Source organism: Triturus cristatus, chromosome 2_1, assembly GCF_964204655.1.
Source record: "Triturus cristatus chromosome 2_1, aTriCri1.1, whole genome shotgun sequence".
Classification (NCBI taxonomy): domain Eukaryota; kingdom Metazoa; phylum Chordata; class Amphibia; order Caudata; family Salamandridae; genus Triturus; species Triturus cristatus.
In genome coordinates this window covers 829,104,882-829,393,239 of record NC_140581.1, presented here as the reverse complement: position 1 = coordinate 829,393,239, position 288,358 = coordinate 829,104,882, and positions in this window count along the sequence as shown.

Here is a 288,358-nt window from a genome sequence, read left to right as displayed (position 1 = left end):
AGAGTAAAGAAGGGAGGGACCGACTTCTAACTGATATCCGAGCAGTGCTGCAGAACTACGGGCCATGTTGGGATTAGCAGGTCACCCTTAGTGCCGTGCACCTAAAACAATATGTGAATCCATGATGGACGTTCCATAGACTGACCTTTTTTTGTTTTGGAATGAAGCTGGTCTCTGGAGCACCTTAAAGGAGCCTTACACTGTTGGATTATATTTATTACATGTTGCTTAACTATCATCCAAGACATTTGAATTATGGAGAAATCCTTATCAAGGGCTTAGAAGTGATAAGCAAACTAGATGAACATTCAGATTAATGGCATTCTATTGGGTGGTGGGGGTCTTGCTTTTCTGCAAGTACAGCAATGTGTTTATATTGGAAGAGTATTTACCATACATGTGCTACTGTGTTTTAAGTCATCAAATGAAGCATGGTAATTTGACTAAAGCCCACATTCCTTTAAAACAGGGAGCAAGTAATTAGCCAAGAGAAGTGATGATTCAAACTTAGAATATGATTTGAAATGCTAGATTGGGAAAGGACATTGAACACCTAGTGATTTAGGATCTTTTGCAAATTGAGCCAGAAACTGACTACTACACAGAAGATTACTCAACTCCGTACATACTTTTCAAATACACGAGTTATACAGTTGATGGAGCGGGTAGTACAAAATGTTGTATACCCCCCTATTCTGCATGCATGAACTAATTAAATAATCTATAAATTGTAGTATTATTAAATGAGTTTGCATGTTATTAATCAATATTACTAATATATGAAATACACGTGGGATTTGCAATTTGCATGGCTAATTAATGTTATAACTAAAATCTGTACGCATTCTAACCGTAGCATATGTATTGAGTAGAATATTGCATGATATATGTGGCTTTTGTGATGTTTTCGTAATTTGCCCCAGATGACATCAAATGGGTGAATATGAACGCTTTAAATGTTGCTATATGCTAGATAATTACAAGCACATAGAGGGGTTAGTAAGGGGTTAAGATTTTAGTCATTTTTCTATGTATTAATTACTTCTTTGTGTTTGTTTCGCTTAAGTTGTCCTTTGAGCCTAAAAACAAGATGGCCGCCAACGTAACACGACGTGATGGCCACCATTCCACGAGGTTTCGGGCGAAGTACAACTGCGCCATAGTTTGTTCCTGTGGCCTCGTCATGACCCTTGTCACACTGTGCCTGAACAAGGCCACGGTGGGAAGCCAGCCAAGCACCAAACAAAGGACAGTTACAAGAAACCGGAAAGGTCTAAAACCGATGTCATAACCTCTTGAACTGTGTGAAATCTCACCAGACGATCTCTACAACCAATCAGGAGAGCCCAAAACGTGAAAATGTTACATCTTGACTTTATTTTTATTATAAAAATGAGGATAGAATAGAGAGGCTTGCTACTTTTTTTTCCCTTTTCCTTTTGCTGACGAAGACGACGGTGACGCTACATGACGAATGATTGCTGCATTCCTGAATCTTTGATAATCTGAATGCTGCCCACTTTTCGATGAACTGCAAACTTTATAACATTTATGGCCACTGATAGATGCTTGCACGTCTCTGATCCTTGCCCCATCTTTGGGACTGTAGCGTGCTGCATGAAGAACTTTTGATTTCTGATCTACTATTGACGACTATTTGATGACTTAGAGCAGGGGTACTCGTAGTACGGCCCGCGGGCCGCCAGCGGCCCGGCAAGCCTTCCTTGGCGGCCCGCGGACCTTGCCGGCATCATATGCCTTTGTGTTTTTAATATCGCCGGCGCCGGTTGCGAGCTATGGGGGCCGGGCGATTCTTTTAAATAACATTCACTTGTTAATGAGGCTTTGTTGTACTTCACCTCTTCTTAGCGCCCCTGCATCTCCACTCTGATTGAGTGGAGATGCAGGGGCACTAAGAAGAGGTGAAATACAACAAAGCCTCATTACCAAGTGAATGGTCTTTAAAAGACCCGTGAAGTACTTGGGTGCGGCGGCTGTGTGCGCTCTGTCCACTCTGTGCCCCGCCCCGCCTCCCCTCTCATCGTGTGCAGTTCAGGAGAGAAATTGTTTGTAGAGAGGCAGATGTAAGGGAATATCACAAGGACGCCTTTTAGGACTGAATCGAGGTACGTGGTCAAAAGAACGGGAACAGTGTGCCTTTGTGCTCTGAAAAGGCCATAACCCTGATACCATGTGTCAGAAACTTAAGAGGAGCAGCCGTGCAATGAGACACAGAAGACTAGAGAAAACAGGGGAAGACGTGGTAAAACTGGGGAAGAAAGAAAAAATAGGAGAAAGGGAGAGAGAACAAAAGCACAGGTACAGGACTAAAAGGAGAAGAGAGAAAGGACACAGGAGAGGGCAAAGGAGTAGTAGAGCGTGAAAACAAGAACTAAAGTGAGACAAAAACTAGAAGAATGACAATGAATGAAAGAGAAATAAGACTGACATGGTGAAAAGAAAATAAGTCAGAAAAAGAAAACACTGATAAAATGACCCAGAGATAAAAAAGAGAGAGAAGACAACTTAACAAAGAAGAGACAACAGGGCAACCAGCAGGACATTTGGAGGAAGGCCAAACCATACCTGAGAAATTTAGAGAATAGGTGCTACCATGTTTCTTATTATTGTGTTTTTCGGAGGAGACAGAGAGAAAGGGAGACAAACAGTGATTGAGAGAGAGATAGAGAGAGGGAGATGGAGAGAGAGGAAGGGAGAGAGAGAGAGGGAGGGAGGGAGGGGGAGAGAGAGAGGGAGACAGAGGGAGGGAGACAGACAGAGGGAGGGAGACAGACAGAGGGAGGGAGACAGACAGAGGGAGGGAGACGGAGTGAGAGGGAGGGAGACGGAGTGAGAGGGAGACAGAGAGGGAGAGGGAGGTAGGGAGACAGAGAGAGAGGGAGACACAGAGTGAGTGAGACAGAGTGAGTGAGACAGAGAGGGAGGGAGACAGAGAGAAAGGGAGACAAACAGAGTGATGGAGACAGAGGGAGAGAGAGAGAGAGATAGAGAGGGAGGGAGACGGAGAGAGAGGGAGAGTGATAGAGAGAAGGAGAGAGAGAGAGAGGGAGGGAGACAGAGGGAGGGAGGGAGACAGAGAGAGGGAGGGAGACAGAGCGATAGATAGATAGATAGATAGATAGATAGATAGATAGATAGATAGATAGATAGATAGATAGATAGATAGATATGCGTGAATGCCTGGTCTGGTGGCTCAGTGGACGAAGGCGTCCGCTGCAGGGGCCTGTGTTCAACCTCATGGTCATAGTTTTTTTTTTGGTCTAGCCCCGCCCCGCCCCCACCGGTGCGGCCCTCAGCCAGAAACCACACTGTAAATTTGGCCCCCAAGAAAAAGTTTGTGAGTACCCCTGACTTAGAGGATGACCGATAGCCAGATTAGGTAAATATGGTGTTCTGTGATTTACATAAAATTTGATATAAACTTTCTAAATGTCAGTCTAATATTCTGCGATGAATAGATAAACAAATATTGATTAACTAGAAAGTACGTCTGTCATTTATTTAGGGAGGAAAGATCTAATCTTAAATGTGTTTTAGCTGGCTCTAAATCACCATTAACTGATCCAACTAAATGATCCATCGATCACATGGGAAGAGTAGCTTAATGATTAGGATTGAGATCTGTAGGTGCCAGAAAATGAATGTATAAATATGTAATATAACTTTTCTCTTAGGTTAAAGGGTATTCCTTTCATGTCAGCGCTTGAACCGCTTAACTCTCCTGTAAGTGCAGGTCAGTGTGAAACGATGTGTGAATGTTGGTGTTATGGGCCCCACCAATGACTGTATGTGTGAAAGTGTTAAGGTGATGTTTGGTCTGTAAGTAAGGGAGGATATTTGGTACGGGTCGCGTCCTTTTCCCCGTTACCCAGGTTTTTGCGCTGCAACAGTTTTTTTGGTAGCAGAGTTATGGTTTTTATTGTTTTGGTTTGGTGATTATTGCTTGTAAATTGCTTATTGAATATTGATTGGTATTGATTTATGTATTAACATTCCATGTTGAGTCACGTCGAGTTCTATGTTGTTTGCACGGCTTCTAGGATGTAGGAAGTCAGAAGTTTGTAATGGTTCCGTAGTAGAGCAGAGGTAAGCGCTGCTACCGGGAAAGACGGAATTGTTGTTGCCCTGTAGGTACACGGGGAAAACGTGTGACAATTGGAGTTGCACGACGCATTGTCTGGGTTCGATTTGGTAGCATCGTCGTGTGTTGCCATTAGAGAACATTTTCTGTATGAGAGAAGTGTATGGTAGCGAAGGTCACCTGTGAAAGTTTGGTCTTAGGTACCAGGAGTCCAGAAGGTACTCTGATTACACTTATCACTGGAAAGGTAATAGGTGTTCCCTAAGCTTGTTAGAAGGATAAAGTAGAGGGAAGTGTTACTTTGTTAACGAGTGTTATAATTCTGTAGTAGGGCAGACTGTTCGCTGCTCTCGGGAAAGACAGAATTCTGTGTGAATGAACTACATTTTCCGTGTAAAAGTGCGTGAATGAAAAGGCATTCGGGTTAATTGCGAAACTCTGGTTTTATTTCTCAGGAGCATTGGGTCTCCAACCAAGTATCTTAATTCTGGAGAAACAATTGGCTAATGCTTGCTAGAAGGGTAAGTAGGATGTGCTACTTTATCAACGGAAGTAACGATTCCGTAGTAGGGCAGAGGTAAGCGCTGCTCTCGGGAAACACGGAATTCTTGTGAAAAAGGTCATTAACTGTTCTCTGGTTAGCGAAGCGGACAGTGGTAGCGTTTTTATGTCGTTACTAACAGATGTGTACGTAGAAAGAACGTAAGCAAAGTTACCGATAACATTTTGTAAAGAAGGGGTCAGCAGAAGCAGGAGCTGCAACAGCGAGTAAGGCTGACGTCAGAAAAGCCGCACTGGGATTGGCAAGCAGTACAAGAATTTAGACATTCCTGGTTGGTGCGTTAGTGTACGCCGCGCTAGGATTTCCGAATTACAGGGTGACGTCAACGCTCTGGATTGGTGCGTTAGTGTGAGTCGCGCTGGGATTGGAGAATTACAGAAGGGACATAGACGCTCCGGATTGGTGCGTTAGTGTGAGTCATGCTACGATTGGATAAAACCACAGAATAGTCGTAGGAGAAAACAAGCGATACACAGAATAGACAAAATGATGTATTACGATCCACCTGAGAAGGAAAAGAAGTCCTGGTTTGGGACAATCAAGAAATTGTTTAAAAAGGATAAACCGATTGTGACTAGGGAAGGACAGTTGCTTCCCCCACCGAAAACTCCCGCATCCTTTATGGTTGCGAAATACGGATATCATACTTGTATTTGGTTAGACAATTGGGTAAAATACACGAAGAATGATGGAGTTTTGGCATTTCCAGAGCACAGTTCGTTTAATTTAGCGGTTTTGAGAAATTTGAGAGAGAAAATGATGAATCTAGAACCAAGACCTAGACCAACACAGTTTGAAGCACTGACAGAATGGGAAGATGAGATGCATGACAGAGAGAGACAGAGGAGTGGCGGAAGATATAGATACATGTTTGGTAGATATGGTCATGAAAATCATGATGACAGAATGAGAAGGTGGCGGAATGCAAGCATGACTGAAGGTTTGTTTCCTGTAAGAAATACTGAAGAAGTTAGAGGTAGAAAATGTACGGAAAAAAGACATAATATAGAATCAGGAGGGTATGGAGTGCATGAATCGGAGGATGATGTTCTTGATTACATGTTTTATAAAAATCTGCCACGTATCAACCAGAATCTGAAATGTTAACACCAAGTGCCCCAATGAGAGAAACTTTACGAATTATTAAGACTGAACCAGTACCCCAAGAATTAGGGAAAAATAATTTCTTCAGAGAGATAGAGAGAAAAACAGATGATAAAGTGAGTGGTGAAAATTCAGCAGAATTAGCAAAAGCAACTTTAGAGTTAACTGAAAAGATAAGAGAATTGACTAAAAATTTAGAAGCTGTAACTGTTCTAGTGACCATAGGCCCTGTGATGCCTAGTTTTGATAAACAGAAAGATAGTGAACATTGTTTAACGGTTCCTTATAACAGTAATAAACAGACTGAGAGGTCAAAGAAAAGTGTAGATGAAAATCCATGGAGACAAACAATGAGTACGATCGAGCCAAATGTTTCTAAAAACCTTATATTAAGTCCAAATATAGCAGAAAGACATACAATGACAATGGAATCAGTATTAGAGACTCAAAAAGACCTAGAACGAAGTAATGTAGAGAAACCAGTAGGTCCTACTTCAGAAGAATTGAGCGAATGGTTGAGAAGCTTGCAGAGAAAAGACAAAGAATCTCAATCAATAGATGTGGCCAAGCTACGAATGGTTCTGGAAAAATTAATAGTAGGAATCATCCCCACAGAAAAGTTAAAAACTTATCAGGACGAAGAGTTACTATTCTTGTGCAAAAGTATAACTTGGAGAGCAAAAAATCTGCATGAAAGATTAGAAGAAATTGCAAATGAAATCGGTATAGATATTGAAAAGGTAAAAGCTCTACAAAAACCATATCGAATAGATTTTACTGAAAAAGATATTGAAAATTTTAATACCACAGGACAAATAAGTCAGATTAAGGAAATAATTATCTTGTTGAGAAAATGGGGAGATGTGGATAAATGGAGAAGCAGGTGGTACCGAAAACGAGATGATGCCTCAGATAAAACTTTTGCAGCTTTCCCTGTAAGAGAAAAGGAAAAAGCAGTAACAGAATGCCCCATGAGAGAAATTCCAGGAGGAGGATATGTACATGTTCCATGGACTAGGCAAGATATTTTGTCATTTACCAATGATTTCCCTCGATTGCGCGAAAAGCCTGTTGAGTGGTATAGGCAAGTGGACAGATTTGTGAAACTATCTAAAGTATTATGGATTGATCTAAATAGTCTATTTGACATAATAGTACAAGTAGACTTATGGACAGAGTGCAAGATTATGATTAATTGGCCTACACAAGAATACCCTAGGGATCGAAAGACAGGAGCCCCTGACCCAGAAGTGATGAAGAAATATGAACAGGTTATTGCCTTTTTGAAAAATAAAGTACCTCCCAAGGACACTGATTGGGTACAAATTGACAGAACTCATCAGGAAAGTAAAGAGTCTGTACACGCATATTACGAGAGATTGATCCTGGCCTTTAAACAGTTCAGTGGTGATGAAAATTTGAGTGAAAAAGATTTGATTCATTTTGTATACAGATTTGTATATGGTCTACATTCAGAGATTAGTGAAATGATCAAACAACATACTGTAGATTGGCAAAGCAAGAAAATAGATGAAGTATTGAGGCATGCTAAATATTTTAGTGATGAGATTGAAGCTAAACAGCGTAAATTAAAAGAGAAAGCTATGCGGGCACAAGTAAAGGTGGCAGAAAAACAGGAAGCTCAGTTAATGGAACAAGCAAATAATACAGGATCCAGACCAAAGTTCACACCTGGGAAAGTTAAGGGAAATTTTAATATAGAAAAAGCTAAAAAGAAATTTCCATTTCATAATTGCGGAAAAATAGGGCATTGGAAATCCGAGTGTAAATTTCCCCAAAATACTAATAATGAAATTTCTTCATTGAATCCACAGGTGCAGAATGAGGTGAGTGGGCAACCGCAGCGACAGCAGCAGGTTGTTACCCAACAGAATCAGGTGCCAAAATCGTCTTTTTCACAAAGCAAAAATTCACAGAAATACAGTAATGAGACAGGATTCTACAACAAAGAACAGGCAACTAAGCTGCCGCGCGCTAGCGCTGTTTCGCAGTATTGGCTACAACACGATGAGAGCGAGTCAGAAGAAGGTTATTGATGGTGCCGAGGGGAGGAAGAAGAGTGCGTACTTGGCGCAACTCTAGAAGTAGACCAGACAGGCCCATTTGTGGACGGAATAATAAATAATGAAAATATTACTTTCCTAGTCGATACTGGTGCTACTTGATCAACTGTTAGATCAGCTGATGTTAAGAATCTTCCTCTCTCGGATGAAACAATCCAATTAGTTGGTGTATCCAACAGACAGATTAAAACCTATCTTACAGAACCAGTGAAAGTTAGCATAGGGAAATTCTCTGAAATGCGCCGCTTTGTTGTGTGCGATACAAGTCCTGTGAATTTGTTAGGTAGGGATTTGCTGTGCAAAATGAATTGCACCATTTTCTATACCCCTGATGGTATAGCATTTGAGACCCCTGATGAAGATGTGCTGTATAAAATGACTATGGCAAACAGGGAAACTGAGGTTACTGAAACCTAGGCTGTATTTAACCCTGATGAATTACCTAAGGAACTGAAACAGACTGTAAAAGCCTGTCTGGGATTTCACTGGAGAAGATGTGGGACTAATGAGAAATGTGGACCCAGTAAAAATATCAGTGAAGGAAGAAATAAGCTATCCAAATGTCCCTCAATATAAATTGACACCTGAGATAATTGAAGGAGTTACTTCTATAATTGAGAAAATTATAAAACAAGGCATTTTGAGAGAAATAATGAGTAGTCCATGTAATTCCCCAATTATGGGACTGAAAAAGCCTCATGGGCAGTTCAGGATAGTGCAAGATTTGAGAAAGATAAACAAAATGTTGTGTCATGTTGTCCCATTGTACCAAATCCATCTGTGATTTTATATCAGATTCCCCATGATGCAGAATGGTATACAGTAATTGACTTATGCCATGCTTTCTTTTCCATTCCATTGCACCATGACAGCCAGCAAATATTTGCATTTTGTTTTGGCGAGCGTATTTTGGCTTGGTGCCGAATCCCACAAGGGTATACAGAGAGCCCCTCAATATTTAATCAGATATTTAAAAAGTCTTTAGAAAGCCTAGAGATGCCTTGAAAACTCAGTATTAGTTCAATATATCGACGACTTGCTTTTGGCGTCGAAAACCCGTGAAACCTGTGTAATGGACACCATAGCATTGCTGAATCACTTGGCAGATGGAGGACCTAAAGTGTCACCATCGAAGTTGCAATTCTGTCAAAAAGAAGTACATTATTTAGGCCATAAGATTGAAAAAGGACTAAGAAAGATAACGATAGACAGAATCTGGATCATAAAAGGAATGAGAGCTCCAATGACGCAAAGAGAGGTGAGAATGTTTCCTGGAATGGTTGGGTATTGTCGTCAGTGGATAAGCAACTTCTCCCTGATTGCAAAGCCTTTGGTGCGCTTGACGAAAAGTGATGTGAGAGATCCCATTGAATTGAATAAAGAAGAATTGGCAGCCTTTAAGCGCCTGTGTGAAGCGCCAGCATTAGGAATGCCTGACTATGAGAAGGAGTTTGAGTTGTACTGCAGTGAGAGAAATGGATGTGCACTCTCTGTATTAACCCCTTCGATGCTGCGCAGATTCCGCCGCTGTGCTGACGGAATCTTGCGCGGGTGTGGTCATGACGGAATGGTTCCGTCATGAGCACAGCTCAACCGTGGGTCATGACGGAACCATTCCGTCATGAGCACCGAAGGGGTTAATACAGAAACATGGAAAATTGAGAAGACCAATTGCATACTTTTCGTCCATGCTAGACCTAGTAGCTGTAGCTCTACCTGAGTGCTTGAAAGCAGTGGCTGCTACTTGTAGGAGTTTGGAACAGAGTGAGGGAATTGTGATGGGATATCCTGTGAAAGTGTTTGTACCCCATGATGTGGCAATCCTTTTAACAAGGAGTCGCACTCAGTTTATGACACATAGTCGGCTGACTAAATATGAGAAAGTCATAGTAGGTGCAACAAATGTAAGTCTTGTGAGATGCCTGAATGTGAATCCTTCAACGTTGTTGCCTGATGCTGAGAATGTTGAAGTCAGAGATGAAGCGGATCATGATTGTTTGGATGTACTGGAGTTTTGTACCAAACCACGACCGGATATAAAAGATGTGCCTTTGCCAGACAGTGACTTTGTGATGTTTGTAGATGGGTCATGGTCTGAGAACAGATGATGGAATGCTGAGTGCAGCATATGCAGTATGTACCGTTGCAGCAGTAATGGAAGCGTCCTACCTGAAAGGAGTATAATCAGCCCAAGTAGCTGAACTTGTTGCTTTGACTAGGGCATGCAAGATTGGAAAGAATGTGGGAGCGACTGTGCTGACTGATAGCCAGTATGGTTTTGGTGTGGTGCATGATTTTGGCCAAATATGGCTACAGAGAGGATTTATGACTTTGAGTGGAACCCCCATAAAGAATGCTGAAGTGGTTGGGAAATTGCTTGAGGCGATACAGCTGCCTAAACAATTGGCCGTCGTGAAGTGTGATGCTCTTTCAAAAACTGGAGATTATACCGCAATTGGCAATCAGTATGCCAATGATGTGGCTCAAAATTGTGCACGTAATCAGAATTCCATTAATCGGGCGAAGGAGAAGGAAGTGAATTCTTACACCTTAATGTTTACTAACATTGTGTGTACCTGGGCGGAAGTGAGGCAATTGCCGGAAGAAGCAGGAGATGAGGAAATGAAGCGGTGGGTAAAAGCAGGATGTGCACCAAGGGAAAAGGATCATGTGTGGATCTATCGGGATGGAAGACCAGTTATGCCTGCTAGCATGGTGTCTGCCATGGCACGGATGTATCATGGACAGGGACATGTAGGGAGAGATGCCATGATTAGGGCCTTCAAGCAGACCTGGTACAATGCAAAGTTTAGACTTCTAGCAGAAAGTCTTTGTCAAGGATGCCTTATATGTCAGCATTACAATCCTGGAAGAAAAACAGTGGTGAGTCTAGGAACAATAGGTCGAGAAGGAGGGCCTTTCACCAGAATGCAAGTAGATTTCATTGAGATGCCTCCCTACAACAGGTTGAGGTATGTTCTAGTCATGGTCTGTTTGTTTTCTAGATGGGTAGAAGCATACCCAACAAGAAGAAGTGATGGAATCACAGTGGCAAAATTGCTTTTGAGGGAATTTACTCCTAGATTCGGGTTCCCAGTAAAAATTGAGTCAGACAGAGGAAGACATTTCCATAATGAGATCGTAAAATTGATTAGTGAAGCATTGAATGTACGGCAAAAACTACATTGTGCCTATCGCCCAGAGGCTTCTGGTGTAGTGGAACAAATGAATGGTACTATCACAAACAGAATAGGGAAAATGTGTTTAGCCACGGGTTTGAAATGGCCTGATGTCTTGCCTTTAGTACTCATGACTATAAGATCAATTCCAGACAGAACTACAGGGTTGAGCCCCCATGAAATTATCATGGGCCGAGCAATGCGTCATGTGTTCATACCAGTCAACTAGCTGTTGCCTATAACTGATGACATGGTGTTGGATTACTGTAAGGGCCTGGCTGACGCAGTTCATTCTGTGTTTCATCAGGTTGGAGCGGATGCCACCACCCTTCAAAAGAAGCAAGCTCATGATCTGAGCCCAGGGGACTGTGTGAGAATCAAAGTACACAGAAGGAGGAACTGTTTGGTCCCAGGGTGGGGAAAACCCCGACAGGTGATTTTAACCACAACAACAGCTGTGAAGTGTGCTGGAATTAAGAACTGGATCTATGCAAGTCACACATTGGGAATTCCAAATCCAGTAGATGGCAAAGAAAGAGAATATTACGATGAATCAGAATCAAGTACTGAATCGGATAAGGAAGAGACAAGAATAAGAGAAAGCCCTGAAAGGGGGGAATCAGAATCAGATCTAACTGCTGTCCCAAGAAATATTTCCTTGAAGATTACACATTTCTGACACCAGCTCAGATTCAGAGACTGAACAAGTAACTCTACGATTGAGAAAAGAAAAAGACAATGAAAAGACAATTAAAGAAATTGTTGATAAAGAGGATCCAGACGAAAATTTGAGAGAAATTCCACCTGAAATAACAAAAATAGATGGATAGGTGTCAGATACAGAGAGAGAGGGAAAGATTCTTGCGGAAGACCCCCGAGGAGGTGTAGGGAATCCCGACATCCAGTTAGAGGAAGGGACAAGTAGTGAGCAGGCGCATGAAACTCGAGGAGGGACAGAAGTAGGGAAAACAAAAGAAGTGGTGGAAAGAAAAGCTGTTGAAAGTAAAAAACAAGTTGAAACAGAGTTGGAGGAAAGCGAAGATGAAGTACCAGAAGGTCGGGTCTTAAGGAAGAGAGCATGGAGAACTGAAAAGAATGATAAAGGAAGTAGACTAAAAAGATCAGCAAGAGATGAAATTTGGCCAAACAAGATAAAGAGACTGAGATATCAACTGACACGAGTAAATTCACCAAGAGCTGAACAGGTGAATGAAGTATCTAGTCAAGAAAAATCAAAAGATGAAGAAGTGATTGTTATAGAGGAAAGCTAAAGAACAAGAAAACCTAACCAGAAGTATAAGTTGCCGGAATGGACATATGTGGCCCTGCCTGAAATAAAAGAAGAGGCAGCTAGCCGAGAAAAACCAGAGGTGACTGTACCAGAAGTGGTTGAGGAAGACGAAGAATCGGAAATCCTGAGAGTTATCTTGTCCGACATTAGAAAAGAAACGGATGTTCAGGAAATCCTATATTCAGATCACGAAGGAAAGGTGAAGGACGATGAGATGCCAAACTGAATAAGACAAGAATGCTGCTAATGGAAAGACAATAAAATAAAGGAAAAGACAAAACTGGTAGAACCAAGTAGGTGCTTAGAGCCTTGGGTTAGACAAACTAGTTGTGAAGTAGAAGAGGCTAAGTCAAAAGACACTGATCATTTTACAAAATGGCAAACACATAGTAGAAAAGCTAGATGTATATTCTTGAAGCGATGGTGTAAGATGTGTTGTTGTTGTACAGGATTACTAATGCTTCTGTGGAGTGTACTAGCCCTTATGATCTCATTTAAGGTTACCATAGACACAATAGAAGGACATAGTGAAAACCAAACTAATAAAGAAAAGGTTCAAAAGGTAATTCCGACTAAAATAGATAGAAATTATTTGCATAAAGACAGGTCTATAACTGATTTTTCGAACAACATGTTTTCGAAATTACTGTATGAATATGTAAAGAAAATGGACGTAAGGGACTGCTACGTTTGTATGCAGTTACCTGCATCTGTATCGGAGGGAGTGACTTATCACCACCTTCCAGTAACATATGGAATAACATGTAGTGTAATAGCTAGTTTATTTTACCAAACAGGGAAGTTAGAATATTATTTCTCAGATGTAGATAATATATTTTCACAAGTACCATCAATTAACAAGCTAAATAAGGTAAAACCTGCAAAGGTATTAGGTGAATTTTTCTGGTTGACTAAAGAATTAACCTTAGAGTATATTTTTTTTAAATAATTTGACTTGCAGTTTAAAGAAAGAAGAAAAGACATTTGTGGATATGGTTGAAGAAAGGAGATTGAAAATGCAAAGGAAAGCATCTAAGGGAAAAATGGAAAATACAGTTTGGGATGTTGAAATGGAAAAACACCTGAAGGGAGAAGCTAGTCGAACTATGGCTTTAGATTGGCCTCAGAAAGGTAAATTGTGTATTAGAAAGAATCAAACTGCATATGATAATTACTTTGTAGGTAATAGTGAGTGCCATGATACATACCAAATCATGGGTGGATGGGGATTTAAAGGAGGAAATGATCCCGTTTTTCCTGGGTTATATTTTATCTGTGGGAGCAAGGCATATTATCGTTTGCCAGACCATTGGTATGGCACATGTTATGTAGGTCTGGTTTTCCCAAAGATTTTTCACATGGGAAGAGGAGAAGATGGTGTACATAGGTTAGGTAGTTATTTAGCACGTAGAAGAAGAGAATCTTGGTCAGAAATTGTAGGTGACATCTTTGGAGCATTGATACCAGCAGTGGGAATATCTCTGAATGCAAACAAAATTAGAAGACTGTCAACAGTAGTGGATCGCTTGTCAACAAGCACCGCTGGAGGATTTTCATTGGTAAATACTGAGATGGTTGCCATGCGTGCCATGGTAATGCAAAATCGACTTGCCCTTGATATATTATTAGCAAAAGAGGGTGGAGTCTGTGGAATGCTGAAAGTTCAACATTGTTGTACTTACATTCCAGATGAGAGTAAAGATTTGAAAATTTATATTAAAAATATAACTGATCTGCATGAGGAAATTGCACCACTGGAGGTTGAAAGTGTGTGGGAGAAAATTGGAAAGAAAATATATTCTATTAAAGATTTCTTAGTACACTTAGGTAGTACCTTTCTAGGAAAAATCTTATTTCCATTAACATGTGTAATTTTTGTAGTATTAATATTAAGATTAGGATGTCTATGTAGCAGGAGAAAGAAAATCCAGCAAAAGTTAAAAAGAGAAAATTGAAGAAGGAAAGATAAGAAACAAGAGAGGGAATTTGAGGAAGTAGAATTAGAGGAAATTAAAGATAACATGTATAAAACAGCCAGAAGAGAAGAAATTGGGGCAACAGAGATGTAAATTAAAAGCAAGAACTCATTTCAACTCCATGAAAAGTGATACAAAATTTTGATGGTTTGGTGATAAAATCACCAAAGGGGGGATTGATGGAGCGGGTAGTACAACATTTTGTATACCCCCCCTATTCTGCATGCATAAACTAATTAAAAATTCTATTAATTGTAATATTATTAAATGAGTTTGCATGTTATTAATCAATATGACTAACATATGAAATACGCGTGGGATTTGCAATTTGCATGGCTAATTAATGTTATAACTAAAATCTGTACGCATACTAACCGTAGCATATGTATTGAGTAGAATATTGCATGATATATGTGGCTTTTGTGATGTTTTCGTCATTTGCCCCAGATTACATCAAATGGGTGATTATGAACGCTTTAAATGTTGCTATATGCTAGATAATTACAAACACATAGAGGGGTTAGTAAGGGGTTAACATTTTAGTCATTAGTTCTATGTATTAATTACTTCTTTGTGTTTGTTTCGCTTAAGTTGTCCTTTGGGCCTAAAAACAAGATGGCCGCCAACGTAACACGACGTGATGGCCACCATTCCACGAGGTTTCGAGCGTAGTACGACTGCGCCATAGTTTGTTCCTGTGGCCTCGTCATGACCCTTGTCACACTGTGCTTGAACAAGGCCACGGTGGTAAGCCAGCCAAGCACCAAAGGACAGTTACAAGAAACCGGAAAGGTCTAAAACCGATGACATAACCTCTTGAACTGTGTGAAACCTCACCGGACGATCTCTACCGACCAATCAGGAGAGCCCAAAACGTGAAAATGTTACATCTTGACTTTATTTTTATTATAAAAATGAGGATAGAATAGAGAGGCTTGCTACTTCTTTTTCCCGTTTCCTTTTGCTGACGAAGACGACGGTGACGCTACATGACGAATGATTGCTGCGTTCCTGGATCTTTGACAATCTGAATGCTGCCCACTTTTCGATGAACTGCGAACTTTATAAAATTTATGGGCACTGATAGATGCTTGCATGTCTCTGGTCCTTGCCCCATCTTTGGGACTGTAGCGTGCTGCATGAAGAACTTTTGATTTCTGATCTATTGACTGATTGACGACTATTTGATGACTTAGAGGACGACCGATAGCCAGATTAGGTAAATCTGGTGTTCTGTTATTTACATAAAATGTGATATAAACTTTCTAAATGTTAGTCTAATATTCTGCGATGAATAGATAAACAAATATTGATTAACAAGAACGTGCGTCTGTCATTTATTTAGGGAGGAAAGATCTAATCTTAAATGTGTTTTAGCTGGCTCTAAATCACCATTAACTGATCCAACTAAATGATCCATCGATCACGTGGGAGGAGTACCTTAATGATTAGGATTGAGATCTGTAGGTGCCAGAAAATGAATGTATAAATATGTAATATAACTTTTCTCTTAGGTTAAAGGATATTCCTTTCATGTCAGCGCTTGAACCGCTTATCTCTCCTGTAAGTGCAGGTCAGTGTGAAATGATGTGTGAATGTTGGTGTTATGGGCCCCACCAATGACTGTATGTGTGAAAGTGTTAAGGTGATGTTTGGTCTGTAAGTAAGGGAGGATATTTGGTACGGGTTGCGTCCTTTTCCCCGTTACCCAGGTTTTTGTGCTGCAACACAGCTAATAGGTATATCTTATGCCCTGATAAGCAAAAGGAGTGGCCTGAGAGGGTATCACGAGAAAACTATAAAGTTTTGAGAACTGTATGAAGGCATCCTGATTGGTTGTATAGATGCTGTAGGTGGAAATAAGAAACATATTAATGAAAAGTGGCTAGATGATAAGAAAAACATCATACCGTCATTCAAAATTACTGGAAAAACATTGTGAAAGTAATAAATACAGAAGTTAATGTTACTTTGTGGAAAGAAGATTGTTAATGTAGAGTAAATGGTGGTTGAATTTGCAAGAATAACTGAAAAGAAATGTCTATGATATATGATATATCAAATCCTCTTACAGAAAGTGAAGAGTTGGATGTGTTATTCTGATCTAATCTATGAGATCTTAAAGTGATTAGACCTATGAGATGGTGGTTGATTTTATTAAGCAGATGAACCCATTTAAACCATCTGGCCCTGCTGGGTTATTTAATAAGCCCTACAAAGTGCCAATTGAAGCTGGTTGGTGACTTTTGTTGCCCCTATTACAACGGTGACAATGATTCATAAATTGCCGAAGAGGATCAGCCTTATGGAGTGGGATATCCACCAGAACGGACTTGGTTGTCTGTCAAAGCGTTGTGATATACATGGACATCATTTAGGCATCACTAGAGTTAGCAGTTGCACCTTCGGCTTGTCACTTGTGACCCCTGGGACTGTTCTTGTGATCCCTGGCCCTGCTCTTGTGATCCCTGGCTGTTGAGGTCGCAGAAGCAGTGCTAAGAATATGGTCCTCATTACCATTTTTTGCACTCCAAGCTTGGAAATGAGACTATGGGCTTTCAGTTTTGTGAAATCATAGTCTACAAATAAATTAAAAAAAATGTAGCTCACCTGCAACCAACAGTGATTTATACACGTCGCCCTATTGGTTATCAGCAGAAAGGTTGTACTTTAATTCATCAAAATGCATGCCATAAAGCAATTGTTTTCAGGTTGTCTTAGCAAGCTACTGCAATATTGAAGAGTCACATACGAGCTTTATTCATATACTATAAGCATTCATCTTTTTCTATGTGTTCCTCAATGTTATTTTTCAGTGCGAAAAACATACACATTTTAAAAAAACTTGATGTTTCATTATTGTGAATAGTATAAAATGATGTGTTTGAACAAAGTCTTGTCTGTGCCTCACTCAGGTGATTGTGCCCCATAAGTCACCTAAATTACAATATATTAATAATAATTGAAGTTTTTGTAATTCAACGACCTAGTTCAAGCCAGTAGTTGTGATCCATATACTGCAGTCATTTTCTTTTTCTTAAAACATATTTTATTATTTTTTGGCTTTTCTCAACATACAGATATACAGTTATCACATTCTTATGAAAACAGAACAACGTGAGTCCAATACACTTTATGTCCTGTCGTAGTCAAAATGGCTTAATCAGTACTATCCTTTAATAAACATTCACAACCTAACTCCCCCCTCCCCTTTACTGCAGGTCCAACATTGTTATCTTCATTTTTGTATACATTTTAGCTTGTATCAGAGTCATCCCTGACCCCCTCAGGTTTAGACCCATCTTCTGGCATTCTATACCCCATAACAGAGCTGGCTCCTACTTAAGATGAGATGCGCCCTTGGACCCTCTCCAAGTTCTCCCCTTGGTCATGGCTGGGCGGAGTCCCCTGCTGAGGGTGTGTTGAGGGTGAGGATCGGCCCAATTTTGATTCTGGGTTTCTCATTCCCTCTACCAATACCTCCCACGCTCGAGCCCGTTCTATTGTTCCTATTCCTCTGCGTGCATGTCTGAGCAGCACCCTGCTCTCACATCCCGCCCATGCCTCCAAATCCCACCCCCACCCAGCCAGGTGGGGTCCTATTGGCGCCTTCCAGTGTTTTGTGTTTCTCGTTTGGCCAATATAAGAGCAAGGTCCAGAAAGTGGAACCTATCTGTGACCCTAGTTTTAGCTGTGTGGGGAAATTATCTAAGAAGGCATTGCGCTGGTCCACCAGACACTATTCGCTCTATTATTACAGCTACTGTAGTTGTGACCTCTTGCCAGAATCTGTGCACTACTGGGCAATTCTAGAACATACGCATCATATCTGCCCCATTTTCTCCACACCTAGATCAACACGCATCCTCTCTGTGGGAATATCAATTTATGCACTCCGGGGTAAGGTAGGCCCTATGAAGTATATAGAAGTTAATTAATTTAAATCGGGCATTCCTCAAGACTTTATAAGTTCTCCCTAAAATGTTGATCCAGTCAGCGTCCTCCATCGGAGTGCCCAGGTCCGTCTCCCACTTGATTCTTACTGCCGTCAGGTGTTGTATAGAATCTTATCCAATCACTCCATACAGGCATGTGACCGCTTTTATCTTACCCCCTGCTTTTCCTATATATCCACTTGTGGCATGACTTTTGCGTTCTACCGTACCCATTCCCGAGTGCCTCCTAATCACTGTTGTAACTGCTCCATGTAACAAGAAGTGTCCCTGAGGGATATCCCAGCTTGTTCTAATGTCCTCAAATGTCCTGAGCTCTCCTTCCCCATAGAGATCATCCATATACTGCAGTCATACCCACTATTGATTTTTAGTTTTTTCTTTGTGTTTCCCAGTGGTTTATCAAAATATTTTCTCTGTGAGATGTATATTAGTGCAAAGATTGAGTCATGACCATTTGTGGTATGAATATTTTTGGTTCCTGGTGTCCTGTGTTTTCTTAACAGTACATCCTCCTCTTTAAAGAAACTCATAATTTGTATGCAAGAAAAATAAATAAGTAAAGATCTTGTGGCATACTGTGGCAGGCGCAGCACACCAGTTAAATTTCAGGTGTCATCTAAAATAGACATTTTTCTGTCATTTATCATTGAACTAATTGTAACTTAGGATGGGGTTCATGGCTTCAGTGATGTCAATTAATTTGATGTTATCGGGTCAAGGTTCATGTGGCAATTTCTTTTTAAACATTTTATTTTATTAAACATATGCTCAGCTGCACAAAAACAGTCATGCATGGGAAATGATTGACAATGAGTACAGGAAATCCGAATTTGACACATTCACCCAATACGTTATGTGTGGATGTAAAAGCAATATCATCTTCTACAGCGTAGATAACTTCAACTAGTGATAGTAAATCCCACAGTTTTCCTACAACCCACCCACACAATCCCACACGAAGAGGAATCATCAGTAGCCCCTATACCCCACCCACTGGCCCTAGACTCTTTCCCATTTCCATGGGCAACTTCGACTCTGGAATAGCACCTTTTCGGCTGCACAGCACCAACCAAGATCAGTTTTCGAATTCTCTAACCGCAAGGGTTGATGTGTTCCCCAGGCCCTGGTTATATTTCTCTTCGCCACTATGGCAGCAACCATCAGCCATATTTTGAGATACTTAAGCCATACTTCTTCCCCCTTCACACACAGTATATGCCACCCAGCTTCCACTGGAATAGTCTGGCCTGCTACCCCACTCATAACCTGTTTTATCTCTCGCCAGAATTGCTGGATTTTTGGACAGGCCCATAACATGTGGTAGAAGGAGCCCACTTCCTAACCACCCCTAGCACATTGGTCTGTGTTGCAGCTTCCTAGCCAATGCATGAGTGTTCTGGAGGAATAGGATCCAAAGCTGTATAAGGCAGAAGTGTGCCATTATAGCAACCTCTCTGGGACTCTGAATCACCTCCACCCAATCATCATCTTCCAACATTCTCATATCTGCTTCCAATGCCTTCCGCAAGGCCAGCCGTGTGGTTCCTACTAATCCATAGGATTTGCACGTTTGTTGGACAACATAAACTTTGGGCCAGGTGCCTAGACTGATTTCGGGCACCCCCGCAGGATATGTTGGCCCAGAAACCAGCTATCTCACAGTGCCACCATAAATCCCCCTAACCCAACCAGCGAGTGAATGGTTTCTGACAACCACTGAACATGACAACCCTGACCCCTCAGGGAACGTGGCAACAGATCTAGAACCTTTTCGCTCAGTCATTCGTGCACTCTTGTTTTCAGAGAAATAGAAAGAGACTACACAATGGGGCATTTTCAATATACTTATTGAACCAACGTTATTTTAGTATAAAATACATGTGCTGTGATAATCAGTAGACAGATGAAAGTGATTACAAGCATCAAAAGAGTAAATAGCAGATACAGCTCCACCATGGTGTTAAGACATGTATATATGCAGGCATATAGTACAAGGTAGTAATCAGACGTACTCCGACTATGCAATCCTTATGCTGTGTTTGTCTAGAGTGTGTGTAGGTGTAGAGCCTAGAACCCCCCCATGGGATAATTCAACCCTATTACCTGGCGGGAGAGAATGTAGGAACCCGTCCTCGTCACGAATTGGACACCCCTCAAGGAGATGTCAGGTAGGCTTATTATTTATAATAAAAAGCATCCTTGCAATGTACATATAGGTTAGCAATGTTATAGATATGTAGATAGCCTCGTTCCATTGATGAAGATATAGCAACATTTATACTTAGAGCATAATGGCATTGTACTCTGTGTTCGAGGCATTGTGATAATGTGCTAAGCCAGATGTGTAAACAGAAGTAGTTTCAGAGAAACAAATCTAACTTTGTCACACACACGAATATGTGCGAAGGTCACAGCAATAATGTTATTGTGCAGACAAGAGGACAATGTACGAAAATGTGCAGCTTTGTTACATGGGTCTAACTCGGGCACCTAACAGTTCCGGTGTGTTCGTAATCTTTCTAAATATCAAGGAGGTGGCTTTATCTAGCATTGGTTCCAACAGCAGCCTATCTTCCAGGGGGGTGTACTCCGGCAGTTGCTCCTGGAATGGGCTAAGGAAGAGGAAGGATAGGGAGAGGACATAGTGAGGTAAGTGGGGATGGACCCGGTTTTCATCAGGTGGGGCAGTTTTCAGGGCTGGGGGGTCGGTTTTCTGGGCTGGGGGATCGTGGAAGTTTTTTGGGTCAGGGGGTCGGAGAAGGTTTTAGGGACGGGGTGTCTTTTGGGTAGGGGTCGTGGATGTTTTTTAGGGTGGGGGGGTTGGGAGTTTTTAGGGCTCAGGGGAGGGCAGGGAAGAGTTTAGGGGCTGGGGTGTCAGGTATTTTTTCAGGAGGATGGGTAGTTTTAAGTCTCAGGGCAGGATGTTTGGGGGGGTATTTTAGGGCTCAAGGCCGGGGGCAAGGATCGGGGTTCTTATTAGGGCATGGGGGTGCAGGAAAGTTTTTAGGGCGTGGGGAGAAAGAGGTTGGTTTTCAGGAGGGATGGGGTAGTTTTAGGGCTCAGAGCAGGGGGGAATTTTAGTGCTCAGGGCGGGGGCAGGGGTCGGGGGGAATAACACTTACCTGATAAGTCTTAACAACGCATATGTCTTTGCCTTATATGCCTTAACACATATTTTAGTTTTAAAGACATGCATGGTAAAGGCATATGCATGGTTAAGACTTGCGTAGCTAATACCACATAGAACTGGCAAGCCTGGTAATAGCATGCCTGGTTCCGTCACCCAACTCTCTCAGGCCTGCCATTGCAGCCTGTGTGCGCAGTTTTAAACTGCCATTTCAATCTGGCAAAATAAACCTTTTGCCAGGCCTAAGACTTTTAAAAAATATATATATATTAGTCACTCCTGGAATAGGCCCTAAATGGACCATAGGACAGGGTGCAGAGTATTAAAAAAAATTGGCCATGTACTTTTAAGTTTTTCATATGCTGGTAGTGAAAAACTCCTAAATTCATTTTTCACTACTCCGAGGACTACCTCTCCCCTAGGATAACAGTGGTTGCCTTCTTACATTTAGTAAGTGCTAACTTTTGATTGGGAACAGGTGAGCATTCCATGTTTGCTGGCTGAGAAATTGTATTTAAAAATCCTTTTTAATGGTAGTCAGATTTTAAGTTACATTTTGAAAATGCTACTTTTAGAAAGTTGCAAAAGGGACAGATGATGTGCGGTTTGCTGAACATATTAAACATTCAACCCCGTCACAGATCTGGGAGGAATCCAATGTTTTTTTGCTCACCACCCCACCAGTTTGGACTCAGCCATATGCAAATCTGTTTTTACCCTGCTCCCCATGGGAGCAGTCTAGGCCGACTTTTCAAGCCAGGTCATCTCGGTACCAGAAACAAGCATCATCAGCCAGGCTAGCTTGAATCCAGTGGCACAGCAAGCAAGGGACTCAAACTTTTCAACCACCCCCCCTACTCAAGCGATCTCAGTTGAATCCATCGTTCTTTTGCTCACTATGCCACCCCAGTTTGGACCCAGCCATAGGCAAATCAGTCTTGACCCAGCTCCTCATGGGAACAGTCCAGCCTGAACTGCCTTGCCAGGTCCTCCCAGGACCCACACAAGCATCCTGGGACCGATTATGGGGCATCAAAACCTCATTAGCTAGGCTAGCTGGAATCCAGTGGCACAGTGAGCACGGGGCCTACATATGGATATACCCTTCCCACTCAGGGTAACAAATGCAAACAGAACAGATGATGGATGGAATGCTGAGCAAATCAAACAATCACCCAGTCACAGATGTAGGTTGACTTAACCTTTTGTGTTCACATGCCACCCCAGTTTGGACATATAAAAATCAGTCTTGACCCTACTCCCTTTGGGAACATTCTAGCCCGAACTGCCAAGCCAGGTCCTCCCAGGACTGGAAACAAGCATCCTGGGGCAGGTTTCAGGGTATCTCCCCTTATCAGCCAGACAAGCTAGAATACAGTGGCACAGTGAGCATGGGACCCATGTCTGGGTATACCTTGAATCCAGGGACCTGTTTTGGGTTATCTTCCCTCATTAGCTAGGCTAGCTACAATCCAGTAGCACAGTGAGCATGGGACCCATATCTAGGTATACTCTTCCCACTTAGGGTGACAAATACAAAAAGAGCAGATGATGGACAGAATTCTGAACTAATTGAACATTCACCCCGAGTCACAGATTTGGGTTGAATGTATAGTTTTTTTGCTCACCATGCCGTCCCAGTTTGGACCCGGCCATATGCAAATCAGTCTTGACCCTGGTCACCTCAGGAACAGTTCAGGTCGAACTATGAAGCCAGATCCTCCCTGGACGGGAAACAAGCATCCTGGGACCAGTTTCCTGGTATCACTCCGCATCAGCTAGGCTACTAGACTACAGCAAAGTAGATGGCGTGCAACAAATGTGGACTTCTTTTATTGTCATCCTGAGACATCTCTTACTATCACCAGCCTGTAACTTGGATTTCAGAAGGATCTTAAGTGGTTGGAATCGTTCAGTCTTTTTATACATAAATTAAGTAACTCAAGAACAGATGGTTGTGAAGTAGTTTGAAGATCATTTGGGTTCCAGCTTAAAAATTGCAGTTAGATGTAATGACGATGTATCATGATTCTGCCTCAGCTTTCTGAGATACATGATCCCAAATATTGATGTTTTCTACAATAAAATAATCCATAGAGAGCATAATATTTGAAGGGTGATAAATGATTTCAAATAAGATGGAGGCAAGTATTTGAAAGGCTCATAAAGCAGGGTTTTGAGTTTGTGGCGGATAATGCTGAACTGAAAGATAGAACCCTCACCTCCAAGGTATTTCTTGGGTCTTCAAAAGTTAGATCTGTCCCCCTGCTATAGTGCTTATAAAATTGGGGTCTATGTTTTAGACAGAGAAGTTTTGGTGACAGCTAGAATCTAAGCAGTTAACTTTATAATATCATGGGCATTGGCAGCATGTTTCACAGAGGATCTAACTTTTTAGGAGGCACTCCCTTTGAGGCAGGATGGGTATCCTGATGTTTGAGATAGGAGAGTAAAGCAGGAGTGGGCTGGTAATTTTGGATGTGGTGGGAGGAAAGAGTGACGTATTAAACCTCAGCTATCCTTAATGGCAGGTGTTTAGAAAAAGGAAAGTGGGAAGGAATGCTCAAAGCATGGAAGTTGGAGAATTAACAACAGTGGAAGTTTTCCAGTTTATAGTAATCTCTTGTTTTGTTTAGTACAGTTAAGGCAGGGTTGGTGATAGAGTGATGAAAGTTGAGAGTTGACCACTTGATGGAGTAAAATTTGGACTTGGAACTTGACAAACTGTCTTGATTCACTTGGACCATCACTTTGCCATAATGCAGAGGAAATGGTCAGGAAGGAACAGATCCGCTTGAGTAAATGTGAGGCAGTGGCCTCATAGTATTTCTGCGGACGAACTGAGGGAGAAAGCAGAGCGTAATTAGAATTCCATTTTTCTAGGTTTAAAGTATACAAAAGTATTTATGTTCTGTGAAACCTGATATGGGATTGTGGTAGACATCTACATTTAATATTTCATAGTTACATTGTCTTGAAACATTTTCCACTTGCACTTCCTAATTTGAACACGGTATATGTGTAATTTGATCTGATATATTTCAACACCTTAGATCGTGTAGACAGTTCTTATTTCAACCCCAGACTTAAATCCAATTTCCGAGTGTCTAGCAGTGGGTGCTTTTTTGTGAAAAACGGCAAACAACAGGAGATCTCGATTAAGGATGGGTGGTACATGGTTGCGAAATCCAGGGGCAATTTTCATGACATGTCTGAGGTAGTACACTTTCTTTTTCTGTGACAAAGATACCATGACATGAAATGTGATACATTGTAATGTTATCATAAGGTTAATGGCCAGGTGATATATGTATCAGTTGTGCTAGTTGTGGCTTTAGCAACATGAACCAAATTAAGGGCAGTGGCAGCAGGCGGAGATCGGGGTGGGGGGACGTGGGGGTGAAAAAAAAAAAAGAAAGAAAAAACGCACATTCTCGCTGCGTCCCTCCTCTGTCATCCCTCGCTCCAGCCGGAACAGGAAGCACACCCAGTCTTCTCAATACCCAATCACAATGCTGCAATGCAGCTCTGTGATTTGTCTGAGCGCCATGGCATTCAAACAGGCAGTGGAGCCTGGGCATGTTATCCACCCAGGCTGCAATACAGCCTGGGTGGAGAACATGCAAAGTGCGTATGAATGTTTGGCGGCCCGAGACGGCCAGTCAAACATTCATGCGCACTTACAAAGTCTGCTCTGGTTGTCAGAGCATCCCCGCCCAGGAAACCTGCTGCAGCAGGAACAAATAAATGATAATGCCATCGAGTAATTATCATTTTTATTTCATTTCTTTTACTGCTAAAAAGCAGTGGGGCGTAAGGCGGAGGAGCCCCCGCCACTGATTAACGGCCTGATTATGATAGCGGGCGGACCACTACCGACAGGCCGTCTGTGGCAGTCTGTCCACCGACATCCCCTCGGTCCGAACGCTGGATTACAATACCGCCAGTTGGACCCGCAGCAGTCAGGGTGAAGACCGCCGCCTCTGCCAGGATCAGTGCTCCTGACAGAGTGGTGATCGGATTCGTAGTCCCGAATAGCGGCGGTGCTGAGGCAGGCATCAGATTACGATATCCCTTTTCAACAATCTTTTTATGGTGAGAAGACATCTATAAAAAGGCTGTCAGAAACGAAATTTGGGGGCCCAAACAGGGCCCTCATCCATCCTGGGTCACTGTAAAGTGGCCCTGGGGGCACATGTACTGCCCACACACACCTCCATGCACCGTGTGCCATGCACCAGATGGTGCCTGGCACACAGTACATGGATGTGTAGGAAGTGCTCTTTTTTCACAGCAGCTTGTACTGCAGCCCTTATTCTGGGCCGCAGCACAAGCGACCGTGAAAAGAGCACTTTGCGACCACCAGCCCGGCAGTCGCATCGTAGTTCGCCGGTTGGACTGCCACCTACTTGTCGGATGGTCTCTGATCGCCACGATAGTGGACGGCCGTCCGACCGCCCACTATCGTTATCAGGCCCTAAGTATTTTTGATCCTGCAGATCAATTGGATAGACCTATTTCACTATTGAGAGTTCCCCAAACAAATTAGGTGCACGTTTTTATTTTGACATGACATTACCGCAACTGATTTTGGTATCATATTCCCTTGACTTAAAGTAACAATTTTCAGACAATCAAAATAACTATACTTCACCAAACATTCATTTATGAGGATTTCTTCGTGGATTTGTGCACACAAAAAGTTCTGTGCTCCTGAAATTAAATTTGCTGTCATTATCCTTCCGATCGGTCCCCTAATAGCTTGCTATGGTGGGTCACTACTCACCCTGTACTATGACTGCTACTACAATGGTCGAAACATCCATGTTCTTTGATGATGACCATCCACTGGTGGGAAAAACATGTGGCAGTAAAGTAACGTTGAATACAGCAGGATGGCAAAGCTTGCCTAGCTGAGCAGGACTTTCACCCCTACATCTAGGATCTTTAAAACTGAATTTTAAATGAATTTTCATCCAGAACTTTAAGCCATTTATTTCAGCTTTGGGTGGAGGTACGTTGCTCACTGCCTTGAATATAAATAACCACTAACCAAATGACGATTTTGGACAAGGAGCCAGCTTCAGATACCCCTGACTCGCCTTTACCACTAGTTCTTGTGAACCCTCTGCAAGGAAAAAGAGGAAAACTAGAGCTGGGTCTTCCTCCAGCAATGCCAAGAAGCAGGGGTCAGTTGTTGGCACAGCTTCTTGTGTATGGGAATTTACTGGTCATGGTTTTCTGCAGGTGGTGACGGAACCAGTTGCTAATCCCAATGCATTAAGTGAGGGGTCCAGACCATCTTGGGAAGCTGTACTGGAGCAAGTTAGAATTATATTAGCTTCTGTGATTTCTCCACTCGTTGATAGGATAAGTGCTTTGAAAGGGGTCATTCGGGTACTGAGCTATAAGCCGAGTCCCCCATCAGTACCCGCAGCCTCCATGCAAACACAAAGCCAAGCACCTGCTAGTAATGGACCGAGCACAAATCCCAATACTTCTACCATAGATCGGAGTCTCATATACCAGGTGGGAACAGCTGTCCCGCCTGTACTCGCTCCTCCCACACCACCAGGGGCAGGGTCTCTTCCCTCAACCAGCCATGCCCCAGTTGACACTGGGGGTAATATTTTAAGCAGGCTTCCTCTTCAGCCCCGTCTTACATGAGCTAAGCACCCCTTGGACCTACCGCCAGAATGCTATCCATATGTTGAAGTTTTGTTAGGAGTACCCCCTCCCCCCGCCCACAGGGAGGAATCATATTTGAGCCTGAAAAATAAAGTCTACCACTGGCTCCCAGAGAATTCTGCATTTGCCATGCCTGGGTATGATGATATTCTATTGGTGAGGAGAATTGCTTGGATAGGCCAATCAACCAAATTGATCAAGGGTGATTGCATGGTGATAAACTGCAGGAGCCCAGGCCTGGTGCACCGCCTGATCAAATTTGGATACAGGCCTCGAAATGTAGGATCAACTACAGGCATTGTTCCATTGGGTTCTTTCTCCAAGCTTAGCCCCTCCAGCTCTTTTGGCCAGGTGGCATGGAAGGGAACAGCCTACCACTATTCAGAAGCATTGGGTACTGTCCCCATCTCTAACAGATATTTGCCAATCTCAGGCCTAAACGCTAACAACTGTCATGTTCATTCCTTGGTCTGACAGATTGTGCCTGGTATACAGAGTGATAATGGAACTGGTTCTTCACTTACTGAAGTGGGGGCCCATTCTCACCCTGGACTCGGTCTCTTAGGCTCTCCAGTGGAGATCTGCTGCAATCACATGCATCTAATAGGCCCCATCCTCCTGCATATGTCATTCTTTGGCCCAGATGTAGGACCAGTTTGCAAGTGCAAAACCGGTCGCAAATCGATTTGCGCATGCAAAATCCATAGTACGCGATGTACAACAGGCATTTGCAAACAAAATTTGCAATGCGACTGAATGTCGACTTGCAAAAACAGCATGCGGAATTTGTGAGCACCAAATAGCGAGTCACAAATTGCGAGTCACAATTCATAATGTCCAAACCAGTTGCAAGTTGTGAGCATGCTCAAATTGGCTCTTTTGCTCATGCAATTTACTAAGAATCAAAAACAGGTGGTAACAATGCCATTCTATAAACACAGCCCCAGAATGCATCAGAAATATTTCCACAATGGCTGCCCTGCACGTGACAGCGAGGAGAATGCAGATACTGGCTGCTCAGCAGAGGAGGCGGAGACAGGAGAAGATATTCAGAATCAGACTAACCTTGTTTGAGAAGACAGAGGAAGAGATATGTGAGCATTACAGGCTGAGTAGCACTGTGATTCTAGAGCTAATAGACACCTTGAAGCCACAACTAGAAAGCAGAACCCAGTGCAGCAATGCATTTTCCACACTTGTCCAGGTATTATGCGCCCTACACCTATTGGCCACAAGATATAATTGCATTGGCTGAGAAGGTGACGCAAAGTGCACTTTTGTGTTTTCTTACACAATTTCTTAGGTGCTGTGCTCTACTACATACACCAACACATCTACCTGCCCAGGGAGGATGTGGAACTAGAAAATACTAAAATGCAATTTTACAAAATAGCAAGGTTTCCACAGGTCATTGTCCCCCCATCTTGCATCGAATACATATACCGGAATCAAAAAAGCACAAATTCCCTCAACATTCAAATTGTCGGCAATGCACATAACATCATCACAGACATTGTGGCCAAATATCCAGGAAGCACCCATGACTCATACATCTTTAGGTACAGTGGCATATACCAGAAATTAGAAAGAGGTAACTTTGATGAAGAATACTAACTAGGTACTGTAATTTCATGTCCACAATGATTCAGGTCCGTGATTGAGCGCACCTTTTGGCTTTCTAAAATTGTGCTTCCCGTGCAATCACAAGAGTGGGGAGCCTTGCAGTATGCGCCTAAGACTCTGGAAAATAGTGGCAACCTGTGCCATACTCCACAACATAGCTTGAAGGGGTGGCTTGCTCATGGAGGTGTCTGATTCTGACTTGGAGGATGTTGACCCTGGCCACCTGCCCAACAAGGGAAGCTAAGCAGCAGAGAGGAGAAGGCACAGGGACCACATACCCAGACATTATTTTGCAAGGTACGTCCTACCCATTGACACACTACCCCCTACAAACGACAATATGAAATGCAATTTTCACAGTGAAACCTTTTCTTTATTTTGAAGACATGCCGAAAACTTGTTGGACAACCTGTCCATCTCCATCTGTATAACCAAAAAAAGGGTAGAACTGTAATGTGGTTACTGCACCACCAAAGGCAATTAAATTTGGCTATTGTATGGCACATTAGTGGTAACAAGTCATTTCTTGCCTCTGTTCGTCATGGGGGGATCTGGCAGGTGGAATTACAGGCTGGCGGCTGCTGCTTCTATGCTGCATTGGCGTGTCTGCAGCAGAGACACTACTGTGGCTAGACACCTCAATGCCTGCTGCCTCTGTTGCTTCTCCACTGGCAAACAAGTTGGTTTGCATTGCCTTCACTGCAGCTGTTATCTGTTGCCGCCCTCGCGCATGTCACCACTGTAGTGGCCCATCTCTATCTGCAGACCCAGGGTGCGCTTGGTGTGTTGTGTGGTTGCCTGCGCCAGCCTCCTGATTGCCCTGGTCAATGTGTCCCTTTTGTGTTAAACCAGATTGGTCGCACACTGCTACACCTACCAGGCGTGTTCCCCCAATGAAAATGGTCCCTGAAGGTCAGCGTCGGCGGATACACCTATGCTCGAGTGTGAATGCAAGTATGCGTGGCGTGTGCCATCCCTGGACACGTGTTTCGAGGTAGTTGCCTCTCGTCAGCAGGGAGTAGGAAAATGTGTGGGGTTGCTGTGTAAGCTGCTAAAATCGTTATCAGGTCTAGTACCTCTCGTAGCGCGCAGGTGCGTAACCATGAGTCCGTCGACTCCACCGGCTCAAGGGAGCCTGAATATAAAGTTAAACCAGATTGGTCGCACACTGCTACACCTACCAGGCGTGTTCCCCCAATGAAAATGGTCCCTGAAGGTCAGCATCGGCGGATACACCTATGCTCGAGTGTGAATGCAAGTATGCGTGGCGTGTGCCATCCCTGGACACGAGTTTCGAGGTAGTTGCCTCTCGTCAGCAGGGAGTAGGAAAATGTGTGGGGTTGCTGTGTAAGCTGCTAAAATCGTTATCAGGTCTAGTACCTCTCGTAGCGCGCAGGTGCGTAACCATGAGTCCGTCGACTCCACCGGCTCAAGGGAGCCTGAATATAAAGTTAAACCAGATTGGTCGCACACTGCTACACCTACCAGGCGTGTTCCCCCAATGAAAATGGTCCCTGAAGGTCAGCGTCGGCGGATACACCTATGCTCGAGTGTGAATGCAAGTATGCGTGGCGTGTGCCATCCCTGGACACGTGTTTCGAGGTAGTTGCCTCTCGTCAGCAGGGAGTAGGAAAATGTGTGGGGTTGCTGTGTAAGCTGCTAAAATCGTTATCAGGTCTAGTACCTCTCGTAGCGTGCAGGTGCGTAACCATGAGTCCGTCGACTCCACCGGCTCAAGGGAGCCTGAATATAAAGTTAAACCAGATTGGTCGCACACTGCTACACCTACCAGGCGTGTTCCCCCAATGAAAATGGTCCCTGAAGGTCAGCGTTGGCGGATACACCTATGCTCGAGTGTGAATGCAAGTATGCGTGGCGTGTGCCATCCCTGGACACGTGTTTCGAGGTAGTTGCCTCTCGTCAGCAGGGAGTAGGAAAATGTGTGGGGTTGCTGTGTAAGCTGCTAAAATCGTTATCAGGTCTAGTACCTCTCGTAGCGCGCAGGTGCGTAACCATGAGTCCGTCGACTCCACCGGCTCAAGGGAGCCTGAATATAAAGTTAAACCAGATTGGTCGCACACTGCTACACCTACCAGGCGTGTTCCCCCAATGAAAATGGTCCCTGAAGGTCAGCGTCGGCGGATACACCTATGCTCGAGTGTGAATGCAAGTATGCGTGGCGTGTGCCATCCCTGGACACGTGTTTCGAGGTAGTTGCCTCTCGTCAGCAGGGAGTAGGAAAATGTGTGGGGTTGCTGTGTAAGCTGCTAAAATCGTTATCAGGTCTAGTACCTCTCGTAGCGCGCAGGTGCGTAACCATGAGTCCGTCGACTCCACCGGCTCAAGGGAGCCTGAATATAAAGTTAAACCAGATTGGTCGCACACTGCTACACCTACCAGGCGTGTTCCCCCAATGAAAATGGTCCCTGAAGGTCAGCGTCGGCGGATACACCTATGCTCGAGTGTGAATGCAAGTATGCGTGGCGTGTGCCATCCCTGGACACGTGTTTCGAGGTAGTTGCCTCTCGTCAGCAGGGAGTAGGAAAATGTGTGGGGTTGCTGTGTAAGCTGCTAAAATCGTTATCAGGTCTAGTACCTCTCGTAGCGCGCAGGTGCGTAACCATGAGTCCGTCGACTCCACCGGCTCAAGGGAGCCTGAATATAAAGTTAAACCAGATTGGTCGCACACTGCTACACCTACCAGGCGTGTTCCCCCAATGAAAATGGTCCCTGAAGGTCAGCGTCGGCGGATACACCTATGCTCGAGTGTGAATGCAAGTATGCGTGGCGTGTGCCATCCCTGGACACGTGTTTCGAGGTAGTTGCCTCTCGTCAGCAGGGAGTAGGAAAATGTGTGGGGTTGCTGTGTAAGCTGCTAAAATCGTTATCAGGTCTAGTACCTCTCGTAGCGCGCAGGTGCGTAACCATGAGTCCGTCGACTCCACCGGCTCAAGGGAGCCTGAATATAAAGTTAAACCAGATTGGTCGCACACTGCTACACCTACCAGGCGTGTTCCCCCAATGAAAATGGTCCCTGAAGGTCAGCGTCGGCGGATACACCTATGCTCGAGTGTGAATGCAAGTATGCGTGGCGTGTGCCATCCCTGGACACGTGTTTCGAGGTAGTTGCCTCTCGTCAGCAGGGAGTAGGAAAATGTGTGGGGTTGCTGTGTAAGCTGCTAAAATCGTTATCAGGTCTAGTACCTCTCGTAGCGCGCAGGTGCGTAACCATGAGTCCGTCGACTCCACCGGCTCAAGGGAGCCTGAATATAAAGTTAAACCAGATTGGTCGCACACTGCTACACCTACCAGGCGTGTTCCCCCAATGAAAATGGTCCCTGAAGGTCAGCGTCGGCGGATACACCTATGCTCGAGTGTGAATGCAAGTATGCGTGGCGTGTGCCATCCCTGGACACGTGTTTCGAGGTAGTTGCCTCTCGTCAGCAGGGAGTAGGAAAATGTGTGGGGTTGCTGTGTAAGCTGCTAAAATCGTTATCAGGTCTAGTACCTCTCGTAGCGCGCAGGTGCGTAACCATGAGTCCGTCGACTCCACCGGCTCAAGGGAGCCTGAATATAAAGTTAAACCAGATTGGTCGCACACTGCTACACCTACCAGGCGTGTTCCCCCAATGAAAATGGTCCCTGAAGGTCAGCGTCGGCGGATACACCTATGCTCGAGTGTGAATGCAAGTATGCGTGGCGTGTGCCATCCCTGGACACGTGTTTCGAGGTAGTTGCCTCTCGTCAGCAGGGAGTAGGAAAATGTGTGGGGTTGCTGTGTAAGCTGCTAAAATCGTTATCAGGTCTAGTACCTCTCGTAGCGCGCAGGTGCGTAACCATGAGTCCGTCGACTCCACCGGCTCAAGGGAGCCTGAATATAAAGTTAAACCAGATTGGTCGCACACTGCTACACCTACCAGGCGTGTTCCCCCAATGAAAATGGTCCCTGAAGGTCAGCGTCGGCGGATACACCTATGCTCGAGTGTGAATGCAAGTATGCGTGGCGTGTGCCATCCCTGGACACGTGTTTCGAGGTAGTTGCCTCTCGTCAGCAGGGAGTAGGAAAATGTGTGGGGTTGCTGTGTAAGCTGCTAAAATCGTTATCAGGTCTAGTACCTCTCGTAGCGCGCAGGTGCGTAACCATGAGTCCGTCGACTCCACCGGCTCAAGGGAGCCTGAATATAAAGTTAAACCAGATTGGTCGCACACTGCTACACCTACCAGGCGTGTTCCCCCAATGAAAATGGTCCCTGAAGGTCAGCGTCGGCGGATACACCTATGCTCGAGTGTGAATGCAAGTATGCGTGGCGTGTGCCATCCCTGGACACGTGTTTCGAGGTAGTTGCCTCTCGTCAGCAGGGAGTAGGAAAATGTGTGGGGTTGCTGTGTAAGCTGCTAAAATCGTTATCAGGTCTAGTACCTCTCGTAGCGCGCAGGTGCGTAACCATGAGTCCGTCGACTCCACCGGCTCAAGGGAGCCTGAATATAAAGTTAAACCAGATTGGTCGCACACTGCTACACCTACCAGGCGTGTTCCCCCTATGAAAATGGTCCCTGAAGGTCAGCGTCGGCGGATACACCTATGCTCGAGTGTGAATGCAAGTATGCGTGGCGTGTGCCATCCCTGGACACGTGTTTCGAGGTAGTTGCCTCTCGTCAGCAGGGAGTAGGAAAATGTGTGGGGTTGCTGTGTAAGCTGCTAAAATCGTTATCAGGTCTAGTACCTCTCGTGGCGCGCAGGTGCGTAACCATGAGTCCGTCGACTCCACCGGCTCAAGGGAGCCTGAATATAAAGTTAAACCAGATTGGTCGCACACTGCTACACCTACCAGGCGTGTTCCCCCAATGAAAATGGTCCCTGAAGGTCAGCGTCGGCGGATACACCTATGCTCGAGTGTGAATGCAAGTATGCGTGGCGTGTGCCATCCCTGGACACGTGTTTCGAGGTAGTTGCCTCTCGTCAGCAGGGAGTAGGAAAATGTGTGGGGTTGCTGTGTAAGCTGCTAAAATCGTTATCAGGTCTAGTACCTCTCGTAGCGCGCAGGTGCGTAACCATGAGTCCGTCGACTCCACCGGCTCAAGGGAGCCTGAATATAAAGTTAAACCAGATTGGTCGCACACTGCTACACCTACCAGGCGTGTTCCCCCAATGAAAATGGTCCCTGAAGGTCAGCGTCGGCGGATACACCTATGCTCGAGTGTGAATGCAAGTATGCGTGGCGTGTGCCATCCCTGGACACGTGTTTCGAGGTAGTTGCCTCTCATCAGCAGGGAGTAGGAAAATGTGTGGGGTTGCTGTGTAAGCTGCTAAAATCGTTATCAGGTCTAGTACCTCTCGTAGCGCGCAGGTGCGTAACCATGAGTCCGTCGACTCCACCGGCTCAAGGGAGCCTGAATATAAAGTTAAACCAGATTGGTCGCACACTGCTACACCTACCAGGCGTGTTCCCCCAATGAAAATGGTCCCTGAAGGTCAGCGTCGGCGGATACACCTATGCTCGAGTGTGAATGCAAGTATGCGTGGCGTGTGCCATCCCTGGACACGTGTTTCGAGGTAGTTGCCTCTCGTCAGCAGGGAGTAGGAAAATGTGTGGGGTTGCTGTGTAAGCTGCTAAAATCGTTATCAGGTCTAGTACCTCTCGTAGCGCGCAGGTGCGTAACCATGAGTCCGTCGACTCCACCGGCTCAAGGGAGCCTGAATATAAAGTTAAACCAGATTGGTCGCACACTGCTACACCTACCAGGCGTGTTCCCCCAATGAAAATGGTCCCTGAAGGTCAGCGTCGGCGGATACACCTATGCTCGAGTGTGAATGCAAGTATGCGTGGCGTGTGCCATCCCTGGACACGTGTTTCGAGGTAGTTGCCTCTCGTCAGCAGGGAGTAGGAAAATGTGTGGGGTTGCTGTGTAAGCTGCTAAAATCGTTATCAGGTCTAGTACCTCTCGTAGCGCGCAGGTGCGTAACCATGAGTCCGTCGACTCCACCGGCTCAAGGGAGCCTGAATATAAAGTTAAACCAGATTGGTCGCACACTGCTACACCTACCAGGCGTGTTCCCCCAATGAAAATGGTCCCTGAAGGTCAGCGTCGGCGGATACACCTATGCTCGAGTGTGAATGCAAGTATGCGTGGCGTGTGCCATCCCTGGACACGTGTTTCGAGGTAGTTGCCTCTCGTCAGCAGGGAGTAGGAAAATGTGTGGGGTTGCTGTGTAAGCTGCTAAAATCGTTATCAGGTCTAGTACCTCTCGTAGCGCGCAGGTGCGTAACCATGAGTCCGTCGACTCCACCGGCTCAAGGGAGCCTGAATATAAAGTTAAACCAGATTGGTCGCACACTGCTACACCTACCAGGCGTGTTCCCCCTATGAAAATGGTCCCTGAAGGTCAGCGTCGGCGGATACACCTATGCTCGAGTGTGAATGCAAGTATGCGTGGCGTGTGCCATCCCTGGACACGTGTTTCGAGGTAGTTGCCTCTCGTCAGCAGGGAGTAGGAAAATGTGTGGGGTTGCTGTGTAAGCTGCTAAAATCGTTATCAGGTCTAGTACCTCTCGTAGCGCGCAGGTGCGTAACCATGAGTCCGTCGACTCCACCGGCTCAAGGGAGCCTGAATATAAAGTTAAACCAGATTGGTCGCACACTGCTACACCTACCAGGCGTGTTCCCCCAATGAAAATGGTCCCTGAAGGTCAGCGTCGGCGGATACACCTATGCTCGAGTGTGAATGCAAGTATGCGTGGCGTGTGCCATCCCTGGACACGTGTTTCGAGGTAGTTGCCTCTCGTCAGCAGGGAGTAGGAAAATGTGTGGGGTTGCTGTGTAAGCTGCTAAAATCGTTATCAGGTCTAGTACCTCTCGTAGCGCGCAGGTGCGTAACCATGAGTCCGTCGACTCCACCGGCTCAAGTGAGCCTGAATATAAAGTTAAACCAGATTGGTCGCACACTGCTACACCTACCAGGCGTGTTCCCCCAATGAAAATGGTCCCTGAAGGTCAGTGTCGGCGGATACACCTATGCTCGAGTGTGAATGCAAGTATGCGTGGCGTGTGCCATCCCTGGACACGTGTTTCGAGGTAGTTGCCTCTCGTCAGCAGGGAGTAGGAAAATGTGTGGGGTTGCTGTGTAAGCTGCTAAAATCGTTATCAGGTCTAGTACCTCTCGTAGCGCGCAGGTGCGTAACCATGAGTCCGTCGACTCCACCGGCTCAAGGGAGCCTGAATATAAAGTTAAACCAGATTGGTCGCACACTGCTACACCTACCAGGCGTGTTCCCCCAATGAAAATGGTCCCTGAAGGTCAGCGTCGGCGGATACACCTATGCTCGAGTGTGAATGCAAGTATGCGTGGCGTGTGCCATCCCTGGACACGTGTTTCGAGGTAGTTGCCTCTCGTCAGCAGGGAGTAGGAAAATGTGTGGGGTTGCTGTGTAAGCTGCTAAAATCGTTATCAGGTCTAGTACCTCTCGTAGCGCGCAGGTGCGTAACCATGAGTCCGTCGACTCCACCGGCTCAAGGGAGCCTGAATATAAAGTTAAACCAGATTGGCACCCCGCATACGGTCCTGCTCCCTGCTGACGAGAGGCAATTACCTCGAAACACGTGTCCAGGGATGGCATTTTAAACTTTACACTCATGGCATAGGTGTACCCGCCGCTGTCACTACATTCTCCAGAATCCTATGGGGTTATTTGCTAGTATGACGAGCGGTGTGCGACCCACTTCGCATTTTGTATTTAAAGCTCCCTGAGCTATTGGGTTGACGAGCCCGGATCCCGCACCCGCGCGCCTTGAGAGGTACTATACCTGATATTATTTTTTGGCAGTCTACTTGGCACCCCGCATACGGTCCTGCTCCCTGCTGACGAGAGGCAATTACCTCGAAACACGTGTCCAGGGATGGCATTTTAAACTTTACACTCATGGCATAGGTGTACCCGCCGCTGTCACTACATTCTCCAGAATCCTATGGGGTTATTTGCTAGTATGACGAGCGGTGTGCGACCCACTTCGCATTTTGTATTTAAAGCTCCCTGAGCTATTGGGTTGACGAGCCCGGATCCCGCACCCGCGCGCCTTGAGAGGTACTATACCTGATATTTTTTGGCAGTCTACTTGGCACCCCGCATACGGTCCTGCGCCCTGCTGACGAGAGGCAATTACCTCGAAACACGTGTCCAGGGATGGCATTTTAAACTTTACACTCATGGCATAGGTGTACCCGCCGCTGTCACTACATTCTCCAGAATCCTATGGGGTTATTTGCTAGTATGACGAGCGGTGTGCGACCCACTTCGCATTTTGTATTTAAAGCTCCCTGAGCTATTGGGTTGACGAGCCCGGATCCCGCACCCGCGCGCCTTGAGAGGTACTATACCTGATATTATTTTTTGGCAGTCTACTTGGCACCCCGCATACGGTCCTGCTCCCTGCTGACGAGAGGCAATTACCTCGAAACACGTGTCCAGGGATGGCATTTTAAACTTTACACTCATGGCATAGGTGTACCCGCCGCTGTCACTACATTCTCCAGAATCCTATGGGGTTATTTGCTAGTATGACGAGCGGTGTGCGACTCACTTCGCATTTTGTATTGAAAGCTCCCTGAGCTATTGGGTTGACGAGCCCGGATCCCGCACCCGCGCGCCTTGAGAGGTACTATACCTGATATTATTTTTTGGCAGTCTACTTGGCACCCCGCATACGGTCCTGCTCCCTGCTGACGAGAGGCAATTACCTCGAAACACGTGTCCAGGGATGGCATTTTAAACTTTACACTCATGGCATAGGTGTACCCGCCGCTGTCACTACATTCTCCAGAATCCTATGGGGTTATTTGCTAGTATGACGAGCGGTGTGCGACCCACTTCGCATTTTGTATTTAAAGCTCCCTGAGCTATTGGGTTGACGAGCCCGGATCCCGCACCCGCGCGCCTTGAGAGGTACTATACCTGATATTATTTTTTGGCAGTCTACTTGGCACCCCGCATACGGTCCTGCTCCCTGCTGACGAGAGGCAATTACCTCGAAACACGTGTCCAGGGATGGCATTTTAAACTTTACACTCATGGCATAGGTGTACCCGCCGCTGTCACTACATTCTCCAGAATCCTATGGGGTTATTTGCTAGTATGACGAGCGGTGTGCGACCCACTTCGCATTTTGTATTTAAAGCTCCCTGAGCTATTGGGTTGACGAGCCCGGATCCCGCACCCGCGCGCCTTGAGAGGTACTATACCTGATATTATTTTTTGGCAGTCTACTTGGCACCCCGCATACGGTCCTGCTCCCTGCTGACGAGAGGCAATTACCTCGAAACACGTGTCCAGGGATGGCATTTTAAACTTTACACTCATGGCATAGGTGTACCCGCCGCTGTCACTACATTCTCCAGAATCCTATGGGGTTATTTGCTAGTATGACGAGCGGTGTGCGACCCACTTCGCATTTTGTATTTAAAGCTCCCTGAGCTATTGGGTTGACGAGCCCGGATCCCGCACCCGCGCGCCTTGAGAGGTACTATACCTGATATTATTTTTTGGCAGTCTACTTGGCACCCCGCATATGGTCCTGCTCCCTGCTGACGAGAGGCAATTACCTCGAAACACGTGTCCAGGGATGGCATTTTAAACTTTACACTCATGGCATAGGTGTACCCGCCGCTGTCACTACATTCTCCAGAATCCTATGGGGTTATTTGCTAGTATGACGAGCGGTGTGCGACCCACTTCGCATTTTGTATTTAAAGCTCCCTGAGCTATTGGGTTGACGAGCCCGGATCCCGCACCCGCGCGCCTTGAGAGGTACTATACCTGATATTATTTTTTGGCAGTCTACTTGGCACCCCGCATACGGTCCTGCTCCCTGCTGACGAGAGGCAATTACCTCGAAACACGTGTCCAGGGATGGCATTTTAAACTTTACACTCATGGCATAGGTGTACCCGCCGCTGTCACTACATTCTCCAGAATCCTATGGGGTTATTTGCTAGTATGACGAGCGGTGTGCGACCCACTTCGCATTTTGTATTTAAAGCTCCCTGAGCTATTGGGTTGACGAGCCCGGATCCCGCACCCGCGCGCCTTGAGAGGTACTATACCTGATATTATTTTTTGGCAGTCTACTTGGCACCCCGCATACGGTCCTGCTCCCTGCTGACGAGAGGCAATTACCTCGAAACACGTGTCCAGGGATGGCATTTTAAACTTTACACTCATGGCATAGGTGTACCCGCCGCTGTCACTACATTCTCCAGAATCCTATGGGGTTATTTGCTAGTATGACGAGCGGTGTGCGACCCACTTCGCATTTTGTATTTAAAGCTCCCTGAGCTATTGGGTTGACGAGCCCGGATCCCGCACCCGCGCGCCTTGAGAGGTACTATACCTGATATTATTTTTTGGCAGTCTACTTGGCACCCCGCATATGGTCCTGCTCCCTGCTGACGAGAGGCAATTACCTCGAAACACGTGTCCAGGGATGGCATTTTAAACTTTACACTCATGGCATAGGTGTACCCGCCGCTGTCACTACATTCTCCAGAATCCTATGGGGTTATTTGCTAGTATGACGAGCGGTGTGCGACCCACTTCGCATTTTGTATTTAAAGCTCCCTGAGCTATTGGGTTGACGAGCCCGGATCCCGCACCCGCGCGCCTTGAGAGGTACTATACCTGATATTATTTTTTGGCAGTCTACTTGGCACCCCGCATACGGTCCTGCTCCCTGCTGACGAGAGGCAATTACCTCGAAACACGTGTCCAGGGATGGCATTTTAAACTTTACACTCATGGCATAGGTGTACCCGCCGCTGTCACTACATTCTCCAGAATCCTATGGGGTTATTTGCTAGTATGACGAGCGGTGTGCGACCCACTTCGCATTTTGTATTTAAAGCTCCCTGAGCTATTGGGTTGACGAGCCCGGATCCCGCACCCGCGCGCCTTGAGAGGTACTATACCTGATATTATTTTTTGGCAGTCTACTTGGCACCCCGCATACGGTCCTGCTCCCTGCTGACGAGAGGCAATTACCTCGAAACACGTGTCCACGGATGGCATTTTAAACTTTACACTCATGGCATAGGTGTACCCGCCGCTGTCACTACATTCTCCAGAATCCTATGGGGTTATTTGCTAGTATGACGAGCGGTGTGCGACCCACTTCGCATTTTGTATTTAAAGCTCCCTGAGCTATTGGGTTGACGAGCCCGGATCCCGCACCCGCGCGCCTTGAGAGGTACTATACCTGATATTATTTTTTGGCAGTCTACTTGGCACCCCGCATACGGTCCTGCTCCCTGCTGACGAGAGGCAATTACCTCGAAACACGTGTCCAGGGATGGCATTTTAAACTTTACACTCATGGCATAGGTGTACCCGCCGCTGTCACTACATTCTCCAGAATCCTATGGGGTTATTTGCTAGTATGACGAGCGGTGTGCGACCCACTTCGCATTTTGTATTTAAAGCTCCCTGAGCTATTGGGTTGACGAGCCCGGATCCCGCACCCGCGCGCCTTGAGAGGTACTATACCTGATATTATTTTTTGGCAGTCTACTTGGCACCCCGCATACGGTCCTGCTCCCTGCTGACGAGAGGCAATTACCTCGAAACACGTGTCCAGGGATGGCATTTTAAACTTTACACTCATGGCATAGGTGTACCCGCCGCTGTCACTACATTCTCCAGAATCCTATGGGGTTATTTGCTAGTATGACGAGCGGTGTGCGACCCACTTCGCATTGTGTCCCTTTTGTGTGCTCGGCTGCGCTCTATGCACCTTTACGGCCCTCTCTCCTCAGACATCTCTGTACACAGCTGCCCAATAGCCCCTGTAGGGCATCAAATTTTTCCTCAATGTGGGCCTGGTTCTCGGCCATCTTTTGGGTGATATTTAAAAACCCCTGGCTCAGCTTGGTGTTAATGAACCTAATCTGCTGCAGGAGCTGAACCTTCAGCATGGACTGTCCCAGGCCACCAACCACCATCTGATTGGCTGCTCCAGCATGGGAGGGAGTGTGCAGCCTTGCTTGCAGCTGCCTTCCTGACTGCTGTGTTGGATGCAGCAGCCGGACCTTGATGACCTGGAGTGCATTGAAATGGTGCTGGCTGCTGGGATATCTATCACTGGAGACTGTGGTGACCTGGATGCAGCAATAGCCTGGACATTTGAACAACTTGGCTGACTAACTGTTCCATCATCCTGCCCTTCCTCTATCTGGCCCTGCTCTTGGACACCCTTTGCTCTTCCACCAGAGGTGTATCTATGTGGCAAATGAAAAAATACAGAAAAATAATGTGTGACACTATCTTAGTGGTATTACTATGTTTTTCAGCTCATGTCAGATCTTAACTGCACTGTTTGTCGCTGAATACGTTTCCTATAATGTAGCAATGTGACATTTGGTTCATGTGGATAGAGAATCTAGATGTATTTGGGTAAGGGTGTGTGGCATGCATGTGGAGAGTAGGCTTTGGACTGAAATGCTGATACGGTACACATTTCACACTTACCAGGGGGTAGTGGAGGTAGAGATGTGTTGAGGGTCCAAAATCCAACCACTGCCTCTCTCTCCAGGGTACTCTCCACTATAGCCTCTGCTGTTGAGGGTTCTGAGACATTGGATGGGCCTCCTCAAGTTCCTTGGACTTCAGGCAGCTGTGCTGCCACCCTCTGCTTGGCCCTAGAGTACAGGTTGTACCACATTTTCTTTATATCATCCATGACCTGTCGGCCACACCCAGGGCATTTATACGCAGCTGCACCTCTCTCCAGATTTTTCTTTTGTCAGACTCTGGGACAATGTGAGATGCCCTCTAAAACAGCTGCATTGGGTTGTTGCAGCATTCTTCTATTGGTATGTACAGTTCCTTTTCTGAGAATTTAAGTTTGCGCAGGTGTCCCTTTTCTGCCTGTTCACTGTGCTTGCTGGACATTTTGGGTTTTCTTTTGGGGCCTGCGTGCAGTGTTGGTCTGTGCTGCTGCACCTTACCATGTTCTATCAATTCTGATCGGGATCCTCCAAGGACACCACTTCCTGTTTTGGGGTCCTTCTGCTCTCCCAGGAAATGTTTCTGCAATTTTTTTTACTGCAGTCGCTATTTGGGTGCGCAAAATGGTCTTTTCTGCTGCGTTCGCTATGTGTGATCGCAAAACATGCTTTTCAGCGCCGGACACTATCTGCGAGTGCTTACTTGCGGTGCAAGTATTTCGGGACTCATGATTTGGGGCCCAGTTTAGTACATACATTGAGTTTTGTGACTGGCAATTTGCGAGTTGCAGTTTTTCACAAATTGCGAGTCGCAAATTCAAGTGGTCGTACAGCTGGCCCTTTGTGCCTTTACCATCAGTGATCCGTTGCCTAAAGCCCTGAATTTTGGGTAAAAACAAACTAGGTATCCTCTTCTAAAGTCATCAATTCAGGGTCTCCCGATGTTTTGTGTGTAATCCTGCATTTTACCGATGGGATTTTGCTATGCTTGTTTAATGTAAGCATGAGAATAGCTTGTCCAGCCTAGCTGCCATTGATGTAATTACTGCCCACCTGCCATCTTTAGTGGCTGAAGTTTACAGGCTTGTGGCTGGTAATTTTAATTGTAGTTTCAAATTTCTTGATATTGCTTCTGGCACACTTAGTGGGGAAGAAGATGAAGTCTAAGCAGGAGCTTTTACAAAAATGGTCTGTTGTAGCCTTTCAATTAAACGCTTTTACCCTGAAGATTGGTTTGAGAGCCTGTAATGGGAGAACCCCATCAGCTAGAGAAGGGAAGGACGCCTTTAATCGTCTTGGAGGCACCAGTTGCATAGATTATATATTGATGGACATCAGGCTGTGGCCGCAAGCAATTGATATGAAGGTGATCCCTAAGCAAGACAGTGACCATAATGCCCTGGATCTCTCCCTGAGTTCTTTTGGTCTTAGTATTCTTTCCCAATACCACAAACCACTTGACAGGAGGCTACTAGCCACCAACAACCATTGTAGATTGAAATGGAGTGCCGTTGCTGCTTCTTTTTGAATCCAGATCTATTGTATCAGGCTTTAACCTCTGCCTTTGAAGCTGGACTGGCGTTGGGAGGGAACTCGCTTGTGGAAGCTTCATGGAAGGGCCTTTCAGCTTGGGCTTTAAGTGGAATGAATTAACTGGGAATCTCTCCAGGGGGCGTGGTCGATGTAATTAAGGGCGTGGCTTAAAACATGTAAGCTAAAAATCTGTGCTTCGCATAGTGTCGTGCCCGACTGGTAGTTTGCTGCTTCTGTCACTGCATCCAGATATAGAATGCAAAAAGTAACAATCCACCTACAACAAGCCAGAACTATTGGCTTTGTCAATGGTTGTTAGTTGCCTAAGAGAGATAAGCAACAACTATGGCTTTGTGGTATATATTCTTGAAAATGCTTCAGTTCTGAAATAGTGCGACTGAAAGAACTATAACGAGTCTCTTTGAAGTTACATCACAGGTAGTGGAGGGTGGTATTGCTGCAGAGTTAAGATGTGTTTTTCACCCTGAGGGTGATGGCAAAAATGAAGAGCCCGATAGGGACCTGCCTCAGCACCTGCTTTGTAGAACTGCCGCTGCTGAGCACTGGCAGGACCCGGTCCACTTAAAGCCCTCCTTTCAGCCATTCATAACTCCCTGTTCTGCTTTCTAAGCAATCTGTTTATGGTGGAGGTCAAGTCTCTCCTCAAGCAGGCCAGCACAATGAAATGGTATAATAAGGCTTACAGAGTAGAAAGGCGTGCCCTGACGGCTGTCATTAAAGGAGGGATTACAGCCATAATACAGGAAGCTAGGGCCTCCTACAAAGTAGCCTTTGTCACGACTTGTGTGCTAAAGTAACACGTGGTAATGTTGCACATGGTGTACTAACATCTTTGTAAAGCCTGCGTGTAAAGGGTGTTTCCCGTCTATCTCTCCATGTGAGTGTAATGGTATCACGCCACAAAGTTGAAAGACCCAAGGGTAGGAGAGAGGGGTAAAGGCAGGGCCGGGTTATAATCCAAAAACAGACCTAGCATAAGCATTCAACCCAGCCCCACAGTGCAGGAGGTTTCGGTGAGAAGGGATCTGTGGCTTTCATGGTTTGATCATGGCCGGCAATCCTGCTCTAAAAGCATTTTCCTAGCCTGTGGTCCACCGGGAAAATGGCAGAGTAGGAGAATGACCAGTCCAGACCTGAGCAATGGGAGGTCCCTAGTTATGCTAAAGCCCACAATGCATTGACAGTGTTTATGTCCTTTAGAGCCCAGAGCTCTCGTATTTATAGGAGCTGCTCATCCAAGTGCATACCATGCAGGAACCTCCGATCTACCAATAGCTAATCCATATGCTGACATGTTCAATCAGCCACAACATGACACAGGCCCTGTGGAGTTAAGCATCCAGACTCGAATATACTTTTAACACCAGCTAGAGAAAGAGCATCATTCTTTGCATCTTAAAAGATCTAAAAGGTATGTTAATCAAACAAGCCTTAACCTACTAAGCAACGTGTGCTTTTCAGAACCGTGCATGTCATGGGACAATCTTTAACATTAACAGCACTAATGAAAATTAAAGCACAACTATAGCTTTTTTACTCAGGATAATTAATTTGGTTTATTAAGATATTCTTTGCTGGTGCTTTCTACCATGCCAACTGCCCACAATGATCCATTTTGTTTCCGTTTTCTGCAATATGTCACATCCGGAGGAATATAATGTCATACTGTGTATGTGCCTTATCTCTTTTAGCGGGAGACAAGAGTAAAATATGAATAAAATTGTCCCCTGCTACAACTTCACAATGTTGGACGATGAAAGTAACTGCACATTTGTCACTTCGCAGCGAAGATCAATGTTTGTTCACTTGTGCCTCCTAATGTAAGATGACGGCTGACCCTACCTCACCAGTCGCTACTTACAGACAGCATTCCGCCTCCAGAAGAGCCTTCGATTTAGGTTTAAACCTATGTACAGTATACATTCTTGATTTTTATTGATTTAGGCATTTCTGCTTTTGGGGCATTTGAAATCTACAAAAAGTTATAACTCGACTCAAACTGTTCAATGAATACAACAAGGAGTAGATTTACATATAGTGGTTAATTGAGACCCTTATGGTATGGGGCAAATCTAGTAATACACAAATGTGGTGGTTATGTTGGGGCTGAGTACCACTTCTGGAGTTCAACAGGATTTGAAAATATTAACAAAAATGTGGTAATATTTGCTCATGTACCCCATCACCAAATGGCATAAGGCTGATAGAAAATACATGGAAGGCAAGTGAATATCGTGGTATTTCCGCACATCTGTAAACAGAGTCTTAGGGTAAAACTTTGCTGTGACTTTTCTACAGAGGGACATTAACTTTGCGAGAGAAACTAAATGTTTCCCTCTCACAGTCTCTGTCAATCTCACTCAGGGCCTAGCAGAAACCATCTCAGGGGCGGGTGGTTCACCGCCCACAGTGTATGTCAGTGAGGGAGAGGTATTCAGATCTGGCCACTTACCAAAGACAGTGCCCAGTAGCTCTTCTGTTTTTTCTTGGAAGATAAAACATGATGTCTCGGCCACCTGGGTTTTAATCACATTAAAAGACGTGAAGAGCCTAAAAGCGACTCTGAAACTGTTAGCACGAATGTGTGTTTTTCCCCGCCTCTGGAATGTATGTCTGAGATAATCATCCCAGGGTGGTGGTGTGCAGAGAGGGAGCGAGGCCGCTGATTGCATCTCGGCGCTCCCGGGTGGTCAGCGGCCTGCAATGCCGAGATGCGCGGGCCTCATGCAGATAGCCGCCCGTGGAATGGCGGTGCTGATTACAGGAGGCCGCGCGCCTAATCCCTGGTTAACAAATCTTAGACAGAAGCTAAATAAACTGAACGCAAGCATTTCCTGAAGCCGTCGGTGCCAGCACTTTCATTACCTTTGAGCTCAGCCTTCTTTAAGAAAAATAGCCTCTCACGCTATAAATCCGTTGTTGGGGAGTCTCACGCTCTGCAGTGGTATCATTTAAAATAATGTTACACTTGAATTTAAAAATAGTATTTTATAAACTCGGAATTAGCTGCCCAGCCACTGAGCTTTTTTGCTAACACGAGAACATGTTTACCTTGAATAAATGGCAGGTAGCTATCGTATTTACCGGTGGCAGCATTTTATATCTTTCTTCTGTTTTGCAAAATTGCCAGTGATGAAACGAATGTAAAAAAAAATATAGCCACTCATTACGATTTCTAGATCACACTTTAGGGGTCTTTACCCCTAAAAATATTTCGGCCACTTTCTCGAGTCTCAATATACTTGGTATGTAAATGTGATTTGAATATTTAAATTCTATTTTGTCCTTTTTTTATTGGTAATCTAGTTTGCCTTTTTTTTTTAGTTTTTATGCAGCCAAGGTGGCTTTTCCTGTAATTTTTGCAGTGCTATTGTCACTTTGTTTTGCAGCCCAGAGCTGGCGGCGTTCTGTTCCTGTGACAGTGCCATGTTTTTATTTGCCCCACTGGTTCATGACCTGTCTTCCAAAAGAACTAAAAGCAAGTCATCTCAAACAAGAGTTGTGTCAAGGATTGGGGGCGGAGAAGGTCTGTTGAGTTTCCTTCTTGACTGCTTATAGAAAGTTCTCTTCCTAGAAACCACAGTGCCACCATGTCCATAATAGTACATGTGAAAAGTGTCAAGTGCCTTCTAACAAGGGTCCCAGTTGGAGCAAAAAAGCTATAAAACATAAAAAACATAAATCTCACCTGCTTGGCAATAGTGTAGCTCTTGATTGAAAGAAAGATTGATATAAAAGTTAAAGTACCAAACTCCTCCTGACATCAGGGTAGAGGAAAGAATCAAGAATGAATATCCATAATTAGATCCAGTAGAGGTTCTATCTGCACAGATCAGGGACAAAAATAGTACCAAGTGGGCGAGGGATGCAGCGCAAAATAAGGGAACATATGCACTGCATTGCATCAATAACTTGTGAACGCCTCCTTATTTATGATTCCAACAGGAACTCACGTCACAAGAAAATACTTCATTTTGAACAGGGAACGCTGGCTAGGGCAGTTTATAAGGCTTAAACTGTGGAAATTAGCCTTTTTAGGAGCCCACCGGTGCAGGGGTTCACCCTTATATGTCCACGGGTCCTTAAACAAACAAAGAAGAAATTGTCACTGAAGCTGGAATTCAAAGAACAAGTTTATTCACTCATGAGTGAGACCACGTCCATACAACACCCAGAAGTGTTCCAGGAGGTAGTGGCTTGAATATACAGACCATGGTGCTTATTTACAGAGTTTTCTGCACTGGTAAGCATGTAGTTACAAATAGAAGGTACAGGCCTACACAAGAATAACTACAGACAATCATGGGCAAATGGGAAATCACTTAGTCAGCAAAGTGGGAGGGGAAACAGAACTGCTTATATCGTAAGACATGATGGACAGTTACATTTTTAAACAGGTGCATTTTAGCAGCTACAGGCCTTTCTGAGCTCATACATCGCTTGAGCTTAGAATAGGAGTTAACTAAAGCTGATGACTCAAGCAGAATAGAAAGGCAAGCAACAGTGAAGACGGAAGAACCACATGGCTAACAAAATGGATGCCACAACCAAGATGGCTTTAGCTCATGCTAACAGCAATTATTTTCGATTTCCACAATACCACCCTTCTCACCTAATGCTTTGTGAGGCTTGTAGAACACCCTTCCAGGTGAGTACCAGTGCAGAAACACCAGGGTATTATACGTGGGGAGGACGCTTAAACACATGCACAGTGTGGCTTTCAGCAACATGCGGCCTGACTCAGTGACAAGTGCACAATTTTCTCCTGAACGCTTCCAGTCTCTTGTACACTGTCAGCACAGATGTAACACTTGTTACTGACCCTTATAATAAATAATGTCACCCACAACCCAATTTGAAGTGTGGTGCTTAGCAATATATAGTCCGTTTAGCACAATTCTTGTTGGCCAAATACTACCCTTCTGTATGAAATTGGATTATCAGTTAGGGTGGTGACTACCTACCTCAAATAATAATCACAACCCTTGTAAGGGTGGACCCTTAAGGTCACCAAATTAATCTGAACTCAGCCCCGTGGTAGCTGTGGCAAAGAGCAGACAGGCTTTACTTATTGCAAAGTGTAAAGTATTTATGCTGTACCAAAACAGTAATAAAGTCAAGCTGTAAAACAATAAAAATCCAAAACCAAGTTAGAAAAAGGAATACAATTTAATAACTAAAATTACACCACAATCACAACATTTCATTAGGATGAAATGGAGATACGTTTTAAGTAGGAATAGTACATAGAAGCACAAAGAGCCAAACATATTCAATTGTCCTGGTAGACCAGGACCTACGCACAATTTGAGGGTGACCACGATAAGTAAGGGTCAGATAAACCAACCAGGTGCATCCTGCTCAAAGATGTTACAGTCTAACTTAGTCCTTTAAGTCCCAATCCACCACAGGAGTATATTTCTAAAGCCGCCAGGACCTCAGATGAGGCACTTGGAGACTCACAGGGTGTCCGGGAGAGGTCAATTGCAGGTTCAGTTGCCAGTGGTCAGCTGTGCAATTGCAGGAAAAGCCTCGTAATTTGTTGTGTCACTGTAGCTTAAACAGATCGCCAGCATTATGACCCTTGGAGTCCACTTCTTTGTCCTGAGTACAAGAGGGAGCAGGTCCAATCCTTCAGGGGTTCTCTCAGGTCATAGACAGCAGATCTAGTCCTCTTCTGTTCTTCTTCATGTCCAGAGTGTTCTTAAGAGGGTGCCTGGATGTGCCACATTTATGCCTGGCACTAGCTACTGGGTGGAAATGACACCTGGAGACATACTAACCTATGGGGTAAAAGCTACCAGGATCAACCCTACCCACTTTGGGCATTTTCAAGACTGTGGAAGTCTTCGTCTGCACTAAACCTGGGCTCTGAGGGCTGGGTGTGTGTGTGTCTAGGGGGTATACTATTGTAAGCCTAGTGTCCTCTCACATCAACACTAAAATCCCGTTTGAAGCAGCCGATGTACCTATAATAAACTAGGCCATATAGAGATTTTAAATTATGCTGGTGTAATTCGCATAATTTCAGGAAGTTAGTGTTATGCAAGATTCCCAAAATGATGCCCTTACACCACTTTGCGTAATGCTGTACTGTTTAACCTTGAATGGTGTAATTTGTGGTAATTGCTGTATAAATTTACTGTAAATGCAGAAGAACAACAGAACACCAGCGACTGTTATTGTTTAAATACATCCTTGTGCCAAAAATGGAGGCGGTAATGCATTTTGCACTAAAATGTTGTGCAAAAAGACTAATGAGCATTTTCACTAATTACACATAATTCCACGCAATTTTGCTGTTTTTACACAAAACCAAATCAGGCAAATTTTGCACACCCCAGCAATAAACTCAGAGGCAAAAGTCTGGTAGGACAAGAGCAGGATTCTTCAGCAGATGCACAATAATTGTCTTCGTATTCTGTTCCCTTCCTTTCAAGTTCACCCCACTTGTCTTGACATCCTGTTCTTTCCCTTTCATGTGTTACATATAGCTCAGCAGACCTGTCCAGCAGGATTTGAAACTGTGCTGTCAAAAGGAAGAACCTAGTCCCACTCTGTATATTCTGCCGAGCACAGATGAGTTATCCCTGCCCATTCAGGTCAGCCTGTTTGTTGGTGTGAGGCAATTCACACCATTTCTCACCTAATTACTGGCTAAGAGCTGGCAGAGGATTATGCTAATTAGACTTCATACAAGTAAATGATAACTCTAAAAGCTACTTATACTTAATATTTATTGAAAATCCAACTTCACCACTGAATTGGATTTTTAATAACTATTAAAAATAGTTGCCTACTTATTTTTCTAGCTAGTCACATTCATGACATACAGTATTAGAATTGTGTAATCTGTTCTCTGGTTTTCTGCATTGGACAGTTCGGCCTGCCGTATTGTAAAATAGCTTGTGGGTATTAGTCACTGTAAGTACATGTTAACATTACATTTCCTCATGTCCTACTTTCAAACACCATGCACTCTGCTTTTGTGGGCTTCAAGGTCTACATAGGGCTGACTTATTAATATTTGAATGGGAGTTTTTGACCTGTCAAAAGGGGGAGATTACTTTTCCCTTCTCTGATCCATCTTGCTCCTTGTATGACAGGAGGTCCAAAGGTGTTCACGTTCCTCTTTCTCTACACCTTCTGTCATGAGCATGGTGATTTTGAACCTCTCATAGTGTGGATTCTTTCAGTTGGCATGCAGGGCTCTTCATGGATTTCTGGAGGTCAACCAGGTAGGACACTTCATTCACTTTAATCCTTGATTTCATAGGGCCTGGTCCACCTATCCTGGTGAGCTTGGGGTTCCACTTGCTCCATGACCCACACTCTCTTGCCAAGTTATCACTCCAACAAAGAGGACCTCTGCTCATACCAGATCATTTCTTTGCTGGCATCAAAACATTTTCAGTGGCTTCTTTCATGTAGCGCCCCATCTTGGCTCAGAGGGATGACATATAATCAACAACATCTTAGGGAAGTTTCCTGGGGGCTTTCTCCCATCCCTCTTTTACAAGACTGAGAGGTCCTCACACTGGGTGCACAAATAGAAGCTCAAAGGGGCTGAAGACCACTCCCTTCTGTGGGACTTCCTCGTATGTGAACAAAATGCATGTCAACAAGACGTCCCACTTATGTGTTAAGGACTCAGAGACCCATGATCATGACCTTTAGGGTTGTATTGAATCTTTCAACAAGCCCATTAGTCTGGGGATGGTAAAGTGTGTAGAATGTATCAGTAGCTCCACACTCATTCCACATGGCCTTCATGTACGCTGTCATGAAGTTGGAGCCTCTGTCAGACACTACCTCCTTGAGAGGGAAACTCACTCTGGTAAATACCCCTATCAGTCCCCTTGCCACCATGGATGCAGTCACTGTTCTTTAGAGGTATGGCTTTAGGGAACTTGGTGGTATGGTCCACCAACACCAAGATAAACCTGTTCTCAAGTGTAGTCTTGGAGTCCAGAGGCCCCACAATGTCTACACCCACCTTATCAAAGGGGCTCCTCACCACGGTGCATTCTGGCGTGAAGCCCTGCACTTTTCTCCTGATTTTCCACTGTGCCGCCAAGTCATACAGAATCGTCAGAACACACGTGAGTTGATACTCCTATAATAACCCATATTTGTTTTGTAAAGTGCAAAAATATCACCCCTTAAGGTTTCAAAGCGCCGGGGTTCTTCGGGGAGATTAAGTGAGCCATTGCCCAGAATCACATGATGTTGAGCTGAGCTGCAGCGGCACCCAGGATCGAACCGTGAGCCCTGAACGCTGAAGTCTGCCACTCTGGCCGCTATGCCACATCTCTCTCTGCTCTTCTAGGGCCAATAAAAAAGGTGAATAGTCCGTCAAAGGGTTTGGCCTGCCTCAGATGTCCTGCCAAGAGATTATCATGAGCCAGCTCCAGTAGTGTTGCCTTCATTCCACTGGGGAACAACAAAACACAGGTTGACCCAGGATCAGGGACCGTAGGCACTAAACAGGAGACCATTGTCCCAGTTAACAAGATGATCACCAGAGGTGTCACTATGTTTGTGACCCTCGGCCTGTCACTGTATACCATCAATAGTGGGCACTTCCTCTGCGTGGGATGAGCTTACTGCAGCTTGCCCTCTGGCCAGGTCAGTCATGTGTCCTACGGAAAAATTACTTCTGCGTGGGTAACCAGTCCACCCAATCAGGGTTGGACTCCACCCTGACCGTAAGAACCTTTTGGACAGGCTTCTCATAATCCATGGCCCTTCTCTCTTTAGCAGGTACCTGGGGCACTGTTTCAGGCTCTATGTCCTTTTGACTCCCCTGACGGTCTGCCACGGACATGGCATGAGCATCTAATCAGGCAATCTCAACATTTCGAGGTGTAACCTGGGATCTGCCTCCTTACAGATATTTTGCTCCAGATCATTTCCTTATAAACAATCAACAGGCAGAGCTGGACTCTCAGCTACCTTCACTAAGCCGGAAACCCCATGCCCTAGAGGGGAGCCATGGACATGGGGTAGTGTCTCACTTGGTTATCAGGAGTTACTACATGGTGGACTACATCAAGGAGAATCTGCAGGCACCAGATGACAGCTGACGGTATTCATACTGGCTCCTGTGTCTCGCAGAGCCTCCACACTCCACCCATTGATGGTAAGCCACTGTCCGCACTTCTTAGTGTTGTCAGGTGAACCCTTAAAGTAATTAAATTAACCTGAGCACAAGCCCATGGTCACTGTGGCACAGAGTACACAGGCTTAGCTTAGGACAATGTGTAATGTATTTATGCAGTACCAAACAATAATAAAGTCAAAAGGCAAATCAATAACAATCCCAAACCTAATTAGAAAAAAAAGTAAGATTTAATAAACAAAATGACATCAAATTGATAATAAGGAGAACCGGAGATATACATTTTAAAAGTATTAAGTAGGAATTGAGCCAAGAAGCACAAAGTGCCAATGATAGTCAATGGTTGTGGTAGACCAGGACCTAGGTGCAATTTGAGACTGATCGTGATGAAGGGTGGTGGATACACCCACCAGGTTCGTCCTGATCAAAGATTTTACCTTCTGATCCAGTCTTTTAAGTCCAAATCCACCTAAGGACTACAATTCTAAAGCCCCCTGGGATCTCAGGGGAGGTACTTATAGATTCACAGTGTGACAGACCGAGGTCAACAGCAGGGTCCAGTCGAGATCTAGTTGTCACTGGCTGGCTGGGCAGTTTATGACCCTTGGAGTCCCCTTTGCCCTTGGAGAGCAGGTTGATTCCCTCCCGGTGCTTCTCAGGTCACAGACAACAGGTTAAGTTCTCTTATGATCTTCCACAGGCTCAGGAGTGCTCTGAACTAGAAACACCACATTTATATCTGGCACAAACTAGTTGGTTCAAATGACTCTTGGGCATACCCTAACCAATAGGGTCAAAGTTACCCAGGCCAAACCTATCCACTTAAGTCATTTCCAAGATAGTGAAAGTCTTCATCACACTAAACATGGTCTCTGGTGGCATGTACTATGGTAATCATAGTGTCCTCCCACATCTCATACAAAAATCTAGTTTGAAGCAGTCCCTGCCTACTCTTAAAAAATGTTTTTGTCAACATTCACAGCAGGAAGGGTCGCTTGGGGGACCCCTTCCCATTTGCGAATGGTTTACCACTTCCTTTGAGCAGGTGGTAAATGATTAATGTTTTACGACCCGAATTTGGTAGTAACACATTAATACATATGAAACTGAATCAGTATTTGGAAGGGACACCCTAAAGAAGCCCTAAACATGCCCCTTCTCAATACTGATTCAGACTTTGGTTGCAAACCATTGCATTATGGTAACATGTTACTGAATCACAATTTGTGGTTTGTACATACAGAAAAGCCTGTTAGTGGTCCCGAATGACCCAATTCTGCAAATCACACCTTTTGTGACTGAAAAAAGAGTACAGACTTCTAGCCTCCTGGTCTTAATAAACATAATTTATCACTACTGTTGATCTCATAGTAATCATCTCTGCTCATTCAGGTCAGACTATTGTTGGCTTCTGGGAGGTATTTCACACCTATTCACCCTATTAAAGGTTAGTTACTGACTGAGAACTGGCAGAGGAATATGCTAATTAGCCTTCTGCCTGTTCAGGCAGGTAAAAAGGGTACCTTTCTAAAAGGTACTTTCTATAGATATTTATTGAAAATCTGATTTCACCCCTAAATTGGATTTTTTTTTATAACTATTTAACTAGTTTTTTTCAATAACAAATTTTATTGGGTTTCAACAAAGATTCATGGCCGCACAGGCCAGGAAGTACATACTGGATGTTGGAATGAGTACACCCATGAACAGGGCCGGACTGGCAACCAAAATCGGCCTTGGCAAAGTGCTCGGCCGGCCCCCAGAGGGAGGTTGGGGGTGCGGCCGAGCTATTTGACAGGGCTGGTTTCGGCCAATTTTGTTACAGGGCCGATATTGCAGCTATGCTGCAAAAACGTCCCTGTAACAAAAACGGCCCCCCAGGGTCCCAAAACCTGCCCCCACCCTGGCGGCCCACCGGGGAAATGCCCGGTGCCCGCTATGGCCAGTTCGGCCCTGCCCATGAACGAAAACAACAAAATAACTTGCATAGTCAGTCCCACCAATCTACTATATGACTTAATGCATGTCCCTCATCAGATTAAGCATTAGTCACATACATCATTCCCTTGTCTTGTGGATCCATATCAAAGTAGTAGTAATTTCTTTTCTTCACTAATCTTATCCCCACGATAAAATATCAAATTTTTAATCTGTACTCTGGTTTTCTACACAGGACAGAGTAGTGGGGTTCAACAGGGCCATTGCACAAAAGCTTCTATTTTACAAGTCCACGTTTAAACTTGACAACTTTTTAGATGGTGACTTTTAACTTGCTTTGCACATACATGAAAATGTACTCAGAAAGTGTTCTGCTTAATGCACATTTCTTCGTAAGCATTTTATCATGACACTATAAAATTCTGTTGAAGGATAAAGTATACTGAGCACACTACCCTTGTATTTTGCTGGCCGTTAGGAGACAGCTCTGAATCTGGAAGATAAATAATGACCTTAGCAAAGAACCTCAGACACACTGCGAATGGAACCATTTTTGATTATATAGACCATCTTGTGAGCTTTGGCTAGTCAGAGGAGCACTTCCATGGATTATCTTGGACGTTCGCCTATGATTGATTGCCAGCTCTACTGACTTCCATCACTATCCTGCAAAGGATGGCAGGCTGTTTTACACCAGACTGGCTTGCGGGTACATCACACATACAGGTAAATAGGGAGTTACGCTGCTCTAAGAGATCTGACAGAATGCACTTCTCACTGTGCTCTCTATGGTACAGTTGGTGATACTTAGCCATTGCTGTTCCAACTGGGTATACCATTTTTAAACAAGATTGGGTTAGAAAAAAGGGCGGCGCGCTGGCCATAGTATATCAAAGCAGCTGGAAAGGGACATTCACTACCCAAAATAATTTGTCAACCCTGGAATCTCTACTCTTTAAGATTTCAATAAATAACCATTGCTCTTTCAATGGCCAATTAATTTATTGTCCTCCTGGCACCAGGGCAGATTTTGGAAACACTCTGGGTCAGTCCTTGGATGTGATATCTCAGTTGTCTGATTTCACACTTCTGGCTAACTTCAATTTACATCTTGTGGACCCTCTAGACAAGGATGCAGTACATTTTATTGTTGTCATGAATAGCCTAGGACTTACTCAGCAGGTAATTGGTAGCACCCACTCTGCAGGGCACCTGCTGGACAGAGTATTCTCAAATAATAACTTTCTACAATGTCTCCCGTCTCTCCCGCTGACTTGGTCTGATCACAAAGCGGTCATGTTCTCCCTTTCTTTTCATAATCTGGTTTACAGAATTTAAGAAATAAACATCCCAGATGGTTCCCACCTTGGATCAAAATTTCAGCGGGATCCCTAGAAAGCCCCCTGACGCAGAATCCCCTTGAGATTTACAATCACCCTAACACAGCAGCAGTTGCCTTCCAGCAGTGGCTTCACAGCTCAGTTGATTATGTTCTACCAGAAAACTGCCAACCATAATTCAAGGCGTTCTGAACCCTGGTATAATGAACATCTTAAACTTCAAAAACAAAAGTGCTGCCGTCTCGAAAGGAGATGGATATCTCGCAATGATATCAGTGATAGAATAACCTATAACCAATTTCTGCTAGACTACAAAAAATCAATGCATGATGAAAAACCCCGTTATTTCACCACAGCTATAACAACAGCAAAAAATTAATCTAAGGAACTCTTTGCCACAGTAAAAAAGCTAGCCAAACCCCCCGAAATAGCCAATACACCAGTGAGCCAAGCTTTTTGTAACTCCTTGGCCACCTTCTTTCAGGACAAAGTTAAATTAGTCTACAGCGGTTTTTCTATGTCCCTGCCCCAAGGCGCTACCCCCTCCCAATGTACGTCAGCCACTCTTGACATGCCCAAGGAGGTCTCCTCAGTCACCACAAAATCTATCAATCCTCCAGAACTACTTCACTTTCCATCATTGACCCCTGATCAGGTCACCAAACTACTTCTGTCAACCAAACCTGGCACCCCATTGGACCCCTGCCCCCGCAAGATCTTTCATCTTCTACCAGAAATATTTGCTACTCATTTGTTTCCCATCTTCAACCACATGTTCTCCTCAGACATCTTTCCCAACAACTGGAAATTAGCATCAGTCCTCCCTCTTCTAAAAAAGCTAACTTAGACAGTGCGGACCCTAATAACTATCGCCCAATCTCAAGACTCCCCCTGCCTGCTAAAATGGTAGAGAAGGCCATGAACGTAGTATCTGACTACATCAAGAAACATCTAGTATAATGGGGTGACCTAGTGCCCCTCAGAACCTGGATGTACAAGAATGTGGAAAATGTTGGTTCTGTTGGGTACAGTATTGATTTTTGGTTTACTGAATAATAACCAAAAAAACAAACAACAATACTCCAACCTTTCAGTAATAATCAATGAAAATGGAAGAGAAGAAAGGATAAACACCTAAATCAAGAAACAAAAAACAAAAAAATTAAAAAAAAACAGACAAATTTATCCTTAAATACAGACTTGGATTGATTCAATTTTGGTGTGTCTTTTGTTTTTTGTTTCTTGATTCATGGTGTTTATCCTTTCCTCTCTTCCCATTGATTATTACTGAAAGGTTGGAGTATTTTTGTTTGTTTTTATTGGTTATTATTCAGTAAACCAAAAATCCATTCTGTACATCGAGAAACATGCATTCCTGGATGCCATCCAGTTAGGCTTCAGGAAGCACCATAGCACAGAATTGACACTGATCTCGGCATCTGAACAGATCAGGCAGACGGTCGATGCAGGGGGCAATGCAGCACTTGTGCTGCTTGACCTCTCCACCGCATTAAACACTGTTAATCACAAAAAGCTACTGGAAAACCTTGACAGGATAGGGATAAAAGGAAAAGCTCTCACCTCACTCAGATCATTTCGGTCTGGTAGAAAACAGTCCATAGCTCTTTCCGAATTCAAATCACCCAAGTTTAAACTGCCTTGTAGGGTACGCTAGGGCTCAACATTGAGCCCCACCCTTTTTAACATCTACGTTGACCCCCTGGTGCAGTTGATTCGATCTCTGGGTTTCTCAGCAATTTCTTACGCCGACGATACCCAAATCGTGGTGTCAGTGACCAGTTCTCCTTCGGACACAGCGTCACAGTTCTATACCGGACTCCGCCAAGTTGGTAATTGGATGGCCACCAACTGTCTGAAGTTAAATTCCAATAAATCTGAGGTTCTACTCTTTGGAAGCAACACCACTTTTTGTTCTCCAGCTTTCTGGCCATCAGAACTAGGCTCTTTGCCCATCCCTACAAATAAATTAAAAAGCTTGGGAGTCACCTTTGATTCCAAGCTCACATTTGAAGGCCATTTGAACAAGGTCACCTCTGTATCCTTCTACACATTAAAATCACTTAGGAAAATCTTTCCATTCATACCTGTCAATCTACGCAAGCTGGTGATCTCTGCTCTGGTTCTGTCCACAGCCGACTATTGCAACGGTCTTTTCATCAACCTCAGGACTAAATGCCTAACTAAACTGCAGATTGTACAAAATGCTACAGCGCGCATTTTGCTGGACATTCCCAAGCACAAATCCGCCGCTTCTGCACTTAAGGAGGTTACACTGACTACCAGTGAAGAGACATATTGAGTTCAAAGCTCTCTGCATAGCATTTAAAGCAATCCATGACATAGGACAAGTCTTTTCCAAGCAGAATTTCCAACGATGCGATCCTAAGCAACATCTACGCTCTGCTCAGTCTCACAATTTGGTGATTCCCAGGTTCAAGAAAAGTTCCTGGGGTGGCAGAAGCTTTTTGGTTGGTACTACCAAACTGTATAACTCTCTTCCCCCGAGGTTTAAAGGTGAAACACAATTGTTGGCCTTCAGGAAAGCGTTTAAAGCATGGCTGTTTAATCTCTGATTCCTAACTAGATCTTACGGCATATTTAACTCGATGAGCTAGCGCCTTGACACCTTCGGGTAATTGTATTGTGCTCTATAAATTTATTTTTAATTTAATTTCATAGGTAGGATTATCATTATAATATATAATCACTGCAACGTTATAATGGTTAAATTATAAATCCTCACCACCATTCTTGTAATGCTGGTAAAAATGCTTTGTTTTCTTATACTAATAATGGCAGCTCATGTATTTTACAAAAGAATCCAATTGATTCAATAAATGTTTGAAAGGCCAATTTTCATAGTTCTTTTGTCTCTCTTTGGGCATGCCTAAGGTAACCCACGAAAGGGTCGATCTATTTCCACAATTTCTGTGGGGTATTCAGAGTGGTCATGGTCTAAGGTTGCAGACACCATTGGGTTCCCTGTCAGGTTTAGGAGTCCAGATGGAGCACTGTGAGCTAGCCTGGAATTGGGCCAACAAATTCTGATGATATGCATGGAGTCAGTCCCTATACCTGGACGCATATGCTGTCCAAATGCACAGTCTTACTTGATTAGCAGGAACTGTACAACATCGCGCCATCAATGTTATAGGTCAGGTACTTATTTAATGGGTCTCCTGAGTAGTTGTTACACGTGCCCAAAGCCCCCAGTCATCTTATACATAGATGTTTGTGGTGTTAGGGAATGAGCCTTCTCATTAGGGACCCCTGTTTTTGTCTGTGGGTTGTTCAAGCGCAGACGTTTAAAAGGATCACCCCACTAAAGTTTTCCCTTCTCTGAATTCCATTAATTAAAATGGGGAATTCAGTACCAGTGGATATGCCACTAAATTGCAGACATGCAGTAACATGTAACGGGTGTTAAAACAAGGGCTTCCTCTTACTGGAGGAGATATTACCTTCATGGTAGGCCCACGAAGCGTATAAAACAGAGGTGTTCTATTCATGGGGCACTTTTCCTGCAGCGAATGCCAACACTGCAGTATTTCATGCATATACAGAAGCACCCATACCAGGCCAATACAGAGACTATGAAGATCTAGAAATGCCATTCACATTTCAGGAACACAGAAATTGGTTCCAAGGCACCCTACCACATTCACGCTGCCCCTGCCCTTGATGTGGGGATGAAACTTATTGGCAACCATGCCACAGTAGCCTCAATAATTTTAAGCAACATTAAAGGGGAAGCAGCAGCTTTGGCAGTATGCCAACACCTCAAGCAGGTTCCGTTAGCAGATTAGTAGCGCAAACAACCCAAAAATATTGCTGAAACCTATACATCTATAGGTCTAGATAATTTGGGAGCCATACCTAATAAACCACAACTGAAGAGTAATTCTGAAAAGGATAACTCAAAACAGGCACCAGGGTTCTCTAAACAACACAGAGACAAACAAAAAAATAAAGTAAAAACAAAATCGTGAGGTGGATCTCTGCTGCTGGAGTCCTCTGAAATACGCTATAATTTGCGTAACCGTGAAACAATTAGACTGATAGGTATCTGTATATTGATACACATCCTTCCTGTTCCTTTCAGGAAACGTCTGAGAAATGCTAAGAGAGAGAAGGACGATCAGAGTACAGATCAGAAGGGTACGTGAAACCCAAAATGGAGTCACAACCGATCATCTGACATCATCATAAAAAAGGAAGAGAAACTTCCACAACAGAAGCCTCAATTTGAGAAGAAGAAAGTGGCAGGGATTTCCCTTAACCCCTTCGCCGCGGCGCAAATTACGCCGCGGCGCTTGGGGGGTGTGGGGTGAGCGCAGCGCCGCCATGCTCGTGACGGAACCACGCCGTCATGAGTCATGGGCGAGCTGTGCTCATGACGGCGTGGTTCCGTCACGACTCCGCCCACTCTTCATTTCGCCCGCACAGGCGGGGAATTAGTGCCGCGTAGGCGGAGCGGCCGCAGCATGACGGAACCATGCCGTCATGAGCACAGCTCGCCCGTGACTCATGACGGCGTGGTTCCGTCATGCACACGCAAGGGGTTAAAGATGGCATACATATTGAGGACACTTCTTTGGAACCAGGAGTGGGGCAGACTCTGCTAGATAGCTTGGCAAACGTCATGATAGTTTGCTGGAAGAGGTTCTGGTGGCGAGAACAACTAATGATTTTATTCAGGTGTAAACACCAAATCAGAAAGTTAGCTCTCCCGGTAGATTATATGAAGTGGACATTCAAATTGAGGGTGATATACCCCGCACCATTACATTTCTTTTTTGGGGAAATTTGATACTAACATATGACATTCTTTTGGCTGAAAGGAATTGGCCAAAAAGAAGTGTCGGGGATTTCCCATTAATATGTCACACATATTGAGGACGCTGCTTCAGAACCAGGAGTGGTCACAGGCTCTGCTAGACAGCATGGCAGAGATGACAGTAGTTTGCCAGAATCTTCAAGACTTTCTTGTGGCTAGAGCAAGTAATGAATTTGTTCAGGTGGAAACACCAGATCAGAAAGTCAGCTCTCCAGGTAGATTATATGAAGTGGACATCCAAATTGAGGGTGATAAACCCCGCGCCATTAAAATCCTTTTTTGGGGAAAATTTGATACTAATATATGACATTCTTTTGGCTGAAAGGGATGTGTTAGAAAAGTCCCACATGGGGAAGACATAATAATACCTTTATTCTCCATCCTCGTTCCTGAAGGACTTAAGCATGAATCTGCCAGGGGATGGGCCCTTGCACAAACCCCGGCATTATACCGCAGCCATGTAGGCTGGGATCAAGATTCACCTTCTCATGTCATACCAATAAGGTCCAGCCCGCAAATGCAACCACAATATCATATTAAAGATGAAACTAAACATGTTAGAGATATTCTGACACAACTTGAATATCAAGGCGTAATTAAGCCTTGGACATTACCAATGCACAATCCTTTTTTACCAGGAACAAAACCATATCATATCATTCATATCACTTAGTCTTAGACTACAGACATTTAAACAGTCATACACGCACATTTGCAGTACAAAATTCACATAGCACAGCACTAATGAACGAAGTGCACAAAAAATACAAGACAACATTAGATATTTCAGATGGCATTCTCTGCCAACACATAGCACCGGAAGCAGGTACCTAACTGTGTTCACCATGCTGGGGTTACACAAAGATTTTGTTGACTCCCTTAGGGGTTTAAGAACAGCCCAGGTTTGTTCTGTGCCCGTGTAACATCAATTCTATGAGAAATTGATCCAGAAGCATTGTTCTATGTAATTGCTATATACTTTACGGATGATGACCTAAATGCACATGTAGCCAGAAATGGCTACAAATTCAACTTCCAAAAAACAAAAAATTGCCTATCTCAGCCTCACGCTTTTGGGATACGAATTATCAAATGAAGGCAAAATCCTAGCACCACATTTCTTTGAAAAATGTACACTCCTATAATCACCAAATGCAATAAAAAAGCTCCAATTACTTTTAAGCCTTCTCAACTTTGCTAGAGCAAACATACCAAATTATGCACAACGGATGAAACTGTTTTATGATTTAATACATCCAGACTTCTCAACCACACCTTGGACATCAGAACAGACACAGATTCTGAGATCACTGCAATCTGACATAATTGCATTTAAACACTTACACACACGTGTACACCACAAACGTTTGCGGGACCACAGGCTACACGTATGTCACTTTCAATGAAGATGATACTGCACAAATTGCATATAAATCACATTTATATTCCAATGCAGAAATGCATTTTGCACCTGCTGAAAAATGAGCAGATGGCTGAACTCAAAGCTCTAATTCTGGCACTAGAATATACCGATCCTGAATTTCCCACACTTATAGTGAGTGATTCATACTATTGTGTCCAGTCTTACAATCGGTACTTTTAGTATTGGCACCTGAATGGATTTGGATATTCTAAAGGGAATACTGTCAAGCATAAGCTGCCTTAAAAGAATGTCTGCCACAGGCTCATGTAATACATACATTGAGTCACCAACGTTTTGGTATACACGTTGCTGAGAATTCACTGGCTGATGAAGCGACAATGGCAGCGGTCCAGACTGCTATTGTAGCTACAATTAGTCGTTCCCAAATGAGAGTGGATGGAGACATCATGGTAGCTGCCAGTGCTTCACGCACTAGCACTCCATTACCTAAAAAATATTCAGTAAAATATTCCTACCGTCTGAGTGCGCAAAACATACAATTTTCTCGTATTCCCAGAGTGGGGGAATGAGTGATTCCAAATTCAAACCGCAGATTAGAATTGATCATAGCTGCTCATGAAGGGTTAGCTTCTGCCCATGCAGGTGTGGCGGCTACAGTTTCACTACTACAGCAACGCTATTGGTGGCCACTCTTCACAAACAAACCAAGCAATATGTCCTTAGCTGTGACATTAGCCAACAAGTCAAAACTTTCACCACAGCACACCCACCACAGACACCTCTTCTAGTTTCAAGCAAGCCCTTGACTTGTGTGTATCTCGATCACTGCGGGCCATTAAACTCTGAGGCTCCTTTAAATACATCCTATTAGCAGTGGATTTGTGTTCTAGATTCCTATGGGTATGGCCACAGTGATTGGCTAAAAGTCAAACTTTTACAAAAGATCTGCAAGTTGTCATCGGGACATATGAAGGAGCTGCATTTGAGTTGGACCAGGAACCAACACTGGCCTCTAGGGTGTACTGGTATACCATGGGCACCCTGGGTGTGGCTGTGCATTATTCCTCCCTATATCATCCTTTATCATCTTCAAAAACACTGGTAACTTAATTATGCTTTCTTTGATCATAAGGTTTAATTAAAAAAATATTTAAAATATGAACTGGGAATTCTTAAAGGGAGATTTTAAAAAAGAAATAGAAATAATGGGAGGATAGACATTTTGATTAATGCTACCCTTCCAATCAGGGACAGTGGTAGGAGAGTCCACCTCTTGAGTAGTGCTTTTACCTTTCTAAGCGTCACATCATAGTTCAATTGAATACGTTGTGAAAAATGCTAGTATTGTAAACTCCTAAATAATGAATGGGATGCTGAGGGATCAACTGTAAGCCAGGTGGGAGATCTGGAAGAGGTGTATTAAACAATAAAAGCTCAGTTTTTGCTTGCCCCCTATACTCGTAAAACCTGTAATTTCATTTAAAGCTTGCTGTATATTCCCACTATCAGCTCTCAAATATAGAATGATGTCATCAGCAAAGAACTTAATTTTCGAAATCCCTTCTATAGGTGGCCGATTTGATTCATTGTTTCAGATCTCGATTGCCAGGTTTCCTTTAAAAAAGGTAAAAATAATTGGAGACATAGGACCACCCTAACAGGTGCCTCGATTTATCTTCACTATCCCAGCTTACCTGGAATTAACAAAGATTTTTGCATCTGCCTCAAAATACAGCTTCTTAAACACAGTCAAAAATCGAACAGGAAATCCAAATTTCTCTAAAATATAAAATAACGCTTGCCAATGTACTAAATCATATGCCTTTTCGGCGTCCATCAATAATACTGCCACTTTTTCTTAATTAACTGAAAAATAATTAATTACTTGTATCAAAAAATGCGTGTTTGCAGACAGATCTTTTAGGCTCCTTATAACTGGGTGCAGTCATCCTTTCACCCCATGTTTTAATCTGTTTGGGCCATCAAGGCCAGGCGGCCTTGAATAACACGTTTCCTAGGTTTCAGGGAGGGTGGAGTATTCGAGGCCCCGACCGTTATCCTTAAATAGTGCCATCTCATACTAAATCAATAAAGCTGCTACAAGCAACCTCAAACCCCCACCTGATCTCTTGGATGGAACCCTGACAGCGACTCCTCATGATTTGTGCTCACCTTGGAATTCCGGCGTTAATGACACCCTGCAGTTGTCTCTAGCTGTCTCAGGTTGCTGAATATCTTCTGCCCGGGGCCGCTCGGAGGTCTACTTTTTTCAAGGCAGCAACCAGCTCCAAAGCGTCTGGATCTAATTGAAATGTTGATCCGCCATGCCCCCAGGCTGCCTAGCGAGAAGGCTAGAGCTGGATCGGCTGATATGTAGTACTCTTTGATTGGAGTATTTTTTAAGAGAACAATACCAGTTCCCAAAACCCAAGAGTATATTTTCACTAAAAAGTTGAATTAGCAAGTGAGCTTCTTGTTACATAATCTGAGAATTTGCTTTAAAACACCCCGATATTTGCCTAAAACTAAACTGTAAAATCAAATTCTCATTGCTGAATTGTTGGGTTATTTGATCCCTTGAAATCAAGTTTGAATCATTATAAACGTCACCCAATCTATTAAATCCCTTGGCTTTCCATGATTGTAATGCTACTTTTGATAAAAACAACTCCCAATTGTCACAATCTTGCAGTCAAGTAAAAACGTGGGATACTGGAACGTCCCAGAATCTAAATAGTGCCTGTGTATGCAACTCTAAAACAGTTAGCACCTTATATTTTGATTTTTATAGGGAGTTTTACCGTCTTCAAAAAACAGTGATAACTTAATTACGCTCTCTTGGATTGTAAGGTTTAATACATTTTGCTACTACAGCAACGCTATTGGTGGCCAGGTTTCTGCAAACAGAGCAAGCAATATGTCCTTAGCTGTGACATTTGACAACAAATAAATACTTTGACCACGGCACGCCCATCCGAAGATATCTCTCCTAGTTTTGACAAATCGATAATTTTATCACAAAATTGTAATGGTTTTAACTAACTACATGTAATAAATATTATTATTATTATTATTATTATTATTGTCCTTGAGATAGGTAACTGTTCATTGTATCAGTGGGCGCAGGAATGCATCTGCAAACTTAGATAATGTTGCTAAGATCGACCCAATACCTGCTACAATGGGTCGTCCTGGAGGTTGGGATAGGTTCTTGTGGATCTTGGGTATTGTGTAAAAATAGGGAATAGTTGGTGACTTAGCAATGAGAAATTCCCCGTCTTTGGTTGATACCCAGTTGTGGGAAATGGCTTCCTCCACCATGCTCACGATTTGGATCCGAATTGACTCTGTTGGGTCCTCTGTCAAGATCTCGTAGTTCCTTTGGTCCTGTAGGAGGTGCTGACATACCTGGTCACGACCACCTCTGGGGAGATCAATAGTATCAGGCATTGGGTAATTACTGGAGCCACTTTAACAATTTTGTGATTTTTTTTTTTTCAAACTTATAGTCCAATCCAGACCAGCGTATTTCAAGGATACGACAGAGGTTTTGCTCCTTTTGAAGGATCTCCGTTTTAATCCTGGCGAAGAGTTCCTGGTGAGTCTGGACATGGAATCCTTGTATACTAATATACTGCAGAGGGAGACCCTGCCTGTGGTTGAGGAAATTCTGTGTTAAATTGAGTGGGAATTCAGCACCCCCAGACTATTTATTCTACATTTGGCCGATATCGCATGGACAAAGAATTTTTTCAAGTTCCAGGGGAACCAATACCTACAAACGCATGGGATCTCTATGGGGAGCGTTTTTGCCCCCAGTCTAGCAGGACTATATATGTCAGCTTTCGAGGACCAGTACATCAAGGTCTGGCAACGTTTTATTGATGATGTCTTCCTAATTTGGGAGGGGGACAGACAGTCGCTGGATGAATTCCTGATTTGGCTTCACAGCCGTAATCCTTTACTCCTGTTCACCTCTACCATCACTAAAAAGGAACTCCCTTTCTGGATCTCACAATTTTTCCGGCGGAGGGAGGACTGCAATCGACAATGTTCCATAAACCAACTGATAGGAACAGTCTGCTTTCTTTTGAAAGCTTTCACCCCAAATCGCTCAGGGAAATCTCCCGTAGGGAAGTTTTTACGCCTCCGCCGTAACTGCTCTAATGTAGCAGACTTCAACTCAGAAGCTACCAGTCTACAACAGAAACTCCTTCAAAGGAGGTATTAACAATGGACTATCAAGAGTGCTCGCAAGAGAGCAAGCAATTGTCACAGGGAGGCCCTCCTGGAGCCAGTAGAGAATCCATCTACCAAAAGAACAGTATGTGTTATCACATTTAATACTGCCTCTAGCAATATCCAAAAGGTCATCTTACGAAACTGGAAGATCCAGATCCTCAATTCTAATCGTTTACAGCTGGAAAAGCCCCTTTTTCATTTAAGAGGAGCCAGAATATTAAGGACATGTTGGTCCATACTAGACCCAAAAATTCCATACCTAGACGTGAACCTACAGAGGAAGGAAGACTCACCTGGAACCTCCCCCCGGTAATGGGACATACGAGGTGTGGGATGTGCGACGTATGCCACCTAACAGCAAACACCAAAACCATGAACGTCGGTCTCACCCACCCGTGGGAACAACGGAGGCACACTAATTGTAATTCCACCAATGTAATCTACATGTTGAGATGCCTCTGCGATCTCATCTATATCGAGATGACAACCAGGCGAGTGAAACAAGGATTGTGGAGAACAGATCTACGTTCAGATGCCAAAGAACTGTCAGTAAACTTACTACTCATTTCAAAGGGAAGAGTCACTCAGCTGAGGATTTCTTCTGGACGGTCATTGACAAACCTAACCTGAATCTGAGAGATCCAGAGAGGGCTCTCATCATTAGGGAACAGAAATGGATTTATAGGGCTCGTAGCCACACAAATGGGTTGAATGATGACATACCTTGGAACAGTTTGAATAATTTCTAACCAGCTGTATAGGTTGCTCATATCAAATCATATCATCGAGGAACTATAGCGTCTGACTCCCTGATATATGGGTGATTATTCCAGCAATTCCTTATATCGCACATTTGAGAGCGTCTATATACTGCTGATATGAATCCCATCCTCCTCACCCTTGGGAATTATGAGAGTTTACAAACATACATTGGATACAATGGCTTCTCTTTTACTTGAAGCATGGCCCCCTTCTCGTTTGATTGACATGCCCAACACACGGGCTCTGGGATTGAAATCAAATGTGCCCCGTATGAACTTAAGCCGCTGGTTTGCGCTCTAGTTCTCACACACTTCCTGGTGACGGTGTTGCGGAAACGTGGGTGGAACTTGTCTCATTTAACCGGAGCCTCGGCAGCACCGTAGTGTACTTCTACGCGGCACCAGGAGAGACAAAGTATTACTTGGCCACAGCTCACCTTGTTGTAGTAAGTGGGTAAACGCGTGGCCCAACTAGAAGAGATGATAGCGCTCTTCGAGTCATTTGTGCCTAGCCTCGCTAAAGGAGGCTGCGGGGTTGAATCTAGGCCGCCACAGGATTTTCCATGGGGTATTGAGCGGATCGCACTTTTTTCAGCAGTAATGGGGTTTGACAAATGATGTCGCCTATGACATGCCTTCTCACATACCAACCTCTGTAAGTAACCATCTGTGATTACCTCTTATCCCCCATTTTTAACAGAGTGTGACTACAGGGAGCTATGCTCACTCCCCCCGCCATTTCAAGTCGAGAGTTTAATAAACTCGATAAGCGTTACACTATGGCTTATGATGATGTATGGTGTGTCTCCTAGCATTGATACCTATAAATTTTAATGATCAACAATACCGTATTACGATGTACACCATTGAGTATATGGCGTGTACACGCAAACAGGACGATTTATTTATTATTCAATATTGGCATGCGGCCGGGCATCACATCTTTGATCTTTGGCCTATGCTGGAGTCGTTACGTCCTGCATGTTTATAGCTGAGTGTTTGTGGGGGCAAGACACCTTGATGTTGTGAATTGGGTGTTGCACGAACGGCACAGCACCTTACACCTTGTTTGTTTTTCACTGATTTTGTTTTAATAGATTCCTCTTGGAAAGCGAAGGGCTCCACCACATCTAAACTGAGCAGAGACTCAGTAGGGTGACTTTTCCTTAACCCCTGGATTATAAAATGGTAGGGTTAGTACCCAAGGGATCATATTGTTGAGAGTCCTGATCAAAGCCGGGGTAGTACATTTTGCCGGCTGAAACATGTAGACGGTTCTGCAGAGTGGAGGGGCGGATGTCTCATTATGAGCTCCCCCAACCCATCATCCATTGTTTCATTTTTTATCTGGACAGGGTACCCAGTATTAAAATTGGAATAGGGATTCCCTGAAACCAGTTTTAAATCACTATATCTGCACATTTTTTTCACTTGTGATCCCTCATCATTGTCATCTTATGTTGTATTGTCTTCCCCCTCCCTATTGCTCCACCTCCAGCGTTAGTCTGCGCGGAGGTGTGTGAGCAGCCCTATGATGAAGCATGACACCGTTTGCTGTGTGTGAGGGCAGTTTTAACACTCCTGTGTGTTTTCCCAACATTTACTGTTAGCTATTGGAACACATTTTCCCTCTTCTACGTTGTGTTTGAGATACCTGGTCATAGGCCTGTGTGGATTGGATCACTATTGCTCCTCCTTTATCAGCTGGTTTAATGACTATGTGGTTGTTATTGGCCAATTCCCTAATGGCTTGTTTTTGTTCCTTAGTTGTATTGTGGAAAATACAATGTTCGTCTGGATCCATTTCTTCAATCTCCTTCATGACCGCCTTCTCAAATGGCAGTAACTCCACTGGTAACAGACTGTCAGGGGGGGTGAAGGTGGATTTTACCCTCAGCCCTGTGTCATCATCTCCGTTGGTTTGTGGTTCCTTGTCTTTGAAGTAGATCTTAAGTTTTAACTTCCTTATAAACTCATTATTCTCCTTGAAAAGTTTGAATTCGTCCATTTTCTCTGGGGGTATGAAACCCAATCCTTTCTCCAGGATTTCTTTTTGGGCTTGAGTTAGGTCTTGGTTGGTAAGATTCACCACTAAGTGGTCTATCTGCTGGTTCCTGGTTGGTTGCTCAGGGCCCCGGCCATACTCCTGTTCGATACCACGGATATTTCTTACTAAGTAGCCCAGTGGACTTGGCATCTCTTCCTATTACATCCCCTCCTGGGGCCAGGGCGCAATCCTAAAAAAGGAGGGGGGTTTGTTTGGTAGTACTGGTGTTCTTGGGGTCCATTCCAGTGGTTGAATGGTGCCATGAGACCTTGAGGTAACGGTGGACCGTAAGGCTAGGGAGGGTATGGTGGGGGACCTTGATAGTTACCCCATCCGCGTTGTCCTCTGTAGTTTGCTCTTCTTACCTGGTAGTTGGATCCGCTGTGTCTACTGGAACCCACGCTATTGGAGCCTGTGTCCGAAGTGTACCCATCGGTATTGAAATCCTGATGATTCGATGATGGGACATGATCGTCCCGTATCTAGGGGTATACCCTCTCGTGACTGAATCACCCAGTATCCTTCTTCAATTTGGCATATTTACTTTGTTTTAGGGTGACTTCGAACTCATTAATTGTTTGAGTTCCTCAAAACGTTTCTTTAGGACACCGATCAGGGTGTAGCTTTTAAGACGTACCTCGATGGTTTGTATTTCTGTCTTCAATTCTTGTGCTATACGGGTGGCAGTTTTAATTATTAATATATCCAATCCCGTGTGCAATGCCAGGATATAAGGGACCAGTCTTTCTTAAAAACCTTATCATTTTGAAAGATAGAAGGTTCGTTTTTCACTATCCGACCTTGTGGGGCAGTGTTAGCCCTTAGATACTCGGTCATCAAGAGACCGTGTAGTGCGTTTTTTATCTGCGTCCATCTAGGTGTTGTTAATTCATCCCAATCGTTGTTGTCTGGGCTTGGTTCTGAGTTATTCAGTCCCTCAAACGGGGTAATGGTGCATAGAATACTTTCTACCTCCTCTTCAGAGAAATTCAGGCCCGTGATCTTGGCCATGGTAGAGTGTGTGTGTAGACCACTGGATAGTATGGTCCGGTCTAAAAAATAAGGATTAATTTATGGGGGGCTACCCCTTGGGTAAATTCAAACAAACTCCCACAGCTGTGCGCTCTCTAAAGAATGCCAAAAAACAAGGAAGGGAGTGAAGAGGTATAATAAGTCATGGACTCGGCCTCCTCTACAAGTTATGAAAAAACAAAGAGGGCAGAGGAGTTGGCCTAACTGCAAGGCCGCTCGACCTCGGACCTGGGGAACTGGGTTCGAGTCTCGGTAATGACGCCGAACATCCTGTGATTCTGGGCAAATCACTTAATCTCCCCGTGCCTAACAAAAAATGAATGTGTATCCTCATGTAACGTAACTGGTGCTATGTAAAGTGCTCTGATACCCAATTGGATTTGGGTCAAGTTTGCGATATATAAAACTCTGCAAAAAAGAAAAAAAAAAAAAAAAAAAAAGAGTCCTCTTTCACTTCCAAAAACCGTGCTATCCTTACAAACAGTGACTAAACATAAACATAAAAACAACTTCCAACTGTCGCAATCTTGCAGTCAAGTAAAAGCGTGGGATATTGGAACATCCCAGAATCTAAAGAGTGCCTGTGTATGCAACTCTAAAACACTTAGGGCCTCATGTACGTAGCCCAATACCGGTCGGTAACGGCCGATTTTCGGTAATTATACCGTTACCGACCGGTATTTAGGCTGTTGACATGTAGGGGGCTCATTTCTGTAATCGGTAAGTTACCGAATCGGTAAAATTACCGAATCGGTAATTTTACCGATTCGGTAAATACCGAATACAGTAATGAGATGTAGGGGGACTGTGTGGTGGGTGTGGGGATTCGTTATTTACCACCAACTAATAGTTGGTGGTAAATGACGAATAGGTGTGTAAATGCATTATTGTGCACTGTGAAGTGTGCAATGTGGCAGACATACATGCCCCTAGGGCATGTATGTGCGCCACATGTGCACACATGGAAGAATCAGGGGTGCAACAGGGTGTCAATGTGACACCCTGCCACCCTTGAATGTGCTCCCCCCATTACCGAATCGGTATTTACCGATTCGGTAATGAGGCATACCTTCCCATTGATTCAATCAATGGGAAGGTATGCCTCATTACCGAATCGGTAAATACCGATTCGGTAATTACCGACTTACTCCGATTCGGTAACATTTACCGATTTTTTTTACCTACATACACTTTACCGATTCTTAAATACCGAATCGGTAAGATTCGGTATTTAAGAATCGGTAAAGTGTATGCCACCTACATATGGCCCTTAGCACCTTATATCTTGATTTTTTTTTAGGGAGTTTTACCGTCTTCAAAAAACACTGGTAACTTAATTACGCTCTATTTGATCGTAAGGTTTAATAAAAAGTTTTGCTACTACAGCAACGCTATTGATGGCCAGGTCTCTACAAGCAGACCAGGCAATATGTCCTTAGCTGTGACATTTGTCAACAAATAAAAACTTTCTCCACAGCACGCCCACCACAGACACCTCTCCTAGTTTCAAGCAAGCTCTTGGCTTGTGTGTATCTTGACCACTGCAGGCCATTAAACTCTGACAGCTCCTTTAAATGCATCTGCCAACAGTGGATTCATGTTCTAGATTCCTATGGGTATAGCCACAGCGATTGGCTGATGCTCAAACTGTTATAAAAGATCTGCAAATCTTCATAGGGGTATATGCAGTTGCTGCATTCCACTTGGGCCAGGTACCAGCTTTTGCATTCTAGGCTTACCATGGCACCCTGGGTGTGCATTATTCCTCTCCTTATCATCCTGAAGGAAATTCGATAGTGGAGATGAAAAACTGTGACTTAAAGCAGTCTTTAACGGTTAGAGTATTAAATTTGGGTCCTCGTTGGATCCATCATCTGTAAGGAGTCTAGAGAGCTTTAAATAATCTGCCGAGAAGATCCTTGGGTGGCAAGACTCCCGAGGAGTTCCTGTTCGGCATCCAGGTGTGGGTTCCAGACCTTGATAATCCTGGCATAGGTTTAGCGGATAAGCCTTTTGACATCAATGCAGGTTTGGTTCTCTTACAGGAACTGAAAGGCTTTCGAGATGACACTATTATAACACCTTCTTGTCAACAACTTTCTCTTGAACTAGATCCCCTATCTTTGGAATCCAGACAGGAGCTGCTGGTTGCACCTTCACTTCACCATTGGTCGAAAACTATATGTGTTCATTCGAGCGGGCTTGGAGTGGGTGTTGTGGGGTTCAACTGGGCCCGTGCACAAAAGCTTACAAGTTCACATTTAGACAGTGACTTTGAACTTACTTTGCATGTACATGATAACGTACTCAGAAAGTGTTCTGCTCGCAACACACATTTCTTCGTAAGCATTTTGTCACAACACTGTGCATTCTGTTCAAGGATAAAGTACACTGAGCATGCTGCCCTTGTATTTTGTTCTCCGTTTACAGACAGCTCTGAATCTGGAAGATAAATAATGACATTAGCAAAAGACCTCAGACATAAGTCAAAAGGTTTTGATTATATAAACTACTTTTGAGCTGTGGCTATTCAAAGGAGCATTTCCAAGGATTATCCCGGACGTTTGCCTGTGATTTATTACCAGCCTTGCTGACTTCCATCACTATCCTGCAAAGCACGGTAGCCTGTTCTACACCAGACTGGCTTACGGATACATTACACTCACAGGTAGATGAGGAGTTAGGCTGCTCCAAGAGATCTAGCAGAATGCACTTCTTACTATGCTCTCTATAGTATAGTTAGTGATCAGTAGGGTTATCATTATGATATATATTCATATAATCACTGCAACGTTATAGTTCCTGAATTATTCATCTTTTTCAACATTCTTGTAATGCTGGTAACAATGCTTTGTTTCCTTCTACTGATATTTAAAGCTTATGTATTTTGCACATGAATCCAATTGTTTCAATAAATGTTTGAAATGCCAATTTGCATATTTCTTGTGTCTCCCTTTGGGCATGCCTAAGCCAACCACAGAATGGTAGATATGTTTCCGCGATTTCCTTTGGGGAGTCAGAGTGGCCATGTTCTAAGGTTGCAGACACCATCCGGTACCCTGTCAGGCTTGGGGGGTCAGATGGCGCACTGTGAGCAAGCCAGGAATTGGGCCAACATATTCTGATGATATTCGTTGACTCAGTCCACATATTATGATTCTTATGTTGTCAAAACGCATAGACTTATTGGATACTCTGGAACCGTATGACAACAGCTAGGCCTACCAAATTGAAAAATAGATTATGAGTGTTAATTACTGTAAGGACATGTCAACACTAATTTTCTACCAATACTACTTTTAAATCCCATGCGCCCTACCTTGTGGGCTAGACGGCATACATAAGGGTGACTTATTAATATTTGTAAGGGAGGCTTTGACCTATCAAAAGGGTTTATTTTGGCAGGTTGAATTACAGTTTTAACAAAGCTACAGCCAGGTTAAAACAGTAGGCCTGAAGCTGTGGATGGTACAATAGGTGCTGCTGTCCACTAGTGGCACTGAATGTCCAGGTCATGGATACATTTTGTACCACACACTAAGGACTTCTAGGTACGTGGAATATACCTATTAGAACTATGCCAATTGGACCATAATAATAGTGGGAGCACAGGTACTTTACTGTTGTTTAGCAGGAGTAAAGTGAAGAGTTCTAAAGTGAGCAACAATCTGGGGTACACCACAAAATAGTCATTTCCTAAACCTTGAGACACAATAGAACACCTTGGTCAAAACAAAAAGAGAGATGTTGAAACAGAATAACCTATATGAGATGGAGTATTCCTTTTAAAGGACAATTTCCCTTACCCACTATAGGTGGAAACCTGTACCATTGGGATCCTCCTTGCACCGTGATACCTAGTCACGGTGTGGGCTACAATCCCCTCACTGAGAGGGAGGAGCACAGTGGATGTTTTGAGAGGTATAGTAAATACCATTCTAATGAGCATGGTGTAGTGAGGTAAGCAGAGCATACAAAGAACAACTGTGATAGTTAAAACTGTCTCCATGGTACGCAAACACCTTTATTCATGCATCTTTGGGTCAGGATTAAAAGCAAGACGGTGCAGGAAGAATTAAACCTGCTGGGGTGTGTCACCAGAGTAGATCAACATGTTTCAGTCTATAACCCTCGGATGAGGTGTTACGGGCGGCATATGTCAGGACCTGTAGTGATACAATATGTCTAATTTGAAGTTATACAAAACCGTCCAGTGGTCCTCTGGGAATCCAAGGGAGTAATCCACGGACAGTGCAAGAAAGTATATATGAATACATATGTACAGATGAAGAGCTAGGTTATAATTTCAAAACAAGCTTGTGTTGGAAGAAAGGCACCATACCACCAAACACAATGGAGTGTAGCCCTCCTATCGTTGACACCCATAAAGCAAAACCCATTACCACAATTGGGTGCAATACAACAGAAACAGGTAGGTACTAAGATAGACTCATGTATAATGCAACTTAGAGTGAGGCTTACCGCAGTCATTGGGCGTGGTGCCTCAACTCGTACACTTGCATGGAGCTCAGGGTACTCTCTATGCTACACATCATTATAGAAGTGAGTAAAAGAGACAAACAAAAAGAAGAAAAGGTTAAATCTCCTGGTATTCCATACTAAACATAAGTGTAGAAAGGCAAGTTGCCACGATGATAGCAATTTCTATGAAAGATAGAAATGATGATGTACAAATGTGTAGGACCCTGATTGGGTATGTGCAAAGAAACAGCTTCTTCTGGGAGTCGAGGATGATCTATTGGATAGACACTTATGAAGGGCATTGCAGAGGCTTGTTTCATCAGACAAACAGTGGTCTTATATGTAATGGCACAATAGCGAGGATGCAGACTCCATTTGATAAAATACTCATTCCACCACTATTGAATGAAGTAGTGCAGCGGTGAACGAGTATCTGGTAACAATATGCATGGGGGCAGAGTGACTGTATATCCACAAATAAGACAAAAGATAAACCATTTTGTTACTTAGATAAACCTTCTGTTTTTATTCATGTCGGTACAGTGAGTTCTCAAAAGGACGTGTTACTCTGTAGAAGGTAAAGGAGTCATTTGATTAACTCACAGGCGTGCGAACCTTTGTGCTCGAGTGTTACTGCAAAAACCACCTCTATGTGCTATTTGGAGTTGTTAATCGTGTGGCTCGTGGATTAGTATGTTTCCCACAGGCACGTAATTAATGGCCCTGTGGTCCACGTTTCGTGGTAGAAATAGGCAACAGCCTCTAAGTGTCATGGTGTGCCAATGGCTAATTAAAAATTGCGTGTGAGGAGGAGTGTAAGAGTTCAACCCAAAAGGGGAACCCGTTGCTTACATCTAGATAGCACGAGTCCATCCACTTCTGACAACAAGCCGCAGGTATGAGGGCTGTTTAGTCAGTTTTGCATGCCAGTGGTACATTTGGTCACTTGGTGCAGGGAATGCTGGGGATAATTGTCTAGTATATGTGCGCCAATGGCACATCAAGCTACGTGATGCAGAAAATGCTGGGAAATGTAGTCTAGCCATACTGGAGCTTGTAGTGACCTAGAAACTGGCTCATATCCAGCGCACATCTGTTATGTGAGTAAACAAATATTCCTTATTGCAAAACAAATATGTTTTTGCCAGAGAAAGTATGCCATCAGACACCATCCGGTACCCTGTACCATGTGTGACAATAGTAAAATAGAGGCTGTGTTACTAGTCATTATTGAAACAACTGCTCAGGTAAAGGGACTGCTGGGAAAGGTAGTCCAGCATTACTGCTGTCCTAAATAGGCTTCGTATAGAGGTCAAATGGTGATAGGAGTAGGTTCATCAGGGCAAGCACTTAAGGGTAAACTAATTATGCGAGCAGGTGAGAAGGTGAAACCCAATACGAACATGTATTTGTTTCTGCCTTTGGTTGACATTAAGGCACTGGAAAAAGAGCGGGTAATTCATGCCACATGAATTTTTTTGTCCGTACTGAGACCAAAGTCACCCTAGACATACAGAGGTCAAAATTTATGGATTTGCGGTCCAGACAATCTGATTGTTCTGCCCATAACTGTGGCTACGTAATCTGTTGATTAATTTCTGTTCCCTAATCACATGGTATTGTGAGATGTTAGTAGCCGAAGGTGATATATTTGGCTTGTCTAGGAATGTCCAGTGCAATTTGTCTGCTGAATGTCCCTTCTCATTGAAGTCATTGCTCAATTTAGTTGCCTGTTTCTTACATCTGATCATACTTTATGTTCAGTGATGCAGGTTTTCACTTTTCATGTGGTCATTCCAACATAATAGGGCCCACAGGGGCACGTAATGTGGTAGACGAGCCTCTCACTGTTGCAGTTTGTGTGTTGCCTTTGTTCCCAAGGATAATCATTCCCAATGTCAATCTGTGTGGCGTGCACCATTTGCTCACATTCACTACATGAACCACAAGGAAAATGTCCTTCTAATGGTGGTAAACACCAAAGTGTGTCTTGATAGGCAAGTACCAGTCGTTATCGGTCTCGTATCTACCAGTTTGTCCTTTTATATTGCTGCTGTGTTTAAATAAAAAATAATGAACATGGAATTGACGTATTCCCTTTATTTAAGATGTGGTAGTTCTTGCATATTGATTTCTTAATAAGGTCTGAAAAGCTGCAGAAAGTGTTGACACACACCAATTTCCCTGTTGGTGGTTTTGGAGGCCTAATGTCAAGGAGTGCTTCCCGGTTATTATTTCTAGTCCTCTTGGCAGATTTTCGTGTGAGCGAGGCTGGGTACCGTCTGTCTAACAGTCGAGTGGACAGAGTCTTAGCATGATATGAGATCAGTTGGCCAAAGGTGCAAAAACCGTCCAAAAGGAAGATTGTCTCTGAGTGACTTTGGATAGTAGCTCTTATAGGACAGTAGAGCGTTGCGTGCCATGGTTTTCCTATATAGTTCAGTTTCTAGATACCCTACACCTCCCATTCCCTCCGGCAGTGCAACTGCTTCACTCGTAATCAAATAACGGTGAAAGTTCATGCAAGGTGTCATTAAACCTCCCACAGTATATGTTAGAATGACAATATGGGGTGATCCAGCGCGTTACCCAGGTTGTTCAGAACCTACTGTTATTCTGCCAACGAAGTATCTAGATGATTAGGCATATGCGTATTTCTAATTTGTGTTTTGCTGATTGTAACCTCTTATAGAATTTGAGTGCTTTGTTGTGGGATCAGTCTATCTCTTTAAATCTGTTAACAGCAGAAACATGGGATTACTTGATTTATTTAGTGTTCTGTCATTATTGCATATCTTTAAACGTGCATGTATGAACATTGGGGGATTTGTATAGACCAAACCTAGCTAGAGAGCAACAGAGTGCTTACTTACGGGTTTGAGCTCTGGAAAAAATTAACATAGGTTTTGGCTGTGAGAGTATGCAGAGTGCTTTGAAGAAATAGGTCTTCACATCCTTTTCAAATTGCAGGAGAATAGGAGCCATTCTGATGTTGATGGGAGAGTTGTTCTAGATCCTGGGTGCGGAGATGGCAAAGGCCTAAATCCAGTCTTAAGGAATCTGCCACGGATGCTGCCAAATGCTAAGGCTGCAGATTACCAAGGCTATATAGTCTTGATTCAGCCCTGTGATCTTTTTTTGCACTACTTTACACCTTCTGTCATGTCTTTTTAGCTCAGTCTTGTGCACTCTTTTTCATCCTTGCCTCCCCCTCTTTTTTACTATATTTCCCTTCCTATCTCCTTCTTTCTCCCTTCCTGCCTTTGTAGCTCGTTCACTGGTTCATAGTCTGAGGATGAAAAACAAGTCCTAGTTCCTTAACGTGTGATTTTGTTAGCTATTTTCAACCACCTGCTCACATTAGGCACTACCTACTTACTGATCTTGTGATTGTCTCAAGCCTGGCTATGTCCTGCTCTTGATTTTGAGCTGTCCACCTGAGGTGGTCATTTTCCCAGTCAAGTATGCAGGAGAGAACACTCTGATGGAGTTGTAGGTTATGCAGCTGGTCTTGAACACGATGATTGTATGTAATGTGAAGTTTGTGGTTATTTGTACATGCTAACTTCAAATAGAAATATTAGATTATGAAGAAATCTGTATTGCAACTGCAGATACAAGTTAATGTATGGAGATGGCTCGGTCTTGAACGTTTAATGTCAGATCTACGTCATGCATTTACCTCTGTAAACAGCTTAAATGTGGAATTAGCAGAAATCTTGATTGTGTGTGCACACTGGATACATACTGTACTTAAAGGTTTGACGGAAATGGACCACATCACACATTCTACCATTCAAACTTAATTTGAAAATTTCAAAGGCCCATTTTGTTCATAGTTTGATAAAATATATCAGAATCTTTACGAGCAAAAATATCAACATTTCTGTATAGTATTTGTGCTTAATAAATTTACAGAGCACAGTAATGGCAAATAAAATCAAGCTTCAAGAAGCATTCAACTCAAAAACACAACATACCAAATGCAATATTCAAAATCTATCATAAATACCTTAAGTGTGAATAAAACAGGACAGTAAAACACCTAACAAAGTTATCAATGGCAATCAGAAAACACAACAGAAGCTTTGTCTGCATTGATTACAGCCACTTTTTTAAAAATCTCATTACTGTCCTACTATTGTAAAAGCTGTAAATGTTCACATATCCGCGTCGGTTCAGCCAAACAGGGGTATTTAGGCAGTTGAAGAAGCTTAACCTTTTTAATGTGGACCTAGCCCAGATGTCACCTAGGCTGGATCATCCAGTGCTGGAGCTTTTCTTTCAAACATATTTTATTGGGTTTTGTACCAACTTACATGCGCATCTCATTACATTTATCCAAGTCCACTGGGATGTGTTAAACTACAGCGAGGCATCTAGAAAAGTCTTCAGCATTAGGTAGAGCAGTGTGTTATGTTAAGTGTTCATATTCTGTAGTGTCTCTCATTATTGATCCCCAATCATTCAGTTAGTTTCTCCAAAACATGTATACAATTGTACATGTGGCATTTCTATGGATAGGCAGTGCTTAAGCTTTCACCCACCTCACCAAACTGGCCTGATCGGGTGGTAGGAAATGCACCACACACGTAAAAAGGGGGCGACAGGAAGCTAATTGGAGAAGAGAGGTCCAGTACCAGTGCTCCCAAAGGGTCTCATGGTAATCACTAGGGAGTAACTGTTCTTAATGGAGAAAAGAGCAGGCTATTGTGGTAGCTGTGCTAAAGAGTCTAGAGTATTGTCTCAATTTGCAGTCGCGGTTGGATCTTGATGAAGGTGGGGGAATTTCTCCTTTAAGATAAAGTGCCCTCACACACCCTTGCGGGTGTCATGCTTCATCATCGGACAATTGCTCTTCGCGGGGTGGCGCTGCTGTCCCCCACCAACCCCGCGAGAGGGCTCTTTGTTGGAGATCTTTTTTAGAAGAGATACCGCAGTTGTGTGTATGGGCCTACAAAGTGCGTGAGTGAATTAAAATTACCCCTCCGGTACACAGAAACAGAGTTTTATTTGGGGGCCCGGGTGGTAAGATAAAAAACAAGGGATAAGGAGAACCTCTTTGAAACAAATGCTATAGAGGAGTGAGTATTGTACTGCTGCTCTCTTATCAGTGAGTGTGCGTAAAAGTGAAAATTAGGTTGACATGTTGCGCTGAATACTGGTCCCTAATGGATCCCGGTGCGCTTCTTCAGGACCGTAATGTTAAGGTGAAAATAAAAAGAGGACACCCTATATTCCTATAATACCTAATTTTGAGGTGAGTGTGCGTCTAAGCTCTATTGGAACGTCCGAGTGGTGTCCCTGATTCCAACCTGTTGTGTAGACAAAAAGAGACAAACAGATAGAGACTGACATGTAAGGATATCATGAATAGACTCATTCACTAGTTTAGGGAATGCGGAAAACATTGCGGCATTCTCGTTGATGGAAATAACATGGTGAGGCATGCTTAGTATGACGTGCCCCTTCCATCATCTTTTTACATAAAAATGCGTGACAGGTTCGTTACATCTTACTTTTTTCCTGTGCCTAATCATAAAACACAGGTGATGAGTCACCTCAACCTGCAAAGCCTGCGGTGACTGGTATCGTGCATGCAGTACCTTTATAGTGGAACCCATGGACTCAAGGCGATATCTACAACGAGTTGCTAGTCAATTCTTCTATGCCAAGGTGATTGTGGCAATGCGTTAGCTATAAAAGGTAAACATTATCGAGTGCGTGGCGAGTGCACAAAGTGCTAGTTCAAAATGTTGTACGACGCAGCGTGACACACACACCAGTTACAGACACACATTGTAACATACCCCTCAATTTAAATGGATTGGCTTCCTCGGCTGAACCCCTGCAGTAGCAAAGAAGTCAACCTGTAAATTACGTAATCATAGTCAGGTCAGTATGCCATGCCGAACGTTAGTGAACACCTTTGTCCGTCTGCGAGTCAGCAAGTCAATACTCACTACTATGCTCCCTCGTAGCAGCCCATGGCCTTCCCCACCACTCTCAGGTTTCGCCGGTAAATGCTTGCCCGGTGCTGGTTCCGAGATATGCCCCGGGCCATGTCCTGCAGCAGAAGTGGCATCTTGGGGGCGTGGTGAAGGGGGCTGGATGTGACGGTATGCGTGTATGGTTGGATCCCAAAGCTGAGGCCATATTTGGAAGGGGTGGAAAATTAACAAAGCCAAGCTCAGAAGATGATATGTGGTATCAGAAAGCTGCCTCTGCTTGTAAGATAAGAAAATACGGGGGTCGTTTATAATTGATCCCTAAGTGGGCATGGTGCTATACTTGGTGGCTGGGGTCCCATGTATACCCTAAGATGGTTCCACTGAGTTAAAGTTTGTCATTAAGTTTGTGGTGTCAGTACATGTCGTGGCTCATGTTCATGGGCCGCATGTTTCATCAAGACCACTGTAAGTCCCCTCTTGTCCCCTACGATGTGGATAGGTTTCACTCATGTTTCACATGGACACTACAGCTCATAAATTCATAGGCTGCGGTTACGTGGGTTACTAGAGCGTAAACACAGCTATGATTAGGCCATGCGGCTCCAGAGAGCAAATGTGTATCTCATCTGACACTATGTGGACGGACATGTACTCATGTGGTATGTCTGCCTTGAGGTAATATGGTTTTCGGAAATGTCAGTGTTGATTATCAGTGTACCCATACGAGCCCGCGTAGGTGTGGTTCCAAGACTCTGAGATGTAGGGTGTCTAATATACTCAATGTTGAAGAGACGCCCCTATGCCCACCATGGGGACTAGTTGGTTACCGCTCCTAGGTTACAAGTTCTGCCCATGGTATCTTGTCATTAAGGCCTCTAGAGTTGCTCTGAAGACGGAACACCCAACATTGTCCTTGTCTAAACAGTGTGCTCGTTGGCCAGTTCTGGTTAGATTCAATGATGGGCCATCTAAGACTATCCTGGGTATGATTTTTTTCAAGAAAGTGGCTCAATAGATTGGTACTTGTTTTCTTGCAGCGTATTGTGCTCCCCTATTCGGATTTTTACCGGTCTGGTCGTCATACCTACATACTGTTTGTCGCACAGGCATGTTATGAGGTATATGCAATGCTTGGTATTGCACTTTGTGTGTCTTCTCTGATGCCATGGTCTGGTCAGCCCTAGATCTACTTGCTTGGTTGCTCTCCTGAAGGGACATGCGGAACAAGATCCGCAGGAATATTGGCCCTCTACTGGGGGAGAGCCCACAATGTGGGCTGTGTTGTGATTGTGGCTTTTGTTCGTGTGGACCAGTATTTCCTTCAGATTCTGGGTGCGTTTAAAAGCAAACAGAGGGTGTAGGCCTGGAGTAAAACTACCGGTTTCTAAAATCCCCCAGTGTCTCTTAATCACTTTCTGAATCTGGTTGGAATTGGGGGTGAACGTGGTCACGCATGTAAGTGCCTCTGTGCTGGGTCTCTCTCTGCTTTCCAGTAGGGCTTCTCTGTGGTTGTTCTTTGCCCGTTAATGCACCTGCCGTTATCTCTCCTAGGGTAATGTCATTCCGTTAGATTCTGTGACAGGATTGTGGCTTGCTTGTCAAACTCACTGAAGGTGTTACAATTGTGGCGAAGACGTAGGAACTGTCCCACTGGGAGGTTGTTCCTTAAGGCTTTGGGGTGATGGCTGTCATATATGAGGAGGCTATTCCTATCTGTTTTTTTTATATAGTTTGTTGTTAATAAAGCCATCTCGTGTAGGGTGATCAGGAGATCCAGAAATGGGATGCTTTCTTGTGATCTGGTTCCAGAGAATTTGAGAAAAGGGTCTAAGGTGTTAATCCAATCGCAGAATGCTGTACATTTTTCTTCCTCTCCCCTCCAGAAGAGGAGGATGTCGTCAATGTAAAGCCGCCATGTCAATATGTTGGCCCTATAGGTTACTCTTGCCTAGAATTAATTTTTCTTCAAAATTGGCCATATACAGGCAGGCCAGACTCGGTGCAAATGTGCTCCCCATGCTGGTCCCTTGGATCTGATGGTATAGCTGTGTTTGAAAGGCAAAAGAATTCTCTTTTAAGGCTAAGGAGGCGCATTCCAGGATGAATGAGATAGGGGTCTCCTAGGGCCAAGGATTCCGTAGTATGGTTTCTAAGACCTCCAGAGTTGCATCCTGGGGTATGTTGGTGTAAAGGGTCTCGATGTCCAGGGTCACCAGAAAGTTGGGAGTACCTGATTCAGGAAATGTTCAATCAAGTTGAGAACCTCAGTCATGTCCCTGAGATAGGATGGTGTTTTTATGACTACAGGGCGTAGGTAGAAGTCACAATATTTGCTCAATGGTTCCAGCAGTGAGTCGATTCCAGAGACGATGGGTCGTCCTGGTAGGGGGTTGGTCCCTTTGTGTATTTTTGGTAGTGTGTAGTAGTAGTGGATCTGTGGTTGGTCGTTGATGAGAAACGCCACTTCTTGTGATGAGATCCACCCTTCAGTTTCCGCTTCAGTGACTAGGCCTTTAATCTTGGCAGTCAGACGAGCCGTGGGATCTTCCTCTAGGGGGGGTTATATTTGGTATCAGTCAGTTGGCGCCGGCATTCTGCATCGTATGTGCCCACGTCCTGGATCATAATGGCACCACCTTTATCGGCTGGTTTCAGGATGATGGTTTTGTCTTCAGTGAGGGTCTTCAAGAGTGTCTTTTCCTAATTGGACAGGTTGTTGAATGGGCGCTTGCTGGTGATGTCTGAGACATCCTTCAAGATGGCCTACTCGAAAGTCAGTACTTCGTTGGGTGTCATGGCCGCTGTTGGCGTAAACCTTGACTTCTTCTTGAGACCGGTACTGGTGCTGGGGGTCTCTTCTTTATCCTGGAAGAAAGCTCGAAGGCTCACCTTCCGAAAAAACTGGTGTGATTCTTGGTGTAGTCTAAACGAGTCCTCACAGGGTGTCGGGACAAAGCCCAGGCCCTTCTCTAAGAGCCTGGTTTTGCCCTCGGCCAGGGGCCTGGAGGACAAGTTGACCACTAGTGTTTCTGTCCTGATGTCTTGCTCCGTAGTGTCATCAGTTCTGGCTCCTGCCAGTGTACATTCTTGGGTCCTCCTCTTCTGCTGCCTCTTCCTCTGCCCCTCCCTCTGTTGTAAAAAGGGGGGTTCGGGAATTGGTGGTATTGTTGTGCTTGGAGAGCATGTACTGGTGGTACATTCCACATCGGTTGTGGTCCCATTCACTGTCCTGGGAATAGTTGCGCTTGATAAGGATGGGGTGGAAAGTTCTGGAACAGAGGTGGGGGTTGGTGTCTCTGTGTCCCTCTGGAGTGTGGTGTATAGTTCCTTCCTTCGTAGCTGGAATCACTGCTCGTAGAGCCAGATCTTCTGGAGAGATTGCAGCTGCTGTCATCTGATGAGATCTCGTGGTTCTGGAAGACGTAGTCTGCTTTGGTATAGGAATACACCTTCTCCTGGTCGAACCGTTTCACATCCTTCTGGAGTTTGGTGATCTTTTGTTTGGTGAGGAACTCCTTGTGTTCGTTCATCTCTTCATTTATTTATGCTCAACGTGATTTGGAGGCTGAGACTGAGATGCTGGCTCTCAATCCATTTTCAGCTATGGTGATTTGGATCAGGAGTTCGCCTGACAGGTGTTTGGCCGTGTTAATTATGAGTACGAGCCAATCTTGTGTACATTTCCATGCTATTTTAGACCACTCTCTCCGGAAAGTTATATCTTCTAGGAAGATCCTAGGAGTGAGTGTGACCAAGAGGCCATTAGGGGCTATATTAGCCCGTACATATTCTGTCATTATAGTCCCGTGTACGGCTGTTTTTATCTGTTGTTTTCTTAGAGCGTGTAGTACTTTCCAGTCTTCGTTCTTACCACCTATCGCTATACTGTTATCTTCTGACAGTAGTGAGGGTGCCCTCAGTATTTCTGCCACTGTATCATCGTCAAAGCTTAAGCCCGGATTATCCGTTTCCTTATATATGTTCGTACCTCTGGAAATACCCTATAGAAAAGTAGTCGGGTATGTAATGTCACTGGAGTGTTGCTGTGAAAAACCAGAGGAAAGAAGAAAATATTAATAGTAATGTCCCACGGCTAGCTGCCGTACTGAGTCATAACACATGTAAATAAGGGGGGGACAGGGAGCTAATTGGAAAAGAGAGGTCCATTGCTCCCAAAGGGTCTTGTGGTAATCACTAGGGGGTAACTGTTCCTAATGGAGAAAAGAGCAGCCTATTTTGGTTGCTGTAATAAAGAGTCTAGAGCGTTGTCTCACTTTGCAGTCGTGGTTGGATCTTGATGAAGGTGAGGGAATTTCTCCTTTAAGATAAAGTGCCCTCACACACCCTTGCGGTAACACCCCTCATCAGCCAGGCTAGCTGGAATCCAGTGGCAAAGTGAGCAAGGGACACACGTCTGGGCATACCCTGCCAACTTGGGGCGAACCAGGCAAACACAAGGGGATGATGAACGGAGCGCTTAAGCTTTTCAGACACTCACCCCAGTCACTATTAGATCTGGGATGAATTGATCATCGTTCTTAAGCTCACTTCGCCACCCCAGTTTAGACCCAGCCAAATGCAAATCAGTCTTGGCCCTCTTCCTCATGGGAACAGTCCAGCCCGGACTGCCAAGCCAGGGCTTCCCCGAAACTGGTCCCAGGATGCAGGCAACCTATTGGCTCCAAAAATCTGCCTGTCAGTAACATTGAGCAGACCAGACCATCCATACCATTATTTTCTAACAGGTCTTCAGATCTTTTTAAGGGGGTTCTTCTTTCCTTTAAAGTCTATGCCAGAGTAGCAGGATTAAGGCGTCACAATGCTGAATGTGAGCAGCTAGCTCCAAGTCCTCTGTCCCTCTGGAGACTAACTGATCTCCGGAAAATTTCAGAACATTTGTACATGAATATCACAGGTAATCCCTGGCTGGAGAATACCCAGTCAACTGCTTAAGGGCGGAGCCAATAATTCTAGACCTGGCCCAGGTATATCTAGTAAGCACCTATTTCCTTATGCACAGAGATATAGTTGTTGAGGCTTTCTTTCGGGCTCACTAACAGAGTCTTGCATTACAGTTTATATACTCCCTCATACAATCCCATCTCCCCTTGATTACCAATCTATCCTGGTTTAATAAACAGAAAGAGGACACCTCCTTGGGCCATACTCTAAAACATGTCGGTCTCAGCCTCAAGATAGACACACCTCACTAACATTTGAGGTTTGGGAGATGAACAAGTGTTGAACTTCACAGTAAGAATTTGATAGCGAAGTGCTTCCACACACACACCCAAACACATAGTACACCACGGGTCAACAATGCACCAAATAGTCCAATCATCCCCTCTGTGACAAACATTAGACATCATCACATCATGACTCTGGTCAGTAAGAAACTTGAGAATCACATGTAAAAGACAATTAGATTCATGGTAAAAAGTTGCTATAGCAATACTGGCAACACAGCACAACATACTGTACCCAAATACTACATGATTTAACATGGAGCAGGCAACTTACATTGAGGTGCTCTACTAAGATCTTGCAGACATATCTTCTACATTTTTCTGAAACACTCTGAAGATCGATAAACTGTTTGTAGAATACAAATATTAAATAAATATCTCTTTAAGTTTGTCTAATGTTACGATTTAGAAGACGGATACAGGTCTTTTGTTGGGAATTGCACATAACATTGGCAAAAACAATCAACGTTAATGTTGCAACAAAGATGCACAGTCACCTTGATCATACAGTTTATTAGTTAAGGGCTTAGCCAGAAAGTTCTTTCAACAAGAGAGGGTTCTTGACAGGCACTTGTATGTGGTAAAAGTAAAACAGCTCATCACCAAGTTCATACTGGCTCAGAATCCAAAGCTGAATGGCGTCCACTACAGCAGAATGAAAAGTTATATCAGTTAAAAAAGCTCACTTCAACAAAAAGATCAGATTAACTAACTGCATTCTGCAGTACTTTAGCGGTAATACATTAGTACCACTAAAGTACTAAAAAATTGAATTCACAAATCGACATGTAGAGATCACCCCCCCCCCCCCTTCTGTCTTTTCTATTTAAAGATCTCAGCACCTGAAGGTCTATGTTTTTCTAGTAAATGTCGGAGGGACAGGTAGTGGCGAGGAAAATGTGAATACTTATTACTAAATTATAAGGATTTAGGTTTGGGCGAGGAGGAGTTTAGGGAGGGACATGCAAAAACAAAGCACCCACCAACACAAGGGTGTAGGCCTATTGCTATTCATAATCTACAACAGTCAAAATGATCCCAAAGTCATCATTTATGTACTCCAACCCAGCCTTGGAGTAAGTCCTGCACCATACATAGCCACTCACATGCACTGCAACACATCCCCATAGAAATGTATGGAGACAGACTTAAAATTAGGAACTAATATTGCAATTAATTTAGTTATATTGACTTTATAAATTAATATAAACATTTTGTTCCTTTTGATAAAAAAACAATTAATGAATGCATATTTTGTTTGAATATTTAACAATAGTTATTTTAAAATTAACATTGTAATAAACTTTCAAACTTTTGATAAATATTAATATTTAAACATAATGCTATGTTTAAACTTAATGCAATACATAACGTCTGGCTAATTTGAATACATATTAAATAAAAATAAACATTTTAATGTAGTTGGGATTTTTTGTTAACTATCCTTAACGAATATTAGAGACACATTCAATAAATATATTGTAAATAATTATATAATGCACATTTATGTTAATGTGCTACAATATTATATTTTATTAATGCTCGGTGTAATATAAATATTTAAAACTATTTTACGTTACTATTTTGTAATGAAATATATATATATTTAAAGTTTACCAGACTTCGATAACTTCTCCTATGCTTTACCATCGGGAGCTCTTCTCTCGGGTGGGTGAGATATCCACCTACGTGTTGAAAGTTATGAGCAGTAACTTTACAGTCATAAATCCTGACCTAGGAGGTTCCACCAGGGGCTGGAGCATGCAAGTCTATACTTGGAAGTAACTTTACACTCGGAAATGGTGCTTGGAAATGATAAATGACAAAAAAGAGTAAAGTTGGCCCTAGGTGCAGGCACAGATTTATACGAGTTCATCTTCATATGTAAATTTACCTGTGTGAATTAGGCACACCCCTTTAAAATGTTTGCTCCCTCTCAGCATTCACTGCTGTAGACATCAATAGAGAGGGCTCGGTGGCCCTTGTAGATCTACTTCAGTTAACCTGTGAAACAAACCTTAAACAGAATAATAATGCGACGTATTAGGTTATTGCTCCTATAAATTTTTCACTGTATGTCAGCTCACCCAGCTGAAGTGTGCCTATGAACGCCTGTGAGCCGCTAGGACCATGGAGACACTTTTTTCATTTCAGTAATTAAGTGCATTGCCTGGTACAGGCCGTCACAAAACCTACTACCTCTGCTTGTCAAATATTATAAGCCTTCAGGAATTTCCCAGCAGGAATTCTGTTTCCTGATTGGATACATTAGCGGGCACTAACTGTTTAGGAATAAGTGCTAATGTAAGCACTTGAGCATGTTTCTGGCAGCCTGCCTTCCCAAGAGCAGTGAACTGCAAGACGGCCGCAACGATAGGAAAGACAACCCGCCGTGTAGTACATTCCAGTTCTCGTGCTAAACTGAGCTCTGATGGGGTTTAACTTCAGTCTGGATTTTAGACACCGGAAGGACTCTGGGGTGCGAGATTTCAGTACATAACCCCACTGTCTGCCTTTCTGGCTCCCCGCCTGCCTCGCCAACTGCCCCTGAGAAACACAATCAATTGGGTTGTGCTGTTTCAAATTAAGTTTTGAATTCGTAGTAGGCCAAGACTCAAACAAGCAATGGCAAAGCAAATAGGTGTGGCGTTTTGGTTTTGTCACTGCTTGATTTTGTCGTGGTTTTTGCGGGATTTCATTGTTGAGGGTGATGCCGGACGCTCATTTAATAAAAAAACATTAGCTATAAGCAACAAAAAAAAAGAATGGTTTCAAAAAGCAGTCTTTGCCATGGCAGTTCCTTGCACTTCAAGCAACTACGTTGTGAAGGGACGTGCTGCTTGTGGAAGAGCAGAATGACGTCACTCACAGTGAAGTTAGCCAATGTCTGAAGTGGGATGGCGCACTGCCCCTTACAGTAAGCTGTAGGGGGCAGTGGATGAAGAAGGCTGTCTGAAAGTCCATATAAGCATTTTATATACATCATTTTAGTTAATAGAAAATGTCTTGGCTACCATGAGAACTAAAAAACGGCACCCATTCACTCTAAAAAGGCTAGCCTACTTCAAGGACATGTTTGTGAGCTGAGCGTGTTAGGGCTCTACATTTTGAAAAACAAGTTATGATATGTTTCTACATAGGTCAAAGTTGACTAAATTTGACTGGGCAAAACTGACAGCTCCTTCAATAGTAACAGTGCACATCCACGCGCGTGCACACACGAGCCCACACTCCACCTCTCCCCCATGACTTCACCACTTCTCAGGCGTGGAGTGGCGATGAAGGATGTGACCGGAGAAAAGAAAAACATATGGTACACATTTTTGGCGTGTTCAGCATCAGTCACATTGTATATATTTCCATATCTGATACGTTCATACTATGCACAGTTTTTTTTTAATGTTTTGAATGCCGTCAGCCTTTCTCAAAAACGTCTCAACGTTTCACTCAGATGTATGAATGAAAGCATTTATAGTATACATGTCACTATATAATGAACCAAGATTTTCGTATTTAGTTAACGATGGGCGCAGATGTTCAGATATATAGACTCAGGTTAAACATGCAGTCTTTTCCAACCCATGTCATACAAAGTGCCAAAGGCCATCCTCACAGTCCTGCAGAAACAATGGCAGAGCTGACAAGAAGCTAGAGACAAAAGTCTCAAACAGCCTAGCATTGCTATTATTACCCTGTCCCCATTCACACAGAAGCAGGGTGGCTGACATAAGGAGCACTTATGATTAGCACAATACAAACATATCCACTTGTCCCAATCTCTTGCCCACTATCTAGAGTTATGGCTCACTCTGTAAATGCAGATGAGATCCAATACCCAAGTATTCCCAACTTCCTTGCTTCGAGTGTAAACATAAGTAGAGTGAATGCTGGACTAATCTCGGCCACTAAGGCACCACACAGTGGATCTTCTCCAGGCCTGGATTAGCAGACACCCCTGCTGTATGGGATGTTTTTGCTGCTGCAAAGGGATAATGCTCCTGGGGGCTGTGGCAGACACGGAGGAGAGAACTTCAGTTTGTCGACATTTATAATTCATTTTGGAGCGCCTTTCATGCCTACATTCCCAAAACACCTGCAAATGGATTCTTGGAGTGATATATGGCAGGCATTACAAATTTTCCCTGGGCATCTTTGGCTCCCAATTTAGCCCTTTTCTTTGCAAAGTCTGTAGATCAATTGTGGTTAAACAACTCTGGGTCCTAAATAAGGGTGTGCGTTTTCAGTCAGTGCATTTTGTTCTCACACATCTCACAGGTGATTGTTCTAGAATTAGTTTGACATTTAAGGGAGATAGTGGCATTTCAGTGGCTGACTCTACACCATGGCAATCACTTCATGGAAGTCAGTCTAGTAGGGAAAGCAGGCAAGGTCTCATAAAAACTGAAGAATTCAATTTTAGCTTGGTCTTTGCAAAGTCCTCTTTACATTGCGTTAAATGTGCAGACAAGACAAACAAAGCACATTGCTCGTCAATGTAAAGGTGTCTCTCTATATGAAATTGCTCAATTGATCCGCTAATGTAGGGGAAAGAATAATTAACATATGGTATGATATATCACAATACACATAGGAAGATTGATGCCCAAATTGCAGACTGGCAACCTTGTCTAGATAGATTATTGATGGATTATACGTTTCCTTAAATGTATCCATATCCGCGATATGTTATTCATGTTATTTAGCCACATCTTAGATATGGTATTGCTGGTTTCTAACTCTTCGTAAATGTAGCCTCATCCTGATGATAGTTTTCTCAACTCAAAAGCTAATTTTTACTTCATGATGAGACCTGACCCTCTTAGTAGATTAAGTTTAGCAAGAGTGAGAAAAGTAAAAGTCGCAATCGTACCTAATGTTGGGAAATCTAAATACCTAGTTTCCAGTATGAAGTGTGACTCAGAAATTTTGCTTAGCTCATTAAAAATATTAGATCAGGATTCTTGTAATATGGGATAAGAGTCAAACTAATGTGTCAATTCTGCTTCCTTTTCAAAAGACTGTTGGCATTTCTATTATTACTCAGTCGGACGTTATGCAATTGTTTTTTAGAGTAAAAGAATTTTGATATATATTAGAATTAGGGTTCTCTAGATGGCAATGGTTTGCACCTTTGTCCAAGTAGGGACCCTCCGTCCTAGTCAGGATAAGGGAGTAACACTCCTATATTAACCCCTGCTCACCCCCACTTGGTAGCTTGGCACGAGCAGTCCGGCTTATCTCAGTAGCAGTGTGTAAAGCATTTGCACATAACTAACAGTAATACAGTGAAAACACTAAAAAAGGACACCTCACCAGTTTAGAAAACGATCCAAATTTTTTATATATCCCAAACAAGACCAAAACGACAAAAATCCAACATACAGTATTTAAAAATATGCATTTTGCAAAAATAACTTTAAAAATGCAGCTACTTGAAGTCGGTAGCTCCCTCCGGTACTACCGCGCAACTGAAAATGACAGAATCCAACAGTTCCTGCTGACCGCATCGCAGCAGGTCAACGGTACGGTCGACAGACTCTTAAACAGTACCTTTTTCGTTGCGGCCAGCGGCTGGATGTGGCAACTGTCGCGGTTGCAATGTGAAGCGTAGCAGTGTGCCGTGCGGTGTCCTCAGGTTGGTGTGCAGGCAGCAGCTCGGTGACAGACGTCCAGAGGCGTCAGTGAGACCAGGGCTGCGTTGTGAAGTGGGCCTGTGCTCGATGCAGTGTTGACAGATCGTGGTGCATGCGACAGAGCCGGTTGAAGAGCAGCAATGGCATCGGTGAGACCAGGGCGGCGAGGTGATGCGAGGCGGTGCGAAGTGGGATGCACACGTGCAAGCAGCGGCTCGGTGGCAATGGCGTCGGTCGTCGTCGTTGGTGAGACCAGGGTTGTGGTGCGATATACAACGGTGCCCTCTACGGTGCCTTCAAGATAAGGAGCCAGCGACGGAGTCAGCTACTTTTCCCCCTCTGCAGCAACTGAGACCCACGGTTCCAGAGGCGGTGCCCAGAGGTGAGTAAAGTCTTTGCTGTCCCTGAGACTTTGTGAACAGGAGGCAAGCTCAGTTACAAGCCCTTGGAGATACTCAGCAACGAGTTAGAGAAAGTTCAGTCCTTTCACTGCCCAAGGCAGAAGCAGCAACTGCAGGCTAACCCAACAAAGTAACAACACAGCAAAGGGGCAGTACTCCTCCTGGTAGCTCTTCCAGCTCTTCTTGGCAGGCTCCTTGATTCCAGTGAGTTCTAAAGTTCTGGGGTCTGGACCCCAATATTTATACTCAAAATGTCTTTGTTCTCTCAGGCAGAGTGTCTGTGCTTAGTCCAAACCAGTTTGGTCCTCTCTGACCCAGCTTCCCAGCAGGAGGTGGAACAGCATTGTCTAAAACAGACCAGGCCTATTCATGTGCAAGGAAATCTCCTCCCACTACACTAAATGCAGCCCATGTCTATTCAGTCCAGCCCTGACTCATCCAGGAAAGGCAGGACACACCTCATCCCCCCAGTGGCTGTCTGAAGAGAATGCTCATCCCCAGCCCCTGTCACTCCAAAGCCAGACAGTCAATCCACAAACCCAGCAGAGGCCCACAGGATGGCTAAGCAAGGAAATACCTACTTTCTAAAAGTGGTACTTTCAAACACAGAACATAAAAATCATTTTTACTAAAAGATGCTTTTTTATATTCTGAGTCCAGTCCTACTAAACTCCATTTCCCTATCTTGTCCCAATGGGAAGTTATGCTTATAAGATGGTATAAGTAAAACTCCCATTATTTCCTAAGGGACAGATAGCCTTGCTGAGGTGAAAAACGAAATACACTGTAATTCACCACCACGACATGTCACACACACCAGTACATATCCCACCTTTAACACACACAGCACCCTGCCCACACGGGTACCTTGAGCCTACCTTAGGGGTGACTTACATGAAAGAAAAGGGAAGATTAGGGCCTGGCAAGTGGGTGTGCTTGCCAGGTCGATATGGCAGTTACAAACTGCTCGCAGACTCTGCAGTGGCAGGTCTGAGACCCCGTTTCAGGGCTTCTTGGGTGGGTGGCACAACCAGTGCTGGAGGCCCACCAGCAGCATTTGATTTGCAAGCCCTGGCACTCTCAGTGCACTTTACTATGGACTTATTACTACATGAAATATGCCAATCATGGAAACACCAATCCATAACACACTTTACAACAGGAGCAATTGCCATTTAGCACTGAACAGCAGTGAGAAAGTGCGCAGAGACACTAAACCAGCAAAACAGAGTCAAAACCAGGAGGTCAGAAAGCAAAAAGACTGGGGAAACACGACAAAAGATGCCGTTCTAACAATATAGCATCTAATATTGAGTTGGTGATTGCTTAACCATGCCTCTGGTAATGGGAATGTCCAGTTCATTGCCCTAGATATTTTTCCCCTGCATTTCTTTATAAAATTCACTGATGCTATGTGGACATCTGAATAAAAACAATATCTGCAGATACTTGAAAAGTGTCTGTTTGAGAAGCCAAGTTATAGTACAAGTCTTTAAAATATTAAAAAAAATTAATTTCAAACATCTGGTCAATGAAATGAAGCATGTTTCTCTACTCAGATTAGACCTATTGGGCCCATAATAGAATTGGAGATAATCAGGTTGAGATGAGAGTGGGAATGAGGCAAAAAAAGACATTGAAAATTCTGCCTATTTCAGTCATCATTCATAAAATGTTTGTTCATTCACCTTTTTAGAAACACAAGATGTATTGTAGTTATAAAGAACATGCTTCCTACAGGGGAGATCAGAGAACAAGACTGTAATAAATAAAAACATTCAAGAAAATCTTTTTTATGATTATAGCTGTTAATCATGGGCCTGTCCAGCCACAAGAACAAATTGAGCCTATCGAGACAAGCCTCCCTTTATCAGGATACAATCCTAGCCATTTTGGGGTAAGGTGCACATTATACCCTTCCAAACAAAGCGGTAGATACCAAACTAAAGCCTGTTGAAGCACTAGGGTGTGATAGAATAAGGGATAATCACAGCCACAAGAGTTAGGCAATTCTGTGGCCATGGCATTTTCTGCATAATTATTGTTTTGCACACTTGCCACCTGATATATCATCTTCTGCATAATTTGCAGATTTTAACAAAACAAATGTGTTTGTACCTCAAACAGATCACAAGTTACTAAAGCATTACCATGTGGGTTGTCACACAGTGACAAACATTTTGTTGCACAGAAGCAAGTCGCCTTTCAGTTGCTTATTGCTATGCCAGATAGTTCTAAATAGAGACCAAGTAGTGGGATTTTCTTCTGCAATTAAGTTGATATAGTGCAACAAACATGATTTATTGCAAGTTTAATTTGGTTAAAATGGCGAGGTCAGGATATTTATTTGCAAATGGGTATATGTTTATTCAAACAGTTATTTAGTATTGTAAAGCATTCTCCTAATTGATTGATGATATTGTCCATTAAAAAGGATCAAAATACTTGTCCATTTGTGTGTCTGAAGGTGGCCTTTTTATTTGCAGTGTCTCTGATGCCTATGAAGCACATTTTGTCTGTAGAAGTGATTTTGCAGCAACATATTTCACAACAGTTGTGTAAATTATTATGGCCCAGTAATGCATTGAGGGTTTTAGATATCATGTTTAACCATATGGTGGAAAGCCAAGTGGTGTGTAAATGTCATCAAAAGCTGGAGAAGTGTTTATTCGACAATAACTGGGCCCACAGGAAAAACACTCAATGCAGCAGCTATTTCTGTTTAAAAGCGAATCAATCCTACCAATATTCCACAAGCAGCGGCGCGACTTGGAGATATTAATTTAAAAAGTTTCTACCTGAAAGGGTTCAAACGTTATTAATAATGCTGCACAATGCTTGCAACTCCTTTCCTGATGCTTTTAAATGTTAACAGATCACCTTTCAGCTGTTAATAGCAGGCACTGGAAGTGGTGAGAAATGTGTTCACAGAGAGTAAACATTCTCATCTGAGGAACTTGGAAATGGCTTTTGTCTGCTGCAGGACACAAAAACTTTAAGTGCTTAAATGTAATTGAGACAAGGTGGAAATATGATCCTTTCATTGTCAGGAAATGGTTTTGTTTCACTGTTCCCACAAATTCAGGTTTACATCACAGATACAGTTCTCAAAATAGTAAGCATTTCAGAAGGCATCCCAAAGTATTGCATATTTTGAATCCTAAAGTGTCTAGTACTTGTACCCATACTCAATAATCATTCGTGTACTGTTCTGTGATGCAGAGTTGTTTCTTAATGGCAATAGGTCATTCCTAAGGTGTACTTGTGTAAAACATAGTAAATGTCAAACAGATACAGGTTATAAGGACATAATCTGGATGCGGTGAGTAAATGAGACGCACCTTTTACTCATAGTCCCTGACTCTGTAATGCGTATATACTGAAAGGCACAATACCATACGTTTGGTATAAGGTGCCTTGGCTGCTATTCACTAAACCTTTTGCACACTGTGCCTTTTTTTGCACTGTCACTAAAAGGGAATTGGATGATTTGGGGCCGACCTGCAAAGGCATGTTAGAGCACTGAAGAGTACTGTCCCTACCAAGTCATGCCTTTGTGAATCATCTCCAAAGATTGTGTTTGGAGTGCTCCAGCAACGAAGGACATTGAAAACTACCCTTGCACACGGCAGGAATGTGTTCCCGGGTAGGAAAAGGAAGTGAACTGCTGGTTAAGAAGATTTAGGGGTACATTATCAAGAAACGGCGTTAAATTTATCGCCGCTTTAGCGGCAGCGGCGATAATGGGCTTGATAATATGCCCTTGAGAATTCCCATAGAAGCCCATGTTCTGGTGTCAACATGGGCTTCCATTGGAATTCTCTGCGGCATATTATCAAGCCCATTATCGCCGCTTTAGCGGCAGTTTTCTGCCGCTAAAGTGGCGATAATGTGAACGCCGTGCTTGATAATATGCCCCTTAGTGAGTGGAAAAGCATTTACCCTTGTTGTAAACATTATGACTTCAGACTCTTCTATGTTTTTATGTTATACGTTTAAACTCTTCTATTTCCTTTATAGGAAGCGCAAGTACTTAGACATGCACAGAAATGCGTGCATTATGTGCACCTGCTCTCTAGAATTGTTTGTTATAACTAGAATATATCAAATAAAGGTTAAAATCGAGCTGATACATTTACATCCATGATTCTTTGTCCTCTTGCTGGGTTAATCATAACAGAGATCTCTGCAAGCTTTATCATTAATTTCATTATATGACATAATTATATCACAGGGATAAGGTTTTTTAAACAAACTCTTGATTAGATACTATAAAAGGCCAGGTATCACAGTTAAAGTTAGAGAGGAGCTCCACGGGGGATATTTGGGCAAACGCGACAGTGGCCGCTATGGGTAGCCGTTAGTGTTCCAAAGCTGCACAAGTGATAAATAGGAAATAGTCTAATAACCAGAAACAGTTTCTTTGCTATTTCAGAACGACACACACAGCGCCTTGCTGTTATGAAAATAGGTATGCAGTGAGCACCACCGCTGAAACTCAGTAGTATGTTTATTACTCACTGATTCAGCTCAAGCTAGGATAGCGCCTAGAAGTAGTAGCATGAGGGTGTTTGGACTATAGATTTCAATAGACATGTTAGCATTTTTCTGTTTTTTTCCTTATCCATAAGTTGCTTCACTGTATTATTGTTTGTATTCTGTGTTACCATTCACATTGTATGCACTAAGCTAGGATTTTAAAATAAACTTTTAAAATACATAACCCGCTCCTTAATTGCTTTTTTACTGTGTTACTCATTTACAAAATTGAGATGAGAGTTCCATGGTGGTTCCTGAATTTATCTTATGGGACTGATTGCCACCAGTTAACATTTCCTGCTCAGCATTGCTCAGTGGGTTGTGTTTGGGGTGTAGTCCAACTGTATATCAGATTCGGGTTGGCACATTGACTATGCCCCTGTAAGCCAAATCATTCGACTCTAGGAAGGTTACCCCCGGAGAAAATACCACCCTGTGATTCATAAAAAGGATTTTTAGAAAAGTGCATAGATTGGGTTAGGAGGCTTAAAATTTGGAGGCTAGAATCTTCTACCTGGAAAAATAAGAGTCCCGGATTATCAAATGTATCCCACTGGAATTTAGTAGAAACCTCAAAATAAGAGTAAACCATTTTCAGAGTTAGCCCTCAATAAGTGTCTTTTTCATCTTTATTTTTTAAATGATTTCAGATCTAACTTCAAACAAAGTTTATTGTATAATCATCTTCATGTACGGTATTCTATGACAGTTTGTATATGTATCTCCACCTATTCCAAATGTTTATGGTCACATAGTTGATGGACGACAACAAAAAAACCTTAGTTGGCAATGTAGGGCTAATGTGTTGGAGAATCCGCCTGCAACATTTCTTTTGCAACAGGGATTGCAACCTGCAGGAAATCCTGCCTATCAATTCTACAATGGATTGACTATTTCCTCCCCAAATCGAAAGCTTGTCCATTACTGCCCAACTGTAGATCAGGCACACAGTTCTGTGATACTGCCAGTGTTAGTTTCAAATGCTTGGTATTTAGTCTGGCATATACTTTTTTCAGCACCATGCACCCATAGCATTACCTTTCTCCATCAGTCCACAGTTTGACTTCATTTATTGACTTGCTATTTAGTTACACCAGCTCTTTGTCTAAATGCAAAACTCACTTCAATTTAAATATGACTTCTGAATGTGATATATGCATGGCGTCATTACTGAATGCTGTAACTTTCAGCGATTCTTCTCAGCACAATGCCAGCATTCATACATTTCCGTGCATTTAAAAACATGTATGCCTGGGCACAACCACATCTGTACTTTGTAGATTGCCTTTTGGCTCTACAGTGTGACATGAAGTTTATGTACTTTATAACATCAGCTACAACTTCACATAGTGTTAGTGTCATGATTGCTCTGACATTCCTACGGTATTTCATAGTTTGCTTTTCAGAGACTTTGTGATTTCTGTTGCACTAATTGCTCGAGTTCCTGTTTCTGCTGCAATTGAGCTGCCAGCTTTATATCTGGTTTCTTCCTTGCCCTCATTCATGAAGTTTCATTCAAGGGCAGTCACAGTGAACGAAATGCCATGGTGTTTGGATTTTTTTCACTTCTTTCCCCTCTTAATCATCCCTTCAGGTTATAAGCGCATGTTTGTGCTTCCTATTGAATACGTATGTTTTAGGTATAGTTGGTATATGGAGTCTGCCCATCATCCTTTTCTTTGCATTGAAATTAGGTGGTTTCTGTTCAACTCTCCGTTGTGCGCTGTTTTTCTTTTTTGTCTTGTTTTTATTACCACATTCATCACTATAAGCGGATACAAACATACTGAAAACAGCCAACCATTCGTCCACATAAATACATAAGTATGTGCTCCTTTTTTAAGGCCTGAAAAGTGTGTGTACTCTCTTCTTGATGTGCACACTTTGGAGCAGGCAGTTTTTGTCCAGACACCACATTGTAGAAGACGTCCCTATAAAAAGGGTAGCTTACACACACCAGGTATTCCAAATGCTCACACAAGAGCCCCAGAGTGAACCTTCACTGCGTGCATGTCCATCTGCATGCATCTGCCAGCAACTCACAACTCAACAACTGAGGATGCAAAAGGCTCATGCCACCCACTGATGACAAAGTGGAACAGGGTGTAGAGGCAGCCACGCAAGTGTTCTCCATCTGCAAAGGCACCTTGCTGGAGCATATGGGCAGGAAAAAAGCTGCAAATGGTGTCTGCTCTTCACTCCATTTGTGAAGACCTGCACACGCGCTTCCTGTGCTGGCACTGATCATGATTGTGCAGCAGTTGTTGAATGAAGATTTTAAGGGATTTTTGATGTGTCCAGCTAAGAAGGCTCAGTGGAATCTATCAGCACTTTTGATACATAGCTATCAAAATTGGTTTGCTCCTTCATGGTGGAAAACACTGAGACATGGTGAAAAACAGAGAGAAACTGTATGGGAGCAAATTAAAGAAGGCAGCAGGCCCACATAGCTGTGCACTGGCTGATCTCAAGAGTGCCAGGAAGGTCACTGATAGGCTTGGTGGAGCTAGGAAGGCTGCATAAGCTACCAAAACAGGAGAGGGTAGCACCTGAAGCCAGCCTTTGTTGGTATGTCCATCAAGCAGGAACTCAGACGTGGTTGACTGAATCAGATCTAGAGGAAACGTCTAAGGAAGAGTAGACATAAAAGGGGTGCAAAAGGGACGCCCATGCAGCTACTGAAGTGGGAAACACACAACAGGTCGTGCCCAGCAAACAGGTGGAACTGTTCCCTGTGTCAAACCTCTGCACCAAGTTGTGCAGGGATTGAGCCTGCTAAAATCACAAAGGATGGGTCACGCAAAAAAGTTATCACTGCAGGTCAAAACACTTGTTTGAGTAGGATTTTTCTGAAGCCAATGTAGGATTTACTTTTCTCTGGTGGGAAAGTGCTGAAATGAAGCTGATCACACCCAAAATGCAGTGTCAACATTCAAAGGGCAGAAGTTACCAAACTAATAGACCCATGGGCCTCAGTCAGTATGTTGGTGGAATACCGAGTTTGCAGAATAAAGCCTTGAACATAAATGGCCTGCACCTCAACCACAAGGTTTCTTTGAGTCATAGAAGGTAGGAAATGTGCTGTGTTCCAGCTGGCCTCTGGGCAGTCATCTAAGTGAGCCCAGATGAAATAGGGAATATTGTAAACTATGTACGATTAGAAAGACGAATGAAGTCACTAATCCTAAATTGGGACTTGTTTGAGTGACATTACCTGCAGGTAGATGGTTGGGTTTGTCTTGCAAGGGTATGTTTCAGTGTGGGAGGTCCACATTCAACTTTACACCCTGCTAGCATTTAGCCCTGAACCCAAGGCAGGGAGCAGGTGGAGGAAGATTTCTGCTCTAAGAACGCCCAAACATGGAGCAGTCTCTCTATGAAGGTAGTCAAATGAGCCATCAATCACAAGGTTAGGGCCAAGCCACAGATGCACAGTTTCCACAGACACAGCATTTTCCCTGGGGCCATTATGGTCTTCAGAACATCTTCCTGAAACACAGAGGTGCAGAGGAAGAAGAGAACATGAATGGACACTCTTAACAAGCATGTGATGTGCTGCAGTAAGGTGGTGACATGTACGGATCTTCACTTTATTTGGGTGAGGTAGGGCAAGCAGGGATCCTGCTGCTTTGTCAGGGAGCTGGAGCCTGGCCCATATCGGACCCTTTTCAAAGTACTAAATAGAGATTTTAAAAGGGAGCACCTTGTTGCCTGATGGCTCAAAGTACCATTAGGGAACACCGTATCAGACCCTTTTACTGCCTCACATGTCCCTGTTGTTGCCTCGCTGTCTAGTTTGCACTAACTCCAGAAGACAAGAGGATACTCCTGGGATACCACTTGGGAGGTTAAAGATTCTCTAGTCTCTGGGCATGGAACATGTGTACCATAAGTGTTACAAATGTATGGGTGACCGAGGGCCACAAGGGCCAGGATCGGAGTAAATACTAATATGTTTGCCTTAAATAAGGTGATGTTTTGTGTGTCCTGGTTATGCACTCTGGTCAGCCTTAGTGTTATGTAGTCGTTTGGGTTAATTTTCCCTGTAGCCAGAAAAATGACTTATGAGTTCTGTCTGTGTCAGGGACCTCCCTTTTCTTGTGAACAAATACCAAAGAATGGCACGCAACCAGCAGAGTGTAGGGTTTTATTGCAAATGTGATAGCCTGAGTTGGATTCCCGGAGCGAAAGAACCAGGATCCAAAGTTTACATAATTAGATAATACATGCATTTAAGCACGGAAATAAACACCGGGTATGGGGCAATAGTTACTGCACCTATCGAAAATCAGGTTTCTAAATAATCTTTATCTCAGGGTGCCCGGGACCTGATGCTCAATACCTCTAAGGGAAATTCCCACAATTTTAAATGGAACACAATGGTTCAGCACTCCACTCAAAGTAAAAAACAGTATAGTTCAACAAAATTTCTGATCCATCCAGCAGGTCTTGTATAAATTCTTTATTTAAAATCTTCTTAAAAACACACGACCCTAGCCAACGTGTTTCGTCCCTAAGGAATTCTTCAGGGCGAATAAAGTGTCAGCAAATCTTTCTCAGTGTTCTTCACAGTAATGTCAAAAATCCGTCAACCCTCCCAGAACAGCCGCCTCTATATTTAAAGTATCAAACACCTTATAAGTAGGGGATCCAATTGTCGTGGTCGGTCTCTGGGCGTTTCGGCGTTAGCCAGTTTTAGTTAGTTGTAGTGAGCGTCATCGGTCTGCGCCCGTCGCGTCGTTCTTCAAGGTGAAGAATGACGCGACGGGCGCAGACCGATGACGCTCACTAACTAAAACTGGCTAATGCCGAAACGCCCAGAGACCGACCACGACAATTGGATCCCCTACCTATAAGGTGCTTGATAATTTAAATATAGAGGCGGCTGTTCTTGGAGGGTTGACGGATTTTCGACATTACTGTGAAGAACACTGAGAAAGATTTGCTGACACTTTATTCGCCCTGAAGAAGTCCTTAGGGACGAAACGCGTTGGCTACTATCGTGTGTTTTTAAGAAGATTTAGAATAATGAATTTATACAAGACCTGCTGGATGGATAAGACATTTTTTTGAACTAGACTGGTTTTTACTTTGAGTGGAGTGCTGGACCATTGTGTTACAGATAATACATGCATGCCTGCCCTGCACACACCCAAGCATGACCTGTGATCACAAATCTCTATCTGTATTCTATATCGAACTAGGATGTGTGTTAACTGCTGGCTAGTTTAGGTTAAATATTGACATACTGTTCATAGGTGTGTGTGTGGGTGATCCTCCAAAGGGAAAAAATAATACATCTAAGAAAGTAGGATTGCTTACTAATCCCAATGAGTGACATGTTCAAATCCCCCAAAATGGGAGAAAGATGTGACAGCTTAAATAGTTTTGACCAATGCTTGAATTCACACTCATTTGAGCTATAGTATGTGCACAACTCAATCATTTTGCGCTGTGTTTGTACTTTAAACTGAAGTGGATAGTACCATGTATGAATTCCATTTGCTTGTTACTTGTTTGCCTTATCAGGATACCGCCCGACAAGCAGGCAGTGGTCCGACTGCTCAATTACGATAGGACTGCCGGGCTGGTGGTCATACATTGATCCTTAACATGACAGCTTGGGCTGTAGCCAAGGAAGAGTTCTGCAGCACAAGACACAGTGTTAAAGAGCTCTTTGTGGACAACCATGCACCATGTGGTGCATGGCACATGGCGTATGGATGTGCGTGGGGGCACTACTAGTGCCACCAGGACCACTTTGCAGTGGCCCACGAGGGACAGGGGCCCTGTTTGGTGCCCTTAAAGTCCCATTCCGACAGCCTTTTCATGCAAGTCCTGCCGCCATGAAAAGGATGTTGGAAAGGGACATGGTAATCATGACAGCGGTGCCTTCGGCCCGCTTCCATTTAGGATCACTGATCCTAGCGGAGGCAGCGACAATCCCCGACAGACAAGAGTCTGACCGCCAGTTTCGTAATGCGGCGATCTGACTGTAGGGCTGTCTGTCGGTGGGACCATCACCGATGGCCTGTCAGTGGGGTTTCACCAACATCAGAATAAGGCCCCAAGTTTGCTTACCTTAATCTCACTTACTTCAGCCCAGTAATGCTTTAACATCAGACAACCTGAGAACATATGTTCATCATCCACTCTCTATTTATGCAATCTGTTACATCCTGGCGATATCATGTTACACTTCAAACATGGTAAACAACCGCACATTGATAGGCATAAGTTACATATACTAGACACGTGCAAGATTAGAGTTCAGTTCGTCTGCGCATCGCCATGTCTTCCGTCGGTGACGTACAGATCTCACCCCTAAAGGCATTCCACCCCCCCACTTTTTGTCCCACTTCTTGGGGCAACCCCGCAGTTTGTAGACCTCCTTTTCTGATAACATGCATCGATCCATCTCCGCCACCCACCAAATCGTCGAAGGTCATTTATCAGATCCCCAGCTATGGCCCTCTTTACTAACAAGTACCCCAATGCCACCCATTGTTGCTCGATGTCTGTTAAATCAGTGGGTTCCCATATATTCAAAATTCCTAACTGTGGCAACAATTGGAGCTGTTTGCTCAGTGTATTCTTCATTTTTTGGGTCGCTTTATCCCATATAGGGCGAATCTCGGGACAGTCCCACAAGATATGATAGAAGGTACCATCCTGCCCACACAGTCTAAGGCAGAGTGCGTCCGCCCGGCTGCCTATATTAGCCAGAAGCACCTCCCGAAAGATAGGCCCTGTGCAAGATTTTTAATTGGATAAGGCGAAAGCGATGATTTATTGCTGCTTCCCTGGGGGACATTAATGCAGTCTGCCAGGCGTCCTGGTCCAGAGGCCCCACATCTCTTTGCCACTGTTCCCAGAGAGTCTGGACAGAGTCGGGCAGGTTGTTACAGAGCTTTCGATATGTGTAGGAGATTGCCTTTGTCGGGAGTGGTTCTGAGAGTAATCGGTCCTCTAAAGGGGAAGAGTCTGGCAAGGAGGATACATCCGGAATGTTGGTGAGAAGGGCATGTCTGATTTGTAAATATATAAAAATTTCACCCGGTGCAAGTGCGTGTTTGAAGTCCCCTATATTAGTAGTACCAATAGTGTTCCATTTATCGAACCCTCCATGGTGACAAAGCAGACCCAATTGTTGAGAGGAGCAAAGCGGTGTGGCTTTAGTGAATTTGTCTGCCCATCCCAGGCGTTTGGTGGCCTGGTGCCAGATAGTCATTGTTTGCGACATAGGCCTCAAGTAGCGGCCTTTTCGGGCCTTACCATAGAGGGCGCCTAGGTATCCCTCCCATCCGGTTTGATAGCGTTCTAGATGAAATGCCGGGTTAGATGGGGAGCCATGAATCCAGTGGTTTGTGGCTATCAGTTGTGTGGCCCAGTAATATAGGCGCAAATCCGGGAGGGTGATTCCCCCATCATACCACCCTTTTGTCAGTTTCCGGAGGGCAATGCGAGGCGCTCCCCCATCCCACAGCAAAGTACGGATCTCTCCCTCAATGGTAGTAAAGTAGGTATTGGCAATTGGGAATGGACAGTTCTGGAGCACATATACAAATCGAGGGAGTGCAAGCATTTTAAATAGGGCAGCCCTTCCCAGGAGAGATAGGGACAGTGACCTCCAGGGTTTGACATCATCTTGTAGCCGTCGGAGGGGGCCCAGAAGATTCGGTCATAAAATACCTTCGGATCGGTTGTAATATAGATTCCCAAATATTTGAAACCCCCAGTGGCAACCTCATTCGTATAACCATGGGGTAAGTTAGGTGGTTGGCCGTGCAAGACGTAGAGTATCAACTTGGGCCAGTTGATGGTGTACCCCGAATATTTACCAAAATTAGTAATGACATGGAGCAGACTGTTAAGTGATGTTCGTGGGTATGCCAAATAAATCAAAATATTGTCGGCATATAGTGAGATTTTATCTTCCGTATCCTCGCTCCATTCCAGTCCGTGCATCGAGACATCCCGTCTTACCCAGTACGCTAGTGGCTCGAGTGTTAGCGCGAATAACAGGGGGGACAATGGACATCCCTGTCTGGTCCCTCTCCGCAAGGTGAATGTACGTGATGTATGATTGTTCACTCTGACCTGCCCCAACAGTGCAGTGTACAGCAGTGTCACCCATTTTTTAAAACGAGGGCCGAAGCCAAACATCGCCAAGACCTCAAACAGGTAGAGCCATTCTATCGAATCAAACACCATGGCGGCATCAAGTGACAATATGACCGCGTCTTCTAGTAAGTATGTTTGCCTGCCAAGGACGTTGTGTACTCGACGGATGTTTAGAGTGGTGTTACGACCTGTTATAAACCCAGATTGGTCGTCATGAACCAGCGAGGGGAGGAATGTGATCAGGCGGGACACGAGGAGTTTGGCCAACACCTTGGCTTTCGAGCTTATTAAAGATATGGGCCTAAAGGAGCTACATTTGGTCGCCGGTTTGTCGGGCTTATGTATGAAGACAATAGATGCCAATCTTTGATCTAAGGGAAGAACACCCTGCTCTAGACTCTCCTCGTACATATTTTTAAGGTGCGGGCCACTTTGAGGGCCATTGCCTTTTCCGAATTAATAGCAAATTGGCTTTTCAGATTTCATCTGCTGTTATGTCGGCACCTAGAGCCTCCCTGTCACTGTCTGATAGAGTGGGTAGAGTCATTTCTCCTAGGAGTTGATGTGAGTCGTCAGAGGAGGTGACAGTCTTGGAGGTATATACCGCCTCCAGGTGATCAGCGAACGTTTCAGCGACCTCTTGAGGGTCTGTTATCCGTCTCCCGTCATCCAGTAGGAGTTCAAGGACCCACCTAGCCGCCTGGTCTCGACGTTCGAGCCAAGCCAGCATTTTCCTGGCTCTCTCACCAAGTTCGTTCACTCTGTGGCGGGTGTGGAGAAGTCTTGCCTGAGTTTTTTCATGCGCGAGGGCATTATATTCTAGTTGTTTGTTCCGGAGGGTGCGGGCTGTAATGTCGGAGGGGGATGCGTTATGTTCCATTTCCAGTTGGAGCAGGTCACTTTCTAATTGTGTCAGCTGTATGTTTTGGTTTCAAAGATATCCACACTTCAATGCCAGTGCATGTCCCTTGATCACTGCTTTATAGGCCTCCCAGATAGTGTTTGCTGAGTCAACTGAGCTGATGTTTTCAGTGAAGTAGTGGTCTGTGTGTTCCGCAAGGTCCTCTTTGAAGTCAGGAATTGTAAGGAGCCAAGGGTTAATGACTATAGGGCCTCGGGTACTGTGCCTATGAAAGGTAATTTCCACTGAGAGAGGGAAATGGTCCGAGATACCCCTCGGAAGGCCCTGTGGGTTGCGAGAGTGGCCTATATCTGCAAGGGAAGTGAGGAAATAGTCAATGCAGGACATACTTTTGTGCGCGTTGGAATAGTGTGTGAAATAGACAGTGGTGGGATTTAGAGTGCGCCAAATGCCCATGAGACCCATTGCTTGGGCAAAGTCGGCCATGTGTGTGCTTCGCCGTGGAGTTGGTATTTGGGGGTGTCTGTCAAGTCTGTCGTCTATTATCATATTGAAATCCCCTGCCCAGGTCTTGCAGTGCTGACCTACCCGACGAGGGTGGAAGATATGCCGATATTACATTTAGTGATTTGCCCTCCCACGATGCCTCTAAAACTGCAAATCTACCCTGTGGGTCAGTCCAGACACGGGTGGGTGTAATTGCGAGATTTTTGCATACGAGGATCCCCGTTCCGCTGGAGCCTGAGGTGAACCCTGCGTGGGCCAAGAGTGTGTATCCCCATCTGTTAAGAGCCTTGCAACTATTTCCCACCAGGTGTGTTTCCTGTAATAGTATCAAATCGGGTGAGTGTCTCTTAAGGTATTGCAAGACCACCCCTCTTTTAATCCTATTCCCCAAGCCATTCACGTTTCACGTCATCACCGACAACTTAGTGCTTCTCGTATCTGTCGTGGCGGGTAATAGTGTAGAACAAAGGGGGAATGCAACGCAGGTGTGAATAATGCGTCTGTCATCTCCAATCTGGAAGACCAAGGCAGTGTAACTGTGCTGTAAAAGCTTTTCCCACCTCTTCTCCTCGAGTGCATGGATGATGTTTGCCTTCTGTGCTGGAACACGGTAGAATTGAGTTCATGTGGATGCACTGTGTAGATAGAACTATAACATAGAAAACCCCAACTACCCCCCACCCCCCACCCCCTCCCCTTATCCCCCTCCCTGCCCTCCTGCCAGTGGAATTCCAACTGTTCACTCCCCAACAAGGCAGAGTGCCTGTTGCCCACCCCTTCATAATTAGGGTGCCTGGTTAACCACCTCTACCCCCCCGCCCATGCAACATGGAATACTCATGGTATATTTAAGCTTGCATTTTTAGTCTGATCCTTTAGATAGTAATCTTTTTAAGTCAGTATCTGTTACCTGAGGCATATATAGGCCGCTGATTCAGTTATGACCTGGTGATGTTCTTTAGAAGACAAGTCCAACTTTTTGTTCAGCAGTTACCATCTGAGTCTTCTTCTGAGTGGTGTTCTGTTGACCTGGTCCTTTATTGTTGTGGATGTCTGGCTGTTTTCCCACTCAACGCCAGCCCACCATCCATTCCCAGGCTTCATCTGGGGACTGAAAGAAACGTGGTTTTCCCTCGGATTACCCTCGAAGTTTGGCAGGGAACATCATGGAGTATTTGATGTCTTTGTCGCTTAAGGCTTTTTTAACCGCTGTAAAGCTGCGCCTCTGTGCTTGGACCTTAACAGTAAAGTCAGGGAAGAAGGTGATATTTGCATTGTCTATATGCACCGGTGGTCCAGCCCACGCCGTCTGTAGGATAACGTCTCTGTCTCGAAAGTTGAAGACTCTAGCTATTATAGGTCTGGGGGGGGCCAGGCCTCGGGCACCCCCTCAGGGACCCTGTGGGCCCTCTCAATGGAAAAGTAGCTAGAGAGGCGTTTAGGTTGGAGTTTGTTGATTACCAGGTCTTCTACAAAGAGGTCCACGGCCTGTCCCTCCGCTCTTTCCGGAACTCCCAGGATACGGATGTTGTTCCGCCGTGCCCTCCCTTCATAATCGTCCAGGAGCTCCTCCATTCTTTTCTGGTTGTCTTGCAACTGGGTTACTTGTTGCTAGAGGTGTCGGACACGAGGGCTTTTGTTGTGGTTTCTACGTCTTTGACCATGGAGTCCATTTTCTTCAGCTCTGCCCTTAGGAGAGTCACCTCTATGTTCACGGAGTCTATTCGAGTCTCCAGTGAGGTCCGAACACTTGCTATAGCCTCCTTGACGTCTTCAAGGGTAAGAGTCTTGGCCGAAGGGCGAGGTTGCGACGATTTGTCTTCTCCTGTTTCTTCTTGATTTTTAACTCGTCCTGAATCTTCTCTTCAAAATCCCAATTGTCATTATCCGAACCTTTTTGGGAGGACCGCCATGCATGCAGTTGAATAAATTCGAACCTTGAAAATGTCCCTGATATTAAGTCTTGCATGGTCTCCACAGAGATTAATCCATGCAGTACTTAGTTGAAGGTTAAGTTTATCCCTCAAAAAGGCGGGGTCCTTGGTGAATGCCAAATCGGTGCTAGTTGTAGTGTATTCCTAAAAGTTTACTAAAATGGAACCATACATTTGAGGCAGCTTTTAAAATTTTAAGACAGACAGATTTTCTTAAAATATGTCAGTGCTCCAAACCTGTAAAAAAAAAAAAATAATCCTGACTATAAGTGATCAGCATCGCTGTAAATATACACCCTCTAAGAGTAATATCTGGATTTGTCATTAGCATTTGAAAGTTTTACGCTGGAGGGCATAGCAATAAAGCTGGAAGTCAGGTAGGATCAAACCTCCTTTTAATGATCATCTTACAAGTTTCTTCCATGCAATTCTAACACTTTTGGGTGACCATATAAAGCTAGAGATTTTTCTCAGTATTTTTGCAATATTATCTTTTGGAAATGAGAAAGCGATGGCATTAAATGGAAAAGATAAATTTGGGAGAATTGTCATTTTAATTAGGATAACCTTTCTGAATATTTTTAGCAGTAAGCTTCCCCATATTCTTAACAAATACTGTATCTCTTTCACAGACTACCTACAACTTTTAGCAGGAAACCTCTCTAAGTTTTGTGGAATTAAAATACCCAAATATCCAATTTGAATGTTAATATTCTGCATGGGCTCTCCAATACCCCACATCATAACCTCAGTTTTCGCTGTATTAATTTGGTAGTCGGAAATTGCCACAAATTCTTCTGCTACCTCACCTAGTTCTAGTATTGACTGAGCTGGATCCGTAGTGTAGAGTATCATATCATTGGTATATAATGCAACCTTCATTGTTAGTCCTGAGGTCTGAAACAGGACAATGTTATAGTTTGTTCCGACCTGCTGTACAAATGGCTCAAAATATGGACTGAAAAAGATGGGGTAGGGTGGACGCCCTTGCCTTGTCCTTCTCGTAATACTAATTTCTTTCTAGCTGAAAGTGTTTTATATAACGCTATAATAGAAATAATTATATTTAGACAGAAACAAAAGGCTTTCAAGACTTCCCACAAATTCACCCAATTCTCCCGATCAAAAGCATTTGCTGCATTCAGGGTAGCTATAGGTAATGGTGCACTATGCGTCTCAGCCATGTCTAATGTGGCAATCAATGAATGAGTCATATCAGTTAGGTTCCTCCCCGGCAGAAAACCTTTTTGGTCAGGGTGTATTATTGAAGAAAGAATGTCGACCAGTTTGTAATTTGTAACCACAATTTAAAAGTGATATTGGAATATAATAATCTGGTTTCCTAGAACCTTTATCAGGTTTCAGTATCAAGGTAATAGTTACTTCTTTCCAAGAAAGAGGGCCTTTATTATTCTTAATCAGTATCAAGTTAAACATTTTTTCCATACCGGTATCAGCTCTCAGGCCAATGTCTTCTACAACTCACTAGGAATCCCATCTGGGCCTGCTGCTTTTCCATTATTTAGTTATTTGGCTTGCTATCTCTTCATCTTTGATTTTCCTATCTAATACTGCATTTTAGGCAGGGACGGGTAAGAGTAGGTAGTTGCCTGTCAGACAACCAGTCTTCAATTCTATTTACATTTAGGAACCCTTCTTCTGTATACAGTCTGCTAAAGCACTTAAGCATCTCTCTTTCTGGGGTATTGATTTCCCTACCCAAGCCACCCTTTATTAGGCAATTTATAAAGTTCTTGGTCTCCTCAGATCTAGATATCAATGCTAACAATGTTGCACAATTCTCCACATATTCAAAATGTTGTATTTTACTAGCTCTCCACAGATCTGGCACTTTCTTTTCCAGACTTATTTTAAACTCGGGCTGTAGCTTCTCTAGTTCTAATTGCAGTTCCACCCATTTATATAACGCAACAACACTCTGTTCTTGAATTTCTTGTTCTTTTGCTGATATTTGTTCCTCCATTTTCTTTCTCTCCTCCTGAGGCCTAATGCCATGACTGTATGCTCTTTTGCTAATAATCCCCTAACATATAACTTGAATGCATTCCATACCATCATACAAGTGGCTATATCTTGCTTAAAATTAAAAAAATCCTGGGTTTTCCCTCTTCGCCTCTGAATTACATTTGCATCAAGCAACAATGTTTGAGTCAACGTCCATCTACATCGTGTGTTAATTAGACTAGAGTGACTCCACTATACTGAGAGAGAGATGAGTGGAAGTGTGCATCACTTTTTTGGCACTCTTTATCAGGGAACAATCAAGATGGAAATAATCTAGTCTGGAGTGATGTCTATACTTTTATTATAGAACATATATCCTAGCAATTTCCCGCCATATATCGCAAAACTCTAAGTCGTGTATCATCGCTTTAAGTTTACAATGTACTTTCTGGTTAGAGATGTACTTGTTTTTAGAAGATCTAGCTAATCTTTTATCCAGAACTACATTAAAATCCCCTGCTACTATATATGGGGTGGAGCATTAACTAAATAAGAGCTAGGCAAATTGTAGGATTGTCACAATTGGGATGATAATTGCCTGCAGAAGTGAATATATCTCTCCCAGACCTAATTATTTTCAACATTCTTCTCCATGAAATATCAGTTTCGTAATCTACTATGCTCCCATATTCTTTCTAACTATACTGCTACTCCCACCTTGTGCTTCCCAGCTGGTCTGCACAGATAATATCTTGGACCCAAGTACAGCCTTGAATTAGTATTCTACACTCCGATCTTACTTGATGGGTTTCATGTCATATTATAATTTGAGCATTAGACTCAATTAAATATTATATTTCTATGCCTTGTTTCTTCTTAGTGCGCAGTCCATTTATATTCCAAGTTACCTCAATCACGCTTTTCCCCATTCTCTGGCTTCCTCCCAGTTCTACTTCCTCCACTTGAATGTGTATGTTCTAATAATTTATCCATAATATACACTGAGGACTCCTTTTGTTTCCATTTTTCTCTTCTATGCTCCCCACCTGATGCAGAACACCCCCTGAGGGACGCCTTCTTTATCTTCTGGCAAAATTACTTTGCCTTCCGGGATCTCATTTCTGGGTGGCTTGACTCTAAAGTGACGTTTATACTATATGCTTCTTCAGATCCCTCTCTTCCTGCTCTATACTGTACTCTTTAATTCACTTTTCTAATATTCCTTATCAAATCATCTTCCTCCTTTTTTTCTTTAAAGTTAAACCTTTCATTTTTCCACATAGTTTTACATAGTGGGGAATTTTAATTGTAACTTGGCTCCTGATTTCTTTAAATCAGTTAGTCTATTTTCCAGCTCCCATTTGCACTGAGCGGTCATTTTACCAATATCTCACCTGAGTTGATAAATCAAATTTTCATTTGATAAAGATTTTGATTTTAATGCACTCCCTAGTATCTTTTCCTTCAGAGTGGAAGCATGGAAATTAACCTGACTTTTTCTGGGGCACTTCCCATTAGGTTTGTACTTGTAGATGTCTCTGTGAATTCTTTTAATTTAAGTCTTTAAAATATATCCAGTTAACTCTCATGGTTCTTTCTTGCAGGATCTTTATTATAAACCTCTTCATATCATTACTGTCAGCCCCTTTGGGTACATTCAAGAACCTCACATTTTTGCATATGGAATGATTTTCTAACCTTTCAATATCTGTTGTTAACGCCCGGTTTGTGTGTTTTTCTGCAAATCTGCATTTATTTGCTCCATGTTCTCTTCCATGTTCTTAGTCCTTTCTGACAGCTCGTCTAATGTGCACACCAAGGCATGGGAGGATCCCTGAGTTCTTTTTTGGTTACTATCAGAGGACCTCAAACCTTGTCATTACCTTCGCTCTTAAGTTCTGCAGACCCCTTTCTCTCCTGGCCCGATGATCTTTCTACTCTCTGCACTTCCTGATCCTCATGGGGTAAATGTGCTATCATATGGCTCCCCTGCTCATTCATATTTTGTAGTAGTAATCACTTTTCAGCACCTTCAAAACATTGCTATCTTTATTCTGAGATGCAATACATTCTCTTTCCTTTTCTACTCCACTATCTTAAAGAACATGTTCAGTGATGGCAAAGGTTTTTTGATGTTATCACAATGAAGAGGATCTATTCTTGGGTTTCACCTTTCTTACAACTCAGGATATGCTTTAAATGGTTGTGACTTTCTCTAACGCGCTGTATTTTTCTCTGGAATTGGTCTTGACGCAGCTCTCCACAATTTCAAGTATATTTTTAGCATTGTTGACCTTAGCGTGTCTCTGCTCTGGGTAGTTAATTCACTGGTTACAGGTTTAAGACTGTCTGTAGGGTGTACAGGGTGTGAATGCTCTAAAAGAAAGGGCCAGATTGCTCACCCTTAAAGAACTCTCTTTGTATCAGATCTACATTCGTTTTGCCGTCCACCTTGCCCTCCTTTAAAAAAAAACATTTACCTGGTGAGTGGAGGGTATTCTGCTGATTCTTCTGATTCAAACATTCAACACCGTTTTCTCGTATCCTGGATATGAAGCTCCCCCCCCCTCCTCCCCCAGAGCCTCTTTGCATCGTCTTTGTACCGGACTATGCTGTGCTTCCAAATCTGACCTGTGCTGTCTTTGTTGGTGCTCCCCCACAGGGAAAACCACACAGTAAACAACTATAAAACATATGCTTGGTGGTATAATGTGATATTATAAAAACAGAGGGTGAGTAAATGCAGTAAGATGCATTGAAATCGGAGCGAGTCAAGAGCGACCCACCAGAGTCCCAAGACCGCCTTTTAACCAGCCACCATGTTCCTCCAACCCACGCCTTTTCCTCTCATTTTGAGCTTTTTTCTATCTAACGTCCACTTCTAAAAGACACTATTAATACTTCAGTTTTCCAATGTATTTGCTCGGATACATTGAGAGCTGCAGTGGCGTCTCCACTTCTTAAGTAGCCCACACTCGAACCACATCATCCTGCCAATCACAAGGCCAGTTTTATTTGTTGTTGCTCACACAGGTTTAAAAAAATGCAGTAACATTTGAAATTCAAATTTAAGTCATATTTTTTAACCAATACAGGTAACCTCCTGCCCTCATAAATGAATGGAGTACATTCTGTTGGAAATTTTAAACAATCCCACGTTGGCAAGTGTGTCAGGGCAAAATCTTATAAGCTTTTTATGCAACCTTTGGTACTGTTGATTCTCTAGTTATCCTAGGCATATCGAAATTTTGGAATACCCAGGATGATATTTGTTTGGCCTTGATTTGCTCCTATATTCTGTTTTAGTCCAAAGCAGTAAGTCTCTCCCTTCAACCTCATTTTCACCGCTTTGCCTTCTTTTAATGCAGTGTCTGCCTTTATTCATGTGTGCATAGTCCACTTTTAGATGTATTGTGATGATTCCCTGAAGTTGGAGATCTCTGTGAGTTATCAACGCAGTTTCTGGTATGCATGCAAGCTGTGTACAACTTAATTGGTAGTCACTGGTGGAAACTAAACCCAGATAAGAAAGTAATGTTGGTTGGGGAAAGAGGTTCAGAAGGCCACTTTGCCTTGGTTTTCTGGCATGAACAATTGGGAGTTGGCTCTTTCCTAGTACAAGCTGTGTTACTCTGGGGTTCATGTTATATTACAATGTTTTGCTTGGGGCTCCCCTCATATTAATTTCTTTTTGTTTCCATCATGTGCACGTTTTATGGCTAGTTTCTCTTACCCTACAAGTTCTGCTACTTTGGTCTAAATTGACTTCTATATAGATTATGAAAAGTCTTCATGGCTGAGATTTGTTTCTATCAATTTAAACAGTTACAGCTCATTCTGAATGGAGTAAATGTGTTTGATTGTAAAAAACCAGCAGTTCAACCATGACTCCCATCATTTGACACTCTAATCATCAGGATCAAAGGGAACAATTTATAATATAAGTTGTTTTGCACATAGTACCATGTTTGGAGTAGGTCCTCGAGTCTGTTCAACAGGTAAAAATAAAAAACACAGACCGAAATATCTCATTGCCATCCCTGGCGAACTGGTTAAGAAATTAGTGATAGTGAGGCAGGTATTTTTCAGTCCTGGCTCCGAATTACATTACATTAGTATATTCTCAATGAATTTGACCATACTTGTTTTTAGCAAAAGTCTGAAATCCCATCTCTGTTATTCAGTGAGTTTTAAGTGTTTTCTACTTTGCAGCACCATCAACCCAAATTGGAAATCTTTGTTTACAAATAATTAAGACAGAAAAATATATAAAATATATAAAATTGTTTTCTTTCCCATAAGTGACCATTGAGGATCGATCCCTGGGGAACTCAGGTGAGTAAGTAAGGCTGCCATCCTCACAGTGGTGACTGACACAGATAAATACCGGCGGGCGTGTGGAGGGGGTGGCCGAAAGCATGTGGGGAAGGCATGTGGCGGGGAGTTTAATAATAATTCTAAAAAAACACTCAACAGGTGCTGCTGGCCGCACCGCTCTCCTCTACTTCCAGTTCCCGGCATTAATGACTCCCCATCCAATCCCCGCGCTGCTCTCAAGCATGAGCGCAGCGTGGGGATTGGCCTGAGCAGGACTGATTAATGCTCACTCGGGCACAGAGTCTGTGCCGTTTCTCCAACCTGGCTGTGCAATACAGTCGGGTTGGAGAATCCTATGTGCGCTTGTCAGTTTGGCCGGCCTAAGACAGCTGGCAAAACTGACATGTGCACTTAAAAGTGTACATCAACACTCCTTCCTCCAATGCCTGGGCCCCACCATTCCCTACGACTCAGAGCCAGCAGCTGAAAAATAAAACTATAGTAAAATATTGTTTTAGTTTTCAGGAGCTGGTTGTGAGCCAGTGGTACGGCTCGACTCTGCCAATGCAGAGGAGCCACCGCTGCATCCTCAAATAGGGTTGTGTGTTGGCCCAGAACAAAAAGGGTGTCAGGTTCTGGAAGTTCAGATTCACTAAAAGTTCCTACCTTTCCTGAAGACCAAAGCAGGAGAGAAAGTTGTGAATTGGTATTGGAACTATAAAGCCACAACATCTCACAACTAATTGCCAGACGAAGGCTGTGTCTCAGGAATGGTCTTAAATGCAGCTCTATCCCTAATCGCCCAGAAGAGACTCCACCCAGGAAGTGAGGGCAACTTTGAGTGCGTCAGTGATCAGTTTAGTGTTACATTTCTCTTTAGACTGCACTGGCCCGATCTGCACCGTCCTAAAACCGATGCACTTTAATTAGCCATCTGTGCCTTGCCCGATTCCTGCCAAAAATGTTCAAATAAAATGTCCAGTAAATCTGCTGATATCAGTTTTGAAGCTAATCACATTTTTTGCTACTTTCATCCAGAGCACCACCAGAAACATGAAATTGCAGATTTTCTTAGTAGAAAAAAAGGAATCATCGTTTGTTTATTCATTTTGGCTATTTTCATCTGACTAATTAATCCCATTACCTCCTTGTCATGATACTGTTGCTCTGTATCACATCCATCATTTGTTCTTTCTGTCATGCCATTATGGCTGTAATAAATCTTAGTTATGCTTGTTTATGTTTTCAGAGACTGTAGTTAATACATGTTTTCTTTTAAAAATGGATTATGGTACTTTATTGAGTCAAAGGATTTTCCTTGTTCCATCACATTTCTAAAGAGAAGAATTGTGCTTACTGTGTTGCAGCATACTGTAAGGTTTAATAGCCATTAAGAAAGCAATAGTCTCTCAATGTGAGATCGATATGAGCTTGCCTAAGGTATCGAGTATGACTGAAGGAAATGTCTGATCACTTTACTTGTATCCCCCCTGGTTTCCACTTCCTACAATCTTGTTCTTTTTCTTAACACCCAACACCAATGTTTGTTTCTCTCTTCCAAAATTGTTTTGATGACCTCTTGGAATGGAAGCCAGTCATGGGCTTTTGGACACTTCAATTGAGGTGACACAGGCACAAATGAAGGGAGTTTTTGAGTCGGTTTTGTTCGGGGAGAAATTAAGGGTGGGCGTAGTTCGCGAAGTAGCACTTCGCGAAGCTCCGCAAAGTGAAGTTCGCACTACGCGAGCTACGCATAGCACTTCGCGAACTGCGTAGTAACATGTTCGCACTGTGCAAGATGTTGTTTTCAATGATTGCACAGTGCGGACAAGCAACCGGCACTGTGCAATCATTGAAAATGGCATCTTGCACAGTGCGAGCTGTAGTTTTCTGCTGCTCGAGTACATTTTTACTCGAGCGGCAGCTTTCTCAACGCGAACTGGTAGTTTCTCATCGCGAGCGGTCGCGAGCATACGCGACCCCTCGCAATGAGAAACCTGACCTCCTCGCGTTGGGAATCTCGCCGGGAGGTTTATTTTCCATGCTCGCGATCGCCAACTTGATGTTGCTGATCGCGAACAAGGAAAAAGTCTCGCCGGGATGTCATTTTGCTTGCTCGCGGTCGCCAACTTGACGTTGAGGACCGCGAGCAAGCAAAAAATGACCGCAGCACTACGCTACGCGTGTTCGCACTGTGCTACGTGCAGTTCGCGTAGTGCAAAGTAGCGCGAACTTCGCAAACTACGCGAGCGTAGCGTAGTGCTTCGCCCAGGCCTATGAGAAATGGTGTTGCAGAGCAGTATTGCAGACTTAAGGGATAGATTCTGCCCTTCTTTCTCTCCATGGCACCAACGTCCCCTCCATGCTGTCTTGTGAGCTATGCCCATGTATCATGCATCCTCTTGCAAGTGCAGTCACGTCAAGGTTTAGATGGCTCTGAAGGACCCACCAGTTGCTGCTGCCCATCTCAGGACACATCATGGGGTCAAAGAGTGGGCCTTGTAAGCCATGGGGTGTTTGTGGGTGGGACCACACAGACTGCACTGCAGTGTTATGTGGATACATCTATTCAGGCCTTATTGTGCAATTGAGCCAATTTGTGTGATGCAGTCCAATGACCTTTCTGCCCGGTTTTTGCACAGAATATCGGAAACAAAAGTAACGTGAGACCAAATATCGTGTCAAGAATATCGAGGACAAAAATATTGGGAAGGTAAGTTTCTATAGCTAAGCAACATTTTACTATAACACTGCATATATACACCTTGACAATGTGTGTGTGTATATGTGTGTATATAGATAGATAGATAGATAGATAGATAGATAGATAGATAGATAGATAGATAGATAGATAGATATTCCATCATGCTTTTCACTCCTTCTGGAAATCGTAGCTCATTGGGGGTGTTGCGTTAGCCGGCGGAGAAATACCGGCATATAAATTACACAGTATCTTGGATATCACATGCTCTCAGGTCAACAAACACCAACCAAAGTTCCAATTAAAGATAAGGGGATTTATTCAACGTCATAAATCATCCGTGATGCATTTCGATCTCAAGGGTCTTGATCACACAACGGAGTAACGCTACATTGTGTTTTACATACACTTCTTGGTTGACAATAAACAAAGGACTAAACAGTAGAGTATCTGCTTTTAAAAAATGAACCGCCATCATTGAAAGGTCCGAACATAAAGTAATGCATGCCATACTAGGTGTAAAACAGTTGTCTCATTGACCTAAGACTTAAACAAGCGTGTCTGTCCACAAGTATATCAGAAAGTAACCTTTTTGTTTTTGAACCAATTGAATTCTACCTGTATATACATATTTCTACTAAACTTCACGTTCAGCCACAGTGGCCCAGAATCACATGTATGTGCACTTTGAGTGTCCCCGTGAAGTGTTGGTCAATGCCAGGACTGCCGCGGGTTTGCCAATGCGCACCTCTGGATATCTCGAGACCCGATACAGTCCCACAGTATAAACGCTAGTGTGGTGCATTCTGGTATATGAAGTCCCGCCCTGGGTGTTTGTGTCTGTGCCGATGTGGATGTTTGGGAATGTGACACCATAGTGGTGTCTGTTCCACCTACGCAGCGCTGCTTGCATCGGGAACTGTGTGTCATACTGGATATCAGGACACTCATGTTATGCAATACAACACTGGTGGTATATGTATAAACATAAGGGGATCCTAGATCCATTCTGCCCCGTGGAGAAAATAAAACATTTGTGGTTGGGATTCCTCTTGTGTGGGACACTGGGTTACAGGGGACAAAGTACAAGTAAAATTGGTTGCATGTGCACATATATACGGTGTGCGATAGTATAAAGGAAGTGTCTGTATATACAGTGTAGAAAAGTATAATTCGCCAAGTGGCGCTGTGTCATAGTTCACTGTGCCATTCCAGGAAAGAATGTAAACAACAACACATAATTGTAATACACCGTCACTGCAATCTTATCAAGTGCACTTAAATATCAAGAAAATCTAATGAAATAACAAGCAAAGCTAACTTATCTGGGAGCTGAGATGCAACACGAAGATGGCGCGAAGAGAAGGGTAGGGACCCCGTTGTCACAGGCACGAGACATGGATCCCTTCCTTTCCTCCTGCAATAAATGAGAAGAGAGAATAAAGTGTAAAATCATCTGTGTATAAATAGAGACAGTATACTGTTGTGACTCTTTGTCAGAAAACCTGATTACTAAAGCATGCACACATTAAAAGGAAGATCTATTATGAAAAGGCTGTGTATCAGATCTATTGAAGGCCTACAGTTCCTGTAGGTGCACCACCATTTCCTCATCCATGTAGTGCCCATTAGGATGGCGGGTACCCATCCCTATGATATGCCTGGGCTCACGTTGTCTCAGTTTAAGTATTCGATTGCCTCCTCTCTTGTTGCCAACTACCTGTTCTATTGCGTAATAGATAAGCTTAGAGCTATCTGAGAAGTAATGTGTTTCGAAATGTCTGGCAATTGGGTATTGTTGGTCCCTGTTGGTTATAGATCTCATGTTCTCTAGAATTCTTTTCTTTGCCATGTGTGTCGTGCTCCCTACGTATCTTAATTTACAAGGACATTCAAGTACATATACGACGAAGGCCGTGCTGCAAGTAAGGAACTGTTTAATCGGTATCATGCTGTTAGTACTCGTGTTAAAGAATTCCTTTTTCATGCGACTGCTGCCACCTATCTTACAGTGTCCGCAAGGAAAGAAATCATGTAAGTCCACTCCTCTAGTCTGTTCCATGCCAGCGAGATCACTGTGTATTAGTAGATCCCGTAAGTTACGTCCTCTTCTGTATGTTATGCTGGGTCTCATCGGGATGGTGCTACCTATGACAGGATCCTCTCTCAGAATGTTCCAATTACTTGCAATGGGTTTGCGCACAGTATCCGCATTGCCATTGTAAGTAAAGACGACTCTGGTTTCACTGATACCTGAGTTTTCTGGGTTACTGCTGTTTCTGTCTTCAAGAATTGTATTTCTGTCCACTCTTTTGACCCTGTCCATGGCTCTCTTTAGTAGCCATGGAGGATAGCCTCTTTCTAGAAATCTGGTAATCATGGTTTCTTGCTTCCTGGTGAATGCTTCCTCGGAGCTACAGTTGCGCTTTGCTCTGAGCAGTTTGCTAAACGGGATGCTCCATTTGCGATTATCTGGATGGCTGGTCATAGCGTGTAATAGAGTGTTACCTGCTGTGCATTTCCTGAATAAGCTTGTATGCACCTGTTTGGAGACTATCTCCACCCTTGTGTCCAGATATTCTACCTCTTTCCTACTGATCATACTGGTAAGTTTGAGGTTGTGTGAATTGTTATTGAGTTTGGCTATGAACTCAAGAGCTTCCTGTTGGCTGCCTTTCCAGACAACAAACAGGTCGTCAATGTACCTCAGCCATAAGATGACATTGGCTAGGTCCTGATGTAAGTTGATTTCCTTCCTTATCTCTTCTTCCTATGCCCCCATGAATAAATTGGCAAAGCTTGCGGCAAAGCATGTGCCCATAGCCATACCAAGGGTTTGTTTGTACAATACCTCGTTAACAGAAAGAAGTTGTTGGTAAGACAAAAACTGATCATGTCCAGTATCATCTGCGTATGCTCCATGTATCTAATAGTTCTGCGTCCAAGGAGTTTGGCACATGCCAACACTCCCTGCTCATGGTCAATCACAGTATAAAGGGAATTTACGTCCATGGTCATGAGGAGATACCCCTCATGCCAGTCAAGATTGGTGATCTTATTCAGGAAATCTTTTGTGTCCTTCACATGCAAGAGTAATGTGGTAACAAAGTCCCTGAGGAAATGGTCCTCATTGCGTGATATATTCTCCAGGGCACTACCTCTGGAGAAGACTATAGGTCTCCCTGGGGAATTGGTTTTGTTATTATGTACCTTTGGAAGTAGATACATTACTGAAAGTATTGGATGATCTTTCTTTAGGAAACAGTATTCTTCCCACTCTATGAAGCCCTTGTCTCTCCAATCTTCCAGTTTGCCCCAGATCGTGGTGATACTCCAGTTGTATTCTGTTCTAGTCGTGATAGTGTATGCATTAGTGTCACTGAGCTGTCACATAGCTTCACTTACATACATTTCTTTTGTCAGAATAACAATGTTACCCCCTTTGTCAGCAGGTCTAATGATAACACTATTGTCTGCTGCCAAGTCTCTCATGGCCCTCTTCTGTGTCACAGTCAAAATTGTGTTTGAATTTCCTAATTTTCTTTGCCCAGTTCCTTTGTCTAAATTTCAAGAGTTCCGTCCAAACCATCTCCTGGAAGGTATCAATGTTGTCATGGGGCATATTCGGTAGAAATGTGGATTTGGGATTAAATTCTGTTTCTGCTGCCTTATCATATGTGATCTCTAATTCATCAAGCATTTGACAAACATTGGTACCCCCCTTCCAATTCGTGTAATGCGACCAAGGTGTCAATGTCGCCTATGTTCAACTCTCTACTCGAAATGGTGCACTCAGTGGTTTATCGATCCCTGTTTCTCACTGGTTTCAATTTGTGGCATTTTTTGAGTTTGAGTTTTCTACAGAACTTGAACATGTCGGTCAGACTGGGGGTGTGGCCGAGTAACATGGCGGCGGGCTGACGCCGGTCGCGGGAGCTCCCGTTGCAGTGAGGCAGAAAATCTACACCAGTATGTGATTGCCCACAACAAAGCTCACTAAAAAGACTGTCAGGTATATGAGATGCTGCAAGTTTTAATGTAGAATAATCTCGATTCTAATACCTTCATTTCCCATTTTCTTTCTTTTCACGCTGCCTTTGCCACTGCCGCTGAGCTAATTATACGCTGCATCTCCGTTTCTACCACATCATCGCATGGGGCTGGAAGCAACGCAGTATAGCGGATTTGGGGGACGCCGAGCTGAACTGTGGTGTAGGCTACAGGCTGCAGTAAGCAGGATCGGCTTCCGGGCCGGTGGGGGCAGAGACAGAACAGCACACTGGCGGGCGGTGGAAACTCGAGAAGACTCCATTGCACAGGATTCTCTGTCAGGCCGTCCCGAGGACAGGGTAAGGTATGTGTTTAGCAGGAGAGAGACTCGGCAGATGGAAAAAGTGCCGCTTTCTTCCTGCCCCGGGTTACCTAACTTTTCCCCTGAGTTGGCTTCAGTGAATAAGTAGAGGGACAGGGACAGGAGGAGGTCACTGCAGTTGTGTGCATAGAGGAGCAGTTGAGCTCGGGGATTTCGGCGGAGTCACACAAAGCCATCAGTATTTTACCTGCTAAAGGAGCACCGGTCCCCCTCTCGAGAAATAGGTATCAGCTGTGCTCCCAAATTGACGTGAAAAATAGGGGAAAACTAGCTGTGGAGGGAAAAAGTGCAGGGGAAGTACTCCCAGTTACCCCTAAGAAGAAGGTGGTGATTAAAACTGGGGGGAGCAAAAAGCGAAGGGAGGCCAAGGCAGCGTGCTTACCAGTCAAGATGACCCCCTCATTAAAATCCTACTTTAGGGGGCGTGGTCTCGCCGCGGACGATGTGAGTCGCGCATTGACGAGGCTCCGGGCCGCCGCCGATGAAAACAGCCTTTACAGCGGGACAGCGGCTGTGGAGACGATCTGGCTGGGGGGGACCGGCTGGTTGCTGTATTCGGGCAGCTGCCTGGCGACTTGGAGGTCCCTGGCTTGAGCAGAGGTGAGACGACGCGGCATTTGAGACGAGGCATCGGCGGGAGAGAGCACGACCGCCATCTTGGGTGCCCTGACTCGCCGCGCTGCGGTGTGAATGCGCCTGGCTGCCCCGGGAAGAGAGACGCCGGAGAGGCAACGCAGACGGGTGGCGGAGCGGCGACGGCACCGAGGCGTGTCAGCCCCTTAAACACGCGGGCTCGACAGCAGGAGAGTCCGGGCTTGTGGGGGGCAACGGCCGCGGCCGCCATCTTGTGGTCCGCGTCTGGCCCTGGCCCGTAGCCCCGGCTGCACGACTGGTGGTGCCACAGCGGAGGTGGGCCACGCTGAGGCATTGGACTTGGGGCGGATGGCTGAGGCTGGTCTGGGAGTACCCGGCGACACACATTGCGCCTCGTTGCCCACGTGGAGCTGCGGTTCTGTGGCGGCGCGGCTTGCCCTGCTGCCGGTGCCCTGTGTGCCAGGGGACCCTGGTTTGGACCTGTCGGGCCCGGGCCGGTGTACTGTGCTGCTGGCTGGCGAGGAGACTGTGCCTGGGGGCGCCAGCCGATCGCGGAGTGCGGCCGAGGAGAGCCTCCGGGAAGCCACGTGTGATGTAGCGGACGACCACTACAGCGCCCAGATCTGGTAGGCCGGGACCTCCCGGAAGAGCTGCGAGACTGGTGGGGTCTGAAGGAGACGGCGAACGGCGCGACTGACGCGGGGAGTGTGGGACGGCCCGGTGGAGAGGACCATCCACGGTGGCGCTGGGGGCTACGAGATGCCGGCTGTCCCCTTGAGAGACTGAGTGGGGGAGGCTTGACCCACGCGGTGGCTGGACGAGGGAGGCGATTGAGAAAGCGACGCACTCGGGGCGCGCCTGGCCCCAGCGAACTGTTGCCTGTGGCCCCCTGCTTGCATCCCCAGACCAGGTGGGGGTGGACTGGTGCTGGGTGGAGTAAGGCCCGTTCCCACGCCTTGACTCAGGAGCTTGCTAGTGGCCCGCATTGCGTGACGACCATCCCCCCGGCTGCGGGTCGCCTCTGGAGAGGCTGGCCGCCATCTTGAGGGCTGGGAGTGCCCTGCGGAGTGGACGGCGCTGTGGGAGACCCCCGTTGAACGCCGGAGGATGTAGAGAAGGGCCCCCCGAGGCTGGCTGGTGGTGACTCTTGGGGCCTGGATTGGCGTGGGGCCCGGCCCGGAGGATCCCTGTGGGTGCCCATAGCTGCGGAGAGTGGGCCTGCCCCGCCATACCATACTGCGGCCCTCGCCTGTAGAGACTGTTGAGGGTTCTGGGCCCCGGAGCGCATTCGCGCGCTTTTGCCCCACCGGTCCGGCCCCCGGAGACCGATCAGCGCTGGGCGCGAGTCCTTGGAGAGCCGGGGGAAGCACCGAACAACGACGTTGCCCGCTGCGGAGAGTGTTCCTCGGGGGGCACCTGCAGCCTCCCTGAATCCCGTCGGGGCCGGATCTGCCCGGGGGCCGTCTTGAGGTGTGGGGGGCTTCCCAGCTGGGCCTGAGGCCGCTGGCGACTGCGTGGCCCTTGGGGTGCTGAGTGCGACCTATTGTGGCTGCCTGGCGGTGCGCCTGCCCTCCGGGGGGCCAGATTCCACACGGGGGGAGCGGCCCAGCATTGTCCCTGACATGACCCGCACGAAAGCAGCGAAGGGGCCCCCGGCGGACTCTAAGGACACCTCAGTAATGGACCTGTGGGGCAAGTCGGGCACCATGCCGTCGGGAGCGGGCACGTCCGCTGAGCCGGTCACCCAGTCCTTCATGGCGCTGTTTATGCAGGAGCTCAAGGCGGAGATTGGGTCGCTTCGTACTGAGGTGCAGGCCTGCGTTAAAGACCTTCGGAAGGACGTGGGGGAACTGGGCGACAGAGTGGATGACATGGAGAAGACCCTGGATGCTCGCACAGAGGATCAGGAACGCCTGTGGCAGCGGTTGGCGACCCTAGAGGAACAACACGTCGAGCTCCAGATCAAACAGGAGGACTTGGAAAATAGGGGGCGCCGGAACAACATCCGCATTAGGGGTGTCCCATCTGGGGCGGAGGGCACAGACATCATGACATTTGTGGCGGAGTTGCTCCACGACATCCGCGGAGACGACGATGCCTCGCCGCCGGCGCTGGACCGAGCGCACAGGGTCTCGGGACCGGCGGGGCGGCCTGGACTTCTGCCGGACATCCTGACGCGGGTCCACTTCTTTGTTGAGAAGGAGGCGATTCTCAAAGCTGCCAGAGATAAGCCCACGATTCACTACAAAGGCATGTCCATTCAGCTGTTTCAGGACCTAGCTCCTACGACTCTCAGGCGCCGCAGGGACTTCAGGCCCATCACGGACAAGTTGAGGGAGCTTAATATTCGCTACCAATGGGGACACCCCTTCGCCATCATGTTCCAATGGGACTCCAAGCGCCGGGTGTTGCGCTCCTATCGGGAGGCAGCCCAACTGCTCCAGATTCCGGACTCTCCGCCAGCTAGCCCCATGAGGCGACCTGTTGTCCACAGATCTCCGCTGAAGCCACAGTGGTCCACCATGCGACGATCTCGACGCCCTTCTTCGCCGGAGGGCAGCAGGGCGTCCCGGGACAAGCAGGATATTATCCAGCACATCAAGTCCCTGGAGGGGGGCCCGTCGCTGTCAAGCTCACAAGCATCTCCCCTCAAGTGAAGCCCCATAGGGGGACCGCCCCAAGCTGGAACCGGTCTCTGGTATTGAGCGGACCTCCTGCCGGTTCAGACTTTAACCCACCAGGACGATCCTGATTGCCTGCACCTGGCGACGTGGCTGGCTGCGAGCTTTTGCCTGTTGCGGGATCTCCCTCTTTCCTGAGGAGGCGGCGGCCCGGAGTGGGCCTTACTGACTTGATTTCCCGGTCTGGCGATGACGAACCCCCACACCTATCCATGGGAGAGTGACATCTCCGGGGCAGCTTGTGCCGTAGTGCCTGGCTACCCCCTGGACTGGAATAGGACATGTTGGCCATGTTGGCCGTCTTTGTGTTTTTATGGTTTGTTCTGTTTCCTTTGGCCCTCTCCCTTCCCCTGCCCTCCCTTCCTCTGGGTGCCCCTTAGACGGGGGGGCCAGGCTAGCGCCTGGTTGATAGGAGACCGTGCTGCTTCCCTTATGGCTTTGGAGCTATGATGTCGGACCCTTGCTGGAAAATTCTTTCCCTTAACGTAAAGGGGCTTAACTCACCCAACAAGCGCCGCCAAATATGGCGGTATCTACTGCTCCAGAACCCTGACATAATTCTTCTCCAGGAGACCCACCTCCTTAGGGCAGATGTCACCCGCATGGCTCACCCCCGCTTTCCTAGGCAGTACTGGGCCTCGGCCACCACCAAGACGGCGGGGGTAGCTATCCTCTGCAGGGCAGGGATTTCCCCGGGCGCTGCCAAAGTGGTTAGGGATGGCGAAGGCCGTTTCTTGCAGGTTGAGATCAAGAGGGGCCATCGCGCGCTTACCCTATGCAATTTCTATGCTCCTAATCAGGGGCAAGATGCCTTTCTGCGCAGGCTGATTAGGGAACACCTTGAGCCGGTGAACACAGATCTTGTAGTGGGCGGTGATTTCAACCTGGTGTGGGATGCAGAGCTCGATCGCTGTGGAGGGGCCTTTCACGGGGTGGGGGCCATGTCTGCGGCGGTCAAAGACGCCCTTGGGGCCTTAACTCTGGTAGATGTCTGGCGATACCTCTCGCCGGGTCGGCGCGATTACACGTACTATTCGCATGCACACCGCTCCTATTCTCGTATAGACATGTTGCTGGTCTCACACGCCCTGTTAGGGGATGTGGCTGCGGCGGCGCACTCTACCATATCCATATCTGATCATGCCCACGTGGAACTGTGTCTACGCGAACACCGCACGGGTCCTCCGCGCTCCTTTAGGTGGCGGTTTCCTGATCACGTCCTTCGGGAACCGGTGGACAGGGAGGAAATACAGGCGGCTATCCTGGCGTACTTCGAGGCGAACGACCTCCCGGGGACCCCCCTTCCCCTCCTGTGGGATGCGTTCAAGGCTACCATACGGGGTACTCTCACTGCCATCGCTGCTGCAAAGGCGCGAGAGGCGTTGCTCTATGAGACCAAGCTTACACGGGAGGTCCAGACGCTGGAAAAATGGACCAGGAACGGCCGCTGGCGGCACATAAAAGACGCCTGGCGATCCTCCGCGGCCAACTCAGGGCACATCGGACAAACAAGGCAGAGCGGGCCCTGTTGTCGCTTAAGCAGCGATACTATGCCGGGGGAGACAAGGTGGGCAAGGTCTTGGCGCGCCGCCTGCGTACACGAACAGCGAAGGCCCATGTGGCGAAGCTACGGAGGGCGGACGGGTCGTGGGCTGTCACAGAAGTGGACAAGTTGCAGGAGTTTCAGGACTTCTACGCGACCTTGTATACCGCCGACCCACCGGGCGGATTTGATCTCGTCTACCATGGGCGCCTGTGTTTGCGATCCGTTGAGTGCGAGTCAGTCCGAGCTTCTGGAGGCTCCCATCACCTCAGCGGAAATGGCTGGCGCTTTGGGTGATCTTCCGTTGGGAAAGGCACCGGGCCCGGATGGACTGCCGGTGGCCTTCTATCGCGCCTTTTGGCCGCAGCTACAGCCGTATCTTCTCCGGCTCTTCAACTCATTTGATGAGCGGGAGGGGCCCTCAATGGACATGGCAATGGCCGAAATAGCCCTTATACCGAAACCCGGGAAGGACCACACCCTTTGCTCCTCCTATCGGCCCATTGCCCTGCTCAATACGGATCTTAAACTGTATACTAAACTTCTGGCCAAGAGGATTAGCGCTCACATGCCCAACCTCATTGAACCGGACCAGGTGGGGTTTATTCAGCACCGGCAAGGGGCTGACAATGTGCGTCGAGTGGCGCACATAGTGGGGAAGGCTAAGCATTGGGGGATACCTGCCTGCTTACTCTCGCTTGACGCCGAAAAAGCGTTCGACCGTGTGGACTGGTCGTTCCTGTGGGCGGTCTTGCAGAAGGTGGGCCTGGGTCCGAGGATGGTGGCGCGCATCATGGCCCCCTATATCTCGCCGGTGGCTCGAGTGCGCGTGAATGGCCAGCTCACGCAGGCCTTCCCAATTTGCAGGGGCACTCGGCAGGGCTGCCCCCTGTCGCCCCTGCTGTTTGCGCTGACCGTGGAACCTCTTGCAATCCTGGTGCGACGGGCCCCCGACATCCGGGGTATATCGCTACGAGGGGTGGAACATAAGATTGCTCTATTCGCAGATGACCTTCTCCTCACTCTGTCTGACCCGTTGCGTTCACTGCCAGCACTGCATCGGCTACTCCAAGACTTTGAGCGCTCCTCCGGGCTTAAAATCAACCATACGAAATCTTGGGCCCTCAATATCTCGATCCCGGCCGAGGAGCTTCCTTCGCTCCAAGCGACTGTCCCGTATCAATGGGCAGCTGAATCCGTGCGCTATCTGGGCCTCAATTTGACCCCAGATTTGGCCACTTGGACGCAGGCTAATTGGCAGGAATATAAGCTCTCGGTCCTGCAGGACCTGCGCGGGTGGAAGGCCCTACCGCTTTCCTGGCTCGGGCGCCTTAATACGATAAAGATGTCGATTCTGCCAAAGATTCTCTACCTCTTCCAGACGCTGCCAACACCGATTCCGGAACATCAGATACAGGGACTGCAACGCGAATTGGTGGCCTTTGTCTGGGGCGGGAAGAAGCCGCGCCTCTCTAATAAGCTCTTGATGCTTCCCCGCGATAGGGGTGGCCTTGCCTGCCCGAACCTCCTCGAGTATTACTGGGCGTCACATCTCAGATATGTCCTGGAATGGGGGGCATGGGAGAGCGAAAAGGTGTGGTTCCACATGGACCGGGCCGTCACTTGCCGTCCATTGTGGGATCATGCCTGGCTCCCCCGGGAGGCGCGTCATCGTAGCGCTTATATGGCCGTACCCACTAAGACGGTCCTGGAGATCTGGGATAGGGTGTCGGTTCGCCGGGGGCTTACCACCTTCCCGTCCCCCCACACTCCGATTGCGCGGAACCCGCAGTTCCCCCCGGCGTGTCGTCCGCCCTACTTTGCGAATTGGACGGAAACTGGCTGTCGAACAATTGGGAACCTCTTCGCGGGAGGGGGTCTAAAATCCTTTGCCCAATGCCAGCTGGAATTCGGGCTGCAGGACAGCGACAGGTTCCAGTATATCCAGCTTCGGCACTGGATCCAGGGCTTCTCCTTGACTCAGGCAGCCACGTGACCCTTCACCCCGTTCGAACAGCTCGCTCGTACATTTGGGGAGTATAAGGGACTGATCTCCCGCATTTATGGGGTGCTACAGCAGTCGCAGCGTTCGGACCCCCACCCCTACCAACTGCATTGGCAGACTGTTTCCGGCTCAAGTGTTACTCCCTCTCAATGGGCCAGGCTCTGGAGAGACATCCCAAAAATTTTACGCAGCATTCCCCAGCAGGAGTCGGCCTACAAGGTGATGACTCAATGGTACTACACCCCTGCCCGGCTTCAGAAAATGTTCCCCACGACATCCCCCCTGTGTTGGCGCTGCACGCAGGCACTGGGTGACTTTATCCATATTTGGTGGACATGCCCCCTCCTGGCTATCTTTTGGAAGGAAGTCTTAAGCCATATCAAACGGGTTCTGGGCTACCCCCTACCTGCGGACCCGTTGGTGGTGGTCCTGGGCCTCAGACCAGCGAACACACGAGCCATGACGGGTCGTGATCGGAGCCTGAGCCTTCACATGCTAAGTGCTGCCAAACAGACGGTGGCCCTCTATTGGAAGAAGGCAGAGACGCCCTCCATAAACGTATGGTTCACTCGCCTGTGGCATGTGGTGGCGATGGAGCTGCTCACGGCACGTCTTCAGTTCCGCGACACTCACTTCGAGAAACTCTGGAGGCCTTTGGTGGACCACCTAGGGCGCTTGGAGCATGCTCGATTGCAACCACCACGTCTTCGAGCCCTACGGCTCTTTGACGACGCGCTATGTCCTGCAGACCCGGGGGGTTTCTGGGGGTCGCTGACTGATAGGTGATTTGGGATGGCCCCTGCCACCCCCGAGTGAGGGGAGACCCCTGCCTTTGAACTACTAGGCCCTCCCAGCCTCCATGGGCTGAGGATGGCGGTGATGGCACTCCTGCCCCCCCGTCGACTCCCCTCGCCCTACCCCTGTCCCTCTCTTCCCGTTCCCTTTCCCATCCTCATCCTCCTTTTTCTTTTCCTTTTCTCTTTACGTTCTTTAATCCCCCCTTTTTTTTCTATATCATTATTGATATTATCTGTTCAATTGGTCTCCATTTTAGGGACTGTTCTGAAGGGTTCACACGCGGCAATATAGAGGTATGGCGGGGGCGCCTGGCAGCGCGTTCTTCCTTTGCCATGCTCAGCCTAGCGAGGATGGAGTCAGCTTTTACTTTAAGATGTCCTTGCTGGGTGATTGGGGAGGCATGAGAGCGGGGTGGGATGTCTCTAGCACGGGGGCCTGCACGGGGCGCGACTGGAGCCTCTCCATCTGCCATTGCTTCCAGACGCACCGGCAAGTGCTAATGCTTGTCCTTCTGCTGTAACGATAGAAGTAGACATGGAACTCTGCCGGGGAGAGATTGCATGTACCTCTGCACTTGGGATATGGCCTGCCCCTCTGATGTCCTGGGCCCTCGCCCTATGGTGTCTATGTTCGATGGCTGCCGGCCTATATGGTTGTAGGCAATACAGCTGTGTACTACGCCAAGTGCGACCCTTCTAAAATTTAATAAAAAGTTGTTTGTAACAAAATCCTACTTTAAAATAATGGAGCAGGTGGCGACTTCCATAGGGGGGCAGCAAGGACCACAGCAGTCCTCCTCACTCCTCTTAGAAAATCGTTATACACCATTAATGGTGGATGATGGGGGAGGGAAGGAGGTATGTCAGGTTAGAGCAGAAGGGGCACTGGATGTAGGAAACTTCGCTCCCGATACATGATCTCTCCCTAGTACAGCCTTAGTGCCAGTACCAGTACCAGTGCAGGGAAATGACAGCCCCTTGGACAGAGGGAAAACTAATACTTCTCTTGGGGCAGAAGGTGGCAAGCCTGATTTGGAATCAATATTATTAAGCTTAAGAGGAGATTTCTTTTCAAAATTTGAGATCTCTGAGGCTAACCAGAGAGGGATACACGATAAATGTGAGATCTTAGAAGGAAAACTGGATGATATAGCCTTGCGCACTGGCGTCCTGGAATCTGAAGTTAAGATCCTCTCGGAAGCAGTATCAGAGAACACCAGAGATCTAGAGAAACTAAAAATTCAAAATAAAACTCTACAGGAAGACCTAGAGAGGTTGGAGATGCAGGCAAGCCGGAACAACCTAAGAGTCCTCAAAATCCTGGAGGGGGCAGAAGGCGGGGATATAAAAGCATTTATATGTAAGATTCTCAGGGAGGGAATTTTGAAAGATAGATTGGATATTGATCTGGTTAAAGAGATTCAGAGAGTTCATAGAGACCCCTTCAAGATGCACCCCGCGAGAAAAGCCCCAAAGAAAATCTTGATAAACTTCCTTTCCTATGCAGTTGGAATTGGTTTTGGGGAGAGCTTTAAAAGAAACATCACTACAATGTGATTCAATTGAATATCAAATCAGGTTGGATCTCGGGAAGAGAACTGCGCAGAGGCAGTGGGACTTGGGAACTAGAATGCCGGAGCTGAGAAGTCGGGGAGACCTGGTCCAAATGAAATATCCTGCCATGTTAAAAATAATTTGGCAAAATAAGATGTATAATTTTAGCTCCCCGGAGGAAGTAGATGTCTTTTTGGCACAAATGAAGCAGTAGAGTAGACCTAGACCAGTTTTAACATAGAGACGTATGGGGGAAAAAAAAACGGTAGATGGGCAGGGGACGGTAGCAGTGCAGTCTGGACAATAGAGGGATACACCTGAAAAAAAAAAAAAAGAAACAAACTTCTCTACATATATACAGATGAATATTCATATGCATACAAAAGCAGACAAAAAGATTAGTGAATTTGGAAATAGCATAAAAATAGTTGGGTGGGTTTGTTTTAGGAGCGGATGCCTCGTGCTGCAAGGGGAGGGTCCCGAAAGGCGATTTTTAATCGCTAAGGGGATAGCAGGAGGGTTCCTCATGGAGGGTGAGGTGAGGGGAGCACAGGGTGTTGGGAGCAAGGGGGAAAAAACAAAAAAACTAGTCCTCATACAAGTCCTAAAAATGTTAGAGTCGCGAAGGAAGAGCCTAGGGTGCTGCAAAGATGAACAGGTTAAATAAAGTTAAAATGATAACAAGGAGTAGGAGAAAGATTTCCCGGGTCATTGAATTTCGGAAGGATAGTGAGGCACATCTCTGTTTTTTAGAGGTGACCCATTTAGAGTCCCAGGAGTGCAAACAGGAGTTCAGTAAGTCAAGATGGATCCTGGAGGTGCTCTGCTCCGACCAAAGAGGAAGTACTAGGAGAGTGGCATTGATCATAAGGAGCAATGCAGGTATAAATGTCATAAAACAAGAGACAGATCAGTCAGGGAGATGGTTGGTGGCCACTTTGACAGTTTGGGGTACACCCCTAGTATGCGTAGCATATTATGGCCGAATAAGGATAATCCTGGGGCACTTCTGAAACTTGAGGTCAGTTTGTGGAACACCACTATACCAATAATAATAGGGGGGGACTTCAATCTGGTTTTAAACAAAGAGATGGATCATACCTCTAAAGTTAAATATAATCGTCCGCCTAAAACATCTGCGGCGTTAAAAAATATAATTAAAGATTTTAATTTACTCGATATATGGAGAAGCAAGAATGGGGAAACTAGAAATTTTACGTTTTACAGTAAAAAGTATAAGCATCATTCAAGAATTGATTTCTTTCTTGTAGACCAGGTACTATTTTCAGAAGTCGAGGATATAAATCCTATTCCAGCTATCGTATCAGACCACTCAGCAGTAGCGCTGACTTTGGGGCTGAAGCAAAGAGATACAAAAAAGGTGGACTTTAGATAGGACCATGTTATTGGACGACAGAGTGATAATGAAGATTTGTGACAAAAAGGATGAGTATTTTAAGCTAAATATCAGCACAGCTAAGGCTCAGACAGTGTGGAAGGCTTTTAAAGCCTATAGAAGGGGGATGCTTACATCTATATCGATAGGAAGAAAGAGAGCTCTGAAAAATGAAGAAGCAGATAGGATAAGCAAGATTAAGGAAAAAGAAACAGAATTACAGAAAGCATCTATGGAGACCCGGGGTATAGCACCATGTTTGGAGAAAGAGTTGGAAAATCTGCGGGCCGAATTTCAAGCCAATATAGATAGGAAGCTTTCCGATAGGTGGAAAGTTAGAAAGTTACAGCATTTTGCTTACGGAGAGAAATGCGGTCCTCTATTAGCATGGAAGGCCAGAATGGATAGGGCAAGGAATTTGATAAAGAACTTAATTCAAAGAGGTTCAGGAAGCATAATTCATGAGCATGATAAAATTCGTGAGGAAGCCAGAACCTTTATGAATGATCTGTATAAGGAGGATATTGGACTAGGACAAGGGGTAGCTCAGAGTGGTTAAAATTAACCGCCCTCCCTCAGTTGACTGAAGAACACAGGGTATCTTTGCAAGCTAGCATTTCTGAAGAAGAAGTCAGAGTACAATGCAAGAAAATGGTCAGGGGAAAAGCTGCAGGCCCGGATGGGCTCCCAATTGAGTTTTATACAGGTATTTTGGATATTGTGGTGCCAATTTTAAAACATTTGTTTAATAAAATTTATATTGGGGGAAGATATTCCAGGTTCGTGGGCAGAAGCCACGGTGATTTTGATCCTAAAACCTAACAAAGACCCACAGTTGATAGTCTTATAGACCAATATCCTTATTAAACTCAGATTATAAGGTTTTTGCAGGCATATTGGCAGCGAGGGCGGCAAAGGTTATAAAGGCGGTAGTCCACTCTGATCAGAGAGGTTTTATACCAGTGAGGCAGCTAAATGAGCTTACCTTCCAGGTAATAGGAGCCATAGATATGGCAGAAGTTAAGAGGGCTCCCCTGACGATAGTAGCAATAGATGCTGCAAAAGCTTTTGACCAGGTTAAATGGGTATATCTCTGTTCATTAAAAATGTCAAGATTGTCACACAACATTATGGGGTGAAATGTGGACTTAGGTTTAAATGTAGTATGTATAGTCCCCCCAAGGTCTGGCAGATATTCAATTGGCCCATTTGCAGCATTGTTATCGTCATTTTGTAATTGCTGGAGATTTTTCAGTAACTCCACATCTCCTGCTGTTAGCAAGGTTGGACTGTGTGTCACAACTGGCATATCTGCTGGTTGATTTTGATTCTGTGATGCCTTTAGGAGATGATATTTCATATATATATATAGATATTCACTGAAAAAAACATTATAGAAGTTATAGTTAGTTGGACATTTCTCTCGTACAAAACCAGAGAAATTCCCCCGTTATAGTTAGTCCTGCTAACTATAACTCGCGCCCCCGCAATGCACTGCTGATGACATCACATATAACATCACTCTTGACATGGTCAGTGACATCACTGATGACATCTCAAATGACATCACTGATGACATCATCCATGTGATAATTTGATGCATCTTCTCACACCCTAATGTAACCTTTGATATAACCACACTAAATTACAGAGTGCCATTCTCAAAATCATAGACACTCCAACACCAATAACTACATACCCACTCACTGATTCTTATGTTTACACAACATCTGTACAGTCACTCATACTTATGGTCACTCAGTACAGGACTATCATATGCACTCATACACCTATATAGACACTCACACATTGCCACACATCCATAGAGGTACTCACACACCTAGCCAGTCATGCAAATAATTAATCACACTGCCATTTACTCACCTATATAGTTATACGTACACCAGCTCACTTACTCATACAAATACTAGCACATTCTTTCGCTCTTATAAATCACTGATTCAAGCACATACTCATCTATACAGCCACTCTCACAATTACACACTCTCACTCATAGCCATTTATATACTCCAAAACACATATATACTGCCTTTCACACATGTACCACTGAGATATACATTCACTCACTAACACACCCATACACACACTCACCCAACCATACAGTCCATCACAGATGCACTCTTGAAACCATGCACCCAGTGAATCACCCACTCACACATCTATGCACAGAGTCGCACATACCCCACCCACACAAACACTCAGGCACCCATACAGATACCAAGACAACCAATCAATAACCCATATAGACACTCATGTAGCTATTCACAAACCCATGCAGCAACTTACACACCAACAGACATACGGATACAGACATTCACACAGTTTAGTCACTAACCCATACATTCAGTAAGATACGTTTAATCACTCACTTATAGAGTCAGTCACGCACCTACTAAATCATCCATTCAGACACTTCTACACCCATTCATTCTTCAATACGCCTTTCCCTATATATATTAAACATATTTAAATTTTACAGAAACACACAGTCACTGGATGATGTAATCAGTGATATCATCAGTGATGTCATGTGAGATTTAATCAGCGATGTCATCAGTGATATCACTGACCATGTCAAGCGTGATGTAATATGTGACGTCATCAGCAGTGCATTGCGGGGTCACGAGTTATAGTTAGCTGAACTAACTATAACGGGGGAATTTCTCTAGTTTTGTACTAGTGAAATGTCCAACTAACTATAACTTTCCCTAAAACCTGTGATTTTCTCAGCGAATTTCTAAGGTTTTTTAAATGCTAATTTCTAACTATAACATGCCTGAAACCTATGGTTTTTTCAGTGAATATATATATGTGTGTACATTAGAAGTGGATAAACAAGACACATCAATCCTAATGACAGCCATTCTATTCTTCCTCTGATGGTAACAGTTTCTAATAATGTATGTGTGCTGCTAGATACTCAGAAAGCACTCCTCCCACCCCATCCTTTACTGGTGGGGGGGTTTACAGTTCTTCAGCGGAGAGGGACACGGGAGGGTATCAGTTGCTGCTATCTTTGTTAATAATAATAATACATGTTGCTGTTAATGTTACTGTAATTGTTATTAATATTCTTGTGAAAAGTTATTATTAATGGTGTTTTCATGGTTTTGTCATTCATATTTTTATACATCACATCGTTGCTCAGACTTTTCCGGCCATATAAAGAGAGGGTTGAGGGGCTGGTGGCGGTGGGAGAGAGAAGGGACCACCGGTGAGAGCTGGGCATGTACTGGGGGGAGACACAAGCAGAGGAGGAGAGGGAAGACTGCTGAAGATTTGGGACCTAAGGGCAGGTGATGGGAGTAGACTCCTGCAGTCCAGCACCCAGGCGGGGTGCACGGTGGGGGGTTGGAGCGAAGATCCAGAGGAGGAGGGGCCACTGTGGAAGTCAAGGGACACTGGCGCTAGAGGAGGGGTAGACAAGTTTGAAAACAAGGAGGAAGAGTGAAAAGGAGTAAGAGGGAGAATAATAGAAAGAGAAAGAAAGCAAGATAAGAGATGAGAAGGGGGAGAGGGAACCGAGTGAGAAGAGAATGTCAGAGGAAAGGAAGACAGGCGAAGAAGCGAGGGAGGAGTGGAGAGTCATTTATGAAAGAGAGATGGGGCAGAAAGCTGAACAAAGAGAGATGGAGCGATGTATGGGGGTGACCTGAAAGAGGGGGTGGTGGGCAGCCCAGAAAAGAGAGTGCGCCCAGCAATAGGAGAGCTAGGCGAGAGTGTGAGATGTTGCGAAGAGTGGAGTGGAGGAGGCGGGGAGGGAGGGATGGAGGGAACCGCTGAGGAGATGGAGATGCAGAGAGAGGGCGGGCTGCAGGTGGTTCGTGTTGCACCGGCTCCTCGCATTCTTCCAGCCGCGTGGTAAGGGCATGCAGGGGGAGTGGGGGTATAGTACGGAAAAAGTAAGGAGAACAGGGTGGACGGTAGACCGTGGGGAGGAGAGTGAGAGTGGAATAGAAGGTGGAGAAGGAGGGCGGGGGAGGAGTGAAGATAAGGGAAGGTATGGGAAGGGTGAGGCTGCGCAAGAAGGTGAGGAGAGATCGAGAGGTGATGATATGAGAGTGAGAGAGAGAGAGAGAGAGAGAGAGAGAGAGAGGAGTGGGAAGAGAGATACAGATTGAAAGAGCAAAAGGTAGATGGTGAGAGACAGAGAGAGAGGCCGAAATACTGAGAGGGAGGATGAGTGACAAAGAGAGATAGAGAGGGAGACAAAGAGATGGAGACTGAGAGAAAGAGAGAGAGCGTGAAACACAGAGAGAGGGGAGAGAAAGAGCGACATAGAGAGAGAGGAAAACAAAGAGAAAGACTAGGACAGAGAGAAAGAGAGAGAGAGAGAGAGAGGGCGAAAGAGCGACATGGAGAAATAAAGAGAAGGTGCTTTGATGTATGCACCCCCGCACCCCAACAAGCATGGTCTCCGCCGGGGTGGGGTAGGGGAGAGGACCCTCATTCTAGCTCGAGAGCCCCGATTGCGAGTATTCTGTTCACCCTGACACAAAATGTTATGTTACCCGTCCTCCCTAGAATGTACATGCACTGTGTAGCGCGCGGTTGCGCGCCGGCCCCTCCGCCTCTTGTGCACACAAGACCCGTAGAGTGGCCCCAAACACAAGCACATAGCAAGAGATTCACGTCCACAGTCTACACAGACAAAATTGCCTGTGCAAATTACCACAAAGATACACACGTTGTCTCCAGGCACCTCCCCGGATCCCTAAATGCATCCGTCTGCAGACACCCTCGCTCCATGTACAACCTAAAAATTCTCAACCCTGTGTATGCACACACTGCACATGCACACACAGGCCATTTCCTACCCCGTGTAGGCACAGACGGCACGTGCACAGACAGATCACTGCACGTACACACACAGATAATTCCCAACTCCGTGTCTGCATACATGCATGCACCCACAAGTAATTTCGAACCTCACATAGGCTTTGTCTGCATGAGCACACACACAAACCATTCCCAGCCCCATAGGTGCTAACCTGATGCACACACACAGACCATTACCCCCAAAGCCACAAACTGTACACAGACCATTCCCAACCCCATAGAGGCACACACTGCACAGCACACTCACAGACCATTCCCAACCCCATAAAAGCACACACTGCGCACACACACACACACACACACACACACAAACCATTCACAACCCCATAGAGGCACACACTGCATGAGCACACTCACAGACCATTCCCAACCCCATAAAGGCACACACTGCACGCACACACACACAGATCATTCCCAACTCTATATAGCCACGCACTGCACGAGCACACACACAGACCATTCCCAACCCCATAGAGGCACAAACAACCTTTCCCAACCCCATATAGGCACACATTGCATGCGCACACAGACACGTAAACGTAATATATATTTCAAACTCATATAAACACACGCCGCTCACTCACATGCACTTGGTTCGTTCCTAACTGCAAAGACACATATTTAGACATTGTAGACAGTGATCGTTATGATGCCATCGATAGCTGCTGATCTATGAATAATTTGTGTTCGGGTGTCATTGATAGCTGTAAGATAGAAGTATCACGGCTAAGATGCCACTGATGACTATTGCAATATAATAATGCACTATTGTGATATAACAGATACCATTGCATGACATAATTATTTCTGTTCTGATGATTTTGTTGATAACTGTTGTGATATAATGAATTATTTATGACATCACTATCGGTTGTGATATGGGTTAATTTCATGATGCTTTAATAAATGTTGCGATACTGTGAAGTAGTTATATCAGTCGCTGTTATGAAATGGTACCTTACATTTACAGTGCCATTAAACACACTTGCGATCTGAATGAAGGATTGATGTAACAAAGCATTCGAAGGGTGTCGTGACGTCAGTGCTAGCTGTCGTGATGACATGAGAGCTGGCACGCGCGCCCATGTTTCGACAGAAGCCTCCGCTCCACGGGGAAAGCCCGCCCAGAATATTAGTGGGCACATCGGGGTGTGTGGGTGGCTCGGGGGCGGTCCGCCCGGGTTTCCTTTCTCGTGGCCCTGCCACTCTCACGTGGTCTAAGAGCCCAAGGTCTGCGCTTGTCAGTCCAAACCTCTTCCCTATGAGTCATTATGCAGCAGGGGTCACCTGTGCGGCACTCTCATACCCTACATAGCATGTCACAGCACAGGGAACCGTATCTTCATCCGAATGTGTGTGTGCTATATTACCAGATGTTGTGTAACACGCTGTTTGCTAAAAACCTGAGCTCTTTGTACAGTCTCAGGTCTGTTGCAGCTATCATCCCGCTGGGTTTCTCTGCGCTAGCGTTCCAGGTTGGTATCATTATAGCGCAGTAGGATGACCTCAAGGCGCTCCACGTTCTCAGCGTGTTGGTAAAAATATTGATAATCGGGGTCTACACTAGTGTTTTGATGAAAACATCACTTAGTGGTTGGCTGTCATATGCTTCGCTGCGAGTCCAAGGAGCTGTCAACCCTGGGAGGAGGGGTCCCGCCCACTCCCGGATCGGGTTCCCGTGACTGACAGCGTCTCCGCGGAAACTCCCACCACCGCCTCCCACCCACCCCGGGGTTGTGTGTCCTAACAATTAGTGCGCGTCCGGGCCCTTCTCATGGCCACTTACAATAATATTATGAAAAAGCTGCCGGGGCAGCCTGAGAGAGCGAGCTGACTGTGGCACTCTATCACCGTCAGCCCCATGCTGCCGAGAGGCTTCAAGTTAAAGGGTGAGGACGCACTCCCACTGCCGCTGGAAAGCCGAGACAATAGACACCCAAAGTCAAGTACCTGCACAAGAACTTCACAAAAGTTTTCACATTTTCCTGGCGAGATGCCAATGCTTGTATTCACTGCCCACAACTCTTATTTGTCCCTCCATCTGAGGTACAAGATGGCTGCCAACACTTCCTGGTTTGAAGTATTGGCAGCCAATTAGAGCCAAGCTCGGAGGGTTAGGCTCCGCCCCGATATCGAAACTTTTTATTTTTTGAATACCTCAGGAACTACTGAATAGATTTACACCATTTCACAAAAAGGTCTCTTTCTGAACCAAGGGCTACCTTTTTACCAAATTTGGTGTAATTCCGTTAAGCAGTTCGGGCTGTAGCCATGTCTAAAGTTTCCTATGGAAAATAACATGGGGAAAACACGTTTTGGGACTCCCTTTTTTCTCGGCCCCCGCTTGGCAAATCACCCCAAAACTTTCAGGATAGGAGTTGGCCGGAGCGGGCCATAAGTTTTGAAAATTCGCGAAGATTCGTCAACCGGCGCCAAAGTTATTGGGAAAACAAAAAATGCTTTTCCTGTGGAAACTAGATCCTAACTATAACTATCTACTGGCGACCGCCAGTAGATAATATAAATATAAAAAAAAATATATATATATATATATATATATATTGACACCAAATCCGACCTTCTCCAAAATCAGACACCGACACTCAGGATACTTTCAGCCGTCCGGCTTGGGTTTTATTTTCTCTCGTAACGCGTTTCGGGACGTATCCCTTGCTCACACAATCTAATGTGGACCAAACGTTTCCATTTTAAACAGAATTACAGAGTCACATGATTCGCTCCTTAACAGATATAGACAACAGACTATTATTGCCATAGCGGTTGGTTTCATCAATACAACGTTATCATGACATAGTGCCAGAAATCTTTCTTATATTCAAATTTGTTTCATTTAAATAAAATCAAAAAATGGATTAGTTTTAAAAAATTATTTACAAATATTTCATGTATTTACATATTTATATTCAAATCAAAACATCCACAAAAAATTTAGAGAGAAGATTTCAAAAGGATAACATTATAGTCAATAACAATCTATCAATAATGTATCTTTCGCCTACAGCATTACACAATTATTTGAAACATAATTAGACACACCATAATTTAGTCATATAACTTTAGGTCCCTTGTCATGATTGATTTGTCCATCGTTCCTATTTTATAATCAACGGGATTTTCAATAAAATAGTTCATTTATCATCCATTCTGGTAACCTATACATCCAGGAACCAAGGGGAAAGAAACAAGGGAAAAGAACAAGAGACTTAATAGTGTCAAAAAATAGGACATACACTGATGACATATTTGAACAGTAGGATTCAACTCGGTACCTGTAAAGTGCTAGTGCTTAGTGCAATTCAGTGCGTCAGAATAAAGTGCTAATGCCTATCTTTGTGCAAAAAATCGCAATGTTGTCACAATAAAGTGCTAGTGCAAATATAAAAGTATCGAGGAGTCCCATAATCATTATAATACAACAGATGTCCTAAAAATAGTTATCTTTGGTAGTTTTGTAGACGAGAAAGACAAAAGACGGAGCGATCAATGCATTACAAAGCTTTATAAAATCAAAATTTAAAACCACAATTATTTTTTTTAAAATCAACGTGGTTGAGAATGATACCTCTATTTTAAATGTATATGTAGATCTTCTTCAATGTTCATACCATGAGGACTTTTTGTATTAAACATGAGTATGTATTTAGACTCTAATTTTCTTAATTTCTTTTCTCGGTCACCTCCTCTTTGTTCTTTAGGGACCTGATCAATAGTAAAGTATGTCAGATCATTAGTGTTGCCTTTATGAAATTCATTTATGTGGCGAGCAACCACATAATTTTTGTCATTATTCGTAATCGCCCTAAGATGCTGCAGGATACGCACATGAACCATATGAATAGTGCTTCCTATATACATCTTTGGGCAAGAGCATTTTAAAACATAAACAACAAATTCACTTTTACAATTCAGTGGCTTTCTTATTTTCCATGGACTATTTAAAAGGGGAGAAATTATCTGCTGTGTATTTTTACCGTGTCTACAGGCCTTACATTTAAAACATTTGTGGAAGCCTGGGCTCACTTTAAGCCAACCCCCACCTTTCTTTGCTTCAAAATCTGTTTTAAAAAGGTCATCTCTCATAGATTTAGCACGGTTAAAAGTCAACAAAGGAGTTCGTGTAATTTTCCCCTTTAAAATAGGATCCTGCTTAACAAGGTGCCAGTGTCTACTCAGGCTATCTCTCACTCTAGCCTGGTATGTACTGTAACCAGTAATCATGCGGATCTGACTACCAGTATTTTTCCGCTTTTCTTCAACTTTTTTAATGTCTGGTTTCAATAATGCACCTCTATCCATGTTTGCTACTTTCAATTGAGCCTGTTTTAAAGTTCCCATTTTGTATCCTCTTTGTAGGAACCTGTGGCTCAAGGCTTCCTGAGCCTGCCCCAGAGTAGTAGTCTCACTGCAGTTGCGTTTCATTCTCAGATTCTCTGCATAAGGGATACTCATCTTAAGTTTAGTTGGATGGAAACTAGCTGCATGCAGGATTGAGTTTCCTGCAGTTGGTTTCCTGAAAGTGCACGTTTGGATTGAATTTTGTGCAATATACACCTCTAGATCTAAATAAGTCACTTTCTCTGCGCTTATTTGTTCAGTGAATTTCAAGTTCAAATTGTTTATGTTTATGCTTTCAATGAATTTCTGTGCCGATTCTCTTGATCCGTTCCATATGATGAATAAGTCATCAATGAAACGGATCCATTTAATGACATTGTCTCTCCACTCATTGATGTAATCAACTTTGAGCACCTGCTCCTCCCACCAGCCCATGTGTAGATTGGCATAGCTGGGGGCGAAGCAGGTGCCCATCGCCGTGCCCTTGTTCTGTCTGTAAGTATCACCTCCAAAGAGGAAGTGATTATTGGTGAGACATAGCCTACACATCTCCAAGAGCATATTAGTGTGCTGATAGAGATTAATAGGTCGCGAATTTAAAAAATGCCTCATCGCCCTTAGACCATCATCATGGGCAATACTTGTGTACAGACTCACGACGTCCAATGTTATGAGTAGATAAGACTCCTCCCATCTTATATTCTCTAGTTGATTTAAGAAATCCCTTGAATCTTGAATATAAGCGGGAAACGCCCTCACATATTGTTGTAAAAATGAGTCTAAATATCTGGAGGTTGGTTCAAAAAGACTGCCAATGGCAGAAATGATGGGACGCCCTGGTGGTCTATCTTTATGTTTGTGAATTTTTGGTATTAAATATAATATAGGTACCACAGGGTTGTCCACCTTTAAAAACAAGTATTCTGGTTGGTTAATCAACCCAATTCCTCGCCATCGTGCAAGGTCTTTCTGGTATTTGAGTTTGATTTCAATTAGATTACTATGGGGGACAACAAAATAGCATTCCCTATCTCCCAATTGTAATGCTGCTTCCTGATTGTATGCTTTGAGGGACCACAACACCAAGTTGCCCCCCTTATCAGCTTGCCTTACAACTATGTCCTGTCTATTTTGAATTTTAACCATCACAGATTCATATTTTTTGTCAAAACCAGAAGCTTTCTTTAAAAATTCTTTGCTTGAGTTTAGGGATATTTCCTTTAGATCTTTTATTACCAGGTCAGAGTATATATCCAGAGTATCTCTAGGGGTATTGGGTGTGAAACTTGATTTAGGTCTAAAGTTCGTAGTAGTGCGGTCAAAAACATCTAAACAAAAAAGTTCATCTGTCTGACTCACTTGACTAACTGAATCTGCCACAGCCAAACCATCCCCTTCTCTTATGAGTTGTTGACATTCGAAAAGTACCTGCATGTCACCAACATCTAGATTTCCTGGTTCCTCGCTGACAGCTGGTCTCATTTCCTTCCGATTAATGTTTTTTACATCAAAGAATTTCTGTAGTTTTAGTTTTCTTACAAACTTGAAGAAGTCTATGCGCGTTTGAGTATAATTGAAATTAGTTCGTTTGCAGAAAGAAAAGCCTAGAGAAAGGATTCTTGTTTCTTCATCCGTTAAAACAAGGTCCGTTAGATTAATAACCGTTGACTCTATTTCTTCCAGCCCTTGCGTTGAAATTGTTTCTTCTTCCCTGAACGTAATTCCATGGCCACTCCGTCGGTTTTTTCGCTTACGTAGCTTATATATATATATATATATTCACTGAAAAAACCATAGGTTTCAGGGGCGTTATAGTTAGCTGGACATTTCCCTCGTACAAAACCCGAGAAGTTCCCCTGTTATAGTTAGTTCAGCTAACTATAACTCGCGCCCCTGCAATGCACTGCTGATGACGTCACATATTACATCACTAATGACATGGTCAGTGACATCCCTGATGACATCACTGATGACATCTCAAATGACATCACTGATGACATCACTGATGACATCATCCATTGAGTATGTGTTTCTGAACAGTTTTAATATGTTTAATATATATAGGGAAAGGCCTGTTGAAAAATAAGTGGGTGTACAAGTGTGTGAATGGATGATTTTCTAGGTGCGTAACTGACTCTATAAGTGAGTCAATAAATGTATCTTACTGCAGACTAGTGACTAAACTGTGTGAATGTCTGTATGTGTCTGTGTGTTGGTGTATAAGTGGCTGCATGGTTTTGTGAATAGCTATATGTGTGTCTATGTGGGTTATTGATTGGTTGTCTGAGTATCTGTATGGGTGCCCGAGTGTTTGTGTGGGTAGGGTGTGTGTGATTCTATGTGACACCCCTCTGAGGCGGAAGCCGGAGGCTAGATTGCTGAACAAATTTTAAATTGTATGCTTGCTGTTGTGCGCTTGCACTCTTTGTTTTTAATTCACGTCTTTTCACTCACCCTGCACTGCTGCTCCTACGCCCGCTCCTCGCGCTGATGGTCTCTGGCTGACGTGCTGGAGGCAGGGCTTGCCGCTGCTGGGCTCGAGTTCTCTACGCACCTGTGCTGGGATTGCCCCGCCCAGTTTGGCTACTTACTCGTGAGTTTCCTCCCGCTCACACCAGATTCTATGTGACACCCCTCTGAGGCGGAAGCCGGAGGCTAGATTGCTGAACAAATTTTAAATTGTATGCTTGCTGTTGTGCGCTTGCACTCTTTGTTTTTAATTCACGTCTTTTCACTCACCCTGCACTGCTGCTCCTACGCACGCTCCTCGCGCTGACGGTCTCTGGCTGACGCGCTGGAGGCAGGGCTTGCCGCTGCTGGGCTCGAGTTCTCTGCGCACCTGTGCTGGGATTGCCCCGCCCAGTTTGGCTGCTTACTCGTGGGTTTCCTCCCGCTCACACCAGATTCTATGTGACGCCCCTCTGAGGCGGAGGCCGGAGGCTGGATTGCTGAACAAGTTTTAAATTGTATGCTTGCTGTTGTGCGCTTGCACTCTTTGTTTTTAATTCACGTCTTTTCACTCACCCTGCACTGCTGCTCCTACGCCCGCTCCTCGCGCTGACGGTCTCTGGCTGACGCGCTGGAGGCAGGGCTTGCCACTGCTGGGCTCGAGTTCTCTACGCACCTGTGCTGGGACTAGCCCCTCCCTCTTTTATTCCTACAAATGCAGTCCCTGCCCCGACCGCGCAGCGGGCGGGCGCAGCGGGCGCGCCGATGGCGCGCCGAAGGCGCGTCAAAGGCAAGCCCGTCTGCGCCCATCCGCTCCCTGAGGCGCCCGGCGACCTGTAACTCTGCCCACTTGGGCTCTATTTCTGGCCACTTAGTATCTTACTCCTCTGAGGAGCTTCACAGCTTTAATACTACCTCTTTCTCCTGTACTCCTCTTGATTGCTCACTTTTAACGTCCTTAAGATGCTTGCACTGCAATTTCGTCTCCTCTGGTCATACTATATCTCCTGTCCCATTGACTCCTCCCTATAAGTTCTGGAGCATAAACTGTAGATCCTTGCCCAAACAGTGATCATATTTTCGATTTTCTGTCCTCCACCCAGCCAGATGCCCTGTTCCAAACAGAAACCTGGTTACAGGCGAATTCTGGCCCTGACATAGCTTGTGCCTTGCCACCTGGTTACGTAATAGTCAGGCAAGATAGAGCTACCGGTAAAGAAGGTGGCATAGCGATTATTTTTAAAGACACTTACTCCGGCTCCCTAGATGCAGTCCCTCTGCCTAACTGTGAAGCTGCACTCTTCAAGCTGGCTGTCTCTCCCCGACTAACTCTATCAGGCCTACTCATTTATCGTCCCCCTGGCAAACCCACACAGTGGCTAACCACATTTGCAGACCACGTAGCCCCCCTTGTCATGAAGTTATCCAACTTCACCATCCTAGGTGACTTAAATCTTCACCTAGAGGACCCATTGAATCGATCAAGTGGCACATTTTTATCCGACTGCGAAGCTATCAACTTAACACTCCTCAATAAAGGTCCTACCCATCAGGCTGGACACCTACTTGATCCTGTCCTTTCTAATATTCCGCTTGACTGTACCTACCCTGCCCTTCCCCTTGACTGGTCCGATCATTATGCTATTCATTTTACCTTGCCTGCTGATTTCAATAGGTGCCGCCTCTCCCTGGCACGAGAAACCACCCCAGAGCCTGGTCCAGGCTAGACATTCCGGCCTTTAATGCCTCTTTGATGGCCAGCCGCCCCGATATCAATCTCGGGTGCATTGCTCTGGCTCAGTAAGTCTCGCATTGGCTCACATCTAATATTGACCACCACCTCCCACCACGCCTCAGGCCATCCATCTCGCATCTCGTCCCCGCCCCTTGGTTCACAGATGCCTTAAAAGCCACCAAATCCAAATGTAAACATCTAGAGAGGTTATGGCGGAAATCATACGCACCAAATGACAAACTAATTTACCGTGCAGCACTCAGGCAATACCATCAAGCCTGCCGAAAAGCAAAAGCACTGTTTGTCTCACAGTCGATTAATAAGGCCATAAACCGACCAAAAGCCCTTTTTGCTATGGTCAAGAAATTAGCTGGCTCTAAAACTGTCCCAGCACCACCCACGCTAGGGGAAGCAGAATGCAATGAAATTGCTGACTTTTTTATATCTAAAGTCGAAACTATCTACAATACATTGTCTCTTGCTTCCTCTATACCTTTGTCTGACTCCTCCATCCGAGCCTCACCGATTCCACCATCCCAGGACATACTAATCTCTGAATGGCCTTTGCTTGACCCTAATTCTTTGTCTGCCTGTCTTACTAAAGTTAACTCAGGCTCTCCCTTGGACCCAATTCCGTTGAGCATTCTTCGACAACTCTCGCCTGATGCTCTACTAATTATTCAAGAGCTTCTAAACTCCTCTTTGCGGGAATCTACTGTCCCTAACGAATGGAAAAGGGCTTTGGTAGTACCACTTTTAAAAACACCTGGTGCCGATCCTAAAACACTCTCTTACTTCTCATGTGGAGTCCACTGGGTTTTTACATCCTTCCCAGTCAGGCTTCCGTGCCCAGTTCTCCACTGAAACCACTCTATTGGGGGTTACTGAGAACCTTTGCTTTCATCTTGATCACGGCCAGACCATGGCGCTTATTCTTTTAGATTTAAGCGCCGCTTTCGAAACGGTCTCACACTCCATCCTTTTGAAAGCACTGAGATCTGCTGAGGTGTCTGGCCCTGCTCTTGACTGGCTGGCCTCTTTTTTGGGCCATCGCACTTTCCAGGTTGTCTCGTCCGGCGCCTCTTCCTCTGTTCGCTCATAGGCGCATGGGGTTCCGCAGGGGTCTTCACTTAGCCCTTTGCTTTTCAATATCTACGTGAAACCCCTTGCTTCCATCGTTGAAGACTCTAGTCTTTCCTTGTACTCATATGCCGATGACACCCAGATTCTTTTCTCTCTCTCCTCTGCCACTGCCAACTCCCCTTCCGCTCTTAAACTAGGACTTGGTCGAGTTGCAGAGTGGATGCAGGCTAATCTCCTGAAACTGAACAGAGATAAAACGGAGGTGCTTATTCTGGGCAAGCAAAAGCACCTCTGGGGCCCTTCACATTGGCCGGCTGAAATGGGCCCCTTGCCTGTTCCAGTGACTCAGGCTCGCAATCTTGGATTCATCATGGATGATGTACTCTCCATGCGACATCAGGTGGTTAAGGTAGCGGCCACTTGTTTTTCTATTCTAGGGTGGTTGTGTAAAATCCTGTGGATGCTCCCAGTAGGATCAAGACGCCAGGTGGTCCAGGCTTTAGTCACCTCTCGCCTGGACTATGGCAATGTGCTCTACCTTGGCATCACCCATGAGCTCCAGCACAAACTTCAGCTGGTTCAGAACTCCGCGGCTCGCCTCCTTTGCAGGGTCCCGTGGAAATCCTCTATCTCTCCTTTTCTCAGTGACCTTCACTGGCTCCGCATTATTAACCGTATTAAATTTAAGGCCCTCTGCTTTCTGCATAAAATCAAGCAAGGACGGGCCCCCAGTTATCTCACGGCCCTGGTCCAACCTTACTCTCCCCCAGGTGCCCTCAGATCATCTACTCAGGGCAATCTTGTGATCCCCTGCTTCAAACTTTCAAGAATGGGCGGCAGTTCCTTTTCTTACATTGCCCCCAGATTGTGGAATTCCCTTCCGCCCACACTGAAACTGGAACCATCTCTTATGAAATTCCGCAAAGACTTGAAGACCTGGCTTTTCTCTCTATAACATCTATGACGGGTATTCCTTGAATCTATTGGCGCCGGGAGACCCCTTGTGGGTAGCTGTGCGCCCTACAAATTCAACTACAAATACACATACTCTGTGACTAGATGTGTGAGTGGGTGCATGGTTTTAAGAGTGCATCTGTGATGGACTGTATGGTTGGGTGAGTGTATGTATGGGTGTGTTAGTGATTGAATGTATATCTCAGTTGTACATGTGTCAGTAACTACATATGTGAAACGCAGTGTAAGAGTATATAACTATCTATATGTGAGAGTGTGTTATTTTGGGAGTGGCTGTATGCGCCATAGTGCAAGGATATCTGTGTCATGTGCTGTTTGATTTTCTGCAGGAAGACACAGAATTTGTTAGTATTTTTATGAGTAAGTGAACTTGAGTGTGTTTAACTGTATAGGTGAGTATTGGACTGTGATTAATTATTTGCATGACTGACTAGATGTGTCAGTACCTCAATGGATGATTGGCGGTGTGTGACTGTCTATATAGGTGTATAAATGCACAGAGTAACTGTAAGAATGAGTGACTGTACAGGTGAGTGAGTGGACATGTATGTAGACCTAAAAGTCAATGAGTGGGTGTGTAGTTATTGGTATTGGAGTATCTATGGTTGTCAAAATGGGCGTTTGAAATTTTGAGTCGTGTATCAAAGGTTATAGTAGGGTGTGAGAAGATGCACTAATTTATCACATGGTTGACGTCATCAGTGATGTCATCAGTGATGTAATTTGAGATGTCATCAGTGATGTCACTGACCATGTCATGAGTGATGTAATATGTGACGTCATCAGCAGTGCATTGCGGGGGCGTGAGTTATAGTTAGCTGAACTAACTATAACAGGGGAATTTCTAGGGTTTTGTACAAGGGAAATGTCCAGCTAACTATAACGCCCCTGAAACCTATGGTTTTTTCAGTGAATTTCTAAGGTTTTTTAAATGCCAATTCCTAACTATAACGTGCATGAAACCTATGGTTTTTTTAGTGAATTTCAAAGGTTTTTTAAATGCTAATTCCTATCTATAACTTATCTCTGAAGATATCATGTTTAATGATTTTGATTGGATTTCTATATTTTTCAAATTCAGTGTGTCAATTTCATTAATTACATTTTTTTTAAAATACTTTTTTATCACCATTTTTTAAACTTATTTTTTCAATTAATTCTTTTAAAAATGAAAAAATATTATTTGAACTTAATGGGTTTTTCAAACATATTGTTTTATATTTTTCCAAATATTTTTTTAACTATATGTTCAAAACTTTATTTTATATAATTTTCCATGTTTTTTGGATCCGCGCACCCAACGCGTTAGGAACCGCTCACCCAACGCGAGAGAATCCGTGCATCCAATACGATAGGATGCGCGAACCTTGCGCGCATTTCGCCGTTTTTTTTTTTTTTAAAGGGGGGCCCCAGGGGGTCCTTCTAGGACCCACTAAGCCCCTCTAGAGCGTCAGAGTATTTCCACTCTGCCCCCTTTATATGTTTTACACACTTTTTACCCTTGCTTCTTCAGCCTCGCTTCTACCGAGGCAGAAAATGGCCGCCAACAGTTCCTGGTTTCGAATGTAGAGAGACACTCGACAGCCAATTAGCATTCAGCCCGCGATCGGGAGGGTGTGCGCTCGGTTCGGGGAGGGTGCGCTTACGTTGCGGGTACGGTCCGCGGATCCTCCGCGTCCATTGAAATTTATGTACTTTTAACTCTAATTTTCTCAGGAACTACTGAACGGATTCACACCATATATGCAAAAGGCTCGAGTCCGAACTGAGGACTACCTCTTTGCTAAATATGGTGTCATTCCATTCAGCGGTTCGGGTTGTAGCTGCGACAACAGATCCTATGGGAAATTGCATGGGGAAAACGTGTTTTGGGACCCCCCTTTTTTCTCACCCCCGCTTGACGAATCACCGCAAAACTTTCAGGGTAGGTGCGGAGCGGAGCTGGCCAAAAGTTTGGAAAATTTTGCGAAGATTCGTCAATCGGCGCCAAAGATATTCCCAATAGAATGTTGCGGATTTCCTATGGAAAATAGGTCCTAACTATAACTATCTACTGGCGACCGCCAGTAGATAATATATATATATATATATATATATATATATATATATATATATATATACATATATATATTCAGTGAAAAAACCATAGGTTTCACACATGTTATAGTTAGCTGGACATTTCACTCGTAAAAATCCATTGAAATTCCCCCGTTTTAGTTAGTGCAGCTAACTATAACTCGCGCGACCGCAATCCACTGCTGATGACGTCACTTATTACATCACTGATGACGTCATCCAGTGAGTGTGTGTTTCTGTAAGGTTTAAATATGTATAATATATATAGGGAAAGGCCTGTGGAAGAATGAGTGGCTGTACAAGTGTGTGAATGGATGATTTTCTAGGTGCGTAACTGACTCTATAAGTGAGTCATTTGAGATGTCATCAGTGATGTCATGAGTGATGTCACTGACCATGTCATGAGTGATGTAATATGTGACGTCATCAGCAGTGGATTGCAGAAGCGCGAGTTATAGTTAGCTGAACTAACTATAATGGGGGAATTTCAATGTTTTTTTACGAGTGAAATGTCCAGCTAACTATAACATGTGTGAAACCCATGGTTTTTTCAGTGAATTTGCAAGGTTTTTTAAATGCTAATTCCTAACTATAACGTGTGTGAAACCTATGGTTTTTCAGTGAATTTGCAAGGTTTTTTAAATGCTAATTCCTAACTATAACGTGTGTGAAACCTATGGTTTTTTCAGTGAATTTGCAAGTTTTTTTAAATGCTAATTCCTAACTATAACGTGTGTGAAACCTATGGTTTTTTCAGTGAATTTGCAAGGTTTTTTAAATGCTAATTCCTAACTATAACATGTGTGAAACCTATGGTTTTTTAAGTGAATTTGCAAGGTTTTTTAAATGCTAATTTCTAACTATAACGTGTGTGAAACCTATGGTTTTTTTAGTGAATTTGTAAGGTTTTTTAAATGCTAATTTATGTATGTATTATTATATTTTTTATATATTTATTTTGCAATAAACTACCTATGTATATAGTTATAGATTGACTGTATCCTTTAATATGGAATGGCTTAGCTCTTTTATTTTGAATTTGATTTGAATTTTTTTTTTTAAACTTTGTTCATATTTAAGTCTATAGTTTTTTTATTTCAAGTTGTAAATATTATAGGTGTGCACACTTTCGTATCTCAAAATGCTAAAAAGAACAAAGTGTTGAAAGCATCCTTTAGTTGATTGCAAGAACTAAAAGAACGACTTTGATATTAGCCAAGATAAAATAACCCTAAGGGAACTTAGAGGGCTATCATTTGCGGGAAATCACCACAATCAGGAATATTCGCAGTAGTACTCTACACCTCTCTGGTGTTAAGGGTCATTGGGGATTAGGGCTTGATTTTACCTGAAGTTGGTCCATCGGCGTGTCGAAGGACACTGAAAGTGAAAGTGACATCTAACAAGAGTCCACAGAGAGAATGAGCAAGTTGCGCCTCTAAAATGGGTACCTTGTTAGTAAGAGGTGATTCTAAGTGCAGACTCTCTAAGATTACTTACATTTCATCCTTTATTCAATAGATGCTCATCTTATTTAGATGTTACACCTAAACACAAGACTCGACCTGGAGCTCAGTGCTGTAACCAGACAAGACATCCTAGGTAGGAGCCACGTATACTATTGCTAGGGAATTTTAAGAGTGACAGAAGGAAGGAACTGAAAGGAAAATACAAAGGTTATCCTTTGATTCTTCAGACAGGGAGAGAGCTGGAAGGTGGACATTGCAGCACTAACCTGCTCTTTGGTTAGCTCCCTAGACCATGCCTGGGTGTTTTTTGAGACCACTGCATTTTTTGCTGAGGAGGAGCGTAATGTCCTGAGTGGTGTATCCTATTCAAATTTTCTTTTCAAGTGGTCTGGATTGATACCATGTAGAGCCTTACAAATGATATATAGTGCCTTAAAAGTGACTATGTGCCTAACTGGCAACCAATGCAGTGTCAAGTGCAGTGGAGGCCGATTTGAACTTTGTAATTCCCAATAGCAAACGTGTAGCTGCATTATGCAGGATTTCCAATTTATTTATGTGTTGCATCTTTGTAGATAAGCTGTTTCAGTAGTCTATTCTGGACTTTTCACTCGATTGAATTACACAAGTCAGAACAGGTGTACGGTTTGAACAAGCACTCGTGATTATAAAAGTGTGCAACTGGCCAAGAAAGTAAAGAAAATTGGCGATTTTGCAACACAATTGTTTTTAAAGCGATCCTTAACCATAATCCACATTAGAACGAAAAAAGTGAAAAAGGTTCTTTTAATTGAAGGCTCTGTTGACCGTAGAGAGATTAATTTACATATACGCCTGTGGTCAAAGATATAAAGACCAATCAGGAGAGTCAACCCCTGAGAAGAAGCATTAAAGTAAGTGCTAACACTGGACAATCATAATAATCGATGATTGTTGTCATTTACTACAGTCCTGAAGAAGGTGGTATTTCAATTTCTGTCCACCGAAACGCTGTGTCGACAACTTTTTATTGTATAATCTTTTGGAATAGCACTTGTGATTTCTTCATGAAATTTTTTTTATTCTTTCTTGCCCATTTGCACTTGGAAAAAGTCTTAGGCCTTTTTCAAAGAAAATTGACTGTTCTGTATGTTCCTCCTATTATACTGGATCAGTACATTGATATATAAAGAAGGGGATATAGGAGGTCATGTGCAAAGTGGAACTTAACTGTATGACTTTGTAGAAAAAAAAGTTTTAATTGTTTTCCGTACATGTACGTTGAAGTATTATAAAATATCAGACATTTTTTGCGTATATTTGGGTTCAGTGTGATGAGAATAGTGAATATATGGGAGTCTGTAAGTGATGCATGAATGTAGTGATTAGGATTATAATTTGTAGGGTATATCCTCTTGCTTTTACTATTCTGGACATGACCATAGAGGTGACTGCTGTCTTTTGTAGCTCTGCTGGGATATAAGGAAGACTTTTCTTTAAGGTTTTCAGGGTGTAGAAATAAGTGGATGAAACCGCATTTACCTTGGACCCAAAGGAACGTTTTTCATCAACTAGTACTCCCAAGGTGTGAACTTTCTTGGTCGGGGTAGGGAGTGAACCCAGTTCTACAGGCCAGCATGCGGAGGACCAGAAGAAAGGTTGGGAACCGAACAGGGTGACTTTTGTTTTCCCCACATTAAGCTTCAAGCAGCTCCTTGTCATCCAGACGCTAACTGCCTGCATACAGTCATAGAACTGAAGACCCCAACTTTGTTAGGTTTTTGTCAGAGAAACCACGATTTGGGTGTCGTCGGTATAGGATGCAAGGGAAAACTCAAGTGATCTGATGAGATCGGCTAGACTTGTGGCATAGATGTTGAACAACGTTGGGCTTACCAATGAACCTTGTGGAATCCCACAAGGAAGAGAGAATGGCTCATAGGTGTATTCATTTAGTGCCACTGATTGTTCAAGGGCGGAAAGAAATAATTTCAAAAGGGTAAGTGCCTTACCTCCAATTCTGATGTTTTGGAGGCGACTGATCAGCAGTTCATGGTTCACAGTATCGAAAGCTGCTGAGACATCTAATAGTATGAGGGCTGCACTCTCAACCTGAGCGAGGGTTTCTCAAATTTCTTCAGTGGCCATGATTAGGGCTGTCTCAGTACTGTGGCCAGTCCTGAAGCCATATTAGGTAGAGTCCAAGAGATCATAGTTCTGTATGTATTCTGGCAAATGTAGATTCATGATTTTTCCTATCATCTTGCCAGGAAGTGGCAGGTAAGAGATAGGCCGGTAGCTGTTATGGTCAGTGGGATCAATGGTAGGCTTCTTTATTAATGAAAGTATAGGTGCTATCTTCCATTGCATCAGAAAATAACCGGTCTCAAACAGTTGGGTAAAAATTCATGTCAAATAGGTAGCAATAACATCTGAGACCAGTTGGAGCACAAACGGAGGGCATGGATCCAGTAAGGACTCCGACTTCATGGATTTAATGAAAGATGAGACCTACTCAATTGTAGGGTTTGTGAATTTCCTAAAACAGGCTGTCTTCGGACACGTTTGGGGAGAAGTTGTTACTTCCATTGAAGAGGTTTTAGTGACGGAGAATATGCTATATACCTCTCCCAGTTTATTTTAGAAAAAAGTTGCTAAAGTGTTACAGAATTATTATTATTATTTTTTAGTTATAGATTTTAACAATCACAAACAGAAATCGTTTGCCTCATACTGAGGCAAATGCATAGATACAGTTAGAAGCTTATGTTTGTATGCCTGAATTCAGAGACAACTATCATAACATGGCAAATAAGAGTCCTTCCGGGCATGCAATGTCCTCGGAGCTGACTGTACCAAATTCAGATATCGTTTCCCCCTGAGGGGCAACAGTCGCTTGCTAACAGTGAGGGGACAATTGGGAAGGAAGGGGGAAGGATAGATAAGGGGGAAGGGGAAAAGACAAGGGGTGTAAACCTCTCTGGCCGAGCCAAAAAGGGTGGTATGCCAAGGCATGGGGGCCGCCCCACTCCGTGCCGCTGACCTCTCCGAGCACACCTACCCATCTGCTGCAGGTGCCTGTGCTAGTTCATCTTGGTGAGTGTGTAAAAAACTCTGCAGTGGTTCCCAAATGTTCTGAGGGCGCGCTTGCACCGGCATTAGCTCCCAGAACTCAGAGAGCGGGATGTGACAAAATGCTGCATCCCTAAGTCATTCATCCTTAAGCGGCTTCCGCCTGTAGCCCCAACAGATCGCCACAGGTCTCTTTGCCAGTAACAACATCATAACCACAAGTCTCCTATTGTCTGCAGGGAGGTTTTTGACATATCTTAGTAGAGCTGTTAGCGGGGTGCGCTCAATCTTGCATTCCAGCATTTCATCCAGTGCATTAAACACACATTCCCAGTATCGCGCCACCTCCCAGAATTCCTATGCCAGGTGCATGAAGGAGGCCACAGGTATTCCGCAACAGGCAGAGCATGCCTCCACACTCAGACCAGCCCTGCACAGCCACATAGGAGTTCTGTATAATCTATGGGGAAATTTATAATGAATAAGCCTAAGCATATAGTTGGGCGACATATCTCTGGATTGCGTGCAACAATATGCCCACACACCCTCTTCGAAGGGGACTCCCAGGCTTTCCTCCCAATCACTCTCTCAAACAAAGAGAGAGGGACCCCTATACCAAGGAAGAGGGGTGCCAAGCAAGACCGTAGTCAAAAAAGAAGGATCTCCCTTGGATCTGTATATGCCAACAATCATAAAAACACACAAACCTTTACTTTTTAAAAAAAAAATATATAGCAGCAGGGTGAAAACCGGCATCAACGAAGCAAACAAGCAAATAACTAGATCATTAATTTATTAAAATTAGTCACATAAGTCTCACAAGAAGCGAGCAGTTGTACACATCCATTAACACAATTGTATAACAATTTATCAAAATACACAGAAAATTCTTGTTAAAAATACAATAAAAATTGTACATATGATTCGGTGACAAGTAGAGTAATGACACCACAACAATATTACTCACTGTCAATATACAATAAAAATTATTTTAATAAAAACAAAGGAAATTGGGAAAAAGGGAGAAAAACAGGAAAATTATTCCTACTTTCAAAGGGAAAATCGCTTAATTAAAGATTGATTCATTGTGACCCTGGTAATATTTAATTACGTTATGCATTTCACACAACCCGTGTTGCCACAAAATTTATTCGATTCCCCTTTAATAGAGCATTGACGCGTTTCGGTAGGCCACAGGTAACGGCCAACACCTTCCTCAGGATTGTCTGCTGATCCCAATTTAATAATTAGAGAATCTTAAGATTTTCTCTGGCTTGCGTAAGTCAAGGCCCCGCAATACTGATGATCCATCAATCAACTCATGGACAGTGATCACATTAACATCTGTTACCATTAATATCTTTTTATGCTGCCCAGTAATATATGTACCATTCATTGGCTGTAGGTATTGTAATTTTGGAAAGTCTTCGGTCTCTTTCCAATGAGATATGTAAATATCACTACTGCTGGCTTAGCTCTACCACATGTGACTGCATCCAGACCATTCTGTTCTTGGCTTATAATTCTTTTTCTAGTCCCCTTTCAGCACAGTATGGACAGCAAATGCCACCGCCAAAGATATCCAGTACGACCCTTAGTAGGGTTCGATACTGTCAGTACACGGGATTCCTTCAAATATGTTGAACCTCCCAATCACGCTGGGCAGAGGGTACACTTATTGTGGAATTGCACTGCATGCCAGAGTAAAGATAGGTTATATGTTTGCGGGGTGAGGGATTGGACAAAAATGCTTCTAGGACGTGTTGTGCCTGCTGTGCACTTTCCTGTTGGTTTTCCTGCTGCCCGGTGCCCCGCAGTTTTCATCCATGGTGGGACAGGAGTCCCAGGGATCCTGTGTGCCGCATTCCCACTACCTCCATCACCCTGGTAGGAGACCACATCTCACAGGGCACAATGCTTGCCACACAGGTGCCGCGAGTGAGGGGGAGGCGCTTCAATTTCCAACACGCATAAAGCGCTGCCTCTCCCCCCGCGGCGTGGGAGCCTGTTGTGCCTGCTGTCAATTTCCAGTTGGTTTTCCTGCTGCCCGGGACCGCTGTTTTCATCACTGGTGGGACAGGAGTCCCAGGGATCCTGTGTGCCGCATTCCCTCTATTGCCATCACCCTGGTAGGAGACCACATCTCCCAGGGCGCAACGCTTGCCACACAGGTGCACCAGTTGAGGGGGAGGTGCTTCAATTTCCAACGCGCACAAAGCGCTGCCTCTCCCCCACTGCGCGGGAGCCTGTTGTGCACTTTCATGTTGGTTTTCCTGCTGCCCGGTGCCCTGCTGTTTTCATCCCTGGTGGGACAGGAGTCCCAGGGATCCTGTGTGCACACTCTCACTACCGCCATCACCCTGGTAGGAGACCACATCTCCCAGCGTCCAACGCTTGCCACACAGGTGCCGTGAGTGAGGCGCTTCAATTTTCAATGCGCATAAAGCGCTGCCTCTTCCTCCACGGCACGGGAGCCTGTTGTGCCTGCTGTGCAATTTCCTGTTGGTTTTCCTGCTGCCCGGTGCCCTGCTGTTTTTATCCCTGGTGGGACAAGAGTCCCAGGGATCCTATGTGCCGCATTACCACTACTGCCATCACCCTGGTAGGAGACCACAACTCCCAGGGTGCAACGCTTGCCACACAGGTGCCGCGAGAGAAGGGGAGGCGCTTCAATTTCCCATGCTCACAAAGCGCTGTGTCTCCCCCCACAGCGTGGGAGTCTGTTGTGCCTGCTGTGCACTTTCCTGTTGGTTTTCCTGCTGCCCGTTGCCCCGCTGTTTTCATCCCTGGTTGGACAGGAGTTGCAGGGATCCTTTGTGCCACATTCTCACTATCGTCATCAGCCTGGTAGGAGACCACATCCCCCAGGGTGCAACGCTTGCCACACAGGTGCCGGGAGTGAGCGGGAGGCACTTCAATTTCCATCGCGCATAAAGCACTGCCTCTCCCCCTGCAGCGTGGGCGAAGCCGGGGCCAAGGGCGGGCCCGTCCTTGCCAGGAAGAGGCAGGGCAGGGCCACTCCTCTTTCATCTCACACCTGGTTTCTGCCTCTGCTTGCTGCAGCCTCCCAGCAACCTGACTTGACAAGGTACTGTGACAACCTTTGCTAAGCCTGTGGATGATCTGTGTAGAGAGATAGGAACTGATAAAGAACCAATTCACCTGAATATTCTGAACATCCTGTCTAGGTTCTAAGATCCACCAATCCACCACGCTAATTAGTAATTGTTATTCTTACAACTAACTGTCACTTGGGCTTCTATATGCGAACTTCTCTATCCTTTTTACCTTGGTTAAATTATGGGCAAATGGAAAGTCATGGAGGGTACAGTGGTAGGAAGCAGTAATAACAACGGGGCAGGCAAGGGGATAAAAGCAAGGAAATCCCACAAACATGCAGCTAGCAACTGTGTCCTCGACAGAATAGACACCCTCATTAGCGAGTGCGAGGGCATCTTAGTCGCAGAACCAACCGCGCCCCTTACTGATGCCCAACCTCTTCCCAACCATACTAGTCCTACCCGTCCACCAACCATCCCTATAATGTTTGAAAAGCATCCTAGAAAGGTTAATCCCGATAATAGTAATATCACACTAGCACCACACACAAAAGCACTGGCGGAGGATACCAACCTGCAAGACCCCTCCTTTTGTATTGATGAGTGTGTGCCTGGTCCCCCTGTTCAAATAGATTTGCACCACTGGCGGTCACACATGACATCGCCATAGTTTAAGCACCCCAGCCACTAAACATACTACACACACAAGGCAATAAAGAACAAACCTTTGCATCACATGATACCGCACACCTTATTAATACTCTTAGGTCTGAGATAGCAACCATGAGACACATGATCAAAGATCTCACTGCACTGGTCAGAAGCCTACTCTCCACGGCTCTACTTGGACATCAGCCTGCAAATCATCCACTTAACCATGGTCATCAATCCTATTTGGCAACCAAGATGCCTCCCACCGAAAGGGCCTCATCAAATGGTGCAGTCTCATCACCTTTAACACCCCCCACAGATCTCACCTCCCAAGCTCTTAAAGTCGACCATCATCATAAGTCAAAAGCCAACACATCTAAAGATCCTCAGAATTCAAAGGCCTATATACACAAAGATCGCTGTCATCAAACTGCCCCTCGTGCCCTTTCAAACTATGCTTGCTCAACCAGCACACCATCGAGCACACACCCTCCAGTGAAACATTTCCAGCAGACCCATTATCTACGCACTTCCCCGCCGCCACATGGCCCAAAGTTGTTTTGTGGTGAACGTCCCAAAGCTCGGCCTAAAGAATGTCCCTGAAAGTGATGACTCCTTAACAAATAAAGGCATACACTGGATTCGTTACATCAGGGGCTGCCGCTCAGAGATACGCAAGGACATCATTAGGGCCCGAAGATGCTCGTCGCCTGCGCAACCTTATGACTGTTTTGAACTCACATTTTCCTTTTTTTTTTTTTTTTTTTTTTTTATTGTTTCCAAGACGGATTCACAAATGTAAACATACATGAATTGATGTAGCAGAGAGCAGCAAAAAAAATAATAAAGAAAGAGAGCGAAGAAAAAAGAACAGATCACACATACTACAATGTACCCATATCGTCGGACAAAAAATTCATGAGGGTTCCCCAAATTAGAATACCTAAACGTTTCTTCCTGATTCCTTTTAGGGCATATAAATGCATTTCAATTTCATACATACGATACAACTTAGCTCTCCAAAATTCAAAAGTCGGAGCCTCAGGTGATAACCACTCTGTTGCAATACATAACCGGGCAACAGTCATTGCAAGAAAAAGAAAATAAGAATGTTCTTTTAAAACCTGATGGCTGTATATACTTTGACATCTTCCCAATATCATCAGTGATGGAGAAATCTTTAAAGGACAAACTAGTACCAATGAAATAAATCTTTCAACCTCAGCAATAAAATGCGCCAGTTTTGTACAATTATAAAAGATATGTACCATGTCTGCTTCTTGTTCTCCACACCGAAAGCATTTACCATCATATTTTTCGCCCCAAGTCGCCATGCGTTTAGGAGTATAGTATAACCTAAAAATAGTTTTATAGACTTGGGCTTTTAAATTAGCTGCCAAACAGATTTTCTTAGCGAGACATAACGATTCCCCTATGTCAATTTGAGGGTCTTCCAATTGTATAGTCCAGTACTGGTTGTATTTTTGCATGTCATCATTTTTGTATTCGTTTAAAATCGCATATAATGGACCAATCCTTTTCTGAAGCCGGATTCCCTCAATTAAGTCATTAGGAAGAGCCTCAATGTGATTTTTTAAACAAAAATCGCGGACTTGAAGATATTTAAAAAAAAACGCCGGTGAGAGCCGGAATTTGTCTGATAATTCGGCATATGTTGCAAATATAGCATTTTTATGATATAAATCCCCAATTCTTGAAATCCCTTTTTTAAGCCATATCTTAGCAATATCATCCCAAAACACCGAGGGGAGTAATTTGTAGGCTTCAAAAGGAGTGTAATATGTAATTTTACCGAGTTTAATTATTCTCTTAACATTTCTCCACACTTTAAATGCTGAGGCGAGTATCTTAAATCGTGTATGTTTGTAATAATTGCCCTCTAATTCTTTTAATAAACAACCTTTTGCTTGTGCTCCTAAAAGTAAAAAGAAAATAGATGGGCTATCCGCCTCATTCTTTGGAGGTTCCCCTGTCAGTATATATCCCATTTTTTGTAAAAAACAGATATAATAATAAAAAAGAAAATCAGGTATACCACGTCCTCCTCTTTCTTCCGGCAATGTAAGCCATTTCATGGATCTACGCGGTTTACCGGGGGCCCAAACAAATTTCCCACAGATGTTTTGTAAATACTGTATATGTTTAAGTGGAAATTCCAAGGGTATACTTCGAAATAAATACAAAATTTTGGCTAAAATATTCATCTTGATTATATTCCCCCTTCCGATTATGGATAATTGAAGTCTGCTCCATTTATCTAATGAGTGTTTAATCTGGGCTATGCTCGCTTCCCAATTACTCTCGACAATTTCTTGCATTTGGGTTTTGATTTGAATACCTAAATAGGTTACTTCGTTAGTAACCCGACAATCATTAAATTGTATATTCTTTGTACAAAGAATTTGGGTTTTTTCCGCGTTTAATTTGTATCCTGACATACTTCCAAAATCTTTGGCCAATGATTCGATCTCCACTATTGCCTCCCTGGGATCAGTAGTCACTATGGCTATATCATCTGCATATGCAAATACTGTAAATAAAATGTCAGCAACTGGAAAGGGTTTGATGCATAAAGAATTCTGTAGGCTTATGATGAAAGGATGGATATATAAGGCGAACAGTAAAGGGGAGCAAGGGCACCCTTGTCTTGTTCCTCTAGTAATTTTGATCTCCTCTGACTTTAAGCCCATAGCTGAGATTCTGGCAATTGGTGCACTATATAATACCTGAATTGCCTTTAAAAAAGCACTTCCAAAACCCATCCGTTTCATCACCTCCCACAGATAAACCCATTCCACGCGATCAAAAGCTTTCTCAGCATCGAGAAGTATCAGAGCTAAGTCCTTTTTTTTCACATCAGCATAGTCAAATAGAGTATTAACTTTATTGATATGAGAGACCGTTCCTCTTTTAGGTATAAAGCCATGCTGATTTATAGTGACTAGTGATGATATAACCTTAGATATACGATTGGCTAACATTTTAGAGTATAGTTTACTGTCACAATTAAGTAAAGATATTGGACGATATGATCCAGGTAATTCAGGAGGTTTCCCTTTTTTACTAAAAACGATTATAGAGGCGTTGTTCCAAGTAACGGGTGCTATTCCCTTTTGTGCCATCCTAAATGTTGCTAACAATACATTCTTTAGTGGTTCAAAGAAGCATTTATAGACCTCCCCCGGAATAAAGTCAGGGCCGGCAGCCTTCCCATTAGGTATTTGACTAACAGCCTCCTCTAGTTCCTCCATAGTAAAGGGGCTATCTAAAATATCGGCTTCAATCTTATTTAGTTGATTTATCACTGCACAATCAGGGATCTGAGCCGTGGTGGAGTTTGATTGCTGAGTATAAAGTTCCGAATAAAATTGATGAAATACTTCTAAGATCTCCAAGGGGGCTTCACGAACCACCCCGGCTTGATCCTGAACTCTTAAAATCACCCGAGAGGTGGACTTCATTTTTAATCTCAAAGCTAGAGAGCGGCCGATGGCTTCCCCATATTCATAGATATGTCTTCTATTTGTTAAATATTTGCGCGCTATCTCTTCGGCCCATACTCCTGTAATAGTAGCCTTACATTGTGCAATTTTCTCTTCCATAAGCAATATCTGATTTAAGTTATCTTTTTTTGTCAAAGCTGTAGCCAAACCCACTTCAGCTGCCTCTAATCGCTGATAAAACCCTCTCATTTGTGCTCGTATTTTATTTTGATTGTATAATCCAAATTTTGTCGTTTCTCCTCTAAAGCAGGCTTTAAATGTATCCCAGACTATCGGGATATTAGCCGATCCTAGATTAATACTGAAAAATTCTGTCATCCATTCAATTATGTGATTTCTAAATTGTCTATCAAGACAAAGCTTCCTATCAAATGAGAAGTTTTTTACAGTATTCATCTCAGCCAAAATTGAACAGTCAATCATAAGGGGAGAATGATCTGAAGTGACTCTGGGGTAAATCTGTATCTTTGTCAATGTATGAATACTAGAGGATATAAAAAAATAGTCTAGTCTGACTAATTTCTTGTGAGGTGCTGAGTAATACGAGTATCCAGGAAGAGAAGGGTATTTTTTGCTCCAGATATCCACTAGGCCATGATCCTTAACTAAGTTGTATAAAGCTTTAAAAACTCGTGGTTTACGTCCCTGATAATGAACTAAGCCTCTCATTAGTTCCGTGGTACTTAAGTTTATTTTCAAATCTCCGCATAGGATTAGCGGTGTTCCCCAATTAGCTAACTCTATATTTAGAAACTCAAGGACTTCAGCCTCATCCATATTAGAGCCATATATGGAGCATATGGTAAAAATCTTACCCCGCACTATGAACTCTGCAATCACCCATCTACCCCATTTGTCAGCTAATTTACGACCAACTGTACAATATCCAGGTCTCGATAAAATCATAACATCTCTAGTATTATTGGCTTGTTGGGAGGCTACATTCAACGTATAACCAAGATCAGCTATCAAAAGCCTATTATCCCAAGAAAGATGTGTTTCCTGCAAACAAAGAATATCAGGTTGAATAAATCGAACTTCTGCAGCTTGAACTCACATTTTCCACTGCCAATCTGGCAGAGAATCTTCTTGCATTGGAAGACCAAACCTGCCCCCCCTCCCACTTCATCCATACAGTTCAGACTAGCACAAACAATCACAGGGGGTGGGACACCTGCCACCTCAGAGAGAGGGACATCCTTAGACGCAGTCGATTGACTACAGCACGACCCTTATTCACACAAGGATCAAAGCACCACTCCACTAAGCAATAAGTGTTGCACTCACAACTCCTCATGCCACCCTGGCGAACACTAACTACTGATAGATAACCCAGGGATAAAAGACCCAAGCAACCACTCCGATTCTGCTGCGAGAACTTATTCTTCAGCTGCGGGAACGGAGGTTGTGAGGCTGCTGCCCGCGTACAAACAAGATTCATATTATCACAGGATTATTGCAAGAAGTGCATTGACCCCTATTTGGTTCGTTATAAAAGGAAAATAAAACTATATGAACAACTATTTACTTATATTCGAGGACATTCTATGCGGATTTTTCGTGCGATGAATGCGAGGATTATAGTCTCTGCTTTCGACAGGATCTTTTGAATTGTCTAGTCCTAGACCTTATATTTTCTGCATTGGGTACATCCTTTAGGCAGTCTTTGACCAGACAGTGCTGAAAATAGGAGGTGTTTGCCCCTGAAGCTCAGACATTATAATTTGCTGCTCAAGATATATCTATATCCCCTCAAACCTCTATGATAAATGAGGTGAATTTTAATGTTCCTGTTTTTATCAATTTTCGAGAGTCATAATTCGTTTGTCTTGAAAAAGGTGGTATTATAATTTCTCCACCGAACCGCTTCGACGCCTGATTTATTAGGACCACAATCTATATTATCACTGAAACTTGAGTGCCAACAGAACACAGAACCCAGCCTCAGTTTTTGAGAAACGAGGATTACGGATGTGATCAATCTAAGACAAAGTGTTTGGTCTGTTTCTTGTACTCTTGCTCATATTTTAAAACCTATGTCGCATGATATGTTTGTATTTTTTAAATGAAATGTAATGAATTTGTATTGTTTCTTTTATCTCATGACACAGTGCCATCTATTGTGCAGCATTGTGTGTTTTGGATTGAATAAAATCTTTTTAACTTTTTGCCATTAGTCTTGCATTTATTAGTAGCTTTGGGTATACAGATTTATTCTCCTATCTTGACTGTAATGAATTGGATTGAGTGATATGGTGGACTCTTTCTGGGTATAATATATATGGTTGGCTGTGTAGTGGAGTCCAAAGGAAACCTTTGTGATTATAGCTTTGAGAGAACTCATGAGCCAGGACTCTGCATACCTCTAGATCACACTGTGATGTCCTATAGGGCTGCCAAATCAACAATCACCGAGGTGCAATCCTAATCTCGCTCCCGGCCCTAAATCCTGGCCAGTTAAAGATTATATCTTGGAACGTAGCAGGATTAAAAAATGAATTAATACTACCACATTGGAACGAATTGATACAGGGTTTTGATGTCTGTATTTTCCGGGAGACCTGGAGCTTGGTCCCATTATATAAAACAGGCTATGGCTGCTTCTGCTCCCCTGCTACCTCCATGGGGAGAGGGCGTCCTTCAGGGGGGCTGATAATCTGGGTGAACATTGCTATGTGCTGCCCAATCATCACGCAGCCAATCCAGAGTCACGATATTTTGAGACTCACCATCAAGGGCCCTAGGGGGGCACATCTTAGACTTGTTTAATGTCGACATTAGAGGGACTACGGGGGGCAACCCATCGCCCACTGTCACCTTATTAGAACAAGATATATCTAGCTGCTCACACCATGGAATTCTGGTCGCAGGTGACTTTAATTGCACCTTTGAGCCTTTGAGCTCAGAGGAGACGCTGGGGCCTGAGGGAGACGATAGAAAATGGGCTGTCCCTCCACTTAACATACCACCTGTCAAAAGACGGACCCACTTAGCAATCCAACTTAGGCCTAAGGGCAGCCAATGGCAGAACTCCTTCAGACATTCAGGGGGCAAACACTTTTAATAGAGTCAGCTGCCCATCAAGCATTGATTATATCCTAATTGATGAAAAACTCTGGAGCAAAATGACTGACATGTTTGTGGGTACCACGACTGACAGTGACCAAAACCCCCTACGTATGACCATGGAGATTCCATGGGATTTACCATCTCACCCTCAGACCATTCGGGCTTCAAACTCTATCTCTGATATCGTCCCCTGCACCTGCAAAAGGTATTTGAAGTGGCATAAAGTTTCCTTGCAAGACACCAAAATAGCGGGTATTCAGGATGTCCTATCCACAAATACATTACAGCTTCAGGCCGCACTCGCGGAAACAGGCGAGTGGGCAGCAGTTCCCACAATCCACTCACACACAGTGGAACAACTGAGTTCTTACTTTCGAGCACCGGGCAAGCATAACAAATTGTGCGCCCCTCAAAAAAACTGGCACCCATGGTACTCCAAAAATTGCAGGCTCAAAAGACAGGCCCTATCCCAAGCAATCAGAAGCAAGAACTGCCCCTTGGTCAAAAAGGCAAGGAAGGAATATAATGCTGCCCTGCGCAAAGAGAAAATCGAGTGGGACGAATTGCACTGTCAGGAACTGAAGGATGGCAGCCTTGCAAAAAACACAAACCAGTTTTGGACATTAGTGAGTCGGGGCAACAGCAGGGAACTAGGCGTTTCTCCCAATCACATCACAAGCCAAGACTGGTATGACCACTTTGGGAAACTGTATTCCACTACAGAGGACGGATATCTGGAGGAGGCATGTGGCTCCATAGACATCCCTCCAACAGGGAATGCTAGCGAACCCTTTTCTCTGGTCGAAATAGAGGTAGCTATTTAGAAGATAGTCCCTGCCATAGCCCCCGGACCAGACGGCCTCCCCGGAGACCTATTTATCGCTGACCCTAGAGGTTGGTCACGTTAAATCCAGCTACTGATTAATGCTATAGTAGACGGTTGCCCAGTACCAGAATCCTGGAAAGGCGCTGAGGTGGTCCCGATCTTCAGAAAGGGTGCCAGAGAAGATCCCTCAAACTACAGGCCAATAAGCCTGATTGATGTACTGCAAAAGGTGGTAGGTAGGGTGCTCCTACAGAGAATCCAAACATGGTCCGAAGAGGGCGATGTCCTCTCCCAATACCAGGCAGGCTCTAGGGCCAGTACCGGAACGATCGACCAGGTATTTAGGTTACTCCTAATATACTGGAAAGTCGTGATCATTGGCAAGGGAAGTCTTTACCTTGCATTCATTGACTTAAAGACTGCCTTCGCTCTGGTACCTAGGACCAGGCTGTGGCAGACTCTTAAAGATATCGGCATTTCCCCCCCTAATCCTCAATCTACTGATCCGACTTCATGACGGAAATTATGCCCAGGTGAGATGGGGACCCAAAGCCAGCTGACCGAACAGATCCCTGTTGGCGGGGTAGTCGGCCAGGGCTGTGTCATGGCCCCCACCCTGTTCTCTTTATATGTGAATGGGGTGGTGAGTATTCTCCAAGAAGATCCTGCTGATGCTCCAATCCTGGCAGGCGACAAAGTGCCGACACTCCTATTCGCTGACGACACCTTGTTGGTGTCGAAGACTCCAGCTGGGCTACAAAAATTAATGAATAGATATCAATCTTTCTGTGACTCCCGGGGTCTAGTCATCAACACCTCTAAGACAAAGCTCATGGCATTCAACCCCCATAAATCTTTTAGGAACAACCTCATACTAAATGTACCCCCCTGGAGAGAGTCAGCATCTTTGATTATCCCTTCATCCGACTCTCAGACAAAATGCTTTGGAGGCCCCATTTATCCAAAATGCTCATGAACCACAAACGTGTGGTCGGGGCACTGAGCAAAGAACACCGCTCCTTGTACAGCAGGCCAGTTGCCCCGGTTCTTGTGGTCTATGATGCTAAGGCAGTTAGCTCAGCACTATATGGAGCTGAGCTATGGGGGGTTGATAACGTAGATGATATCAGCAGATATGAGCACAAGTTTTTGTGGGACTTGGTGATGCTCCCACCTAACACCTCACTAACACCGCTAATGTTTGACATGGGTAGGCGGCCGTTTAAAGATATCGCCAACCTACGCCCACTGCTATTTTGGGCATGCCTAAGGCGCACCCCAGAGCTCACTAAATATGCCACAGCACTAACGAAGGTGATAAACCTAGATGCGGACCATAGGGTCAAATGGATTTCTAAAGTTAAGAAAACGATGACACAAATGGGGCTTAAAGAATGATGGGATACCCAAAACCCCCCAAGCAAGGTAGAGCTCAAGCGCTCATACTGGGAGTGGATAGACAGCCAGGAGCTCAGTAAGCCCAACGCGGGGAGGCTAACGGATGAATTTTTCTCTTCTTTAAGCAGACCAGAAGCCTCGAGCCTTACCTAGATGTAATCCAGGTCCCGCAGGATAGGGCCTTGTACATCCAATTTAGGCTTGGCTCGCTCCCAGTTCATGCACTAACATCAAAGTGGCACTCACCCAAGAATACAACAGAAGGTTGCCCATGTTGCGGTGCCCCGTTGGAGTGTGTTGCCCATGTCTTGTTTGCTTGCCCAGCCTATAACATCGCAAGATCTAAATGGCTAAAACCAATCTGCAGGAACATGGGCATTCGTGACCACAGGGCTGCCTCGCGTATCCTGAAATCCGACCCAAGTACCCTTTATTCTTATGCGGTGGCTAAGTTTATAAGCCATGCCTGGATAGCCAGGCACAAAACCCTGCGAGGGGTGCCTTAATGTTATGCCTTGGGTGACACTGGAGGCCCCCGGGTGGCTCTGCATATATTGAAACTCGAAAAAGGAGCTCCTACTTGTGGGCTAACCAAAACTTAAACTTTGTATCTATAGACAGCCGAAAAGCCTTAAGAGGGATCCCTCACTTACTAAATTTTAGACCACACCGGGAAGTTCCATTAACACAGTCAAGTCTAATTAGAATTAAAAAGCACAGGCACAGCTGGTTTGCACTGCTATATTTTTATCCTTTCTTTTAAATACTCGTTTTTAATCCATGCATGATTTTATGGTATGAATTTGCAGAAATCTGTATGTATAGCTTTTAGACAACTGATTTATGTTCCATGATGCATTGTGTACTCTGAAAACACAGTGTAAGCACAATCTTTAGTTTAATTATGTACATAAGAACTATCTATTGGCTTTTATTCACTAGAAATGTTGAACAAAGCTTTTATGATATGAAGTTATCGAAATAAAGCAAATTGATTGATTGATTGCTTCTAGGATGTGGAACGTTGGTGGCGCTACCGAGAATGAAGTGTTGTAGTGCACCCGCATGCCTGCCCGCAACTGATAATATGTCATCCTACCCAGTACGCCTGTGTCTTCGTCTCCCAATGCGGCATCCAGCCTAATAAAGACGCCGTCTGGAAATGCACGTCCCAGCGCATGTAGCTGAAGCTTATGCAGTCGCTGACAGACTCCCACCTTAGTAGTGAAAGGCAGCGCCAGGTGTCTGGTGAGCGACACAGAGGCTGCAAAAATAAAGTGTCCAGGCACGCCCTGTGACAGAGCAGCTGCCGGCCCGTGGGCAGCTCTGGTGTCGGAACAGCACCATATGCAGCAGGATTGGGTCCGCTTGATCACTTTCAGGAGCCGTGTGCGCCATAAATGCGGTCTGATATATCCAATGAAATGCAAATTGTGCCTGAGCACGGCAATAGTACAACTCCATGTCTGGTGCACCCAGACCTCCTTGCTCGAATGGAAGTGTCCGAGTCTCCCAGGCCGCCCGCGACTGCCCACCCGCCCAGGCCAAAGAGATCAAATTTGACCGAAGCCGTTTCTTGAATTCCACCGTAAGAGGCAGCGGAAGGTTGGTGAAAGTGTGTAGGAACTTGGGCAGTATCACCATCTTGGCAATGGCGATGCTGCCAGCCAAGGAAAGAGGGAGCGCCCTCCAGCGGGGTAAGCGGCTTTCCAGCCTGCCATGGTTATATTGCCGCAGCTCCTCATGATCTCTGCTGATCCAAATGCCCAAGTATTTCACTGGGGAGTCAGTGGAAATTCTGACTGGAACTGGTCCGTGGCAGCTGTAAGTGGGAAAATCTTAGATTTCCCCCAGTTTATGGTGATGCCCGAAAGGCCTCCAAATCTTAATGATCTCACGTATAAGGAGATCGAGATTATTCTATTACATCGTCCGCATACATGGACTCAAAAATCACCCAGGGTGTAAAATCAAGACCTCTTCATGCATGAAATTGTCACAGCTGGGCCGCCAGCGGCTCCATCGAGATGGCGAAGAGGAGGGGGAGAGCGGGCACCCATGTCTTGTGCCACGAGCTACCCTGACCGGGGGAAGGGGAGACAACTCCGTTTACCTGTAATCTGGCTGTGGGGGTGGTGTAGAGTAAAGCAATTTTTTTAAGAAACGCTGGATTCATGCCAATACGAGTGAGCAGCGAAAATAGATAAGGCCATTCAAGCGTATCAAATGCCTTGGTGGCGTCCAAGAAGACAGCAACCGCAGGGAGGGCAGGGTCCACCTCATGCATCACAGTGAAGAGGATGCAGAGGTTGTGAGCCGTGCTTCTGCCCAGGACTAAGCCACATTGATCAGGCCTAAGTATCGTGGAGAGCAGTGGGAGCAGGCGCGAGGCCAGCAGCTTTGCAAGTATTTTATTATCAATGTTAATCATTGATAGTGGCCTATAAGAGTCGCACATTTGTGGGTCCTTGTCTGGCTTAAGAATGGCCACTATGAGTGCCTCATGAAGGGAGGGACGGAGAACACCCTGCTCCAGCAAGTCCTCATACATGTTGAGGAGATGGCACGCGAGGAGCGGCGCAAATTCCTTGTAAAAGGCGGTAGTGAGTCCATCCAGCCCCTGGTGCTTTGTCTCCGGGCATAGCCTGAATGACTCCGATCACCTCCTCTTTAAAAAACGGTTCGTCCAAATACTTACGGTGGGCATCGCTAAGCCAAACCAGCTCAATCGAGTCAAAGAAGGGGAGCAGATCAGGGGGTACCTCCGGCTGGCGAGCGGCATATAATGAAGAGTAAAATTTAAGCATTTTGGCCTCAACCGCATCTTGCCCGACCACGGTCTCGTCCTTGCCCGTCCTCAGTTCAGTGATGTAACCATTTGCCAACAGCTTTTTTAACAGTCCAGCCCTCCCTCCCCAGATAGTATGTTTCTCTTTAGGTCGCCTCCTCAAATTCTGCTATCTTGGTCTTGATCTGCCTGAGAGTTGGCTGGACTCGAAGTAGTCCAACTCAAGTATGCGTATCTCGTTTTCAAGTCGCCGCAGGTCAATTCTCAATGTGGGCAGAACTCCAGCCTGTTTGACGATACACTGGCCCCTAATAACGGTCTTAAAAGCCTCCATAACGTGGACAGGGAGTCCACAGAACCAACATTTATCTAGAAGTACTCAACTATGACAGCCCGAATGTCTTCCTGAAAGACCTGGTCACGCAGGGTGCCAGCTGGAAGCCTCCAATTGTGGGTCCTACTTGGCGCATCTGGTAGTGCGAATTCCAGCAGTACCGGGTCATGGTCCGAAAGGGTGCGAGCAAGGTGTCATTATGTCTGACCCAGGTGTCCACATCTCGGGAAAGGAGCCAGTAATCAATTCGGTACCATGTGGGGCCCACAGAGGAGATGCAGGTTTCCTCTAGCCTATTCTGGTGTAGACAACGTCAGACTTCAATCAGGCCATAGTCTTCCATGAGCACCTGAAGTTGTGCCACTGCCCGCGGATGAGGCTGGCACGAATCTCCCGACGTATTATTGTCAGGATTTAGGATCACATTAAAGTCTCCTCCCCACAATACTGCACCGTGACCAAAGGATTCAACTAGCCACCATACTTCACTAAAAACTGAGGATCATCTATGTTGGGGCCATATACTGAGACTAGTCAGACGGGACGCCCTCCAAGGATCCCAGCAACCATCACATAGCGCACCTGAGGATCGCAGAGTGTGATGCGTGTGTGCCATGAGAGTCCCCTCCTGAGGATTATGGTTGTGCCCTTGGAGTAAATGGAGTACCCTGCTATACATTTTTCGCCCATCCACCCTGCTCGCAGGCGTGAACACTTTTCCCTTGTCAGGTGTAGCTCTTGTAAAAAGCAGATGTCCGCCCCTTGTCTATTAAGCAGCGCTGCCACCAGATGCACCTTTCTACCATCATTCAGGCCCCGCACATTCCAGGTGATTGCCATTAGGGTGTGTGCACTATTGGAATTGTCAACCACTTGCACTTCCTCACATCCCTGAACGGCAAGAGAGGGGCAAAGACCATCAACTGAATGTTTGAGGCCAGAGAGGAGGAGAGGGGGGGGAAGAAAGCGGGGGAAAAAAAACATCACAACCCAGGTAACTTACCCACCACTCAAACAACAAAACACCCACCCACCCAACTTGGCTAGAGAGCATCTACCCAATCCCAGCAAGGCCATGAAGGGCCAACAACAAGTTGCAACATGGGACTTATCCCAGGGGGGGAACACCAGGGAACTTGGCGTTTCCCAGCCTTGAAATGCTGGGTGGCTGGATAATGGCGCCTATAAGGGTCATATGGCCGAGCAGGTGGGCAACCATCGTGGCACCTGTCCATCTCAAATGTCCATTAAGTGACAATGTCCGAGAGACATCCAGCAGAATCCAGTCTATTTGATTGCTGGAGTGCACTCCGGTTCATCTTGCTCTGTAAAACTGCTTTATATTATTCAATCATTCTCGTTAAGCGGGTCCTCTTCCATCTGGTCTCTGTCCATGGAGGCAGCTGGTTTTGTGCATTTGAGGCTACGTGCGAACTTAGCAGCAAGCTTGGGATTTGTAAAGTAGGATGTCATGGCGGAGTGGAAGACTCTCAATTTCGCCGGGTAAAGTAAGGAGTATTTTATGTCCTGTTGCTATAGCATTCTTTTTACTGGCATGCATTCTCGGCAGGCAGCCTGAACAGATAGGATAAAATCCCGGAAGAAAGAGACAACATTACCTTGGTATATGGTGTCTTGTAGGTCTCGGGCCTTGCGCAGCACCATATCTCGATCCCTGTTATTTAAAAGCCTTGTGATAATGGGTCGGGCCAGGGCACCCGGGGGGGTCTTGGGCTGAGGGATCTATGGGCTCGCTCCACGACGCACACGGACGAAAGAGCATCGCCAAAGAGAGACCGAAGCATCTCTTCAATATAGTCCTCCATGAGAGTCATCGCAGTAGTTTCAGGGATTCCAAGGGTGCGCAAATTATTGCGCCGAGACCTGGCTTCCAGATCTTCATTTTTGTTCCTGATGATCTCCAGTACCTTCTCCAAGCGGAGCAATTTCTCACGGGATGTCACGTCTTCATCCTCCAGTGCAGAGGTCCGCTACTCGACCTTCGCAATGCACTCATCATGACTCATCACCTTGTCCTTAAGTCGATCAAGTTGGTCATACATCGAGGCAATTTTTAAGTCAATTGTTGCCAGGGAGCGTTTCAGGTCTGAAAACATGGCACAGAAGCTTGGCTCAGTGGTCGATGCAGCAGCCATATTCATGTCAACCTGCTCCTCCACTGGAGGGCTGCCCTCCCCGGTAGTTTTACGCTGTTCAAATGAGAGCTTTGGCTGTTTTGCATCCACTTTGCCCATAGTGCACTGCCTGATCAAGCCACTGGGGATGATCCTCACCAGAACGGGTCAGTCAGTTCGGATGCAGTCGGGGCACCATGAGGGTGCACTCTGGGCCCCCGCGTCATAGGGGCCCAGGCTTCTCTGCCCCACAGAATCAAGAGTGCAGCGAGGTGGGCATGACCTATCATGTACAAGTGGCCTCCAGCCCTGTTATTCTGCATGCTGCGTCAGCACCACTTTCGGTGCTCACCGAGTCACCAGGCCTCCAGTGTGGTCACACACCCTGTTGCAGTCAAATGTAGTCCTCCAATGAGTGCCCCAGTACCTCGGCACACGTCGAGGGGTCCAAGGGTTCACTGCTCTTCCGGGGAATGTAGGGCCCGACCGTAGGGCTGCACCCCGTGTCCACAGGCACCACAAGTGGTATTGTCTCCAGTCCAAATGACAGGGGCTGCTCTGTCTCAGACATCCAGCGAGCGGGCTGAATCAGGGACCTATGTTCTCACACCCGGTGGCATGACCCACCAGGAAGCAGTCTCAGAAGGTCTGCACGGCTTCACCGCAGGGCTACGTCACTAGGCTGCAGAGGCCCTGCCTTGCTGCGCCGGTGTGTTACTTAGGCCGTCCAGAGGATCTGCAACGTAGAACACTGTATGCCCCCCTGATCGCCGCAATCAAGGCTCCGCAGCCGAGTTGGAATTCAGCACCCGCTGTCCGCTAACTGTCGGTCGGCCAGGCCCCTCAGGAAACCGTCCTTTCCTCCCTCTGGTACCTACAGCCCTGTTCAGGCGCAAGCATCTAGCTGGGTCTCAGGGCAGATCTGCCTCGCCATGCAGGTGATTGACGGAGAACATCCCCGGGGGCCCCGCACCACACCTTTCCGTCTGCCCCAGCTTGTGCTGTCCCTGTAATTCGTGCCTGGGGCTAATGGGCAGCACTATATTCTCAGCCCCTATCCGCCTGCACAACTGCTGCACTGCGCCGGGGCTCCGCTTCTCTGTGGCCAGGCCAGGGGAAGTCGCTCCAGCCCAGGAGGGCCCACATAGGGGCTAATCTCTATCTTTAGGCCGCAGTCCCACGGGCGAGCAGCACCCTGCGGGACACTGCCCAGGAGCCACCAATGCACCCCGCCGCGTGACCTCCCGGCCGACGGCTCCCTACCTGGGCTCGTTTCGCCTCCTGCAGATCTGGACTCTGCTGGGTGTCTCCAGCGCGGATCACCAGGGCCTGGGGCGAGGTGTCTTCTGCAGCCAGTCCGGACCAGTGCCGGGTTCCAATCATCTCCCCTGCAGCTCCAATCGCCTCGCCCACTGGCATGCGCCAGCAAGGCCACAGCAAACCTCCGGACAGGACCACACCAGAGCCTGCACAGCTACCGCAGCGCTCAGGCTGGTCCGCCATTTTCTCTCAATGTGGAGCACTCGTTTCTCCTCTCCGGAGCCACCGCACGCAGCCCCGAATTCCACCTCAGACAGCAACAGCAGCTCTTCAGGTACGTCCTCGCTCAGAGTCAGGCCACGATGGGCGTCTAGTCTGCAAAATTACTTGCGGATTGTCTGTCCAGCCAGCAGAAGCTCACTACGTGGCGGCCATCTTGCAGCTGGCACTCTAGCGCCCCCCGTGTTACAGAATTTTTGACTACTTGCTGCAGGATTGCTACTGGGGGTAGTTGTTAGTTTGCTGACAGTGAGATAAAGTTCTTTCACTGAATGTTTTGTGGCCTCAATTTTTTGGATGAAGTATGCACTTTTTTCTTTTTGAGAAGCCCATTGTACTCAGTCAGATAATGTTTTTATATTTCTTTATCTGACTTGTGATAGTCTTTTCTTTACGTTCCTGCTTTCTACAACATTGTTTATGTGTTCTGAGAGTTTAATTAAACTAAGGAGCAGTTGGTTTTTGTCTCTAGGGATGTGATATCTTTGGAGGGGACAGAATATTCACCGCTGACCAAATCCACTTTCAATAGGTTGTGTCCGAGATATCTAGGTCCTTTGGCAACATTGGCTGCGACTGCGTTAGAACCTGGTTTAGTTGGTTGGAAGAGATCTTAAGCCATGGGCGAGAGATGTGTGCCTTAGAGGGAATTTTGCCTGTTAGTGGCTGAGAGATCAGATGTAAATTAAAGGTTAACTGCATGATTGGCACATCATGTTAAAGGCAGGATACTGGTGTTCTTTAGCCATGGATTATTCGTAAAAATCTATCCAGACAGTGACCTGCTGAATGAGTAGGACCGCCAACTGTCTGGTTGAGACCATTGTTAGACATTGAATCCAGTATGGCTAAAGTGTCTTTACCTGTCCTATGTTCTGTATATTATGAGGTTCTATTTGTACTTTGTTGTTTTCATTCTTACCTTACATTCCTATTCATCTGATCCTTGTTTTTTCAGTGTACCATATCATTTTATACAGTTGTTTCTGCAAATGGGTAAATCTTAGAATATATGTTATTTACCATGTATCCCCTTACCACCCTTTTCCGGGTATTTCCTATTCTGACAGTTCCATGTTTTGCTGTGTTTATCAGTGTGTTCAATTTGCAGTGTTAGGAAGGCAGATGTGTGGTCCACTGTTTGTTGAGAGGCTATTAACCGGACTACTATCTCTTGATTTGCCTGATGGTGGCAGACTCTGCCACTACAAAATGCAGACTCTGCCACTACAAAATGAAAATATGTAGTGCTCACTAGATGGAGTTGTTGATTCATTCGAAACTGAACTCACCAGCTAAGCAAAGAGCAGACTGTTTGCCTAACCAATTAACTGATTTTGCTTCACTTACAAGTGCAAAAACAATTGTGTCTGACCAAAGTGAGGGTGAAATTACATTACAAGGCGGAGGGACACATTGCAGATGTGCGTTTTACTGACTAGAGTGCATACAAAGGGACATAACAAGAAATAGATGCAGTGAATCACATTCATATGTGGAAATGGGGTGACTCAACATTCATCAGTCAGTGTGTGGTTTGTGTGTGTTGTGTTAGAAGCCTTTGACTCGACAATTTGAGGGGGCCTGACCGCTGCAATTGCTGGTGAAGAGATTATGTGACAGTCTCTGTGTAATCTAAGACAACTAGCAGGGACAGCATGTCTGTGTTGTCTGAATTGAATGCTTTGTGGCTCAAGGAGGTGCATCTCTGGAAATCTAGGCAAAACTTTATTTTTCCCCAGGTCTGGTCCAACTGTCCTAAAATTATTATGGTGTAAGGACACACTTCGGGGATACACAATATCTGCAAAAAAGTAACACATTTATTTTGGATCAAAAGCAGTAATATAACAGGCACTCTGTAGAGCAGACATAGACCTACTGTGCGACAGTGACAGGAACACCTGCTGAGGGAAAAGAGAAGAAAATCAGGAAAACAACAATGACAGAAACACATTTTGATGTGAACAAAACAGCTTGCTAGCTGTCACAGTTGCACTAGTCCAGCAATCCAGAACCAACAGAAGTTATGCCAGTATACACATTTCCCAGAACCCACTGATGACCGTGCAAAGAGTATCTATGCTGGTCAGCAGAAGGTCGGGGGAAAGGGGATGGTACAAGAGAGAGAAATAGAGACACAGGATATCTTAATCTCTCCCTAGTGGATGCCAGTGAGGTTGTGGCATTCATCATGTTAGTTCTGTTCCCAGCTTCCAACACTATTTCCTCTTCACTTCTGATAGCTTGTCTTTCTCAACTTGGGATCAAAGGTAAGGCCTTCAGTTTATTAGGCCCTTTTCTCATAGATAGGACCCGGTCAGTAAGGGTAGATCGTTTGTTTCCAACCCATTTTTCCTACCCTGCGGAGTTCCACAGGGCGTGTCCCAATCTGTATGTTTCATCTCTTACCAAGCTGATCCAGTCTTTTGGCTTTCATATGTTGTCATACACTGATGCCACCCATATTATCGTGACCATTGCAGATGATGTCTATTCAGTAGCTTTGAACTTTAGGAACTGCAACTGGGACATCACTAATGGGATGAAGAAGAATTGTTTAAAATTAAAGGTGAATAAGACACAGGTCCTTCTTTTTGGTTGTCATCATTCTATCTGGACTAATAACTGGTGACCTGTGGCCCTTGTAGTGATTTCTGATGAAAAGCATACCTTTGATTCCCATGTGAGCCATTCCCTTTCCTCATACTTCAATATTATTAGATCCCCGAAGAAAACCTTTCCCTCTATTCCTGTTGCTGCACATAAAATGGCTGACCTCGTCTTGATTTCATCTTGGCTGGACTACAGCAGTGCCCTCTATTGCGATATTAATCAAGGCTCTTATTACAAGCTTCAACTTGTAGAAAATGCAGCTGCTCCGCTCATTCTTGACATCCCCCAAACATCAGTCGGTCTATCAGGAACTTAAGAATCTGCACTGGCGTATTGTGAAGAAAAGAATCCCATTTAAGGTCATGTACATAAGCACACAAGGCCATACATCATTTAGGTCCTCCATTTTATAGATATCAGTTTCAGTGGTACTCACCTAGTAAGGCTCTTCACTCAGCCATGAGTAAACCAATGGTAGTGCTACGAATCCATTGTGCATGTTTGTGCAATTATGTTTATTATAAGTGATTTTTATGCCTTTTAATAATGTTAGCTTTATCATTACTTAGCTGACCTTGTTGACCTTTTGATGAGGAGTGTGATGTCTTTTAGAATAGTCCCATCATGTATACCCCATTTTACTTACATTGTCCCATCCACACGACAATAACGATTCTAAACAGGTGACCTTTTACCTAGTAGATTGCTCCTGTCTCCTTGACACCAGGCTCTAAGTATTGTATCATAATCCCTGTACTTGACGTACATAAACATGTCCCCAGGCAATGCACATTTATTCTGTATAGGAGTCACGACTTTTTTTCATCCTTGGACAACAGTCAGCTGTACATGATCACACTTGTTTAGAAAATCATCGTGATTGTTTTCAAAACATTTACGATTGTTTTCAAAACATCCGTGGTTGTTTTCAAAACATATTGATTCTTGAAAAAACACTGGAGTGACCACTTTAGTATAAAAGATCCTCACTCCCTCTACACATTAGAGAAGAATTCCTTCCAAACTGAGACTGGGGTCCTGCATGCCGAATCACTGACAAGCAGCGGTCTGACATCCCTTGCGGGTTGTCATCCTCGACGAAGAGACAGGGTCCTTCGTCCTAAACCATCAGGTGAGGGGGCTGGTTCATCCCTAGGGGTTTCTTAACTGCCCATACATAAACCTACACATCCAGGTTAGGCTAGGTACATTTTAACAAATTACTTAGGGTGCGCAAATTAGGAATATGCAAGTGCTACTGTTTTTATCTGAACTGTTTCTGTTCATCTCGATAGCACTATGATAGAAATGTATCTACTAACTATATTGGTACTAGCGATCTCTTTTGTATGCTTCTGTCTCCGGATTGTTGCAGCATATATGTTCTACACCAGGCTATCGCTGGACCAATAAATTCTTATTGAAGTCCTAATTGCCATCCTGTCTGTTTTCTGAGAGAAAGAAAGCATGAGTGTCTAAGCGATACGTACTGTACTGTTTTCCACGATCCCTGAGGAATCAGGGTTGTCATGTTCAGTGGTTGCCAGAGACTACCTACACCACTGTAGAATACAGGGGAGTGGTATTGGCACTGTAGAGCTAGCTGGTTTAAAGGCTGACATATCCCTTGGGGGGAGTCTGGAAGCGGTTGGGACACCAAGCCCTCAGTTGAGGTCATCCAAAACGCGCACGTCCTGGGGGACTCCTAGGAACTACACAACAATATGGGGCGGCAGATCCTTTTCTTATGATACAGCTAAACTGTGGACTACACTCCAGAGCCACAAATTGATAATTGCAGTTTTGGAGAAATCTCAAAACCTGTCTCTATACTCTTTCATTTTGTTTTGGCACATAGGGTTACTGTCCTACATGGTAGTATGTGGGTCTTGGGCTTAGGGCCTTGACGCCCTGGGGTATTAGTGCGCTTTAAAATTTGTTTTTCAGGTAATTTAATTCATCTCTCCTTTTTTTGCTGCCGGACTCAACTTGTACTGCAGTGGCATTGCCATCTAATAATTTTAGTATTTGGTCAATACTATTACTATTTGTACTATGACATTTGATATACTGTGTGGCAATCTCTGTATATCCCTCTATCTGTGGTTGCTGATAACTCTATGATAGATTGGAGCTGAAAGATATAAATACATTTTGTAAGTAATGTATGAAACAATCTGAAATGTAATACATATTCTTTCTGCAACTAACAGCAAGTTAGAAAGAAATTCTGTGATGAGAATGATTGTCAATATGCTTAGCTCATCAGCTGTATCATAATGAAGACTCAGGGCCCGATTCACAGAACTAACTTAAGAGAAAATCCTAAACTTACTACCATTTTGGTATTCACAGAAGGCACTCACTCATTTTGGTATTCACAGAAGGTACTTACTCATTTCAGTATTCACAGAAGTTAGGAGTCCTAACTTTAGGACTCCTAAATGCCTTCTGTGAATACCGAAAGCCTTAAAATTAGGATTTTTCTCAGTTTAGTAGTAGTATAGTTAGGACTCCTAACTTTAGGACTCTTAAATGCCTTCTGTGAATACCGAAAGTCTTAAAATTAGGATTTTTCTCAATTTAGTAGTAGTAAAGTTAGGACTCCTAACTTTAGGACTCCTAAATGCCTTCTGTGAATACAGAAAGCCTTAAAATTAGGATTTTTCTCAGGTTAGTAGTAGTATAGTTAGGACTCCTAACTTTAGGACTCCTAAATGCCTTCTGTGAATACCGAAAGTCTTAAAATAAGGATTTTTCTCAATTTAGTAGTAGTAAAGTTAGGACTCCTAACTTTAGGACTCCTAAATGCCTTCTGTGAATACCGAAAGCCTTAAAATTAGGATTTTTCTCAGTTTAGTAGTAGTAAAGTTAGGAGTCCTAACTTTAGGACTCCTAAACTGAGAAAAATCCTAATTTTAAGACTTTCGGTATTCACAGAAGGCATTTAGGAGTCCTAAAGTTAGGACTCCTAACTTCTGTGAATACCGAAGTGAGTAAGTGTCTTCTGTGAATACCAAAATGAGTAAGTGCCTTCTGTGAATACGAAAATGGTAGTAAGTTTAGGATTTTGTCTTAAGTTAGTTCTGTGAATCGGGCCCCCAGTATTTTGCTTCAATTCATATCAATATACATTCACTTCCCCACCCTTGGCAATTCCTTCACATTTATTATGTAAGTTATATAAATAAAGTCTGTAAAATATAGAGTATTCACTAGCTGCTCCTGTGGATAGATGATCCAGTCAACTTCCATAAGTTCTTTTTCTGGTTTTCTCCTTTTACCGAATCGTGCAATAAAGCCCCAGTCTCCTTATTCGAATCTCCACTCTCCTAGGGAGGTTGGGTAAGTAGTGCCGGGGCCTTGAAATACAGGAGGCTCGGTTCGCCCCACATTGGTATGACAAAAACTTTGGCCACCACCTGGGGAAGGGTTTTTACTAAATCTTTAGTTTTTTAACCGTGGGCAGAGGAAATAAGTTAGCCATTTCAATCGCTTAATCAATAGTAAGTGCAAAATGCTGTTTTATCCAATGTAGAGTGTTAAGTGGCAGAGTTTCTGAAAATTGCTCAAGATATTTTTCATAATTTCCTCTTTCGGAGACTAGTGAGGTTTCAACCCCTGGATAGCAGCCTCTTTTAGTCTATAAAAAGGCTTTGAGGAGTATCGCAAACTGTGTCTTTTTCTTGCCGAAACCGTAACTGGTAGGTTTCTTCATCTACTCTTAATTTCTCTAATATATATATATAGAAAAGACACAGCACTCGCGGGGGAGAGTCAATAGATTTATTTTTGACTCGCTACGCTCCAACCAGACGCGTTTCGGCAACGTCTTCCTCGGTGGTATCAATATATATATATATAACGCTCCAAAGTTCAAAAAGAACAAAAGGACCAGCACTCTGGTTAGATTCAAATCCCAATTTGGATTTATTGGTGCAAATAAAACAGACGCGTTTCAGCCGTAGCTTTCGTCAGTGTCGGCTCGGGTTTGAAACGCAAATTCATTTATGCTCTAATATGTAAACATAGACGAAGGACCCAGTTACGTGATTCTGGTCGCCATCTTTGAATGTGCAAATTATATTCTTTTTACATGACGTTTCCTATTCTGTTCATTCTTAAACATTATCGTAGATCATTCTGATAATCAAATCAAATTATTAAACAATAATCATTATATCAACTTTGTACATATTGATTGCTTATACCTCTATAGCAATTCATTTCCTCTGGGTGAATCATCTCATTTTAATTATGATGAGTTCAGAACAATGGTTTAATCCACATAGGGGGGGATACTTAGCAAAGCTAATTGTTATTATGCCCTGGATGGGCTTTACACTACTCAACTGAAAGAATACAGTCACAATTAGAAATAACTTCTCATAAATGGGTTATCAACTCTTCCCCAGAATTCAAACCATCGGGTGATTTTGTCTGGAGTTCAATAATATACCTGGATTCCAGACGTCGTAAGGCCTTCTCTCTATCCCCACCTCTGATATCCTTCGGAATACAGTCTAAACTGAAGAATTTGAGAAGAGTCCTGTTACTATTATGGTGAGTGGCAAAGTGGCGTGCAACGGGATAGTTGTCATCCCTGTTCGCAATTGCTCTTTGATGTTCCAATATGCGCATTTTAACCGCATTCACTGTGCTACCAATGTAACGGTAGCCGCATGGACACTCGAGGCAATATACTACAAATGTTGTGGTACATGTCATGAATTTAGAAATCTTTTTAGGAATTTCTTTTCCAGGGACTGTATAAGTCAAGATTTTTTTACTAGTGTTACATGCTTTACATTTCCCACAGGGAAATGAACCTTGAAGGTTCTTTGATCCTAAAAAGGAAAGTGGCTTCTTTAGATGACTCTGTACCAATTGATCCTTCAAGGATCTTAATTTTCTAAATGTTATCTGCGGATAGTCAGTTAGGACATTACCTATAATGCTATCCGATTTTAAGATTTTCCAATGCCTTCGTAGTATGGATCTTATCTTGTTGGCTGATGCTGTGTAGGTGGTAATTAATCTCAAACTTCCTGTATCATCTTTGTTAACAGGAGTATCTCCTAATAAGATCTGTCTGTCTACTTTTTTAACTTTTGAATGCTCCGCATTCAATACTTTCAGTGAATATCCCCGTGCTCTAAAACGCTGTACACTACTACTTGCTGCATGGTCAAAGTCTTTGTCCATTGAACAGTTCCTTTTGATTCGCAGCAGTTCGCCATACGGAATACTGCTTATCAGATTTGCTGGATGACTGCTGCGACCGTGCAGTATCGAGTTACCTGCTGTGGTCTTTCTGTACAAGGATGTTTGAATCATCTCTGATTCCGCAAAGACTCTAATATCTAGAAAGTGTATTTCTTTATTGCTCATTTCATGGGTAAATCGTAAATTTAAGTTATTTACATTAAGAGCAAGGATATATTCTTCTGCTGATTGTTTGGACCCCTTCCAAATAATGAAGAGGTCGTCAATATATCGACGCCAACAAATTACCTGGTCCACCCATTTACTGTTATCATCCGCCCAGTCCACCTGCTTCTCCCACCAGCCTATGAACAAATTCGCATAGCTGGGGGCGAAGCAGGTGCCCATGGCAGTACCCATTATTTGTCGGTACCTCTGATTCTGAAAGGTGAAAATGTTATTATTCAAACAAAATGCAATAAATTCCAGTAGCATTTCATTATGTTCCAAAAATCTTATTGGACGCTGACCTAGGAAGAACTTTACTGCTGTCAGACCATCCTGATGTCTTATACTTGTGTATAAATTACAAATATCCATTGTTATCATTAAGAAATCTGCTTCCCATCCTATACCCTGTATCTGTTTAAGAAAATCCTTTGTATCTCTTGTATAGGAACTAGTCTGAATAACAAAAAGGTGCTAAAAAATAATCAATACATTTTGACATATTTTCAGTTAAGACTCCAATAGAAGACACAATTGGCCTTCCAGGTGGCCTTCCAGGTGGGTCAGTGATATCCTTATGAACCTTCGGCAAATGATAAAACGTGGGCATTTTTGGATGTTTGTTTTGCAGGAATAATAGTTCTTCCTTGGATAAAGTTCCTCTTTCAAACCATTTTCCAATCAGACTGGTGTACTCCTGAATGCTGGTCTTATATTCCTCCTCTGTGGTCAGGGCATAATTGGTTTTATCTTGTAATTGCCGAAGAGCTTCTTTACAATAGTTCGTGTAAGTTTGTATCACAACGTTTCCGCCCTTGTCTGAAGGTTTAATTATTATGGAATTGTCTTGTTGTAAGTCATGTACTGCCTTTCTTTGTTTCAGAGGTAAATTCCACTTCAATTTATTTTTACTTTTGTTGTCTCCTTCTTTGTCTCTAAGTTCTTTAAGATCTTGAATCACTGATTCTGAGAATACATCGATTGCATCCATTGGTAATTGTGGAAAGAAACGTGAGGGTGGCTTAAATGGGGTTAGTTCTCCCATTTGAATTATTCCCATCTCTGCTGCTCGCTGTAAATCATCTCTTACATGTGGCAGTTGGGAACTACTTTCATTTCCTAGCTCTTCCAGAACTGCCAAAGTCTCTAAGTCACGAATATTCATTTCTCCTGGTTCTGTTTCCATGGGTTGAACTCTTCTTGTACTCGTTCTCAATTGATTGCCAGGATTTTTTTGCTTAAAGAATTTCATCAGCTTCAATTTTCTTACAAATTTAAATAAATCTATTCGTGATTGAGTGTATTCATAGCGGCTGGTGGGACAAAAAGTTAAGCCAAGTTTGAGCACTTTCTCTTCTTCTGTGGTCAAAGTTCTTGGCGAAAGATTTATTATAGTTAGGGCATCTTCTATTTCCGGTTGAAACGCCCCCTTCTGTTCCTGGTAGACCTCGCTCCACTTCTTATGTTTTCTTCCACCCCTCCTTTTGATGCGCTTGTGCCTGCTGATTGCTCCGGGGGGCGACCCTTGCCCCCTCTTAACCATGATTGTCTGAGGAGGTCGAATTCCTCGCGAAAAGAAGGTTGTTGTGTTTGTCGTTGTGTAGTTTTAGAGCTCTCTTCTTCTGATAGCCCAGCACTTGTTACCTCAGATTCAGAAGTTACTGTAGCCTCCACCGGCTTATCTAGCTTTGCTCTATGGCATCCTCTCTTGCTGCAACATAACACAGGTACCGACAACACCGGGGATTTATTTAGTCGGTAGTTTTTTTTATAGTCTTTTCATCAAAACGGCATAACGCGTTTCGAAAGTCACAGATGCCTTGTTGACATATAGGAGACATTTTGAAATTCCTGATTTAAATATACGTTATCCAATGTCAGTTTCTTCGTCAGCATGGAAATGGAAAACACACTTCTAATCTTTTGCTTAATGTTTCATTGGTTTTTTTTCACAATAAAGTGCAAGTGTTGTAAACATTTTTTAAAGTGCATCACCCACTATTGCAAGGCAAATACTTTTACTTACAACAGCAATTGTGCAAAAGATCGAAAAAAATACTTATAACCATTTAAATAACTCAAAGGGAATTGATTCTTTCAATAATGATAAAGTGCTAGTGCTAACTTTACGTCCATTTCATTTGGACAAAGTAATGGTTTGCTTTCGCTCTACTATTCCTGTTGGTTCTTTATACAATCCTAAAAATATTGAGATGGTCTATATTTCATCTAAACATAACCCAAATATTGAAGTTCCTTACATAGGTCCCTTAATAAAGCCTAAAAACACACTTGATAATACTTGTGTGTTTATTGAGATTTTTTGTTTTTCAATTATGGGGTTAATAAATCGTATATTTAAAAAAAGTGAGAATCAGGAATAAAGTCAAACCTTACTAGCTGTATCTGTCCCTACTTCTAACTCAATCAATATGTGCTAATTATGGTGCTTAATATGTGTCTAAAAATTAATATGTGTATAAAATCTCATGCCTCATACTCAAACTTGGTGTCCTATCAGCAGGACTTAGAGCGTGTATTGCTTTAAGGTCTTTTTTCAGATATGTATATATAATTCTTCATCTGAATTGAAGCCTGAGGGGATTTTGGAATTTTAAATAATGGTATACCTTGATTCAAGTTGTCTTAACTTTAACTCTCTGCTACACCCCCTTCTATTTTTTGATACAGAATCGATGACAAAATACTGCAAATCTTCACATCTGCTATTTTGGCACTCATGCATGTTTCGAGCCACAGGATAACTTTGATCCTCATTTCTTATCCACCTTAAATGCTGTAGTATTCTTACGTGTACCATATGTATGTTACTCCCTACATACAATTTTGGGCAAGGGCATTGCAGCACATATACCACGAATCACTTCGACGTGTAGGAACTAAGCATTTTCAGAAGAGTTCTTAACTGTGGCGAGACCATTTCTTTTTTATTCACTCCATGCTTACATGCTTTGCATTTCTGGCATTTCCAGAATCCCAGGTTGCCTTTCAGCCAGCTGTCTACTTCTTGCACTTCTGGGCTATTTACTACCAATTCTTGGTGCACTGACTTTGCCCGTTTGAATTTGAGTAAAGGTTTATTCATGACATCACATCCAATTGCAGGGTTAATGCTGATTAACTGCCAATGTTTGGTTAGAATTTGTCTCACTCTCTGATGGCAGGTGTTATATCCTTTATCACTCTAGGCTTATTACTATGCCCCATTGTTTTCTTCTTTTTTGTTTCACTTACATGAAATAATAGAGATTCTCTAGGCACCCTCCCTGCTTTATCTTTTGCTTGTTTCAAAACTTGTTGGTTATAGCCTCTTTCAATAAACTTTTTTTCTAATTCTTCTTGTGCTTCACATAAAGTGCGCACCTCACTCCAATTTCTTTTCATTCGGAGATGTTGCGCATATGGAATGCTTTGTTTTAATTTTGCCAGATGGCAACTTTTTGAATGCAAAATAGTGTTTCCTGCTGTGGGCTTTTTATACATTTTGGTGTATAGCTTTCTATCTTTTACAAACACCACCAAATCTAGGAAGCAGATTTCTGTTTGACTGATATTAAAAGTGAAATTTAAGTTTAGGCAATATCGTTTAGTTTCATGGCAAAAGTTTTGGCAGATTCTGGGGGCCTCTCCACAACACAAACAAATTGTCAATGAACCGCGTCTATAGGACCACATTTTCACTCCATTCTTTCGAAAAGATTTTTCTGAGCACCTGCTCTTCCCACCAGGCCATGTGTAGATTGGCATAGCTCAGGGCAAAGCAGGTGCCAATTGCAGTGCCCCCTAATTTGCTTGTACATATCCTTCCCATATAAAAAGAAGTTATTCTCCAAACACCATTTTGCCATTTCTAGAAGAATGATTGTGTGTTGATGTAGCTTGATTGGTCTAGAACCCAGAAAGTCTGACATGGCTTGAAGGCCATCCTCATGTACAATGCTTGTGTAGAGTGATGTCACGTCTAATATCATTAGACTGTATTCTTCTTCCCATTCTATATCATAGATTCTTTTTTTAAAAATCCCTTGTGTCCTGTAAATATGATGGTGTGATTTGGACAAATTCTTGTAAAAAATGATCAACATAACAGGAAGTTGTTTCAAATAATTGCAGATATGATTGGCCTTCCCGGAGGGTTAATGGGATTTTTATGAATTTTAGGAATCAAGTATAGGATGGGTGTCACTGGTGTCTCAACTTTGAGATATTTATATTCATCATGTGAAATTAACCCCATTCCTCTCCATTTGGATAGTTCCATGAAGTATCTCTCTTTAACCTTCATCAGAGCTGTGTGCCTTACTTTACAATAACAGTTACAATCTCTTAACTGAGATCTAGCTTCTGAGTCATACATATTCAAGGGCCACAGAACAGTATTTCCTCCTTTGTCTGATTTTCTTATTACAACATCTTTTCTCCGTTTTATCTTATTTATTACTTTAAAAACATAAAATAAATTATTGAGCAGAGCATCAAGAACAGAGCAATCACATGTGAAATACAATACCCGGAATCGTTCATGAGTTAACATTTGGATAAGATCAAATTCATTTCTTCTATATTTAAAAGCAGAGAAGCCATCTTAGATAAAGCAGTCATATTTAGCTGCCAATATATTTTAGAGTTAAAGTTGAAAACGTGCAGAAAACACAAAGATAACACCGTACTAAAGTGCTTGTGTTAAAGTGCTATATTTAACCAGAGAACCCCTCCAAACTCTTTTGTAGATACCACAGTGACATGGGTCGAGGGCATTAGAGTATGGATCCTTGAATATTTAAGGATTAACGAGGAGACGGCGGAACCCTTTTACGGTTTTGGGGGGTTTCAAGGCTGCAATGCGAGGACAAATTATCTCTTTCTCGGCTGCCCAGTCGAGAATTCGACAAGCTAGAATAGCTGATCTTCAGCTGGCAGTGGAAAGGGCACAGGTCCTGAGAACTGTGTCAGGTTCTCATCAGCTTGAAGATGCCAAACAGGCGCTGAGGGAATTTTTTTATTAGAGGATATCAGTAGTTCCCGAACCTATCAACAACGGGTCTACAAAAATAGCCAAATGGTTGGAAAATTGTTAGCTAGCTCCACAAAAACTAGACAAGAAGCAGCTTCAATTTCGAAGGTGATAGATCCCAAGACTGGAAAACCAGGGAGATTTGTACTATGCTCAATTCTGGCTATTTGCGTTGTGGCTTTTTCCTGAGCTAAGCGGGTTTTAGCGTTTAGCCTGGCCGCTGAATCAACCTTGGCCACCGCACTCGTGTGTTTCAAGTGTTTTCCCATTTCAGCCTCGATTTCAGTCCCATTATCAGAAAATGCCAAGTGTACCAAATACCTCCCTAATCACCTGGAGTTACTTCCTAAATGCTCAGTCCCGTGCACCTCTAGGGCTACTTTCGTCTGTTTAGCATCGTTTAGCAATGTTAGATTTTAATGAGATGCTCCTCCTACCTCCTGCGTCCTTCCCGGACCTCTGTAGCTCCTCAATCTCTTCAGCCCAAGACCTCAGTGGAAAGTCTGACGTTGTTTCCCGCTATATCACCTCCTCACTCAGTCAAGAAAAACCGTCCCAGTAAGGAGAGAAAAAGTTGTAGCGCCATGCATCAGCCATGGGGAGAAACTAGGACTGCCAGCAAACGCTCCGCTCTTCACTGTGCGCTCACTCCGAAATGCTGAATGCCGAAACTCCATTGCTGGGGTCGGAGCAGCGTCACCTGTGGCTACTCGGAGGTGTGGTTCTCCGCAGCCATTATCTTGTTTATTAATTGATGGCATCTAAGTTTTTGTGTGTCCTTAGAAAACATGTAATCTCCACCAGACTGTACATATAAAGATTTCAGGTCTGAGATTACTAACTCAGAGAAAATGTCTAATGAGTCTCTTAGTGTCACTGGGAGGAATACCGACTTGGGTTTGAAGTGGGTTTTCACACTGCCATATATGTCAAGTCCCATGGCTTTCGCGGTTTCTTCTGTGGTAGAGCATGCATCTACATCTGTATTCAAACATTCCAGCCGGTCTAAATCTATTAGGAGCTCCATATCATTATTGGCCAGATTTGTTTCTGATGCAGTCATTGATGTTTCTAGATCAGTGGCTGAACAATCTTTATTTGCAAAAAATGCCTTCAACTTTAGTTGCCCCATGAATTTGTAGAAATCAATTCAAGTCTGTCCATAATTGAAGTTAGTTGAAGTACAATACAAAAGTCCCAAACACAAAAACATTTCTTCATTCTTAGTCAGATCAAAGTTGGAAAGATTTATTATTGACCCTCGACTTCCTGCTGCCATCACTTCCATTGGCGCGTTTGTTTGGGTTTGGTCCCAGATCTTAGTTCAATACCTTCGATTTGTTCTCTGACGTTTCCTTTGACTGTTTTTCCTTTTCTTTGGGGGCGAGGCTTAGTGTTTAGTGAACGGTCTAGCCGTAAAAAACGGAACTCTTCAATGACAGTGGGTGGTTCTCTTTGAATACTATATCCTCCAACTGCTCCTTCTTCCAGATCAGTTTCTACTTCTGAGCCTAATTCTAAGCTTGTTTCCATTATTGTTGGCTGACTGAGATTAACTGAACTTGATGTTTTCTCTGCCATTTGTTGTCGTCTAAGGTTATCGAACCTTTATGCAAATGTTTATATCTGCCCCCTTTGATAGTCGATTTTGTCACTTAGGAATTTTACTGATTTATGTTCCTTTATTATTTGCTCATACTTCTTCAAATTGATTTCTATTTTCTTTTCATACTTCTTAATTTCTTCCTGATCTTCATGTTTGCTCCAATCTTCCTGCAGCGATTTGATATCATCCAAGATCTTACCTCGGTCTCGCATAGCATATTTGACCAGGATTTGCAACATTACTTTAGAGGATTGTGCACTATTTTCAGCCCATTCACGGAGCATCTCTGGGTCTGGATTCTCGTATGTAGACGCAATTAATATGCGCAGACTTCTAGAGACTCTGCCTACTTCCAGGTATTTCCTGGAGCAATTTACACTCACACCATTTTAAAATTTCGATTTTATTTAACTTCTCCAGCCTCCGCATTTTGGGGCGTAGATCCATTAACTGAGATGATGAGCTCTTGTGTTGAAATGCCCCTTCATCTATTGGGGAGAGGAGTTGGCCTAACGGCTAGGGCGCTCAACCTCGGACCTGGGGGAACTGGGTTTGAGTCTCGGTAATGACGCTAAAAACCATCCTGTAACTCTGGGCAAATCACTTAATCTCCCCGTGCCTAACAAAAAATGAATGTGTGTCCTCATGTAACGTAACTGGTGCTATGTAAAGCGCTCTGATACCTGATTGGATTCGGGTCAAGTTTGCGCTATATAAAACTCTGCAAAAAAAAAAAAAAACAATTTCAGTTCTGTTATCATTGAACATCTCCTCTGCCGCTTCCTCACGCTCCTTTAACCATTTTGATGCCATTTTTATGATGAAACTCTTAATTCAAATGTGCTTGTGCACGTTCTACTGAACCCCTGTAAAGCTGTGTATACACTACAGCTTCCTCTCCCTTCCGCCACAAATTTCAGTAACCAAGCAGACTGAAACACCAAAGAGTCTCGTACCTGTCCTTCGGGCCTCCTCCGACACACTGATGGCTGGCCTCTAACTCCTCTGTAATTTCACAGCGCGACATCATTCTCCAACATTCTCAGCATGGGGAGCTCCACGGTATTGGCACGCAACAATCACATCCACAATGCTGATTTCCGCATTGCATCAGAACAAGGTCATGTTGGTTTTCGCCGAGACCAGCTGGCGCAGCACATATGGCATCTGCTCCTGCTGCAACATAACACAGGTACCGACAACACCGGGGATTTATTTAGTTAGTAGGTTTTTCTATTGTCTTTTCATCAAAACGGCATAACTCATATCTGCAGTCACAGCTGCTCTGTTCACATATAGGAGACATTTTAAATGTCCTGTTTTAAATATACGTCATCCAATGTCTGTTTCATCGTCAGCATGGAAATGGAAAACGCACTACTGATCTTTTTCTTAATGTTTCACTGTTTTTTTCTCAGTAAAGTGCAAGTGCTGTAAACATTTTTCAAAGTGCATCACCCACTATTGCATGACAAATACTTTTTCATACAACAATTGCGCAAAAGATCAAAAAAATACTTTTTACCATTTAAATCACTCAAAGGGAATTGATTCTTTCAATAATGATAAGGCTTTGAGGAGTATCACGAACTGTGCCTTTCTGTTGCCAAAACAGTAACTGGTAAGTATCTTAATTTCTCTAATATATATTTTCACTGAAAAAACCATAGGTTTCAGGGGCGTTATAGTTAGCTGGACATTTCACACGTACAAAACCATAGATATTCCACCGTTATAGTTAGTTCAGCTAACTATAACTCTTGCCCCTGCAATGCACTGCTCATGACGTCACATATTACATCATTCATGGCATGGTCAGTGACATCACTGAACATCACTGATGACATCTCAAATTACATCACTGATGACATCATCCAGTGACTGTGTGTTTCTGTAAAGTTAAAATTTGTTTTTTGTATATATATGCCAAACTGTATTGAAGAATGAGTGGTTCTATAAGTGTCTGGATGGGGGATTTAGCAGGTGTGTGACTGACTGTATAAGTTAGTGACTAAACGTGTCTTTGTGAATGCATAGGTTAATGACTAAACTGTGTGAATGTCTGTATCAGTCTGTCTGTTGTTGTGTAAGCTGCTACAAGGGTTGGTCAGTAGCTACTTGAGTGTGTATATGGGTTATTGATTGTTTACCTGAGTATTTGTATGGGAGACTGAGTGTGTGTGTGGGTGGGTTTGAGGTGTGTGACTCTGTGCATAGATATGTGAGTGGTTCATTCAGTGGGTGTATGGGTTCAAGAGTGCATGTGGAAACAGCTGTATGGGTGGGTGAGTGTGTGTATGGGTGTGTTGGTGAGTGAATGTATGTCCCAGTGGTACATGTGTGAGTAACTACATATGTAAAAGGCAGTATATGTGAGTGATGGTGTATATAAATAACTATACATGAGAGTGAGTGATTGTGAGAGTGGTTGTATGGATGAGTGTATACTTGTATCAGTGATTATATAAGAGAGTAAGTATGCGTTAGTATCTGTCTGAATTAGTGAGGTGGTGTGTGTATAACTGTATAGGTGAGTAAATGGGAGTGTGATTAATTCTTTGCATGACTGACTAGGTGTCTGTGGAACTCTATGGATGAGTGGCGGTGTGTGAGTGTCTGAATAGGTGTATGAGTGCATATGATAGTGTTGTATTGATGAGTGACGCATGTATAAGTGATTGTATGGGTGAATGAGTGGATGTGTGTGTAGACCTAGGAATCAGTGAGTGTGTATATAGTAACTGGTATTGGTGTCTCGATGGTTTCGAAAATGGTAGTCTATATTTTACAGTGGGTGTATCAAAGGTTATATTAAACTGTGAGGAGGTGCATCAGATTTTCATGTGGATGATGTCATCAGTGATGTCATCAGTGATGTCATCAGCGATGTCACTGACCATGCCATGAATGATGTAATATGTGACATCATGAGCAGTGCATTACGGGGCGCGAGTTATAGTTAGCTGAACTAACTATAACGGTGGAATTTCTATGGTTTTGTACGTGTGAAATGTCCAGCTAACTATAACGCCCCTGAAACCTATGGTTTTTAAGTGAATTTCAAAGGTTTTTTAAATGCTAATTTCTAACTATAACGTCTGTAAAACCTATATTGTTTTTAAGTAAATTTTAAAATGACGTGCATACTTTTTGTTGTGAAAAACTAACAGTAGTCTGTTATAAATTATAATTTAACAATGTTTGAAACGTAATTAGCAGCAATTAACATATAAGTGTGGAAAAAGTGTGACGCAGCAGCTATGATACCTGACTTCGAACAACAGCGTTCACAGTTCGATTCCCGGCTCCAGTGGCACGTTAGCCCACCACTATGTCACTGTGGGCAACAACTTGCTTAATCTTTACGACGCTCCGGAGCGCCGGCACACCTTTCCGGGGGTAGCTGTACGCTTTCAAATGCTCGCATTTTTTTAATTTCAAACCATAGTGATGAGAAATATTAGCACATTTTTTTTCCTTCTATTCTGAACGATATTTTTTTATGTCTTCTATTTAGAATTACGGCAATTAATAGATGTTTTTAGTCATGAGAATGGAAATGACACAGTTTGCCGGGTAACAGTTTTTAAGCTCTCCATTGTATGTACATATTAAGGACCTTATACGTTTTAGGATCGAAACCTTTACCACATCACATTTTGTAACTTTTCCCAACACGTGCACAAGTTAAACAGTTAAAACATGAGCATGTGTCAACTCTAAAACGTGACATCTAAATGGGCGGAGCCGCATCTTCCTTCCATAGACTACTTAATAACCAAAAAGTATATAAACCACACCCGTTGATTGATTAATTTCGTTTTTGCGGGGTATTTACTCATGTCCATTCAGTGATGCAGGTGCTCTTTTCTAGAGTCGGATTCTTCATTTGCGGCCACAAAACATAATCCAGAGTTGTAAGTTGTTTGATTATGGTATAGTAGATATTTATAATACGTAGCTATTTGTCAATATTTAAACACTTGTATTTAGAAAAAAGTGTTATTGGTTGTTTTTGTCATTTATATGTAACGTCAGCAGCTTGTTTTCAGAAACAGACAGAATACAGCAAACATTGTTCCTTTTCTGGCTCCTTTGAGCTCATATAGTGTGACTTTGTATACTATAATATTGATACTGAACTTGAAGTCAGAGGTGTTGGTGACCCATCGACGCAAAGAATAAAGATTTATATGTAACGTCAACACCTTCTGGTTTAAACTCTGTTTCGCCTTTGGGATCATATACTGTGAATATGTATATTATAATATTAACAGTCACTGTGATCTCAGAGGAGTTTATGATCCGTTGGCGCGAAGATGAAAGATTTCGAAGTCCAGGAGAAAAGAAGCTCTGAACATATTCATCTCTGAAAAGTATTTCGTTATTGATCTTCTTTTGTATCCATGAGTTTATACTCCTTTTCCTTTTTGTCTAACATCAGTGTCACTCTGTATATTGTAATAGAGTGTCATATTTCTACACAACAGGAAGTGGAGATTTGTTGCGGCCAGGATTAAACCATCTGAAATACAGCTTACTGACCTTTATAACTTACTTGATCCAATATTTTTACAGTGAGAATATTTTTCTAAATTGTAGTTTAAAAAAAGATAGTTTGTATACTTTCTTAGTGAATACCTTTCATAAACCCTACATTTCTGAATGATATTTTCGTATTTCTCTTTTTCGCTGTTGTGATTCCGATTCTCCTTCTGCTTATAGAATATATTGGAATAGTAGTGTATATTATACTACTATCCTATATATTCTTAAAGGAATACGTGGTCTATCAGCGGAGCACTGAGCTGTCAAGAATTCCTGTCATACGAGGGGAGGAAAACGGTAACCAGCGAAAACGGACTACATCTCCCAGGATGCTTAGCGGTTGAGAGGTTATGTAAACAGGAGAGCTGTTACATAACTCAAGGGAAACACGCCCTTATGTAAACAGGAGAGCTGTTACATAACTCAAGGGAAACACGCCCTTATGTAAACAGGAGAGCTGTTACATAACTCAAGGGAAACACGCCCTTATGTAAACAGGAGAGCTATTACATAACTCAAGGGAAACACGCCCTTATGTAAACAGGAGAGCTGTTACATAACTCAAGGAAAACACGCCCTATAAAGGGAGGAACCGGGAGGTACAAGGCTGTCGGATATTGTGTTTACACCGACGTACCTGCTTCGTGAAGAGCAGTGTTCCGGAGTGGTGCTCCAGTAAGGCAAGAACGGAGGTAGGTCGAGTCGTTACTCCCTGGGCCGTGTCTTGCCCCATCGTCACCTGTGAAGGACCCGGAAGCTCTACCGGTCAACCATTGAGCTTCGCTTTTTGACTCGGCTGAGTCCAAGCGCAGTGGCGCTTTTGCTGGTTGGAGTCGTAACTCCCAGCCCGACCAGAGACACAGGGACTGCCAGCTGTAACGCACACCAGGAGGTGTTTGCCGCGTTACAGACTCGGAAGTCCACAGGATCGATCGAGCGGCTGCTCTCGGTTCAGTCTTCTTGCTTGTGATTGGGGTATCGGTGACGCATCACCAGGAGGTGACTCCGCGTCCCGGTGCAGTCTGAGGAAGAGGTTGAGCGGCTGCTCCCTTCAGGTAGAGACCCCGGCTGGGTGTTTCCCTGACTCCTCGATTCTCCCCAACACTCTTCGTGCCCCTCACAGCCTACCGATTGGCATTGTCGGCCATTTCATTTCTGCCCTCTGTTGGCATACGCCGGGATCGGCGTATATGCAGAGGACGGTTAGGACCATCCGTGCTGTGGGCTGGTAACGTACTTAGCCTGGAGGATTCCAGTGACTATAACTTTTATTTGTTCTTTGTATTTTATTTGCCTTCATTAAAAGAACTAACCCTTCACAAGTGGTTGCGTCCTCATTGTCGTGTCTGTTAAACGATCCTGAGACGGTCAGGGCGTTACAAAATATCCGACCTTAATAACACTAACTGTCTCCCGGTCGATAACAGACATGGCAACACTTGATGATGTGCTGGCTGCTTTAGCGGCCATGCAAGTTGAAGTGGCTGCCTCTAGGCAAGAAACAGCCGATGTAAAAGCCAGACTGGATGCTATCCAATTGGACCCGCTCACGCCCAGCACCTCCCTCACGAACCAGACCCCTGCGGTAGTAGTGGAAATGCCGGTAGCCATCCCCTTGGCAACACCAGAGAGGTACAGTGGGGATCCTAACACAGTGCAGGTATTCCTCACACAAGTGGCGCTACATTTATCGTGCAAACCAAAGGCGTTCCCCACGAGTCAGGCTCGTGTGGCTTTCCTTATATCCTATTTGGCTGGAAACGCGGCACAATGGGCCGTACCTCTGGTGAGCAGGGAAGACCCCCTCTTATGTGATTGGGGTGCTTTTCGCGAGGAATTCCTGAAGGTATTCGACAGAAGGGCTGACTCGTACACGGCGGACCGTGACATGCTTGAGTTGAGACAGGGATCCAACGACCTGGTGCAGTATCTCAACGCGTTCCGAAGGCTGGTTGCGGAAACCAAGTGGCCTGTTGCTAAACAGACGGCGCTCTTCCATCAAGGGCTGTGCGATGAGCTCAAGGACGCCGTGGCTCATATTGATCTCAACCCAAGACATGTGAGGGCTTTATCAACCTGGTATTACGGCTGGAACATAGGCTAAGTGAAAGAAAGGGGGATCATGGGAGAAAAGGAAAATCCCTTCCATCCTATGTGACGGTGGGAAGTCCTGAAACTTCCACCGCATCCAAGGGAGAACCCATGGACATCAGCGCAATACGAGCGAGCCTCACAGCCATGGAGAAAGAGTCCCGCCGTAAACAAGGATTGTGCCTATATTGTGGCAAAAAAGGCCACTACGTACGTGAATGCCCTGCCAAACCGAAGACGTCACGTTATCGGGCCAACCGGTCGGTAACAGCCGTGGTGGACATACCGGCGGAAAACTAGAGGACTCCAAGACCAGAGAAGGGGCATCTCGGAGTCACTCATCCATCCCTTCACTTTCCAACTCGGTCACTAAGGGACAACGACACCTGTTTATCACGGTGCACGTGGGAGTGCATGACCAGTGGATACCCGTTGTGGCCATGGTGGATTCAGGGGCCACTGGCATGTTTATGGACCACAACGAGGCATGCAGGCTAGGGCTAGTGCTTCTTCCCAAAGCAGTACCCGAAGACGTCTATGCGGTAGACGGAAGGCGATTGGTGACGGGGCCCATCGGACAGCACACGGGGGTCCTTCCGATGAGATATGGGAGGAACCATTTGGAACAAATCGATTTTAACATCATCCGAGCGCCCCAATATGGCGTCATATTGGGATTGCCGTGGCTACAGAAACACAACCCCTTTGTGGATTGGCCAACACATCGCATCGAAATGACGTCACCGTATTGCATCCTGCATTGTGGAATAAGAACGGAATCCCTTGACGCAGATGAGAGCGGGAGTCAGACGGTGGCTACAGCGGCAGAAAAAGATGTGGCTCTCCCCCAGGCTTATCACAGTTTTGAGGATGTATTTGATGAGGTGAAGGCGGAAGTGCTACCACCACATAGACAGTTTGACTGCCAGATTGACCTGGTGCCAGGGGCCAGCGTTCCCAGCGGCAGGCTGTATGCCCTGACGGAGCCTGAAAACGTGCATCTCCGGGGGTACCTGGATAAACTCCTCAAGCTAGGATTCATCCGCCCGTCCAAGTCTCCGGCCGCCTCGCCACTCTTCTTCATCCCGAAGGCTAATGGGGAGCTGAGAGCCTGTGTGGACTTTAGGGCATTGAATGCGATAACCATAAAAAATCGGTACCCCTTGCCTCTCATCAGTGTACTTCTGGAACAGGTCAAGAAAGCTCGTATCTACACCAAGTTGGATTTGAAAGGGGCATACCATCTGGTGCGCATGAGGGACGGAGACGAGTGGAAGACCGCCTTTAAGACCAGGTTCGGCCTTTTTGAGTACCTCGTCATGCCGTTCGGTCTGTGCAACGCCCCGGCAGCCTTTCAGTACTTTTTGAATGAGGTATTCAGAGAGGAGTTGGATATCTACGTGGTCGTATATATCGACGACATCCTCATCTATTCGTCCAGTGTGGAGGAGCACGTACACCACGTCAAAGCTGTGCTCCAAAAGCTGAGGGAAAACATGCTGTTTTGTAAACTCAGCAAGTGTGACTTCCACGTCACATCCGTGGAATTCCTCGGAGTGATGCTGAGTCCAGAGGGACAGGAGATGGCAGAACGAAAGATCAAGGCGGTGAAAGAATGGCCGGTGCCCCAAAGCGTGAAGGACGTCCAAAGTTTCATTGGCTTCGCCAACTTTTACAGGCGGTTTATAGATGGATTTTCAGGAGTGGTGGCCCCAATCACACAGCTACTGAGGAAGTCCAAGGAGTTTGTCTGGTCCCCTGAAGCGAACAAAGCCTTTGAGGCCCTGAAAAGCGCCTTTGGTAAGGCGCCGGTGTTGGCTCACCCCGATCCGGATCTCCCCTACGTGGTGGAAGCGGACGCGTCGGATGTGGCGCTGGGGGCTATCTTGTCCCAACGCAACCACGACACAGGGGTGCTTCATCCCGTTGCGTACATGTCCCGCAAACTCAACGACGCCGAACGCAACTACCATATTGCGGAGAAGGAGCTTCTCGCAATCAAGGACGCCTTCACCGAATGGAGGCATTGGTTGATGGGGGCAAGACATGTGGTATCGGTGTACACGGACCATCGGAACCTACAGTTCATGACGGCCACTAGACACCTTTCTCCCAGGCAGCTGCGGTGGATGATCTTCTTTGCGGGGTTCAACTTCCGCATCACATATCGGCCGGGGACGGAAAACCGGAAGGCGGACGCCCTGTCCCGTCAATCTGCAGTTAAGGAACCATTGCCTGCAACCGAGCGTTCCATCATTTCCCCGAGGATGGTATTGGGGGTTATCCAACCGGATACTTTCCTGAGGGGAATAAAGAGAGGGATCAGGTCATTCGCATGGCGGAGGTGGCTCCTCAGTCACAGAGAATGGCAGCTGAAGGACGGGATACCCCTGAAGGGCAGGTGCCTATTGATACCCACGCCTAGGCTAAGGAAACAAGCATTCATCTGGTGCCATGACTCTCCATGCGCAGGTCATTTGGGCTTTGAAAAAACGGTGGCTAGCATGGGACGGCATTTCTGGTGGCCAACCATGAGAGTGGATGTCAGGAGGTGGGGACAGGAGTGTCCTACGTGTGCTACCATGAAGGCCGACCATGGCCGAACCCAAGGGCTCTTACATCCACTTCCGACCCCGGATAGACCATGGGATAGCATATCACTGGACTTCGTGGTGGGCCTACCGGTAGACCAGGGGATGACGGCAATACTGGTGGTGGTGGATTACTTGACGAAAATGGGGCACTTCATCCCCTGCAAGAGAGTCCCTACGGCCGGGGAATTGGCGTCACTACTCCTAAAGAATGTGGTACGACTGCATGGATTACCTGGGGTGATCGTGTCGGACCGGGGGTCGCAGTTTACTGCGCAATTCTGGAAGACTTGGTGCACTGCGCTGCATGTTAAGACCGCCCTGTCCACCAGCTACCACCCTCAAACGGACGGCCAAACCGAGCGCCTGAACCAAACGCTCAAACAGTATCTGCGATGTTTTGTGGACCAGGGCAGGGAAGAATGGGTCGACTTGCTATGGGTTGCAGAGATAGCCTATAACAACGCCACTCACAGCTCCACACAGTCATCTCCGTTCTATAGCAACTATGGCCAACATCCCAGGTTCTTGCCATTTCTACATCCGTTCAGAGAGGACAGGATTCCCGCCACAGCGGACAGGGTGGCACACATAAAAGACACGTTGATGCGCTCAAGGGCTGTCCTAATAGAGGCCAAGAGAAGATACAAGGCTGCGGCAGATAGAAGAGAAGGCCCGGGCCACTGTACCGCACTGGAGACTACGTCTGGATATCCACAAGAAACATGAGGTTTCGAAAGAACAGTGTGTTCCATCCCAAGTACATGGGCCCCTATCGAATTACCAAGTGTATGGGTCCCGTGAACGTGAAGGTGTGCTTGCCCCAGTCATTGCGGATACACCCTGTCTTTCATGTATCATTGCTCAAACCAGCACCCTCCAAGCCGTCTGGGACACCTAGGCCGGTATGCGTGGAGTCGGAGGTGGAGTATGAAGTGTCGGGCATACGGGCGTCCAAATGGCGCGGGGGGAAGCTGTGGTACCTGGTTGCGTGGAAAGGCTATGGCTCGGAGGAGCATTCATGGGAACCGGCTGAAGGGGTTCATGCTCCGCGCTTGGTCTCCTTGTTCCATCGGCGTTTTCCTGCCAGCGCTGGACCCGTGGGGAGCCGCTGAGAGGGAGGATGTACTGTCAAGAATTCCTGTCATACGAGGGGAGGAAAACGGTAACCAGCGAAAACGGACTACATCTCCCAGGATGCTTAGCGGTTGAGAGGTTATGTAAACAGGAGAGCTGTTACATAACTCAAGGGAAACACGCCCTTATGTAAACAGGAGAGCTGTTACATAACTCAAGGGAAACACGCCCTTATGTAAACAGGAGAGCTGTTACATAACTCAAGGGAAACACGCCCTTATGTAAACAGGAGAGCTATTACATAACTCAAGGGAAACACGCCCTTATGTAAACAGGAGAGCTGTTACATAACTCAAGGAAAACACGCCCTATAAAGGGAGGAACCGGGAGGTACAAGGCTGTCGGATATTGTGTTTACACCGACGTACCTGCTTCGTGAAGAGCAGTGTTCCGGAGTGGTGCTCCAGTAAGGCAAGAACGGAGGTAGGTCGAGTCGTTACTCCCTGGGCCGTGTCTTGCCCCATCGTCACCTGTGAAGGACCCGGAAGCTCTACCGGTCAACCATTGAGCTTCGCTTTTTGACTCGGCTGAGTCCAAGCGCAGTGGCGCTTTTGCTGGTTGGAGTCGTAACTCCCAGCCCGACCAGAGACACAGGGACTGCCAGCTGTAACGCACACCAGGAGGTGTTTGCCGCGTTACAGACTCGGAAGTCCACAGGATCGATCGAGCGGCTGCTCTCGGTTCAGTCTTCTTGCTTGTGATTGGGGTATCGGTGACGCATCACCAGGAGGTGACTCCGCGTCCCGGTGCAGTCTGAGGAAGAGGTTGAGCGGCTGCTCCCTTCAGGTAGAGACCCCGGCTGGGTGTTTCCCTGACTCCTCGATTCTCCCCAACACTCTTCGTGCCCCTCACAGCCTACCGATTGGCATTGTCGGCCATTTCATTTCTGCCCTCTGTTGGCATACGCCGGGATCGGCGTATATGCAGAGGACGGTTAGGACCATCCGTGCTGTGGGCTGGTAACGTACTTAGCCTGGAGGATTCCAGTGACTATAACTTTTGTTTGTTCTTTGTATTTTATTTGCCTTCATTAAAAGAACTAACCCTTCACAAGTGGTTGCGTCCTCATTGTCGTGTCTGTTAAACGATCCTGAGACGTTCAGGGCGTTACAGAGCGACCTCTAAGCACTACAACAGAACTTTCCCGAGTTCTACAGAATGTATATTGTAAAGTATTTTTTTTTTTTGTGATCCTTATTCTTCTTCTCCTGTGGAATACTATAAACTCACCCTGTACATTTCAATACTGTGAGTTTATAGTTTCTCAAAGGGGTTGGAGATCTATCTGTGTGACAAATTAACAATACATACTACACATTCGCTGCCCCCGCCTCCCAGCTGCTCCTCCCTCCCACCTCCCCATATATGCCGGCCACTGCGCGGCCACACAGCGGACGCGTGCCGAAGGCGCACCTAAGGCAAGCCCGTCTGCGCCTGCCCAACGCCAGCACCCCTGGTCCCCGCACCTGCCACGAGGAACACCGCCACTACGATGCCAACACTCTGCACGCTCTCAACTCCGGACGGACCCACACCTGCTTCAAGGCCGCCCCGAAACGCACACACGATCCCTTCACCTACCGGAACTGCAGCTACACCAGCCTCAGAGCTGACGAACCACCCGCCAAGAAAGACCTCAACCACCTCCGATGCATACTACTGAACACCCGCTCCGCACGCAAACACGCTGTCGAGCTCTGGGACCTGCTCGACACAACATCCCCTGATGTCGCCTTCCTGACAGAGATGTGGATGAATGACTCCTCCGCACCCTACTTTGCCATAGCCATCCCAGACGGCTACAAGATCACCCGCAGAGACCGCACCAACGGAGTCGGAGGAGGAATCGCCATTGTCCAGAACAACAGCATCAGGGTCTCGACTAGCACCGATGACACTCTCAGCACCGCCAAACACATGCATTTCCAGATCCACATAGACCCCAACTCCACCCTCAGAGGCACCCTCGTCTACCGACCCCCCGGACCCCACTCCCAGTTCAGTGACTCCATCGCCGACTTCATCAGCACGCACGCCCTGACCTTCACCAACTACATCCTCCTCGGAGACCTGAACTTTCACCTTGAGAACAACAACAGCAACTCCACAACCCTGATTGATAACCTCGCCAACCTCGGACTGAGGCAACTCGTCACAACGCCCACCCACTCTGCCGGCCACACGCTCGACCCCGTCTTCTCCTCAAGCCTGCACGTCTCCTTCAACCAAGCCACCGAACTCCCCTGGACCGACCACCACTGCATCCACTTCACCTTCCAGAAACCCACCATACACAACCGGGCCCAACTGATCCCCCGCCGCTGCTGGAGCAAAATCACCGAAGACCAACTACATGCAAACCTCGCTCTCAGCCCACCCACTGCACCCTCCAACACCGATGATGCTGCACACAGCCTCAGACGCTGGATCGAGGACTGCGCCATTACCAGGGATCCTCCCTCAGCCTAACACTGTTCAACATTTACATGGCCCGCTTGCACACGTCGCCTGACAGCACGACCTCAATATAATCTCCTACGCCGACGACACTCAACTGATCCTCTCCCTCACCAAGGACCCCATCACCACCAAAGCCAACCTCAGCGAAGGAATGAAGGCCGTTGCCGACTGGATGAAGATCAGTCGCCTGAAGCTGAACTCGAACAAGACGGAGGTCCTCATCCTCGGCTCCAACCCTTCAGCCTGGGATGACTCCTGTTGGCCGACGGCACTGGGGGCAGCCCCGACACCCACCGACCACGCACGCAACCTGGGAATCATCCTCGACTCAACACTCTCAATGACCAAGCAAGTCAACGCCGTCTCCTCCTCCTGCTTCAACACGCTCCGCAAGATCTACAGATGGATCCCGACAGATACAAGAAAGACAGTCACCCAGGCCCTCGTCAGCAGCAGACTCAACTACGGAAACGCCCTCTACGCGGGAGCCCTGACCAAGCTCATCAAACAACTACAACGCATCCAAAACGCCCAGCCTACCTCAACAGACGACTCTCCTTCTACATCCCCAACTGCCAGCTACGCTCCGCCGACCTCTCACTCATCAACGTCCCATGTATCCGAAGAACAACCACCGGCGGGAAATCCTTCTCCCATCATGCCGCCAAGACATGGAACGCCCTCCCACTGAGCCTACGACAGACCCAAGACCTGCTGACCTTCAGGAGGACACTCAAGACCTGAATGTTCGACCAGCAGCGGCCCCCCCCCCAGCGCCTTGAGACCCTCGCGGGTATGTAGTGCGCCTAACAAATGACTGATTGATTGATTGATTGATTGACAGTTATTTCCGTTGATAACTTAGTACCTCATAGTTTGTAACACGGCTAATGTTTCATGAAATAGTAATTGATAAAAAAAATTGCATACATAGTGCTTCATGTAATGTTTTGAAGAAGCGTACATTTCTATGTAATATCACGTCATTTGTGTTTAACTGTTTTTTACAAGTTATTGTTGTTCTGACCTGAGATGATGTAGTGCGTGAGTGTTTCTTGTAGCACTTCTTTTCTACTTTATATAAAAGTAACTGATGCCCTTTTATATTAACAAGAATATGGGTCAACGCTTTTACAAACTATAGGCGACAACAAAAATTGAGAGTGTGGCCACGATTAAGGGATATTTTATGAATTTCTTTTTATTTGTCACCCCTCTGATTTATACAACTTCAGTTTTCTAAGAAAGTATATTTGTGATTGCTTAATAAAAACTGTTTCAAACCTAGACTAAAATTTTTGTAGCGCAACCACACCTCCCTGTTAGAAAAGTAAACACCACATTCTATGTAAATAGTGGTCCTGGGAATTATCCCACCCGCGGACTTAAAAAAAAGAAGACCGCAACACACTCTGTTATTTTCCCGCCTTGATTTGTAAGGCCCAAATTATATAAATGGCCTTTAAATTATATAAAAATCAATTTTTACCTTCACAGTCCCTGTCCACCACCTTGTGACCACTGTACAGAATTAATAGTGTTCCTACCCTCCCCTACTTTTTTTCCCCGTACTCCTTTGAAGTGCGCCCCAAATGGCTGGGAACAGGGAACTGGAACGTTTTAGCCAATAAAATGTCCATGGTGTTACGCAGGGGGGGACGGAATGGCTGCCAACACTTCTACTTTTAATGCTTCACAGCCAATAAACATTAAGCTTGGGAAGGGACTATTTGGAACACGTTACCCAATCAGATGTGCCTGATACTCCACGGAGGAGGAGGGAATCACTAACAACACTTCTACTTTCAATGGTTTACAGCCAATGAACATTGAGCTTGAGAAGGGCCTGCTTGGAACACGTCAGCCAGTCAGCTGTCCCTGCTACTCCACGGAGGGGGAGTGAATATCTGGCAACACTTCTACTTTCAATGGTTCGCAGCCAATTAACATTGAGCTCGTTGTTAGAACACCTCAGCTAATTAAACGTTAATTTTGTTTCGAGCAGAGGGACAGAACACGCCCTCCTACATAATATTGAATGTCCTCTAACAAAGTGACACCATCCGTGATAAAAGTGAACCCCACATTATAAATAAACATTACTGCACATTATATTAAAGGAAAGCAGCAATATGGTGCATTGTTGTTGTTTTCCCAATATGATTTCCACAGCCTACTGAACATTGCCGCAATACCGTGCATCGTTGTTTTGCGGCTGTGATTGCCACGACCTAAGCAACATTCATACTACCTGTGTGTGCCCCCTACACACTACTTGTCATAATACGGTGCATTGTTTTTCTGACGGGATTTCCAGAGCCTACGCAACCTTCCTGCAAGACTGCGCACCGTGATTTCCACTGCCTACGCAACATTCAAACTCCCTGCCTCTGCACCGTACAGACTGCTTAAACTAAGTCCACAGTGTTCCTACTATACCCTCTTATACAATTATTCTCTTTTCCCCCCCTACTCCTTTCAACTGAGTCAAAAAATGGCTGCCAACACTTCCTAGTTTCAACAGTTTGCAGCCAATGAGCCGCACGCTCGTGCTCGTAACACCTCAGCCAATCAGCTGTCACAATTCTCAAATATCGATATCTGTAAAATTTGATATTTCCCAAAAACTAATGAACAGATTTACACCATTTAAACAAAGGCATGCTTTCTGGACCAATACCTTTCTCCCTGCCAAATTTGGCATAATTCCCTTCAGCAGTTTGACCTGTAGTCTTGTCTAAAGTTTCCTATGGAAATTGCATGGAGAAAACACGTTTTGGGACCCCCCTGTTTTCTCAGCCCCCCGTTCACCAATCACCCCCAAACTTTCAAGATAGGAGCTGATCTGAAAAGAGGAACTTTTTGGAAAATTTCGTTTAGATTCGTCAAACGACGCCAAAGTTATAAGCACATCAAAAAATGCTTTTCCTATGGAAACTAGGTTTAAATATAACTATCTACTGGTGACCTCCAGTAGATTATATATCTATATATATTATCTACTGGCGGTCGCCAGTAGATAGTTATAGTTAGGACCGTGTTTCCATAGGAAATCTCAAAATTCTATTTTGAATAACTTTGGCGCCGGTTGACGAATCTTCGCGAAATTTTCAAAACTAATGGGGCGCTCCGCTCAGCTCCTACCCTGAAAGTCTCGGGGGGATTCGTCAAGCGAGGGCCGAGAAAAAAGGGGGGTCCCAAAACACGTTTTCCCCATGCATTTTCCCATAGGACCTTTAGTCGAAGGTACAGCCCGAACGGCTAAACAGAATTACTTGAAATTTGGCAGAGAGGTAGTCCTCAGGTCAGGCATGTGCCTTTTGGATATATGGTGTCAATCTGTTCAGTAGTTCCTGAGAAAATTACAGTTAAAAGCACATACATATCTATAGGCGCGCGCACCGTGCGCGCACCCTAACGTCTGATTGGTGGTTACATGTCAGTCAACGTTCGAATCGGTCGAAATCAGGAAGTGTCGGCCGCCATTTTGTTTCTTTTCAGTGCGAGAGTGAAAAAGGAAGGTGGCGAACGTGAAAAGGGGGCAGGGTAGAGAGTTCCTGACCCCCTAGCCTTTGTCAGGGGGTCCCTGAAGGACCCCGAAGGCAGAAAAAACATTTTAATTTAAAAAAAAAAAAAATCTAGGGGGTGCGCGCACCGTGCACGCACGGTGAAAAACCAAAAAAAATAAATAACTTATTGTAAAATAAATATATATATAAAAAAAAATAATACATACATGACTTAGCATTTAAAAAAGCGTACAAATTCACTGAAAAAACCATAGGTTTCACACACGTTATAGTTAGGAATTAGCATTTAAAAAACCTTGCAAATTCACTTAAAAAACCATAGGTTTCACACATGTTATAGTTAGGTGGATATTTCACTCGTAAAAAACCAATGAAATTCCCCCGTTATAGTTAGTTCTGATAACTATAACTCGCACAATCGCCGCTCTATCACAAGGATGATGTCATCAGTGATGTCATGAGGGATGCCACTGACCATGTCATGAGTGATGTAATATGTGACGTCATGAGCAGGATTGCGGGCGCGCGAGTTATAGTTATAGTTATCTGAACTAACCATAACGGGGGAAATTCATTGGTTTTTTACGAGTGAAATATCCACCTAACTATAACATGTGTGAAACCTATGGTTTTTTAAGTGAATATATATATATTATCTATATATATTATCTACTGGCGGTCGCCAGTAGATAGTTATAGTTAGGACCGTGTTTCCATAGGAAATCTGAAAATTCTATTTTGAATAACTTTGGCGCCGGTTGACGAATCCTCGCGAAGTTTTCAAAACTAATGGGGCGCTCCGCTCCTACCCTGAAAGTCTCGGGGCGATTCGTCAAGTGGGGGCAGAGAAAAAAGGGGGGTCCCAAAACGCGTTTTACCCATGCATTTTCCCATAGGACCTTTAGTCGAAGGTACAGCCCGAACGGCTGAACAGAATTACTTGAAATTTGGCAGAGAGGTAGTCCTCAGGTCAGGGAAGTGCCTTTTGCAGGTCTGGTGTCAATCTGTTCAGTAGTTCCTGAGAAAATAGCATTTAAAAGCATATAAATATTTATAAGGGCGTACCGTGCGCGCACCGTGCGCGCACCGTGCGAGCACCGTGCAAGCACCCTAACGTGCGCGAGCGTAATTCTGATTGGTGGTTACATGTTAGTCAACGTTCGAATCGGTCAAAATCAGGAAGTGTCGGCCGCCATTTTGTTTGTTTTCAGTGCGAGAGTGAAAAAGGAAGGTGGCGAACGTGAAAAGGGGGCAGGGTAGAGAGTTCCTGACCCCCTAGCCTTTGTCAGGGGGTCCCTGAAGGACCCCGAAGGCAGAAAAAATATTTTTAATTTTTTTTTAAATCGCGGAATAGAATGTTGCGGATTTCCTATGGAAAATACGTCCTAACTATAACTATCTACTGGCGATATATATATATATACACACATATATATATATTCACTTAAAAAACCATAGGTTTCACACATGTTATAGTTAGGTGGATATTTCACTCGTAAAAAACCAATGAAATTCCCCCGTTATAGTTAGTTCAGATAACTATAACTCGCGCGACCGCCACTCTATCACAAGGATGATGTCATCAGTGATGTCATGAGTGATGTCACTGACCATGTCATGAGTGATGTAATATGTGACGTCATCAGCAGTGCATTGCGGGCGCGCGAGTTATAGTTATCTGAACTAACTATAACGGGGGAATTTCCTTGGTTTTTTACGAGTGAAATATCCACCTAACTACAACATGTGTGAAACCTATGGTTTTTTAAGTGAATATATATATATGTGTGTATATATATATATATCGCCAGTAGATAGTTATAGTTAGGACGTATTTTCCATAGGAAATCCGCAACATTCTATTCCCAATAAGTCTGGCGCCGATTGACGAATCTTCTGCTCCTACCCTGAAAGTTTCACGGTGATTCGTCAAGTGGGGGCCGAGAACAAAGGGGGGTTCCAAAACGCATTTTCCCCATGCAATTTCCCATAGGACTTGTTGTCGCAGCTACAGCCCGAACTGCTGAACGGAATTACACCAAATTTGGCAAAGAGGTAGTCCTCAGTTCAGACTCGTGCCTTTTGCTTAAATGGTGTAAATCCGTTCAGTAGTTCCTGAGAAAATTAGAGTTAAAAATTAGTGATATCTATGGCCGAGGAGGATCCGCAGACCCTCCCCGCACCCAGAGCGCACCCTGCCGTGCATGAGCTGAATGCTAATTGGCTGTCAACACTCCAGATCAGGAAGTGTTGGCAGAACCGAGGCACAAGAAGCCCCAAAAAAAACATCGCAAAACGTTGTTGTAAAAAGGGGCGTGGCCTCTGAACACCTCTCTGCAATGCAGCCTCCTGGTGCATACTGGAGGTACCTGGTGGGCTAGTTGGCCCCCAGGGGACCTCAGGATTGAAGAGGAATTAATTCCCCAACTTAAAACACGCCACAGGGCGTGTTTGCACACATATCACCTCAGGCCCCACCCCCTTCCTTCACCATTGTACAATTATTCCTCTAAAATCTGCCGAACTACGAATTCCGGTTTACTCACCTGTTAACAGGAGAGAACCCAGGGCTGCATCTTTTAGCCCAGCACTGACTCTGAAAAGTAATTCTAAGCGTACTTACCAGTAACTTGTATTTCCTTCCATAGGAATCCATTGTGTGGTTTTCAGCAGAAAAATTTCGAAGTGTCCATTTTTCAAACGTACAAATATTCCTCTAAAATCAGCCGAACTACGAATTCCAATTTACTCACTTGTAATCAGGAGAGAACCCAGTGCTGCATCTTTTAGCCCAGCACTGACCCTGAAAAGTAATTCTAAGCGTACTTACCAGTAACTTGTATTTCCTTCCATAGGAATCCATTGTGTGGTTTTCAGCAGAAAAGTTTCTAAGTGTCTATTTTCACAAACAAAAAATATTCCTAAAAAATCGTCTGTATGACTTAAACACATTCTTTCAACTGTTTACAGGAGGTTGGCCAGTGCTGAGTAAGAAAAAGTGACGATAACACTACTTACCTGCTAAGTGAATTTTCTGCCATAGGATAACATTGGTGATTCTATGTGAAAAAATTCTAAGTGTCAACTTTTAAAATACAATAATATTCCTTAAAAATAACTACTGTAACCAAAACACTTTTACTCAACTGTTTACAGGAGATGTCCAAGGACTGAATCTAGGATCCAGTCCTGTGGTTAGAAAAGTAATCCATAAAGTAACTAATTGCATTTAACTAAAAATTCACATTGAGCTCAATGTTGCTTTGTGTTTGAAATTGGGTTGGCCAATTCAACAACTGTAACTACTGTACTTAAAAGTCTGTTGCCTATTTGCCAAGTATTTAAACTAAAGTAATTCATTCTGAGAAAGTATATTTTGTATTGTAATGTATAATGTAATTATAATGTAATAAAAAAAAATATCTAAAAATAAATAGTTTAAAAAATGTAGTAAATCAGTATCAAAAAAATCAGTATAACAATTAATACATAAAAAATTGTCATTTACAAAACCTTTAAAATTCAATGAATAAAACATAGGTTTCAGGCCTGATATAGTTAGGAATTAGCATTTAAAAAACCTTTGAAATTCACTGAAAAAAACAAAGGTTTCAGGGGCGTTACAGTTAGCTGGATATTTCCCTTGTTTAAAACCCTAGAAATTCCCCCGTTATAGTTAGTTCAGCTAACTATAACTCGCGCCCCCGCAATGCACTGCTGATGACGTCACATATTACATCACTCATGACATGGTCAGTGACATCACTGATGACATCTGAAATGACATCACTGATGACATCACTGATGACGTCATCCAGTGAGTGTGTGTTTCTGTAAATTTTAAATATGTTTAATATATATATAGGGAAAAACCTATGGAAGAATGAGTGGGTGTATAAGTGTGTGAATGGATGATTTAGTAGGTGCGTGACTGACTCTATAAGTGAGTCATTACATGTATCTTACTGCAGACTAGTGACTAAACTGTGTGAATGTCTGTATCTGTCTGTCTGTTGGTGTATAAGCGGCTGCATGATTTTGTGAATAGCTATATGAGTGTCTCTATGGGTTATTGATTTTTTTCTGAGTATCTGTATGGGTGCCTGAGTGTTTGTGTGGGTGGTGTGTGTGTGACTCTGTGCATACATGTGTAAGTGGGTGATTCTATGGGTGCATGGTTTTAAGAGTGCTTCTGTGATGGACTGTATGGTTGGGTGAGTGTATGTATGGGTGTGTTAGTGATTGAATGTATATCTCAGTGGTACATGTGTGAGTAACTACATATGTGAAAGGCAGTATATATGTGTGTAAGAGTATATAAGTGGGTATATGTGAGAGTGTGTGATTGTGAGAGTGGCTGTATGGATGAGTGTGTACTTGTATAAGTGATTGTATAAGAGCGTAAGAATGTGTACTATTTTATGAGTAAGTGAACTTGTGTGTGTATAACTGCATAGGTGAGTAAATGGTAGTGTGATTAATTATTTGCATGACTGACTAGGTGTGAGAGTACCTCTATGGATGATTGGTGGTGTGTGAGTGTCTATGTAGGTGTATAAATGCATATGATAGTCCTGTACTGAGTGACTGTAAGTACGGGTGACTGTACAGGTGAGTGAGTGGATGTGTGTGTAGATCTAAGAGTCAATGAGTGGGTATGTAGTTATTGGTATTGGAGTATCTATGGTTTTGTGAATGGACGTCTGAAATTTTGATTGAGTATATCAAAGGGTGTGGGAAGATGCACTAATTTATCACATGGATGATGTCATCTGTGATGTCATCAGTGATGTCATTTCAGATGTCATAAGTGATGTCATCAGTGATGTCACTGACCATGTCATGAGTGATGTAATATATGACATCCTCAGCAGTGCATTGCGGGGGCGTGTGTTATAGTTAGCTGAACTAACTATAATGGGGGAATTTCTAGGGTTTTGTATGAGGGAAATGTCCAGCTAACTATAACGCCCCTGAAACCTATAGTTTTTTCAGTGAATTTCTAAGGTTTTTTAAATGCCAATTCCTAACTATAACGCCCCTGAAACCTTTGGTTTTTTCAGTGAATATATATGTTTATATATATATATATTATATAGATATATATATCGATATATTATCTACTGGCGGTCGCCAGTAGATAGTTATAGTTAGGACCCTGTTTCCATAGGAAATCCGCAACATTCTATTTGGAATAACTTTGGCGCCGGTCGACGAATCCTCGCGAAATTTTCGAAACTAATGGGGCGCTACGCTCCGCTCCTACCCTGAAAGTCTCGGGGTGATTCGTCAAGCGGGGGCTGAGAAAAAAGGGGGGTCCCAAAACGCGTTTTCCCCATGCATTTTTCCATAGGACCTTTAGACACAGCTACAGCCCGAACGGCTGAACAGAATTACTTGTAATTTGGCAGAGAGGTAGTCCGCAGGTCAAGGAAGTGCCTTTTGTAGGTCTGGTGTAAATCTGTTCAGTAGTTTCTGAGAAAATAGCATTTAAATCAATATATATATCTGTAAGCGCGCTCCGTGCGCTTACGGTAAGCTTACCGTACGGTGACGTGCGCGAGCGCGATTCTGATTGGTTGTTAGATCAAAGTAAACATTCGAATCGGTCGAAACCAGGAAGTATCGGCCGCCATTTTCTGTCTCTCGCACTGAAAAACAAAGGTTGATAACATGAAAAGAGGGCAACGAAGAGAGTTGCAGACCCCCTAGCGTTCGTCAGGGGGTTCACAAAGGACCAAAAAGTATGAAAAATAAATTTAATAATTTTAAAAAAAAATCGCGGAGTGCGCGTACGGTAAGCTTACCGTACGCGTACGGTAAAAAAAAATAAAAAAAAAAATAAAAAATTAACAATCACATTTAATATATAAATCTAAGGACCCCCAAGGGAGAAAAAAAGAATTGATATTTTGTAAAAAACGGCGTGGCGTGCAATCCACGGTAACTATAACTTGCGCGACCGCAATCCACAATGTGTAATTTGAGATGTCATCATTGATGTGATGAGTGATGTCACTGACCATGTCATGAGTGATGTAATATGTGACGTCATCAGCAGTGGATTGCCGTCGCGCAAGTTATAGTTACCTGATCTAACTATAACGTGGAATTTCATTGGTTTTTTACGAGTGAAATGTACAGCTAACTATAACTTGTGTGAAACCTATGGTTTTTTAAGGGAATATAGATATGGATATATATATTACCTACTGGCAGTCGCCAGTAGGTAGTTATATTTAGGACCTATTTTCCATAGGAAATCCGCAACATTCTATTTGGAATAACGTTGGCGCCGATTGACGAATCTTCGCAAAATTTTCCAAACTTTTGGCCAGCTCCGGTCCGCTCCTATCCTGAAAAAAAGGGGGGTCCCAAAACATGTTTTCCCCATGCATTTTCCCATAGGACCTGTTGACGCAGCTACAGCCCGAACTGCTGAACGGAATTACACCAAATTTAGCAAAGAGGTAGTCCTCAGTTCAGACTCGTGCCTTTTGCTTAAATGGTGTAAATCCGTTCAGTAGTTCCTGAGAAAATTAGAGTTAAAAAGATAGATATATCTGGGTGCTTCATCCAAGAAGTGTTGGCAGCCATCTTGGGACCAATATACATGATAGCACCTCATTAAAAAGCATTGCAGTTAATAGAAGGTTTTAAGACTTTAGTTACATTATAAATCATTTGTTGATGGTACCATACTCATTTTAGGAATTGTGGTGTGTTCTAAGCTGATTTTGCCATGTGAAAAAGCCTTCTGCTGTGATGTGATATGAATCATGTTCGAGAGAAAACTATTTTCTCATGCTTTTCCCACAGAGGTTTGGAAGGTGATCTATAAGCTAAACTGAGAGCATATTTTCTGTAAATTCACATTATCTTTCTCAGTCATGTGAGAATGAAGTCTGACATTCTCAGTAAAACATGTACATCCAACAAGGGCAGAGACTGTCAGTTGATTCTTTTGTGTTCTACTGCAGCTTCCCAGAGTGTTCTAAAGAACATCTAGAGCGCTAACAGTCCTACTTATGACAAACGTATTGCACACCTGAAGCCATCTTGATTGGAATAAAGTGGTAACTCTTAAAACATTTAATTTAAAATGGAACAAAATGAGGGGGTTCATTTTGCCATAGAAAGTATGATTAGTGCTGAAGAAAGAAAAATTAGGGCAAATTTTGAGTGACTTCTCAAATCTTCTTCTATTTCATAAATAAAAATTCTGACATGCAGACTGAGTTGTGCACTTTGAATACCAGCAGCAGACTTCCCTGGTGAGCAGTAGCTTTACTACAGTGATCTAATGAGCAACTAGAGTGCTAACATTCAGAATTTATGGCAAATGTGTGACACATCTGAATGCCTTCTTGATGAAACCAAAGTAAAAAACTGAAAGTATTTCCTACTGAGGAGACTGCAGTAAATGAGGAAATTAGGAAACTTCATAACAAATAAATCTCCCAAGATGGCCACCAGAGGCAAAAGAGCCCAAATGTAGCCCAAATATCACCCAGATGTAGCCCAAGTATAGCCCAATGACAGAATGTCCCAGAGTGTTTTTAAGAACAACTAGAGCGCTAACAGTCTTTTTTATGACAAAAGTATGGCACACCTGAAGCCATCTTGATTGGAATAAAGTGGTAACTCTTAAAACATTTAATTTAAAAAGGAACAAAATGAGGGGGTTCATTTTGCCATAGAAAATATGATTAGTGCTGAAGAAAGAAAATTTAGGGCAAATTTTGAGTGACTTCTCAAATCTTCTTCTATTTCATAAATAAAAATTCTGACATGCAGACTGAGACGTGCACTTTGAATACCAGCAGCAGACTTCCCTGGTGAGCAGTAGCTTTACTACAGTGATCTAATGAGCAACTAGAGTGCTAACATTCAGAAGTTATGGCAAATGTGTGACACATCTGAATGCCTTCTTGATGGAACCAAAGTAAAAAACTGAAAGTATTTCCTACTGAGGAAACTGCAGTAAATGAGGAAATTAGGAAACTTCATAACAAATAAATCTCCCAAGATGGCCACCAGAGGCAAAAGAGCCCAAATGTAGCCCAAATATCACCCAGATGTAGCCCAAGTATAGCCCAATGACAGAATGTCCCAGAGTGTTTTTAAGAACAACTAGAGCGCTAACAGTCTTTTTTATGACAAAACTATGGCACGCCTGAAGCCATCTTGATTGGAATAAAGTGGTAACACTTAAAACATTTAATTTAAAAAGGAACACAATGAGGGGGTTCATTTTGCAATAGAAATTATGATTAGTGCTGAAGAAAGAAAAATTAGGGCACATTTTGAGTGACTTCTCAAATCCTCTTGTATTTCATAAAAAAATTCTGATATGCAGACTGAAACATGCACTTTTAATACCAGCAGCAGACTTCCGTGGTGAGCAGTAGCTTTACTACAGTGATCTAATGAGCAACTAGAGTTCAGAATTTATGGCAAATGTGTGACATATCTGAATGCCTTCTTGATGGAATCAAAGTAAAAAACTTCCGTGGTGAGCAGTAGCTTTACTACAGTGATCTAATGAGCAACTAGAGTTCAGAATTTATGGCAAATGTGTGACATATCTGAATGCCTTCTTGATGGAATCAAAGTAAAAAACTGAAAGCATTTCCTACTGAGGAGACTTCTGTAAATGAGGAAATTAGGAAACTTCATAACAAATAAATCTCCCAAGATGGCCACCAAAGACAAAAGAGCCCAAATGCAGCACAAATATCACCCAGATGTAGCCCACATGTAGCCCAATGACAGAAGTGTACAAAACACTTATTTTTTTGTGTATTTGCAGTTTTATATAGTGCAGACTTGTCAGGTATTGGAGTGCTTTACATGAGCATTGGTTACATCACACAAGATCAAATTTATTTTGGTTGTAGACATGGGGAGACTAAGTGATTTGACCAGAATCACAGAATGTTGAGCTGAAGCAGAAACTCCAACCTGGTTCCCTAGTTGTAAAGTCTGCAGCTCTGGAAGTGACACCACATCTTCTCCCCTAGGTGCAACATTTAATCAAGTGGTCAACTGGATAAAAAAACATAAAGATTACAAATAATTTAAAAGTTCTTTGTCGCTATTTGAAAACTCAGAAAATATGTCTTCATTTTAGTTTTTAAGAGCACTAACCATAATTTTGATGCAAATAAGACCCTCTCATATATGTAATTTCTAAAGGAAATGCTCTAGGTATTACAGTTTTGATTACATCAAGATGACGTCAGGTGTTCCACACTTTTGTAATAAATATAGAATGTTAGCAATCTAGTTGTTCATTGGGTTACTGTGGAGAGTCAGAGGCCAGGGGCATGGACACTGAAAATTGAAGGCAGGTAGGAGAGTGCAGAGGCAACAATTTGACCACACTGGGCAGGCAGGAAGGGCAGTGGTAGCACAACAGACTATGGAGGGCAGTGGAAAGGGGGGCAGGGGCAACAAACCAACAATACAGGACTGGCAAGAGACCATTGTGGGCAGAAGGAAGAGGCAGTGGTAGTACAACCATACATGCCAACAGACCCGTTTCAGCCAGGAAACGTCCAATGTTTTTAAGCTCAAATGGGCTGCTTTTGATCTGTCTCCTGTCTACAATTTCCTCTTTTTCAATGTAATTCAAAGGGGAAAATCAATACCACTGTTTTTTTCAAAATCTCCCTCTTACCAAGTTCAAAATGTTCGCAAGTATGGTACATTGGATCATGGTAGGCAGGAGGAATTGGGGTAGGGACATGGTTTCAGATAACAGAGGACAGGAGGGACATGGAGGGGTGCACCAAACTGACCCTACAGGGCAGGCATCTGGGCTTGCAGCAGCACAATACACCACACAGGGCATGCGGGACGGGAGTGCAGCACAACAATCCATAGAAAGAAATAGGGAGGGGACAGGACCATGCACATGGACAACAGAGAACAGAGGGGAAAGAGGCAATGGTAGCTAGCTGACCATAATGGACAGACAGGAGAGAAAGCTGCAGCATAACAGACCATAAAGGGCAGGAAGGACGGATCAGGGGCATTACAATGGAACAGACAAGCCAGGAGGGAGGGGATAGGGATCTGCACATGGAAACAGAGGGCTGGGGGCAAGGGGGCAGGGCAGGAGCAGCACGATGACCATGGAGGTCAGGCAGGATGGGCACTAGAAACAAGACACACCATGGAGAGCAACAGTGAGACTATGATGGCATACACACAGCCCATGGAGGGAAGGTGGGAGGTGGTCAGGGGCAGCTAGCTGACCACACAGGGAAGGTGGGAGGGGCCATGGCAGCACAGAGGACCATGCATGGCAAGCGGGAGGGTTAGTGGCAGCACAATGGCTATGATGGGCAAGAAGGAGGGTGCAGGGGCATGCACAAAGGACCATGGAGGATAGAAGGGAGGGTCAGGACCTGGGCACAGACAAGAGAATTCAGGGGAAGGGGCCCCACAACAGACTGCGCTGGGCAGGCAGGAGGAGCAGTTGCCGCACAACAGACCAGGGAGGGCAGAAGGGTGTGGCAGTACAATGGACCATGGAGGACAGGAGGAAGGGGATAGGGGCATGGCATGTGGACAGGCAGGGTGGAGGTGGCAGGGACAGGTTACAGTCATCTGACAATGCTAGGCAGGTGGGAGGGGAGTTGCAGCTTAACAGAACACTCAGAGTAGATAGGAGTGGCAGGCCCATGGAACATGGTGGGCAAAAAGGAGGAAGCAGGGGCATGCACAAAGACATCAGAGGGCAGGGGGAAGGAGAATAGGGGCAGCAAGCTAAGCACAGAGGCTAAGCAGGAGGTCAATGATGGGCCATAGAATTGGGCAATAAAGGGCAGGAGGAGTGGACTGGTACATCATGCTAAATGGAGGGCAGTGGCAGCACATCAGACCATGCATGGCAGGAGGGAGGAGGCTAGTCCATGGATTGAGACAACAGAGGATAGGGAGAAGGCGGATGGGGCAGCAAGCTAACTGCTCAGAGAAGGTGGGTATTAGGAACTTTATTGTTTTTAAAATGTGTGTCTGTGCGAACTACTTAAAATATGAACAAGTATGCAGCATAATCTCACTTTTATTCAGGAAGAAGAGGACGTTTGTGACTGTGACTCCGGGCTCACTTGGCAGAAACACCCCCTGACCCTCCACCCCCCAATCGCAAAATGTAATGCCCGTGAAAAGGGTAGGTGGACGCAGTGTTATAAAGAACATAGTCCTGAGAGCACTATTGAAAATGAAAACTAGATATAGTATATGGTATAAACTATGCACCAAAAAGTGTGATATAAAATGAACCGGGCGTGAAATATAATATGCAATACATTGCGCGCAATGACAGATTCATTGGAGAGCGCGAGATAGCACAGGCACTAGCGCGTGCTATGCGATATGCGCCTTGGAGTGTAATATGCACAGGGCAGTGTTGTGTAACCTAACTAGTCTCTAAAGTTGTAATATAAAATATGTGCTGGGGAGTGTAATGTTGCATATGCACTGTGACAAAGATATGGATCCCAGATTGTAATATGTATGGCATAGCGCTGTGCGTTATAACATAGGCATCGAGGAAGGCACGTTAGATAGGGCAATATAACCCGTGCAAAGGCAAGTGTGGCATGACATATTCACGGGGTGGTGTGACAGTGCACATGGGCTAGAGAGTGTCATAGCATACGCACTAGCTGGTGGAATACAACACAGAGGTGTGTGGCACTCGGCGGGCACTGGTGGGTGTAACACAGCATTGGGCTCAGCCAGGAGCACGCTGTGACTCTCAAGTGAGGTTCGTCTCCTTTCTAGAGAGTAAAATAAAAAGTATTACACACCCGACGGTGGATGTGTGTTTTATTAACCGTGACGGGGGTTTCTTGCATAATTTGGTCGAATTTTTGTCGAATCCCCTTTGAATGGCTTGGTGTGCGTGTGTATTAAATGTGCCCGTCAATAGCTACCCATGTTTGTATAATTAAACGACAAGGGTGTCTACTTGGAGAGTACCCACCGGCGGGGGCGCCGGGATTTGGCACGGTAGGGCGTCAGACACGTCAGAGCTTCACTAGCGGTGTAAATACATTCCACGTGGATTCATTGTATGCATTTTAATGAATATCACGCAAATCGTCATGGTGATAGGTACATACGGTTTGTCCAGCATGTCCTAGGTGTTTCTATAAATATATAGTTTTAAAAAATAATAAAAAACAAAGGCCGGCCCCGGGGGATGGGGTCCCCGGGACCATAAGTGGCCTGAGGAGGGGGGCAACGCAGCCCCTCTCCTAAAGTATTAAAAAAAAAAAAAGGCCATGACCCGGGGGTTGGGGTCCCCGGGGCCGATTAAGGCCTTGGGAGGGCCAAATTCATTTTTTTCAACAAAAAAAATTAGGGTGCAGGCCCTGGGGGATGGGGTCCCCAGGGCCAATAAATTAGAAAAAGAAGGGGGCCACACAGCCCTCGTTCTTAAAAAAATTAAATGAATAAAAGACCGGCATCGCGCCGGTGGCCACGCCCCCTCCTTGCTGCACTCTGCAAAACGCTCCCCCTGGTCAGTTGGGGAATTAATTTCCCTTCAATACTGAGGGTCCCTGAGGGCCAACTAGCCCAACAGGTGGCTCCAGTATGCGCCAGGGAGCTGCGTTGCAGACAGGTGTTCTGAGGGCACGCCCCTTTTTACACCTCTATGCAACGCAGCTTTGTGGCGCTTACTGGAGGTACCTAGTGGGCTAGTTTGACCCTAGGGACCCTTAGGATTCAAGGGGACTTAATCTCTTAACTTAGAATGGCCACAGGGCACGTTTACACAGTGGTGAAGGGAGGGGACGTATCTGAGGTATCGTGTGCAAACACGCCCTGTGGTGCGTTTTAAGTTGGGGAAATAATTCCCTTTCAATCCTGAGGGACCCTGGGGGCCAACTAGCCCACCAGGTGCTTCCAGTAAGTGCCACTACTCTGCGTTGCAGAGAGGTGGTGCAGGCCGTGCCCCTTTTTACACCTCTCTGCAATGGCGCTTACTGGACGTACCTAGTGGGCTATTTTGCCCCTAGGAACCCTCAGGATTCTAGGGGATTTAATTTCCCAACTTAAAAAGCGGCCACAGGGCGTGTTTACACAGTGGGCAAAGGAGGGGACGGGGCCTGATGTGACGTGTGCAAACACGCCCTATGGCGCGTTTTAAGTTGGGGAAATAATTCCCCTTCAATCCTGAGGGCCCCTGGGGACTAACTAGCCCACCAGGTGCTTCCAGTAAGCGCCACTGAGCTGCGTTGCAGAGAGGTGGTCCAGGCCGTGCCACTTTTTACACCTCTCTACAACGCAGCTTTGTGGCGCTTACTGGAGGTACCTAGTGGGCTAGTTGGACCCTAGGGACCCTCAGGATTCAAATGAACTTAATCTCCCAACTAAAAACGGCCACAGGGCGTGTTTACACAGTGGTGAAGGGAGGGGACGGGGCCTGAGTTAACGTGTGCAAACACGCCCTGTGGCACTTTTTAAGAGGTAGTTTTAATCCCCTGCCCTATTATATACTAGAGGCTTACAGAGGAGGTCATGCTAATCACAGGGGGACCCCAATGCATAGTGTTCCCTAGTGTATGTAGGTGTTTTCACTGTATTCTGAGTGTCTTTTAACATAGCACTGGCTCTAGGACTGGTTAGTCAGACTCAGTTACCACCAGTATCCGTCTGAAAAAGTTGAGGGTACAGGATGATTTTGCAAGAAGGCTTCTTTCTGCTCTTCTGTTTGTTCTTTCTGCACGTTATCCTTCTTCCTGCACTTTTCTTCGTCTTTGAGGACTTCTGTTGCTTCTTTCTGCATTTCTTTTTTTTCTTTCTGTGCGTTTTTTCTTCTTTCTTCACATGTCCTATCTCTGTAGGTATAGTTAGAAATTAGCATTTAAAAAACCTTTGAAATTCACTGAAAAACCATAGGTTTCAGGCATGTTATAGTTAGGAATTAGCATTTAAAAGACCTTAGAAATTCACTGACAAAAACCATAGGTTTCAGGGGTGTTATAGTTAGCTGGACTTTTCACTCGTACAAAACCATTGAAATTCCCCCGTTATAGTTAGTTCAGCTAACTATAACTCGCGTGCCCGCAATGCACTGCTGATGACGTCACATATTACAACACTCATGACATGGTGAGTGACATCACTCATGACATCACATCATCGTTTGGATTTTGAAAGAGAACGCAGTGAAACCTGCTCTCTCTTTCAAAATCTAAACCATATTGCTTTTCTACACGGGAAGCTGCATGTCAGCAGCTCCCCATGTGGAAAAGCAATGCCGGCTCCCAAAGGACGCGGGGAGCCGGCTGGGACCGTGGGGGCGTTGGGGCTCCCCCCACGGTCCCCAACGTTTTTTATAAGCCCCGGGGGATGGGGTCCCCGGGGATAATAAAAATAAGTGATAGGGTTTTTTTTTTTAACGGTAAAATTAGGAGTCGCGCATCCAGTGTGACTCTCAGTGCGCCCCCCTGGTGTGCACGCGTTGGGTGCACGACTCCTATCGTGTTGGGTGCACGATTTCTCTCTCGTAGTGTGCGCAGTTTCTATCGCGTTGGGTGCGCGAATCCAAGCAAAAAAAAAATGAAATTTTTGGGAGATAAACATCAAGCTTATGTGTTTCGTTCTTGAGTGGCTTTAAAAGAGCCGTTGTGTTCATTGAGAGTTTTTGATACTTATAAGTAAGTACCTATATAGAGTCTAAAGTTGTTGAGGAAAACTCTGTTTCCTTCAACAGTAAAGTGTACACCATCTCTCCTATACATCTCTTGCATATGAAAACGCAGATTGTTATTGTAAATGGACTCCATTCTATAGTCTCGGAGAAAAGCAGAAACAGATTTATTCACATGTTTCCTAGCTTTCTCAATTTGTGGACAAAAATGATTGGACCAGTTCCATTTCTGCCGTTGGCATATGTTAGAATAGACAAAGGCAGTTTGGGGAAAAAGTGAAATCAATTCTGCAAAGGTGTCCTTGATAAGCATTTCCAGACCTACCCCAGTCAAAGTACCTAGGTCATTGCCACCACAGTGCACTATTATGAGGTCAGGGTGTTGGAGATGCTTAAAGGATTTTACCAATGGCATCAATTGGTGCCACTTTAACCCTCTCTGTCCAATCCATTTAATGTCTACATTTGGCAAACCTAGGTCTTTGTGAATGCCTTTGTTTTCTGCATACCTTTGGCTCCAGAAAATATAGCTGTGTCCCACAATCCACACTCTAAGCAGCTTGAAGGGAGGTCTGGACGCACTCAGATGGTCTCTGTAAATGAAATGGCAGTTTGGAAAGTAAGATTTTTCTAAAATGGTGGATAACATGCAGATTTGAAAAAAGCAAAGAAATGATTGGTTGTTTGACAACCTTCTACACTGAAAACTAGGGTGCATGTTTCTGTTTTTTACACGCATGATTCTTATTGGTTAACGAAAACTGATTGAAAGGAACATTATATATGATAAGCTGATATGTTGAAAAGTCAAGCATACTTGCTGTTTTGATTAGCAACATTGTGTGCTGAACTTGTGACCTGTGTGCTCAGTTAAGTGTTCTATGAACTGTTTCTATGGTAACAGGCAGAAGGCAGATTGGGGGTAGGGTTCAAATGTATGTAATTTGGAAAGGGTTGAATTGTTTAACCAATAGAAATGTGTGTAAGGTTTTGAATTAATGTGGGAAGGAATGTGATTTGGTGTTTGCATGTATATGTGTGCAAAATGAGAGGGAAACTTTGCCATTCTTTGGTTTTGCTGACAGGTGCACAGTGCAGAGATTCTGTATAAGAAAATCTGGTGTGTGACTGATATACTTCTTAATCTACAAAACAACTTGAAAGGTGGGTTATTTAATTGTGAGGAGATGTATATGGTCTATTTTGATTTTAATCAGACTAATGTATTTTTCCTGCTAAAGTGCAGGGAGTACTTTTTTTTGTCTACAATCTTATTGTCAGTGTGTGTGTGCATGTAGAAACAATTCTGTGATAAGCATTTGTGTTTTTCATGTGTTTGCAGACATATAACTGTGTTGTTTTCATGTTTTGGTAGAATTAGAAACCAGTCATTGTAGTACTCCTTCTAGATTAAGAAATGTGTTTTGGTACAATGCAAGGGATAGTGTTGTTTGTCTAGAATCACACAGTGAGTCTGTGTGCATTTAGGAATCATTTTGAGAGAAACATTTTGGTAATAATGTGTAGTAGAACATTTTCTGCAATGTGTGCAGTCACCTTACATCTTGTAGACTAGTAAATGTATTTTGTACAAGGGATAGTTGGTTGTCTACAATCACACTGTGAGTCTGTGTGCATTTGGGCAACTATTGTGAGAAAAGCATTTGGTAACATCATGTATTTGCTGGCAGATAACTGCTTTAAAACCTGTTTTGTTGTCCAGTTTGAGTAGCATTAGAGGCCAGTCATTGTTTATGCAATTGCAAAATGAGTCAGGCTTTCACAGTAGTGTGCAGTATTGACATATGTAGAATGTGTGCAGTCACCTTACCCCTTCTAGATAAGTGATTGTGTCTTGGTAAAGTACAAGGAAGAGTGTTGTTTGTCTAGAATCACACTGTGAGTCTGTATGCATTTGGGGACCACTGTGAGAGAAGGATTTGGGTACTTCATTTCTTTGCATACACGTAACTGCTTAAAAACCTTTCCTATTCTCAAGTTTTGGTAGAATTAGAAGCCACTCATTGCTTATGTATTCGAAAATGAGTCAGGCTTCTACACTAAAGTGCAGTACTGAAATATGTAGAATGTGTGCAGTTACTTTACCTCTTCCAGAGTAGGGAATGTGTTTGGTAAAGTACAGGAGGTAGTGTTGCTTGTCTAGAATCACACTGTGCGTCTGTCTGCATTTGGGTAACCATTGTGAGAGAAGCATTTGGTAACATCATGTATTTGCTGACAGATAACGGCTTAAAAACCTGTCATGTTGTCAAGTTTTAGTAGCATTAGAAGGCAGTCATTGCTTATGCATTCATAAAATTAGTCAGGCTTTGACACTAAAGTGCAGTACTGAAATATGTAGATTGTGTGCAGTCCCATTACCCCTTCCAGAGTAGTGAATGTGTTTTGGTAAAGTCTAAGGGATAGTGTTGCTTGTCTAGAATCACACTGAGTCTGTGTGCATTTAGGCAACCATTGTGAGAGCAGCATTTGGGTATTTCATGTTTTTGCAGACAGATAACTGCTTTAAAACCTGATATTGTTTGTTTTCTAGAATCACAATGTGAGTCTGTGTGCATTTAGAAACTGTACTAAGAGAAGGATTTGGGTATTTTATGTGTTTGCAGACATATAACTGGTTAAAAACCTATCTGTTAGATCTGGGGGTCTCTAGTTGGCAGAGGTATACACCTTAGACCAAATAGGGACCCTTGCTTCTAGTCAGGGTACAAGGACACACACGGTAGATAACCCCTGCTCACCCTCTAGGTAGCTTGGCTCGAGCAGACAGGCTTATCCCCAAGGCAATGTGTAAGGTATTTGCACATGGACACCACAATGATCCCCCCTCTGCACACCACAACTTAGACCACACAGGTGAGTTATATCAAAAATAATATACCTTTATATAGTTTCCGCAGTTGAAATCAAGCATCACAGGTTTACACTATATTCGCTTTCCTGGTTGGACAGGATCTTTAAGACGATAGTCTCTAGTCTCTTGCGTGATTCGATACTCACTGAGAATGAATCAGTTCGTAGGCTCTTGTTGTTTAGGCAGCTACGTTGCTCCGTCGGTGTCACTGCGCTCGTTGTACAAAGTGCTCCTCTGGCTGTTCGGTGCAAGGTTTCCACAACTCCCTCGACGAGCCCTCAGTGACGATGTCGACGTCACCGGAGTCAGCCACTCACAGCGCGGCTTCGTAGAGCAGGGAAGTACGACTCTTGGTCTGCTTCAGGCCTCCGGGTCGCGGCAAGGCACGTGCCGATGAGCACGTCGGTCTTCTTGATGCGGCAACCGGTGTCAGGCCCGGATCAGCGCGGTACTCTCCACAAGGCAGAGAGCATCCCGCCCGCTTCACCGGCAGATGTTGAGAAGCTTGGTAGAACAGTCCACGGTCCCTGCAGCACACATCAGCGCAGGGGGGACACAGCAGAGTCTTGGGTTCGGGGCAACCTTTTTATCCCTGGGTTGCGAAACAGGAGGCCAGCTCTTCTCAGGCCCTTGGAGATTCGGTTTAAGACACAGCACACAGCAAAGTCTTGTTTGGTCAAGTGGGTAGAGTCAGCACACAGCAAGACCCCTTCTCCTCCTCAGCTTCAGTTGTACAGCAGAACAGGTCAGCCCTTAGAGCACACAGCAAGGCAATCTTCCTTTAGTTCTTCAGCGGTCCGTCTTTCAGCAGAGGTTCCTCTTGATGGTAGAATTTAAAAATCTGTTGTCAGGGGTCTTGTACTTATACCCCTAAAAGTCTTTGAAGTCTTTGTGCAAGTGGGTCCTGAGCCCGGTCTGATCCAGTTCTGGGTGTTGCTGGAGCACTTTGTTTTCCTGGCTTCTACATTCTTTTCAGAGTGAGGGGCAGAGTCGTCAGCCGCCCAGCAGGAGGTGGAGCCAGCAGTGTGGCAGGCAGGCACAGCCCTATTCACTCCCAGGTGCTATCTCCTCCCTCCACTCTCCTTGAACATGTCGCCATTCAGCAGAGGGCTGACTCAGCCAACCTCCTGGGGAATCCCCAGCCCCTGTCACTCTCAAGCCAGACAGTCAATCCACAAGCACGCCCAGGCACACAGAAGGGTCAGACAAGAGAACAGCTACTCTCTAAAAAGTACTATTCTCCAACTCAGGATTTAAAAACAACCTCTCCTAAAAGATGTGTTATTAAATGCTGAGCTCAGGGATATCAAACACTCATGTCTTATCTTGTTCCTATGAGAAGATAGGCGGATAGCCATTGGCACCAGCCTCCCCCATGTTAGCCTATGGAGCAAGATAACCTTGCAGCAGTGAACACACAAAATGGCCGTTGTTCACTACCAGAACATGTTACCTGCACTAGTACATGCTCTACCTTTTACATACACTGCACCCTGCCCAGGGGGGTACCTTGGGCCTTCCATAGGGATGACTGACGTGTATAAAAAGGGAAGGGTTAGGCCCGGTCAGTGTGGACACTGGCCAGGAGGACATGGCAGCCCGGGGACTGCAGGCAGGCCTGCGGTGGCAGGCCTGAGACACCATTTTAGGGCTACACAGGTGGGTGGCGCAATCAGCGCTGCAGACCCACTAGTAGCATCTGTCATCACCAGCCCTGGCACACACAGTGCACTTTACTAGGGACTTCATGGGGATACAGATATGCCAATCAGGTATATCCAATCAATATGATATTTTACACAGGGAGCACTTACACTCTGGCACTGATTAGCAGTGGCAGAGTGTCCAAAGCATCTAAACCAGCAAAAACGAAATCCATCACAGCATCAAAAATCCAGGTAGCAGAGGCAAAAGATAGGGGAAAAACCCACGCCAAGGATGTCAGGTCTAACACGTGTCCCCTCCAGCTGAAAGTGGGGGGAACTACCCACCCTCTTGGGAGTTCTCATCACTAAGGCGGAAAAACCTGGACAGACCATCAGCATTGGCGTAATCTGCACCGGGACGGTGTTCCACCGTAAAGTCCATTCCCTGTAGGGAGATGGTCCACCTCAACAGTTTTGGATTCTCACCCCTCATCTGCATTAACCATCTGAGGGGCCTGTGGTCGGTCTGCACACGGAAGTGAGTCCCAAACAGGTAGGGCCTCAGCTTCTTCAGGGCCCAGACCACAGCAAATGCTTCCCTTTCAATAGCGCTCCACCTCTGTTCCCTGGGGAGTAGCCTCCTACTAATGAAAGCTACAGGTTGGTCCCCGCCCTCGTCGTCCATCTGTGAGAGTACTGCTCCCACACCTTGCTCTGAAGCGTCTGTTTGCACTACGAACTCACTCGAAAAGTCGGGCGCCTTAAGCACCGGTGCTGTGCACATTGCAGTTTTCAGGGCATCAAAAGCAGTTTGACAGGCCTCGGACCAATTCACTTTCCTGGGCTGATTTCTAGAGGTTAGTTCTGTCAAGGGGGCAACAATGGTGCCGTATCCCTTGATGAACCATCTGTAATACCCGGTGAGTCCTAGAAAGGCTCTCACCTCTGTCTGCGTCTTGGGGGGTTCCCAAGCCAGAATGGTATCAATCTTCGCCTGTAGGGGCGCCACCTGGCCTCTCCCCACCTGGTGTCCCAAATACACCACCGATCCCTGCCCTATCTGGCACATACTGGCCTTGATAGTGAGGCCTGCCTTCTGCAGCGCCCTCAACACTTCACAGAGGTGTTGCAAGTGTTCCTCCCAAGTGGAGATGAACACAGCAATGTCATCCAGGTACGCGGCGCTGAATTGCTCCAGCCCGGTCAGTACCCGGTTGACCAGTCTCTGGAAGGTGGCAGGGGCATTTTTCAATCCAAAGGGCATGACGCGAAACTGGAAGTGCCCCTCTGGTGTGGAAAATGCCGACCTCTCCTTTGCCCCTTCAGTTAAGGCAATCTGCCAGTACCCCGAAGTCAAATCGAAGGTGCTGAAGTACCTGGCAGCTCCCAACCAATCCACAAGCTCATCAGCTCTGGGGATGGGGTGCGCGTCAGTCTTGGTGACCGCATTGAGCCCACGGTAGTCCACGCAAAACCGAAGTTCTGACGGGCCACCGGGTGTAGCAGATTTCTTGGGAACGAGGACCACTGGGCTAGCCCAGGGACTGCTAGAGGGCTCAATTACCCCTAACGCCAACATCTTGGAAACTTCTTCCTTGATGCTGGCCCTGACCTTGTCAGCTACTCTGTAAAACTTCTGTTTCACAGGCAGGCTATCTCCAGTGTCCACATCATGGACGCACCAATTGGTGACACCTGGTGTCAGGGAGAACAGGGAGGCAAACTGACCCAATACCTGGCGACAGTCTCTCTGCTGCTCTGGGGTCAGGGTGGGCGAGAGGACCACACCATCCACTGACCCGTCTTGCTCCTTGGTTGCCTGGAGGTCAGAGAGAGGATCACTATCCTCCTCCCCACCGTCATCTGTAGCCATGAGCATCGTCACTTCAGACCTCTCGAAGTGAGGTTTGAGGCGGTTCACATGCAAGACTCTAAGGGGCTGCCTAGGAGTCTTCATGTTGATCAGGTAGGTCACCTCACTCTTGCGCTCTACCACCTCATATGGCCCGGTCCACTTGTCACGGAGAGCACAAGGCTCCACCGGCGCCATTACCCACACTTTCTGCCCAGGATGAAATTCTACCAGAGTGGTATTCTGGTCGTACCATCTTTTCATCTCTTCCTGGCTGGCTTCTAGGTTCTCCTGAGCGAGCTTCCTGAAGCGCTGCGTTTGGTTGCGGATGGCCAACACATAGCTGAACACATCCTGGGGGGTTTTCCCACGGGATTTCTCCCACCCCTCCTTTACCAGTGTGAGAGGTCCTCTACCAGGGTGGCCATACAGCAGTTCAAAGGGGCTGAACCCTAAGGACTTCTGAGGCACCTCCCTGTAGGCAAACAACAGGCATGGTAACAAGACGTCCCACTTCCGTCTCATGGGCTCCGCTAGGCCCATAATCATACCTTTCAGGGTGCGGTTGAACCTTTCAACCAACCCATTTCCTTGAGGGTGGTAAGGAGTGGTGAACTTATAAGTTACCCCACACTCCTCCCACAGAGACTTCATATACCTAGAGATGAAGTTGGTACCCCGGTCGGAGACCACCTCTCGGGGGAACCCCACATGGGAAAAGATCCCCATCAATGCACGGCCCACCACGGGTTCTGTGATTGTCCTGAGAGGGACTGCTTCTGGGTACCGAGTGGCGTGATCCACCAAGACCAGGATAAACCGGTTGCCTAAGGCGGTCTGGGGATCCAGGGGCCCTACGATATCAATACCCACCCGCTCGAAAGGGGTGCTCACTACAGGAAACGGCTGGAGGGGCGCCACGCACTTCCCTCCGCTCTTACCACTGGCTTGACATGTTTGGCCAGACTTACAAAAGGTACCGACGTGCTTCTTCATCTGGGGCCAGTAGAAGTGGGTGACAAGCCTGTGATAGGTCTTGTCTTGCCCCAGATGTCCTGCGAGAGGCACGTCATGAGCCAGACCCAGTAAGAAGTTCCTGAAGCGCTCGGGTACCACCAGCACACGGGCTGCACCGGGCTCAGCAAACTTAGGCTCACTATAAAGTAAGTCATCCTCCCAGTAAATCAAATGTTCCTTGGACCCTAGGCCCGCTGCCTGGTCTGCAGCCTGCTGCCGCACACCAATGAGAGAAGGGCACTCCTTCTGAGCCTGGCAGAATTCCTCCCTGGAGGGACCACCCTCTTGCTGCCAATGGGTCAGCTCAGGCGATTCCCCCAGTTCAGCCACCTGTTCCCCTGTAGGTTCCAGGGCATCCCCCTCAGGTTCTGCTTCCTCCTGGACCGTGGGAACAGTGGGGGCCGGTTTCCCGCGCACTCTGCCCCTTCCTCTCTTGACAGGTCCCTGGGCCATTGTTCCAGGCTCCGGTTCTACTAATCCACCCTTACTGGCTGTCATGGCACGTGTGGATACACAGATCCACGCTGGCAGTCCTAACATCTCCAAGTGAGTTCTGTGCTCTACGTCCTTCCATGGAGAACTCTCCAGGTCGTTACCCAACAGACAATCTACTGGCAAGGCATCACTGACACAGACTTCCAAGGTACCAGAGACTCCCCCCCATGTAAAGGGAACACGCGCCATCTTGCAGAGGCGCACTGAAGTGTCAGCTGCCACTACTGGGCGGAGCACATTGGGAATGACTTGCTCTTCAGACACCCACTGACACCTGACAGATGTCACACTAGCCCCGGTGTCTCTCAGAGCCTCTATCTCCCTCCCATTTATGGTCACCTTTTGCCCGTATTTCTTAGTGTTAGCGGGTATCAAGGTATCCTGGACCATCTCTTGGTCTCCTAAAGAGACAAGGGTCATCATAGCTAACCCCTCCTCCCCACTGGAAATCAAATCCCCTCCCAAAGCTACACTAGCTAACCCTGGGACGGGAGCAGCAGCTGGTGCTGGGGGTTTCTTGGGACAGTTAGGGGCTATGTGGCCCACTTCCCTACAAGCATAGCAAGTAGGCGGTGGTCTGTTGCCCTTAGGGGGCCAAGACCTCTTAGGCTTGGGGGCTTGGGACTCCTTCTCCTGGGAACTGTTTTGGGGCCCTTTAGAGAACTCCTTACTGTTACCCTTGTCCTCCCCACCTTTCTGCTGGGGACCCTGACCACCCTTGGCTGGCATACTTACCACCCCTTTGTTGACCCTGGTGCTAGTCCAGCGGTCTGCCTCTTTAGCAAGCTCACTGGGATCAGTTAACTTGCTGTCTAAAAGATGCTGGCGCAGCTCTGGAACACATAGACTACTCAAGTGCTCCCAACTAATCAAGTGACACAACCCCACATAATCAGTAACTTTGCTGCCCTTTATCCAACCTTCCAGTGCACGCGTGTACATACTCACACACTCCACCCAAGTACTCAAATCAAGTTTCTTGAAGTTCCTGAACTTCTGGCGGTACTGTCCTGGTGTAAGCCCATACCTGAGGCATAAGGCCTCCTTCATAGTGGGGTAGGTTAAGGTACCTGCTGCTTCTAAGGGTGCCAAGACATCCCTCCCAGAGGCCTCAAAATGCTTCCACAACCCTGCTCCCCAACTCTTCTCAGGCACTTCATTCATCTTCAAGGCAAGCTCATAGGATCTAAACCATGCATAGATATCCTCACCCCTCTGATAATTCTGCACCAAATCTTTCGGTATGTATACTTTACCCGCCTGTACTGGTTGTGCGCTGCCACCATTCGGACTGGACTCCACCTGTTTAGCTTTAATGTCCAGCTCCCTCATGCTCAATTCATGAGCCAACTGGAGTTTTTTCTCTTCCAAAGCGAGAGCATTCCTCCTCTCCTCCGCCTCTTTCTCACTGTCAAGGCGCAGTTTCCTTTCTTCCGCTTGAGCTTTGAGCTTAAAAAGTTCAATCTCATGGGCCCTAATCCTCTGATTTTCCTCCAGCTCCTCTGGAGAAAGGCTCCTACTTAAATGGGTGCTGCCAGCCCTAGACGCTGGCCTATTCACTGGCAGATCATCGGATCCAAATCCGTGCTCCGGTGTGCCATCCCCTTCAGTAGTTTCCTCGGTTGCGCCATTCTTGGCCTCCCACCAGGCCCTTAGAGCTTTCTGTAGCCCCGTCTTGTTGGCGCTGCCCTTCACTGGGCATCCAAGCTGCTTGCAGAATTGCTTTAGTTGCTCCTTCTTATATTCGAGCAACTTTTTCACTTCGAATTGCAATTCCGACTCCTCACCTACTCCATTCAGAGACATGATGCTTCGTCGATCCTCCAAGAATAGTCTTCGCGAAAAACTTCGTGCAATGCAACTGCTTACTAGATTAGTGATGTACGAAGAATCACTGCAGGTCAAGTGCAAATACTGGTTCTAATCCGCACCGCTGACCACCAATGTTAGATCTGGGGGTCTCTAGTTGGCAGAGGTATACACCTTAGACCAAATAGGGACCCTTGCTTCTAGTCAGGGTACAAGGACACACACGGTAGATAACCCCTGCTCACCCTCTAGGTAGCTTGGCTCGAGCAGACAGGCTTATCCCCAAGGCAATGTGTAAGGTATTTGCACGTGGACACCACAATGATCCCCCCTCCGCACACCACAACTTAGACCACACAGGTGAGTTATATCAAAAATAATATATCTTTATCTAGTTTCCGCAGTTGAAATCAAGCATCACAGGTTTACACTATATTCGCTTTCCTGGTTGGACGGGATCTTTAAGACGATAGTCTCTAGTCTCTTGCGTGATTCGATACTCACTGAGAATGAATCAGTTCGTAGGCTCTTGTTGTTTAGGCAGCTACGTTGCTTCGTCGGTGTCACTGCGCTCGTTGTACAAAGCGCTCCTCTGGCTGTTCGGTGCAAGGTTTCCACAACTCCCTCGACGAGCCCTCAGTGACGATGGCGACGTCACCGGAGTCAGCCACTCACAGCGCGGCTTCGTAGAGCAGGGAAGTACGACTCTTGGTCTGCTTCAGGCCTCCGGGTCGCGGCAAGGCACGTGCCGATGAGCACGTCGGTCTTCTTGATGCGGCAACCGGTGTCAGGCCCGGATCAGCGCGGTACTCTCCACAAGGCAGAGAGCAGCCCGCCCGCTTCACCGGCAGATGTTGAGAAGCTTGGTAGAACAGTCTACGGTCCCTGCAGCACACAGCAGCGCAGGGGGGACACAGCAGAGTCTTGGGTTCGGGGCAACCTTTCTATCCCTGGGTTGCGAAACAGGAGGCCAGCTCTTCTCAGGCCCTTGGAGATTCGGTTTAAGACACAGCACACAGCAAAGTCTTGTTTGGTCAAGTGGGTAGAGTCAGCACATAGCAAGACCCCTTCTCCTCCTCAGCTTCAGTTGTACAGCAGAACAGGTCAGCCCTTAGAGCACACAGCAAGGCAATCTTCCTTTAGTTCTTCAGCGGTCCATCTTTCAGCAGAGGTTCCTCTTGATGGTAGAATCTAAAAATCTGTTGTCAGGGGTCTTGTACTTATACCCCTAAAAGTCTTTGAAGTCTTTGTGCAAGTGGGTCCTGAGCCCGGTCTGATCCAGTTCTGGGTGTTGCTGGAGCACTTTGTTTTCCTGGCTTCTACATTATTTTCAGAGTGAGGGGCAGAGTCGTCAGCCGCCCAGCAGGAGGTGGAGCCAGCAGTGTGGCAGGCAGGCACAGCCCTATTCACTCCCAGGTGCTATCTCCTCCCTCCACTCTCCTTGCAAATGTCGCCATTCAGCAGAGGGCTGACTCAGCCAACCTCCTGGGGAATCCCCAGCCCCTGTCACTCTCAAGCCAGACAGTCAATCCACAAGCACGCCCAGGCACACAGAAGGGTCAGACAAGAGAACAGCTACTCTCTAAAAAGTACTATTCTCCAACTCAGGATTTAAAAACAACCTCTCCTAAAAGATGTGTTATTAAATGCTGAGCTCAGGGATATCAAACACTCATGCCTTATCTTGTTCCTATGAGAAGATAGGCGGATAGCCATTGGCACCAGCCTCCCCCATGTTAGCCTATGGAGCAAGATAACCTTGCAGCAGTGAACACACAAAATGGCCGTTGTTCACTACCAGAACATGTTACCTGCACCAGTACATGCTCTACCTTTTACATACACTGCACCCTGCCCAGGGGGGTACCTTGGGCCTTCCATAGGGATGACTGACGTGTATAAAAAGGGAAGGGTTAGGCCCGGTCAGTGTGGACACTGGCCAGGAGGACATGGCAGCCCGGGGATTGCAGGCAGGCCTGCGGTGGCAGGCCTGAGACACCATTTTAGGGCTACACAGGTGGGTGGCGCAATCAGCGCTGCAGACCCACTAGTAGCATCTGTCATCACCAGCCCTGGCACACACAGTGCCCTTTACTAGGGACTTCATGGGGATACAGATATGCCAATCAGGTATATCCAATCAATATGATATTTTACACAGGGAGCACTTACACTCTGGCACTGATTAGCAGTGGCAGAGTGTCCAAAGCATCTAAACCAGCAAAAACGAAATCCATCACAGCATCAAAAATCCAGGTAGCAGAGGCAAAAGATAGGGGAAAAACCCACGCCAAGGATGTCAGGTCTAACACTATCCTATTCTCATACTTTGGTAGAATAAGAAACCAGTCATTGGTTAGGTATTTGTAAAAGAGTCAGGGTTCTACAATTATGTGCAGTAGTACAATATGTGGATTGTGTGTACTCTGTTTACCAATTCCGGAAAAGAAAATGTGATTTGGTAATATGTATGGGATAGTGTTTGTTGTCTAGAATCACACTGAGAGTCTGTATGCATTTAGGAACCATTTAGAGAGAAGGTTTTGGGTACTTTATGTCTTTATATAAGTACTTAAAAAACTCTAAAAATGTAGTCAGTACCCAAGTACTCATACACTGAGCCAGGTCTTAGCACATGGATTGATTCAAATGCCTATCCACTATGCATGGAGGCGTCTAACCACCTACACAATTGTCTTTCACTCCTTCAATTGACTAGTCAGTATCTATATACGTCAATAAACGCCCAGTCACTCACCTTGCACACCTCCAGTGAGTCATCCAGTACCATGTACTAATCTATTCACTGCGCCAAAACCGAAAAACTTAAAAGTTTCACCCAGGCACTCTCCTAGCAGTAGTCTAATGATTCAGTCAGTACCCAGGTACTCATGCAGTGAACCATGCATTACCACATGGACTGCTTCAAATGTCTATCCACTATGCATGCAGGCCTCTAACCTACTATACACTTGTCTTTAACACCTTGAATTCCCCAGTCAGTATCCATACACTTCCAGCAAACACCTGGTCACTCAACCACTTATAAATTCAGCGAGGCACTCTCCTTGTAGTACTCTAATGATTCAGTCAGTACATAGTTACTTATGTAGTGAACCTGGCCTTAGCACATGGAGTACTTCAAACATCTATTCACTATGCATGTAGGCCTCTAACCAGCTACTAAATTGTCTTTCACACCTTCAATTGACCAGTCAGTATCTATAAACTCCAATTAACACCCTGTCACTCCCCTTGCACACCTCTAGTGACTCATCTGGCACCATGTACTAATCTATTCACTGTGCCAAAACTCAAAAGTTAAAGATTCACCCAGGCACTCTCCTTGCAGTACTCTAATGATTCAGTTAGTACCCAATTAGTAATGGAGTGAGGCAGGCCTTAGCCCATGGACTGTTTCAAACGTCTATCCACTATGCATGCAGGCTTCTAACCACCTACACACTTGTCTTTCACACCTTCAATACCTCAGACAGTATTCCTACAGTTCCTGCAAACACCCTGTCACTCCCCATACACTCCTTCAGTGACTCATTCAGCACCATGCAGTAATCAATTTACTGCGCCAAAACCCAAACACTTGTAAATTCACCCAGGCACTCTTCTTGCAATACTGTAAACATTCAGTTAATATCCAAGTTCTAATGGAGTGAGGCAGGCCTTAGCACATGGATTGATTGAAACGCCTATCCACTATGCATGGAGGCCTCTAACCACCTACACAATTGTCTTTCAGACCTTCAATTTCCCAGTCAGTATCTATAAACTCCAATAAACACTCTTTCCCGCCACTTGCACACCTCTAGTGACTCATCTGGCACTGTGTACTAATCTATTCACTGCGCCAAAACCCAAAAACTTAAAAAGATTAACCCAGGCACTCTCCTTGCAGTACTCAAATGATTCAGTCAGTACCCAGGTAATCATACAGTGACCCAGGCCTTAGCCCATGGACTGTTTCAAACGTCTATCCACTATGCATGCAGGCCTCTAATCACCTACACACTTGTTTTTCACACCTTCAATACCTCAGACAGTATTCCTACAGTTCATGCAAACACCCTGTCAGTCAGTCAAAATACACTTTTTTCGATTTGTTAAAATCATAAAAGACATAGAATTTACATACATACAACATGAAAACACCCAATTATATGTCTAAAAATCAGTACAATAAAAAACATTATCAATTAGTGCAAGACAATTAATTATGTTAAAATCCACATAAAGACATAATTGATTAAAATAATACATTGGGTGGGGCTTTAATTTTCTTGATCCTAATTGCCGCCACTAAAAAACTGGCCACACAAAAGATGATACGGGTGGAGCCCAGGAGCTGGAGATAGATTAATGCAGGCCTAACCTGAATAAAGCCAGCCTCTTTCAGAATTGGTAATAGATATCTTTTCCTTATAGCCCTATATGTCTCGCAAAACATGATAAAATGCATAGTATCTTGCTGCGAAAATTTATCAGAGTCACAGGGAGGGCCCAATTCTGGTTTTGCCCATGATGGATAGCTACCCAGAGTCAGATGGATCAAATTGAATCTAAATTTGGTCAACAAAAACCTATGTAAGGGTTTAGTAACAATTTTGAGATAAGGCTCTAGAGAAGGAGAAAAAGTTAACATAAAATGCGACCTAACAGCTGGTTTCTCAAGTTCCTGCTCTTCTCGAACCAATCTGGCCCTATCTAAAAATTGTATCTTGATCCGGTTAACATCCTCCCTCCTAATACAGGATGGTGACTGGAAGAGTTCTATGCGGCCCAACTGTTGAAAAGTTTTTTTTCAAATAAACCAGCCAAGGTATTTTATTAGCCAGATCCATTGCCATAATGTCAGACATAATGGCATGATTCAAAGTTAACTCTGAGTTAAGCCATGTTTTTCACCAAAAGATCAATGGGGCCAATTTCAACCTGTCTGTAACATAATCCAAACCCACCTCCGAATGAATAGAAAAGGTCGGGGAGGATTTAGGGACAGACAAAAGGTATCTAATGAATCCATTCTCCACTCTTTGTATTTTTTCCACAGATACATAACCCCACAAAGGTGAACCATAAGAGGCAATCGAAATACATTTGGTGTTATAAATTTTCAAAAGAGCCTCCATAGGTCTAGACCCAAGTCTCCTTGAGAATCCCATAAGGGCTGATGACGAACGGGCCATGGATATACTCTTCACCTTAATTTGGGGGCCCCAAGACCCCTTTTCGTCAAAAAGGACGCCCAAGTAGGGAAAGACAGCCACTCTGGAGACCGCCTCCCCTTCACAGAAAAAGGTTTTTACTTTTAACCTACTTCTATGATGACCAACCACCATCGTGTGTGACTTTTTGGCATTTATCTTTAGGTCTAGTTGGACCATAAAGGCCCCAAATTGGTCCAACAATCTTTGAAGGCCGACGCCTGTACGAGCTAATAATACTGCATCGTCCGCGTATAGGAGCGCTGGGATTAAAGTCGCTCCTACACGCGGAACGTCAGCCCCCACTTCCACCAGGTGTTTTCCCAAGCCATTGATGTAAATGGTAAAGAGGAGGGGGGCCAGGATGCAGCCTTGGCGCACCCCCCTTTCTGACTTAAATCGTCTCGTGCACCTACCCTCCCTGGTGACCCTGACCACAGCAAACAGCTCCTGGTGAAGGGATGCCATAAAATGGACGAGTGTTTGATCAACCCCAAGCTCTAATAAAATTAGCCACAACTTAGACCTATTAACCAAGTCGAAAGCCGAGGAGAGGTCCATAAATGCCAAAAATAAAGACCCCTCCTTGGCCACCGTATACTTGGAAATCAAGAGGTGGAAATTCGAACATTGGTCCATGGTGCCTCTTTTCTCTCTAAAACCATACTGGATATTAGAGAGGCCCCTATTACTCTCTATATTATCCCTTAGCCTGTGCAATAAGACTCTGCCCAATATCTTAATCGCAGAGTCTAACAGGGAAATGGGTCTGCAGCACTCTGGGTCATCGCGCTGCCCCTTTTTGAAAATCGGCACAATAATTGAGGTAGCCCATGTGGAGGGGAGAATATTACCATTAGCGGCACAGAAGACGTTAGTTAGCACCTTTGCCCAGAGTTTCGGTAAGTGGGTGTAAAAATCTGCTGGCACACCATCAGGTCCAGGTGCTTTGTTTCTAGAGGTCTCCAAAATTGCGTTCTCCACTTCCTCACAGTTAAAAACAAGGGGAGCACACGCAAAGGCCACTGAAGGGTTATATTGTGTGTCGGTGGCTAGATTACCATAGACTTCTTGAAAATGGAGCAGCCATTTAGAATCGCTAATTACACAATCCATTACAGTATTATCTGATTCAGAGAAAAAGGGCTGATTAATGATAGCCCAAAACTGTCTGCTATCACGCAGAACATCAATTGTAAGTAATTTTTCCCATGCATCATTTTTAATAGCATTTTTCCTACTAGTAATTGTTAACTCATACTCCTTCCTCAATTTAGCAATGAGGGCCTTGTCTCTCGGGGTAGATAGCAGTGCTTTTTTAAAAACCCTATGAGCTGTCGAGCAATTTGAGTCAAACCATTTATGTGGTTTGTTGCCTTGCTGGCTCGAGGTAATCATCAGATCATTAGATATTTGGTCACATATTCCCTCGAAGTCCCCCATAATTTCTGACTTTGTAGCTTTTGTATCCAGACAAATAGCTATATTGTTCTCAATTTTGGGGAATAGGGTTTCAATAAAATTTTTCGGGACCACCTTTGCCCACTTAAGTCTTCTCCCTTGATCCGTTGGTGCTAGGGCAATCTCCCCAGGAAGGGAGCAAGACCTATTGGCCATAAGTTCACCCCAGAGTAACTCAAGCAACAGCGGATTATGGTCACTATAAATAGAGACAATCACTTTATAGGTCACTGCCCTATGTAAAATACCAGGAGTCAAAAAAATATAATCAATAACCGAGCCATGGTCGTGCCCCTTATAGGTATTTGTGCGTATCCCCCCCTCAGTGTTAATCAATTCCAGTATGTTAAAGTTCGCCAACAACTCTTCAAGGGCCTCCCCTGTTTTGGTATTCTCAAAATGAGGGGCCAATGAGCCTGCCGGTCCCTCATGCTCACCAAAGTGGCATAAATCGCCACAAGGGTGAATATTAAAATCACCCATTAAAATAAAATCGAACTGAGTGTAATTATTTAGACTGAAATTAAACAGGAATTTTTCCAATGAGACAATATGCTCATTCCCATCTTCCCTTTCCCAGGAATTATAAAAGGTAATTATTATTAATTTGTAGGTGGTAGAAACTACCCATTCCACAATTAAAAAGTTAGGGGAGCCCGAGTCGATCATTTTTAATGACCCTCGTAATTTTAGAGAAAAAAGGGAAATAAGACCACCTTTAGCTCTACCCGCACTACTAGGGGTTGCTGGAATAACAAAGCTAGTATAACCATCCAGCCAGAAACTAGGGGAAGAATCCCAGGACTCCTGTAAGGCAATAATGTCATGATTGGTGACAAAATCTAACCAGGCTGTGTCTGTCCTTTTTGCTCTAATGCCAGCTATGTTCCAGCTGAAAAGTTTACAGACTGCTGGTACATCTGTTTTAAGGGCCCCATGGGGATCTGGTAGTGTTAAGGCAGACTGTCAATCCAATTCCTCTATATCTGAAAGGGGAGAAAAACGGTTGCTCGGGGCTGACCCAGGCCCCGTTCCCGCTATGTGCACAGGCCGCAAATGGGGTCTAGTAAAAACATTTAGGCCCCCCTTTACAAGATTTGGGCGACAATTCTTCCCTGGACATGTATCGCCTGACACTATACTCCGAACCCAACCCTCATTTTCTAACCTGCGTAGAACATGATGTGTTGGGGGTAATAGATGGTGTGTGTCAGGAGGTGGGTAAAAGAATCCCAAAGGGACTGGTCTCATAGGGCCGAAGTCTGAGATCACCGAGCCATCCCAGAACAATCTATCGGCCGTGTCAGGGGTGTCGAAATTAACTATGACACAATCCCCGTGTATATGCTTAGTGGAATTCCCGATCCAACACACCCTTCTTGCCATAATTATCCTGTCTGAGATGTTCAACCCACCACTGGAAAATTCTGCACACCATTGTTTGGCCTTATATATTAGGTCAGTAACATGTTCTGATTCTCCCAGTTTAAGAGGGGGAACTCCTATGAATGTGGCGACTAGAGGAGCAGCCTCCGGGGGCAGGTTTATGATTGGATGACAGCCTTTTGCCCGGGAACTAATGAGGGAACATTGTGGCAGTAGATGTGTATCTGGGGGGCCTGAGGTAGGATGGATAGGATCTGAGCTACTAGGCACTAAACAAGAATCCCGAATCCCAGGGTTATTTGAAACCACACCACTGTTGGTCAACATACGGCTACCCTGACTTGCTGAAACATTGGCACTATTGCCTAAGGGATCCCCAGACACTTTATAAGGTTCCCGGGTCTGGACGTGTTTGTTGGCCAAAGTTTCAATGAGAGCACATTTCTTTAATAAACTCGCTAAGCAAGTATTCAATGTCTCCACAATGTCTTTGGCGATGCCCACCAACAGAAGTTCAATGCGGTCAATAAACAGTTTCTCTAGATGGTCACCAAGATCATCAATTGGCACAGACACTCTTTTTTGGGCCCCAGCTGCCTTCTTCCTCCTTTTTATAGTCGTCCTAGACTCAGAGATGGACGCCTGAGCCTGCTGTGGCAGGGTTGATGCAAAAGTATTGACAGCGAGTGGACCAATGACCTCAGCCTCACTGGGGTTATGGTTCGAAACCACAACCTCAGGTTCCAGGGGGACATGTTGTACATGGATAATGTCGCTATTAGCCAAGGGAGCTGGTGAGCAGGGAAGTACTATGCCAAGCTCCTGTTCCGCATTAGCGATTTCCTTAGAAAGGGCCCCCACAGCAGATGAAAGATAAGATATAATGGAGTCAGACTTTCTCGGTAATTTCGGTTTTTTTCCTCCCTCCGTATTTGACACGTTTTTACGCTTACCCATTGTCGGATGTTAGGGTCCGGGCCCAGCCCTGCCTCCTCCTGCCCCGGACGGCCACAGACGGCCTGCCCTCTGCCCGGGCTCAGCCCGGCGCTGCCCGTGCGCGTCCCGCGATGCGGGAGGCGTTCCGAGTTCTTAAGGCGCCTCCAGTTGCGTTAGTGGCGTCAATGCTGTGCGCCGGCCCCGGGACTGCTGGGCAATGTAGTGCTGCCGTTCCCCTCACGGCGCTCCGGGTATTGCAGGTGATACTGCCGTTCCCCTTACGGCGTGCGTTGTTTGCGGTCCCCAAGGAGCTCTCGGCGCTCCGAGTTCTTAAGGCACCTCCAGGCGCGTTAGTGGCGTCAATGCTGTGCGCCGGCCCCGGGACTGCTGGGCAATGTAGTGCTGCCGTTCCCCTCACGGCGCTCTGGGTATTGCAGGTGATACTGCCGTTCCCCTCACGGAGTGCGCTGTTTGCGGGCCCCCAGGAGCTCTCGGCGCTCCGAGTTCTTAAGGCGCCTCCAGGCGCGTTAGTGGCATCAATGCTGTGCGCCGGCCCCGGGACTGCTGGGCAATGTAGTGCTGCTGTTCCCCTCACGGCGCTCCGGGTATTGCAGGTGGTACTGCCGTACCCCTCACGGCGTGTGTTTTTTGCGGGCCCCCTGTCACTCCCCATACACTCCTTCAGTGACTCATTCAGCACCATGTAGTAATCCATTTACTGCGCCAAAACCCAAACACTTATAAATTCACCCGGGCACTCTCCTTGCAATACTCTAAACATTTAGTTACTATCTAAGTACTAATGGAGTGAGGCAGGCCTTAGCACATGGATTGATTCAAACGCCTATCCACTATGCATGCAGGCCTCTAACCACCTACACACTTTTCTTTCACACCTTCAATACCCCAGTTAGTATTCATACAGTTCCCGCAAACACCTTGTCACTCCCCTTACACTTCTCCAGTGACCTATTCAGCTATGTACTAATCCATTCACTGCGCCAAAACCCAAACAGTAATAGATTTACCCAGGCACTCTCCTTGAAGTACTCTAATGATTGAGTCAGTATTGAGGTATTTATGTAGTGAACCCAGCTTTAGTACAAGCACTGCATCAAACGTCTATGCACAATGCATGCAGGCCTCTAGCCACCTATACACTTGTCTTTCAGACCTTCAATACGCCAGTCAGTATTCATACAGTTCCCGAAAACATCCTGTCAGTCCCCTTACACTCCTCCAGTGACCCATTCAACATCATGAACTAATCCATTGAGTGCACCAAAACCCAACCACTTATAAATTCAGCGAGGCACTCTCCTTGTAGTACTCTAATGATTCAGTCAGTACATAGTTACTTATGTAGTGAACCTGGCCTTAGCACATGGAGTACTTCAAACATCTATTCACTATGCATGTAGGCCTCTAACCAGCTACTAAATTGTCTTTCACACCTTCAATTGACCAGTCAGTATCTATAAACTCCAATTAACACCCTGTCACTCCCCTTGCACACCTCTAGTGACTCATCTGGCACCATGTACTAATCTATTCACTGTGCCAAAACTCAAAAACTTAAAGATTCACCCAGGCACTCTCCTTGCAGTACTCTAATGATTCAGTTAGTACCCAATTAGTAATGGAGTGAGGCAGGCCTTAGCCCATGGACTGTTTCAAACGTCTATCCACTATGCATGCAGGCTTCTAACCACCTACACACTTGTCTTTCACACCTTCAATACCTCAGACAGTATTCCTACAGTTCCTGCAAACACCCTGTCACTCCCCATACACTCCTTCAGTGACTCATTCAGCACCATGTAGTAATCCATTTACTGCGCCAAAACCCAAACACTTATAAATTCACCCGGGCACTCTCCTTGCAATACTCTAAACATTCAGTTACTATCCAAGTACTAATGAAGTGAGGCAGGCCTTAGCACATGGATTGATTCAAACGCCTATCCACTATGCAGGCCTCTAACCACCTATACACTTGTCTTTCACGCCATCAATATCCCAGTCAGTATCCAAACAGTTCTTGCAAACACCCTATCACTCCCTTTGCACTTCTCCAGTGATTTATTCAGTACCATGTAGTAATCCATTAACATTGCAAAAAAAAAAACACTTATAAATTCATCCAGGCACTCTTCTTGCAATACTCTAAACATTCAGTCAGTACTCAAGTACTAATGGAGTGAGGCAGGCCTTGGCACATGGATTGATTCAAACGCCTATGCACTATGCATGCAGGCCTCTAACCACCTACACACTTGTCTTTCACACCTTCAATACCCCAGTTGGTGTTCATACAGTTCCTGCAAACACCTTGTCACTCTCTTTACACTTCTCCAGTGACCGATTCAGCACTATGTAATAATCCATTCACTGCGCCAAAACCCAACCAGTAATAAATTTACCTTGGCACTCTCCTTGAAGTACTCTAATGATTGAGTCAGTACTGAGGTACTTATGTAGTGAACCCAGCTTTAGTACATACACTTCTTCAAACGTCTATGCACTATGTATGCAGGCCTTTAACCACCTATACACTTGTCTTTCAGACCTTCAATACCCCAGTCAGTATTCATACAGTTCCCACAAACACCCTGTCAGTCCCCTTACACCTCCAGTGACCCATTCAACATCATGTACTAATCCATTGACTACACCAAACCCAACCACTTATAAATTCAGCGAGACACTCTCCTTGTTGTACTCTAATGATTCAGTCATTACCCAGGTACTTATGGAGTGAACCCGGCCTTAGCACATGGAGTTCTTCAAATGTCTATCCACTATGCATGGAGGCCTCTAACCACCTACACAAGTGTCTTTCACACCTTCAATTGATCAGTCATTATCTATAAACTCCAAAAAAAAACCTAACACTACCCTTGCACACCTCCAGTGACTCATCCGGCACCATGTACTAATCTATTCACTGCGCAAAAACCCGAACCTTTGAAAGATTCATTCAGGCACTCTCCTTGCATCACTCTAATGTTTCAGTCAGTACCCAGGCACTCATGCAGTGAAGCATGCCTTTTCACAACGTCTGCTTAAAGCAACTATCCATTATGCATGTAGTGGTCTAACCAGTTTCACAGGCCTACATTTCCACAGTCACTGTGCATTCACTCCAGCAAACACACTGTGACTGCTGTTGCAAACCCATTGTGAGTCTTTCAGTACCATGTAGTAATCTATTCAGTAGAGTAAATCTCAAACAACTGTGATTTCACTCAGTGTCTCTCATTATAGTACTGTAATCATTCAGTCAGTAAGCATGAAGTCTTTCAGTGAGGCAGGCTTTAGGGCATGAACTGCTTCAAAGTAGTATGCGCTATGCATATAGTGGTCTAACCACCTTCACACTTGTGCTTCAGGCCTATAATTTCTTAGTCAGTATTTATATTAAATGTGTTTGTATAGTAATAGAAAAGTATAATATATAAAGATATTAATATACATTATTTTGTGATTAATTTTTACAGATACTGTTTATTACCATTAAAATAGAGAAATCATGCCGGACAAAGTAAGAAAAAGAAAAGAACAGGAAAAGGACAGTTACTTGAAGAAAAATCAACCACAAGTATTGAATGAACAACATAATGTGGCTAAAAAGAAAAAATCTTCTGGTAAGATCACAAAGCAATTTATTAAAAATGTGTGTAGGACCAGACAGAATGTACAGAATGCTGAAACCTCTGAGAATGCTTCAACTAGAAAAAATATTCAAAATAATAGGAAAAGCAAAAAAGCAAATGGACAGTCAAAGGAGACGAATTATGGTAAAAGGACAAAATCAGTATAAAGAAATACGCAAAAAATTATTTTACAAGAGAGTAGTACATAATTTGCTGAAAGATGTGAAGAAATATAAAAGAGAGCTCTATTTTATAAAAAGAAGAAGCATATCGAAACCATTGTTGAAAAGGCTTTTGAAGTAAAAAGGAAACTATTCATTTTAGTATTAAACAGAATTCGATCACTAGATAAATCAATCCATTTAATGAAGGCCAAAAGTAAGAGGAAAAGAGTAATTAACAGAACAAATTTTTGTGATGTTTTTTTGGGTGAACGGAAACACAGTTCAAGTTCTGAGCCTTTCTTTAATGAAGAGAGTTATTTACAGAGCAATAATTTATTGCATGCAGTTGACACCAGTGGTCGAGGTTATGAGGTTAGAAATGGTTGTCCAATTGACAAAGAGAAAATGGTTCAAAGAAATGCTGAAGGAGTGATAGCTGATGAAGTTCTAGGGAGACGTCCTAAAGATCCTGTGTACACTTAGGATTGCAGTAGTATTTGTAGTGTACGACAAGAATCTATTGATAAATTATGCAGTTTCTTACGAGCATATAGTAAATAAAGTGTTAAACAAAAGATTAGGACTAGACCCTTGCAGAGTGAGAAAAAATACTGGTTTGCAAGGTCATTCTCTAGCTTGTCTTTCTAGGAAAGTTTGTCAAAGTGTTTTTCACCATTTCAGGATGTTGGCAGTACATCATACTCAAATGCGGAAGTTAGTGAGAAGATTGTATTATGCAAAAAGTCCAGCACTAAATTTAAATGAGTTGAACAGTGCTCTTTTGCGTGGGTCAATATCAGATGTGAAGAAGGTGTGTGATGATATTGAGTTTTGTTACTTTGGTCCTCAGCAAGAGAGTGCAGAAACTGACACATTAATAGAAAAAAATGTTGAAGACAATGTAGAACCCATGAGTACAAAAGATTTTGAAGATCAAATCACAAAGTTTAAGGTGATTTCAGGTGAAAGACCAAATGTTTCTTGTATTTGTTGTCGGTGAACACACTAAAACAATCAGACTAGGAGTGTCAATCTGTATTTAAAAAGTGAAACAGAAGATAATGATAAGTGGAAGGAAATTGCAACTTATTTGTTGGTAGAGGATTGTTTTGATTTGGGATCTGAGCAGCGTATTTGTAAATATTGTTATAACAAATTAGATGAGAATAAAATGCCTGCTAGAGCTGTTCATAATAATCTAGAGTTGATTGCTATTCCTCCAGAGCTGATAGATTTAAATACCTATGAGTCTATTCTCATTCAATGTGTGCACCCGTTTCAGGTTATTGTTCGTATGGAGCCGAAAACAGGTAAATTGCCTGCATCAGACTTACAAAGAAAAACATTGAAACTATTGGTTTAGACCGTGCAGAAAATGAACCACTAGTTATTCTAGTTAATGGTGTTCCTACTAAGAATAAGAAAATCTGGCTAGAGTTAGTGGATGTTAGAAAAGTGCAAAAGGCAACATTGAATCTGATAAAAAATAATGAGTACTATAGAAATGTGTTTGTAAGAGAAGAAGAAATAGATTTAACAGAAGATACTGAAACAATTAAGTGGACAAATTGAAAAAGTGGACATGTCCAGATGTGAAGAAATCTATGAACATTACAGTGTACATCCACTTCATTCCAAAGAAGTGATGGGGAATACAATTGAGTTGTTCCAAATGAAAAAAGCAAAAGGAAGTCCCATGAGTGTATGGGAAGAGAGCTTAGAAGCTCATTGTTTCCCGCAGTTGTTTCCAACAGGAAAAGGTGGACGATATGATGAACGTCCTGTGCAGATTCCTGCATCTGAATATCAGACAACAAGATTATATGCAGAAGATCCAAGATTTCGACAATGTATCCTTTATATGTTTCATTATTTGTTTGAAAGTGACTTGTCTGGACTTTCATATGCAGTAAATCACATTTTAAAAACTGCAATGCATCTGCAAAATGTAACTGCAAAGGATTTTATGGATAAAGTGCATCAAGGAGATGATCATTTAGAATCCCAGTTGATTAATCTGATGGCATGTCATCGAGGGACTAATGAATATTGGTACCGTCGTCATGGAGAACTGAAATGTTTGCTATGGAACTTAGGAACTCCTACATGGTTGGTTACACTAAGCTGTGCTGAGTATCATAGATTTGATGCTATGATGTCTTTCATCTGCTATAAAAAGAATCCTCCTCTTGGAGAAGTTGTGGATTTCTTTTAGAGAAAGGAGTATCAATACATATGTTGTTATGGATCAAGGATGTCCCCAAATTTGGAACTGATTCAGATGATACTGTTTTGTCTTTCATTGAAGAATATGCCACATGTGCTGTACCCAATAGCAGAGAAGATAAAAACTTAAAACAACAAGTCTTATGATTCCAAAGCCATTGATGTGGAAAATACTGTCGACGAAAGTACAAGTCTAAGGATAAGTTCTATACCAAATGTCGTTTTGCATTTCCACGTCCTTTATTATCCAAAGGAGGAGTGAACAGTTTTATGTCAGCTATGCGACATACCATCACAAGAAAGTCTCCGAAAAATACCTACAACTTAAGAAGGAGCGAAGAGTCAAAATACATAAATCACTACAATCCAGTTATTTTATCCATGTGGAACGCTAACATGGATATTCAGTATGTTGCGGACAATTCCATTGCTGTTGCTCGATATGTAACGTCCTACATTACTAAATCAGAAAAGACGGAATTGAAAGAAATGTGGGAAGAGATTTCTCACGAGAAGACTCTAAGTAAGAAATTATACAGTTTCAGTTTGAAGATGTTATCGCATCGAGAAATTGGAGCATATGAATGCTCAGATCGGTTATCATCTGCAAGTCTATACTCCAAAAGTAGAAGAATCATTTGGATGAGGCTAGGTCTTGCATCAATGCGAAATCGGGTACTGAAATCTGTTCAAGAAATTAAATATTTAGCAGAAAAAAATCCAGAAAGTACAGATATTTTGAAAACGAATATGTTGGACACATATTACCCAAACAGAAGTCATCATCTTGAGAACATGTGTCTCTATGAAGTGCTGCAAAACCACACTTTTAAATGGAATACTACAGAGAACATCAATGATGGAAAATATGCAGTGATTGGTTTCGAAGGATGTTTGGTGAAACAAAGGAAAGGAAATTTAATTAATCACAGGAAACTGAGTTGCGGCACTGCTGATAAAAGGGAATTTTACTATTTAGGGAAACACCGGGGAACTACCGACCCATAAGTCTGATTGACTCCACCCAAAAGATAGCTGGTAAAGCTATCCTTGGAAGGATTCTCCATTGGGTGGAGGAGAACAAAATTCTCTCAGACTTTCAGGCAGGTTTTCGGGTTGGAATGGGGACAATAGAGCAGGTGTTTAGGTTGGTATTATTGGGGTGGAAGGTGGTGGAACTGGGCAAGGGCAGTCTTTATTTGGCCTTTATAGACCTGAAGACTGCCTTTGACCTAGTCCCCCGGGAAGACCTTTGGAGGGTACTTTATGAGCTGGGTTTACCCCCTTACATCTTGTCACTTCTTATCAGCCTTCACGCCCATACCTTTGCTCAGGTCCGTTGGGGTAAAAACGGTGAACTTACTGAGAAGATTCCAGTCTCTAGGGGCGTAAGACAGGGCTGTGTCTTGGCACCCACCCTATTTTCACTCTATGTGAATGGGGTGGTAAAACATCTTCAACAAGAACCAGCCGACGCCCCCTGTCTCGGAGGAGTCCGTATCCCCACCCTGCTTTTTGCGGACGACACGCTCCTGATTTTGAAGACCCCTCAAGGTCTCCAGAAATTATTAACGCGATTTCAGGAGTTCTGTGGTGCAAGAGGATTAACAATAAATGTGGATAAAACAAAATATCTAGTCCTAAATCCTCCTAAGAAACTGGGCCGCCCACCGACACTAAATTTGATCCCCCTAGAGAAAGTAGCCGAATTCGATTACCTCGGTATTCGGATTACGGATAGGATGTCTTGGGCTAGTCATATTGATAAAATGGTCCTCAGCCACAGGAGAGTGGGAGGTGCTCTAATGAGGGAGTTCAGGGCCTCTCCAAGGAGATCACTCACCCCAGTAGTTGATATCTACAAGGCTAAAGTAGTGTCATCAGCCTTGTATGGGGCAGAATTGTGGGGCCACTGTTGTCTGAACGCCCTAGAGTCAGCGGAGAGTAAGCTATTGAAATCCCTTATCTCCGTGCCCCTGAGCACTCCATCCGTACCTGTCCGCTTGGACATGGGCTGTAAAAATATTAAAGACCAGGCCCAGCTTCGCCCCCTTTTGTTATGGACACGAATCTGGAGGGGTGAAGAACTAAAATCTTATGCTGATGCCCTGGGGGAAATAATGAGCTTGGGGGGGTGGGCTAAGATAAAGTGGCTAAGAGATACTAAAAAGCTTTTGGAGAATGTCGGTCTAGGAGGCTGTTGGTCATCACGTTCAGCCCCTCCAAAAGAAGTTGTCAAGGCGCTTTATTGGAACTGGTGTGCGGAGCGTTTAATTACAAACTCTAATCACTGTAAGTCGACTGTCGCCTTTTTGCAAATTAAAGACACTGTGGCTTTTGAACCCTACCTGGACTTGATAACTCTCCCTTTTGATCGAGCACTTTACTTCAAATTTAGAGTTGGATGCCTCCCCCTAGGCGCACTGGTATCAAGTTGGTCACCTGTGGCCCGTATTTCTCCCAACTGTGCGTGTTGCCGAAGCAAGGCCGAGACCATTGTACATGTCTTGTTTGTTTGCCCGGATTATGCAAGGCCTAGGAGTGTCTGGTTGAAACCCCTTTGCCGCAATATGGACACACACAGAGCCCTTGAAGCCCTACGTATCCTAACTACGGACACTTCCCCCCCCTTAGTGTGTGGAATTGCAAAATTTTTAAAGTGGTCTTGGCTTATTCGTTGTAAGAGATTGTCAGTAGCTGTTTAATTCTCTTTTTAGTTAATTTATTAACGGGCAATTTATGTCCTTTTATCTTTTTATGAATTTCCTACTGGCTTCTTGTAGCTTGTGTTTTTATGTGTCTATTGTAATAATTGTATTTCTTATGTGCTTACAAGATATCTTGCATATCGAATAAAAGCTTATGACTGACTGACTATTTAGCCCTTTTGCAAATGTTCAAACCGTGGCGTTCAGAACTGGAATTACTTGGAGATTTTCAGAGCTATGAAGATTCATTTAATGCTTGTAAAGATAGCATACAATGCAGTGCTTTTGAAAATTATGTGAAAATGTTGAATGATGAAATTGGTAGTAATTAAAAAGGAATGGATGACTTGTAGCTGGCACCAGGGTTCGGGTAGTTGTTTCCGATATTTGGTAAAAAACCCTCATTCACGTAAGGCAGTTCGTGGGCGGTATATCTTGTTTCTCCGCCTGATATTAAATACGTGACAGCATCATCATAGGGTTTTTCCCATGCTTCCTCCAACCCGGAGGGAACCACTGGAAGTTCCAGTAGTGATCAGGGAAAAAAACTAAAAATACAAAAATGTGAGAAGTGCTCAAGTGTTGTGACTAGTTAGGTTAAAAAATTCCTCAAGCTACCTATATTCAATTTTATTCTGTTAGGTACAGGGAAAAAATAAAAAACCGCTAGTTGCAGAGTGGACGTATAATGAATCCGCTGCAATTTTAGTCTGAGTGGTCGGTCGACATGTTTCAGCCCCTAATGTGCCCAATCGGGTCGGGGGGCTTTCTTCAGGACCTTAGGTGCAAACAAAGTGAGATATGGATAGTCTCCAAAAACAGGTGGAAGGTCCAATATTGCTCATATGGACTTCGTCGAGGGTAGTACCTATGACCCCGGGGGGAGGGAGGGGGAGGAAGAGGGGTAAACATATACGTCCTTGATTAGTACAAAAAGGACGAGGTCATTATCTAGTAAAGCTGAAATCACAATACAGAAGCAAATATAAATGGCAAATCTTTTGATACATATTGGTATACATCTTTACAAGCAAGTGGAGATTTGAACCAACTGCGTTGAGGAATGGTGGGTTAAAAACAGGTAAGTGAAAAGGGGTTAAAAAATGGCACAGATAGTACTGGGAATGAAATAGAGATTGCACTTGTGTTAGGTGGATAAATAAGTGCAGAGCTTAGAAGTTTCGTTGAAATTTTCATGGGGTGTAATTGAAAAAACCGGCGATTAATAGTGTTGTTAGTTCTCTCAATAGATGCATCAGGATATTGGGGAGGTCGAGAGGTCGTGTTAAAGTTATTGCAAAGCATTGGTTAGTACAAATATTGTTAATTAATTCTAGACGGTAAGTTATCTCAAGTATAAGGGCCCAGAGAGAACTAGCCTCTACCTAGGAAAGTTGTTGGTAAAAGTTATAATAAACGATATAGATGTAAATACATTCGAGGTTCCAATTCAGAACTCTGTGAGGGCGAACAAGTATGCGATATTACTGTTAGGATAAAGAGGGGGAAACAAGGGAAAACAATGTAGAATTCGTAACGGTACAAAATAACATTACGAAATAACTTTACGTGTCTTCTTTGGAAGCTGAAGGTGGTTCACCATACCGCGATTTCGATGCAGCCACGACTTGTGCTGACGCTGTCTTCCTGTTCACACGGAAGACCCGAGAGGCGGGATTAAGTAGAGGTTAGAGCCAGGGAAGAAAGACTGTTTGTGTTGGGATAGTATCATGGCTGTTACAAAAACCTTAGTGAGAGAGTGAATATTGTTTATTAGTGACAACGAAAAACGTTGGATGATAACAATGAAACAATGGAAAAGGAAGATGGCGAGTTTGAGATTTTGAAATTAATTGAATACTCAATTGCTGCGGTAGTGATTGCCATCATAGAGAATTGGCCAAACAAGATAATGTTGGCAAGTCACATGAGAGGGAGAGTGCTCGTGTACGTTCAGGTTCTGTTCTGACATCTAGGTTCCGTAAAACGTTCAGCCAATGAGTGTCATGCTCAGATAAGAAAGTGTTCGTGGATATTCATGTTCATGTTATATTCAGGCGTCTAGTTACAGTTACACGCTCAACCAAGGGATGTCGTCGTTCAATCCTTGGATATTAGTCTATAGGCGGTGCACCCACCTTTGTTCCGTTTCAAAAAGTATTCTTTCAGCATTGGATCTTTTTGAAGTTAGGGTTTCAAGTATTATCCATCTGAGATCGTTCACAGTGTGTGGGTGATCGATATAGTGACTGCTCATTTTGGTTGTTCCTCGTCTGCACTTAACATTACTTCTATGTTCGCAGATTCTCTGTTTGATTTTGCGGCAGGTCATCCCGATATATCTGAGATTACACGGGCAAGTGATCATGTAAATGACGTGGGTCGTGTTGCAGTTGGTATGTTTTCTCATTGTCCAAGTCATTTGAGGTGATAGTTCTATGGTTTTGACAGTTTCAGTTAGATGGCATACGGAACAATTTCCGCATGGAAAGTGGCCGGTCACTGGGGGTAGGGTCAACAGGGTATTCTCAGTCGGGTTCGGCTTAAGATCTGGTGGGCGTGTATGTACCAAAATGTCTTTGTAATTCCTTGTTTGTCTGTTGGCGAACATGGGTTTGGACCAATTCAGGGTGCCTGAGGTGAGGATACGCCAATTCTTGTTGATAATCTTTTTAACTGAATTGGTGACTATGCCGTATGTTGTGACACAAGTCAGTTTGTCAGCTGTAGTCGTTTTTGGAATTGTTTCTAAAAGGCTCTCCCTTGGCTGATTTCTTGCTCTCTTCTGGCATTTATTAATTATTTTCTCAGGGTAGTCTCTTTTGTAAAGTTTAGTGCAGAGATCTTGTGCTTGCGTCTTGTACTCTCTGAGTTCGCTACAGTTCCTTTTGAGACGAAGGAACTGGCTGTATGGCAGGTTTTCTCGCAAAGGACGAGGGTGGAAACTGTTGAATGAAAGCAAACTGTTTTTGGCAGTTGGTTTAAAGAAGGTTTTAGTCTTGATGACATCGCTTTCTACATAGATAGTAAGGTCTAGGAAATCTAGCTGTTCCTTGTCGGCGCTGTAGGTGAACTTGAGACAGGGGTCTTGGGTATTGATCCAATCATGGAATTCTTGTAGGTTTTCTTCTGTGCCATCCCAGAACATAATGACATCGTCTATATACCTTTTCCAAAAAAGAATTTTGGAAAGGAATGGGTTCTTGTCGTTTTGTATAAAGGTACTCTCAAAATTGCTCACATAGAGACCCGCTACGCTGGGAGCGAAGGTACTTCCCATGGAAGTACCGTGGCATTGTTGGTAGAGAGTACCTTTATATTAAAAAAGAATTCGGTCAAAGCCATTCTGCAACATTCTAGAACAAAATGTCTTGGTGTGTGGTATGGCCAGTCCTGTTCAAAGAGTAGATATTCGAGGGTATTTAGAGTGGCTTGTTGTGGTAGGCTCGTATATAAGCTCTCTATATCAAGTCCTACAAGGAGCATCGTCTTGCTAGAGAAGCTTTGGTTTTTCAGAAGGTTGAGGAGATCTCGAGTGTCTTTGAGGTACGTCGGTGTACGTTGTACCATAGGTCTTAGATAGTGGTCCGCAAACTGGGAAAGAGGTTCCAAAACTGAACCAATCTCAGAGACAATGGGGCGTCCTGGTGGAGGTTGCCTTGCTTTATGTACTTTAGGAAGAGAGTAAAAGTACGGTGTTCGTGGGAGAGGAGTACGTAGGAAAGAGGCTTCATTCTTAGAGATCCAACTGTGGGTCTCAGCTTCTTCAACCATTAGATTGATAGTTCTTTGTAATCTTGGTGTTGGGTCAACGGTTATTACTCTGTAGAACTTGTTGTCAGACAGCAATTCGAGGCATTGTGCATTGTAGCTTTCTTTGTTAAGAATAACTATGCCTCCACCTTTTATCAGCAGGTTTGATGATGATATTTGGATGTGATTTGAGTTCTTCCAGGGCTTTCTTTTCTATGGTTGTGGTATTCATGTATGGTTTTTTGACTGATTCACCAAGCTCATTAATTTCCTTCATGATGGCTTGTTCGAAGGCTTGAATCTCTACCGGAGTTTGGTGAAATTGATCAAGACGCTACAATTGCAGCTGAGATTGCTAGAGACAGTTCTCAAGACAGTCAAAGTTCTGCTGCACTGAGTCAAGATCCACTAGGACAACCAATTGTTGAAAATGAAGCAGCAATTGCCATGAATGAGGTGGAAACAGCAATGCATCAAGCTCAAGAAGATGTGATGCAGTTAGGAAACTTGGAAGAACAACTAAATGTTGAACAGAAACAAATATATCAACAAGTGAAAGAACAGATTGACCATGGATTACTTCATGAAAAGAAAGAGTGCTCATGTACATCATTTCAACCTATCTGAATGTATGCGAGTGGTCAAGCTGGAACAGGAAAACGTTTCTTAATTAAAGTAATTACAAATTATCTGCAGAAAACAACTGAGTCGCGTTTGTTTTGTGTTGTCACTGCTCCACCTGGGTTGGCAGCACATAACATTAAAGGAATTACTTTACATCATTTATTGATGCTACCAGTAGAGCATGAGAACAAATTGGAATACCACAAACTATCTGGAGAAGCTTGTTGTGAAGTTTCAAGAGTCCTGAAGAAAATGAAACTTCTCCTTATTGATGCATGTCTCAAACTTGATGCTTGCCTTTGTGCATTTAAGAATGCAGCAAATTCTTAAAACAGAGTATGACGTGTTATTTGGAGGAAAACACGTCTTAGTTTTTGGAGATCTACTGCAACTGACTCCTGTAAAAGGACAACCAGTATTTAAAACACTTGCGCATGAAGATACCAGAAAGTCTCTGGGTAGTGTTGGAAACGTGAACATTTGGATATATTTTGAATACAAAGAACTGACGAAAAATATGCTGAATACGGAAGTATTCTTCAAGATATAAGAATTGGAATTCTGACAGAACATGGCAAACAAGCTTTGCAGAGTCGATTACTTTCCAATTTGTTTCCAAATGAAAATGTAGTTCCTGAGAAAATATACATGAAAATTGCAGAAAATAAATCAGTGATCTGCTTAATGCCAACACTGCACGAGTGTTCTATATTCAACGAAGAACTATTGAAACTGGAAAATGAAGAAATTATAAAAATGGAAGCCATCGATAAAATAGAGCATGAAGGAATCACTATTATTTTGACGGGATAATTGAAAACAAAACTGGATTCTTTAGAAAAAAAGATATCTAAAACGGCTGGTTTAGAAAAGACTCTATATGCATGTATAAACTGTCGGGTAATTTTAAGGCGTAATTTGGATGTAGAAAAAGGTTTAGTTAATGGAGCAATGGGGAAAGTGGTGGATTTTGTTAATTATCAGAAAAAAGATGGAATTGAATTTTTAAAAATTAAATTTGATCAGATTGAAGAAGTTAAAGAAATTGGTCGTTGTTCAGTTCGTTTTTTGCTTGTTAAAGATTTATATGTCCGTAGGAAACAATTTCCATTTTCTCTGGCGTACGCAGTGACTATTCATAAATCTCAAGGATTAAGTGTAGACAGTGCATTGGTGAACATTGGATCTACCGTGTTTAAAGAGGGCATGGCATATGTTGCTTTGTCGCGAGTAAGAACATTATCTGGTTTGTTTTTGATTGATTTTGATGACACAAAGGTTACTGCAGATGCAAACTGTGTAAAAGAGTATAATAGGTTAAGAAGGGCGTATGCCCCCAATTTAGGTCAATATCCTGTATTTGAAAAACGTGTGGTTGGTCGAAAAAGAAGGTATGAGAATATCTGTACTGAAGGTGTAGAGAAGGGAAAAGAACAAGATAATGTTGTGATTGCAAGCAAAAAGAAAAAGGACACTGTTGAAGAGATTGTTGGTTATCAGTTTGAAAATAGTTCAGGTGTCAACTGTCATGCTAATGTAGTGGTCAATGTTGTTTTTTATCTTGAAGGTTTGCAACAACAAATTATGCAGAATTGGGAAAAAAGATTTTGTTCCTTGTTGCATTCTGTTTATGAAAAATTGAGAACAGATACAAGTAAAATACAAACTGTTTCAGATGTTCGTAATCTTTTGGATGTATGTTCTGGTTCTACACAATTTACGCAAAATATCCAACAAGATGCTCAGGAATTTTTAATGTATATGCTTAACGTTTTTGAAAATGAAGGTGTAGAAATAGAAAATATTTTTCGCCTTTGTTACAAATGGGAACATCATTGTGAAAATTGTATGTATACATCTAGCACTAATGTAGACACTGAAAGATTTCTATATTTAACATTACCGGACTGTAAATCAGTGTCTTTCAATAAATTAGTTAAAGCTGCAAATCAAAACATGGTGTAGCCAATGTAAATCAGTAATTTTATCCACATTATTTAAAAAAAAATATGGACAATATATCATTTTAATGATGCAACGTTGTACAGCTGATGGAAGAAAATTGGACACTTTAATAAAGCAATTTGTAGCAACACAACTATCAATATCAGGAAGGACTTTTGTAGCAATTGCAATAATTTTCCATGATGGTCCTTCCACAACATCTGGACATTACACTGCTTATCTAAAATGTGACAAAGGCTGGGCACTTTGTAATGATGCCCAGTTGGTTTTCAAACAACGTTTGCCTAGTGAATTACCAAATTCCTTCCTAATATTTTTAAAGCACAGTTTTAGGAAGATAATTCACTCTCTGAGGAATTTATTATTATGATTTATTAGGATTACCATTGGACAATTTACATAAAAACAGTGCAAAAATACCATTTGGCCTCAAGGAAAGGTATATGTTTGAATTATGGACTTTTTCTTACTTATTGACTTGGTGAATATTTTAAAGCGACAACATTTACAGTTTTTATAAATTGAAGTTATAAAAGTTTGTTAGCAGTAAGCATTTTATATATGTGTGATTTGTATTTTCTGGTATTTTACTGAGAATAGAATGTTGTTTTTTTTAAACAATCTTTTTGATTGTTTTTTTTTGCCCGCTATTATGTGATGAGTACGATTGAAATCACTATTTCTAGTGAAATCCAATATATTCTGAGAACAGCAAAAAAGGCAAACAAATTACTTTGTTTATATCATGCTGTGTTGTTAAAAATGTATTATTACATGTTATAACTATTTTTTCTTTTATTTCACAGATCCTAATGCTAAAAAAAGCAATTTACCCCAATTTACATTACAAAAAACATCTGAAAAAAATGTGTACCATTTTTTATTTCTATTACTGTGAAGGTAAGTTTAATTAAGTATTAATATGCACAATTGACAGATATGCAAGAAGCTACAAAGTTTGAATACGTTTTTCAAAACACCCTGTTTATACCTATTTAGTTTTGGAATCTCCCTGTCATAGAATATCATATGACCTGCAAAAAAAACAGATTTGAGTGGTTCATAATATTTCCCATTGTACCTATTGAAGGACCGCAATCATTTCAATCATTCTTCTTTGAGCATCTTTGCACACAAAACTCTGTGCTTACCTCCTATCATTCACAAGCAATTTTCCAAACAGAAATATGTTACTTTTTGTGACATAGTTATAGCGCGAGACACTCTTTTATATTTACAAATAGAGGAAAAGGCACTCTGTGTACCTTTTATAGTCAATGTAAATACGACCTCATCATACACACCACTTTGCATTGAAAGGGTGTTCTATAAGTGTTGCTGTGCGTGATTGCACAGAATACTGATAGAACAAGACACATCTCCAGATTTATCAAAAATAATAAATCTGGACATGTGTGTGAATGCTGCACCATTCTCCAATTGGTGTAGCAAAGCACAACAAGGAGAATTGTTTTCATTTCTCCTCATTTTTTACCTTCAATAAATGCTAAAATGCTCAGCATACATTTAAGGAGATAAATACCTTTACTTATTGTTTTTGTGCAGAAAGGTGTGTCTTCCTGCACAAAAACAAACACCACATGACACAGATATCCTTGCACCATGTTGCAAGGGTGCCTGTGTCACCACATGGCTGCAGTTTAAGCAGGCGTGCAGAGAGAAGCATAGACTTGCAACATATTTATGTACATATGTTGCATCTCTGTGCTTCGGAAGTACCACAGCACACTGCAGTTAAAGAGGTTACTGTGTGATGCTGCAGCACTTCCTCAAAGTTCTGCACTTATACATTCACCATACACTACTAATGCATTTGTTCAGTCAATTACGCACTACACATACATTCATCTAAACTTTCACACACTAGCATACAAATATAGCGCTTCTTTTTTTAAACCAGGAAAGTTAGTTCTTACAAGAACTTTTTTTTCTTCTTTTTTCTTTTATATTTTTTTTTTGTGGTTTTCTGAACAATTTTTTAATTTTTTTTGGTTTTTCTGGAAAAAAAGGAACAAAACAAAACTTGAGGAACAAAACAATGAACTTCAGGAAAAAAAAAAACTAGCATTGATGGTTTTCTTGCTTCCTGCAAATTAAGTCAATGGACTGCTCTCCGTAGCAAACAACGGCATTGCATTTTAGGCAGAGGACTTTCAGTGTGGCAAACTGTGGATGGATGTCCAAGTGTTGGTCTGATGGATCCACGCGCAAAGTACTCCTGTGATGCCTGTGAAGGACCAGGAAGAACTCGCATTCTTCGGCACTCTTCACGTGCCAGGTTGACAGGAAGCATGGTTTTACGGTGTTTTTTCATGCTGGCTGTACCACATGAATACTTTTTAGTTGGATTGCCACGGGAGAGCACTCGTTGACATATCTTGCATGTCACTAAGGTGGCATTGGTTTTGGTTAGGCCCTCTGGAAAAGTAAAATTTTTCGAAACCACAGATGAATACCTTTCAGGGCGTGGTGGTTCAACCAGAAATTCATCTTCAGGTGAATGAGCAGATGCTGGAGATGCCTGCTGCCCTGAAGCCATTGTTTGCAAAAAAAGTTTGATCTAAGTGTAAACTTAGTCAAAAAAAGTTCTTCTCAGCAGAGACATGCTCCTCCAAAGAAGGTCTAAGAAGAATGATTGAAATGGGTGGGGTCTTTCAATAGTTAGAATAGGAAGTCTAATGAACCAATCAAATCTCTTTTTTTCAGGTCACATGGGATCCGCGCACCGTGCGCACAGGCAGCACGCACCGAGCGCGGATTCGCGAAATTGCATTTAAAAGCAATATAGGATGATTAAAAGTAAAAATATATTAATTTTATGAGTAGCTTAGATTGTCTTCCCTTAATATTTACATGAAATACATATATATATTTTTTGACATTTACAATATTTTGCAGGATTCGCGCACCCACCGCATCAACCACGCACATGACGTTTCGTACGTATGGCGTATGCGCTTGAAGTCGCGTACCAATCGCATAGCAATCGCGTAAGAAAATACGTACCAAACGCACACCATACGACCTACACTACAATCGTAAAATGGCGACTATGTTCCGCACAGGGATCGAGAAAGGTGCGCATTGGGTGCGCGAATCCCAAAAATAATTAAAAAAAATAAATAATAACAAAGTATTAAAAATATAGTTTAAAAACTATTTTAAAAAATTATAAAAAATAGTTTAAAAAATTACAAATATATTTGTAAATTTTTTCATTAAAAACAAATAATATTAATTTTTTAAAGAAAAAAGTAAAAAAAATTTAAAAGATGGTGAAAAACAATATAAAAAACATAAATAAAGGAATTGATACACTGAAAAATAAAGATTTAGAAATCCTATGAAAATCATAAAAAATCATAGGTTAGAGATAAGTTATAGCTAGGAATTAGCATTTAAAAAACCTTCGAAATTCACTTTCAAAAACATAGGTTTCAGGTATGTTATAGTTAGCAAGACATTTCCCTCGCACAAACCCATTGAAATTCCCCTAATTCAGCTAACTATAACTCGCGCCCCCACAATGCACTGCTGATGACGTCACATATTACATCACTCATGACATGGTCAGTGACATCACTGATGACATCACTGATGACACCTCAAATGACACCACTGATGACATCACTGATGACGTCATCCATGTGATCATTTGATGCATCTTCTCACAACCTAATATAACCTTTGATACACCCACTCTAAATTACATACTGCCACTCTCAAAAATATAGACACTCCAACACCAATAAGTACATACCCCATCACAGAGTCTTAGGTCTACACACCCATCCACTCACTCACCCGTACAGTCACTCATACTTATGGTCACTCAGTACAGGACTATCATATGCACTCATACACCTATATAGACACTCACACTCCGCTACTCATCCATAGAGGTACTCACACACGTACTCAGTCATGCAAATAATTAATCACACTGTCATTTACTAACCTATACAGTTATACACACACTAGCTCAATTACTCATGCAAATACTAGCACATTCTTATGCTCTTATAGAATCAATGATACAAGCACACACTCATCCATACAGCCATGGACACGATCACACACTCTCACTTATAGTCCTTTCTGTACTCCAACACACATATATACTACCGTTCACATATGTACTAAATCACACATGTACTAATGAAATATATATTCACTCACTAACACAACCATACACATACTCACGCACCCATACAGTCCATCACAGACCTAGTCTTGAAACCATGCACCCAGTGAATCACCCACTCACACATCTATGCACAGAGTCACACACACCCCACCCACACAAACACTCAGGCACCCATACAGATACTCAGACAACCAATCAATAACTCATATAGACACTCATGTAGCTATTCACAAACCCATGCAGTCGCTTACACACCAACAGACAGACGCATACAGACATTCACACAGTTTAGTCACTAAACCATGCATTCAGTAAGATACGTTTAATCACTCACTTATACAGTCAGTCACGCACCTACTAAATCCTCCACACAGACACTTATACACCCACTCATTCCTCAATACAGCTTGGCATATATATAAAACAAAATTAAACTTTACAGAAACACAGTCACTGGATGACGTCATCAGTGATGTCATTTGAGATGTCATCAGTGATGTCACTGACCATGTCATGAGTGATGTAATATGTGACGTCATCAGCAGTGCATCGCGGAGGCGCGAGTTATAGTTAGCTGAACTAACTATAACGGGGGAATTTCAATGGTTTTGTAAGAGGGAAATGTCCAGCTAACTATAACGCCCCTGAAACCTATGGTTTTTTTAGTGAATATATATAGATATATATATGTATATGTATATGTATATGTGTGTATATATATATATATATAAATATACCAACAAACACGATTCCCTCCGGGTAAGAAGGCCACACACGGCAGGTTCAATCCTTTTAATCTGGGGATAACATGAGCAAACAGCCTTACACTCCTCGCATATATCAGAAAGCCAAACGCGTTTCGGGCGTAGTCCCGCCCTTGTTCACTGGCTCAAGGAAACAGTAGCTCTGGTGATCTACGCGCATAATATAATGTCCCGCCCCAGTGGGCGTATGCGCATTGAATCTTGGTCTAAGTAGTTCACCATTTGAGTAAAACCCCAGTGGGCGCCACAGTACCTCCAAAATGTCACAATGTACCCCAGTGGGTGTGTGAGGGGCTCCTTAGGTCGATGCCATGCCATACACCATCCACAGACCGGACCCGTCGTATCACTGCACCTCTTTGTCACTGGTGCAGCAACCCCGCAGGATAGGCAGTGGGGCCTTCTCGCGGCTGAGGCAGCCGCAAATATCAACAAACACGATTCCCTCCGGGTAAGAAGGCCACACACGGCAGGTTCAATCCTTTTAATCTGGGGATAACATGAGCAAACAGCCTTACACTCCTCGCACATATCAGAAAGCCAAACGCGTTTCGGGCGTAGTCCCGCCCTTGTTCACTGGCTCAAGGAAACAGTAGCTCTGGTGATCTACGCGCATAATATAATGTCCCGCCCCAGTGGGCGTATGCGCATTGAATCTTGGTCTAAGTAGTTCACCATTTGAGTAAAACCCCAGTGGGCGCCACAGTACCTCCAAAATGTCACAATGTACCCCAGTGGGTGTGTGAGGGGCTCCTTAGGTCGATGCCATGCCATACACCATCCACAGACCGGACCCGTCGTATCACTGCACCTCTTTGTCACTGGTGCAGCAACCCCGCAGGATAGGCAGTGGGGCCTTCTCGCGGCTGAGGCAGCCGCAAATATCAACAAACACGATTCCCTCCGGGTAAGAAGGCCACACACGGCAGGTTCAATCCTTTTAATCTGGGGATAACATGAGCAAACAGCCTTACACTCCTCGCACATATCAGAAAGCCAAACGCGTTTCGGGCGTAGTCCCGCCCTTGTTCACTGGCTCAAGGAAACAGTAGCTCTGGTGATCTACGCGCATAATATAATGTCCCGCCCCAGTGGGCGTATGCGCATTGAATCTTGGTCTAAGTAGTTCACCATTTGAGTAAAACCCCAGTGGGCGCCACAGTACCTCCAAAATGTCACAATGTACCCCAGTGGGTGTGTGAGGGGCTCCTTAGGTCGATGCCATGCCATACACCATCCACAGACCGGACCCGTCTTATCACTGCACCTCTTTGTCACTGGTGCAGCAACCCCGCAGGATAGGCAGTGGGGCCTTCTCGCGGCTGAGGCAGCCGCAAATATCAACAAACACGATTCCCTCCGGGTAAGAAGGCCACACACGGCAGGTTCAATCCTTTTAATCTGGGGATAACATGAGCAAACAGCCTTACACTCCTCGCACATATCAGAAAGCCAAACGCGTTTCGGGCGTAGTCCCGCCCTTGTTCACTGGCTCAAGGAAACAGTAGCTCTGGTGATCTACGCGCATAATATAATGTCCCGCCCCAGTGGGCGTATGCGCATTGAATCTTGGTCTAAGTAGTTCACCATTTGAGTAAAACCCCAGTGGGCGCCACAGTACCTCCAAAATGTCACAATGTACCCCAGTGGGTGTGTGAGGGGCTCCTTAGGTCGATGCCATGCCATACACCATCCACAGACCGGACCCGTCGTATCACTGCACCTCTTTGTCACTGGTGCAGCAACCCCGCAGGATAGGCAGTGGGGCCTTCTCGCGGCTGAGGCAGCCGCAAATATCAACAAACACGATTCCCTCCGGGTAAGAAGGCCACACACGGCAGGTTCAATCCTTTTAATCTGGGGATAACATGAGCAAACAGCCTTACACTCCTCGCACATATCACATTGGAGGTACTGTGGCGCCCACTGGGGTTTTACTCAAATGGTGAACTACTTAGACCAAGATTCAATGCGCATACGCCCACTGGGGCGGGACATTATATTATGCGCGTAGATCACCAGAGCTACTGTTTCCTTGAGCCAGTGAACAAGGGCGGGACTACGCCCGAAACGCGTTTGGCTTTCTGATATGTGCGAGGAGTGTAAGGCTGTTTGCTCATGTTATCCCCAGATTAAAAGGATTGAACCTGCCGTGTGTGGCCTTCTTACCCGGAGGGAATCGTGTTTGTTGATATATAAATATATATATATATATATATATATATATATATATATATATATATATACACATTTTTTTGTTTTTTTGATTTCCTGGCCGGAGTTAGCACCCGTTGGATTAGCAGCTTGGAATGCGGATTGTGTTTCTTCAACTGAGCCAAGTAATGAGGCCCTCTTTTTGAGGCCTATGACTGGCTTCAGTGGCTCTTTCAAAATTAATAAGATTGCCAGATCTTACCCGAGAGAAAATTTTTGAAGAACGACAGCTTGGCCTAATGGTAGTATTTCTTTATTCTGTGCCAGACTAGTAGCTAGTTGTAATTGACTCTCCGTACATTGATGCAACTGGTCTGCCTGGTTTTAGAGTACCTTGGAAGGTGTTCCATTCTTAGTCAGCCACATTGATGTATCTTCCCAAGGCCCATTCCACGTTCTGTTGTCCCTCTGTGAGTTGATGCATGACATCGTCTATTATTTTTTTCAGATGGAAAGGATACTACTTCTGGAACCACTTTGTGGCTGTATGTTTCTTTTATCAAAGAAGAGAGCGCTCCTGAGGCTTGATCAGAGTTATTTATTCACAAATTAGTGAAGGGTCAAGGGTTGTTGAGAAAAAAAGAATGTGGAGTCTTGGCTTTATTGTTCTTCCTTCTGCTTAAGAATTTTAGGGACACTCAATTTCCCGGTACTGATGTTTCTCTTTCTCTCTCTCTTGGTTTTCATTTGACAGATCAGACCTCAGGTCTTCCACCCTTGGAAAAAAGAGAAGGGTTAGTTAAGACATACTTTCCTATCTTTTCCCTTCTTTTTCCCTCTCTTCTAATTACTGTTTTAGCACAGTGACCCTCCGTCTGCTATCGTGCTTACCCACTGACAAGGGTTTCGTCTAAATAAAAAAAATATTAGGAAAAGAAAAAGCTCAAATAATTAGGCAATCACAAAAATGATTGCTTCCCATCTTTGGCTGTAGTACGCTTTCGTTTTTCCTTATTCCGATTATAAGCTATGGTGCCTGGGGTGGAAAAATAATTTGTTTTCTGCCTGTTAGTGAACACCTGTGTCTATATGATGGGAGGAATAATATTTCCTGTAGTTCACGTTTTTTCTATTGGTAGGTTATTTACTTATATTCAGGGTAATTTCCTCTCAGGCTAACATTTCACTCCTTAATTTTGTTCTCTCCCTCCTCCCTGCAGTCCTGCCAAGCCCTATGAACAGTTCCCGACCATCTGCCATGGTTGTGTCAATATTCAAGGCCTCCTCAAGGTCGGGTATCTCCTTGAATAGTTCCTCACTGATGCGTTAAGCAGCGTTAATTATTAATATTAGTGCATATGAACAAATTACCCAAGCTGAAATTATTTAGACCAGCACTTTAAATTCCGGGTCAAGTAAATGAATTCTCTTGGCCCATGTATTTATTTACAATAATTTCTCATCTCATGCAAATGTTTCATGTATACTTAGACATATCTTTCAGACCGCAAATCAAGATGTCAGGCACATTTTTGCATTGGACGAACATGAATAAACATAACATTGCAAAACGTATAATACAGTTTACTATTACATATAAAACTCAAAAGTGCTCTCAAAGTGCTTTTCACTTGGAAACCAGTCTGATAATGAATGTTAATGAACCTTATGCCGAGGTTATGATCATTATTATTGTTTTGATAAATTAACCTTTTGCTTGAAATGTCTCTTGGGGGTCAAAAAAAAGATTACTAAATGAAAGTAGGCCTCCCAATATTTGAGATTGCCCGCTCCAAGGATTTTTTAATTCAAATCCAATACTATCCAAGCGTGTCCGTTGACGTATTTCGAACCCCTTCTTGCTTTTGAGTTCGCCTCAGGACCCTGACTGGTGAGGTTCTCTGAAATAAATAAAATGACTTTTACTCCACTAGTTTCTGTTGGTTCTGCTCTGTGTAATATCCCCTCTATCACTTTGATTTATCTTGTTACCTCATTCTTCTTTGAGTTCCATGGATGTGTTGAGCTTCATGGGTTCCTTCTGCCAAATTATGCGGTTTGCTTGTGACTTTTGAAGACGTTATCTTCTGTAAGAACGGGGTTATTGTTAGTGAAGTGCCGAATGCACCAAGCTTGTGCTGTTCTTCACATGTTCATTAGTGTTTTGCACTGTACAGTAGAGCTTTTGGGGCTATTACAAACGGTTTGGTGGGTTGCAGAGCTAACTTTTTATAAAAGATTATTTAAGTGCTCTCATGCCTTTTTATTTAATTAAGAACCTTGGCTGTTTTTAACTTCAATTTGCTTTCTCCTTTGGAATTTAGCTGTATGTGTTTGCCCCTGCTGGGTGCAGATAGCATTAGAGGCCGACCGCTTTCGTATCCTAAAGATGTGGCAACATGTATCTCTTCGCATGCTTCTTTTGAGCGATATATAGGCGGCGACTGCATCTCACTTGTATCTAGTGGTTGAAATCAATAAACGTGCATCTTGTGGCAAAGAACCTTTAAAGATTGTAAACTGGTAGCTTTGGTATACTTATGCTGTAATCTGCTGCAGTGAGAGCTAGCATGGCCATGCTGCTGGTGCAATTTAGGATTTAAACTAGCATCTCTAATTGGCCACAGTTTGGTTCATATTGTATCTTTCCACCTGCTATATTGGTGATGCTGCGCGATGCGCTGGTTCTGACGGCTATGGCGACTTTTTTTCCTTTTGCATTATCGCTTTAATGCAGCACCTGGGGTTTTTAGGCTTGTTCTAGCACTTAAATTCTAAAACCTTTAGTGAAGGATATTGCTATCCCCAATTGGTGTTACTGCAGCACTAATAGTAGTTCAAACGTTTTTCAAACCTACTTCTTTCAAATGGTTGAGTCAGATCTTGTGTCTGCTCTCTCGGCGTTTGCTGATTGCGGATAGTGATGGTGTTGATGTTCAAACCTAAGTAGTTGAGTACTCATCGGGATTCACTTTGCATGCTGGTTGATGGAGTGCTTTATTCTGTTATTTCCTTGTAGCTGTTGTTATCTCAGTTTAATCAAGAGATGGGTGACAACCATTTGCTCATATCATATTAACGGAGTCCAACTTTATGGTTCTGTTCATTATTATCTATGTGTATTGTAAAGCACTTGAATTGGTGTACTGTAAGTTTGGAATCACCTGAATACTGTGTGGTAAGAAAATAATTTCTATTCTTGAGATGTTCTTAGTCTGTTGACAGTCTATGTAATTCAGACATTTCCTTGAGTCCATTAGTTACTGTATCAAATCTCAAAAATAGATGAGCATCTTTTTTTTAAATAAGATTTACTTCGAGGTCTCCACATCTTGGATTTTGGTAGTATCACACTTAATACTGTCCATTGAAAGCCTTTTTCTGTTTGGCCCTTGGTGATAAATGATCAACCACGGGGGCTGTGACAGTTTTTGTTCTGATGCGAGACTATTCTCTGTCTTATTCCCTGGTCAGCTTGCCAAAATATATTTTTTCACATGGGCAGATGATTGCATACACAGCAATTATGGTTCTGCATTTCAAGAAGCAGGTATGTTTCTTTTTGATATGGTCCTTCTGGAAAACTGTGCCATCAATTGTTTGGCCACCGCCTACGCATTCGCCGCACTTGTGGTAGCCCTCCAGGGATTTCATATTCCACTGAGTTCTCAGATCACCTTTTCTTACTTTCTGGGTACTGCAGGCTCTCACTAGATGTTTTTCTATGCTTGCATTCTTCAGCATAGCAAATAATGGACACTCTAATCCACACTCAGTACATTTTATCAAATGCCAGTTGTTACAAATAATCTTTTTGAAATTGTTTGTGTGTGGGCAGTATCTGGATACACATACCAATTTTTCTAAAGCTTTTTATGTTTTCTGGACTAAAAGGCACTTTCTTGGTTTATACCATGCTCTTTTTAATGAGTGTTTCAAGAGTTGGTGTGGATAGCCTTTCTCTTAAGAGTGTATCCATTAGTATAGACGCATTTGTGAAATAATTTTCTTTATTAGTACTGTTTCTTCTGATTCTCAGGTATCACCCGTAGGACGAATTATCCCACTGATTCTGAGGGCGCAAACTTGTATAATGCAATGCATTGTTGTTGTCAGTCAGTTTTCGGTGCAACGTTGTTACTAGGTTTTCATCTGGGACCTTGACTTTGAAATCTAAAAATGTCACGGTTTTTGTGTGTGTAATACTGAATGTTATGTTTGGGCTTGTGTTGTTGAGCCATTTATGGGAATCGGGCAGGGTTTCTTCATCACCACTCCATTGGCACCAAATGTCTTATATGTATCTGAGCCCTTTTGTTATGTAGATTGAGTAGGGGTTATAATTGCAGATGAATTTATCTTAAAATAGTGCCATGAAAAGTATTGCAATTTCCGGTGAAAAACAACAGCCTAAGATGTAGTCCCCTTAGTCTGAATAAAGTATTCATTTTCAAATTCTTTAGAGCTATAGCTGCAATTTTTAAAATGAATTGCATTGGGACCCTGTGGGTTCATGAGCTTGTTTCCTGGTAAAATTCCATAACCTCTAATCCTTCGTTTTCAGGGATTTGTGTGTACAATTAGACGCCATTAAATGTAGCCATCCATTGTGTTCTTGAATAGAATTGTTGTCCTCCGACTTTATTGATGAAATCCATTGTATCTCTCAAATAAGATGGTACCTCCTCAGGGATAGGTTTTAAAAATATGTCCACATATTGGGAAGGTTTCAAGATTGAACCGCATCTGGAAATAATCGGGCGTCCTGGAGAATTCTTTTTATCCTTTATGAATTTTAGGCAAGAAATAAATCAGAGATCCTTGCGTTTCATTTCTTTAAAAATTCAAAATCTTTTGGACCAAGAAAATTGTAATCAAATCCTTCCTGTAAAATTTTGGGAATATCATTTTGGATCTCTTTTGTTGGATCATTTGGAATTAGTTGGTAGACTTTTTGATTGTAAACTTTGCTTTTTCCTTCTTTTAAGTACTGGTTTTTATTCCATATTACTACCGCTCCGTCTTTATAGGCTTGTTTTATGTCTACTGTACTGTAATTTCTTAATCCTTGAATGGCCTTGACTTGATTTTTCGTTTTGTTATTTTTGCAAATGTCTTTATTCTACTTGATTTAAAGCTGAAAAAGACCACTTGTCCGAATGCAATGATTACTTTTGGGAAAGTGTTTGGGGTGGACAAAAGGTTGGCTTATTACTGAGGCCAGTCAGTTCCTCAATGCGATGGTCTTCTTTGTTGGCAAAGTATGCTTTAACTCTAATCTTTTTAAAGAATTCAAATACTTCTGTTTTTACTACTTGTCAGTCTTGGTACGGGACGTGAAGTACGGAGACTGCGTCGGATACCCTATTTTGGACGTGGCTAATACCACTGTTCGAATTAAGACCTCAGACAAAGATCGCTTACTCTTGGGTCTCTGAGGTCGTTGTGTCTCATTGTCGCTACATATTGGCTTGACGGATTTGACGTTTCTCTGTTTGCTGATCATCAAAGAAATATCCTACACTCTTAATAATTTTGCCCTGAAGAAGCCCGTGTTTGGGCGAAACGCGTTGGCTGACTGTTTTGTACGAAGTACAACAAGAACAATAAAAGACGGAAGATATAATACATCTCTTTTTTTGATCTGTTCTGTGTTGTATTTGAGCTATTTGTGCCACTATATTGCCTCTCATCCAATTTGTTTTCAAGTATTTATTCACGTTCTACAGGCAGCAGAACGTTTGAGGTGGGCAATATTCTACATTACTAGTGACTGATTCTGGTGGTGCAGTCTTCTGTGACCCGGCTGCTTCCTCTTTCTATGTATATGTTTTTAATCATATGTAGTCCGTGTGTTTAGAGGGGATGAATGAGAGACCTTGTTCAAGAATAGATTCTTCTTCAGATGATAAGTTAACAATTGAAGTTTTGTTCAACTTTCGTAGAATTGGCATCTTGTGCGCATTTCCCATGGTTGCTTTTTGTATCGTCCTCTGTGTTTTGTTGACCTCTGGCCAAAAAAGAACTCTGTCTTTGTGTGTTTTGGTTGGAGGAGCCTTCCCCTGGATCCGAGTCTCCAGTAGATACAGATGCTGAAGTTTCTGGAAAAGCGAGGAATCTAGTTTTTGATCTCCCTTGTTACTCTGGTAGCCCTCTTATTAAATTAAATACACAACATTTTTAAGGAAACTGTAATCAGTATACAGACACAGCAGAAGGTCAGCAAACCTAGTTGGACCATGGAAAGTCCCACTGGTAGGTCCCTAGTGGTGGGCACAAGAGAGCAGGGAATGAATTATGACTATCCTCAGTAGAAGGGTAGTATATATTTTCACCACACTAGATCTTTGTTTCTGCTTATTATCACCTCAGACTTCACTATGAGTCACAGGACATGACAGTGATCATATATCCCTCTGGAGCTTAAACATATCTGAGAATAACATTTCATCTTATTTCAGCTCAAATGGGTTTCAAAGAGCCATTACATCAATATTAGGTGACATTGATGGTCTGAAGTACTACCTGGATGATGTGTTGATTTATGAAAAATTGTTACAGAAACGCAATAAAAGAGTGGGAAAGTTATTGGCAAGGTTTGTGGAGTATGGTTTAACTCTGAGAGCAGAGAGGTTTTGTTTTGGGAAGGAGAAGAGTTGCTACTTAGGACATTGTACTTCTTCAGGTGGAGTCAAGATGAAATACAATTTGGTAGAGATGATTCAGAAGCTATCATCTCTACAAGATTTACTACAATTTCTTGGACTGGTTGAATTCTACAATGGATTCATAGACAAAGCTGTCGAAGAAGTCAGTTTCAATAAAAAAGTTACTTAAGAAGAATACATGTTTATATGGGTTGAGAATCTTATTTTCGAAGTAACCCCCAGGCCTAATAACCATTTTAGTCAGCTTAACCACGTCTTTGAATTGCAGGTTATAAACGTTTTCCAAAATACTCAAGGGCATGAATAGAAAATCATTTTTATTTTCTTTGCTTCTGCCTACACCCAATCTGAGGATTACCACCACTCTTGCTTCTTAGTTGCAGCTAAATCTCATCACAAATTTATTTCACTTCTTTGTTTTTTCCCTGGTAGGACACTTCAGTAACATTTTACAGAGCAACCTTTGTTTCCACACATTACAAAAGGCATTCAACACCGGATCCTTGCTGTTGGCAATGTGACCTACTTAACTGCATCTGTAGTACTGTTCTTGGAATATATAGAATTACTCTAAGACTTACTTTCTTTCTTGTGAGCACACTCAGCAGTCCCCCTATTTTGTTTCTCATTTTCTTTCTTTCCTCTACATGTCATTATATGCTTCACCCCCTCTTGCTGAACTAATAGTTACGAAAGTTGGGTCTTATTTTTTAACCACAATTCTTTCCTAACTTTCTTGCACTTTAAAATTCAACAGAAACTGATCTCTTTTTAGCTCGTCAGTTAAGGCACCAAACTTGCAAGTAGATGCAGACTTCCTAAGAGCAGTGATGTATTCCTCAACTGTCTTTCCCTCATTTTGAACTCTTCTGAAACTCTTATCCCCAAATATAACTTTTCTAAGTACCATTGTACTTTTCTGAGATGGTGCTTTATGCAGCAAATAGTGTATATCAAGTTTCTTTATGCACACATTGTAATAATTCAGAAAACGAACCACATCTTGTTCAAGATCTAGCTGACTGACAAGCACTTCCTGGCCCTTTGCCCCAAAAGAGTGTAGCAGTAGTAATAACAAACATTCAACATGTATATTTTCTCTACAGACCTTTGTGTAATTCTTAAGTACCTTCTTCCATTTTTTCCCAGTGTAGTGGAGGCTCTCCTAAGTGACTTCGGAAGAAAGGAGGTGGAGTAACATTCTGCATTGTGTAAATGAGCTAACCCCACGTCACCTTACCACACAGAGTCGAATTATAGACAAAAATGCAGTGACGGCTTAAGTCTCCTCTTCAGAGTGCCTGTTGTCGGGAGAATTACATTTGTACAGGCATTGTGCATTCCTTAGGACTGCTGTCACTTATGTACTAGAAAAGCTTTTTCCTCAGGCGTTCGCATATGCCTTGCTGAGCCATATATCAATGAGATTCTTAAAACATTGACATGCTTCCTCCACTTGTTGTCTCAAGTTAGATAGAGGCTATGAAACATGAACTCTTCAACAACTATTGCAGCGGTCAGGCACCTCCTACCTATCACAATACTTACATACTGGTACGCACATCAAAGGCATACAAAATAAACCATATGTTGACTTGGTGATTCAACTCACTTCTGTGCATGAATGTCATGCACTATGTCGGCTCCATATGCTATCACCTCATGCACGCACTAATTAGTGAAGTGCACATATACTACATTGTGTTCCATGACCTTGTAATGTCACTGCACCCTCGCTCTGATCATTGGAGTGCATGATTATGTTCCACCATCTGTCAAGAGTCTACCAACTGCTTTTCTACATATAACTTCCTCACCTCTCTTCTTGTTTGGGAGTGGCAGACTCTACTGCTCCAGGTTGAAAGTGCACAGTGTTGTACCAACACCCTAGGTGGTTGCATCAGTGAAGCAAATAGAAGATTGCCAGAAGATCAATTCCCTGTTGATATGTTGGGATGCAGCTGTTCCTCAATTGATGCTTGTCAGCAATGTAATGTTTCAGCTGGTACTTTGCATTAGTAATGAAAAAATTGGGGTAGCTCTGGAGACCAATTAGGTTTGTTGAAGTGACTTTAGGCAGATACATGGCTGACTGGGAGAGACTATCAGTCCTTGACTGCAGTCAAATTTTATTTTTCAAAATGGCTGCATGTCGTTTGTGAATCTTCATGAATATATATTGCATAAGTGAAAAAGGTATTTCTTTACCAATAATTTGTACTCAAGGTTACCTTGCCCAAACTGTAAATATGTTCTTTATTTTTTATCATTACTCTCCCAGTCAGTGAAGATATTATTTGCATTTGGTTCAGTTTCTCATGCATATAGAAAGTAATGTTATATTTGAGCCCTCAATCTTTGTTTTCTGTGCTAACATACAGGACGTTTAGCCTGGCTGGCTGATCCTTCTTAGTTCAGGAAGTTTCTCTTTGGAATGGGCTGCAGTCTGACCTACCACGTGTATGGTGTCCCTTAAGGAATTGCATGTAGTCAATTTAAAAATATGTTGCTTTGAAAATAAAAGTTAAGACAGTTTGAATAGTTGTAGACTAAATCCATGCACACCAATACCATCTTCCAGTTTAAATATTTGATGGTAGTGAGAACCATGAACACCCTATTACCCAAGAGTCCAATTGCAGTATGCAAAACTGTAAAAAGCAAGATTGCCTCAATTGAACACAATTAGTTCATGGTGTACTACACACACAGAACTTCCTTCCTATGTTGAACAGTTGTAAGCAAGCTCTGTGCATGGAAACCACCTAGAATTTATAAAGTGGCATGATTCCCCTGCAAAAAGGTATACCACACAAAAATGCAAATACATAAGTTATTTTCTTAAGCACAGCAAAGTGTTAGATGACACAAGTTATTTTTAGGTTACGAATACCAGACAGCTCAGCTGTTGGGTTGCAAAAGATATATTGTGAGCTTACAAAGAGCATACAGGGGCTTGGAGCATATATTGCTTACTATTGGTAGGCTTTCCTGTCACTCTCATTTGCCTACTTCTTATTCATGTCTCAGCTTATCAATCTTGTGTTTGCCTCTCCCATGGAGCATAGTCTCTTTACCATATATTTTGATTGGCTGGCTTTTATGCTTCCACTGCTTGCTTTTCAAGAACTACTTTTTTCTTTTGAGTTAAGCGCCCCATGAGAGTGCATGTATTATTTATAGTCAGTCTTTCCCCTTTCACTCCATGCTGCTGACTGTCACCCTTGTGCTTCCCCCCCTAAGGGGATGTTGTACAGCATCATGGTTAATGTGAACCAATTTTTGGTTTCGGAATTTACCGAATCGGTAAAATTACCGAATCGGTAATAATACCGAATCGGTAATGTTACCGAATCGGTAACTTGTCCGATTCGGTAATTTTACCGATTCGGTAAATTCCGAAACCAAAATCGAGATCTAGGAGGAGTGTGTGGGTGTTTTTAAGAGTCGGTATTTACCACCAACTTATAGTTGGTGGTAAATAATTAATGTATGTGTATGGGCATTTTGAAGCGCGTAGCAGTGTGCAATGTGGCATACATACATGCCCTTAGGGCATGTATGTGTGCCACATGTGCACACATGGCCGAATCAGGGGTGCAACAGGGTGTCAATGTGACACCCTGCCACCCTTGCTTGTTCTCCACCATTACCGAATCGGTATTTACCGATTCGGTAATGAGGCATACCTTCCCCTCAATGGGAAGGTATGCCTCATTACCGAATCGGTAAATACCGATTCGGTAATTACCGAATTGTAACGAATCGGTAAAAAATACCGACTCATTACCTACATACGAGTTACCACTTCTAAAATACCGATTCGTTAACGTTCGGTATTTTAGAAGTGGTAACTAGTATGCTACCTACATGAGGCCCTATATGTTTTAAGATGGCTTTTTCATCATGTGTTTATATTGAGATCTAATTGCTGCAGAATTGTCTCCTGAATTTGGTGTCAGGTATCTAAATATACTGCCTGAATTGCAAACAAAATAAATTTTAAAATTGCAAATTGAAAGAACAACATTCTAATTGCATGGCAAAGAGTTGGAAATTCTGGTGCGGTACATTACTGAGGGATATCCTCTCACCAGATGGGTTTCTCTGGCCAGAAGAGACAAGAACGATCACATTGAAAATGACTGAGTTGAGTTATGGTCGGTGAGTCTAACAAGGCCATTTTAGCTGACTTTCAAGGGAAGAACCCTAAATAACATAGTTGCACAATAGACCATTTATTATAATGCACGCTGGTGAAAATATGTTTTATTCAAACGTTCATGGACAGTCACTATTAATTACTCTGTTAGTTTTTTCCATTGCTTAGATAGTAGGCCTGTGGTGGCTGCTTTGACCTGACCAGGGTGATCCCTGCCTTATTCATAGTAGTGGTGCATTTAGCAAACCTTGAAATGGAATTCATCATCATGCCTAATTTGCATTTCACATGTTGGAGCAGCAATTATAATTACTGACATCATAAGCACTTTGTCAACAGCAATGCTGTCTGCCTTGTTGTAAACATGAATGGCTCTTGTCACTGTTTAATTTATCTTTATAAACCTTGTTCCTTTTATACTATAGTGCTAGCATTTAGTTAGGTAATGGGATTTATGATTTTGTTGACATCAGTATCCATGGTGATTGACCATAAAAGATCAGTTGCCTGGCAACGGGGCATTGTGGAGCCCCAATGGAGGGTGGAATGGTGTGTCTCTCCGAAGGGAAGGCTTAAGGAATAATGAAAACTTCCTCTCATACTTGCCATGAATGCCTTTATTTTCAAGGTCAGCTAAATGTTTTTTTAGGGAAGACTAATGCACTTTTCTTCAACTGATGCACCGTAAAATGTTTCTGTAAGATTATCTTGTCTTGTAGCTGCAGAAAACCAGATTAAGACGATGTTTTCTTCCTACTTGCTGCAAATGTAGGTTTAGAATAGCCATGAGTTTACTATACTAAAGAAAGCCCTACTGTCCCTGAAATTATTTAAAGATAAAATGCTCATTTTATCCTTTTTTAGGAGCCATGCTGTTTTATTTATCTATTTTTAATCAAATTCCACGTTTCCTCAAACGTCTAATGAAATATTGATTCAGAAATACGTACATTTTCAAATAAAAAAACTATTGCCACGTTTACATGAAAGATGTTACATTGGTTTCAATGGAGGTATTTCATTTTATTGCTCCATGTAGTACACGTTTTTTTGTAAAACAAGAATCATAAACCCACTTAAGTTTACTTGTAGGACAGGGATGCTAATGTGAGATACAATACATTAGCAGGGCGCTGATTTAAAAGAGATTTGTTTCTGCAAATGCGTAAATTGTCACATTCACCACCACAGGGGTGCAGATGCAAATAAGAGGAATTGACATGACACTGCCACACTCGGAAATGGCAGGTGGCCCAGGAGTTCCACTAGTACTGCACCGTGCCCCATTGGAAGCCAGCAGAAGAGTAGATTTTCCAGGAGGCACTTGTTGGTAGTCTGTAATTTTCTTAATCACAGAGAGGCAGAGGCTTCCTTTCATTCCTTTCCGACGTTGGTTTCTGGCTTCCTATTTGGTTTGTTTGAAAATAGTTTCTCCTCTATAAGTGCTGGTCTGTGGAACATGCAAGTTATGTTATTTTTCCTTTAGAACCGAGGTGGAAGTGAAGGATACTTAATAGGGAACTGGCGATTCTTTTGGTGGTGCTATCCATTTTAAGCTCCCCATGCTCTCATGAATACAAAAATACATTGGAGGAGTGAGAGCAGGCCTTATAAATGATCTCATCCTTTGTTATATCTTTGGTGCTGAACATCCAGGTGATAAGGCTTTATATTTGAGTTGTGATGGCATTCTACCTCCTGCCAGAATCAATAGCCCCGATGAGACAGGTCACACAGCATGATTACAGTTGCAGATTATTTTTCCTCTTCTGATCTGATTTTCTAAAATGAACAGTGATCAGCAGGAAATGGATTTCTATGGTAAAATGCTTACTTTTTTAATTTATAGTTCATAACAGGAAATAAGGAATCGCTCTACATGTTTCTATGCATTCTGGTCTACTGCATTATTTTAATATGACTTACATTAAACTAATTCTAATAACTGTTTTGCAACAAATTAGTGAATGCTTGTTGATGTGTTTCAGTTTCCTTTACAGAGTCGGCTTTTATTCTTTAAGTCTGCAGTCATACTATCTCTTTCATAAGAGCAAGACACCAAGAACTTGAAAGGTTTTTCGGAAGAGTGATGGTGTGGCCACGTATAAGAAATAAAACACCCTCTACTGTGCGGTAAAAGGATATTACACATCACATGGAAGCTCCTTGACCTAACAAAAGAAAACAGGCTTTGGCTAAGTTTCTCTGTGTGGTCATGGAAGCCCTGGTGTCTTGCAATACTCTTATAATGTACGTCAGGGGGTAATTTATCCCATATATAAAACGTGACCCTCATTTACTTGTGACATCACAAATTACCTGCAGGAAATAAATGACATCGCTGTTCCTCTATAGTCTTTTATTACAGACAACTTTGACTTCACAATGGCTCCTACCACCAGACAATGTGGAAGTCTAGTCACTAAGTAGAACTACAACTTCTGTTGAAACAAGGAAATGGTTTCCAAGTTGTTAACCCCTTTTTCCTGACGAAAAATGTTCAGTCATTAGGTGATAAAGATCTGATAACAAGAGGGCTAGAGTGCAGCCAGGTGCATAGGGCGCCCCCATTCCTCATTCTTAGCTTCCCATGAAGATGTATGGATACTTCAGAGCTCTGTCTAGTTCAGAATGCAAGCCCAGGATTGTAGTGCAGTAGGAGCCCAATCAGCTGATGGCATTACCACTTTCCCTTACTCCTCACTTGCTAACACTAATTCTGAAACCTAGTCAAAAGTCATTATGAATAATTACTTTTTTAGGACTTTCCTTAACTCCATTAGTTAGGTTTCACCCTCACTGTCCCGTTCAATGCATTCTACAGCTTTGTAGCTTGAATTACAAAGGATTTCCCTCTTGAAGGTGTGTTGGGTTACCCAATGTGATGCAGCTCCTGAAGATTTCTGGGTTCCTGGTTGGGATTTTAAGAGAATAGGTTGTGCATGTATCCCAGGGGTTACTTCCAATAAGCTTTATGTACTGTACAAAGGTCTTTAAACTTGATTTCTTCTGGCTGCAAGTGAAGTTTTTTCAGTGGTACCATTACTTGGCCATGCTTTTAGACACCAAGGTACAGCCTGGCTGCTTGATTCTGTGATTGTTGTGTTGGAGGTGCATCACATACCACTTTACAGTAAACCAGTTGTGCCATTACCAAAACTCTTGTTAGTTCCACATAATGCGTGCAGTGGAGTAAGGGATCCGTCCAAGCAGGAAAAGCTGTAAGTTGATGCCCCTGGCTACAGCATCGATTTGGGTTGGAAAAGACAAGTTGACATCAAACCGAGCTCCCAGTTTTTCTGCATCCATAGATGTGGATAGTGCACTTCCCAGATTCTGTCGCCATTTGAAGGGGATGGATTTCTGGTCTGTCTCACCACACACCAGGATGTAATTCTTTGCTCCTTTCACATAAAGGGCATTTTCTTGAATTCAGTGGTAAATATGGTTCAGGCAATCCATGATTTTATTCTGGACTTCCTGGGAATCATCTCATAGAATGTATAACTAGCTGCCATTCACAAATATTTAAATGTGTACCACATGTTTCTTCAGCATCTGGTCCAAAGGATGCATGCATAAACTGAACAGTAGCGGGAAGAGTGCTGAGCCTTGTGGTATTCCATAGCACATTTTCGTAGCAGATTATGTGAATTACCGCATCTATACATGTTGTCTACGATTTCTGAGGAAGAATTGGATCCAACCTTAGGATTTCCCAATGATCCTTGCCCAGTTCTCGTTTCTTCTCATTATAGTTGTATGACCCTTTGTGTCATATGCAAACAAGGAGTTGAGCAATATCAGAACCTAGTGTCAGTCTTCATTCACTGAAGTAGGGATTGATCTTTGATTTTGACCAGTGTTGCTTTGGTGCTTCTTCAGGGTCTGATCCTGACTGATAGTCATTTAGAAGGTAGTTTTGTTCCACACAAAAAATATAGTTGTTCTGCAACTTCTTTTGAAAAGGTTTTGATATGGAAAGACAGATTGGAGACCGGGCAGTAATTGCCCAAAATGAGTGTTGGTTTACTAAATTGAAAGCATGTTTAAAAAGTTACGTTTTCAGGATTTTCATGGACTAGAGGTAACTGGCTTCTGTGCCTAATCAAAGGCTGAGGCTCTCCTAAAGTTTAAGCCCTTGACCTCCAAGAAGCTTATATGGTGAATTGGTCTTTTGAAGAAACATTGTTGAATTGAGTGGGACAAGGAGGACCAAGGCTTCTGAATGGAACACAGTGGTGTGTGTCCGTTTTCTAAGTCAACCAAGACCATTGTCCCAGAATGGTTTGTGTATAACGCACAGAGTATGGAACTTGATCCTGAAATAAACAGAAAATCCATTTAATTCTTTCAGGGCTGGCTTAATGTGGCCTCATTTCTATATGTGCAGGTATAGTCTGACTGATTGATTTTGCACTCTTTGAAATGTGGTGATTCGCTTTTTTATTAGGCCAGTGCAAGATAGGTTGCAATGGTCCAATCGTGCCATGAGAATCGGATGTGGCCTATATTGTGAGTGTTTTGAAGGAGCGACAGGATTTCCCGGAAGAGGGAGACTTGGAAATTAGTTCCTTTGTGCACTGTGTTGATTCATTGGCCGAAATTCAGGTCTGAGTTGAAAATGATCCCCAGGTTTTTGGCTCAGAGCCCAATGTACAAAACAATTGTGATTCATAAAATCAGCTGCTTTACAAGCACAAAGGGATTGTTTTAAAATGTACAAAATACTTGACCAGTCAGAAATGTCTTCACCACTCAAACAAGGGGATTTGCAACCCATTATAAATTGCATATATGAGTGGACATGAAATAAATGTTCCCTTTTATTCATGAGTGACAATTGAATGTATCAATACTTTGCAACCACAATTACAGTCACAAATTCTGTTTAGATATGGAGGAAGTGAGTTTTACAAACAAATTTTGACTTGCAGACCATATTAGAATTCCACCTTTAAAATTCATATGTGAGACAGAGTCCTGTATCACATATTGATAAAATTTTGAGCACTCAAATAGTGATAGTGCCGGGTAATGGTGGGAGTAGTACTTCTGAATATATATCAACATCCTTCTCTCTGAGCACGGACGAGGGAGGGATTTTAGCGAGAAAAACTACCGAACATCCGGGGGCCTCCCTTTCATCTGATGTGCTGCGAAGTGATGAGGCTAGGGAAACGATATTAGAATCTAATATGCGAACACGAAGAACTAGCCCTAATCAAAAAGAGGGTGATTTATCGGCTAGTAATAGGGCGGAAGATGGGAAAATAAAGATCTTGTCCTGGAATGTGGCTGGGATCAAGAATAAATTATCTGTAACTGAGTGGGGCAACTTTATACGCAGGCATGATATTTGTCTGCTGCAGGAAACCTGGGCACTGGAGGAGAATGTAGGGACTGGTTTTGCTACTTTTGATATCTTGGCAACTACAAAGGGTAGGGGGAGGCCTTCGGGTGATTTGACAATATGGGTGGGTACGCATTTGGGCGCACAGGCAGTTCAAATACCAACTAGCTCCCCTGACGTCCAATGTGTACTTTTAACACTTAAAGATATGTCACAGGTAGCCATAATAAACATTTATTCCAGACCAGTTAAGAGTGGCCAAGAATCTGGTACTATTGAAACACTAAAGCACTTTATATTGTCACTTGACCCTTCAGTTGCTTTGTTGGTTGGAGGCGATTTTAATTGCCAATTTGAGCCCCTTGAGAGCTTAGACAAGGGAGAGTTGGACGATGAGGATCAGTTCTGGCATGTTCCGGACCCTCAAATTCCTCCTATTAGAGCCTGGACCCCCCTGGCCCTCCAAATTAAGTCCTTCTCCCTTGTAATGTCTTTAAGGGCCTGTAATGGGAGGCTGAATCCAGATCGCCCGGGGTCAGCTACGTTTAATAGACCCGGGCAAACCTCCATCATTGATTATATACTGATGGAAACCAGACACTGGGATAAGTTGTTGGAGTTTATGATATATCCCAGACAAGATAGTGATCACAACGCCCTTCTCTTAACTCCTAAACCGGGAAGTTTTGGGCTAACAAATCCTGCTTGAATCAAAAAGAGGAGCTAAAGAGGGAAGACGTGCCAGAACACCCTCCAATCAACTATAGTTTCAACACAAAAGTACTGGCACCCAGTAGCAAACATTTATTTTTGATCTGGAATGGGTGGGAGAGAGAATGCTTTGTCAAAAACCTCCAATGCTCATTGTATTGTATAGTATCACCCCATCCAGTATGCTACAATATTAAAAATTGTGTAGGTCAACAGAGAAAGGGGAAACAAAGAAGTGTGAAGTCAGTCCACAAATTAATTAACTCTACACAAACCCTCAGTCATGAAAAAAAGAGGTGAAAAATGTGTAAAGACAGAGAAAGTACCTCACGTGCGCACCACCAGAGGAGCTACTGGTTGGTTCTCACCAGCTTGCCCACGTCTATTTCATCATTGGTAACTTTCTCTTAAGAAAAATGTGTAGTGTCCAGTGCAGAAAAAACACATAACAAAGGAGGTGTATTGTGGAAACAAAAACACAAAAACTGTGCCAACAAAGACAGAAAAGGGGTTAGACTCTCAAATATTTATTTATTCCGGTTAGGAGTCTAACCCACTGTATAAAAACACAGCATGTTGAATACCTTGGTAATGACGGCCAACATGTTTCATTGCCAGTTATTTTGTGGCAAATTCATCAGGGCAAGGAGGGGTCAAAGATCACCTCCCTGGACACACACCATTAAAAAGGACTGACAAACACAAAGAGACAGCATACAGCATGATTAGTTCATCGGGAGGTATATTCACAGTGCATCACAAAGAAAATTAGGAATGGGAACTCAGATCCATTACCTGGTTGGAGCTATGGGCCCACATACCAGCCACCAACCAGTCGCAGGGGCGTTTTAACGTGTTTACTTTCGCCTCCCTGCTCAGCAAAGCACGACCGTTGCTAGTGCCTGCGTCTGTGAAAAAAAGTATATCGATCATATACACCTGACAGGGAACAGTCCCTGATATCTATGTCATCACACACCATTTTGTGATGCAAAGAGAATCCACCTGTATAAATGTTCAAATCAACACAGGGCGCGCTGAAATGGGCACACAACCAGCCCTTATAGTCTCCATCAGTCAGCGCAAAATCATGTTTAGTTTTCATCATAGCCCAGCCAGTATAAGTAAAGCTTAAGTAACTAACAACATATTCATGTCCTGTTAACGTTGCTGTCACTTAATGCTCCTAAGGCTATCACATGTGCTCACCCAACCGGGTGTAAGCTCCACTAAACCACGCACCCTGGCGGCGATTAACACACCGATCCTGTGGCTGCAGGAGACCAACCTGGTCACTAGGTATTCTTATGCCCTCAAAACAACCTAAAAGCAATTTTCCTCAACTTGTGCCACGCTCGCAAACAACTCGAATTCTACACAACGAGGCAGCCATGCACCGCTCGATATGCGAGCAGCAGCCTTTCCGCGTCTCATAGACCCCCTGCTTACCATGTAACTTTACACCCGGGCGGTAACTCAACACTGGAACGAGTTGCCGCCCGCCTGCGTCTGCTTTCAAATAGTTACTAGCCCCATCTCGCGAGACTCCGTGACTCTCAGTCTCGTATCTAGATGGTATTGGGGGAAGCGGCGGCCATCTTAGCACTATGTCAGGTCCTATTTAAATCTGACAATGACCCTATTTAAATGGTTATTCCCAAATAAAAGGAAAGACAGAGAAGACCATCGGGACTGCAGAATTAACCCTTCCAGCTCACCCACGGTACTCGAGCTAAAAACTCAAACGCTATGGATATATTCATTGTGAATCCAAATAGCTGCCTCAGTGTGAAAGAATAAGGCGGCCATCTTAGCACTGTGTTGGGTCCCTATAACAAATATAGTTAACTCCAGTTTCATACAGTTATAGACCCTCCAACAGCCAATCACACAGCTCCATGTCGGGTTCAAGGACGCGGCCGAGGCCACATACCACCTTAGTAGATTAAAAGAAGCGGCCTTAGCAATAGACAATGCCATATCCCCAGTGACCAAAGGATAGGGAAGGGACTTCATGGGAGAAGTCTTAGTCCCCAAGCTGATTTCATCGGCTAATGAGGCTAAACCTATTACGTGTTACGCTCAACTTGATATACCACACATAGAAAGACAGGGGTTGACCCAGGCAGTATGGTCATATTTTCATGATGTTATAATAGAATTACAGATGACCACCTATCTGCTCACTTTATTCCACTCAATTTGGTCATTAAGACCAATAGTATCCCCCTTCTCCGAGTAGATCCAGCGAGCTTCCTTCACTGCCAATCTTTTGTCTATGTCGCCAGTATCACCAAAGACCTTCTCCAAAATGACCCACTTTAATGATTTAAAGTGATGTTGCTGGTCATGATAATGTTTTACCAGGCGTGTAGTGAGCTTGCCAGCCCTGATCGTGCTTAGATGCTCCTGTATGCGTACCTTGACCTTTCTGGATGTTAGACCAATATAGTGTAAACCACAGGGGCATGTCAGTCTGTATATTACATGGCATGTATTGCAATTAGTAAACTGACGGAGGAACTAGGTTCTCCCACTACCTAGTGTAATTTCAGTTGTTTTCTCCGTCAGTCCACACACTGAGAAACTACCACAGGGATGGTGTCCTGGGGGAAGGCTTACACTCTTCTTATCATGAACAGGTCTCGTGTGCACAAGTCTGTCCTTCAAGCTTTGCGTCCTTCTAAACGCAAATCTGGGCTGGGGCATCTGAAAATCACTGGTTGATAGCAATGACCAGTGTTTCTTTATTATCTGTCTGATCTTGCTAGACAGAGGGTCAAACGTCAGGACTACTGGCAGGCTCTCCCTTGCTTCCTTTTTGTTCCTCTCAAGTAGGGCTTCCCTAGGTGTATTATGGGCCCTCTTACGAGCTCTAGTGATTACTCTCTTAGTATAGGCACGTTGAGCCAATTTCTCGCTCAAAACCTCCGATTGACGCAGGTAGTCCGATGTAGAAGAACAATTCCTGCGGTATCTCAGAAACTGGCCAACCGGAAGGTTATCCCTTAGAACTCTAGGATGAAACGACTGGTAATGCAACAAGGAGTTTTTGTCAGTAGGCTTATGATGAACCCTGTTGCTAAGTTTGTCATTAACCACAGTGATGTCAAGGTCAAGGTACGTGGCCGTCTCCCTACTGATCTGCCAGGTGAAATTTAAACAGGTGTCAAGTGAATTCAGCCATTCCAGAAACTCACAAAGGCGTTGTTGAGTGCCCGTCCAGATACATAGAACATCGTCTATATATCTCTTCCAGAGGCAAATATGCCCCTGGAAGGGATTGGAGGATTGGTCCAGGTAATGTTCCTCGAATTGGCCGACATAAATACATGCCAGGCTCGGCGCGAAGGTAGCGCCCATAGATGTCCCCGAAGTTTGTAAATACAGGTCATCTTTGTGGCAGAAGTAGTTACGAGTGAGGGCCAGCTCCACACATTGCCTAACAAAAGACTGGGGGTATCGTAGAACCACTCCTGGGCCCCAAGGGCGCGAGCTGCTGCCACCAGCGTCGCGTCCTGGGATATGCTAGTATACAAGGACTCGATGTCAATAGTCACAAGTAACTGCTGGGAAGGGTCAAACTCCATTTCATTTATGATGTTCAGGATATCAGTCGTATCCTGAACATATGACCGCTGGTTAATTACAGATTCCCTAAGGAAGAAATCAGCAAACTGTGAAAGGGGCTCGAGTACCGAGGAGATTCCTGACACGATAGGGCGACCAGGGGGGGGACGCTGGGCCTTGTGGCTCTTTGGCAGAACATAGAATGCCGGTATCCTGGGGTTGACATTACCAAGAAACTCTGCCTCCTTAGCAGTGATCCACTTCTTCTCCCGCGCCTGTGCCACAATGATGGTAATCTGTTGTAGCAATTCGGCCGTGGGATCACGTACAAGAGGACGGTAATTCCTCCTGTCGCTCAACAACCTCAGAACTTCAGCCTCATAGTCGCTGGTATTCATAAGGACCACAGCGCCCCCCTTATCAGCAGATTTAATGGTCAACGCAGCGTTATCCTGTAAAGATTTCACTGCAGCCCAGTCCAATTTGCTCATGTTATTAAAAGTATTGATATGTTGAGATTCCTCGAGCAGTCTGATCTCATTCAATACCTTGTTCTCAAAAACTGCCACCTCAGGGCCCACTGTAGATAGTGGTGGACAGAACTGGGAGGGACGGTGTAGGTCCGTTGAAAAAACTGAGGTGGGAATCGGTTCTTTGTTGGCAAAGAATTTTTTGATCTTTATTTTTCTCACCACTTCGTGGACTTCAGTCCGACATTTAAAAGAATCATGTTTAGGAGTCGGGACATACCCAAGTCCACGATTCAGTACCTTGAGTTGGCCTGTTGTTAGCTTATGCTCAGAGAGGTTTACAACAATGTTATTTACAACGGGGCTCGGCCCCGGCTGCGAGTTTGGCGCGGGGAAAACATTTGCCAGTTCTGGGATTGGTTCTGTCTGGCTCTGCCCCGTCCCCTGTGACCTCCCCCTCTGTTGCCTTGTTGGGCCTGACAAACTTAGCACCAGCGTTCATCATAAGCCTACTGACAAAAACTCCTTATTGCATTACCAGTCGTTTCATCCTAGAGCTCTAAGGGATAACCTTCCGGTTGGCCAGTTTCTGAGATACTGCAGGAATTGTTCTTCTACATCGGACTACCTGCGTCAATCGGAGGTTTTGAGCGAGAAATTGGCTCAACGTGCCTATCCTAAGAGAGTAATCACTAGAGCTCGTAAGAGGGCCCATAATACACCTAGGGAAGCCCTACTTGGGAGGAACAAAAAGGAAGCAAGGGAGAGCCTGCCAGTAGTCCTGACGTTTGACCCTCTGTCTAGCAAGATCAGACAGATAATAAAGAAACACTGGTCATTGCTATCAACCAGTGATTTTCAGATGCCCCAGCCCAGATTTGCGTTTAGAAGGACGCAAAGCTTGAAGGACAGACTTGTGCACACGAGACCTGTTCATGATAAGAAGAGTGTAAGCCTTCCCCCAGGACACCATCCCTGTGGTAGGTGCTCAGTGTGTGGACTGACGGAGAAAACAACTGAAATTACACTAGGTAGTGGGAGAACCTGGTTCCTCCGTCAGTTTACTAATTGCAATACATTCCATGTAATATACAGACTGACATGCCCCTGTGGTTTACACTATATTGGTCTAACATCCAGAAAGGTCAAGGTACGCATACAGGAGCATCTAAGCACGATCAGGGCTGGCAAGCTCACTACACGCCTGGTAAAACATTATCATGACCAGCAACATCACTTTAAATCATTAAAGTGAGTCATTTTGGAGAAGGTCTTTGGTGATACTGGCGACATAGACAAAAGATTGGCAGTGAAGGAAGCTCGCTGGATCTACTCGTAGAAGGGGGATACTATTGGTCTTAATGACCAAATTGAGTGGAATAAAGTGAGCAGATAGGTGGTCATCTGTAATTCTATTATAACATCATGAAAATATGACCATACTGCCTGGGTCAACCCCTGTCTTTCTATGTGTGGTATATCGAGTTGAGCGTAACACGTAATAGGTTTAGCCTCATTAGCCGATGAAATCAGCTTGGGGACTAAGACTTCTCCCATGAAGTCCCTTCCCTATCCTTTGGTCACTGGGGATATGGCATTGTCTATTGCTAAGGCCGCTTCTTTTAATCTACTAAGGTGGTATGTGGCCTCGGCCGCGTCCTTGAACCCGACATGGAGCTGTGTGATTGGCTGTTGGAGGGTCTATAACTGTATGAAACTGGAGTTAACTATATTTGTTATAGGGACCCAACACAGTGCTAAGATGGCCGCCTTATTCTTTCACACTGAGGCAGCTATTTGGATTCACAATGAATATATCCATAGCGTTTGAGTTTTTAGCTCGAGTACCGTGGGTGAGCTGGAAGGGTTAATTCTGCAGTCCCGATGGTCTTCTCTGTCTTTCCTTTTATTTGGGAATAACCATTTAAATAGGGTCATTGTCAGATTTAAATAGGACCTGACATAGTGCTAAGATGGCCGCCGCTTCCCCCAATACCATCTAGATACGAGACTGAGAGTCACAGAGTCTCGCGAGATGGGGCTAGTAACTATTTGAAAGCAGACGCAGGTGGGCGGCAACTCTTTCCAGTGTTGAGTTACCGCCCGGGTGTAAAGTTACATGGTAAGCAGGGGGTCTATGAGACGCGGAAAGGCTGCTGCTCGCATATCGAGCGGTGTATGGCTGCCTCGTTGTGTAGAATTCGAGTTGTTTGCGAGCGTGGCACAAGTTGAGGAAAATTGCTTTTAGGTTGTTTTGAGGGCATAAGAATACCTAGTGACCAGGTTAGTCTCCTGCAGCCACAGGATCGGTGTGTTAATCGCCGCCAGGGTGCATGGTTTAGTGGAGCTTACACCCTGTTGGGTGAGCACATGTGATAGCCTTAGGAGCATTAAGTGACAGCAACGTTAACAGGACATGAATATGTTGTTAGTTACTTAAGCTTTACTTATACTGGCCGGGCTATGATGAAAACTAAACATGATTTTGCGCTGACTGATGGAGACCATAAGGGCTGGTTGTGTGCCCATTTCAGCGCGCCCTGTGTTGATTTGAACATTTATACAGGTGGATTCTCTTTGCATCACAAAATGGTGTGTGATGATATAGATATCAGGGACTGTTCCCTGTCAGGTGTATATGATCGATATACTTTTTTTCACAGACGCAGGCACTAGCAACGGTCGTGCTTTGCTGAGCAGGGAGGCGAAAGTAAACACGTTAAAACGCCCCTGCGACTGGTTGGTGGCTGGTATGTGGGCCCATAGCTCCAACTAGGTAATGGATCTGAGTTCCCATTCCTAATTTTCTTTGTGATGCACTGTGAATATACCTCCCGATGTACTAATCGTGCTGTATGTTGTCTCTTTGTGTTTGTCAGTCCTTTTTAATGGTGTGTGTCCAGGGAGGTGATCTTTGACCCCTTCTTGCCCTGATGAATTTGCCACAAAATAACTGGCAATGAAACATGTTGGCCGTCATTACCAAGGTATTCAACATGCTGTGTTTTTATGCAGTGGGATAGACTCCTAACCAGAATAAATACATATTTGAGAGTCTAACCCCTTTTCTGTCTTTGTTGGCACAGTTTTTGTGTTTTTGTTTCCACAATACACCTCCTTTGTTATGTGTTTTTTCTGCACTGCACACTGCACATTTTTCTTAAGAGAAAGTTACCAATGATGAAATAGACGTGGGCAAGCTGGTGAGAACCAACCAGTAGCTCCTCTGGTGGTGCGCACGTGAGGTACTTTCTCTGTCTTTACACATTTTTTCACCTCTTTTTTTCATGACTGAGGGTTTGTGTAGAGTTAATTAATTTGTGGACTGACTTCACACTTCTTTGTTTCCCCTTTCTCTGTTGACCTACACAATTTTTAATATTGTAGCATACTGGATGGGGTGATACTATACAATACAATGAGCATTGGAGGTTTTTGACAAAGCATTCTCTCTCCCACCCATTCCAGATCAAAAATAAATGTTTGCTACTGGGTGCCAGTACTTTTGTGTTGAAACTAACAAATCCTGCCCCTGATCCCATTGATCCACCGCTTCCCCTGTCGATATCTAACAATAGGCGGAGGGTTAAATGGCCCCATTTTCAGAATTCCCCCTCTAAACTTGCTAAAATATACCAGACAGTCATACCATTTCTGTCTGATATGGGGGGATATTAGCGTAGGTAACCTAGGTGTGGATTCCCAGGGCATCCACCTGGAAATCCACAAGCAGCTGGTTGTCACGCTGGCGGATGTGTTCAATCCAGTGGGAAAGGCAAAATGCCAGTTGGATCGGACACATCCCTGGTATGATGCCTCCTGTAGAAAAGCAAAAAAGCTTTGCTTTCCGCAATAAAAGATGAAGATCGAGCCAACATTAAGAAAATCCCGCCTAGAGTATAAAAGGCCATCCTCAGGGGAAAGAAGGACTGGGAGGAACATAGATGGGAGGAACTTAGATTAGCTCTCTCTCTAAGGGATCCTAAGGCGTTCTGGGCTATTGTGAGTTCTGGTGCGAGTATGGTAGGGTTACAATCAATTTGTGAAAAATATTTATGGGCCCTAGGAAAAATCCGTAGAGCTTCACGCTACATGACGCTCCCTCTTGTTCGGGGGGGTTGGGGAGTACCGGACTTTGCCCTTTACCAGATGTCATGTTTACTTTTAAGAATGCGCATCCTCCTGACTGGAGATGAAATATCTAATATGGCAGAAAATCCCTCGATCTACCATATCACTCTTGGTTCACTTGCAAAAAGCTGTCTGATCTCTAACTTTGATAGCAGTTATTACAAACACACACGGTTCAAAACCATTATATCTGCCTTCAATACATGGAAAAGTGTCAGGAAAATGTGTAATATACCTAAATTCACAATATATACTTCATTCAGGGCTTCACACTTATTGCCGCCAATTTTTGGTGACGTAGTAGCACGATACTGGTACTCTAAAGGTATCACATGTCTTGGCGACTTCGTCTCTACTGATGGTTCACTTCTCTCTTTCGATATACTTAGAACACAATTTGATCTAGATAATAATCAATTCTTCAAATTTTTACAGATTCAGGATTTCTTACATAAACGCACCACACCGTTGTCCTCAAATGATGTTATTGATGCTATCAGGGTACAACCTCCGATTGGAACTATTTATAAACATTTATTAACATATCGTACTGATGACATTGACAAAACCAATCAGAAATGGTCAAGCAAGTTAACATCTGCCCCCATTAATGTTCAAGAATCTATTAAAATGGCCCATATTATCTTCTTTTCCGCATCATTAAAAACACAATTATATAAAACCATTTTTAATTTATATCACACTCCGGCTGTGATGATGAAATGGGGTAACTCACCTTTATACGCTAACTCTGGTGAATGTTTTCGCTGTAAAGCTAGTGAAGCCGACTTAGTGCATGTCTTTTATACATGCCCATCATTAACATCCTTTTTTAATCAAATTTCAAACTTTCTCGGCTATATTCTTAGGAAACCTGTAGTTTTTTCACCAAAGTTAATTCTATTGGGCATAGAGGATGAAATTACTGTGGGGCATCCTCTATTTGAGTTTCGCTTTTTTCTTTTCATTATTGCTGCTACAATTCGTCTATCCATCGCAACTGCTTGGCTACAACCTCAAGCCCCGAGTTTTGATATATGGCGATCTAAGTTATTTAATTTGTATAACATTGAAACTAGTATATATTTGTTAAAAAAACCTCGCAAAAGACTTTTAGGCCTCAGAATTTGGCGCCCTTTAAAAGATTATTTTGATCTTTAACGTGTACAAGCTGATATGATTGTATGAGATATATGTGACTTAATTTGTTTTATGTTTGTGATATATTGTAATGGCCGGTTTGTGGAACATTAATAAAAAATAAAAAAATAAAAAAAAGAGTATGGTAGGTTTAACCCCAGCTGTAAACATAGCATCCCAAGTGTGGGAATCCCATTTTGGAGCATTATATGGTGACTCGGGTGAAGATACTGTACTCCTTTCTAACCCCGATTTACTTTTGGAGTATGGATCGGCGAGTGGGATAGACTTGGCTTCTGGTGAATCCACGATTCGCCCTCCGTTTGCCGTCCCTGAGCTCCAGCAGGAGTATCGATCACTGGGGTTTTTGGACGGCGGACGGAGCGGGGACTCCTCGGTGGATGGGGGCGGGTCCCACTTGGGCCAGCCCAAGGTCATTACCCTTAAGGAAGTAGTCGGCAATAGCAAGGCTACTACCTAACAAAGCTCCTGGACTGGAAAAGATGCCCGGAGACCTATTTCGTTCTCAACCCAAAATATGGGCACCGTATTTGGTGGTTTTATTTAATTCAAAACTTATGGGGGCAGATCCACCTGATACCTGGCTGGGTGCGGAGATTGTCCCCATCTTCAAGAAAGGTTGTCCGCTAACCCCAGCAAATTACAGGCCCATTAGCCTTATAGATACTTCCCAGAAACTAATGGGTCGAATTATCTTAGATAGAATTCAAGGGTGGATGGAAGAAAATGAAATACTGACCACACTACAGGCTGGGTTTAGGTCAGGCATTTCAACTATAGATCAAATTTTTCAGCTCCAGGTCCTATTTTGGAAAACGGTGAGTGTAGAGGGTGGTAGCCTCTACCTCATTTTCGTTGAGCTGCGCGCCGCTTTCGACCTCGTCCCAAGGGAAAAGTTGTGGAAAGCCTTAGCTGATTTGGGTATCCCACCATATTTACTGAACATTTTAATTAGACTCCACAAAGGTAATTATGCCCAAGTTAGGTGCGGGAGGCATTGTGATTTGTCTGCACGCTTTCCAGTTGGGAAGGGTGTACGCCAAGGGTGTGTTTTGGCCCGACGTTGTTTAGTCTCTACATCAATGGTCTTGTGAACCATTTAGCTGAGGTAATTGACAGCGATGCCCCCAGGCTGGCCTCTGGCCGAGTGCCCGCTCTGATGTTTGCAGATGACACTTTGTTGTTATCTAAAACATCATCGGGCATTCAGCGTATCTTGGACGGCTTTGCAGCATTCTGCACTGCTCGAGGATTGGAGATAAACTTGGACAAAACCAAGTTTATGATTTTCAACCCCCCCGAAGCAGACCCGTCCAAATCCTATTCTTAACCGGTCTGCACTTGAGAGAGTTAAGACCTTCGTCTATCTCGGGATCAGCCTGATGGAGAATTTTGATTGGGATTCCCAAATTTCGAAATCAACGCTCAGGCTGTCCCAGATTATGGGGGGGGGATTAACAAAGTCCAACGAACTTCGGATTTCAAGCCGGCTGCTCCGGCTATAGAAATATACCGATTACAAGCCAGAACGGCCTCATTGTATGGAGCTGAACTCTGGGGCCATAAAAATATATCTAAACTCCTCAGGGCGGAGCAGGGCTTTATGAGAAGCCTTTTGGGTTTGCCGTTAAGTACAACACTTATTCCTTTGCAATTTGACCTGGGGCTGGAATCAATCGAAGATTTAGTAGCTGTACGGCCCATGCTCTATTGGAAGAGACTCTGGTCAGTGCCTGAACTGGCGCCATACAGAGAGGAATTCCTAGAGGTCTGGGCTCTTATAAAAAATAAGAATATCACGTGGTTACACCACATTAAGAACCTCAGCATAAAGATTGGCCGGATCGAGCTTTGGGAGTCCCCGGAGGTGTCCTGTTTAGGGTTACCGAAACAGGAACTCATAAGTCAGCTGAGGGAACAGAAACTACTCGCCCTACATCGATCAAGCACCCTGGGGAGACTTTCTAAAGAGTATCTCTTAGTAAAAGCTGACCCGCGAGCAGAAGTCTTTTTAGACGTAATTCATCCACCGCTTGCGAGGAAGCTTTATGTACAGCTAAGACATGGCAGCTTACCACTCAGGGCATTTACCCATAAATGGGCACAATCAGAAAACATTGCTTGCCCGGCATGTAATTACAACCGAGAAGATGTATGCCATGTTATGTTCTTCTGCCCCGCCTATCAATCGATAAGAAAACATTGGTTGATCCCATTATGTAGGAATCTTGGGTTTAGACATTGTATACAGGCATGTAGGGTCTTAACATATGATACTCATCCCCCTATTGTTTTTGCTGTCTCCCGTTTTTTACTGGGTATGTGGCGAAGGAGGAAAAGTTTCGAGTAAATATAGCCACCCTTTTTTCACTTACTCTCTGATAACTTTACTGTTTAATCTTTTTTTCTAACTCTATATTAACTTGCTGTTATTTATTGTTTTAATGATCTGTGCACTTCTGTATGTATTTTATTTGCACTTTTATGGTCTACGACCGAAATAAAGTTATCGATTGGATATTAGAATTCCACCTTTAAAATTCATTTAAACTGCTGTAGAAATGGTTTCACATAGAAAATGACACGTATTGAAAATGTTCTTGCTATAAACGTACATAAGAATCACTTTAGAATGCATTTCACAACATGTATTAAAATGTGCTTGCCTTATAACGTGTAGGAATTAATTAGAACACATTTAATTTACTAAAATATTAAATTAGTAAAAACAGTTGGGAAATGTGCTTGCTTAACTGTATATGAGAATAACGTGAAGAATTATTATTATTATTTTTTTTACCTGGCTGCCATACGTCAATGTGCCATTTTGCTTAGGCCCAAGCCTATTTCTTTCAACTCTTGCTCATAGTTAAATAGACATGTATTCAGGACGTTTTTGCCTAGTACCCGTACCCTGATAGAGAATGTGCTGACTTTAAGATTGTTTCCTTAGCTTCATCATGACATATTAGATCATTTTTACAAAACAATAAGCTTGCTGTGATTTCATATTGAATAGACTTAGAATGAAGAATAATATAGATGTATTTTATGTATGTTTAGCTAAGACATTGATATTTGTTTCAGCCTC